Source organism: Agelaius phoeniceus, chromosome 2 (assembly GCF_051311805.1).
Source record: "Agelaius phoeniceus isolate bAgePho1 chromosome 2, bAgePho1.hap1, whole genome shotgun sequence".
Taxonomy (NCBI): Eukaryota; Metazoa; Chordata; class Aves; order Passeriformes; family Icteridae; genus Agelaius; species Agelaius phoeniceus.
In genome coordinates this window covers 12,681,056-12,969,413 of record NC_135266.1, presented here as the reverse complement: position 1 = coordinate 12,969,413, position 288,358 = coordinate 12,681,056, and the positions used below count along the sequence as shown (strand labels likewise).

The 288,358-nt window shown below is 35.8% G+C and overlaps 1 long non-coding RNA gene across 1 annotated transcript; it reads left to right on the top strand.

Annotated features, from left to right (window-relative positions):
• The first annotated feature begins 156,182 nt into the window (after positions 1 to 156,182).
• On the top strand, positions 156,183 to 278,180 carry LOC143693446 (uncharacterized). The gene is made up of 3 exons (XR_013181141.1): positions 156,183 to 156,261; positions 192,818 to 192,908; positions 276,885 to 278,180. It is a non-coding gene; the product is annotated as an uncharacterized LOC143693446 (long non-coding RNA).
• The last annotated feature ends 10,178 nt before the right edge of the window (positions 278,181 to 288,358 follow it).

The window sequence follows — 288,358 nt, the reverse complement described above, 5'->3', positions numbered from 1 at the left end:
TTATTGATTTATTTTATTTGGTTGTCCTGCCAGCTCTGTGGAGCATTTCAGAACAGAAGCCTCCTGATGAGTTAGGGTCCAAAATAATTTAGCCTGAAGCTCTTGGCAGCATCACTGTTTCTTCACAGCACTGCTGTACAATATGGTTAGAAAGTTAACATTCCTAATAGGTGTAATTTTGAATATCTGCCCATTCTTAAGGAAATTAAATAGAAAAGTGTGTGTCTTAAGATTCCAGAAATTCTCCATTGTCTTTGCACTAACTGGATTTCTTTTAACATAGTGCCATGTTAAAGGTCAAATTCTGTTCAATTTAAAAATATAATCTCTTCCAGCATGTATTTACTTGCAGGAGTGAAACAAACAAGCTTTGACAACAGAGCTTGAATTTTCTGAAATATGTGCTGAACTGTCTGACCAGCTCTTTACATTAACACAGGCATTTAAGACAAACTGAGTTACTGTGTTTTGGATGAGAAATACTGCCTGAAAACCTCTCTCTGTACTTGGTTACCCTGCAATAACTGAGGGAGTAAGTGAGCTGGGCTTAAACACGGTGACTGATAACCCCTAGTTTCAAATAAAATCTTGGTGGCACTGCTCTAGTTAATTTGCTTTATTTATATTTTCCCTTCTTTTGTGAATTGGTAAGCTTTGAACACAAACCTTCAGCTGTTTCTAATTTCTTTTTGGTCTTTGTTTCTTCTTCAGGTGGTCTGGCCTCCACATCTTATCTGCATCTCAGAATAATAATTTTGCATTTCAGAAAGGATAAGAGCTACACAAAAATCAGCTCCTTTTACTGACATGAAATATATCTGAAAGATAATCTAATATGTTTAAAACTTGATAATTCAGTTTTCCAATTGATCTTTCTTAGTTGCTGTTTATTTGACCATCATCAGAAGCATAAGAGCCTTTCTTTGTTTATGGAGTTTGGTGGAATGAAGCACAAAGTTTGAGAAGTAGGTTATTAACAGAAGTGTTTTCTCTCTACATCTGATCTTGAAAGCAAAAATTAAAAAGTATCATTCTGTTATAAATTCACATTGCAGCTATTCAAACAACTCATGATAGTTGCTTAGATTGAAGAAAAAGTTGCAAGTTACCTACAAAAGACAGTAAAACCACAGCAATAATAATTGTCTTTATTAAACTACTCAGATGATTCCTCTGATGTTAAGGTTGGAATTAATGTACCTCTTAAGGTTCTCCCTTGTAAAGGGGAGAAAAGCTTCCCTGCAGCCAATTGTTAAGATGGTTTTAATATGGGTAGCATATTAATATGGGTAGCATATGGTAACAATAAATATAGAGGTATTTATCTTTCTCTAATCCATCATTTCAGTTGAGAGGGAAGAATAAAAATCAGCTGAGACAGTTTTCATTTTAAAAGAGCTAGAGGAGAGAGAATTCCCAAAAATTTTATTCTCACTTTCCTCTCTGTCTCATATCCTGCCTCCTGTAACAAGTTGCTTGCAATGGTGTGATATGAGTCAGCAGAACACACTCAACAACTTTGAACATTTCCTACCAGTATCGTTATTTGATAACAGAGGGGTTTTTTTCTAAGCAAATATTACAAGCCTGTTTTCGTTTTTACGGAAATCTTCCTAGCACAAAAAGCATCTCAAGGAGATGTACTGAAAAGTGTTATTTAACGTAGGCAGTAGAAAATATTTTGACTATAGGAGAAAAAATTCAGCTATTCATGTTTTACATGGTATTTCTATACTCTCTTGTTGGTGCAAAGAAGACAGAAGCTTTGCAATCATTAAAGTTTCTTGGAAGGTCTTATGTCTAAGCCTGTGAAGAATGAAAACTATAATTTTCACATGTTTTACATGGAACAAAAACCAAACCTTAATGCAGTTTACTCAGCATAGCTACTTGATTTCATCTGAGGATATACGACAAATATATTTTTTTTTGCATTGTATTGTTATCATAGCCTAAACAGCTTTAGATCACCCTGGATAACAGCCACATTTTGTTTTTACTTTCACTGGTGAGCACTATTTCTTATAATCTTGCATGTAAGAGTCATGGAAACCTATTTACTCTTTAGTCCTGGCTCCAGCTGACTCTTTAAGTTACAATCCTGTTATTTAAAAATAAAAATGACAACTAATGAAAAGGATTTTTGGCTTGGACAGTTAGCTTGGAGCAGGTTAAGATTTTTCCTGCTGCAGTTTTGCACAGCACAAGCATGGGAAAGAATAAAGGGATGATTGATAACTTATCTTAAAAGCAGTCAAGTTGCCATGCATATCTTGTAGTTCCTGAATCCACTCTACCAGGAAAAGCAGTGAAAAATTAAGAGGGAATTTTTTTTTTTTTTCAGGAGAAATTTGAAATTAATTGTAAGGTTGCTCAGGTGGAGATTCACTAAAAGGTTGCACTAGATTGAAGAGATGGAAGAAGAAAGGCTGTGTTACCAAAAGGTAAAAGAAAATGGAAAATAGTTTCTCTGAGGCTACAGAGAATGGAAATTAAAAAAATAAACTCTATTTAGAGTGCTGATCCTAAATACGATGCTAGGTCTGCAGTCACTGGAAAAAACATTGTTCCACCAAAAAACAAACCTTTTTCAGGACTGTATGTTCTGCAGTGATAAAAACCAGTAGGTCCTAATATGAGCTTGTCTTCGTAAGGGAACTCGTGTTATCATCTCTGCGGGAAGAACAACAGTCAAACTGCTTACTGGCCTCCAAGCACAAGTGGAAATTAAATGTGTCTTTTTCAAAAGTGAAAATATTTCCTCTACATCATGGATAACTGGGGAAATTAAAGATGCAGATTAAGAAATAAATTTCTCTGTATATTAAGAAAAGAAGTATCTGAGTGACTGAGGTTGTGAGTTCAGTATTTTTCATTAATTTTTTCTTGAATTTCTATACATATTCTTACGTGTTTGTGCACATCACCATTATGGGCTTTTTGTACTTGGTGCTTTTTTAATAAAAAAACCCCTGTTATCAAAATATCTATTATTAAAAAATCTGGACTTAATTCAGCTTTAAGTTTGCCACTGTTTAAGTAACGTGATGGTGGTGTTCAGTCTGTAGAGGTAGGAAGAGAACACTGTGCAGCATACAAATGATTGTATGCTGCACAATGTTCCATTCCTTAGGTATTAATAAGAAATGTGAAAAGTTTGAATGGAAAAGCAGCTCTTTATTCCAAGAGGGGATAAAGTCACCATCATTAGCCATCAGCTATAAACTGACTTCAGTGTTACAATTATTTCAGCATAGTAATAATTTATACAGAATACGCTGTTAATTTTATGGGGTTTTGTACTCTTGTTGTTAACTTTGGAAAAGTTTTGCATAATGATACTTAAATATCTGTGCAATTTTTTCAATGGCAGATTGCTGTACACATAGAAGCAAGAGATCCTCTATTCCTTATAATTTTTTGCTTCTATTATTAGGCAATATTGTCCCTAGCAGATTTGAATAATTCAACCAACAATCAAATTTGAGTAATATATTTTTCTTACTACCAGTATCTCAGAAAAAGCCCAATATCCCTTTACTGCTTCTGAAAACATAAAATAGTCATAAGATTATTCTTCTTTAAAGTAAATTTGTTTCTAAGGCATTTGACACAACAAATTCCCACAGATTTCTCAGGTGATATTTATTTCCAGAGAATATATTCAGTTCTGTGGAAATACTTTCTTGTTAGCTGCCTTTCTAATTGCTGACATTTTGTGAATAGTGCAATGAGAAAAGACTCAAGGTTGATTGATAGCCATACTTATGTAGCTCTCTAAACAAATAAGCGAAAATTTCCTAAGCCATGCAGTTCAAATTTCAAATAGATTTATTATTAACAATAATTATTATTACTAACAATAATTAATATAGGTAGCATTAGTATTTAAATATTCTCTTCAAATTTCTTCCAATTCTTTTATTAAACAGATCAAAGCTACAACAAGCACCTGATGTGAGCAGATCCATACAAATGGGAAGGATGCTAATTTGGCTCAACAAATCACAGAGCTCACAGGAAAGACTCAAGTGGAATAAATGATTCTGTATGACCTAACACAAATACAAGAAATTAAGACATTTTTCTAGGCATAAAAAACCCATCAAGCTGTGTAAAATGTTATCTGAATCTTGAGGCAATGTCATGGACTGTCAAGACATCTGTGGTAGAGTGACTGCTGGCCTTCACAATGTGGTGTTTCATATCTCTTTTTAGTGTCAACATATGAAAGGAAATCAGATATGAAGTATCCAGAAAAAGGACTGTATGGAAGAGCCTGTCAATAATGCATCAGTGAAACCAGAATATCTCAATTTCAGCTCATACAGGAAGCCAAATGTGAGTCCATATTACAGCATGTATAACCAAGGAGCTAACTGTGGAGCAGATCCATGACTGTATTGAAGCAATAGAAATGCAAAGGCACTAAATAGGAATATGTGTGTGTGTGTGTATGTGTGTGTGTGTATGAGTGCATAAAAACTTTAAAAACCGAGTTACAGATGGGATTGGCTCACTAAACTATGGGACAGTGAAAATCCAGATATCCATGGCTACTTACAGGACCCCTACAGAAGGAGCACTGAAAAAGCCAACAGTAAACAGATCCATATTCTGTTGCAAAAGAGAAAACAAGGCAATGAGTGTCAGGAGTCAGGAAAGCCTGAAGTCAGCATCCACTTGTCATATATATATAATATGCTACGCTCTGTTTGGTCAAGCCATATGTGTTTTGCAGAAACTGGCTTTTTAGATGAGAAAGAGAGGCTGCTATCTGCTTCCCAAAGTATGAGATTATTTGAATAGTTAATAATTTGGTGGGTCAACAGCTATTTTTAGCAAAGGAATTATATATATAAAATGCTTATAAAATTATAAGCATTTTAATAAACTGGGATTTGCTAAAGGCATGTCTGTGTTTCAAATCCTGTTTATGCAAAGAATTTCCTGTTTCTGAAGAGAAGGTGTGTGTGTGTGTATTTAGATATAAAACTACTGGCCTGTTTCATTTGTCAGTAGCTAGTGTACCAGTACATCTTCTATAATTTATCCTATCACTACTAACAGAGTTCCACAACAGATGGAGACACGATCCCACACAAATGGCATTTTTACTGGGCAGAACTAACAGGCTTTTCAGTAGATTGATGCTTTAGGTGTATTGAAAGAGGCATTTTAAAGCTCCTTAAGATATCTTTTTCTCTGTAAGTCTTCTGCATAGAATTAGTTAGTGTTTTACTCCAGAGAAATAAGATAGGATGCTACACATAAAGGAATCCTCTGAGACAGAAAGATCTGCAGACAAATGTGAAAGATATTTTTCTTCAGTATAATATTGGTACTCTTCTATAGCTCTCAAGACAGGATTTTGATGTGAATAGGGAAATGTAAGATCTTGTTAAGAAAAAAATTACTCCTCAGAGCTGCATTTTTGTCCAGAGATTTAAATTCCTAGTTATGGAAAAAGGTTTTTGGTAATATTAGGTTTTTTCTTTTTCCCAGGAAATGACTGCCAGGAGCTAATACTTTTAACCTTGGTTTTAGTAGCAATATTACAAAGTAGCTCTGTAAAAGAAAATAAACTAGGACAACTCGTTAGTTGATTCTATTTCTGCTAAATTTAAAGATAATATTATTTAATAAATAACTGTTTTAGTATTAAGAGATAAACTGAAACACTAGAGGAACCAAAGGAAAATATCTTCTAAAAAACCCAAAGAACTCACTGGATCTCTTCAGCCCAGAGTGAGCGCCCAAAGTAAAATTTTCTTAAATCTTTATGATCCAATCACAAAATTTATATTTGGTTCTTATGGTGTATAGCTGTACAATTCTACAGTGAGCTCCAGAAAACATTTTGCTAGTTGAGCTTAATGAAACAGACAGTGATCTCTGTCATGGTAAGGATCAGCTAATGAAGCTTTTGCCACCTCTTGCAGTGGTTTCTCTGTACCAGGTACTAGGAAGGAGTAACTAAGAGATCAGCAGCACCTAAGGGATCTTACTTTGAGACTCATCAATGTGACAGAAAAATGCTCCAATAAATCTGATTCCATATTTATATCAGAATGAAAGCACATTTAAACGTGTCTCACATATTTTCTTTTTTCATCAAAAAAATTGAAATTCATATGGGCTTGAATCTTTAAACTACAAAGGCTGAAGTAATGACGTAATTCATTACACATGAAGTAATTGATATGTTCACATGTTGGTACAAATGACCAATTAATATCTGCCTTTGATATGTACAAACTCATATCTGTCTATAAGAGCGTTTCCTAATGTAATATTTACTTTTCTTAAAAAAACCCCCCTGCAAATAATTTACAATTATTTTCTGGAAATAGAGGAGAACACAAGTGATGAGGAAGATTTAATAAGGGGCACTTTGCTCTGACTGCACCCTCCACAAGCTCAGCAATCAGAGAGTTTAAATAGAGCACAGTGACACTGATACTGTGTCACCACACTGAGGATCTGGTAGTCAGCAGAAGTGACTGCAAATACACTTGATGAGAGCTCATTTCTTCAGTTGTGCTAGCAAGACCCAGATTTTTATATGTTCTGGCAAATGCTCCTAAAAAAATGCCTAGAAGCACTCCAGATAGTTAGATACCCAAAAAAATCTGCCAAATAGGATTTCCAAAGCCTAAACTCTCATAAAGTGTTTGAAACCCAATGTGCCCAGGGACTTTTTAAAATATCACAATGTGCATGATAGGGATTCCCCACCTAAATAATTTTGAAAATCCATATTTAAATAAATTTCAAGGAACTATCTGAAAATTCCTAATTTAACAGTGACTTCAGCTTGGGTAGATGCAATCATTAATCTTCAGAATATTTTCCTCTACTGTTCAGGAGGTGGATGCCAGGATTATGAATTATGCAGAGCTGTGACAGAAGCACAGACCAGTGCCATTCCAGGACAGTATGCAAAAGATTTTTGAAGGCAGAAAGAAGGGCCTGTGACAGTCACAGAAAAAGATAAATGTAGATTTCAGAATAAGGAAAAAATTTCAGAGGATATATCTCAAACAAGAACAGTCAGCGGTGCTCTCTTTTGTGATGCTATGAGACTGTGAAAATAAGCTATAATAAGGTAATATTTTTCACTATCCAATTCAGATTTATTATGCATTTATTTCAAAGCTTAATTTTCTAAAACACTCACCTTTGTTTTTATAAATTCATATGATAGGGGGTGGAAACAGTAGCTGAAGCAAACCTAAAGAGCAATAAGCTCTTTAGGAAACATGAGCTGTCCAGAAATCCTGCAAATGGTATGCAGTGCAGTAGATCTGGACAGCCAGCTGGCACCACCAGTGCACCTTATATATGGAATTGCATTTCCCACAAAAATCTCTTTGGTGATTTATGCATGCACCTTTGAAATGCACTAAATGGTTTGGGAAATGAACCATGTGACTAGCAGGAACAGAAATCCCTCTGAAATACTTGAAATCACAAAACAGGAGGCCCAGAAGGTGAAGAAGAAGGCAGATTTTCATGCTTCATTGCCTCACACCTGGCTGTGAGAGGAATCCAACAGATGAGCAGTTTAAAAAAAAAAGATACAACTGGGACTTCCAAATCTCTTGTAAGTCTGTAGTGACTAAGGACAAATATCTAGTTGTTAATTGAAAGGATAAAAATACCCCAAAAAATAAATGTTAAAATACCCAATTTTCTCTTGACTTCATCAATTCCTCTATAACTATTCCTTTGTATCTTGTTGATTAAGATATTCAACTGCATTATGTGTACCCAGTGTTGGATACATATTATTTTAAAAAATTTAAATATAAGCTATTTGTGTCCATGACCTTTGTAGCAGGTTTTTGTTCTTTCAGGCTACTCTGAAAATTCACCATAACATGAAAATAGTCACTAACTTGTAAGACTTTATACTGTGTTTTCTAGTTTTGTTTGTCTTTCTCTCAATTTTTCGAGTACCCAATTCTCATTCTCATCTAATAGTTTTGCTCAGCTTTTGTGGTTTTTTTCTTTTAGACTCTCCTGATCCACAGTTTTTCTGTCTGCCCTCCTGCCTCCTGTAATCTATTTATCTTAACACATTTTCTATGTTTTTATTAGAACTAAGCTATAGGACTTTTTTGTAGTCAATAGTAAATGCTTCCTGTGTACTGCAATATTTAAACAATTCCTGAGGAGGCAGCTCCAATGCAGTTAAGGACTGCAAATTGAAAGAACAATAGAAGCCATTGTGATAAGTTGAAATGCAACATTCAAATTTTCTCAATTTTTTTTTTTCTTCAAAGTTGCTTCATATGAACTAAAAGAAGTTCAAGTCTAAAATAAAGTGACTTCTCTCAGGGAGTAGAAAATGTCTTGTTTTTTAAATATTTACCATGATCATAATTGTAAATCCATAAATATATTTGAAATTATGGTACAGTTAAAATAGTTAAAAGCCATATTTCAAATGAAAATATCATGAAGATTCAGTGTAACAGCTTAACAATTATATATTTTTCCTAAAACATTAGTAGTTTGCTTTTGCCAAGAAATATTGTTTGTTTTCAGTTCAGTAAATATTATGTTCTAGAATATGTACTTTCTCTTTTTCAGTCTAAAAAGTACCCCTAAATGCTAGCTCTGGTTGCATGGTTGGCTTTCAAAGGAGATGATGTTTGTTTAGTTCATACTTGACACCTTATCAAAGAGTGATTTTACTTGGAAATGAAATCTTCACACAATGAGAAGGCAGATTGTCTTCCCCTGTACTTTCCCACTTTGCTGGATAAAAGCTCAAGAAGGAAAATAACAGGAAAGTATTAGCAAACGTGCCCAAATAATAAAACTCCTTAGCCTGAAATATATTTTGCTACTTGTTTGAGCTTGGAAATATCTGTGCAAACACTTCAGCCATTTAGCTAGTGAATCTGGCAGAAAGAACTTCTTAAGGAGTGAGAAAATGCAGGCTCTGAAAGAACATAATCACGATCAACAGCACCCAACCCAAAACCAGTGATCTTGGAAAAGAGAAAGCTTATGCATCTCCTCCACTGGTTTATTTGGAGAGCTTTTGCTTAAAATGAGGTTCATACTGTGCTGGCAGATGTCCCAGCATTCCCTGTAGCAGATTGGGAAAGCTGTAATGAGGTTTGCCTACAAGAAAGCAGTGCCACTGAACAACCAGGAGACAGGAGCACCCCAAACTCCCTTGGCCCGCTCAACCTGATCTCACTCCAAGAGCACATTCCATATCTTCTTTTCAGATATGGAACTTGTGAAGAGAGAAGCAGTCTTTAAGGCAACCACTCAAGCAACTCTGATCCTCATTATCTGTGCAACTTGTACAAAACAGGGAATGACACCTCAAAACAAAAATTATTTGGAACAGCTTGCAATGGAAGAGCGGAGCATTGACCCACTGCAACACACAGAGGTGACACAAGTGCTTGTACAAATTAAAATTTGTTGCTCTTTAGTAATTATTTGTGGTGTGAAATCTGAAATGTTAGACTATGAATTGTTTACTTTTCTTAATGAATATGGGATAATCAGATTAAAGAAATTTTATTATGTTGTCTGTAACATTTCATTTGAGGAAATGATCCTAACAGTAAGTTCTCTTGTGCTGTATAAGTATTCCAGCATTGCTCATGGCAGAATAACTCTCCATCACTGCCACAGGTCTTCCTCTAGGCATTCAGTTCTTCCATTAGTTCCACAGTGATATAGATATTTCTCTCCTTTGTAAAGCATTGCGATGTATTTGATTCAATTTTATAATAGAATTATGCTTATACCCTTCACCCCTCTTTAAATTCTAATCTATCTTTATTCCAAACAAATGTGTCTGTTAAAATGTTGTCCTTGTACTGATGCAAGTGGTTTCAGTAGTTCTTCCATTTTTGTGACCTTGAGATAAGGGACACAAAAGAAGCAGTGGCAGCCAGAGGTCACAGGAGTGCTCGCAGACCACAGGCTCTAGAAAGGGTGGAGCCCTCAGCAAATGGATGGAAGCCAACAGAGGCCATCTGACTTCAGGGCCAGGACTTCTCCCTAACCTCTCTTTTTTAACAGTACAGATATAACAATTCACAGCTCTAATTTTTATGCTAAATCAGTACCTGCACACTGAGGTGTGTTCAGTATTAATATCTTTAATCACTACTTCACTGAATCACAAAATTTTTAGGATTGGAAAGAGACGATCCAGTCCAAACGCCCTGACAAAGCAAGGTCACCAAATGCAGGACACAGAAACATGTCCAGGGTTTGGAATGTCTCCAGAGAGACTCTGTGCACTTCCTGGGCAGCCATTCCAGTGCTCTGCCACCCTCAATGTAAACAAGTTCTTCCTCATGTTGAGATGGAACTTGTTTTAGTTTCTGGCCACTGCTCCTCATCCTGTTACTGGGCACTACTGAAAAGAGTCTGGCACCATTCTCTTGGCACCCACCTTTTAGATATTTAGATGCATTAATGAGATCCCCTCTCAGCCTTCTCCAGAATAAACAGACCCAGCTCCCTCTGTTTCTTCTCATAAGAGGAGATTTTTGGGGATTTTTAAATTATTTTTGTTCTGAAGACATAGGGGGTTTGAATAATCTAAAAAAGTATGTAGCTGGTGCTTTTTTACATTCTCATTTACTTTGTTTGAAAAGTGGAAAAGTTATAAAAACATACAAGAACAAAATTATATACTTAATGGATACTATTTTTTTGTCTATTTCATTTGTTCTGTTATGAAATTTTCAAAAAACAATAAAAGACATGAAGGACAAATAAGGAATTTTTATATATTTATAAAAGTTAGAGTTCAGACACTCAATCCACTTTGATCAGTTTCAGAAATGAAAGCATTTAAGCACAATAAATACTGTTGTATTATGGGTACCCAATTTTAATTAAAACATTTTTGAGAGAGATTATTCAGCCTTTCATTTCCCAAGCTCATTCCACAATTTGCCCTACTCTCCAATTTTCTATAATAAACTATTCCTTGAAAAGAAAGTTACCCAACTTTTATCACAATGGTTAGCAGCCGTCACACCAGGTTACACATTGGAAAATTGGTGTAAGTAACATAATTTGTATGCTGAGATGATGAAACAAAGCAATTTCCTGCATGTGCATCTCACATCATCTCATTGATTGCTATTAAGTAAATATCATTTTGCAAAAACTGTCAATAAGCCCACTTCCAACTAAATATCTGTCAATTGGAGATATAAATTTAATTGTGGTTCTATGACTTTTGTCTTACAACTTATTCCTCAGCTGAGACAAGTGGAAAATAGACATCTTTACTTTGCTGGGAACATGGAAATAGAGACCAAGAGTTTGGCCCATTTAGTAGCTTGTTAGGAATGTGTATATTATATTTAAAGTGTTGTATCTCACTCAACTCTCTGCATCTAAACATCAGAAATAAACCCTAACTGAAGTGTCTGTGTTCTCTCCAGAGTCAAAGGTACAAGACAGTGGTTGTGTCCAACCAATAATATTGCACAACTGATTGTGAACCCCAACCCTCCTGGCCCCCAGTGTCTGATCCATGCCCTGGGTATGGCATGAGAATGCAGGACTGTCTGAAAGAAAAGGCTCTCTAAAATGGGAATTGAGCTATACCTGTAAGGAATTCCTTTCTCACAACCTGGGCTTTTTTCAGAGGACTGGTAGGTGTGACTCAGCAGAGACTCTGGCAGTGACCAAAGCTGCAAGTAATTTCTAGGTGCTGGTAGATACAAGAATAAAACCAGAGGTTTTTTGAGATGTAGCAGCATACATGTGCCACATGTTCCTCTCCCTACAGCAGCACTACAAGTACTTCAGGAGGCTATGTCACTCTACATATGTGTTTAAGGTGATTAACATACTGCAGAATAAACCTCACACCAATGCTGTGTCACTATTTCTACAGAATGTGAAAAAGAAAAAAAGAGGGTGGAATGTTCTCTTGGCAATTTCTGTAAAGTGCATAAAGTAAATTTGAATTTTTCTTGGGTTTAACTCTAAACATAAAATGTAAATTGCATAGGTTAGGATAAAAATACAATTTCCTGCCACTGAGAATGGAACATATAAAATGTCAATATAAGGGTAATACATATTATTGCAGCAAAGAATTCTATTCACTTCAGTGCTTTTGCCATAAAGTAATTGCCATATCCAAAATGTCACCCTGTCCTTGTGGTTATTGGTCTCTGTACTTTGTCCATTCTGAGGCTGTCAGTTAAGTGCAAGACTGCAAACAGTTTCAGAGGCTTCTACAGGGAATGTTGTACATAACTGACCTCTCTGGAGGCTTTGCCTCTGTTCAAAGCCAGCTGAGCTTCACTGCTCGGTCTGTGATTTCTGCACAGGGAATTCATTAAAATACATGTTCGAATAAACAACAGGGATCCTAACTCTTAGAATACCATATGAGTCTAAGAATTTTGTAAACTTATCAGTAGATCATTGTCTTTACCTGACTATTCACTGAGAGTAAAAAACTCTAGGAACATCCAAAATTTATAGTTTATTATATATATATATATATATATATATATATATATATATATATATATATATAAAAATATATATTATATATATTATATATAATTATATATATATAATATATATATTATATATTATATATTATATATATTTTTTTTATAGGTGATTCACATTTTCCACTAAAACAATTTAATAATATATCCAGAGATCTTTTATTTTCTGACAGTATAAAATTAACATTTCAATTTAAAAAATCTTTTCATATTGTCTACTGCAGCCCATTCATTTTATGCCTATGCCCATTTTGTATTGTAATTCTCAGTGTTAAATATATGGGCTTTACTTTACCTGAATTTATGACTATTGAACATTACATTAGATATAGCCATATTTTCCATGCATTTGGTATTGACAGGATGCTACATTTTATTAACTAGAGTAGTAAAATATATCTTTCTGTTGTTTTTCTCACTATGTAAAAGTAGGCTGCTGATTGGTAGGAGAATGAAATGGTAAAATATTAAGCAGTCCGTTAATTTTGATTCATTAATAAGCATTCTTTGAAGAGACTTCCTTTTATCCAGAATTGGAACAGTAACTTTCTGTAAGATTAAAAGGCTTTTAAGGAGAAGAATTCAATATGATAGGAATCATTTGGACAGGTCCACTTGACTTTATAGGTTTTTAAGGCAATGCCATTTTAACAGTGCTGTAGGTTTTTTTTATAATGAGAGCTTTTGATTATTTAAAAAGAGATTTTGTAATTTTGATGTGCTGCTCCTGACAGACTCCTGCAGTTAGTTTTTCTGTGGAATACAATGTGACATGTATTTAAGTCAACCTTATTTTACATCCTTCCAACTGCTTTGTTCCTCTGGGGCCTGGGGGAGTAGGTAGTCTGTATTAACATGCATGAGCACTCTTATGACATATAGTTTAAGCTGCCATTTGTTCAAAGAAAAAACTTTTATGCACATGGGGTTTTAAAATTTTTAGAAAGAAAATAGTTCTTTACAATGCATTGAATTTAAGAGAAACAGACAATATTGGAATTACAGGTGTCTTGAAATTATTTATTTATTTAGTAAATTTAGACATTATTTTATTGATTCTTTTTCCTTAACAAGATATGATTCTTAATCATGAAATCATGTTATACTTTGAGTTGAAAAACACCTTTAAAGACCATGTGTTCCATGGGCAGGTATGTCTTTCTCTATAAAAGATTAATCAAAGTGTCATCCAGTCTGAGCCTGATCATATCCAATGATGGGGCATCCACAACTTCTTTGGATAACCTGTTTCAGCATTTCACCACCCTCACCATAAAATATTTTTTCCTTATGCCCAATCTAAACTTATTATCCTTCAGTTTAAAATTGTTGTTTTTTTCCTGTGTGTTACTACAGGCCTTGGTATAAAATCTTTCTCCATCGAGGGTTGGAAACAGATGATCATTAATTTCCCTTCCAAACCATTCTATGACACTTTGATCTTTCTTATAATCCTCCTGCACAGAACAAGGAGAATACAGAACAATAATACCTTTGCATCCATCAACAGGACAGTTCTTCAGATACAGTGCAGACAGATGGGAGATAAGGACAGGGAGATCACTTACCAATCACATTTATGACTCTTTGGGACTTCATCTCAATTTTAATGTAAATATGGTTTGCCTGGCTCTTCAGCAAAGAGAAGAGAAAGGCTTTTGACTTGCAGTGAATATGAGTTTTTTATTATATGTTTAAAAATACTAATTATATATTATTATGTAATAATATATTAAAACTAGGTAACACTAAGAAAGTACAATTGGAAGTAAAAGCATTAAAATCAATTTACAACTGTAGCATAGAATGTGGATGTCTGCTATTCTTTGGTGTACAGACAGTGTTTTAGCAAAAGCAGGATCAACTAAGAGAGCAAATACTCCTAAAAAAGACTGCTATTTAGAATTTAAATTTTCAATGGGCCTTAAATACTATTGTTTTGGGAACAAAAAAACCAAAAGACACCCAGTGGTAATTACTTCTATGTCCAGAGACTGATTTTCTTGCAACTGCAGATAACTTTTACACCTCTATCTTCATAGTTATATAGGAATTTAACCTTTGTTTCAGCTGTGACTCTTTTGTAGAATTTCTGGACTGCATAGGTTGTGCTCTGCAACCTTTTTGCTAGACTAGAAAGTGCAGTGGTACCTGATAATTAAACTATAAATAAAAAAATTCATAAAACTTTTACAATGATGACTCTTGGGTGCGTTTCTTGTCTTCAGTTCTGAGATCGAGTAAATTGACAGCAGCAGACATAGATATAGTAAGTGATACTCTTCCTGTAGTAAGTGATAACTTTTGCACCTACTATTTTTGATTTGCATCTGTTATAGCTCTGATTTGATCTCTCTTATGAGTGTGTGTATATATATATCAATGATCCATAGGCATTTCCCTTCTGAGTCATTTTCCTGAAGTGTCTGTGCTGGTGGTATCATGGCCATCTCCATGGAAACAACTATGATACTACAAGGAGTGAGTTGTGACATCACTAAGTTAATCAACCAAGAGAAGGAGTGTTTGTGAATAAAAAGAAACTCCGATAAAAAACAATTTAGTAAATTAAAGCAAGAAATGCATAATAATGTCTAGGTAGTAGATATGTAATAGTGTTCAAGGACTATTTTTCCATCAAGAGAGTGAAAATTTTTAAAGTTTGTTGGAATATGATAGCAGCTCTTTACATTAAAACACTGTCAATCTCTCTCAGCTGACAGTGTGAGCATATTTAAATTGCTTTATAGCTACAGTACCATATGTTGCTGTGAGTACGAAGATGCAAAACTCACCACAGAAAATATTATCCATCTTAAGGTGAGCAGAAATAGTGACTTAATTCCCGATATTCTTGTCTTTATTGATGCAACTTCTGACACAATTAGATTATATGAAACTTATAAATACACTCCCTTCTCAAGTTGCCTTTTCTTATAGAAATTTGCTGTAAGGGATAGACATTTCAGCTCCTTTCATTTGTATGTTTGCTGTATAGTTTTCCTTTTTCTTCATTCCCCCCTAACTTAGAAAAAGAATTACAGCACTACAAATAAATTATTTTTCTCATGATCTTCTGAACATCAACAGACTCTTCTATGAGTATTGCAAACATTAATTTACTTTTCCCCTAATTAATTACAGCTTTCTTTAGCAGTCATTATTTTACCCTGTGGGCTTTTTAGAATTGGACATTTATGAAAACTGCTCAGCACCTCAACAGGTACACCACACATTTATTACTGTCCTGAACACAGCAAGTCTTTTGTCTGTTTATATTTCATATACGAAATTCACATCAGTTCCATCTGAAAAAGTTGCTCCTACTTTCAGTATCACAGAATGTAAAATTTTTTATTAATTTTTTACCCAAGGCATATTTTAATCAAGGTTTGGCAATAGAACTGATTAAAGCTGTCTTAAATTCTACTCCAAAATTGTTCACCTGGATGTCCAGAGTTAGTCATGCATGATTTTTAATCATTAGCAGGTGCCAGAACACCCAAGACAGTCCAGAAGAGAATTATTGGATTGCTTTTGCTTATGGCTCCATCCTTCAGCCTATTCCAGGAAGTTTGCAAAAGATTTGTGCTGTATAACAGAAGGAAATACAAGTTCCTCAATCCCTTAAATTTGTCATTTATAGCTCTATAAATGGTATTTAAAGCTGTCACATGAATAAGCAAACACTTTTACTTTGAGAATTGTTTTGCCTATGTCCATTGTGGCATTATCCTTTCTGCACCTGACGACTGAAAGATCAAGAATTCTGAGGGACTGTAAAAGCAATGTAAGTTGAACCAGGAGTCAGTAAATGCACCTATTGCAAGGTGAGGGAAAGCAGCAGGCTGCAGCCTGAAATGGGCATGTTCTGAAAAAATCTCAAGCTAAATACCCTTGTAGATGTAACCCATCCATTTTAGTTTAAGCTTCAGAGAAGGCGCATTTCCAATGTCCTTTAGGGATTATTGGAATACAGACAATATTGCTGTGGGATACCATTATGTGAGTTCTGGTGGTGAGGTGAGAGCATCCAAAGAAAAGCAATGAAGATGGTGAAGTGTCTGGAGAACAAGTTTTATGGAGAGTAGATGAGAGAACTGGAGTTGTTTAGCCTGGAGAATAGAAGGCTCAGGTGAGACATTATTACTTCCACAGCTCCCTGAAAGAAGGGTGTAGTGAGGTGGGTTCCTTCTCTTCCCTGAGCCCACAGCAGACCAGGAAAACTATTGGAAGAATGCTTCCTGAATCCCTCATACAAACTCTATTATGTGGAGCCAAGTATGTGGGCTTTGGAACAAAGGAAAATTTTCCTTCCTGTTCCAATAGAGTCAGATTTACCTCAGACCCCATGGTTCACTCAGAGCCAGTGTAATACAACCATGGCTCCCAGGTCCAGCCAACAGTGGCAAGTATTCCTGGTAGGTGCTCATCACCCACCCAGCATGGTGCAAGCATGGGCAGCCACAGAAACCAGCATAAGCAGAGAGCAGAGTCTTCACTGGCACTGCATGGAGGGGCCAGCACAGACAGCACAGATCTGCTCCTCCTCTCCGGCTGAGCAGAGTTTAGGGTCACGCAGTGAAGGATACACACGCTCTAAATCTTTTGGTTCACTGACACAGCCACATTCTCAAATACCTGGAATGTTACCACATATTCTGTTTCTTTTCATATCCCTATGCAGATCCCCATCCCTTTACCCAGTCATTGGCTCAGGCCTATTTTTTTATTAAGTGTTTCCTCTTACTGGCTGGTCCAGCTCATCATTTGATAGCAAAAATTATACATACACACATGTAAATGCACACAGAGATCTGAGAGGGGTCACAGCAGTTTACACAGAAAGTTGCTAGGAGTGATTTTTAATAAGAGAACAAGACAGCCTACAGTGGTCAGGTGCCTCAGTTAGGCAAATGCATTGATCTGCATTTTTTCTTGCTCATCTGGACCCCTTTATCCTCTTTCCTCTCCACTTCCCATTCTTATTTTTCTTCCATTCACATGGAAGCTTCCTTTCTTCACCCTTGTCTCCTCCCTGGTACAAAGGCCTTTCTAAATCAGTCACAGTTTATACCTATAGCTAAAATTACCATTTCTGTTATAGCAACCTTTGGCATTCCAGCCTTGTGCACTGTGAGCGACACAGCTCAGGTCAGCTTACCAAGGCTGTGCTAGGTTGCCATATGGGAGATTTGACTCCCCAGGAGGTTTCCAATTCTCCCAATTAATTACCAGTGGGGTTTGCCTGTCTATTGCCTCACCCTTCCTTAACCATCAGAAAAATGCAACCATTTCTTATAGAGAGAACCATTAAAGCTTCTTGCTCCTATATCCCAGTTTCTCATGATCAGTTCACTTGGCTAAACTTCAGGCCAGGGCTTATGGATATGTCAGTGCACCTTGATAAATCAGATGTGCACTCTGCAGTTGCTCTGCTTAATTTTAACTTTCTGAAAAACAGTTTAACTAACTCAAGGAATCTGGATTTGCAAGTCGATAAACACATTGTCTCTTTACCTTGTCACAATTACAGGGGAAAATTTGAAGTTTTCTAAATGTGCAGAGCTCATCAAATATATTCCTCTGGAAGAACTACAGTATTAACACATTGTTAAGCAAAACTGCATAAAGTATTATTATGGATGCATATATAATTCATTATTCACTGATATTTAGAATTAATTCTCCACTGCCTTATACATAAACTTTGATGAATGATCTTCATATTTTGATCTTTAATTACTAAAAAATTACTGTGTATATATATACACACAGCAGGAATGAAGCAACATTCAATCAAAAAAAATTTTTGTTTTTTTTAATTTTAAATTATTGTAGACATTCGTGGTGAAGTTCAATACAGTAGAAGTTTCAGACTGAGAATGATCTGAAAAGTTTTAGATTTATCATTTTGTGTACATTTTTCTAAAAGTAAAAAAAGGAAATATAATTTGTTTTCATCTACAAGTAAAAAAAATGATCCCCAGCAATTAAATCTTAGGTTTACTTTTCTAAAAATATAAGTGATACAGATTAAAAAATGCAGACTGACACAGAAACCAAATAAATCAGACACTACTAATGTACTATGCTCTGCAGGATAGATAATTAAATCAACAACTGGTTTTTTATTTATTACTGAAATTGATCTCAAAGTTCATGTCTTTATGAAACTTTCTCCAGAGAATAAAAACATAATTGGAATGCAACCAATGATGTTGAGTAAAGTATTATTATCTCAAATAGACTTGTGATGACTAAAATGCACAAGATTTGAAGAATAAATAAAATAAATCCTGTGGTTACTCTAAACCACTTGGAATTTTTCAAAATGTCAATAAGGAAATGGCAGCATCAGGCATAGAAAAGACGCCAAGACATCAAAGGATGTTTTAGTCTTTGGTTTCAGAACAGTGGTATTTGGTAATCTTTGGGCAGTGACTGATGGAGGTTTGCTAAACTTACCCAAAACTTCCAAACTTAACGATATTCTTTAGGTTTCCTTTTTCATTATTTTGCCACCTGTTGCACTAAAAAACCCCACAGTTTTCCTAATATCTAATTTAATTCCTCTATTTTGAAAGCCAAATTATTTTCTTGTCCTTCCCTGAATAGATAAATCCTGTGGTCACTAAATAATTCAGCATCATTGCCTTTTTAATCATATTTTATATGCTGGAAGACCATTAGCACTATCCCTATGCCTTTTTCCTTTTTTTAAACATAAAATACATTTATTCAACCTTTCAAAATAAGAAGTCTTATTCTTTGAACATTTTAATTTCTTTTTTTTTTTCTTTTTTGTTGACTTCCATTAGTTGTGTTTCTAAAAGCTGTGTTACTTGAAGCAGATGCAGTACACTATTAGAAGTCTGAAGTAGGACAAAGATAAACATACACTTTCTATGCTTCTCATCCAGTATTCTGCTGATTATACTCCAGATTAAGATTTTCCTTCTTGTATTGTCCTGTACATTTTGTCTGTTCTAAATCCAACAGAATCTTCATCTTTCTCATTTCAACTGAAGCCTCCCACAGTTCAGTTCTTTGTACCAGTGTTCACTGAACTTCATACTGTTAATTTTGGATGCCTTTTCCAAATAGTTAAGATGATTCAGATTTGAATTCTTCCCTACAAAGGGCTTGGAACTCATTAACCACAGCAGATGCAATACATGTATTGTCTATTCAGTCTACTGGCCAGTCAACCTGGCCAGTAGCAAAAATATGTAGAGATTAATCCTTCACTAAATTTTTCAAATGGTATTTTCTCCACCTTGATTGAAAACTATATGTAGATAATCTTTGGAGTGCAATTTTTCACCTAATTATGTACCTACTCTGGCAAATATTCAAGAGGTTGCCATACAAACATCAACAACATTTCTGAAGTGCTGGTTTAAGCCATCTACTGATTATTCCTTACCCAACAGCACTGTTATCCTCTCAACCAAATAAATCAAATGGTTTTCTACCATTCAGCCTAAATATATCAATTTGAGCTCTTTCCCTCACTGCTGTAAATTTCTCTTTAAACTTATAATTTATTTCATAACTTATAGGAATATTTTTTCTGAAAATAAAATCAGACCCACTGCTCTGTAACTTTACTTACCCTACTTTTCTGCCTTTCTTTATGTAAGTAAGTTTTGGATTTTTATTCCACCAGCCCTCTGGGACCTTCCTTCTATTCCAAGAATTCTAGTAATCACTAACAGTTTGGACACTGCATCAGCCTGTTCCTTTTGTGCTCCTAGGAGAATTTAATCAAATACTGCCTACTTGAATATCTCCAAATTTCTTCTGACTATTCTCTCATAATTTATCAGATATTCTTCTTTTGAGGACATTAATTTAATTAATAATGATAAATTTAATTTATTAATAATATTGTCATCTTGGTTTATTCAAGTGCAACCTACATCCTGTCTAGTGAAAGCATCCAGGAGATTTATTAAAGTATCATCAGAGTGAGGGAAAGAAAGAAAGAAATAAATGTTGAAGTGGTGATAATGAGCTATCAGGAACAATGGGCAATTGTTCTTAACTTTAATTATTTTTAGCACTTAGTTGTTGCTATAAAGCAAAAAGAAAAGCAAAAGCTCTAAAGATATAATGAAAAGTGCAGTAAAAATGCAGATTCTGTTTTTGTAAACTCATTAAAAAATACTGAAGTTGTTTTAAAATTTTCTCTCTAGATACATATAAGGAAGAAGTAGACCTTCATGTAAATGTGGTTCCTGAGATTCTTCATGACTAGCAGAGCTAGAGACAAGCCCAGGTGTTTCAGGTTACCAACACACAGAGAAACTCTAACATCAGTGAACAGTGTGCTGAATAATGACTTCATGCTGTTTAGTTTTCTCAGTTGCACTACAGTAACAATTACTGCAGTCAATAGGAAAGACTACAGTGAAAAGTGATAAATTATGATGATATCCTTCTTCATTTGCCTGACCAGTTTTCTTTCATTATATTATTTGATTTTTTTAACAAAATAGTTCATAAAACAAGCATCACCTTTTTTAATATGGAGTTTTTAGTTAACAAATCTTGTTTTTTCTCGCTAATGAACCTTTGTGATGTCACTAAATGAGTTCTCAGTTGGAATTTGTCAAAGTAAAAATAATTTAAACAAGATTGGGATTGAAACAATTTCTTGACACATAAACAACACACAGTTACCCAGCAATCAGCAAACTGTACATACAGAATCAATACTAGTAATAAAACAGAATAGCTGCAGTAGTGGACACAGGATGTTAAACCTGTAGAATTTTATAGATGCTTTTATCTCGTCACAAATTGATCTCCAGCGGTTCTAGTCTCAGTAAATTGTGATTGTACATGAGCAAATGCAGGGATGCGCACAGGGCTGCAGGCAGAGCTCCCATAGCAGAGCGTGTGGGGCGGCAGTGACACCCCAGTGTCCCGGCAGTGTCACACCTGCCGTGTGTCTGTCTTGCTGCCACAGCACTGGAGATGTGGCAGCCACAGCTCCCGGCGCCCATTAATGTCCCTCCCCCAAAGGAAGCAGCCGCTTCCCGGGGCCAGGGAGGCCACTCAGGCTGGGCTGGGCAGTGTCTGTGGTGGCACCAAGAGTCCTCTGAAGGGCCAAATCAGGTTTCACTCCTGATGTTTCCACTTTAGAGTCTCTTCCTCCTAAAATGAATTTTCATGTTGTTTTTATACGTCTTATCAGGCTAATTCCTGCTTTGTATCAAAAGCTTTGTAATTCTCTGATTGCTTCTTAATCCTTGTGAAGTGGAGGACGGTTATCCTTCATTTTACAAGATCAATTTAGGCAAATGGATTTAGAAACTTTTGAGTATTCAGTCCAGATATACATAATACTTCTCAAATTTTCATTTCACCAGGTAATCAAGGCAAATCATTCACGAAAGGTTGGACCATGCAAGCACCCCACAGAATTTAAGGTTTATATAGATATAAAAGCCTGTCAAGAGAAATGCCAAGGTAGAAACTGCCTAGGAAATGGAAAACTGATTTTAACAGCAAAGTTGCACCTGTACTGTGGGACAGGTCTGTCCTATGGAGCATTCTGTTTTGTCCTGATCACAGGAACCAAAGGAGACTTTTTTCTTGTCCTTAGAGGGCATGTGAAAGATAATGTGCTATTAGATGCACTGCTGTACCCAAGTGTTTGCTGCCTATGCTCTGGACAGGACCAGGACAGTAGAGACAGTCTCAGAAACTTCAGTTTTATTCACAGAAAAATTATTCTTTTAACAAAGGAGCTGTGGTTTTCCTTAATACTTCTTTAATTCACTTCCATTTGACAATATTGTTTTCAGTCTCTGACTTTTTCTCAGACTATGTGCATTAATTTCCAGGTGATATGCTCACATGCAGGAAGCAGGCAGGCAAACTGAGTCCTCCTCCTTTCTTACTGCATTGCTCTCCATTGCTTTCATTGTCAACCACTGTGCCAGAACCTGCTTTGCTGTGATCACAAAATCTAATTTACCCTTTTTTGTTCTATTTTTATAGTAATAGTTTCTCTGCTAGCCCACTATGCTTAATGCAACTAATCAGCTGTGCTACTTTAAGTAAAAAAATCACCTTTCCACATCACACATGAACAGCAAAACAGCCTTATAGGAAGTTTGCCATTTACTGCTTGTTTGTTCCATATTTGCCCGTGCTTCTTTATATTAATGTATCTTAAAATTATTTTTCTATTTACAATTTTTTCTGTTTTGGATTTTTTTACACTTAGGTCCTTCTTCCTTTGAAAGGATTTTTTCTTTTAATACCATCAGAGTTCTTTCAAGAATATTGGATTTTGAGGCCAAATACTTATAGAGCTCTCCTGATAAAAGTCAGTCATTTCTCATAGGAAACACTTCTATTTATATGTATTACACATGCAAAAGTCTAAACAAAAGTTAAAAATTGATGTATTCTTTTCCTCTTTGAAATAAAATCACATATGGAAAAAACCCATAAAATAAAGATTCAGAGTACAAATTTGCTACTGCCTCATATTATCAGAGAAGCAAAAACTGCAGCATGACTTTGAACACTGGCCTATCTGGGTCCAAGCTTCTGAGCCTGAGAGCATCCTCATTCTAACAGAAGTGGGAAGAACACATTGAAGAAACTCAGAACCCAGATGAAATCCCCCAAAAACCCATGTAAACAAATCAAAGATGTAACAAAGTAAAATAATGAGAAAGTAATATATTTGCAAAGTTATTATACTCTCCAGATGATGGACTTTGACTTACAAACTTCATGTCTGAACTTTGAACTAAGATTTTGGCCCCTCTATCAGCATTGCATATCTTTATACAGTGTTATTTCAATCAACTTTTGCATGAAGATAAATGATAGTAAACATCAGTGTTGCAACATAGAATTTAACTTCTTACCACTGTAGAGAGAAAAAGAAAAGAATTAATATTTAGACTGAACTGGTTTTCAAGGAAAAATCCAGAAAACTAGCATAATGTATGCTATACATGAATTACTGGTCATTGCCTTCATAAATAGAGTGCAAAAGATATTCAATGAAACTATTAACTATATTGACTGTATAAGGCTATACCTTTTTTTTCTTTTAATTCAAATTTGGTATTGAATGCATTTAAAATTTCCATCTTCTTCTCATACAAGCTGTAAGCACACTGTGCTGGAGAACTAATTTCACACATGTGTCTCCGATGAGTAAACTCAGACTGCGGGTGCCAGTTATCTTTAGAGAATCTTTGTTCTGCAGGCATCAGTCTGCCAAAGCCCTGTTTGGGATGTAGCAAAGGAAAGCTGCTTCTGAGAGCGTGGAAAGTAAAGGAAGAAGAATATGTCCTGGCTTAAGTTGATTAAAGCTCTATCAAAACTCTTTCCATTCATCTCTAGCAGAAAATCACTTGAATAAAAGATGGTTTTGAAAGGTGAGCAAATGTATTTTGAATTTTAGGGGCTTTCTGCCTGTGGTAAAACCACAGTCCTTTGTAAAGAAATCTGTGCTTGGAGAGCAGACTTATTTTTTACCTCATCTCTCTACTCTGTCCATTGTTTTGAATAAAATTGGAAGCACAGAACAATGTCCTAATAAATTTTTGGTATTTGCTGATTTATTTTCAGATGTTCTTAAAAAAAAAAATGAACCAGGAAAATTTCAAACCATGAAGAGAATGGCTTATTTTTGTTTTCAAGAGAATGATAAATGTACTTGCTATTTCTACTCAATAACATCTGTTTTAATTAGAGTTGCCACAAGGATAATTGTGAAGAACAAAAAGAATGATGTTACTGTAGTTTGGTTTGCTTCATGCTATTAAAATACACATTTCTAGTTGATATTTTGGTGAATTAATTTTTTTAAAAATTGGTATCTGTGTTGAAGGATTTTTCTTTAAAACAGCAATTATTTCCTTCTCTATTCTCTTCCCTTCACAGCTTTCCTGGTGCAATTCACATCAAGCATATTTGTGAAATAGAAACAGTGAAAGGTTTTGCTACTGTCAAAGGAAAATGAATAAGGACAGAATGATCTATACCATAGGTGTAAGGGTGGTAAAGAGCCCTCAGACAGTTGCCTTTTCCTCCCTGCTCAGCAGAAGATCCCATACACCAATTCTTTCTCCCCATCTCAGAGAATGAATTATAGGTACAAAGACAATACCATTTGGAAAGAGAAAGAAGAGTTAAAACTACAAATAAGCACATGTATGGTAATTATTGGCCAACAAAAGAAAACTTGTATTCTCAAAATCAAGAGAAAGAAGAATTGACCTCTGGTTCCTCTTTCAGTGATATCTGTAACTGATATCAGCTGTTCTTGGGATAGACTAAAGAAGTGCATCAGGCTAGACCAGGCAGAAGGTAAAAAATTCTGATTTTTTACTCAGACAGACTGCTTTTTAAAAAATTCTTTTAAAATAAAAATAGAATATATTTTTTCAAAACCAAATTGCACTTGGGCAGCTGCTTATTTTAAAAACTGACTAAAGATTCACCATGAACATAAAAAAAAATGAAGAAATTTTAAATATATTCAACAGGCAAAACATGTACTCATTATTAAAATGCCTTTCTTAATCTTCTGATTCATACAGTCTTATTTGTATACCTTCCTAACAAGAACAGCCTGCAGCAGCTGCAATTTACATGATTTTTTATTGTGTTTTCTGCAGGACTGCTTAAGTAGAGATCAGCATTGGCTGTTGTGGAAAGTGAGTGATATATTACCTTGGGCTTAATATTGCAAGTGACTCAGCTGGAGTCTGTGTCAGATTTACAACACAGTATCTGGCTAATACTGGCAGTAGCACAACCTATTTCAAAGCTCTTGAGAGAACTTTCACAGATGTCAAATGTGTCATATTCTGCTGAAAGAGGAGGGTGGAGATTCTGTTTTCTATCACCTCCAGGAATTTACCTCCAAGGAGGTACCAAGCTTATTTTTATCTCTTCTCTAGACTTGTATCACTTCCTCTTCTAGGCTTTTAAAATTTACATCTGGAAACAATGTGCTATAGTTGAATTGCATTACATTTGTACCTTGCAAGCAGCAGTCTTTGCACCTGGGTTTGGTGTGGATCACAGTGTTGATATTCAGCACTTAAATCATGAGTGTAAGTATGCTTCTAAATGCTCAGTAGGAAGCATTTTTTTCTAATTTCTAGATAATAAAAGCATGGCTGAGATAGATGGGATTACCCTAGTGTCACAAACTGGCATTACCAGTTTACTTTCAGTGTCACAAACTGGCACTGAATGAAGAGCACAACGCATCTTCCCTGACTGTAACCTTTGGTCACTCCATCTATGAACTCAGGGAATCAGCTGAAAGCATTACTTCCTATTGGGCTGCAGCTGGAACAGCTCTACAGAGAGACAGCTGTTCTACAGGTGTGCTGGAAATCCATTACACATTGGTATATTCATAGGAGTCTTCCATCTTTTACTTATCTGTTACTCTTATCAGGTTCACTTTACCCTTGAGTCTTTTGCCTGAATTTTGTTTTAATTCATCTCTGATCAGTTCACAAGCCTGTGTTTTCTTTCATGCAATGCACAAACAGAGGCAGCAGGGTTGCCCTCTGGTAGCTGTTGTGTGCTGAGGTTGTCTTTAGATGTGGGCTCAGCATGCAGCAAGGGTGAGCATCCAGCTCCAGTCTCTCTGGATTATACCCTCGTTCACCTGTGCACCTCATTACCATTGCTGACCATTAGGTGCACATTCCTCCACTAACAGACCTTTACCCTTTAGCTATTCTGGGACCATCTCATTATTTTCTACCTCTATGCTGTACCCCAGGCAACAGGAACTTATTCACTCAAAAACCTCACTCAGGAAGCTTACCAAAGCAAAATGCATGCAGTCTTGTCTTGGGGAGCTGCAACAGAGTGATTAGGGAAGCTTTTTCATTGCTGCTTTGTAGGTTTGTGCTTTTTCATATTAAATCAAACAAAATATAAAACCCATAGAACAGTCAAGGTGCATGATTTTTTTGGCTGCATATTGCAAGACTCAAATGCTTTTGGCATTTCTTATGTATTTCAGTTGTTATAATTTATTCTTAGTAAAATGTGAACTGAACACAGTCTGCAGACATTAGCTAGAAAGGTGCTACCTTGATTATTCTTCCTTCACATCCCAGCTTATTTAAAAGGACTGTGTTATATTACAAGTATGTTTTCTGGATCCATTTTTATGTTTCCTATTTAATACTGACTGCCTTTTACTACCTAAATATTTTGTAATGTATTACAGACCTTTGAAAGAAATGACATAATGTACCTCATCCAAGGCCCTACATAGATAACAAATTTGTACTCAATTATGCATCCTCTGAGTGCCTTACCTAATGTTAGTGAATGAATCTTTTTCCTTCATTGTTTTTATTTAACCTGTAATTAATACTTTCTGCAAACAAATGTGAAATGTCCATAAAGTAGCAAATAATTTAGGTGGTTCATTAAATAGAATACAAAATAATTGTATGCTGAAGAATCCTATGGGAATTTTTCATAACTGAAGACTCAACTGCATTTCATTTAAGATTTATGAAGTCCTCCACAAAACAAATGGTAGTTGATATGAATGGAAAATCAAAAGGTTTTATCAAACTCAGGTGAGTTCTGTAAGCAAAACACGAGTCTAAGAATACACTGCAAAAAAAAAACTGAAGCTGCAAAGTTTTATGTTTTATAGGGTATTTGCATTTCCCCATCTAAATGCATCAAGAATGTGCATAAGTTACACTGACATAAAGGTTTTGTATGGTACTGTGGAAATATAATTCCTCACGTTTCTATCTACCATTACATCACAGGACAGGTCAGATGTGAAATAGTGAGTGGAAAGACACTTCCTATTTTTTCATGATGTTTTCTATCATCATGTGTTTTGCATTCCTGAACAAGCCAGAGTATGGCTGTCGTTGGGAAATCAGGGTACCTGAATAAGTTCTGACTCGATTAGAATCATATAGTTTGAAGCTGAAGTAACTGCAATAATTGGAATCTACATGTCCATGTTGCCCTTGTAAGGAGATTTCTTATGTTGTATTAGTTTTCTTGTAGATTTTTTAATGTTGTCTGGTGATTGTTTGGTTGGTTTTTTTGTTGGTTTTTGTTTGGTTCATTTTTTTTTTTAATTTTTGTTTGGTTTCTTTATCCTTAAAAAGAGTTTTCACTTAAGTTTTTGAGAGTTTTCAGTAGCATACATCTTATCAGGTGTGATAGCATATTTTAATATATGATAACCAGAATAATTCATTTGGAAATAGCAATGCCCCTAAACATGAAGAATATATATTAATATATAAAATAAAGCTAATAGAATAGGAGGGGTTTAAAGAACACAAAGAGCAACTACAACAGTTTCATTAAGAAGGAACCAGAAAAACTCTGAATTATATCATATTCTCATTTGGCTTCATGTCTCAGCTGTTGTTAAATGGCATAATTTCAGCAAAATCAATGAAGCTGGGCTAATCTGCATCCTTTCAGTTGAATGGAAATACACCAGTTCACACCAGCTGGGAGACCAGGCTGCTCCAGCAATGGCTTGTCCTTGGTTTCAGCCATTTACGGTCAGTAGATTTGCTTCAAGTTATGATCATTCCAAGAAAGATGTAAATTCATTTATGCAAAGAAGGCCAGAACTGTTTCATATGGAGAGATGTATGGAAGTGCTTTGTGGCAGATATCTTTTACAAAAGGATTTACATGCATAATTGCAAAGTAGTGACATTAGCATGATGAAAATATCTTGAGGTAAACAACACATAGAAAAACTGGAGTAATATGAAGTGACAGCAAAAATATGGATGAAAGAGGCCAACTGAGTATCTGCCAACTAACACTGATAATTCATTTTCCAGTTTGAGGATTTCTGGGAAGCAAATGCTGTTCAGTAGATCTGCTCACAAATGGATCACAGCTCCTCTTCAGTAAAGAAAATGTAGGGAAAATATCATAAGATACCATATTGATGCATTGTCTTTCAGGAGGAACTTTCAATTTTGTTTATTTATAACAAGTTTTTTGTGTTGTAGAAAATCCTATCATTTGACAGAATCATTAGATTTAATTAATTAGGATGTGCCTATTTGGTATTTCAGTTGTTCTGGTACATTGGAGCCTACAAACTGATTGTTTGTTCAACAGCACTGGGAATCCAATCTATCTCCTTGGCAAAGCCTTTCAATGTAGCTCTCAGCAGGCAAAGTCACTGGGCTTGTTTTCATAAAAGTTACTCCTATTATTGGGCCTTAGACCTCCCCTAGGGAAGTATTCACAGTGTAATTAGCTACTGAAACAAGAAGTCTTTTCAATTGCTTTCAGAACAACTTCAGGCTGGTGATTGATAGGAATATGAGAATTTGGGGAAAGCTGACAATAGTAAATGCTTTTAATTAGGGGGAAAAAATCCCAGGGAAGGCTTTAAACCATGTCTTAACTTACTTTACTGTAAAACATGCCCAAACTTTTCTTTGTTTATTTTTTCCCCTTTGGTTTAGACTAGATATGTATTTAAATGAGGTACATATTTAAAACCAATAAAAAAATGAATAATTCCTCTCCAGTTATCAGGCCTTTGTGGCCTGATTTTAAGCTAGATAATAGCTTTCTGATATCTAATGATCATTGCTCACATTCAAGCATTCTTAAAAAATCATCACTGAAAACAAACACTAGTTTGTACATATACACATATTCTCTCTTCACAAAAAAGGTTGATTGCAAAAAAATAAAATGTTTTAATTGGAATACTATCCTTCTACTTATTTGATAATTAGGTATAAAATTTGAACCTTTGAATTGTATGGCAAAGACAATACTATGTTAAATGCAAAGTATTATTCTGCTAGTCCTGATTGTACATTGGAGGAAGGTTTGGCTGAAATGTATTTTTTATTTTTTATATGGGTTTACTTGATTGCTAGGAGTTACAAAATGTAACACCAACATCTCTTCTTGAGAGAAAAGACACCCAGGGCTTCTTAGAAATGAAACAATAGAACTTCAAGGATAGTGAAATATTTAGTTACTGTTTATTGTGAGACTACTCTTTATTGTTACAGATTTTGAAGAAAGGTTATTTGTTTTATAGCAACAAGCACCCTAGAGCTAACAGCACTGTTTCTCTTCTCTTTTTTTTTTTCTTTTATTTTTCCCTTTTGAAATAACTGGCAAATATTAGCAGAGAATTTGTGCAGAAGAATTCCAGAAAATATGAGCAGGTCCTCTAACCAGAGATGGATTTTGGTAAGAACTGCTGGATTTTGTCCTCATTTTGTGAAGTCATTCTATGACAGGGTTGTGCCTTCATCACCACATGTTTGCTCAGCAAGCAGGGACCCTGATCAAAGAGCAGGAATGAATGCTCCAGGCACCACCTTCCAGGCATGCCTTGGGAAAATGACACAGGAGAAGTCCTGGAGCCTGGCCACCTGCCCTGGCCATTGGGTGGGAGACCCCCAGGTGCTCAGAACTTCTTTACATGGCACTTTTCCCTCTCCACCCCTCCATAAGCCAGACAATGAGAAAGGAAGTTCAAGTGTTTCCACCCTAGGTAAACCCTTTCCGTTCTAGCTGCTGCCTGATGCAGTGATGCACTTCACTTATTGGTCCTTTCTAATACACTTAGACACTGAGGGTTTCTGCTCATAAAGAGTTTAACTGGCTTCTGGGGGAGAATGGTCACAATAGAAAGTGCTGTAAGTAGTGTACACAGGTCTTCAGTTTTCTTTAGTCTTAATTTTTGTACATCAGAACAGCCTTTAAATATGAAAAGTTATAAAACCTTTCATTTTATATGAAAAAAGTTATAAAAGTTACACTGTGACAAAAATCATTTATATTGTGATCTGTGACTACGTTTTAGAACATTAGACAGGATTTTTAAAATATTATTTGGCTTAATAAACAGCTTTTCACCTGATTTTTGACTTCCATTAGCAATAGGGTTCTTGTATGCAGGAATACATGGAGAAAGCTTTCTGCCTCTGGTGCTGAGCTTTACTCCCTGCCATAGTATCCTGGCTGTCCATAGGATAGACCAGGTGGTGTAAGGAGCCTTTGGCAGGACCAATGGGCCTGTGAAGCCCTTAGGATTCCATACCTCTCTTTAATCATTCTTCTGTTATTAAATATCAAAGATACGGGTCAAGGTTTGCTTCTTGCCCTGTGTTTGATCACATCAAACAAAATTCAATTAATTATGACCTTAGAAACTGTTTTGGGGTATCAGACCTCAGGACAGAATTTTTCTGAAGCTGTACCTAAACCTCCTTCTCTTTTGTGAGATATGCCAAGCTAACATTTGGCCGGAGAGGCCACTACAAAGCACTTTTTTGCAGCTGATCTCAATGCAATAGCAGAAATTGGCTGGATCCCACATTAATGTGGTTTCCCACTTTGAACCACATCAAAGGAAAATGCTAATTCCCTGAGAGAAGGCAGGATGTTTAGGTACTTCACTGGGGCTGTTTTCATATCAGGTAATTTAATGAAACTAGACAGAAGGAAAATTGGCTTATGATTGTGCCTTTGGAAAGGGATAAATGAAAAGCTTTGCACCAAAATATCTTCCCTGAAGATGCAACACTGATCTGAATATCACAAACCAGCAGATTGAAATTTGAACTGTTTGCACTGAAAAGAAATACAATATTTTCCCTCCTTAGTAGGAAGAAGTAATTATTGTAGTATGCACCATAGCTGCATAAATTAAGCTTTTGACTTAGAAAAACAAAACAAGGGAGAGGAGAGGAGAGGAGAGGAGAGGAAAGGCTCAAAATGCTTACAAATGTATCTTTTCTCCCTACACATAGATGAAAATTAAAAAAAAAAGAATTTAAAACTCCCAGCTCTCTTCTGGAAGAGTTTTAAATTCACTTGATATGTACTCACCAGAAATCAGACTAAGGTAACTCCACCAGAACAATACAAGAGTACCTATAAAAAAGGCCCTAAGCTGTCACCTGCTAAAAATGAATGGGCCAAGTGTATGGAGCAGCATCCATTGCTGGGCATTCCTGACTGATCAGTCTGTACTTCCAGGTCCCTCCAGGAGCCTCCTTGCCAACTGACCAGATAATCAGAGTGGCAGGTGACAGCCCACTAGGGCTCCAGATCTTTATCTGCTGCCTGCTGATCAGCAAAACTTGATGAACCCAAAGTAATTTATTTTAAGCAAAATATTAATGTGTCAGAATTTTGCATTTTTCAGTGAAACTTAATTTTTGCTATAAAATTTCTACTGGCTGAAAGTTTTTCTTCAGTATCCTTTCATTCTGAAGGCATTATACAATCTGAATACTGTTCGGAGTGATTTAAATTTGCAGGACATTTTTTGTTTGTGTTTTGTTTTGTTGTTTGGCTGGTTTTGTCCTTTTGGTTGGTTTGTTTTGTTTGGTTTTTTTTTTTAACTGCACATTTGTACCATATCTATCACTTTAATTGCTAATTACCTATATTGGCTAACACACTCTAGAAAATGCTTTAATTTAATACAGATAGGCAGTGGAGACCCTGCAATCCATCCCTCTACAAGCACACTTTCCTATTATAAACCTCTTTTTTCTCCTAAAATTCAAAGTAAAATAATTGTACTGTCACAAAAGAAAATACACATTCTTGGAAGTCTCTGCAGATGTATTTTACCATTAATAAAAAAGAGATTATCTCTATCTTCTGTAGATTGAAACGAAATATGCTGGAAATTTTTGAAACTCTTAGTAATAAACTAATGAAGCAGTGTTTTGTAACCTCAATAGAACACTGACAAATGGAGTAAAACAGCCATTTCTGAAAGAGACAAACCTTTCATTTTGTATGAAATCCCAGCAATAAACTAAGTGAACTTTTTGTACCTGTCTGCATATAAAGCATGATGTTCCTCTCAAAGATTTAAACTCGGTGAAACTCAACAACGTGGCTCCATTTCTTAATTTTGCCGTGATGATTTTCGCAGATGAACACCTACAATTCCTTTTGCAAACATTTTGGATGGTGCTTTGTTACCCTTTCCCTGCAGCAGCCAATAAAAATGAACACAGATCCATCAGTGCAGATCTTGAATTCTTAGGTCCAGCTGCTGATGGACATCGTACAGGATGTAGCACGTGGGGACCAGGTGACACTTGCTCCTTCTGATGCAGAGCAAGGGCGCTGACCTCTTTCAGAAAGGCAAGACAGAATTTCAGCATTTGTAACATCTTAAACTGCTGCAATAAAATTTGTCAGTGTTTTTCTCTCACAGCCAGAAGCTTGTTTTCACTTCCGCAGTGGTTTGGCTGTACAAAAATGCCAGAGTATTGAGCCTAAAGCTTCCTCCCTAATCACAGGCATAGGGGAAAAATCACAGACACACGTCTTTCCTTGTCATCCTGGGACTAAAGAATTAGATTTTTGTTTTATTGAAAAAGCTTATACATTTATACATTTGTAAAAAAATAATACCCTGCACAGAAAATTACATAAATCATATAAATTTGAATTTATTCTGTTTTTGAAATGAACCATCAATGAAATTTTGAAAAATCTGTGTGCCTCTGGATCAGCAGGTTCCATCCTCAAACCTTGCTCATCTCTCCTTGGGATTTCTCATCAATTCCCTTTGAGGAGAAATGGTTTGATTGAGCCTCTTATTTCAGAACTAGGTAATCTCAGGTAATTACTCTGAATGTATTATTTCTTATTTTGTTTCACAGAATCCCAGAATCTCAGAATTGTTAGGGTTGGAAGGGACCTCTGGAAATCCTCTTATCCAGCATCCATGACACAACAGGGTCACCTAGAGCATGATTCACAAGGACAGGTGGATTTTGAATGCCTCCAGAAAGGGAGAATCCATGACCTCTCTGGGCAGCCTGTTCCATCCTCAGTATAAAGAAGTTGTTACACTGAGATGAAACTTCCTGTGTTTGAGTTCCTGGCCATTGCTACTTGTCCTATCACCAGGCACCTCTAAAAAGAATCTGGCACAATTCTCTTGGCAGCCACATTGGAGATATTTATATGCATTAAGGAGATTCCCTCTCAGCCTTCTCTTTCTACACTAAACAGGCCCAGCTCCCTCATCGGAGGAGAGATGCTTCAGACTCATAATCATCTTTGTGGGCTTCCATTGGACCCTCTCCAGTAGTTCCTTGTCTTTCTTGAGCTGTGGAGAATAGAACACAATACTGCAGATGTGGCCTCTCTATTGCCAAGAAGAGGGGGAGAATCCCCTCCCTCAAACTGCTGGCCACACTCTTCCCAGTGCAGGACCCTAAGCTTGCCTTTGTTGAGCACCTTCAGAGGTTTCTCTCTGCCCAACTCTCCAACCTATAAAGGTCCCACGGAATGCCAGCATTGCCTTCAGGTGTTTCAGCCACTCCCTCCAGTTTTGCACCATCAGCAATTATTTCTGAGGGCACATTCTATCCCTAAGACCAGGTTGTTGAAAAGAAAGTGGAATAAGGCTGGACCCAGTACTGAATGCCACTGGCTAAAAACCTGGATTCTACTCCACTGATTGTGATCCTCTGAGCTCTGCCATTCAGCAGTTCTTAATCCACCTCACTGCCCACTCATGAAACCCACATTTCCCCAGTTCACCTATGAGGATGTTATGGGAGATGGTGTGAAAAGTAGAGTCCAGTCCCTCAGCTTAAGGCTTGTCTGACTGAAGTGGCCAGGCTGCTGCCAAAGATTCTCTTGCCCTTTTTAGGTGGGTGGATCCCATCCACGTCCTAAGAGGCTGCAATCATTAAAGTAAAACCCACTGTCATAAAAGCCAAAACCTTCTTGATGGCAGCAGCAATGAAGGTGGATTTTGATCTGCACTATGCTTCTGCTTCTGGCTCTCCCTGTTTCTCTAATCAGTAGAATGGATGAGAGGATGACTTGTGCACTGCTGTTTTCCACCAGAGCTTTCTAGTTTTCCTTGATTCTACCTATTTTTTGCCTTGTGGTGTTGTTTGTACCTAAGTGAAAAAATAGTAGTGGACAATAGTCTGTGCTGTCCACAAGCTGGGGCACCCTCAGAGTGTGATGGATTTCAACTCCCAGAGGGCAGCATTCAGCTCATGACTCTCCCTCAGCAGGTGGGTGCCTCAGGACCCTTTAACAGAGTCACCCACTATGAGCACTCAATGTTTCCTTTCATGATATCCCCTGTGTGAGCGCAGGTTCTCCTTTTTGGCCTTGCTCATGGACATCTAAAGCCCAAAATCACACATTAATTATTTTTCTGCTCAAATGTATTTTATCACCTAGGTACCACATGGTTTAATTTCCATCTGGAAGAAAAAAGATCATTTCCTAACCACTATTATTGCAGTTTTTAAATAAATCCATTTAAATATCTTCTTGTTCTGCCCCTTGGAATATGACAGACCTAGAATACTTATTCAAGTCTTTACTAAAAACATGACCCAAAAGATTCTAGGAGAACTAAAAAACAATTTTAGTAAGCATGACTGCAGTGCCATTGATTTAAGCCAGTTATTTCTTCCTTCACCTTTGTCATGTCAGGCCACAATTAAAGCAAAATGTTTTGATTTCCTGGCAAATGTAATCATGTATATATCTGTACTTCTCGGGACTGCTAACTAAATGAAAGTTAAATTTCCAAAAATTCTGTGTTGTGAAATATAGTCCATTATTTAAACTTCCATTGAACAGAAGAGAAATGTAGACTGATTTTTTTCCTGTCCTTTTCCCACAAGGTTTTAGGTTCATACATAGTTCACTGATCCTGACAAGTCTTTCTTTAGGAGGATCAGGATGGGAGGCAAGCTCTTCAGCTTTATCAGATTTCCTGTATTATGTTTAAAGCCATAGAAAATTTCATAATTCCTTTTTTTATTAAAATGAAGTCATGCATATAACCTAGCCTGGCTAAAACACTTGGATCCTCATTAAATATTCTTCTGTCTGGTTATTTTTCCTGTGTTACTTTACTACTTTTGTTCCTTTTCTCTTCATTTGCATTTACTTTGTGCAAAACTTTATATAGACTTTATATAGACTTTATATATAGCTGCATGTCACTGCTTGATTTCAAAGTTTTCTGGCTTGATTTGAACTTTTCATTTGAAGAATTTTCTGTCAATACATTTGCCCAGTGTAAGCATAACATACTTAACAAGCTTTTATGCACATGACCTGGGAAATAGAGTTCTCTGGTATGCCTTCCAGACTCAGTGGTAAATATGTGCAAAAATGCTGTCAGTACTGAGGCTAATTTCTCTTAGTGCATTTGAGGTTATTCATGCCAGTGAAAATACATGTGCTTCAGTTCCAGATAACTTCATGTCCTTCATGAAGTGCAGCTACACTGACATCTGAATGTTCTACCAGGTGGACCCATCAGCTTTACTTTGCCCAAATGTAGAGTGCCCATTGAAGACAGCTCCAAGATTAAGTTTCAAAGGATAGAGGATTAGATCTTTGATGATGAATTACTTTAAAAAAATCATGTCAAATTAATAAGATCACACAAGTCCTGAAAATATCTTATTTTGTTGTTGTTATCTTTTCTTGGAAATTTTTTAGCTGATACAGTTGAAGAAAACCTTATTTTACACATTTACTTCTAGAAAACTTCTAAACATGAATACCCTTCTACTGAGATAATGGAGTTTTGCTTTCATTTGGGTGAAAGAAGAATAAAGCATATTAATATATACATATAATACACACACATTCACCCTTTAAGACTTAATCTTCACTGATCTAAAATTCTAATGTAATGAAGGACTTAAATGAATATCTATCCATGATCTGGTAGTTTCATCTCTGCCTTAAAGACTGACAAAAATCATTATGCTGAAAACCAGGTCAGAAGTTCAAAGTATCAACTTCACCTTGAGGGTTTATCAGCAACTATAACTCTGCCACTGCCTGACAGAAAAGGAGCTGGGGGTGCTGGTCAGCAGCAGCTGGACATGATCCAGGTGTGCCCAGGGATCCAGGGAGGCCAAAGGCACCTGGCCTGGATCAGCAATAGTGTGGCAGCAGGACCAGGGCAGGGATTGTCCCCCTGTGCTCAGCACTGGTGAGGCCACACCTCAAATTCTGTGTCCAGTTTTGGGCCTCTCACTACAGGAAAGGCATTGAGGGGCTGGAGTGAGTGCAGAGAAGGGCAGCAGAGCTGGGGAAGGGTCTGGAGCACAGCTCTGATGAGGAGCAGCTGAGGGAGCTGGGGGTGTTTGGCCTGGATAAAGGGAGGCTGAAGGGAAACCTCATCACTCCTCTCTCCAACTGCCTGAACGGAGGCTGTGGCCAGCTGGGGGTTGGTCTCTTCTCCCAAGTAAAAAGGAATACATTAGAAGAAATGGTTTTGAATGGCACCAGGGAGGTGTAGTTTGTATATTAAGAAAAAATTTTTTCACCAAATGGGTTGTCAGCACTGGAACAGGCTGCACAGGGAAGTGGAAGAGTCACCACCCCTGCAGATATTTAAAAGAAATGAAGGTGTGGCACTTAGGGACATGGTTTAGCGATGGCCCTGGCAGTGCTGGGTTAATGGTAGGATTCAATTATCGTAGAGGTCTTTTCTAACCTACTAAACCATTCTGTTATAATTACACTTTGTCATAAGCAGCTGTGGCCTACATATGATGGACACACTTTGTCTTTCATGGCATTGATTTCCAGGCTGGCAGGAGCTTTCCTATTGAAAGCTCTTTTCCTCCTTTAGCTTTCATAAACCCTAAATGTTTTATTTTTTTACAAGCTTAACAAAGAGAATATATTTCTAGAAAAACAACCCCAAATTTGATTAAGATTGCTGTTGCAGTATGTAAAAAAGTCTGAAAATTATGCCAAGGTACCTCTCTGAAAAAAATTTCAAATATCTTGGAATCCACAGTGACATTAATTTACCATGAAGAAAAGAGACTGGAAACTTTGGCTGTAATCCAAAAATAGGGGTGCTTTGGATCTGTTTTTCCACATTGGCTGAAATAGCAAAAAAAGTAAAAATGATAGCTTCCAAATTTTAAACAACTTGAACATATTTCAGATTTTAATTGAATGGAACGTTTTCATCCTTAAAAAATAAATTCTTCAAAAAGAGAAGCTTGAAAAAAATCATATTTTTCTGATTATCTCATGGCAAATCAAACTCAGCATGTTTCTCCTTTCCATTGCTAAAATTATCTTTACCATAATCCTTGTAAACAAATGCCAAAAATCAATAATACAGGTAATCAACTGAGGTCAGTTTTCCAGCAGATATGCCCTAACCTTACCTGTAGGTGTTTTTCTTCAGAAAATATTTTACTAATTTTCTTTTTTCCCTGTCTCCATGGCAGTATAAGTAAGGATGTCCTAATCAGAACTGGAGCTGTTTGATGCCACAGCAATAACTATCTAGCTAATAATAACTCTAAATACATGGAATATTTTTCAGAGTTAAAAAGGAGTATCAGTAATAGCTGTGAAGGCATACATTTGCCAAAGTAATGCCTATGAAGAGCTAATTTCGTTCCATTTAAAGTTTATAAAACCAACTCATTAAATTAATATGAGGTTTTCATAGACTAGAGCAACATATGAAATAATCAATATGAGTGATAAAAATAATCTTTTTTTTGAGCATTTCACTGTTTAATCTATATCAATTATCTTTGAGTATTTTCTTATCTTTGTAGGAAATATTTTTATTTGTTGAAACGGCAAATTAAAAGGTAAAGTTTTATTGTATGGTCTTCAAACCTACCTTCACACCCCACAGGTCATAGTAACAGAGTGCTTAACTCAATGGTTTGCACATAGTAACCTCAATCTGATTGGGTGAACACTTGTATCTCTTTGGTTAAACGTGGATGTGGTTTTGAGACACCTGGTCTGGGTGTCCTGGCCATGACAGGAAGATTAGAAGTTGGTGCTATTTAAGGTGCCTTCCAACCCAAACCATTCTATGACTATAAAATTTTATGGTTTTACAAAAATGTTCCCTCAAGCCACATGAAATTCTGTAATCAACCATTCCAAATTTGCATTCAGTCTTAAATGTAATGACAACTGAAGTTTAGCAAGTCAAAACAGAGATACCATTCTATTAGAAATCAATTTGCCTTTCTGCATTGCTGCTGTGTGACAAAATTTCATGATAGTCTTTGAACCATTGAGAGTATCAAATCCCACAATTTTTGAGGAGTGAGACCTTAAAGTAGCCCGAATCTGGAAGTGTTTCTGAAGGATAATGATGCAGTTGGTAAGAAACTGGCCCAGAGCTGTGGGCCAGCTGAAGTCCACAGTATGCTTTGTAATCCAGCTTCCCCATTTTCCCAGCCTGGAAGATGACTGGAGTAGGACACTAGGAGAGGAAATCAGGACATTTGGTGGGGCAGGCACAAAACCAAGCATATAAGTCATGTCCTGAGTGTCACCTGTTGAGAGTCTCCAACTTCCCCCAGTGTAGATAAAATGGTACTAGAACACATAAGTAGTATTAGACGTAGTGTAATGTACAGAGATATATAGAAAAATTAATTATTAAAAGTATTTCATTTTCACAATATTAAAAATTTATGGAATCTAAAGAAAATTCAAAAAAGCTATTGAAAACATACAATATGGAGCTTTCCCTTAATTAAGAAAAAAACACCCAAACCCAACTAAACAAAACCAGAACAAAACAACCAAGAAAAAAAAAAAAAGGTGCTATACTTCCATGTTATCTTCAACACTGACATTTCAGGTCACAACTCTGCTGAACAAGATGCAGCAAAACAGAGCTTTGTCTTAAGGTGGTGGTGCTGAAAGTAAAATAACCCTGACCTCTGTTGCCCCTCTGGTGCATTTTACTTCTTGTGGGCAAAGCAGAAGTGCCTTGTCCTTGAGCACCAGTATGGCCAGATTGCTGCCTGTTTGGACAGATGTACATCACCCCATATTATGCTTTACAGATGCCTTCAGGCTACAGTCTAGCAGTTCTGAAATGTCAGGCTTAAAAAACAAGACATTTTTAAAATTTATTATTTATTCATAAGTTAAGCCAATTCTCTCTTCTCTTAGTTTTTCTGGATGTTGAGAAGAAAATAGTAATATTTAATCTGGCATATTGAAAAAACTAGTCATAAGGAAATTGCATGTTTTTACAATGAATGTTTCAAAAAGCAAGCTTGGTATTAGAACTATTTAAGATTGTGATACCAGTGCATGTATGGGGGCATCTTGTGCAAGTAGAAAACAAACTACTGTTTTATTTCAACAATACGAATTGCCTTGAATTAAAAAAAAAAAAAAAAAAAAAAAAGATATTACAAATGTTTACTGATGCAACTATAATTTTCTTCTTGAAAAGCTGGTGTATTACTGTGGAGCATTCATGTAAAGAAAACAGCAGCTCAGTTCATCAGTAAATTTCCTCAGTATCATGACTGTCAGGTCAGGTTCATTACTATAGAAAGAAACATTCTATTTGTAATAGAATCTTTCACAAATCACCATATCCATCCTGTATGCAATATAAATCTAGTTAATATTCCTGTTTGACCTCTGTTGCTTCGGAAAGAATATTTTGTCTTGAGAATGCACCACACATAAAGGGCCATTTGACCTTTACCTTCTTTTTTATCTTAGAACAGAAAATTTAGAACTCATCTCATGCCCTAAAATATTTATGAATTACGTTTGTTTAGTGCTTGCACTTTCAGTCAAGATCAGGCTGCCCTTTGATTACTGATCAGATTGAGCTCTTGTGAGTGGGGTCAGTGCCAGATTTTCAAAACAGACTCAGGTGAATGCTAATGCATTGAAGACTTTCTCACCTGATATGGTAATAGGTGTGGCTTGCAAGGTGTTTATGCTTCAGTGTCACTTAGTAACTTGTTGATTCAATCATTAAAACCTTCTAGGCAGAATGCTTTTAATCAATAGAATGAATTTGGTGCAGGAAGGATCTTGAAGAATCTCTTGTAATCTGGTACCTGGCAAAAAACCAAACCAAAACAAAGCAAAATCAAAAAAGTGTTTGAGTGGATTTGGTGAGACTCATATCTAGGATTTTGTGGGCTTGGTCTAGGGTTCATAGTTGGCAGGCATACCATGCTGACATACCATGATAAAATATGAGAGTACTGGATTAGAAATGCTAATACCTGTTCTGTCTATAGGTCTTGATCCAACAATTAGACAGCAGCTGATAACAGTTCTTAAAACTAAAAGAGAAAATTAAGATTCCTGCTCTTATATGCAAATGTGTCTGTTCTCCACCCTGGCAAGGGACACACATTGATTTTCTTTTTCCTGCCTTTAGCCCCTCTAAAGCACTGACTTTTATTTTTTATGAGCTGCATGAGAAAACAGCAGTACATAAGTAACTGAACCTTGCCTTTTTTAGGAACTGGAAAATGTTCATCTGCACGTTCTAAACCTGAGGGGCAAGCTGAATAGAGGGATAACCTTCTGATTTTTCTTACAAATGCTCTCTCTGATGTGTTGTGAGTAGAGACAATTACATCAAAGCCTATTCAGTGAGGTTACCAAAATCTTGTATTGCTGTTTAAAAACAAGCAGGGCCAAGGGGTTGAGGAAGGTGGTTCCCCCTCTCTATCCTGCTCTTATGAGATTTCACCTGGAGTATTGTATCCAGTCCTGGGATCCACAGTGCAAGAAATATCTCACAGGCTGAAAATGTTGCTATTTCATTTATGAATATTAGACTTTTGCATTAAAAAGTGATGGATTAATTAATGTATTATCAACATATTTAGAGTGGATAAGTATATTTTTAATTAATTATGTATGTCAAAATACAGTTTTTAAATATTATTTGACTAGCTAATATTACAAATCACTGCACACATGATATGTAGAATCTTCTGCTCTTAGAAGCAAGAAGAAAGCCCCTATTTCCCTTACTTCTGTGGATGTCACTATTGTACTGGGAACCCCACCACATGGATGATCCCAGCAGAACCTGGTCTGTTGGAGCCTTGTAAGCACATCATGTCCCCCATCTGGTGGAAAAGGTGGATGAATGTAGGATTACAGTGTGACTGCATATGTTAAATGCCAAATGCAGTTATGGGCAAAATAAAAAACAACAGACATAAGGTAGCCAAAACTACTGTTAGTTCAACTGATATTTTAGCAGTCTGAAAGTCCAAATCAATCCATTAATACAAAAATTGCCTCACTCCCCACACAGCTGAAATTGATATACAGAAAAAAATGCTATTTGCCCTTCCTCTCAGGTGTTGTCTTCACCCTTCATTGACTCCTCAAGGACCAAAGGTGGACCTTCATTCCTCAAAAAACACACATGCTCCTCAAAAGGGAACAGATGTTCCTGAGGAGTCATCAACATCCATTAGGAGGTCTCTGATAGGTGGCATATGTGTTCTTGGGGGTGTTCCTCCCTTTCCTCAATCCAGAGTCCTCTTGGGTTTAGTTTGAACTACTTCTCACAGCCTGCCTTCTTCTCGTGGTTCCAGCTAAAGTTAAAAAGTTTCAGGGTTTCCCCCAGCATCTGCTAACACAGTCTGTCACACAGTGGTGAGCAGAGTTCTTGAGAACTTTCTTGTATTTTGCAGTTGTAGAGGTTAAACTAACCCAGGCTGGACAGCAGTCAGCTGCCCACTAACCAGTTCCTAAAACAAGTGAAAACCAGCTCAGGCATTGGCAAGCTCAGACAGGTCCTGAGACCCTGCACTGTCAGGTCCATCCAAGGCCTGTGGCCTTTTCCTAGCAGGAGCAAAGATGTGTTCATTGGGCTGCACCCACTACTGTTTGTTGTAGCAAATGTTTATTTTTACATAACTGAATTTTCAGTTATAAAACATTAGACTGTGGGTAGATGTTCAAATAAATTGAAAAATGCACACCAACATTTTTTTTTAATCTAAACCACTGTTTTGATGTTTATGTAATAAAGTAAGGTATGCTGAGAAATCTGATTTTTTTTTATTTTCTCATTGTTAAAATAGTTGTGATATTACTTATTTATGCTCCTAGAAAATGGATAAAATTTATTGCAGACTTCAGCACTGGAAAATCTTTACAGAGATGCAAAAAAGTTAGATTTAGATAAAGCAGGAACTTTTTTGATTATGTGAACAGTGTGGTTTGCATAAATTTGATCTTATACTTGGATAAAATGTTTTGTTTGAGATTTACAAGCTAAGTATTTTTTTAATAATTTCATTAACTTAGCTATGTTTGTGCTTCTTATGCACTTGGAGGCTTCTACAAGTACAGTGAACTTAAGGATTAAACTAAAGTATGCCTCAAAAAAGGCCCATATAAGATTCTGAAAAATCCCTAAAATTCTGTGTAGGCAGGTTTATTTACTTAAAAATGATATTTGCCTTTTAAACATCTGCAGAGCTACCACATTTGTTGGAATTGAGTTCAAGCAAAACCAAGGAGAGTATCAAAGACATTACTAGCTCTAGATAGATAAACTTTATTACTGTTTTTAAAAAGGCAAAAATTGTTTGAGTTTCAACAAATTTCAAATGTTAAATGGAACCCTAAAATACATAAGTATTCAGAGGTTTATTTCCTCAATGAAACAAATTAATAAAATGTTAAAACTTCATAGTATATAAACAATTCCAAGGTTGGATAGTTTGTTAAAAATTCTTGTACTATCTTGTTTAAATGTTAGATTTTTTCTTTCTATTTTCTTAAAAAAAAGAAAAAAAAGAAAACTTTCCAAGTGCCTATATGGACCTACACACATGCACCAAATTCTATAGATAAAACAAATGAAATGTTGGTAAGGGATGGAAATGCACTATAAGCATTTTTATTACTGTAAACCAGTAAACTTAAGCCTTGAAATGCCATAACACATTTTGATCACTGAGACTCTGACCTAATTTGTAATGAATTGATTAACAGAAGAAGAAATTGAGACCAGTCTCAGGCCAGTGTAAGGTGGATCCACACACAATATAGGTGCTATGGCACAATGTGGTATAACATAATCAGACATTATATCAGACAGAAAAAAATCAATAAATATTAGGAATCCTTAATTAATTTTAGTTAATACATGCTTAGGTATTTCTGTAATTCTTATTCTTTTGTGGCTATTAGGACTTGAAGTAAGCAAAATATGTTGATTATAACCCGGATTAGCGATGTGAGAATAGCTTTCATGGATAATATGGATCAACAAATCAGGCTTCACAGTGTAAAAACCTGGGTTAAAGCAGAATACTTTAATGACTTAAGGGAAAGTAAGCTTCATAAATCACAATAAAACATCATATGATATCTATTACATAAACCAAAAGACAGTTGCATCATATCTGAAATTAATGTAGCGCCATTATTAATCATTCAATACTTTTCACAATCAGGTTGTATGATTTATGGAAACCATCAAGCAATGTATAAATGAGTAACAAAGTTATAATTCATGTTCATAACTTAGAAATTAGTTAAATGATTTCTAGAGATACATGATTTATAAATGTAACATATGATTTAGTTTAGGTGTCAATCCACTATTACAAAAATCTGGGATGCAAGTTTCTGTTCTAAAAAACAGCTTTTAAAGTAATTTTTAAAATAACCATGAATACATCAGCAGTGTTAATACTGCTCTATCCTAGGTTGCAGACACTGTGTGCAAAACTCTCATCTGCATAAACAGTTCCTATTTCTATGAGAAAAAGCAAATTTGGTGGATGAAGGAAAACACCATACTGCATCAGTGCTGTCAGTGCTGTAACTCCTGTGGGGCAGTGGGGATTGAGGGAAGTGATTGCTCCCCTTGACTCAGTGCTTCCCATGTCTGGAACACTGTGCTCAGCTTTGGGTCCTCCAGGGGCAGTTCTGAGGGACCTGGGTGAGTTCAATGGAGAGGGAACCTCAAGGAAGATGGTCAGGATTTGGGGAACCTGCTCTGTGAGGATGGGCTGAGTGGGCATGACTGGCACACACTGGAGAGGAGAGAACTGGGGCTGTCTGTGGGCAGGGGTGGAGGTGCTGAGAGACACCTGCTGCAGTGCTCAGGGGGAAAACAAGAGAAAACTGGGCACAAATAGAGAAAGGTCTGACAAGATATAAGGGGGAACAAAACCCAGTACTGTAAGAGTATCTTGGTATTAACACAGGTTTCTTAAGAGGTTATGGAATCTTCACCTTTGGAAATTTTCATTATTCAGAACCCTGAGCATCTTGGTGTGAATTCAGAGACATCTCTGCTTTAAGCATGGCATTGAATTAGGGAAATGCCAAGGGCTTATAAAAACCTCAGTGTGTAGCTGACCTATGATTCCATAATCTTCCTCTGTTTTGAAATGTTTCAGTGTTCAGTGTTTTTCCTTTCCTGCAGCAGAATAGAAATTAAAGTGTTTTTCCTAAAGAGTAAAATAGACCAGTAGTTGAGCACCATACTGTCTCCAGGCTCCTTGGTGACCAAAGGTCTTGGGATTTTTTATGCTTGCATTGAAAGAAGGATTAAAGTTAAAAAAGGCACTGATGTTTTAATAAAGCTACATAAATATAACAGTTTCATATTTGAAAAGCAAGCAGTGGAAAGTGAAAAAATTCTTTGGTACAAACTGACAGAATGAGAGTACAGACACTGTATATATATATTCTTTACTGCATCACTAGAGGTTAATCAGGTTTAATTGACTAGAGATTATTAAAAAGAAATTATAAAGTGGGAAAGTAGAGTGGACAAGGCATGGGCCAATAACAAGATTTAATTCTGCAGCTGACAGCTTTGGCTGAAATTGTGTTCAGACAAGTATAGGACAATGAGTTATGATTACTTTTTGATTCAGCAGAAATCATCATGAAAAGATAAAGGGTTTTTACCTCAGTGCCTAAACATGTTAGAGGTCAGAGGGGCTGGACCAATTCTGAGTCTGCTTTGGATCCATCAGTATTGCTTAATACAAACAAGGAACATAAGAGTAGGTTAAGGGTGTACTTATGGTTTGTAACTTGCAAACATTTCTATCATCAAGATATGGATTTAAAGTTCAGTTTAGAGTGCAAGTCAACAGGAATATATGATATGGATTTATATATCCTTTTGAAAGCTAAATTGAATACTGACACAAACAGAAATAATCCATAAAAATGTTGTTCTGGAGAGGGCAGAATTGCTCTTTATCAGATTTCTAAGCTGTTACTAAGAACTGAAGCCAAGTAAAATTTGACCTTTGTACCAGACAAATTGACAGAAAATACAACAAACACTGTAACTAATAAATATATGGATAAATATGTCTTGTGGATTCAGATGATGCAGATTTTTTTCAAAAGATTTTCCACAAATTTTTTTTTAATACTCTGAAAGAAAAAAAAAATTGTCATGGTATAAAGGGGAAAGAGAGCTATAAAGGGAGAGCTATATGGGAATTTTATTTTTTCAAATTCTGAAAGAAAAGCAACTAAAAGAGTAAAATCTCAGCAGACACAATGATGAGTACTTAAAGACACTGTTCTTGATGTTCTGAAGAATATATACCACCTATCAAACAAAGACTTGTGGAAGTCCAGAAGGAATATGATAAGGGCAAAGGAGGTCATTAGAAGCAAGAAAGCTTTCAGAAAATTCTCTTTCTTACTAAATAAGAAAAATAGAAAAATTCATACCCTTCATCTGGAAAAAATATAAACAACAAAAAATGAGGAGACATGTGCTCAGGTTTACAGCAGTCAGTCATGCCAACATGCAGCTCTGCTACATCTCAGGTGTATGGTTAAACTCTGCCTGACTGTGCCTGAAACCACTGTCTCCTCATTGCAATGCCCTCTGAAATCGCCTACTACAGCTAGTAATGGTATATTGGTGTATTATCAAAAATGCTGAACTGTTAATCACAGTGTGTAATGTCTCTCTTAGTATCTCCCACTCTGCAGGGAAGAGTGGAAAGTGTCTTGTTCAGATTTTCTGTTTCATTTTTTTTCAGAAGAAGTCCAGAGAAGGTACCAGGAACTACAAGATAATTGTGGAAATTGGAAAGATAGAAATCTTCACTGATACAAGAGGGTTTGATTTACAGCCTTAGAAGAAGCCTAGATTGATGTGAAAGCAAGATACATAGACATTAAACAAAAAAAAATCATAAATTTATATTTCTATAGTTATAAGTAAGAATATGCCTTAAGTAAATAAGAAACTGCATTAGATAAGATGATGAAGAGTTTTATAATGTAGTAATGCGATTGTATAGAATAAACTTAGAGTTTATATGTTATAGTAGAGACACGTGTGTACATGTACTAAGACCTTATTGGACAAAAGTATCTGCATTGCAGTAGAAAGAAGTAAAGGTGATGGGTCAGAAAAGCAAAATAAAATCTGTGGCATCAGCCTATTGGGTCAGAAAGTTATATCTTGCCCTGTAATGAAGAACCTGTGAGCATCTTTGACTATGGCCAACTGCTTGCTGTCTTATAAATCTCATGGCCTTTGAGACTGATGTTATCTAAGCAATAAATTGTTCCTAGTCTGATTGTGCTCCTATCCCTTTGATTAATGCAACGACAGCCACAGATAATAAGTCATATATTTGTTTAGGAAGAACTCAAAGAATTTTTTTTTAAAGAGCAGAAAATGGAAGTCTTACCTATTTGTAAATAAACAGCACAGTGTTTACAAAAATAAAAAATGGCCTCAAAATTGATTGAAAGAAGTTCTTATATTCTTAAAGCCCTTTTTAGATTAATAATCTGTTAAATGTTAAAAGGGAGGAAATAATTAACAAGTATCTTGTTAATTTGGATTAAGGAGGAGGAAAGGAAGGGCTTTGCATGAGTCTGTGGTATGAGGAGAACTTTTTAACATATTGATTTGGAGAAGTTTCGAAAGTGAGATAAAAAGTTTGCTGGTGATAGGAAGATATTCTTGAAAAGTTGAATCTCAAGAGTAAGATTTGATAATGCAGTGTGTCTGAGAGATAAAGTGCCAGTCAGAATTCAGAGTTGATACATGCAGCAGCAATACAATCTGTTTGCCATTTCACTGCTGGGTGAGAAAATTGCAAAGTACTCAGAAACAGTGACAGGCTTCAAAGAAATTAGGAAGTTAGCAAAGACAAAAAAATGCAATTGCAGGTAACTTTTTATGAAACATCATCTCTGTGATTAGAAGAGACAAAAATGGAAAATAGAGTTCTGAGCATTATTATGGATCACATAAAGAAAAACATTAGTATGACATGATACTCCTGTATTTTGAATATGGTATGCAGTTACATCATAAGACTATATTTTAAGATTTTGACTAAGGAAGTAGAATGATCAAACCTGTGCAACCTGATTTTACATGGAAAAAAACCACATTTCAGCCTACAGGAGAAGTAATTGAATAGTGGCATGAAACAAATGTTACTGAAAAGGGAAAAGGAAGAAGCTTCTCACTTTGTAAAGAAAGTTAACGCCTAATTAAAGGATGTGGTGAGCATATTTAGAACAAACCTCCTTTTTCTTTCACAGTATGCTAATTCTGTCTTGGATCTCTCTGCTACTGTTTTGTTTCAACACCAAAATATAAATGGGTACTGCCATTGATGGTCTGCAGAACAGGAAGTTCATAGTCTGTTATTTGACAGAAGGTAGGAAGGCACAGCAGAAGTTACCCTGTTAGTGATCTCGTAACAACCATGAAGAGTGATTGGATTTTAGACTAGACAAAGGTTTGGGCTAGACAGAGATCATTTCTTTAGCAGAAAGGAACTTCACAGAAAAACAGAGGTCAAAACAAAGCTCCACAGAACAAGGACAAGATTTCATACAAGCTAAATGTAGCCATTTAAAAGCTACAGCATAGTTCACCTCAAGCATCCAGTTTCTTTGTGGAGTAATTTTTGAGAAAAACACCTCTAGGGCAGAGGAAACAATTTCACTTTACTTACCATGGGTTTGTAAAGTGTAAAGACTTTGTCACTGTAGCAAGTGACATCTTTGTCTCTAAACTGGAGAGACATGGATTTGAAGAGTGGGCCACTCTGTGGGTAAAAAATCATCAGGATGGCCTCACTCAAAGAGGTGGTAAATGGCTTGATGTCCAAGTGGAAACCAGTGACGAGTGACATTCCTCAGGTGGCAGTATTGGGACTGGCACATTGCACATCTTTTTTGGCCTCATGGACTGAGGGATCAAGTGTACCCTCAGTGCGTTTGCCAGGGACACCAAGCTGTGCAGTGCAGTCACCACAGTGCTGGAAGGGATGCCATCCAGAGGCTGGACAGGCTGGAGAGGAGGATTCCTGTGAACCTCATGAAATTCAACAAGGCCAAGTGTCTGCACCTGTGTTTGGGTCAGGGCAATCCCCAACACAGGTGTGGGCCATGTGGGGAGCTGAATGAGGAGAAGAATTTGAGGGTGTTCATCAACACATAGCTCAGTGTGAATTGTCAGTAAAAGCTCACAGGCCAGAAATCCAACCTCATCCTGGACTTCATCACAACAGTCATGACCTCCAGATTGAGGAATAGGATTAATCCCTCTACTCTGCTTTTGTGAGAACCCTCCTGGAGCATTGTGTGCAGGTTTGGGGCCTCCAAAACAAGAAGGACATTGACCTTGTTGGAGCAAGTCCACAGCAAGGCTCTGAAGATGATCACACCACTAGAGTACCTCTCCTGTGAGGTGAGAGGGCTGGGGTTGCTCAGCCTGGAGAAGAGAATGTTCTAGGGAGACCGTATAGCAGCCTTCCAGTTCCTAAAGGGGGCTTGCCAGAAGGCTGGAGAAGGATTTTTCAGAAGGACATGTTGGGATAGGTCAAGGGGGGATGATATTAAACTGAAGGAGGTTATGTTTAGACTAGATATTAGAAATTTTTTGCTGTGAGGGTGGTGAGGTAGTGGAGCAGATTTCCCAGAAACGTCATGAGATTCCCGTCCTGGAGATATCTGGGGCCAGGCTGGAGAGGGCTTTGTTTAACATAGTCTAGTGGGAGGTTGGAATTAGGTGATCTTTATGGTCCTTTACAATACAAACCATTCTATGATCCTATGTACCTTGCAAAGGGAATAATTCTTTCTTTTGGATTCTTTCTTTTCAATTATAAAATGTGATTGGATGAGTATTTTTAATATATGAAGTATTTTAGGCCAGTTGCTATTTCTTGGTCTTTTTATTTTTTAATTTTTTTATTAGAATCCTAAGAGAGTTCAAATATTAATGCTATTTTAACAAGGCCATCCTGCAATCCATGCATTTCCAGGATTTTATCCAGTAACCAGAGATACTTATTTTCAATGCAAACACAACAAAAGAAAGCAAGATTTTCCAGACCCTGGGATTTGACTAACAACTGCTACAGTGTTCATCAAACAATAGCTGTCCATTGTTCTAAAAAGTTGTTTTTAGCATAAAGAAGTGATTGCTAAACTAAGCTACTTCCGAATGATTCACAGTAATTAATGTTGTTGAGCAGCTGAGGACGTTTCTCCAGTACTTCAGGAATTATTTTTGCATTTTCATTAGACGGATTGAACGGAAGACAAAACCTTTTATTAGCTTGAGACTATCATCTTCATCTAGATAAGTATCTAATTCCACATGAATTATTCTTTAGCATTCAAATTCTTTTTTGGTTCATTTGATTTTAGTCGGATTCTGAACAGAAAATTCAGGTCCTTCAAAGTTCAATTACTTCTTTGTGTGTTATGTAATTCATCTTAATTTAATCATAAAATAAGAAATAACACCATCACTGTTTTAGAGCTAAACTGTCAAGAAGGAGCTCCTTGCGTGAAGACTCTTATGCAGCTATAATCCTGACACATTTTAGTGAAATATTTGAAATAATCTACAATTCATTCTATTTTTGAAAGGCTGGTAGAAGATTCTACCAGCCTTTCAAAAGTAGAAGATTCATCAAAACATGAGAATGAATTTTTTTTTTTTTTGTGCAGTCATGTCAAACATTGGTGTTTTAAAGGCCAGTTTTGATCAAAGAAGGGATAAATGGCCCTTTTGGGGCTACATTTTAGTGTGAATGCAATACATGGTATGTGATTATAGTATGTGAAAGTATAGAAATATTTATTTTGAAATTATCCTATTATTATACTGATGATATTTCTGACATTTTCAAGTGTAAGTCCTTGAATATTTATTGTTCAAACCAAAAGTTGCACTCTCTTCTGGATTTGGTTTTGCTAAACTGTAACTCTTATGTAACCGGTTTATATTCCTAAAATATTCCTAAAATGTTTCCCAGAGTAAAAATTATTTTGAATTTTTTTTAAATTTTATAGTTTTATTCTAATTCAAGAAATACCTTATTCAGCTCTTTTAGTTATAATTATTAGTTTGGCACTGGATTTATGGATTTATGCTTGGATTTATTTGGAATAGTTTCAGGCATTTTTGCTATGTGTATGTCAGAAAGTGTCACAAATGACCTTCCTTATGTTACCTTACAAAAGACAGAGCTGTTGGATTGCTTTTCTTAAGCTGTTGATCCTTGATGCATATGGGGAAATTACACAGTACAAGCTTTATCACCTTATCAGCATAATGAAAAAGCACATTAGGCATTCAACCAGGACTGCAACCCAACAGCACACCTTGGGTATGCTGACTCAGCTTCTCCAGTGCAAGATGGAATCAAGAGATTATAACTTATGTATTAAAATCAGAACGTGCTGCAGTTAGTGGAGAATAGGGAAAATATAAATGTTCTTACCAGTTTTAAAAAATGCGCTCAACTTCAAAAGAGAAAGGTAAGGAGCATACTAGTGAGTTGTTAGAAAACAATTAACCATGCCATCAACATTTCAGGTTAAACATGTTAAGAAAAACTACTTAAAAATAGGCTCTGATTTCCAATTTTTAATTTTGCTATATAGTCCATATGGAAAACCACAGGAGAGTATGTAAATAAAGAAAAAAGCAGGCTGGGGCAGAAAACGGAAACAGACATAATTTTACTTTCCTATATTTAGGATGTTTGATAGGAATTTGCTTCATTAGGTTGCTTGCTATATCTGAAGATTTCTTTGTCTATATGAGCAATTTTTCTTTTGATTGTGTAAAAGTTATATCTTTCATTTTTAGATAGTTTTATGTGTGACTCTGTACCTAAGCATAGTTTTAGTGAAGGAAAGTATCTTGGCTATTAAAATATGGGACTAACAAACTGGGAGTACATAATGAGGTTTTTCCCCAGAGCTGGCTTTGTTTGAGTTCCACCAAAGATATCTTACAAATTTTTGAGGTTAAAATTTTGGACCTGTAAGTAATATCTCATTGATTCTCAGTAGAATCTATGAATAGCAGTCTTATTCTTTTATTTAAATACTGATTTTACTTTGCATGTGTTATACAATAAGATTTTTTATACTTATATTAATCAATGAAACAAATTCCCATAATACTTTGCTATTCAGGTTTAGGCCTGGCTAAACTTATGACCTCTAGCCTAGCTGATTCTTTGGGGAACTCATTAGCCTGTGTATCTAGAAATGCCTTTTATAGCAAATGAGACTGACTTGTACATCCTATCATTTTCCATATTCTTCTTCTAAAGTACCACCCAGCAAAGCAGTTAGCAGAAAGGACCTATGTGATTGATCCTTTAAGTCACTGGTATTTCTGTTGTCAAAGATTAAGCAGGTGGGAATTATGCAAATCTGTGGAAATTGGTGAACTGTAGGCTTCAGAGAAGGTATAAACTTGAGTAGCTAATTGCACATTATGGACTTACTGTATTTTTGCTGTCATATTTTAGGGGAAAAGAGAGCAGAAGAGCAAAGTAACACATTTGTCTACTGGTTAATTAGTGTCTTGATCAATAAATTGGTTTAGCTGAATGTGAAAGGTTTCTTGAAGCATTGCTAACTCAATTATAGCGAACAGTCAAGGTTTAAAAATCTGTTTGCCATTTAGTTTTCATATTTAGAACTAAATAAAAAACATCAGGAAATTATGCAGCACCTGAGGGATACCAGAACAAATTCAATGATGCTGTGTTTCACTTTGTTAAAAGTCAGCAAGATCCAGTAAATTCAGTAAGGTTAATGGACTTGAACTCGAGTAGGAAGAAAAGTAGAAAGAAATATTTTAATTTATGGTTAAGGAAGTAATAAAACCACAGAAACTTGCCATAAAAATGTGTCCATTTTATTCTACTTAATATGATTAAAAAATTAGCATAATAAATATGCAAGAAAGAAATTCTGTCTTGCTGAAATTAAAGTGAGTGTTGCCCTCTACTGAGAAAAAAGTTTTATTTCTAAGAAGAGTTTACACTTGTGAACATGTTTATCTACTTTGCAAATAAAAAGTAGATGTGTAGAAAGGATTTGTAGTGTAGATGTGTAAAAATTAGGTATGTACTGTTCCTTTAAGAGTCCATTGAGGCTGTTCTCAGGCTAATGAGATGTCACCCTCTCCTAATTTGAGTGACACCCAAAAGCACAGACCTCCCTTTTATCTAACTACCTAATTCTAATGAATTTGAAGGGTAGATTTCTTTAGGTTCTACTCTAGATATAATGAGAAAGGACAGAAATTCAATTATGCTCCCAGTTATATACCCCATCATTTTTGTTGTTTATAATTAAAATTACTATTTTAGAACATTCTGTTATACAAATACTAGTGCTATTGCTACTATTGCCACCACTACAATTGCTAAACAGCAAAGATAATAAGCTTAAATTTAAGAAAACTCAGAAGTGTAAAGAACAGAAGACATACACCACTATATATTCTCTCAAAAATATTTTCTAGCTTTTGATCACTGGCTTTTTTAATTACATTGAGACACCAGACTCCCATTGGGAAACTGAGTATTAGACATGTTAATTGTGTCTACTAGATTTTTCAAGATTAAAAAAAGCTCAGAGAGACCATGAAAGTTTTCACTCCTCACCTTGCTTAGAAGAGGAAGGAGCAGAATTGACAACACACTGATGTAGCTGTAGCCATAATACATATAAAATATATATTGTTATATAAAAATACTCAGACTCAAAATCAACATTGGAAACCACCTGTTAATGATGATGCAGAATGTTACATATCCAAGAACAATGCACGTGGCCAGCTGAGACTTCTGTGGCTGGTAAATGAGATTGTGCCTTACCTGGGCCTGTGGTACAGGCTGAGGAGCTGGAAAATGGGAGAAATAACTCCGTGTGTGCTGCATGTGCTGTAAGAGGCACTTTGGAGCCTGGGGGTCAACCTGCACCTTCTGTGGGGCATCCAGGAATGTGAAAGACCACTCAGACATGTGCAAATCAAAATGCTTTGACACCCTTGAAATGAGTCCAGCTTTAAAGAAAAGATTTATGGGTTTGAATCCATTTGCCAATATTTATTGTGTTGAAGCTCTGGAGACTAGACAAGGTCTGTATTTCCCACTGAACTAACAGTTCTTTCCCTTTCTCTTCTGCTCAGTCATGAATGGTTGATTGTTTAAAGTAAAAAATATAGGTTATAGAATTGTGCTATCAATACTTGAAATACTTAAAAAAAGTAATTTAACATCCTTGTGTTTTCTACTCTATCCAAAAGAAAAAATCTGATGTGGCATTAATTCTTCTATGGTTAAAAAATATATTACCAGTATTTTTTTTATCCTTAACAAAGAAATTGGCAAAACTTTATCAATCTGATATTAAATTCTTGGGTTTATAACATGTGTGACCACTTTAGAATAAAGCTTAGAAGCTTGCTTACTCAAAAGAAAACAAAACTCTTGACATTAATACAAGAAGGAACGTGAAAGGTAAACTGAATTGTCTGTATACTATGCAGATTGGAAAAAAGAGGTCCAGTCATCACTTTCAAGTTAATATTCTAGAAAGTGAATGTAGCTTTCTGAATACTAAACAGATACCAAAGTACCCATATGGAACCCCTGCATTAAAAGTACCCCCCATAGGAAACTTAATTGTCAATGCTCAAAATTAAATGCTAATCCTATTAGAAATTGAAAAAGTTGTGTAAACCATATTAAAAAGCATTAATGGTGAGCCTATAAGATGATGTTATCTAAGATTACCTGGCACATGTGTATGACTTCTCATTTGAAGGTGGCAGCAGCGCCAATTTTTAAGATATTCCCCTTTGAGCCAGAAATCTAACCACTAGATATACAATGGTCCTCAATGTGTTGGAAATAGTACTGGAAGAAGGTGGGTGAGAAGACTGTTAAACTCTGACATCTCCCTTCTTGTCCACCACGGAGATCCAAAATTACAAAGGTAAAAGTGAAGTTATCTAGAATTATAGTGGATGTGAGGTACTTGTGTTAAGCCACCACTGATTTCAGAAAATGTATTTGTGAAAAAAACCCCTGATAAACCACCAAAGCTTAATCTTTTTCTGAACATGAAGAAGAAAAATCATAGAATCCAGATTTAGTAAATGAATGCTCAACCCTGGAAATGCTTGTTTCAAACCACTCAAAACAGGTAGTCACAGTATCACATGTCAGGGCCAGCCTACTTTTGGGCACTCAGGGCAGTGTTCAGCTGAGTTTTGCACATCTTCAAGGTGGAAACTACACAGAATCTCTGAGCTGCTTCCACCATTTGACATCCTATAGAATAAAAAATATTCTCTATGCCAGGGCGTAATTTCAACTTTCAACTTATGTCCATTGCTTCTTTTCCTTTCATTGTGTATCTCTGAAAAATGAGATTCCAACATCTCTTCTCCCTTCTTTTGAGTAGCTGTAGATATATATTAGAAAAACAAAAAACAGAAAACAACAAACCAAACAGAGAAAGAAATTAAAAAGAACCACAGACAAAACCCACATTATTTGGAATTGGATGAACTGGATACTCTCTGTGCCTATCTCAGTTTGTGATTCCATCACTAAATTGTTCATATTGGCTGAGGGCTCAGGCAAGCACAGAGACAGTACAAAGCAGAGCCCTTTTATTAAGACCTTTTCTCTGTGTTCTGCCTCTTTCCCTTTTCCTTTCTTTTCCTCACATTTTATCATATGTCTGTGTCACCTGCAGGGGCTTGGCTTTATTTCTAAATCACTGTTCCAGAAGAAAAATGAGAGATAGACTGCATTTTGTTGGCCTCATGGTAATAATCCTTCAATGAGAGACTGTGAGCAGCTTTTCTGGGCAAGACAGATGTCTTGAATGAGCTGCCAGATGGAAAAAAAAAAAAAAAGAAATAAAAAGAGACTTATGTTCCACATGTAATACAAACTAGAATTTGTAGTATGATAATACACGAATCTTTCATATTGAAGCCTATAAAACTTCTATTTATGCATATAGCAGGTTCAACTATAATATCAGTGATTGGTATTATCTCCAGTTAAAATACCTGTCTTCTTCATGTAAGGAGACTGCCCACTAATTCTGCTTTAGCTCTTAAATATTTTCGCAAGAAAAATAAAGCAAATTGAGAAATATGCTTAACACCTGCAGGTTCTCCTCTCCCTCTCCCTCTTCCTCTCCTCTCCTCCTCATTTTGTAGGCAGTTTTTGTGGAGTTTCCCAGTCCTATTTTTTTAACCTCATCAGTAGGCCCATCAATAGCTGTATTTGTGTGGGTCTTTCTGATTTATTGCAAAGAACAGATTTCCTTTGAGAAGATCAAGAATTTGAATATCTTAGTATGCATAGGCCCTGAATTGAAACAGGTATTTATATTGGTGTGCTGGAAGGCATGAGCAGTGAAATTTTGTGTTGTAGAAAAAGCCAGAATAACTAGGGTTTTATCTATTCTATTTTCTTCTAAAACCTATGAATGAAAATAAAAAAATAACAGAGTTGCACATAAAAAATTTCTCCATAAAGATTAATCTGTCCAAAAGAAAGTAATTTCATGGCCCACAGTAGAATTGCCTACAATAAATTCTAAATGATCATTATAAATTTACTCTCACAGATATTTTGCAATGTTCAAAGCAAGCAATGGCACTCAGAGTCCTGACAACAATATAAGCACTAATTGAAAGGCCATTTACAATTACATAACAATATTTAATTGGATCATAGGTAGGGAGAGAGAGCTCAGAATTTCCTTCTGCAATGATCCGTCAGCAGAAGATATCTTTGAAATTTTATCGGGTAATCAATTTAGCAGGAAATAATCAGGCTGCTGAAACATGCTGGTTGCAATGCTGGTTGCAATGCTGGCTGCTGCAACATCATTTTCAACAAACAAAATAATAAATAGTTTAAATATGCTCAAATTCTGCTCTTCATTTGGGATAGTTATTGCAATATGCAACTGGTAGAATATAGAGCCAAGTGATTGCATCCAAATGTTTATGAGGAACATTTTCATTTACTCAGTGGAAACTATATTACCATTCTATACATACTGTTAACATTCTTCAAATGTTAGCAACAGTACTTTCCTTTCTTAATTTCTGTATTGCTTTAGGTTCTACCTTGTCATTATAAATTCATATATGATGACAAAATAAGAAAAAATAAATTAAAAAAAAAGCCTACATCATGGTTTACTTAGAGAGCATTTTGCACAATTGTTTCTTTCTGAGCTGAGTAACATTACAGTAGAAACAGATTTTTCTCTCAGTTTTTCTTGAGGCAAATCAGTGTTCTGAATAAGAGAAATGGATGGTTTTGATCTAAGAAAACAGAACTGCTTTACAGAGTGGGGATGAGTATCTCAATAACTGTGAAGGAATAGCTGTAGAGCAAAGGGCAAGATCCTCTCATCATTTGAAGTCTTTGGGGAATATCATTCTCACTTAGATGAGCTCTTTGGACAAGCTCTACAGCAAATTTGGGAATGAAAAAAATTGAAAATATTTTACTGCCAAGAAAAGGTCAGGACGTTTTATACAGCAGCAATAAAGGAAATAAAGGATGCATTCTATGTTTCAAAGCACAATTATTTTTAGTTCAAGGTGTGATATGTCAGGTGAATATCATCTTTTCTCACTCTATTTTATTGTACTAGAAAGAGGCAAGACATCTCTGCTGTTCTCCTGATTACTGACAAGTTTTATTTCATTTGACTTTAGCAATATTTACTCTATTTTGGTTCCTTTGGGAGATCAAACATGCACATCATAATGACAGGACTTTGGGGGCTTTACTTGAAATAGCCACTCTACCCCTTTTCAACTTGCATGATATTTCATGTATTTTTAATGTATCACTCAGAAATAAAATTTAGTGATAAATGAAGACAAATTATGCCACCCTACATACACCATCATGCTGTAAATTATTATATTGTACCTTAAACACCTTCTTGCAAAACTAACAGACTGATAAAATAATATGGAGTGCAAAAGACATTTGTATTCCACAAGAAAACTAATCTATGAATGTTAGCTGTAATAAGAGTGAGGTGCTGGTGTTTTTTAAATTGTGTTTCTGTGTGTTGAAGGCTGTAACAAATTCTCTACATTACAGGAAAACAGCTTTTGGCTTAGAATTGTTCATATTCTGTTATGCTTTTCATGGTTTTATTTTACCATAGCAAGTACTTAAAAAAATTAATGGAGCAGGAGGGAGGATTTTTATAGTTAATCTGGAGACAATGATTTGTTTTGAAGAAAAACTAGTGGAGTAGCTATTTTTAGATCTGAATTTAACTAATTCAATTATAGGAAAGACCTAGTTGAGATTTGAATGTAGAAGGTAGTTTCAGTGCATGTCATCGCAAAAAACCAGAGAACAGCCCTCCAAGAACAGAAAAAGTGTGAGAAAAGCATTGAGAGAAAACTGGGCTTCCAATAATAAAGAGACTTTAGCAAATTCAGGTATAAAAAGCAATCTAAGGAAGATATTGCAGTATAATTAATATCTAAAACAGACTCTTCAGAGTGCAACACTAAATTAGCCTGGTGTCAGAGAAAGGCAGAAAGAATGAGAGAGACTCCTTCAGCAGAATGGAATTTCAGGATGCTGGAAACCGGTACATGTCTAAGAATAATTTTGCAAAAGAATAGAACAAATTTATAGAGATAAAATTGGAAAGAGTAGGGAGCAAAATTACTTAAAACTAGCGAGACATATAAAAAGCACCAAAGAATAAGTTCTGTAAGTGCATCAGAAATAAGAAAATTCAGTGCTTATTTCTAAGCAGAGCGCAGAACTGTGCTTTAAGTCTGCATGAGCATGCATTTCTATACACATATTAGTACAAAGATCAGTTTTTTTCACTAGCAAATCAGAAGACTTTCAGATGAAAAATCTCAGAGGGGATTTGAAGATGCATTCTTTTTTCTGTTATAGACCTAGCAGTTTAGTGAGGATTTGAAATAAAAGACTTTTAAAACTGAGGCAAATTAGAGAAGGATGAAGGGAGGAGTGGTTTTCTCAAAAAGTGAAACAATTCCTCAGACTATATGATTTAATAATTCATATATTTTAAAAAGTGACATTAAGTATAATTGAGGAGCACTAAGGTGTAAGAGGTGATACGAATACAAACATTTAAAAATGTCTGCATCTGTCACATTAGGATTGCAGTTTGTCAGGGCAATTGGTGCAGGAGAGGACCAGAACCTCATTTCCTCACAAAAAAAACCTTTATCTGCCATGTATCCATAATACTCATAACACTGCTGTGACTCTTGGGGATGGTTCTGTGCAGAGCCAGGAGCTGGATTCAGTGATCCTTGTGGGTCCCTTCCAACTCAGTGTATTCTGTGATTCTGTGATTTTGTGATTATCCATGTAACTGCCTAATTCTATCCTGGATCTTGCGAGAAGCTGTTGCTTATTCCTTGTCTCTGGTTATTTTTATCTTTGGACTTTCTTGTTTTTTGTTAATGTGATTGGAAGTGAAGCACAGATCCAGATATGACCTGTTGAAACTCTATGTTTGAGTTTGCAGTGCCCTGCTATTTGATATTAGTGTCTAACTAATATCAAACACCCCTGTGTTTGATATTAGGGTCTAACTGCATAGTATGCAATTAGGATTTCATGTCATAATTCACTTACAGTTTGGCTTAAGGATAAGGGGAAAAATGTTGTGGATCTTGTTCCACTTCCTTTCAGAAAACAGAACTAGCAATCACAATTTACAGTTTTGTTGTTGTGGGTTTTTTTATGCAGATTTTTTTCCCCTAGAGTTGGAGGCACAAAACAACAATAAAGGTTCTTAAATCTAGTCAAGTACTACACAAAATATCTTGAATTTTGCAGATGATTTGGACAACTGAGCCAATCATTTGTTGTATGGCCTAATTCAGAGAGCAAAACTCTAGCAAATTTTGCCTCTGTGATGAGTAGAACCAAATTAAAGATGAGTAGTAATAAGTAAAACGGTCCTCTCAACATGAGTAAAAATTCATTTAATTCTAGTTGATTTATATTAATTTCATTCACTGTGTGATGGGACTCTGAAGCTGCTATGACGTTTGAGGTCAGTGCTGGGAAACAACTTCTTATACTGAGTACAGCAAAGCTCTCACCAAAGCTTTAAGGTTAAAATGTTTTTATTTATACAGATAAAACAGCGTTTTTAAAGGATTTTTTTGATGACCAGGAGAAATAATGAAAAAGTATTAATAGATAAGCTGCAAAAGTAATGCTAACTCCACAAAAGTATGTTCTAAGTTCTCGGAAGGAAGAAGTTGCCCAGAAACCTGGCTGAAGGTCTCCCTGTTCTCCCAAGTCTCCCCTACATGTTTGGTTCCAGGTGCAGTGCTAGCAGCAGCTTGCATGGTCAAACCCGTCTGCCTCTGCCTGCTCCATCCCAGCACTCCTAAAGCTCTCAGGTCCAGCTTTTGCTCATCTTTCCCTCAGGGAAGGCTCATGCTGCTAGAAGGTGAGGCCTCCTCCAGAGGGGATTGGTCAGGATTCCTCATCCATTGCTGCCTTGCTGCATCCTCTGAAAAGAGCACACCATCAGAAAATGTGTCAGCCTCCACGGTTTGCTACTCACCCCACTTGCAAGGAGTCACGACTTCATGGGATATAAACAGGGCTTCCCCATGTAAGCAGCAGAAGCAACTTCAAAGTTAAATCCACTGAGCATTACAAAAGCTCTCAGTATTGCTGTTCAGACTTTAAAATAGATTCATAGACTGAGTCACTTCACTTTGATCTCACCTGTATTATTTCTATTACCTAGAGCAGAGTTAGGTTAGCCTTTCAGTTGACAGAACCCATTGTACTCTCTTTCACAAGCCCAAAAATTTTACTGAGTAATTAAGGTTTTGATTCTGTGAGCTGAAATAAATGAAAATTTTCTTTTCACATAATAGCTGTAATAAGAATCCTGCTCTGACATAGCACTATAAGGAGAGCAGACTTCTGACAACTATGTTCGGAAACAAGGTTAGATGAAGCTCTGCTGGAAGTCCTTTTATTTGCCATGATGCCAACATCAAACTACAAAATCATTTAACTCTCGTGATTAACTTTTGCAAGAGATGTACTGCTTTTCACTGAACTGTTTTCAAGTCAGTGGGGGAAAGAGAGATTACTTTATCAGCAGAGAAGAAGATGAAGAGAATTAAAGGAAATTTGATGAGGTGTAAACAAAGTAGCAGCTTGAGCTGGAGGGTGAGCTGTAAATTGCAAGATGGTAGTGAGAAAAAGAACAGTTTGCAAAATTAGCTTAAAAACTGTTAAGCATCAAAGCAAATGACAGGACATTTTTAAAGCCTACTTAAGCAATAAGCTAAAACAGCATTTAAGTCAAGAGAACAAACAAAAATTTTTCATCCATAAGTTTCAATACAGTTGCTTCCTGAGATTCACCTCACACTGCTTCACAGCTTCAGGGTCAGCTCTAGCATTGTGCCAGATATTCTACAGTACTCATGATGAAAGAGATAAAAATGAATTTTTGTATATTTTAAATGCCTTCATCTGGATTTTGAGTTATTAAAACATGATTGGAAACAAATTGCTTGACAATTGCAAACTGATTTTTGATTTTACTCCGTTGCAACTGTTGTTGTTGTGGGTTTTTTTTTTTGTGTTGGTTTTTATTTTTTGACAGAACATTAATTGTCATAGCTTAAATAGATGCTTTTTCTTGGTTTATGTAGCTGTGCTATTCATTAGAACTGCCAAAGTAAAACAACATTTGAGTTTGGCTAGACTGGCACAGAAAAGTGTAACTATTTTTAAAGATGAAAATTATTTTCTAGTTATTTATCAATAAAACTTTTTTTCCAAGTAAGTCTCAGTCTAAAACAGCACACCATCTTAAAACTTACACTTTTTTCTCTTTACTGCAGGATGGTTGACATCATTATATGCTATTCTCTTCCTATTTATTAAAAAAAACCCCAGCATACCAACATCCTTATACTTACAGTCACTCTTATGTGTAACATGTGGGGCTTTAGAAGTAACCAAATATGCACAAGTTTTGATCCAAAGTGCTTTATTTTGAAATCAGCTGCATATTCAGCCCATACTGATATCAGGGTGATAACCTCTTTCACACTGGAAAGAAAAGAAACTTCAGGGTCAAGGATGTCTTTAAAGTGTAGTGGATTTGAACTTCTTTGAATGTTCTTTGAGTGTTGAATGTTTGAACTTGAAAATCTGGAAAAAGAGCAAGCATTGGTACCAGTGAAAGGGAACCCTCTTCAGGAATGGAATATATGTGATGTCTGTGAGGAGCAGAAACTACAGAATTGTCACTTTTGTGGTGTTTCAGCACACCAATATTCAAAAGATTCAGTTTTATTACCTCAGAAAAAGCTCACATGGATACACAAAGCTTTAGTTGAATAGATAATCTCATTTAAACATGAAAAATGTCCAATTTTTGTTCAAATGTGTGCCCTGTTTCAAAGATGCTACTTGCCTTTTCCAAAAAAAAAACCCCATACAATCATCTGTTGTAAGTGGGCTATAATCTTTCTAATGTGTTCCAGCTTTATAAACATCAGAAGAAACTTTGCAAAATATTCAGGTTCCTCTTCAACATCTCATCTCAGTCTTTAGCTATAAACTACTATGTGCTTTTTTATTATTATTTTTCCAGAAACTGGGGAGGGTACCTACTTTTAAAAAGATATTATATATTTTCAAATTGCAAATAACAGAAACTATTGCAGAAATATGAGCTTTAAACTTTATTTAAGCAATTAAATACCAAATGTATTAAAAAAAATCATAAAGAAGACAAGAAAAACATCAGAAATTCTACATATGAGACTGAAAATAGTGTAAAGGAAAGCCCTTTAGTTTTTCACCTGATTCTTTTTGTACAGGAATTTAGGAAAGAATTTTAGCATATTCATGGAAGGAAGATGTATATAAAAGATTGTAAAGCCCACCCTTAAGACTTTACAGCTCTTTGAACCTTACTAAAAATTAATAATAATTGATATTTTTTTCACATTCCCTGATTATTTTACCTTCACAAGATGTGTTAAATATTTTTCAGTTTTTGTTGATTGCTATCACTCTTTCACATATATAATATATAGAATAATAGATTGAACATTATGGATGCTTTGGAGAATAAATACACTGTTGTATAAATGAACATATGGAGTCAGGTACACTAAAACCATGAAGGCAATGCAATTCAAAAATATAATGAATATTGTACATAGTTTAAAGCCCAGGGAACTTAGAGTTGTTATGATTTGCAGATCATTTTTTTTACACAATAAATTAACAGCTGAATTAGAAAGAATATGGATTTTTTTGTGATTTTTCTTCCTTAGTGCAAGGATCTAGATAAGTCTGAAGGTTGTTTGGTTATAAATCATGTGAGTCCAGCTCAGAGAAGATGTCACAATTTCCACAGGAGAAGAGCAAAAATGAGCTGAAAGATCTTGCGAAAGACTTTCAACAGCTCTTTTCCTTTAAACTGTATAAAGAAGAGCAGTGATGATGGTCCTGCCCATGAGTCACAAACTGAGGACACTCAGATGTAGCCCTCAGCAGCAGCTGCAATGTAGTAGGAGTTGCAGCAATGTCCCATGGCACTGGCAATTCATGAGAACATTTATAGGCTAGCAAGAGCTTCAACTCCATGCCCAGTTGTACAGATGGCACAGAAGAGGCTCATCTTTGCATCTTCCTCAAAGATCTTTGCATCTTCTCGGTCTTCCTAACTTGGAACCTAAACTTTTCCCTGTTCTCACCTTTTTTCTGTGCCACCATCTCAGCCTGCCCTTCTAATTGCAGACCCTATCCCAATTACTAGCTTCATGCTAGTAATATTTCATATTTCATGCCTCCTGTCATATTGTTTGTTGATGGGATACACAGGCAAGGGAGAAAATACAGAATTCAGTTCTCAACACTCCAGAGAAGTTTTCAGGATGTACCTATCTATTTTATTTCCTAGTTTGAGACAATGCTTCACTAGCCAAATTTAGGCAGTGCATTAAGCTAGTGGAATGCTGAGGGACTTGTGTTCCCTGTCAACATGATCCCATAACATTGTGCTGAAAACCATTCAAGATTTATTGAGAAAGAAAAGAGAGAAAAAGGTATGATTGCTTGGTCTAGTACTAAAGGCACTCAGCCTTGAGGGGGCAATTTTAACTGCAATTGCTGCTCACAGGGTTGCATTTTACTCAGAGGTTGAATAATTGAAATATAGACAGAGCTTTAGAAAAAAAGGGCCAGAACTTCCTCCTCACAGAGAAGGCAGTGAAAAAGTAACACTTTTCCTCTGTCTCTGTATACTCTGTGACATCAAATTTGTCCTTGCACAGCGGCACAGATCAGAGAACTTCACTATAACGTATATATTGATGATAGGGTGCTTTTGAGAGGTATGTGGGTTGAATCTCTGATAGGTTTTTGATTGAACTGAGCCCATACTTCCAGGCAAATTCTCTGAGGTATTGCATAAAAGATAGATGGTGGCATTTTGACACACTTTTAGAAAAAATTAGCAACCACAGCTGCCTTTTACAGGATGCCTGAATGTGTTCAACAGTTTCAGCGCTCACCAGGCTGAGCTTCTTGAGAGACTTCAGCATAAGAATGACACATTTTAAAACTTACACTAGCCTATGTAGGAAATACAGATTGACTTTTTCAGTAGTTATGCACAGGCAGAGGGGCAAACTCAAGACATGAAGAGAAGTTTAAAGTCTGATCTTGGATGCTTTGAATAAGTTGTACTAAATTCCACTTAATTCATGTTTCGTAGAAGTGAAAAATAGATGTGAAAAAGTATTTAGGAGTCTAATATCTCTTAGGAAGTCTTATTTCCCTGTGATTTTAATTTGAATTGTAGTATATTTAATCAGGAATAGGGACTCAAAGCTTTTGGGATTTGGTTATTTTATCCATGGTAGCATAATTTTGGAAGTGCAAATAACAAAGCTTCTCTGTAATATAACAAAGCTTCTTTGTAATTAACTACAAAAATTTGATAAGTTTTGGGATTAAATTCTTTCACAGATACAGGATACAATATGGCAAGGATGTTTCAATAGGTGCCAGCTTGGTTTATTAGTCCAGGTGTTGAGAACCAGTTTCTGTATCTTCCCAGGAGGGTTATTATTTGAAGACTTCACACCAAAGCCCTGAATGCACTAACAAAGAAACCTTGGACAGAAACATATTTTACCTATACCAAAAGACTGAGCACTATTGAAGGTGGATCTTGTCTCCCAGGTGAATTTCTGAAAGGTAATTTAACCTCTTTTTTGGGCTTCCTTTTGTGAAAAGCAGTTACTTCAGATGTCTGTTGGTGTTTTCCCAGTGCTAAAGGTACTGTGGACATTTGTGGTCTGGAAAGCAACCAAACACTTCCTCCCCTCAGCACCTTGGGTGTGCAGCTCAGAAAAGACTGAAACTGCTATTTAGCAATGAATTAGAGATATGATTCAGAACAAAATGAGAAGCAGATGAGTAAGTATATGCCAATTTTTCATAGCCTTTTTTTCTGAGAACCACACTTCCAAGTGTCAAGTGGGTGAAATTTCATTGCTTTGAATCAAAGGGTCAAGTATTCCAACATGGGTTTGTCTTTGGAATTAATTTAGTGTAATACATGCTCTTTTCCCCTCCCCTTTTTCTAGCACTCTAGTTCCTGAAATATATATGATGATGCATGCAGCACAAATAACTGGTTACCATAGGAACAACTGTAATAGTGATCCCAAAGCAGGGTTGGCCTTTTTTTCAGGATTTTCTTTTTCCCCTTAATACCATACTCTGTACGTACATAAAGATCCTAGCCCTCTTTCATTTGCAAATCGTTCTGGAAAAATGCTCCTATTTAATGTGATTTGACTATAAATTGAAAAAAACTTCAGTGTGTTTGCAGCAGCCTTTTGGCCTTATGCATTTTTTTACTCATAAAGAGATGAGCACTAAAGGACTTTGTCATCCATGACATTGTAAATGACAACCTTATGGTAAGCCTTACTACTTTAAACATTCCTGTGATGACATTACTGAAGTAAGCAAAGAATTTATTATATTTTTCACTTTTTTTTTCCCCTGTCAAAAGTTACCCTTTTACCACATCCTGGCATACAAATATGAGAAAATGCAAATATGTGTGAGCATGAAACAAGCAAAATGGTAAAAATAAATGAATTTTCATTCTTCTAAATGTTAATGGCATTACCTGTTATCATCTAGCTCTGCACACATCTTCAGAGTCATAAATTGGGTTTCAGACATGCACTAACATATTGCCACAACCCTAAGCAGAGGTTTATGGGGAAGAAATAAAAGATCAGTCTGCCTCCTTCCCTTAGTGTTCCCAGGGAAATGAGGGAGCCCTGTTTTACAACAGCATTCAAATTTCTTGAGTATTGGTGAAGGCTCTATGATTCTATAGAGAAAGGGGGTGATAGAGCAGCTTGGTGGTCACCAGGCTTCTGGTCAAGGTCAACCCATCACAAGCAATCATTAACCTCATCTCCACTTTGGGTAGTACAAATGAATAGGAGAAACACAGTAAATGCCTCACAGGGAGGCCTTGGAGAGAAGGATTTTCAGTTAAAAACAAATAAAAGCTTCTTTCTTTCATCATGCATATAACAATGTTCAGCCTAAAAAAAAAAAAAAAAAATTAAAAATGCATTAGGAGAAGCTGTAAAATAGCCATGGATAGAGAATATGAGCTACATGTGGTTGGAAAGCTCTGTCTGCATTGCTGTCTTTGAATGCAGAAGTTCTGTGTCCCATGTTTTGCCAGAGGGCTGGGAGACAGGGATACATCCACACTGAAGCCACAGGAATGTATATGGAGTTTTAAGTGGTTATGAGAGTGCGGTTTGTGGCAGATCTGGACAGCTTAACGTGAACTCTACACTGCAGTCACCAAAATACCACCTGAAGCAGTGATATACAAGTTTTGAACAGTTGTAATTTTCTTACACAAACCACATTTTAGGGAAAACCCATGTATCAAATCTATTCCAAAACACTCTTCTCCTGTCTAACAAAAATTAGAGATATTATTCTGCCTCTGTAGTTTAAGAAAATGGTCACTGTTACAAATTTTGCCTTTCAGAATGGAAGGTTTTTTGCACTCTGTAGAAAAACTGCATCAGCTGAAAAAATAAATCATAATAAATGGAGGCCTCTGTTCCTTTCTGAAGTGACACCTTGGATACCTCATGTACTTGTAGGTAATTGTGAAATTTACTGAGGCTTTTCCATCCACAGAAAAAGCTACTGTAAGTTTCTTGTTACTTCAGGCTCTTGGTGTTTTTTCCCCTGCTAACTATTTAATTTGGTTGCAAAGCAGATTCATATCTTCTTTTTTTTTCTATTTGACATATATAATTTAATTATAGTAAACATTTGACAGTAATTAGAGGGTAGCTTTAGAGGACCTGATGTAATTTATTAGATTTAGACATTTAACTGCAGTGCAGTTAGTGTGTAACCATGTTTAGGGGTATACATTCTATAAACCAGCAATTAATTTACATATACTTACTGCTTCATTAATCTATGTGTCTGCATACCTAAAAATGTAAGGTGTAATATCTATTTTATTGGGCAATGAAGAGGAAAAAATAATTGTCATGTAAGACAGATTGGAACTTGCAAAAATCCCAAAACATTCAAGGGCAAAAACCCCACAGATGCTCTTTCCACACTTTCTTCAGAGGATTTGCATTCTGCCATTCTTTAGAGGATGTTTCTCATGGCACTAAGGTGGGGTTATTAAAGGTTTTGAGGTTACTGCTGTTTCCTCACATCATCAAGTCTGTTTCTACCTCCCTCAGCACATCTGCACATGGGGTGGGGTTTTCCTTACTGGGGGCATCAAAGTGATCCAAGTATTTAAGTTACCATTTCAGAAAAAAGTTGTGGGAAGCTGTGCCTAATTAGCAACCTGTAACAGTGGGAGGGGAAATGACAAGCAGGGAGGTTGTGCAGAGCTGAAGCCCTTCCTGCAGGATGGTAAAACAAGGAGCTGCAGAGTGACATCAGAATCGGAGGGAGCACCCTGGCTAACTCTGCTCAAAAATTACCTCAGTGCAGGAAATTCACAATATTAACTGTGTTAGCTTCTCTTTACTGCAGAAGGACTGTTTCTGCTGTTCCCTGGTAACACTGAATCACTTCGATGAATAATAGGAAAAATGTAAATAAGATATTCTCTTAGTTATATTGCAAAAGCTGAGATAATTTTTTTTTCCCAAGCAGAAATTTTCCACAAAATATTCCTTTAGTTAGAAAATTTAAATTACTGCTGATGAAATTCTTTTTGTGAAGAAAACAACTTTTTTAATTTGAGAAGTAAAATATTTAATAACAAAGAGAAATGCTTAGACTGCAAAAAAATGGATATTTAATTTTTCAATTTTTTTTTTTCATTTGAAAATGAACTTGTCAGTAATATATAAACTTCATCAAATTCAACAAGGCTGAGTGAAGGTTCTTCACCTGGGTGAGGACAATCCCAAACAGGAAGGGAGACGGGTCCAGTGAGGCCTTATTTTGGCTTTTTAATCCTCAAAGGGGCTTACAAGAAAGAAGAGGACAGGTATTTTAGTAGGGCCTTTAGCAGTAGGACAAGAGGTAATGGTTCTAACCTAAAAGAGGGGGTAGATGCTCCATTCCTGAAAGCATTCAAGGCCAGGTTTAACAGTGTTCTGAGCAACCTTCCATAGTTGATGTCATTTCTTATTGCAGGGGAGGTTTGGCTTGATGACCTTTAAATGTCCAACCCAAATCAAACCATTGTAGGAAAAATAAAAATAAATAACTTTTAACACCACCATTGTTCCTGACTTATTAAATTTAAATTAGTCTCAGGACTTTTTCTAAATATCAATTTATATTTTTTTAAATTTCTATTTTGTGATATGCAAGTCAATCAGCATAAAGAAATAGAGAAAAGTAGAAGTGTACAGAATTCACATAGCAACAGGGATGGATTTTAATAGACCTGATTATGAAGTAGATGGGGGTGTGTGTGCATGTTGGTGGAGAACTGCAATTATTTTTAATTTGCAATGAAAAGCCAAGAATTTTCAAAAAGAGGAAAAAATAGACAAGCAAGATATAAAAGGAACTGAAAATGAGAGTAATAGATAAAATAAAACTCACTTGTCCCTTCTGTCCTATGCATACAGTTAACACAGATTTCTTTCCTTTAGGTTTAATGCAGTGCTAATGGCTTCAGTATCTTTTTAGATAGTCATACTTTAATATTGGTTCCTAAGAAGCCTTATGTTGTAGTAACCATCTAGAGAGTAAAAAAGCTTGTTTGGGAACCATCTGTGCTAAAAAACAAAATGTTGAACACAGTTATTTGGAAGTAGAGTCACTTGGACTGGGAAATAAAGTAATTTTGGTACCCCTTTCAATAATATATTTGTGGATGCCAGTGCAGAGATGGAGTCTGTGTTCTGAACCCAGTACACCCTCCAAAAGAGCGGCAAACTCAAGCTTTATTGTCTTAAGAGCATGTGTGATTCTGATTAGCATTTGATTTATGTGTCTTCTGTGTTTATTTGTTTATAAAAATGCCCTGCCTCTTTGCAGTAATCCAAATCCTATGTTGTAGCAGTTTCTATAGCAACTATGCATTTATTATTGAATAAAGAAAGAATTATGTAAACCAAAGCCATAAACCATACATAAATTATCAATGCATAAATTCCTACTGTCCTGGTTTCTCAGTCCAATTCTCTACAGTTTGTATATAAGCAAGTAAGAAATATGAGAAAATGAAAAGTAGAAAGTTTCCCCCAACCTTATCTCCCGTAACATTATTGAGACAACTATCTGTCTAGAAATTATGATGATATCTGATTCAAGTAATTCAGGAATCATGAGTCATTCCCTTAAAGTCATGAGTCTGGTTTTTAAAATCTTGAAATTAAAAAAACCCACTAACCCTATGAAAATGACACCACCACTCTCCCTCCCTCCCCCACATCCCCCCTCCCCCAATTTCATTTGGTTTGATTGTGAAAGCATGCTATCAATTTTGAAGCATTTTTTGAAGCCTAGTTGAGCTATTAAAATATATTTTAAGGTTGGAAACTTAGATTCTGAACTCATTTTGTTATTCTAATAGTAAGTCTTACCTGCAGTTCCAGTACCAGTTCTCTTAAATACTCAAAGATGTACTGAAAGATATTCACCTAAGCCTCTTTAACTAGTTCTCTCTGTTGATTTCCATTATTTGGCTCTATCAGTGCAAAACAACAGCCAAAATTTCATTTGCAGCTAGTGTAGTTGAAATTCAGGAACTCTATCCAGGATTACAGCCTTTAGTTTCTAGATGCCAGCTGAGAGTTAAAATCTTGGAATCTTTCATAAGAAAGAAAGAAAGAAAAAGAAAGAAAGAGAGAAGGAAGGAAGGAAGGAAGGAAGGAAGGAAGGAAGGAAGGAAGGAAGGAAGGAAGGAAGGAAGGAAGGAAGGAAGGAAGGTCCAAATCCTACTGCAGTAGTCAATTTTGAGAGTGAAAGTGTTGAAATAAAACATTTTGACACTTTCTGGAATTAAATGTTTTGAAACTTCCATTTGAAAATATTTTAAATGTTGCTGCTGTGAATCAGAAGAAAATTGTTCTGTTAGGGAAATTTTTGGCCAAAATTGCAAATCCATTCCTAACAGCTGCCAGACTTTCTGAGGCAGACCGCAAGATCTGAGCTCAGGGATTCTCATCCATGTTGCTCTGCTGAGCATAAATTGTCAATAAAAGCCACAACTTATTGCTTATCATTTCTGGCTTCCCATGTACTTGCTTATTTAATCTTTGGCTTTGCCTGAGCAGTTTCAATCAAAAGCAGATCTCCAAATGAGCAACCACTTTCTTAATGTGCATAAAACCCATACTGTTATTTTTAAATGAAACTAAATGAATGTACATAGGACAATAGGGTTGTCTCCATAAGTGCAATGCATCTTGATTACCTACATGTGTAACTTTACTTCATAAAGTCATACAATTACCTTCACTTATGAAAGCAGTGTAAAACATGTATTTATAATATTTAGTATCAAAGTCTTTGATTAAGAAACAGAAGTTTCTGTTTATCACCATGGCTCATCTCATTATCTCAGTGGGGTATTTAGTATGTTTGTTTTAAAGCACTCTTGAAGCTTTTCGAAGACAGAAGGCTGAACAAAAATCCAGACATATGCCATAATTAAAGTACAAGACGTAATTAGAAATTTTGTGAAGCAAAGGCTGTATTAGAACCTATTTCATGTTTTCTTTTTTCTATTCAATTTCACACATTGTCTATTCAAGAAATTGATAAAAAAATTCAATCTAGCTCCAAGTGTTCTTGGATGCTTAAGGGTTTAAATGAATCTTCAGTGTGTACATATATATAGATATATATAAATTTAATATACAAATGTTATACAAATACATATCTCTTTTGATGACTTTGCAAGTCTTTCAAACTGGAACTACTAGTAAACTGTGAAGGAATACTACAATTATTTAACTCATATTGTATTCAGAGAAAATAAGAAAGACAATCAATGTTTCCAACAGAAAAATAACTTCCATTCTGCTCTCCTCCCAACAAGTAGTTTGAAAATATTTTGTGTGCCAATCACTAAGGAAAAAAAGTACTGTTCTGTGTAGACCAGTGAGTATGTTGGTTTGGGAATCCAAATGAAATGTGGTATCTCATAAAATATCCCTTCTTTTTAATCTTTATGATATCATGAGATAAAAATATAAAGGGTTCTAACTCGCTACAAAAGCAAAAGATATATTTCAGTAAAATGTGATAAAATATCTATTCTTAGGTTTCTAGGAGTACTATGATATATTGTACAATTTTTTTACAGAAAAAAGCCTTTAGCACCTATTGTGGACTTTGCTAAAAAATGCAAACTTTACTCTGCTGGTAATACAGAAAGTAATGATACTTTTCTTAATATTTTTTTAATGATAACACCGTATTTTTATGGACCACACAGACTGTTTCAATACAATGCCATCCTTCAAATTTACAGTATTTCTATTTGCAAACTCAAAAGGCAGAATGGTATTCCTGTTATACACAAAATAATTCCTTATCTCTTGTTCCTCATTGGAGAGAAATATAAAGGCATTTAAAAAGCATTGGGGCTTTTCCTTTCATTGATAAATACTGAATACCCTAATTATCTGTGCAGTACTAAGAATTTCTTAATTGAAGAAATGAGATGTGTAAGAGGTATATAGTAATCTAAGCATCTGACAGAACACTTGGTCAATCAGAAGTTCAAAACAGAAGTAAAAATACAAAAAATCATCTCTCAGTCAGCAGTGTATCGAGGCCACAGTCTCTTTAATGTCATTAACAGATGTGATTCCAGTAGAAGAATAAGAGATGGATTTCTTGCCTTTTTCTTCCAAACAGGTTCTGGTCAGGAGGACAGAAATGCAGTGTGTGACTGCTGATGATCCAGAATGGCATTGCAGGCACTCCCTCTTTAGATTAATCCCTGCTACCTGTAGATGTATCCATGTCCCAAAAATGTATTTTCAGATCATGTGCTTTCTCTGGCTGGCTACCAAGAGTGGGAGCTGGCAACATGGCCATGTAGCCAGCTCAATATGAAAAACAGCTTCAGAGCCCAACCAAATTCACTTTAAACCTTTCTTCTCCCTCCAGTATTTCCTCTCCCACTAAATCAAGTTTTTTGCTGCAGATTACAAATTCCTAGAAACAAATGCAAGTTTCTTCTGCCTATGTGCAAACAACTTGGACTCCTGAAAACAGGAAGGAGGGCAGATAAGGAAATCTGTATAACAGAGAATCACACAATCATGTAATGATTTGGGTTAAATGTTACCTTAAACGTAATCTAGTTCCAACCACCCTGCCATGGGCAGAGGCACTTTTCAATAGACCAGGTTACTCAAAGACCCACCCAGCCTTCCCTTGAACATTCCTAGGGAGGGAATTCCCTCTGCTTCTCTGGACAGCTTGTTTTAGTGCCTTATAGTAAAAAATTACTTCCTACCACATCTGTATTTCTGGAATGAGAGGGAAATCCCAGCAACTAACTCTTTTGGAGGCCAATATGAACCCCCCAATATGAGGGGGAATGAGTGGCAAAAGCACCCCGTTGTGACCAGCACAGAGGTTCCATGACTCCTTAGCAGAGACTAATGCAGGAGAAGGTATTTCAAGGACCAAAAAGGGTACCAGTGGACTTTTGGTATATCTGTCTTGGAGACAGAGAAAACTAAAACATTTGTCTGCTTTGCTCAGTCTCTCAGGGCACCCTGCTGCTGTGTGGTTGCTGAGGGTCAAAGATCATAGGGTGCCAATCACTGCCATGCTCCGCTATAAAAACATGACAATTGTGTCTTGGTTTTGGCCAGGATAGAGTTAATTTTCATCCTGGTAGCTGTTCCAGTGCTGTATTTAGGACTTGGGATGAGAATAACGCTGATAACACACCATTGTTTTGGTTGTTGTGAACAGTGTTTACACTAAGTCAGGGGCTTTTCAGCTTCCCCACCAGTACACCAGTGAGGAGACAACTGGGATGGGACACAGCCAGGACAGCTGACCCCAGCTGGACAAAATGATATTCCACATCAGATGACATCATGCTGAAAAATAAAACTCAGGGAAGCTAACTGGCTGGGCATTGGTCAGAAGGTGGTGAGCAATTGTATTGTGCATCAACTGTTTTTTATATTGCTTTATCATTATTATTGCTTGCCTCTCCTTTTCTGTTCTATTAAATTGTCTGTATCCCAGCTTGTGAGTTTTACCTTTTTTTCCAGTTCTCTGCTCCATCCTGTTGTGGAGGACTGAGCTGTATGGTGTTTAGTTGCTTGCCATGTAAATTTACCACAATATTCCTGTGTTCACTGTTGATGCATTTTGGTTGTGTGTTTGACTAGGAAGGGTTGCTATTTATACTTTGCCATGGTCATGCCATGCCCAGAAGTGAACCTGCAGGATTTCCTTTCCCTACAAATTGCAAAGGGTTCTGTGTTTCCTAGTAGAAGGATTTCCTCAGCAATCTGCTCTGAATGCTCCACATTTGACAGGACAATGAGGCTGAGTGAGGTGCTGCAGCTTTTCTGCTCAGGTTTCATGCAAGGAGATGGTGATGATGAGAGGTCTTCAGGTCTCAGAATGAAACAGTAGCACTTGTGGCACCTATAGCAGGGAGATGGGAATCTTTCTTTGTAGAATGGTGAGTTACTGAACTCTGACATGATTCTGTAGTAGTATGAGTCAGCACAACAGACTCACTGCTACTGTTATAAAATTAGTGGGTGCTGCAAGTCATGACATTGCAATATTATTAAGATATTGTCTTTCCCATGACTAATCAGTTACAGAATTTCTGGGGTTTTCCTGGCATTTGAATTTCCTTAGTGTTCTTACACATATGATAGTGTGTGTGCAGAGAAGAAAGACATTAATAACACAAATAAAACAAAGTTCAAAGAATCATAGAACAGAATATGTTCTGAGGTAGAAGGAACTCCCAAGGATCATTGAAATCCAACTATGTTGCTGCACAGGACAGCCCCAAGAGCCACACCATGTGCCTGAGAGCATTGTCCAATTGCTTCTTGAGCTCTGAAAGGTTGATTCTGTGACCACTTCCCTGGGGAGCCTGTTCCAGTGTCCAACCACCCTCTGGGTGAAATTACGGTGGCTTCTCTGAGCTGAGAGTAGGGTCTTTAAAAATGCTTTTAATGGACCAGAATTCCAATAGTCAATGAAACAAAACTGTAGTAATCTCTCCTCTCCTCTCCTCTCCTCTCCTCTCCTCTCCTCTCCTCTCCTCTCCTCTCCTCTCCTCTCCTCTCCTCTCCTCTCCTCTCCTCTCCTCTCCTCTCCTCTCCTCTCCTCTCCTCTCCTCTCCTCTCCTCTCCTCTCCTCTCCTCTCCTCTCCTCTCCTCTCCTCTCCTCTCCTCTCCTCTCCTCTCCTCTCCTCTCCTCTCCTCTCCTCTCCTCTCCTCTCCTCTCCTCTCCTCTCCTCTCCTCTCCCTTCTGCTCTACCCTACCCTGCACTTTTCTTCAGCAGAAAATAGATTCAGACTCAGCACAGATGTTGGTTTTATATTAATTACTGAGCACTCACATACACAGAATAAAACTATTCTATGCTTGGGACCAGTTTGAGTATCTGAACTACTAGTGATTGTCTTGGAGTCACCAAAGCCATTCAGTTCTAAGTTTCTTCGTGTATAAATTAAAATAAAATATTTTCCTATTTACTTTCAATAGTGGTGAAAATGTAGCATCAATGACATGATTTACTCTTTTGGATAGAGTGGTGAAAACAGCAGTTTTCCTAGATATAGTTGATAATTCTTGTGTTACAGAATTAATTTTAGTAAGAGGAGGGGTTTGAAGTGATTATATTTAAAGAATCCAAGATGGTTTCAATGAGAGCAAACAAGTGCCTTTTCTTTGTTTACTTTTGTTTTTCACCTTGAAAGGAATGGAGAGGCTGAATATATGAATACCATCTGGGAGTAAAGCATTCAAATAACTCAGTGTTATGAAACATTCTGTATTTTTCCATGCATTCATTCACTGATTAAAATCAATCTTTCTATTCTATGAATGGTTTTAAAATATGACAGTACTGTAAGTTTCAATTTTATTAACAATGTCTGCTTATCTGAATAACATATCTGTAGCTCATACCTGGGTCTATTAAAAACAGACATTTCAGTGACTGAATACACTTATCAACATTTGTAACATCAATTTCTATTTTTATTTTCAGGCTGTAACAAGCCTCAAAATTGTTTGTGCTAACTCTAATCCAGTGACTGTTTTCCTAATATGACTTACTACATTGAGCTATGCAGAAGTTCAGAATAACCTTTGTGTGCTATTTTACAAGTATTTTCATAATGCTTTTAGAACAATCATGGCTTTCATACATTGGCAACACTTCACCTCTGGTTTAATATTTTCATAATGTATTTTCATAATGCTTTTAGAACAATCATGGCTTTCATACATTGGCAACACTTCACCTCTGGTTTAATATTCCTTAATTTTCCTTTGATGAAAAGCAGATTGAAAGGAAAAAAAAGTACTTTAAAAGTAAAATTAATTGGCTCATTATGGTGTTATCATAATTTGAAAGACACCAACAAATTAAACAGAACCCAATCTTCCACATTTTTATAGTCAGTCCTTATGTCAGAGAAGCCACAGTGGCTGGATGACCAGGCTCAAAGAGTGATGGTGAGTGGAATTACATCCAGTCACCAGTGGCATTTCCCAAGGCTCAGAGTTGGGAAAAGTCCTGCTTAATATCTTTATTGATGATCTGCACAGGGGTATCAATAGCACCTTGCATTCCCAGCTAGGCAGAGTTCTGACCTGCTGGAGGGTGTGAGAGCTCTACAGAGGGATCTGGACAGGCTGCATTGATGGGCTGAGGCAAATTGCACGGGCTTCAACAAGGTAAAGTGCTGGGCCCTGACCTTGGGTCACAACAACCCCAGGCAATGCCCCAGGTTTGGGGAAGAGTGGCTGGAAAGGTGCCTGGCAGAAGAGCTCCTGGGGATGTTGATCAACAGTAAGCTGGACATGATCCAGGTGAGCCCAGGAGCCCAAGAAGGCCAAAGGCACCTGGCCTGGATCAGCAATAGTGTGGCAGCAGGACCAGGGCAGGGATTGCCCCCTGTGCTCAGCACTGGTGAGGCCACAGCTCAAATCCTGTGTCCAGTTTTGGGCCTCTCACTACAGGAAAGGCATTGAGGGGCTGGAGTGAGGCAGAGAAGGGCAGCAGAGCTGGGGAAGGGTCTGGAGCACAGCTCTGATGAGGAGCAGCTGAGGAAATTGGGACTATACAGCCTGGAGAAAAAGAGGCTCAGGAAGGACATTTCTGTTCTCTCCAGCTGCCCAAAATGTTGTGGTGGCGAGGGGACTGTCAGTCTCTTCTTCAAGGTAACAAGCAAAGGACAAGAGGAAATGGTTTCAAGTTTCACCAGTCCCTAGCTCTACTTTCCTAAAGAATACATAAACCTGTGGCAGAAAGTACTGAAATGTACATCACACACTGTGGATACCAGAAATAGATCTGTGTTTGAAGAGCATGAGTATGTTGGACAGCAACTAAGAATGTGAGTTCAAGGTTTACTGTACAGCACTGCACAGTCCATAAGACCTGAGAGTAATCTTTGCTCCTTTGTGTACTGGACATAAATTGGCATTCCTGGACTGTTAAAGTGCTTTTGTCATGGCCAGGGCTGTATCTCATGCAATAGTAGAGTGTTTGCAGTTAGACATGTAAGCAGTGCTGTAATACAAAATCAGATGTACATTCATAACAGAATAAATGAGTTGAAAATATGCTTAGACCTCTGAAGCACAGACTTTGCTGCAGTTCATACTTTTAGTGAAATGCATTACTTTTAAAATGAAAAATTACTCCAGGACCATTTGTAAGTTTGCTGTCAGGTCAGATTGAATTCTGTCACTGGATAGATTTGCCTTCCAAGACTGCATTCTATTATAATAAGGAGTACAAATCACAAGGCTTTTAACTGTATCTATTTTATTTGCATGTAGAATCTGAACCTAAGGAAGCACGCTACCTTAACAGAATTCCTTTGAGGCACTTTAATCAATGTAAAATTAAATCTAGTTATGGTAATTAAATCTTCTGAAAGTAAAAGGTGACTGGAATAGTACTCAGCTTTAGCACAAGCCAAAAAATAAAAAGGAAACATACTAACATCTTCTTCATTAGTTTGTTATTAGTACAATACCTTCCTAATGTCTCTGCTGAAACTTGAATTTTAAATGAAAGTTAGAATTTTCCTTTCATTTCCTGGTGTGTGACAATAGAATTAAATGAAAAACATAGTTGTAACTACAGTGTCACTGTTGGTCTCTCTATTTTACTCAGCTCTTTTTCAACTTATAAAACATTACTCTCCATCCATAGAACATTAAGTTGTGAGATTTCATGTGTGGTCCTTTGGTTTAATCTTCAAGTAGTTTCAGCAAAATCAGGCATTGAGGGGACGGTCTTGTACTGATGATGTTGTACTCTGATCTAGTTAAGCAGTGACCAGACTCTCAGCAATCCTCATTGCAGCCTCTCCTGGTTGTAAGTTCTGTGTCATAAATTTGTACTTACAAAAAAATGCCATTTAACTTTTCTCTGAGCAGATCTGTGTCTGCTGATCTCCTGCTCCAGTACTGAGAGAAATACTAATAAATCTGCACTTCAGCACTCACTAAAACAGATCAATTTTGTAAGCACCAGCATGGAAACAAATAGGCCCTTTATAGCTATTAATAAAGGAGGATAATTGCTGGCATTAGTCACAGCATTTAATTTCACTGAAGTACTGGTTGGCTGTCCTCAAGGTGAGGATTTTCTGTGAGGTATTTTCAAGTGGCATGGCTCATGTTTTATAAATAGGCAAACTTTGCTTTCAAATGAAAAATAAATAAATAGATGCACACACACCCCTCCAACAACATATTGGAAACATTTCTGGTTTACAAAAAGCTACATGCATGTAAATAGAAATTTGGAAGATAGTAAAACTAACATTTTGAAACATGCACCACAGTACCAGTCAATGACTAAATAGGTGTGTTTTCTCCTCCTCTGAGAAGCATGTGGGGGTTTGGGTAGGATTTTTTCCCTTCAAAAAAAAGTTGTTAATCTGATAAGAACATAATGCCTAATTGCAAGGAGCATAAAAATGAAAGCATGAGAATCTAACTTGACAAATGAGAAACAGCTTGATGAGTCAGTAGCCCATATTGTGTGTCATGAAGATAGACATATACCTTTATTCTCACTGAAATTTGCTGCTGTCATTACAAAGATAACTGCTCCAGGCAGTACTCCTCTTCCTTACTAAAGACATAATCCCTGTTTCAATTACTTCAACACACTGGAAGATCTGCTTTCTGTGCTGCCAAACTATGTTATATCCAACTGATCACGTGGATATAGGAAGCTGTGGGTATGGCCAGTACATAATGGGAGATAATTAAGGAATTTTTGGTTACTAAACAAACAAAAGGACTCTTAGCCAAATGAATGGTGATGATATCATCACCAAAATAAGAAGAATGGATGTGTTTGGGCCTTTTTTGCTGCTGAAGCTGAATAATGGCTTGCAGATAAAAAACCCCAAAAAAACAAAACCAAAGCAAACATGCTCATTGTTGAAGCGGTATGAAGAGTTTAAAAACTACCACAACTTCTGCATGTATGGTAACTTTAAAGTGGCAGCATATAACTTGGTGATTTGGGGTGCCAGAGTTTGTGTAAATGTTGCAGCTGAGGCTGAGATCCTCATTCACCTCCCTAATCCATACTTTCAATTTGTAAGTGTCCCAGTATCCTCTCATCCTGTCTTTGACTTAGAATGATAAGATTTCTCTCTTCTTCCTCCCCAACCCCTCCTAGTATCAAGCACCTTCACTAACAAAGTACTTCCAGTCTTTCTTAAACTTCAAAATCACAGATTCAAATATAGCAAAAATAGACATATCATCCTTCGTTTATCTGGAAGAACTTCATAGCAATGTCAGATCAGGTGTATCAGAACCTACAGCAGCACTCAGGTGTAGGTCTCAAAGGGTCACCAAGAGAAATGTTAATGTCACAAACATTGATATCCTATTTGTTAGGGTCTACAACTTAAGTTGTCTTTAATATATCCCATAAAGGAAACATATATACTGTGTTTCAGGTTTTCCTACTAGGAACCTTATCAAAGGGACCTTAATTACCATTTAATATTATCTTTTGTTTTCCAAATGAGAGATTTGTATCTATGTGGGCTCCATTCAAGTGTGGTCAGTGTTTGCTACGGTTTATGAGACTTCTAGGGAAATACAGATCAAGGTTAAAAAGGATCCAGTCAAATGTGATCCAGACTATTGAGCTCACACAGACACTACTGTTGATTCAGGAGATACTGGAAGCTTAGAGCAATTAAGGAAAGGTTTGGACATTGCAAGTTTTTCTCTTTGCAAGAAATGCTGTGGTACTACTAGCAAAATGACTCTATCTTTGAATTACTTCAAATGGCTCTCACTTAAATAGAAATCTGAAAGAGTATAAACTTGAACTACTTTGGTTTCTTGGACCACTGAATCTAGTCTTAGATTATGTAAAAGATACAAGGAGTTTCACTGATTTTAACAATACTGTGATTTTTGTGGTTGAAGTCATTGAAGCAGAAATCCAGATTGCTTTGTGTGAAAATAATCTTGCTCCCTAACAATAAAATATAAATTGAACTGTTTATAAATTCCTTGGTTTTACAGAATTCCTTATCTAAACCATCAGAGAATTTTGGAGGCAATACAATGTATTTACATTCAAAATTCTCATGCTGTGTCAATTTTATATAGATGCTCCCTTTATATCTGAAAGTACATAGGATTGTATTTATGAATAAAACAATTCAATTACTTAAAAAATGAGTTATAAACTTTCACTATTTGTTTAATTTGAACAATATGTTATTCAAGATGGCAACCTGCAAAATCACATATTCTTTGTGTTAAACTTATTCCATTTATTTAATAGTTAAAGTTATTGGTCAGAATAGTACCCATAGAAGCCGATTCAGTTTTTTATGTCTATGTTCAGTTTTGGATAATCACATAATAGATGTTCACCTTATTATAGTAATTGGAAAGGTTTTGTGCCATTAGAAAAAAATCCTTCTGTACTTCTGTGCAGTATATAAGTGTGTGTATATATCTATATCTATCTATATCTATATCATCTATATCTATATCTATATCTGAAAGACATTGCTGGTACCATAATTTCTTATGATTTGGCAATCATATACTCACTTAATAGGAATCAAATAGATGAATCTTTTCACCTCTCTCTTCTGCCTAAATTCCAGGAATTATCATAAAGAATATTGTACTGTTATCGAGTATGTATTGTTCCAAAGGTATTAATGAGAGCACTGTCGAATTTCTAAGATCCCTATAGAAGAGTGAGCACAAATAATTTTTATAATTTGTGAGAACAAATTTTTATTATTTGTGAGCACAAATAATTTATATCCCTTGTTTTCAACTCTGATAAAGTGACCACTTCTTCCCCAATTCCCTAGGGTGATGCAGAATCCCTATAAGATCTTTGGCAAAAAAAATCCATAGGAAAAAGGCACTGATAGCAGATTTTAACTGAAATCCCTTTTTCAGGTGTCCGAGGTAAAAGGTCTTGAATGGGAAATAAACAAGTCCAGCTGCTGACTTGGCTTAGTGTGCAAAACCAGTTAGGCTCTGTTAAAAAAGGTAAAGTGGCTATGCTGCTCTAGACCTAAATTAAGGATTGCTGAGTGACATGTAAATTAATAGTTTATGAAAAAGAAGATCTAGTAGGCACTGCGTTGGCTTTGTGATTTTCAAATTTACCAGTAAGAGCACTATCTGTATCAACAGATTTATACCTTCTGCAAAAATGGTGATATAAAAAAGAGCTTAATCTCACAGAACAGACATAGTTTTGTCTCAAGTTCTTTTCAGTCAGGTGCAACGTCTTAAATCTGAGACATTAATTAGAAAACTGAAGCATTACCAATGAAAAAGTTTACATTAGACAAGTCTAAGGTAATACCAGACGTTTCTTGTGTGGATAGGTTTTGGTACATGATTTTCAGTCTTTTGACACAGTGAATAGCTAGCAGCCTTTATACATGGACATTTGCTGCACTGCAGTTTTGCTTCATACTTTTTTTTTGTACATTCTCACAATGTACTTTGCAAATTCTTAGAATGTATTTTGGTGTACATTGGAAGCACTGCAAAGTGTGTGACAGCAGCCAGATGAAAGTTCTGAACTCTTGGTTGAGAAATAATAACAATTGTCTGTTGCCAAGGCTGAGCATGTATGGATCTACCCTTTCTGTTAGGGAAGGTTAAATCTATTGAATTGCTCACTGCTTTCTATTAGTGAATCCAGTAAAGAAACTGTTTGCCAGGTTCTCCCATGGGAATCTTTGTTTATATTTTTTTTTTGTGTATCACTTTCTCATCTTACTCTGAATAGACTATTCTCTGACCTCTCCCTCACTTAAAAACATAAAATTCACTTTTTACCTGGTATTCATTTCATCTGGATTAATATAATCAATATATTTTATTTATTTGTTTCTTTTAACATAGCCTGAATGAAAACCATCAATTCCCATGTCAAATCCCCCTTGGCAAGTCTGCTGATGACAAGCTGGGAGGAGTGGCCAGTACCTCAGTGTTGTGGAGCCCTTCAGAAGCCCCTTGGCAGTACTTGTGATTTACAGTCTGGTCATGGCCACTGGACTCATGGGATGTGAGCATTGTCCCTGAGCCACCTTGCAGCCCAGTGCCCCCTTTGGCTTCCTTCCTCTGCCCTTTGCAAGGCAGCCCCATCCTGCAGACATGGGGTAGAGACACAACCCAAGGCTCTAGGGGATGGCTCCTTTGTCTTTGGAACATCTAGCACAATCTTGGGAACAGCTGGATCCAAGTCTGGGAACAGCTGTATCCTAATAGAAAGCATAACCAAGAGCTGTCTTGGAGATCATGTGCTGCTGCTGATGTTTCCTGATGTACCTTGCCCAGCCTGTCGTAAGAGTTCCCTGTGGAATCAGACATAAAACATAAAGTATACTTCTTCCACCTGAAAGATAACACAATGTCTACACCTGCACCAAGACAGTGTCATAATTCAAGGTACGATACCTAGCATTGCCTCTAACTAACACAAATGCATAGAAAATAGAAACTGTATCAAAATAAATGTGCATGTTGATATGTTTTGAAACTTCACTGATAAAGTAGGAAATGTCAATGTATAATGACTTCAATGCATAATAACTTAATCCAAAGCACTTCTGAATGTTCACTCTCTTGGATATTTTCACCACATGTCTTTTATCTAACAGATAAACAAGTAATATCCTCAGTCAATGAAGATGGCTGTTTAAAGCTCTCTAATGATGAATTCAAATACCAAGTTATGAGCTGCAGAGGGAGAAATTCAATTGTTGTAACTAGGCAAAGTTATATAACTTGACCTGCAGGTGAAAAACAATTTGAATGTATCGAGGCAGATTAGAAAATCTGTTCTGCACTCTGATATAAACCATGAGCAGCTATTTTTCAAGCAAAAGGACTTGAACAAAAACTGAAATAGAACAAAAGAAATGTTTTAAAGTAGTATTAATAATTTAAACAAAGGAAATAGTTTGAAGGTGACCATAAATGGCAAAAGTAATTATAATATTTATCACATCCCTTTCAATAGATATAGGTATGAAATGAAAATATTTTGATATTTATTTTTCAACATCCTTAATATGTATAGCTGATTATCACAGCTGAATTCTTATGATATGACAGCATTGGATGTATTTTCAAGCAGTTTAATGGTAGTAAAACCTCTTTCAGTACTGCTCCCTTTTGGTTTATTATTTTTTCTAATTAAATTATCAACATTCAATTATCAAAAATTAAAATATTTAAATACATCAGTGTTCCTAAAATAAATATTTTTATGATTTAGCCAATATGTTGCATAATTGTAGTTCATCACCATGGAAGAATGTGTCACTGTCCTTTTTTATACTCACATGACCAAAAACTTGTGCTGGAGCTAAAACATCTCCTTAAGAAAAAAACCTATTTATGATTTCAATACTTAGAATTATGAATGAATTTCACAGAACTTTGTTCATTGTTTTTCTGTTAATCAACACTGTTGAAATCAAATATTGATCTGTCTTCCAACTTATTCTTTTCTTAGTTGAAATTTCACTAAACAAAAGTTAATTATTGCTTTGTTCAATTAAAGTCTTGTCTAATGTTAGATGTTCTGTCCCCCTAGATATGCCTAAAATTGTAACCAAATCCCCTTTTGACTGACTATTAAAACTATTCTACTTGAGCCACTATTGTAGTTCTTCTCTGAACCCTCCACAGCACTTCAGCACCCTTTAGAAGGGTGCAAATGAAACTCCATTTCACAAGGTGTCATCAGAATCACTTCTATATCCATTATTGCAGTCTGCCAAATGCTGTGTGAGTGGGGATGAGTGGGGATCCCATAGTTAGTTGCAAGCAGAGATTTACAACAACCTTTAAATATCAGTATTTTTGCAAAATAATATAAATTATGGATAAATTGTACAATCCCTGTCTGTATCTGTAGGCCCTGCAGTTGGGTGCACTAAAGCTTAGCCTTCAGTGAAAAAAATATCAATAAAGATAAAAGAGGTTTCCTGTAATTTCAACATAGTTTGCATAGGGAAACATTTTTTATTTAAGAATAAAACAAAAAGTGTATTTTGATTTGACTTCTGTAGCTTGCCTGTGAAATCAAAGTATTTCTTGGTAACCATAAACTTCAATAATTGTTATATTAACATTCTCAGATAGCAAGCATGCCTGTTTAGTTTTAGGTAATCAAACAGCACTAGAAATATTAATGTATCACATTTCTAGGCATAGTCAATGTAATACCTTTGAAATTTTCCAAAATTAATTTCAAAAGCTGTCTCAATTGCCAAACAATATAATCTATTCTGTGCATGTATCACATACATTTCACTATTGCTAGTATTGCTTTATATTTTGAGGCAGTAAGTCTATTTTTTACTCATGTCCCAGTTATAATCTTTACCTAAATGTCCTTCTCAAAAGGACATTTAAAAGAGGGGAAAAAAGGATCAGAGGGCATCCAAAGTGTCATTTGATTACTAGTCTGTGTAAGCAGAAAGAAGCTTTTTAACAATGTTGTGATGTGAATGGCTCCATTTGTCTTCAAGAGCATGGGAAAGAGCAGACCAAACCTATTCTGTTGCTCTAAAAAGTTGGTAACATGTGCATCTACTTTATAGACTGTTTTGTAATTACTAGTTGTTTTGGAAAACCCATTGTTAATCTCCAACCAAGTAAGGGGTATGACAAGACACATCAGTGCTTGAATTATTATAATTAAATCAAAGGATAAATAACAGAGGAAAATGAATAATTAAGAAGGTTGACAGCTGGAGTCAGGCAATGGATACTTCTCATGAAAAGAACAGCATGAACTAAAATCTGTCTAATTAAATCTTAAAATCTTAAAATTAAGTACCTTATTGGTAATAATCCTTTGTGGGTTTGATTGTGTATGGTACATATCAATGCACATCCCTTACATTAAGTAGATGCTATTGTTACATACAGGTAAAATAAAATAAAATAAAATAAAATAAAATAAAATAAAATAAAATAAAATAAAATAAAATAAAATTTAAATGAACAAATAAAAACCAACACAAATCCAAACAACCAAACCCCTCTAAAACAAAAAGCTGAGTTCAATGGAGTAGATGTTTTGATATTTAGGGGGATTCTGGAGGAGCAGTGGTCTAGGTATTTTTTGCCAGCCTATGTTTAGGTGGCTAGATCTTCTAATCAAATTGTGTTGGTGGAATTAGTTATAGACCAGAATATGGACTATTTCACCTTCTCCTAGGGATTATGTAATAGCTACCATATGATGCCAGTTGATGGTGATATTCCTGCCAGATGGACAGATACCCTTCCACTGTTGCTACACTTGCTTGTACTAATTCCTCTGAAGGGTTAATTATAAAAAGGTTTTATTCCTGATGCTACCAAAAATATTTTACTTTAAAAAAAAAAATCTGTTTAAATGGATACACAATGAAGAAAAAATAACAGGTAATTTAAAAATCTGCTGATTTAACCGAATGACGCCTCCCTTGCCACACTTTTAATTGAAGAAGTCAAAGACCTCAAGGTTTTTTCTCTGCTTCGTTTCCTTCTTATTTTTTCTGCATAGGGGAAAAAAATTTGGAAAGAGAACATGCTTCATAGATCTCAGCATAGAGTACATAAAAGAGACTTTCAAGGGCAGGTTGTTTGCCAAATAGCATCCTTTGCAAAATCAACAGTATTTTATCTTTTCTGAACTTATAGTGGTAATTTGACCCTCAGCTTCCCTTTCTAACTCTTTCAAAGAGAATTTTGTAACCACAAGACAGCCAGAAGTGTCATGGGGTTCTTAGTGCTGTAACAGAAAATGTAGACCAGTAATGAGAAAGACGAATTAATTTTAAGAATGTGAAAATTTATATTCACTGTAGAAAAAATGTTCTGGGGCAAAGACAATTAAAATCCATGTTGTTTATCTTTTCATTTGAATTTAATGACAGTTAAATTCAGCTGGTTTAAACTTTTCTGGAGGACAAATGTTGGGTATAAATGGTATCCTCAGTATAGGAGTCCTGTTAGAGAGCAGTCAGAATATTCAAGGGCAGCTGAACATGAAAAAGAGCAAATTTCCTGAAAGGGAAAAATAACCTTGAAAATGCATGGAGTACAACTGGTAAACAATCAGAATGCAGTGCACTTCCATGTGTGCTGCAGAATAAGCCCAACTGCAAACACATTCTTTTGAAACACAAAATTAAATAAAGAAGAAGCTAGTCCAAAATATTGACATCAAATGAAAGTCATGCTTTTGACATTTAGAAAATTCTGTTCTCAACCATGCTACCCTGGTATTGTCTTTGCCAAATCCAGGTTTTTAATAAAAATATTCATAGAGTAACAAACAGTAGAAATGTGTCAGAAATTACACAAGCATTCCAAAAGAAGTAGAAACCTTATGAGATTAATCTGTTTGAAGGGGGTTTTTTTTGTTTATTTTTAAATAAATAAAAATTATCATCATCCTTAATAATAATTCTTATCTTTGACACCTTTCAACTCAACCCAAACATGTAAATGCTATGATAACATATTGCTGCAAGATGAATCCTCATATACTACTGGATGCAGTAGCAGTAGATGTTATGAATGGTAAGATAACACTTTCTTTTCTTATTTTTTAAAATAAAAGACAGAAATGTAAAGGCAAGGACTGTTTTGATGAGCTCCTTTAAAGGGGCTTAATTTTTTTATACCCTGAGGCAGCAGATGACAATGTTTTCAGGAGGTTACACAACAAACTTCTAGTCACAAACTTTGGAAAAACAAGCGTACTTGGCAAATTTTAAAGCACAATTCAATTGAAATAAAGCATTTCACAAGCCATTGACTTAGCAAACTCTAACTATCCAACTTTAAGTTACCCAGACTGTAAGAAGAGGAAATTAGGAGAAAAAACAGAGAAAGCTGACAGAGAACAATTAATACCCATTGCTCAAATTCCAGGTTAATCTAACTGCTTGCTGAGATTACATAAATATACATGTGAGATAAAGCTGCACACAATATAGTGAGTACTTCATTAGGTTAAGAATTAATAATAACAAATATGGTTCCTTTGCAGAGGAGTAATAATTATTAATATAAACCAATGTCAATGAGAAGACTGTCAGCATGGATAGATCAGGAGAATTCATTGCCTTTAATGAGGGTAAACTTACACTCACCATCATATAAATAGTGAGAAATACAAATACATGCAACCTTCAGAACACTGAAAATAATTCCATAAGGTGTATACAAAGGGTGACTTGCAAAGAATGGAAATTAAGTTAACTAGCAACTTCATGAATACTGGAGATTAAGCCCATGGAATTGCAAGGATGACAAATGACGTACATTATTCCTAGCTAGCATTGTTCCTGAAGATCTAGTAATGAAAGATATATCTTTGATTATTATAATGAATTTGAAGACTTTCTACTTCCAAAGTTTCCTGGGGTGTGTGGGGGGGTGGGAATTAAATAATGGATTATTTGAAGTATTTATGACTAATTTTGATTATACAAAAAATTCTTTCTTCACTAAGAATAAAACTTATGCTAAGTGTCAAAAAATTTTCTATCTTATACAATAGTCATGGAGGTAAAAAACTTGAAGGTAGGTTAGATAAACTACCACGACAAATAACTTGATAATCTTTACTAGTATAAATAAAGTTAACTCTAATGGAAGGAAAGATCAATCCACAAAAATTCATTCTCTTTCTAGATTAATCATTTTCTTAAAGAAATAAATTTGCTTCTCTACTTTTTCTATAAAATGAGTTACAGTAGAACACTGGCTAGCTCTAAAAGTGGAGTAACAATTCTAAAATTGGAGGTAATGTTTTTTTAAACATATTCTCAGTATATTTTGATTTTATGCCTGTAAATACACTAGTCCTACAAGCACTAGTTGATTAAACAATTTGTTTAAGTCCTTCTCCATGCTAAAGAAACCCTGTTGCAATTAGTTCCGAGTTCTTGCGGTTTAATGCCAGTGGGCAGCTCTGACCCGCGAAGCCTCTTGCTGACTTCCCTGCAGTGAAATGGGGAGACAACTGGAAGGGTAAAAGTCTTGTGGATTGAGATAAAAAAAGTTTAATAGGCAAGGAAAAAGCTGCATGTTCGATCAAAGCAAAAAAAAAGGATTAATTCACCACTTCCCAGGGGGAGGAAGGTATTCAGTCATCTCCAGGAAAGCAGGGCTCCATCACAATTAATGGTGACTTGGGAACTGGGAAGGAAAACACCAATGCTCTGAGTGTCCCTTGCTTCCATCATCTTCCCTCTGTTTATGTGCTGAGCAAGACACCAGACAGCATAGAATATATCCCTGCAGTCAGCTGGGCTCAGCTGCCCCAGCTGTGCTCCCTCTTCACTTCTTGGGATGATGGTGTGAAGACAGAAAAGGCCAGGACACTGTGCAGGCCCTGCTTAGCAATAACTAAAACATTGCTGTGCCCTCAGCACTGGCTCGGCCACAAATCCAAAATATGGATTTGACCATGTACGTGGTCTGGTGCATGGCAAATAACTCAGCCAAAACCAGGACATAAGGAAATTTCTGAGTTTCTGTATGGATTACCAAGCACCAGAACAAACTCCCAGTGGAATTGATATGGGCACATCTGTGTGTGGAGACTAAAAGTTTTAATGGTTTAGTGTGGCATTTTCTGAGACTCCCATTGAAGGGAGGAAATTATGAATCTGACTCCATGTTCTTAGAAAGCTAATTTATTATTTTATTATCTATATTATATTAAAGAATGTTATACTAACTATACTGAAGAATGGAGAAAGAATACAGACAGAAAGCTAAAAGATAATAATGAAAAACTCGTGGCTCTCGCCAGAAACCCGACACAGATGAGATTGGTCATTAAGTATAAACAATTCACATGAAACCAATCAAACAACCATCTGTTGGTAAACAATGTCCAAACCACATTCCAAAGCAGCAAAACACAGGAGAAGCAAATCAGATAATTATTGCTTTCATTTTTCTCTGAGGCTTCTCAGCTTCCCAGGAGAAGAACCCTGGGCAAGAGATATTTCAGAAAATATGACGGTAACAGTGTAGTGAAAGACAATTAAGTGATGAAGCCTTTTAATTAGCAGCTTTGCTAACAGGAAAGAGTATTAGGAAATCTGAAATACAAGATACATCTGTTCTTATGTGAGAGTCTAAAAACATAGATTATGGGCAATGTTTTTTTCTCTAATACTAAATTATTTATAACTTTGTAAGAGAAATTTTTTTTTTAAGTAATGAATTTGATATTTACAGAAACTACAGAAAGTTAGTTTTCTATCCATGGTATTCCTTGTTAGTATACATATCTGACAGCTCTCTGTCAAGGTTAACAAATCTGAAAACATGCTCTTAAGTATATTTTCATTAAATATTTAATATACTGTCTCCTAACAAATTTATAGAGTAAATTAGTTATGCTCCCAAGTATTTAATAAGGAAAAATACCTCCATATTTCAGCAGATAAGTTTTAAAGACAATACTCATTTCCAACAGAAGTGGGAATTATATGATATTAATGTCCCTGTCACTTAGAACCAGGACTTTGCAATGTCTGTAAGGAAACACAGGAACACAAACAAAGCACAGACAATTTAATAGAAAAATAAAAGAAAGAAAATGGGGGATAACTACTTTTTAAATACGTAATGAAGACACACAGTTTTGTAATGGAGGACACACTACTGGCACCAAAGACAGTGATAAACATCAGCATTTTATTATTCCCCAGTAAAACCTTTTATACCCCGAGTCTCACATGCATAACACCGGTGTGCCCTGTTACTCTTTTGTGATTGGTCAATGCACATCAGCATCCCGTGCTTCTCCTCCAATGCTGGTCACCTGTCTTACACAGCTGCAACTTATCAGGGGTGAGATTACCTGCAGCATTATCTCTAATCTCTGTCCATCCATTCTCCCACAATTTTGAATCTATGAAAGGGTGGAGGTTCTTTTTTTCATTATTATGTAGTGTAATTTTGATTACTACTGTTGGATTTTTCACTTCAAAATTCAATCAGAACACACATTTCTTGAGTTAATTTCTTATTTTTAGCAATTTGACTCTAAGATAAGCAATTAAAGTTGTTAAACTCTTCACCAACTCCTCACATAACAGTATTTTTTAGAAATGGCCATTGTTTTATTTTAGTGAGCAAGATATTAAAAAAGCAAATGACCTGTCTCTTCCCAGAATTACTATAAATCCAGATTTAACTAAATCACCATTTTACAGTCCTAATTACAGAAAATAACTTGTTATTTACATATAATAAAACATGCATTAAAATTGTAATAATTCTTACATTCAAGTGTTTTCAGCAAGGCAAAACAGATGTTTAAAGTTATTAATGCAGTATAAAATCTATTTAGAACAGGTTTTCTAAGTTGATTCTTTCTACTCTCTTTCCATAATAAGTGTGACTTCTATTACAATTTCACTCTGTAAAATCTTCATTAAATCAATATATACGTATAAAAGTGATGTTTTTAATAACATTATTAGTAATGATAGTAATATTATATAAAATAAAAGTGTATCTTTTTAAAGGAATTCTTATGTTTTTGAGAGGCCTTTATTGTTTTAATCTTAAAATTATTCTGAAATCTAATAGGCCTGTTGCCCCCAAGTTCTGTCACATAACTTTTTTGCATAGCTGAATATATATGAGAGATGCTAACCTTAATATGGCATGAAGAACTCTCTTCATTAGTTTATTGTATACATTTGTAAGAGTTGCTACAAGCTTTACCAAATTGTATTTCCATTTTCTTTCTAATGAACAATTCTCTTCTAAGAGGTAGCAGAAGAAAAGATGTTAGTGAGCTTTTTGTTTGTGTTTTCAGAGACTAAATGTATTTGCAGAAATCAGCAGCTCATTTCCTTAAACACAAACTATGCATTTTACTTTGAGCCTAAGATTATGGCATGTATCAGGAGAAAAATTAGGAATACAACACTTCTATGAGCAGTAGAGCCAGTGATTCACTAGCTAACATTCTCCTTTGGAATAAGACCTCTAACTAAAGGAACAAATACCCATAAACTCATATTGGTGTCTGAAATACAAACCAAGGTACTTTACATTATAATATATAATTATTAGATAATATCCATTTCAAGTATTATATAACATCCGTTGCACATATACAAGTTATATATATAAAATGATGCACTATTATTATATATATTATGACTTTGCAATTTTAAAAATTATTCTCAAGTGTAAACTGAATGAAAATTTAAGTGACTTCCTTAAATAAGCTGGCTCCTGAGATTACCAATTATCTCAAGATGGTAAAGCATGCAAAAGAGTTAAAAATAATATAGACTTTATTTTGTTTAAAATAAGTCTGTAACTCATTGATCAAAATAGAATAATCCATATTTGGTAAGAGGATTACCCAATTACCCAAATACTCTATAAGCACTTCTAGAAGGGTCCATAGACCAGAATTGCTGGAGATTGTTATCTTTTTTTTATTATCTTTTCCATCTTATAAATAGTTGAAAGTCCCCACTGAATGGAGCATCGTACAGGAAGGATGACATGTCATCCTGACCTTCCCTCAGTAGGAAGTTGAATATATTTGCTCCAAATTTTCCAAGGACAGTTAAGTCATGACAGACCTGAGTCAGCTGATTTCTCTCACTGAAGCAAGGTTGGTGCAGGCAGCACCTGCTTGATTGCAATGCTGTCACTGCAAGTGACATGAAAGTGTCAGCCCTTCTTATCCTAAACTTATTCCAGAATATTTCCCTTGATAAACTCATAATATTATGGAAATACCTCATCAACTTCTTTAGATAGTCATGGCTATTCATACATAGTCATTCACTGCATAATAAAAAATAAACCAATTGCTTATGATTAATTTCAGCCTTAATTAAAATTTTAAGCTGAAAGACTTAACTTAGCATCCTAAGTTATTTACTCTTCATAATTCATCAACCCTTGATTGACTAGTTCTCCAGTCTTATAATGGGATTGTGATATATACTTAAGTGAAAAAAAAATATAATTTTGGATAGGAAATATACTGGTAATATTGTCACAATGGTAATTTACCTACTATGGGAAAATAATAATTCCTCACAAATGTGCAGATAAATCAATTAATGAAATTTATGTATCAATCAATCAATCTAATTGATATTCAATAAATAAATAGTTGTCCTTTTTGATGAAGGACAAATACTTCAGCCAAAGAAATATTAATTACTTAAGTAAAGTGTAGTTACACTAAGTATTGAATAAAAAACCTCATAGACTGAAATTTATGAACAATTAAGCTTCTGTGAAAAAGTAGTACTTGAAGTGGAAATACTGGTGACATTTTCTCAGCAAAGACTCTCTAAAAACTAGCCAGATCATTCAGCAGTTTCATTAATTTTTGCTTGATGTTAAAATTCAAAATGTAATTCAGAGAGGAGCTATAGAGCTGAAATTAGCTTACAACCATTTGGCCCAGTATGCTTTCACCAAATGCAATTATTATTCAGTGTTCATTTACCTAAGTGATGGAACTTGCCTGCAGCAAGGAAGGAAAGAGCACAAGGCTAGACCTCTAGCAATCATACAGACTGCTTTTAAAATTAGTAGTCAGAATTACTATTCTTCAGTGACTAGAAAAGCGAGAACTCTAAATGGAAACTCTCTAATAAAGAAAGAAAAATTCCACTGAAATGTACTGAGAACAACAATTTAAAATTTCTACACCCATTCTTGACAATGCATCCACAAGTGTTTTGGAGAGATCAGCTGAGCTAATTAAGCCCACAGGAATTTTTATTCTTATTGTCTGGAAGAGTTGTGACTGAACTTATTTAAGTTACTCTGCTAAAGTACACAGAAGTCCAAATGACCCCAACTATATTAAATAAAATAATTGTAAATAAATGCATAAATACACTTTCTGCTTGTATTCTTCTTGTCATCCTTTTTCTCACTAGCACTGATACTTTGTCTTCCAAAAGAATGTTCACACATTTTTTGTTAAAAATTCATGCCTGCACTCATGCTAATATATGGTGACTGACTTAGGCTTTATGCAAGTATTTACCATTAATATGAACACTTTTTGGTTGGATATCTGAAAATATTTTAATTAATTTTGTCTTAAAAGTAGGCAAAACAGTTATTATTTTCTATTTGGTAATTTTCTACTCTAATATACATTATTCCTAACCCCATCCACCTACTTTGAATTTCCATGAGCACCCTAAAATATTAAGAATAGCACAGAAAAGATTTGGGTTTTGAATTTTTTTTTCCTAGAATAAAATTTTCATTCCAAGATATACTTTTGTTCCAGTTTGCATGATAAGTCAGAATATCACTATTTCTCACAGTCAAATTCTTCTACGGAAACTACTAGAAATAATCCAAATTTTATCTGTTAATATGGAATAATTACAACTTTTTGTTCAAATACTAGCTCTAAACCCAGAAAAAATAGGTGTAACTGAAACAAATTGCTAGAGCAATGGAAAATAGCTGAACTCAAAACATTCAAAATAAAAGTTTAGATTTGAGAAAAATGAGATTTTTTTCTAAAACATGTATCTATTTCATCAACTATTCTTTGCTGAATTCTACTTGTAACTAATTTTTAGACAACATTCAGCTTGTATACTGTAGATGGTTTGAGCTGCCTCTTCAGATGTTTCTTCAATAGTAAGGAGCAAACTTACTCTTGTAGTATATATATTTATAATATATAAATATATATATATATATAATATACTATAATATATATATAATATACTATAATATACTATAATATATTTTACAAATACTAATTGTACTATTCTGCCCCTTTCTTTTCCACTAACAATAAGGACCAGTAGCGAAACATGGATTAATAAAAGTTAGAATAATCAATTTTTGTCCCTAAATTCTCTCTTGCCTTTCTCCCTCACTGCTATTCCCTTTATCTGATCTTGCATTAACTAACTTTCTGTTCTCTTATGTTTTCCCAATATAATGGTTTTTAACCATCTTTTTTTTTTTTTAAGAAACATTGGGAAAATCATAATTATGTTTCTGAGTTGCTCATTATATCATTTTACAATTTAAATGGAGCAGTTGTGAACAAAGGTGAAAAGAGGGGTTCCTTGCCATATTTAGCTCTTGCCATTATCTTTGCTTCTGTGCTCTAGCAAAAGCTTTAGAACCAGGTGCAACAATACTGGGGTAAGGTCTTCTCATAAAACATTCTTTTTTCTGAATACTGGTTTCTCCTGGCATCCTTGGGCTTCTCCAGTTTCATGCATTTTTTGCAGGTTTTCTGCTCATTCAGTATAACCTCGGGCATACTGTGAAAATGACGTTTCAGCTGAAGCTCTGCTGCTTAGGCAAATTTAAGAAGCCTCAAACTGTGAATATTCCAGCCCTCTGCTGTCTGTCATAATTTGCATCCTCAAATCCCCTCCTCAGCTAACAATTTTCCTGAGTAATACTTATGCATAGATTAGTTATTTTTCTTCTTTTTTTTTTCTGTAGCAGAATAAAGGCACCTTTGTTTGCATATTGTACAGAAGATACACTCTCCTCTGTCTGATGTTTAAAAAAATGACCATTCTGTTGTCTGGTCTGCTCAGTTTCTGTTATTGATATACAAATCATAAGACATCCATTTTGCAGCTTTCCACCTGAGCTTTCCTCATTTCCTTTTCCATCTTTCCTCTTGGATTGAAACTATTGAACTGTCATGAGCCTCTGTGTGTGAAACTATGAGGAGTTCTCTGGTTTTTCTTTCTTTCTTTTGAAAAGGTGTGCAGGAAAAGGATTTCAGAATGCTCACCTAGAAAAGGGGAACACTAATTTCAAGTCTTTGGTCACCCCAATTCAAAGTGATAGATTTTGGATGAAAACATTTTCAGTGTTATTAGAAGAGAGACAACACAAGCATTCATTTTAACCTTATCCTTCCTCTGCTCACCTCCATTTGCTTTCAAAGGAAAAAAAAAAAAAGCATGAACACATCACTATGACTGTCAAAATGCCCTATTCAACAAAATTATGAAGTGCATTAAGCTTTCTCTTGCCTTAAAACCAGCAAAATTTTGTGTCCTGGAAGCTCTAGATAGGCTGGTCCCAGACAGCTCCTCCTTGGGTCTTCTCCTGGGGTTTCACCCATTAACCCCACAGTCCAGGATCCCACACAGGGATCCCACACAGCCCCTGCCCCACAGCAGGGACAATCCCCACTCTGATCCCTGAGGTGTCACTTGGATCCTCTGGACAGGGCATGGCAGAGGCTGCTGGCTCCTCGCAGCTGCAGGGGCTGCGTGGCCAATGCTGGGGTCAGCCCCACTCCTGCTCCTGGGCATCACCCTCAGCTTTGTTTCTCACAGAGCTGGAAAAGTGGTGTTAGGGTCTTCTGCAAGTGACACCCTTGAGGGATGTCACTCTGAAAAGCAGCAGTCATCAGGGCAGAAACATGCACAGGTAAAAGCAAAAACATCTTCAGCTGTTAGGTTTGGATTCACAACTTTAGGTGAATCAGAGTCCTGGAAGAAGATTATATTGAGTCAATATATTTAGGATGAATATATTAAGGATGAATAATTTTAATATTTATCTTAGAAATGCTTCCATAATTAAAGAAGTGAATGGGTCACCTAGTGTTTTTCTCATATTTCTATCATTATTGTTCTCTGAAAGTGTCCACAGAAAATCAAGAACATATTTTCTTTAGCAATAACCTGTTCAGCCTTTTTTAGGTCTTATGGAATGCAAATTTACTTTTTATTGTCTTGGACAGTGACTGAAATGCTTTCCAATGGAAAAATAACTCGTACCTATCCAATTCCTTTCTGCAATGTAGTGTGTGTGTGTGTTATGTGCTCATGTAAAAATGAAGGAAACTTTACATATTAATTTATGTGTGAGAAAGACACATCTAAACTTGTTTAATTGTGGTTAAATGCACAGGGCTCAGTTCTGGGAAGAAAAAAGAAAACTGAAAAATGACAGGAAGCAGGATCTAGGGAGCTCTTAATTCTGTTACAATTCAAAACCAGAATAGGAGTTCCAGAGTTGGAATTTGTATTCCTGTCAGATAATTTCTATTACTGGATTTAGATTTTTTGTTAAGTGTAAAGGCATTTTGAAGGAAAGAAGGCATTAAAACAAAGGATATGCAAAGGGGAAAAAATCCTGAAAAACAAAGGCAAAAAATTCAGTTTACATGGCAACAGAAGCATAAATATATTTATTTATTTGTCTTATTGTATTAATTGCTGCAAATTAATTTCTACATAATTACTGCTTAATGTAATGTCTCATTCTCAAATCTCTAGAGGCCTGAAGTCCCTTTAAACATGTCTCCAGGTTTTACATTCAACCTGAAATTAAACCTGAAGCAATCCAAACAACAGGATTATCCAGTCTTAAGTAAGAGCTGCTCTAATTTGGGCAATGAGAACAATGGAACTTGTGCCTGCTTTGGTGCTCACCATAATGGGATTCCTGGTCCATGGCTGTTTCATTTATGGTACAAAATGTGGCCAAGGCTGTTCCCTGACATTGTTTAGTGTCAGGAAATGTCTCGTGTTTATAAAATTAACTGCCTTCTTCTCCCAAACAGGATGTGTCCACCCAAACTGCCCTGAAGTTGTATCCTTCCAAGGGTAACCTTCACACAGTGTTTTACTTCTTGTAGAATGTAATATCAATTTCAGTTAAGAATAAAAGTATATTATTGTTTGTCAAATAAATGACAATCTAGGAGAGGTAGAAACAGATTGTACATTCAGTATCTGAAAGTATTGCGAGAATGAATAATGTACAGTCAGATTCTGAAACCTTTGTGCATAATGAATAAGACTCAATTTTTTTTATTCGCCAAGTAATGTAACTAATTTATTGGAGGTCTTTTAATACATAATAGTACTCAAAGTGAATGCAAGATGAAGATTTGTATGATAAATTATAAAAACATAGGTTTAGTAGCTTCTACCTTTAAAATTTGATGAATAAATTTCAGCGAGTTTGCAGATGTTACAAAATTAGATTTAGTTGGTGCACCAGATGGTTGCCTTTCAATTCAGAGGAGCCTTGACAGGCTGGAAAAAGGGGCCAGTAGGAACCTCCAGAACTTCAACAAAGGCACAAACCAAGTCCTGCCCCTGTAGGGAATAAAGCCAGGCACCACTGGAGCTCGGCTGAAGAGCAGCTTTGCAGAAGCCCCTGGTGGACACCACACTGACCAGAGCCAGGGATGTGTCCTTGCAGCAGCAAAGGCAGCAGTATCTTCTGCCACATTGGGCAGAGGGTTGAGAGAGATCATCCTTCCTCTCTGCTCTACCCTGCTGGGCCATATCTGTTTCCCATGCTGGCTCTTCAGGATAAGGCAGGCACTGACATCATGGAGCAAGCCCAGCAACTGGCCATGAAGATGATTTTAACAAGATATATATTACCTTACTAATTACACTTGTCTTTTTATAAAGATATAATTTGCTATTCATTTTTTTCTTCAAATGTTTCATTTAGTACTAACATAATTAATTTTAAACAATATTTGCATTTTCATAAAGAGGTACATTTTTCTGTGTGTGTGGGTACAATTTTATATCATACTCTGGAAAATACAAAATACATTCAAAATAATGTTTTTGCTGTATTATGCCTTTTAATATGATAATTATCATGAAAATACTCAAGAAGGATCATAACAATTTCCTTCTAACACTGAACAAGTAACTTTGAAGGCAAGTAGAATTTTTCTTAAATTATGCCTGTTGGTATGTCTCTCTACACATTCTTGGGAATAATTAATTTCTCTCACCAACATTGTTAGTAACAAACCTTCTGTATATTATCAATAAGAGAGCTACATTTCCTGCTGGAAGTGATTTACGTGAAAACTCAGTCCAATTATACCGCTCATCTTCCATCTAGAAATCACTTAAGTAGCTGTGTTCTGCAAGGTTAAAAATGCATGCTGATTGTGCTGCATCTTTCAGGTCTTTTCTGATGATGAGGAGAATGTATGCAGCCAGAGCAGTATATCAAAAATTAGAAATCTGCTTTCATAGGTACACATTCATGGTTGTATAGCAAACTGCACAGTATTCAGCTTCAAGAATGGTCAACCACATTGTCCCCTTACTGTAATGCACCCCAGGATTATATTAGGAAAGTGAGCAATTCCTGTGGGAAAAAAAAAATATACCTAATTACCTTCTTGCCTCTGCAATTCTCTGATTAAATTAAAAAAAAAAAAAACAAAAAACAAACAAATGCAAATAAGTACAGGTTCTCCAGCTCCCTAAAACAGACTTCTAAAATAACCTGGAAATCTGTCCTAATCTCCTGCAAGGCACTACTGGGCAAAGTCATGTAGCCCAGTTTCCTCAGTTCATCTCTCCAAAGAAATTTGATAATTACTTTTTTTCCACTGCAAAAAGTAAGTTTTGACAGTAATTTTCTCAGGTTTTCATCAGCCCATTCAGTAGCTGTGCTTACAAATTTCACAACCCATCCACAGCTGGAACTCTTTTCACTTTTCCGCTGTAGGTCTAATAAGAGAATCAGAGGTTAAGTGGCTTTCTGTATACTTACATTGGAGTGGGAAGAGCATCCATTATCCAGGAGGACACTGCAATATAATCTACTCCACAGCACAGCACCCAAAACAAACATTTCATTGATTTTTGTAAATGACATCTTAAAAAACATGTGTTCACTTCTGCTGGTAATGTATTATCTGACTTCCTCAGATCTCTAGGTGAAGGATGTATTGAACATTTCTCATCAGAGGGATTCATCCAATAGTGACAAAATTATATGACAGCAATTGAATACAAATACAACTTCAGGGCCTATGCAAATAGGTGACATTTATTGAACTTGACATGTCTCATAGCCGGAACATTTCACTGTGTTTTTTGGCCTTATAGTTATTGAAATCTTTAAAAATTAAACTTTCTATTGTCTGTTCTTATTTTATCTCTATAATTTTAAGTGCAAACTGTAGAAACAGGGGAAAACTTCAAGGATTCTTATTAAAGAAGCTGAATGTGTCAAGCCAAGAGATCACAGGAAAAAAATGAATATCCTCTGCATTTGGGATTGTTTACAAGAGACTCCATAAGAGCAGAAAAAGAATATTAACTTAAAATGCATAAAGGGCTTTATACACTCTCTTCATGTATGCACTTGTGGTGCATGCTAAGCTACAAAAAGCTTTCTGACTAAAAACAAAGGAGGTGCCTTAAGATCTGTCTGTTTTTTATAATTTATTCTCTATTCAAATATAATGTGTTAAATGTATCCCTAATAATATCACCTTTGAAGAAAGTACTTAAAAGCAATAAACTGGAGATAAGGTGTCCCAGAATTTACTGTTGCAAACATTGACCCAAGCTCAGGTTTCTACATTTTTCCTCTTCAGTCCTTACTAAAATCTGTAAGGTTACATTTTCAGGCATTATCCATACCATAACACTTATTTCTGTCCTTTCTTCAACATGATTCAATTCTGCTCCACAGAATTATATGGTTATGTTGTATCTGAGTTAATTTTGGTTCTTCTTATGAGCAACTGCATGAGTGGATATAAGAAAAGAGCCTTCATTTTCCAGCTACAGTCCACCAGATTTTCCTGTGATGCTTCATTTGTGTAAGGACACCAAGGAAAAACAGATCTAGCAGTGATGTAATTCAAGTCTGGAATTTTTTCTGGTTTGCTTTATTTTTCATTTTTCTTTGATATTGGGCAATCCCCTGCATACTCTGGATGATCTTTGGAGTTTCAAACAGCCATTAAAAATGTACAGCTATTCTAAGAAGAAAGAAAAGATTGCAAGCACAATAATTTCTTCCTTTTCAGAGACTTTGACATGGTAGGATTAATATAGCACTCCAGTGTTGACCTTCAGCTTTGAGAAAACACTAAATAATTGAAATCAACGTCTTAACAAAATATATTTGTATCTACCAATTCAGTGAAGACATAATTGCATCTGTCATCTGGACAGGGGTTAATGAAAAATTTCAGGATATATAGTCAGTAAATTCAATCTTTTCAAGTCAGTATAGCAAAGGAAAGTCAGAAGGGAAGGCTCTGGAAGGACATTGACAGGAAAAACTAATTAAATTTAATTATTCTACTGAAATCTTTAATGAGGTATACTCTTGATTCATGAAATTTTGAACATTTATGTTGCCATATCTATGGTTAAACCAAGGAAAGTATTTCTGAAATTACGTTTATCTTGCTATGGGAATAAGGAGATAATTTCTTATACCAAAAGAAAAAACCCAAATTGGTATTTTTTTCAAGCAGATAATTTTACCTAGCTCACCAAAGGTTACAGTGATCTTGATAGAAGCACCATGTTTCTGTTAGTTTGTTTTAAGAACTCTATGTAATACTGTTTACCTCTGATGGCAAAAAGAGCCAGACTAGCACTGGCTTCTCTAAAATGCCCTCCCCATGGGACTCCAGTGTGTTCCTCCACATGATACTGTAATAGCCCTAGAAATAAACTTTTTATTGCCACAAATATCCACACCCAGACACCCATGCACGCCCACACAAATGAATTGAAACAGAAAGATGGCCGTTCCATATGTCAAAAAATTGAGGAGACACTGTGCTTCTCCAAATTGCCACTCCTAAACACAGGTCCCAAAGAATACATCTTACGTCATGGACAGTGTTATTAGCAGCTTCCAAACCCATCAAACTGGTGGTAACTTTTGTTTTAGTGAAGAACATTTCTCTTATCCAGAACAGAACAGCAGTTCAGACTATCATATACACATCATCATTCTGAATGCATCCGCTATGCTGATGACACATCTATCATTCTCATGAAGAGAGATAATGAAAACATAAACTTCAAAGTCTCTTCTATAAAAATGTTTTCACATCTTTGTGATACATTCACTGAGATAAACTATGGAAACATTGTGTGTTTATCTGATTTTTTAATTTTTTTTTAAACCATCATCATAAAATGGATCTTGGCGTCTTATGTTTTGGGTTTTTTTTAGTGTGGTGGGATTTGTTTATTTTTTTGTTTGTTTCTAATAAAATCCTTCAGGAAAATATCTTTTAACTTACCCTGAAGTGAAAATAGTATAATGAAGGCATTTAAATAATCCTGGCCTTCTTTCAGAAATACGGGTGATGTGTATTCTTAATTTTTCGAATAAAGATTTTTTTCTACAATGAATTATTAAAGTACCCTAAATACATCACTATTTTGTAACTAGGACTTCAGTAAATTTTCAACACAATATATGATTAGTGTATCCCCCTTTTTTGTCTTTTCAAATCTCCTGTTCTTAAATATACTTGTCATCTCAGGTATTCAAGACAGAATAGAAAGATTAAATATATAGGTCAAGTTTTCCATCTCTTTTATCTTGAACATGTCCAAAACAATCTGTTATATTTCAAATTTCTAGTCCTCATTAATTTCATGACTTAGCTGAATTTCAATCTGATGCCACTGTAATTCCTTGTTTCAAATTTTCTGTTATAAATGTTCATTCTACAGATATATCTGGTGGAAAGAAATCAATAGAAAAAGAAAGAAGAAGAATCAAGAAATCAATCCCTTAAAAGGAATTTTAAGGGAGGGTTCATCTACTTATGTTATCTTCTCTCCTCCCTGTAAAGTTTTTCTCAGTGTTCACATACAGTTTATCAAAATCACAGTCTTAGGGTCCTTATGCATGCCACAATTGTTTACAGAATTACCCAAAGTAATGCATGATTTCCAGAACTCTGATTTTTTCTGTGTAAACATTCTTCATAACACATTGTACTACAGTAAGAATTTTACTAGAATTTTGATTTGTGACAGAAAGCTATGCTATTTTATTCTGTTTTGTTTTGAACTCTCCTGTTATAATTACTCTTCCAATAAGATTCAGTCTCATTGTAGCCTGTGTGATCTGTTGGGTTACCATTAGTGACACCTGTTTAGAATTTGACAAAAACTGCTACAAATGTGTCTCATATCTCAGTATTAGTCTCCCTACTTTACATTTGGAAATTCTTTGTTTATAAACATTGGACTATAAAGAACAATTTCAAAATTTCCTAGTGTGTAGAAGATACATCACATATCATTATTTTAACCACATATATATTATATACACAAGATAATCTGTGTATTACAGCAAAGGTGCAGTATCTGCTTTGCCAGATATATGATTTATACTTAGTCCAACTTAAGGTTTTTTTTGGAAGAATAATAATGCAAAAAAAAATAACTGAAGCACATTTGTGAATTATGGGAACAAGGATTGCCTTTGTGAATATTATGTTTCATAAATATTTTCACAGATAAACAAACCATCATCTAAAATCTGAATAATGATATTTTTCTTCTCTGAGGATTTATAACCTCCAACACTTTTAATAATTTTCTTTAACATACATTTTATGAGTTTAATTTAAATGTAAATTTTCATCTTTTGTCTGGTCTTTGTGAGTAAACAGTAGACAGATTGTAAGCAAATAATGAATATTATAATACAAACTTCTAGATATTTTTCCATTTAAAAAATCCCCAAATCACAACTCTAATTATCAAAGCAAGTTATGAAATGCATGAACAAGTAGAACCTATATCTGGGAATTTTCCATGGATATATTGTGATTCTAAACAGTTAAATAGCATGAAGAGACCAGAAAAAAACTGTTTTTTTCTCATAAGTATTTAGGAGTGTTATTCTGGCCAATGAGGATTTTTTGCCATTTAGGCAACTGCCTAAAACACTTCATGAAATGCATGAGTTTATTATGATGATATGTTTCGTTATTAAAATACTTAGTTCTCCTGAAAGAGAACTATAGGAATTTTACCCTGTTTAGGTTCTTTGCACTGAAATGCAAAGAATGGTATTTTGAATGGTATTTTGCAAACTCCTTTTGACTTCTTCCTTTTTTTTTTTTCCTCCAGAGTTAAGTAATGCTATTCTGACCTATTTAGGAGTGGTATTAAGACCTACTAATCATTTTATGCTTCCTTCTGTATCAAATATTTCAATCGGAATTTTGCATTAACTATGCCAGAGACAAATGAAGCCAAATAGTTTTTATGTGTGACTTCATCTCTCTTTAGCAAACAATATTCATTTTGCTGAATAAAATAGAACTACAATGGGAAAATATGAGTCCCACCACAGAAAATGTAATGCCAAGCATTTGTCTGTTAGGGAATAAGAATTCAAATTCCCTCTGTCACTGGAGAGAATGTAACCTTTTCTCCCACATCCCAGCTGGACTACTAAAATCCTTATTAAGAAGAATAGATACAGTTTTATCTGACAGTGTGGTAGTGAGGATTGGGGCTTTTCCTTCTTTTTTAGTTCCTTCTTTTTTCAGCTCCCAAGACTAATTTTGTGATTCATGTGGGCCAGTTTGGGATTGGAGGTGTCCTGGGAGATGCCTTGCTGAAGGATTTTAAGGAAATCATGTTCTAAATGTTCTGACCATCATGCCAAAGTAAATATCTTCAGGTGCTGAAATCTTTATGAGGGAGAAGTCAATTGCCTATGTACTGCAGTTTCCTGAGACACCAGATGGCATTTGATTGTGGTTTTATTCATTTCAGTATATGGGAAGTTGGGCAAAATGTGGAGGTATAAATTTTCTTACAGATTTAGTAGTGGTCTTCTTTAACAGAATGTGTGCATTTAGGTTTTGATATTCTGTTTGACCAAAATAAAACAAAGATGAAAAGAAGACATAGAAATGTTTCAGTTCCTGTTAGATTTTCAGGCTGAAATTTAGATCAAAGAATTTTGGCCTGGAGTAGCTTTATTCTTGCATCTGCAAGTTATCCAAAGGAAAGGAAAGAAAAGAAAAAGAAAAAATATCTCCCCAGACCTATTCAGAGTTGGCCTTTACTATTTTGAAGCCTATTTTCTATCATGGGATCTGAGAACAGAAAATATTTTTAAGAGCTGCTGTAGAGAAAAAAAATATCTTAGAATAATAATAAACATCGAAACACACTTAAAATATGTGTGGCTACCACTGATGCAGAGGCCTACTCCTTTAAAGAAATGCCAGCATATATAAATGGCATTACATTATATCCATTTTACTTGGCTGAATGTTTCCTGAACAAGTTTTGGCAACTGTCATCTTTGAGACAATCTCCCTTCCAGAGGAAAACAATCTGTTAAATTAATCAGGTGTATCTTTAAATGTTCTCCATCCACTCTGAGTACCTACATAAGTCATTCATTGCAGCAGAGGCATGTGTTATAAATAAATAATTACTATAAATTGCTTTAGAAAATTTTCTTACTTGAGTAGACACAGGAGTGGATAGCAAAAGCAAGGTCTCTAAAGAATATTCAGGCCTATGAAGAATAATAAGCTATGCCTTTAAGAAGATCTACATGCTGATATATATATATATATATACATTTTATATCAATCACAATAGAATAACAATCAAATCCTTCTAAAATAATTATCTAAGCTACCATAGTTCCAGGGTGAATTTATTTTGTTTTTAAACAAAATTATATGTAGCAAGAGTGGAGCGTCACAAAGAATTAGTGGAGTAACTGACAGAAAAATCTGCTGCTCCTCTGATTTACTGAAAGTATATTTTAGTGCTTATAAAATTTTAATTGAATGTCAACTGTGTTAGAATTCCTTATCAATGAGGAGTATTTGTCTTGATAATAGGCATCACATTGTATCTTTTATTGCGGAAAATCTGATCTCTTAAGTGACTGTCATCCTTCAATTCCTAGCAAACATCCCTTTCTTACGTCTCACTTGTATGAAGTTAATTTTTCCAAATGAATGAAGCAAGAGTCATGTTTCACTTTTATTTTTATTGCTCGCAGTTTCCACTTATAAAAGACAAAATCCATACACAGAAAAGGAAAATTAATTTAATCAAATTCTAGTTGAAGCAAAGAGCTGTTCCTTGACAACAGCCTTGATCAAAGGATAGTGTTTAGTGTGTTCCTAACTTGAAATACCTGAGTCATTTCCACTGACAAAGTTCAGTTTTGCTAAAGTGCACTGTTGATTCAGAACCAGTATTTTAAATAACTTAACTTTTTAAGGCACATCCAATGTTACCTGCAAATCTGGGAGTGGAGTAAATATAGATTGACTTACCACCATAAAGCTGGAACTGTATTATGCTTGTCCTTTTAGCACAGAAGACATAGAATTCATAAGCAAGCAAATTAAGTAGGACAACATTACCACCTTGTTGGACAGGCTGACTTTAAGTATCCTTTGGTGACTCATTCTATCCAATTTTATAATAAACTTCTTTTATATAATCCTTTCCTTGAATATGCCATTAAAGGAGGATGACAGAACGTAGGAGGTGAGAATGACTAGATGAGTATTCAGCACCAGATTGGTATTCCATTAATATGAACTACCATTTCCTTGTCTTCAAAGATAGACATTTGCTTGGATATCTGTAACCACAAAGTTTTATTTTTACTAGACTCTTACATTAAAATAACTCAACATCCTCGTATTTTATTTCTTTAAATCGATAAATTATTTCTTTATTTAGTGTTGGCAGAGATTCAAACAGAAATATTATGTTTTCACACCAAAGGTGCTGGAAAAAGTATATTCCTGTGTCCTTCACAGAACACAGAGTATTCTGAACCCTGCCTTCTTTTTCTTCAGATACCCAACAAGGAAGAAAAGCCCAGGAAAAGCAGTCTTCTAGTAATTCCATTAAGTTTTATTAGACAAATAAAAGTGATGTTTGTTGCTACAACTACACAAACAGAAAAGAAACAGTCAGAATTGCCACTAATTATAAGTCCTCAATGCAAATATGCTGGCAGTATTCTGTTCCCTGTAGTCTGTTCCTGTAAAAACAAGTGATCTTTCATCTGACCATTCAATCATGCTAAAATACCCCTTAAGAAATGTACAAACTTAGTGAGTATACTAGCTAGAGTGAGAATAGGATTTCACACAGAGGTGTTTGGTTTTGTTTGGGTTTTTTTCCCCAGATTACATTACACAGATTCATGTAACATGGTTTCCTGTTTCTAAAATCTTGCCTCGTGAGGTTTGAATGATTTTTCCAGGAAAATTTGTAAAATTAAATATAGGGACAGAAATATTACTGAATTATATGTGATTTACCATTGTTTTGTTCAAGACAGGCAAGGTGGTGTGCTGGTTTTGGCTGGGCTAGAGTGAATTTTCTTCCCAGTGTCTGGCATGGGGATGTGTTTTGGGTTTGTGCTGAAAACAGTGTTGGTAATAGAAAGATGTTGTTGTTACTGCTGAGCAGGACTTACACATTGCCAAGTCCTTTTCTCTTCTGGTGCTGCCTCACCCCCAGCAGCTGGGGGTGCTTGGGAAGGTGGGAGGAAGCTCATCTGGGACAGGTGATCCAAATTGATCCCAAGGATATCCCGTTCTACACCATACTCAGGATAGAAAGAGGGGGAAAGAAGGAGGATGTGGGTGATGTTCAGAGCTGGTGTTTGCCATCTCAAGTCACTGGTAAGGGTGAGGGAGCCCTGTTCTCCTGGGATGGCTGAACACCTGCCTGCCCATGGAAGTGGTTCATGAATTTGTTGTTTTGCTTTGCTTTTCTTTACCTATTAAACTTTACCCCAACCCATGAGTTTTCCAACTGCTACCCATCCAATTGTCTCCCCCACCCTGCTGGTGAGGGAGAGAATGAGCAACTGTGGGGGGATTAGTGGCCAGCTGGGCTTAAACCATGACAGACATTCTTAAATTTTGGTTTTAATATTTGACATATATTTTTAGATTAATTAACTGACAGATTATTTGCACCAGCCTCTACTATTTGCAAGGTAGACCAGCAAAGTTTCAATTTTCCAAGATTTGTCAAATATCAAATGTCATTTATCGAAATAACCTTTCTATTTTTGTCTTTTATCCTCTCCACTCTCCCCTACTTTCTAAATCCCGTGAAGACAGTATGTAAGTAACTTTCATTCTTTTTCTGTGTATACATTTAGTGTACTTTCAGCACGTTTTATGTGTGCTGAGGGCACTTTGAGGACAATCCAATTGCAGTCTTGAAGGTGCTTGCAGTTACTTGGTTTTATTTATGTTCCTGGAAGAGAGAACAAAGAAATGCAGAAGAATGTTTTATGTGTTTCTTCTGTTTTGGATGCCTCAGGTGAGAGAAAGGGGAAGAGGAAAAGAGAGAGAGAGAAAGTTAGGGAGAGGGGAAGGAAACAGAAAGGAAATAGTGGGATAAGGAAGAAAGGAATGTAGGGAGTAGGGAAAGAAGGAAGAAAGGAGGAAAGGGATGGAAGGAGACAACGTGTTCTCCTGGGATCATCTAAAAAGCAGTGTGGACGTTGCTCATGGAAAAACAATTTAAGATTTGGATAGATTTCTGAGTTGAAATATCTTTGAAAATCCTGCTCAAAATATAAATTTCCACTAAGCTTAGCTGTGCTAAGTAATACTTTCCGTAATAACAGTAATTTAAATTTTAGCAGATGAATGTAGAAAAAAACCCTTAAATGCTTAGCTATTTTTCAAGAGAGGGAGTTGAGCAGCACTGCTTCTGTTTCCTCAATAATAAAATTGGCTGGCAGAACTTGGAATGCATTTGTAGCAGCAGAGGCTCAGCTCTTACCTTTATTTTGAAAGCAACATTACGACTAAATAGGAACTTATATTCTCCCTTGGGATATACGGAATTGTGTCATTTCCAGAGGTAAAGGAGCTAATGTCTGCATGACAAACTCCTCCTCACATGAGACAGTTCTGTAGGATGAAGCTCTTGTACAACTGCTGGCATTTTCAAATCCATCACCACGAGTCACAAACCTGTACTCATCTACATCCAGACTAAGTTCTTGATCAGTCAGCAATTTGTGATTCACATCCTTCATACTGTGGAAAGAAGTTCCTCACATACCAGTTCTTTGAATTCAGCCTATCACAGTCAGAAACATAGAAGGAAAAGATCACAAACAGGGGAAAAAGAGACAGACTTGTGATATTCTCAAGGAAAAGATATGTCCTGTTGTGAATAGACCTATATGTTTAAAACAACAAACTTCACACCATGGGACAGGGTGATGTTTTAGGAGGGCAGAATTCTTAGAGGATCTATCACATGCTTCTTTAAATAGAAAATGCCTATGCGTTCCTACTTATAGTCTGTCACTCAACTATCAAAATGAATAGAAATATGATTTTTCTTTCTCCAGTTTACTTCTCAGTTTTTTTTTTTACTGTATATTTTCTCTTTAGTGGTGGGAGACTTTGGAAAGAAAAACAATGTTCTGCTATTTTCCTCCTATATATTTACCCCCTTTAAATTTCCTCTGCATATTTACCTCTTCATTTTTCAGTTTTTACAAGTCTTACCCCCAAGTATACTCTAAACATAAAGGCCACAGCTTAAGGGAGAGTTTTAACGTAAGAGACAATTACAGGAGCACAGCTGAGGCTTTAGGAAACTGAAATATCCTGAAAGAGAAATAATCAATAAATATAAAAGGAATGCTTGAAATTAAAGCATTCAATTTGTCTGCAGTAGATTCACTTCCTCAGTCTCATTGTGCAGTAACGGTGAAATGGAAAATAAGTTTGGCATCAGGCTTTGTCTGCTTGCTTAATTTATGGGAGGTTCAGCAATTGTGAGTACAGATCATTTACAGTGAAACCAGGCAAACCCCCACCTCACTGAGGCTTCGGCTTAGTACAAAAATGAGTTTCATATTTCCCTTATTAGCATTCCTTGCGCAGCTTCTTGGGACAGGTGGAACCCAGGTCAAATGGTTTCATTACCAAGGAGATACAGCTTTGGTTTTATGAGAGTCTTTATTCTGTGTCTGATACAAACTTGCTGAGCACATAGTGGTTCCAAATTATCTGTTTATCTGCAGTCCTTGTTTTTTTTTTAATTCAATGATGACATTAGACTTCAAGAAGATATCACCTGAAAGCTGACAGCTGCACTTACAAAGCAGCATATCAAACATCAAGGAGCTGATGCAGCATCTTTCAATCTAAACTTTGCCACTCAGATTATGAAATAATTTGAAAAGTAAACTTTCATTAGAGTATAATGTGGTAATATAAAAGCAATATTACTGTATAAACATTTGAGAATGTGCATACATAGGAAATAGCGTCTGTAATAGGGTTCATAGCAATTTTCAAAGTGCAGAAGTGGCACAGAAGATTTAGAAGCAATGTTTTGCCATGATTTCCATCTGAAGTCAGTGAAAAATTGCCCATTTGCACCACATTTTTTTATCTATTGTATATTTCATGTATCTCTACCACAGATGTTTTATTGCAAATAAGGATACCAAATTCCAGATTTGTCATTAATCTCATGCAGGCACCGATCTCATGACCTGAGAAGATAAAATTATTTTTGGGTTTATCTTAAATTGACTTTTATTTTCCAAGTAAATTTTAAACAAAATAAAAGTGTAATGCTTTCTGCTTTGAAGTAGTGTTCACAGTTTTTTGAAATGTTTATTGCTAGACAGGTCACTATTACTTCATCAGTGCATTAATCATTATGATAGTTACAATTAATACATTTTTAACTTTCATAGTATAATCAACAAGACAACATATTTCCACACATTTTAATTTTAAAATAAATAATTGAGTGCAAAGAAAGAATTATTTATTCATCCACGAATCACAATAATAGGCAGAGTTCAATGCCAGTGAATTTGCCAGACAGTGCTATTGTAAGTCTTTTTTATACATCTTTATAACCAGGTGTGCAGGGTTGGTCATGGAACCTCAGTTCTTCTAACTTGTATGAAGGATTTAACATAAATTTATCATTCACATATTTGAGTGTATGTTGTTATTAGTGAAACTGCGATTTGCTGAAATCAGTAGCAAAATTTGCATTGATTTAAATGAAGCTAATATTATAAGCTTTTCAAATAATGAAAAAAGTGATTTTTTTCAGACCAGTTGCACAGACAGAAAAAATGTGTTAGAGGTGGAGCTGCCATTCTGTCAACTTTTTTCTATGTTCCACAGAAATGTTCAGCACAGCTGTGCAGATAAGGGTACAGAGATAAACTGCTGAAAGTACATGATTATCACTGACTTGTGGATGTCATGAAAACATAAGATATTAACAATTTTTGAAGTTATTGAAATTATTCTAAAGTGTGTGCAGGACTTATTGCTTTATTAATTTGTTAAATAGGTCTGATGCTCAAGTTACATAAGTTAATGTTGACTTTGAAATCATACAAAATAAGATAATCATCCAAATTTGCAATAGAATGGACAGCTTGCATACTTCTAAGGGCTGGTGTATACAAGAAGGGCAGAGAGGAGATATCAATACTTTGGGTGTCCTTTTTCTCATCCATCCCTTGGGTCAGGGGACTCCAGTAAAGCATTCATGTTTCTTTGCTGTATATGCACAATTTATCCTACACATCTTGGACTTAGATACATTACATGCCCTGATTTCATGATAGTTTGTTTTTTAAATTCATAACATACATGAATTTTGCAAGTTAACTGTTGCTGGTTTTCAATGCAGAATTTATTATTAGACTGTGCTATTATACTTTACTTCTATAAAACCAATTCTGTTTATCTCTGTGTTCAGGTGACTAAACAAGGCTTGTCTAGAAAATTGACTTCCAGCCTATAAAACTCCTTACCAATGACAACTTGACAGGATGATTTCTGTGTTATACATTTCCCTCTGTAGTGTTGCTCCTGAGGAATGTCACTGAAGCAGTGGCCTGTTGGTTTACCTTGGAGTGCTGTGGACTTGGTACTGCATTTTCTGCTCAATTCTGGAGGCAAGCTGAGAAAAAAAAAAAGAAAGAAACACAAAAGATGATCCTCCATTATAACTACTTTGTACAACATGACTACCAAGGGTACAATTTTAAAATAATTCTCTCCCACAACAGTATTAGAGATCCATGTATTCTATCCCTTTTTCCTGTAAATTATAGTTCATTATGTTCTGAATATTATCAGTAATAAACTATTGTACAAATGTATACACAGTTATATTGCATTAATAAATGAAGAATTAATTTGTATGGATTGTATGAATTGAACAAATACAGGAAATTATTGCCTATGATTTTTTCAGGGCTTCTGAAAAAGATGGACAAGAGAGGTCATAAATTTCCTTCTGGAAAGCATGAGTATGAATATTAGATTTGCAGCTAAAAAGAATCAAGTTGCATACTAGATAAGGGATAAGACACACTGGAGGTGTTTTATTATTTTTTTCCCAAAATATTCACATCATTTGAATGTTTTTAAACAAGTCACCCCTCAGTAACACAGCAAAATTAATTTCAAACTTGCATAGTTATTGAAATAACTGAGGGAAAATACTAGAAATTGAAAGTCTCAGTCAACTCAGGGTTTACTGTTCTGCTTTTGACCATGTATTTCTGCAAACTTTCATTTTTTTTACATGAATAAATTCTCACCCAGAATAAGGACACAAAAATCCCTGTAAAGAACATCTTTCCTTTTGCTCTCAATCTTTCGGTGCCCTGATGCCTTTATATAGAGCAGTATATAAAGAGGTGTTCAGGAAAAATGGATTTTGACCAGGAATCTAGATTTTTCACCAGAGATTTACCAGTGTATTTTAATGTAACTTGGAACTGAATGATCAGAAGCTGATTAATAATCAGGCCTGCTGGCTGGATTCCTTAAAAATATGTGGTACCACTAATCAGTGTTACCAATCACTGTGCAGTGACAGCTCACTTATATTTGCAGTCAGTTGAGTAAGAACTTGTTTCTAAACAAGAGCTGCCTCTGATTTTGGTACAAATGAAAATTATTTTTTATGTCATTTACCTTACATATAGTCACACGTTTGGGATGAGGATAATCACTGCCTTCATAAGCCAACAGATGCTGTGGCTTACTGTTTAAAGGACATCCTTTGTCATGGAAACTTCCTCTGCCTTTCACATTAGGTTTTTTCTGCCTTAATGACTTATCCCATATCTATTAAAGTTCTGAGGATGTTTCACTTCACACTTCTGATTCATTCTCACAGTAATTCCCTACCGAAACTTGTATTTCTGTCCTTGGTACTACTCTTTTTTTTTTTTATTGCAGTCAAGAAAACTTCTAGCAAACCTTTTTTAAGATCTTAATGGTGACTGCTTTTGCAGGTGTCATTCAGAGAGTAGGCACCTCAAACTTTTATTCCTACACTGGATGAAGTGCACTGGTGCACTTAACCCTTCAAATGTTAAGCTGGAGTGCAGTAGCACCACTAATACCAGCACCTTTCATGCCTGTTGCTTGTTTTTTTTTTTTCTCTGACTGTTCTCCAAAGCAATATTCAAGATGTAGGATCAGATCCATTAAATTTCTGGGGAGAAAAAAACAAGAAAATTCTTTCTTTTCGAATTTGCAGTCTGTGAGATTAATGCACTCATTTGATCTCATGCTGGGAACTCATCCTGGTGCTGCAGAGTCAGTGTCTAAGGGGGGAAGACCACTGCTTTTGGTCAGGGCTGGCAGCAAATTCAAGAGCAATGGAAGCCAGAGGAAACTACACTCACACCATCCCACAAAGGTAATTTGCTTCTCTGAATCCTTTGCATTTACATAGCATTGGGGTGATGCAGACACTGAGGAGGAGTCTGTGCTAGTGTGGAGATCTTCCTGAACCGAGGGCGTCAAGGCAGAACATAGCACAACCCTTTATTTCTGCCCCTTCCTGTATGCTGCCACTTTCCTGGGAAGAAATCCTACTGCAGTCACAGCCCTGCAGCAGAGATATCTCCCTGAATCTGCAGCATGGGGGCTGAACAGTTGCTATCTGGCATCCCTCAAGTCTGACATCCTCCCCTGAGAGGGATCTGGTCTTCAATTTATGGAGGGCTCTTTCTGCATTGCCTACCCTGCTTCAGCCCAGATGATGGAGAATGAAAGAGGTGAAAGAGAATCCACTGTTGCATACAGGTAGACATATTATAAAAAGAAAGGTCTTATAAAATATGGTTTAGGCCCTGCTACTTTAGCTAAGCTAGCAGTCAGCTTGAAACTTCCTGTGTGAAAAATCATAAGAATGAAAGCAGTTAGCACAACAAACTGCTCTGGTAACAGAACCATTTGCACCTGCAAAACCAATAAATCTATCCCATGAGAAACAGTGAAGAAGGTGAGTAAACAATTTAAGAATAGAGAGTCTTAGCACGTACACACAAAAACACCTTTCAACCAATGAACTGAATGGCAAGAAAACTACTATCCAATTGGAGTTAACACAAGGTCTGTGAAAACTGTATAAAAATGAGTTATGTGAATAAAGAATTGGCTTTCTTGCATGAAGAAATGGAGTCCTGTCTGCTTATTACTGGAACAATCTACTTTTAGAAGTGGTCAAACCCCCTGCCCAGGTAGTTTAGGTGGAAATGGAGAAGGGGCTCTTCACTGGAACAGCTCATCTGGCAGATGGGAAAGGAAGGGGTGGTTACTTCCAGCAGGGAGGTGGGAAAGATCAGATGGGGGCGAGGTGGCATCGCTCAGATCAGTCAGCACAGCTGCAGCTGGGAGAGGGTGTCCTTCTCCACCCATTGTACTGAGGTGGGCTAATTCTGAACCTAATAAGTAGCTTCAGCAGTTTCACAGGGTGAATTTGGGTTTGGATGAAGCATGAGTCATATTCCATGGAGGAGGTCAGAAATACTGTTATTGATGCTTTCTTTATGTAAATTATGTGGGAGACACAAGTTCGGGAGCCTTGGTTAAAAAGCTTCTACATCTCAGATTTTTCCCTTGTTTCATTTCTTGAGTGAAGATGGTGAGGCTATTGTTTTGTTTGGACTTCTGTAGTGCCAAAAAAATGAAGGATTTCTGATAAGAAATAAAGATTGCACTTTCTTACATCTTTTATCTCTATTAGTGACAAAGGGTTTCAGACAAGAATAGGTAAAATATGCACAGAAGACTTTGATTACAACTAAAATAATCTCTATTTTCCTCTAATTTTCTCTTCAATACAGGAAGTTTAGCATATGAAACTTGCTCTTCTTTAGCTTCAAGCATCAACTACTTGAATTTAAAATGGAATGATTTTATATCCCATTTAGCATTAAGGAAAACAATTAGAGTTATGATTCCAAATAAGTATATTTTTAATGATTTTTCTGGTAACACACTTAGCAGCTCTAAATAAATTTTTATGGATTGCATTTAACTCCATTAACTCCTAAAAAATAGGATTTTTTTTTCCTTTTCCCTCTTACTTATTTTGTGTTCATCATTAAATGCTGTGTTGCTCTTCTTAACACTGGCATAAGGAAGGCAGTTTTGTAAGGCACAGCACCTAATACAGGTCAGGCAAAGGCATCGTAATACACCTGAGTGTTCCTTCAGCATCAGTGGTGTTCAGTGTTCTCAGCTGGTCAGCCACCTAAGTATTGACAAAAAGTGAGCTTTTACCCTTGGACAGGAGTGGGTGGGGTCTGTCTGGCACAGCCTCGGGCAAAAGTCCAGCTGTCAGGGAGAGGAGGTGGGAATCTATATTGGTTACAAATAGTTTGCAATTTATTTGATGGGCTTTGTAATGCCATGTTATGTTTGCTGCTGGATTTTATTCAGTCCACATGCATCACCCTCTAACCTAGAAAAAGAATAAAAACAAAGCAAGGAAAACTAATCTGCCATAGTATATTTCATACTTTGAGACCAAAAAGAAAAAGTGAATTACAAGAAATTTATTTTGCACTAAATGTATTTGGCATCAATCACTATCAGGCTTTCAGAAAACCTAATGTATTATTAAAAAAAAATTAAAATATTAACTCTTCTCCTTTCCCTATTTACAACTTTTTTTTCAATAACAAAAATCACACTGATAGGAAATATATAATAAAGAAAGAAAGGAGAGATTGTAGATATTCTACTCTGTCTACTAACTCAAGTAAATGTTTATGTCAACATGGACAATTTTGTAGGAAAAAGACAGTCAAAGAGTAAGGAAGAGTCAATAAATAGTATACAGATATGAAATCCAGGGATGTAAAATGGAGTAGGAATGTAAAATGGAGTTTTTCTGATAGGTGCATTGATAATGTATCTAATTGCATACTAAACGCATACAGAAAAAATGAGTTAGCAAGATAGTTAGATACAATTTTATACTGCAAGTTATAAATTCATACTGGACTGATCATTAGGTAAACATGACAAAGGAGAAGACAAAAATTCTTGAAAAGAATAAAACACTCCATGTGATGATCTATCAAAATACAGATATCTCTGGAAACAGTCTCTGCTGATGACTCTTTCTTGAGGTTTGGCATCATTTTTCCTTTGGAGCTATGCAGCAAGGATCCAGAGGCAGCAACCATCACACAGTGTGGTCTCAAGTAGATAGCTGAAATCCATTTTCTTGGGAATGCCATGTTATCCAAGTGTTTAAATAAAGAATTTCAGAATGTATGAATTTAGGCTGTTTCATCACTTCCGTAAAAGTGTCTTCATGGACTGGATTTCCAAAGGAGTTTTGGAAGAAGCAATACTTTTAAAACACTCAGGTCTTAAACTTTCTGGACCCCACTGCCTAGGAAGCAATATTTTCCAAGAGGACTTTGTATTATTATGCTTTTCACAGGAGAGGTGTTTTTGGAGAGCAGAGTGGTTTCGTTAGCATGTGTTGGGTTTGATCTTGTGATAAATTGAATAATATGCTGAACAATATTTAACAACAGGATTCTTCTTAGCTCCTCCTGGCCTTTATGAAAATGCCAGATAACTTGTAAATTGCATTTAGAATAATCTGAAAATCCTACTAAAAGTTTGCCATTGGCATCTGCCCATTTTTCATGGGCCCATATGGAGATAATTCACATGGGATACATCTCCTTTTTTCAGACCATGACTTATTATTTACAAGTGAAACCAGTACTACAAATCTACACCGATCAGAGTAACAGTACAAAAATGCTGCATTTAGGCAAAGCTCATTTACCTGGCTACTTCTTGATATGAACTAAATTTCCCTCATCATTTTTCAGCTCTCCTTTATTTACTTGTAGCCCGTCAAACTAAGGATTTATCCTACTATAAGATGGATACTATTTGGAACAAGCTAGTCTTATTTTTAAATACATGATGTAAGCCTAACCAATTCATAAGTGTTTCCTTTATTTTTACAGAACTATAATTATTAACTTAACAATGTATTGCAACAGTATCTCAACAATGTTACTCCTTTAGCTACTGGGAATTAGCACATCTTTAAAAAAACTTGATAATTTGTACTTTCAGAAAATAATTTCAGCATAGAGATTTTCAGCTAAAGATATGATTTTTAACTCTTTGTAATCACTCATTATTCTTTTTAATCACTGAAACATTATTAGTTATGCTATGAAAAAGTCTAGAAAAACAAAAATAGATATTTTAAATGCAACTTGAACTAGAAATATGTTTTTCTTATATTGATATAAAAATGCTTAGAAAGTAGTTCTAAGAAGAAAGGAAAATAAAACAAACCAACCTGTTTCTGAGATTTATTTTTGTGCTTCAATCTGCTCCCAAATCAAAAAGAATTGCTGATGTCAGGTGGGTCAAATCTCTGTGAATAAATTGGATTTTCTGCTAAAGAATTTATCTCACAAGAGATTTCTGGCCATCATTATTATGTAAAAATCTTATTACACCTTACTTGAACCTTTCAAACCATACATAAGCATAGGGTGGGGGAAGGTGGGGAACAAAAGAAAAAGCACTATGGAAAAGGAGGACACAACATGCTGCCCTTTGGAGGGTGTTGTAGGACAGGAGTGCAACAAGGCAAACCCAGGGCATATTTAGGCCTTCACAGGAAACCAAATTTCCCTTCGTCCAGGGTTCTGGATGTACAATGCTTTGTTTTCTCTTCTTCCTGCATTTCAGCTCAGTAATGTTGCTAAAACAGATCTGTGAGCAGAAAAATAGATGTATTAAATGGAGTTCCTGTGATTCCCTTAGTATGAACAGTGGCAGGAATAGTGTTGGTACACTGTGCAGCAATTAAGCTGCATATGTATTTTTGTTTATCCCCTCAAGATAGGAAGCATACTAGAACTTATGAAACAATCTAAAATTGTTAATTTTAAATATATTAGAATTTTTTTTCTGTGCATGATTTTATTCTATGTTGCATTTTGTCTGGCTGGCTTTCTTAAAACAAGGAACTGCAAAATAAACTCTTAATAATCATAATGACTGTAACAACAGTTAGTCTTATACTGCTTCCCACCAAGATTTTGAGGTATATTAAGAACAGCTGTAAAAAAAAAAATACTTATGATCCACTGCTGCCACATTAAACATAAATTTGTTATCAAACAGTGAATGCAGAAACATGGCAACAGAAGGAGAAAACTCTGAGGATGTTGTCATCAGCTGAGAAAGAAACCTGACAAGGAATTAGTCCTGAGAAAGAAATTGTGGTGGTATTTACAAAGGCAGCCCACTTTTACTCACACAGCTGTGTTTGCTGCCAGAACAGGCAGGCAATGACACTGTTCCTGGATGTGAAAAAGCTCTGGCTTATGAATGCATAGACAGGCTGGAAGTGACTGGGCAGGTTGCCTCTTCACTTTCAGCCCACCTTCATACCAGCCTGCAGTGCTGCAGCAACGATTTGAATCAAAGGAAAACAAAATGTGGGGCTGGGAGGAAGAGGATTCAGTAGCTGCAGGGAGAGGAGAAACAGCAGGTGATTCCTAGAGCTGACATTTATCATAAGAAATAGCTTAGAGCCAAAGCTTCATCCTGATTGCTCTGATTTCCTCAATTTATACTAAAGTGAGAGATATGTGATAAATGGAAAAGAGGCCTTCATTAAAAAGATATTGTAATTCACTATAATGTTACTAATTACCTCACTTGTGGCTTTCAGTACTCCTCAAGTTCTGGTTATAATCTTCTAACTAATTGTTGACTGCAAACAGAATAAAGTTATACGTCTTGCATAAGGATTCCCAGAGAGAAAAAATATTTGCTTTCTGTGATAGATCCAAGCTGTTTTCCCGTATTATCATTTGTCTTCAGTATAAGAAAGAATGGAATATCTTAATGTGGTGATGATGTGAGAAAAGAATTGTGTTTACTATGTTTTACAGTTATATTTGCACTTCCCTGGTATTTTCTGTGAAAATAAAATTACTCTGATCTTAAATGTGTTTATCTGTTTATTTTTTAATATTAGAATCAAATAATCATCTTTTAGACAGTCAAATTCCTTTCAAATTCTGGCTTTCTGTACTAGAAACCATATTTTTTGATACTGTAGGTTTCAGTTTTTAACTATCTGCTACTGGAAACAGCTGCATTGGAGAATCCATCAGTATTTTAAACAACATTTATTTTCTTTTTAATGCCTGGAAAACACAACGTGGTTTCAAGTGTTGCTTGTTCAGAACTGTTTGTAGGCACAGCTGGAGAGCCCCGGGTCACAGCCTGGGTAGAGGTTCCTAATACAACTTTACTACACTGCTACATATAATTTCCCCTACCCATGTCTCTGAAGACTTTTCTTTTGTTTTTCTGCCCTGCTGTCTTTTCCTCTAGATCAATATTCAAGATGCCTACTATACCATAATGGTCTTTCCTCTTTCTAGTTAGTTTCTATCTTCTGTGGTTCACCAGACTCCTAATATAACAACAAAAGCACAAACCACTATGGTTTTTTTCCCTGCTCAGTTGTCTCCAACATTCCTTTGTCCTAAAAGTCTTAAGTTCTGTCTTTTTGGAAAAATATAGACATACTCTGCTTGTTCATATATTTGAAGATTCCAGCTCTCACACAGCCAACAGACTTAACTGGACAGAGCCTTTAAAAATTCAACAAGAGCAGGATCTAGAGCTGATCTTTCTAAGGATGTAGGTCCTGTACAACCCAGACACTGCATGTGTTGCTTGTTCTTATATAAGTAGGGTTAAAGTTGTTTCAAAATTAGAAAAAAAAAAAAAGAAAAAATGTTCATTTGTATTTTCTGCAAATTACCCTAAAATCCTTTAAAATACTTCTGTAGAAACAGTATTTCCTTCATAATCTAAAAGCACAAACTAAAGAAATGGTAAGAAGAGACTAAAAATAAAATATCACTTTTTATTTTTTTAACTTACAGAGGTATTTCCATTCCCCATTAGAAACCTGATATACATTCTGATGACTGAGCATTATGTTCATCACTTTTATAAATGTAAGGTTTTCTCCAAGATTCTTTTTCTGAGCTCTCTTTCTCTATAATTATTCAACTAGCATAGTTCCTCCGAAAGAGAGCAGATGGATTAAATAAGCAAGCTGATTGAAAGAAATGGATTATATAATAAAGTATAAATGCATATTGGACTTAATGAGAACAATTTGCTTTCAAATTGCAGTGGTTTTTCATCAAAGGCAAAATAAAGTCTTTAATATTTCATTTCTGAATCTTGTAGACGAAAAATCTACAACTGTTCTCCACAGGACACCAGATCAAAACAATACAAATTAACCACAAGTCTAATTTTAAGTTAACAGCTAAAACTGTTATAACTATTATAACTCTTATAACTCTTGCAGTTCATTTAAACAAACACATATTCTAAAATACACAATAGATATTTTAAAATGGTAAAACACAGCTTGTATACTGTTTGCCTCATTATAAAATAATTACCAAAAAATAAAATTCTACTAAATCTTTTCAAAGTTATTAAGTAAAATTAAATTTCATTAAACATTATTGGTTTGATGATCTTGTCAAAGTGTTACTGAAGCATGAAGGGAATGACAACTGTTAGGGTTCTTGCCTGAGTAAGGAATAATGATGCCTCCAACCCATTTGGTAATCTACAAGCTTTATTAGAAGGCAGCTTTGGAGATTAAGACTATTCAAATCAGAAATACAGAATTAAGAAGCATCAGCAACACCTCCATTGAAATAGATAAATATTTAGTAATTTGGCATTCCCAAGTAAGAGAACTCCTTTGTGTGTGAGGTTATGATTAAGCATTCACTGTCATGGGTCAGTGGCAGTCATCATGCAATGGCCTGATTTGATTTTTCCATAACATTGGAGTTATTGCAGCAGATTATCCTTAGGGCTGATACTTCTGTCCCTTGTTGTTTTCCCAGAGCAAACTTAGCAAATGTGTATCTACAAAAGTCAGCTAGTGAAGTATAAGCCTTTAAAATTATTTCAAAGCAGAAGTAATTTCATAAGAATAGAGAAAGCTCTCAATGAAGATTAAAATAATAAAGAAAAACCCTTTCAAGTAGGATTTCAGTGGGCTTTAGCCACAAAGTCCATGCTTGCCAGTTTCTTATATTTAGAAACTAAACAGGGTGTCACTTTTTCTTAACTGAAGGTTCCCTAAATCTCTAACTTTCTGCCCATTACTGTCTTTCCTATTTCCTGCCTAGACCATATTGAGAGCCATCATGTGTTTTTTGACAAGTCACACAAGTAAATATCCCTAGGCATCATCTTTCTGACAGAGAACTCTCCTGTATAGAAGAGTTCCTCCTCACTCTTAATGAACCTGCTCAAAATGACCTCTGAATTCTGGATCTGGACCAAAGAATGGAAGATGTCATCTGGAAAACTACCAGGAGTGAAGAAAGGGAAGGTCAGATACAGCTGCTTTTAATTCTGGTTGTTATAACTCTTCACTCAGCAAGTCAGCTTTTTCCAAGCTGTAGATTACCTAACATAACAGACACTTCTATTTTCTCTCTCATGAACATGTATAAGGCCCTATTGGCAAAGTGTTTGTAATTTTGCCTTCATATAATTTGCAAATTTAGAAAAGCACTTAGTTCTGAAATACCACATATTTTAAATTGGGCCCTTACTAGCTATTATTATATTATGTAACAAATTTACAAATTTGTTACATAATATAATAATGTAACAAATTAGATTGTTACATATAACAATATGTATATGTACATTGATCATGCATAGAGGGTTAGATTAGTTCAATAAAAAAACTTTATAAACTATATAGCTATATAATTTCTATATAAAATGCTATATTTTTTTCCTAGATATTGTGTCAACTGAAATAAATTATATATTATTCTAGGCTTGTAAGGGAAAAAGTATCTATTCAGAGGTGTTGATTGGTGTGAACATATAATGTATTTTGAAATAAATAATTTCTAGCTAGTTCAGACTTGGAGGAACCAAGGGACACTTCCAATTCAACTGTCCTAGTTCTTATAGGGGACCTCAACTTGATAAAATCAACTGGGAGGATCCCATATTTGGCCCAACCCAAGCCAGTAGGTTTCTAAAAAATTAGATGACAGCTTGATGGAAGGTACTAAGGGACCCGACTCAGAAGGATGCCCTTCTTGATCTTTTTCTCAACAGAGAGGACCTCATAAGTGAATTGGAGTTTGGTGGCCATCTTGGCCACAATGACCATGAAATGATCAAATTTAAAATCCCTGTTTACAGGAGGAAAAGTGCAGCAAAACCTCAGCTCTGGACAGGAGGAAAAGAAACTTCAGACTGCTCACAGAATTAGTAAGTGAAGTCCCCTGAGATAATATTTTTGCATATGCTGGGCCTATCAGAACTGGTCACTTTTTAATTGCCTCATAAGGAAACAGGAGAAGAAAATTCCTAAAAGTTGGAAATCATGCAGACAAGGCAGAAGGTCAGCTTGGCTAAGCAGGGATCTTCTCTTGGCAATAAGGTAGAAAAGGAAGGTATATGCCAAATGAAAGCAAAGTTAGGTGACATGGGAAGAATACAGAAATGTTGCTTGCCAGTGTAGGGAGAAAATTTGTGTGAACAAAGCTCAGTTGGAGCTGAAGCTGGAAAGAACTGTGGGGGATAATGAAAGGGTTTTTTTTCAAATATATTAATTCCACTGGAGAAATAATATCAGTCCATTACAGAATGGGGATGGCCATGTCACAGGGACATGAAAAAGGCAGAGATGTTTAACACATTCCTTGCCTCCATCTTCGACATGGAGGGTGGACCAAGAAGTCTCAGTGCCCTGAGCTAGAGGACCAGCACTGTGGCATTGATAAACTTCCAGGTGACCCTGAACTTTTGTAGGATCTGCTCCTTCATTTAGATCTCTGCAATCTATGGCATCTGACGGAATTCACCCAAGAATCATCAAAGAGCTGCTGATCTCGTTGCAAAGCCTCTCTTGGTCATTTTTGAGTGGCCTCAGGAATTCAGAGACTTTCCAGCTGACTGGAAGCTGGCGAACATCCCAGTTTTCAAGAAGGGCAGGAAAGAGGACCCCAGAAACTACAGGCTTGTCAGTCTCACTTCAGTGCCCAGTAAAATCATGAAAAAAATTGTTCCGGGAGGTGTTGAAAAACACCTGGAGGACAACTCAGTCACTGGTCCCAGCCAGTATGGTGTCATGAGAGGAAAGTACTACTTGTTGAGTCTGATTTCCTTCTATGACAGGCTAACTTACCTAGTTGATCACGGAAAGCCAGTAGGTGTAATCTTTTTGGACTCCAATGTCACTGTCATATTTTATGAAAAATCCCCTTGCCCAGGGTTTTCTCCTGGGAAGCTGAGAGGCCTCAGAGAAAAATGAAAACAATAATTGTCTTGTTTTGCTTCTCCTGTGTTTTGTTGCTTTGGAATGTGGTTTGGAGATTGTTTATCCAGCAGATGGTTGTTTGATTGGTTTAATGTGAATTGTTTTTACTTAATGACCAATCACCATCCATCTGTGTTGGGACTCTGGAAGAAGGCAGGAGTTTTTCATTATTATCTTGTTAAGCCTTCTGTAAATGTCCTTTCTCTATTCTGTAGTACAGTTTTAGTATAGCATTCTTTAATATAATACAATACAATAAAATAATAAATTAGCCTTCTAAGAACATGGAGTCAGATTCATCAATTCCTCCTTCATCCTGGGGACCCTGAAAATACCACACTCCAGCAAACTTTTGGTACTGTCTCTCACAGGATTCTTCAGGACCAAATGCCCAGACACCAACCGGACAACTGTATTATGTGATGGACATCATATGAACATCTCAACTTCATCTTATGAATGATCCACTGGATTTTGTGCTTGGGAACTGTTTTTTATGATGTTAAAACCAAAAATTTTATTCCACTCTATATATTATTTTATTTCACTAAAGGTCATTCAAAATATTTGACTAGAAACTAGAACCTAAATGTCAAAATATCAGTCATATTTTATAATTACTACAAAGTGTACTGAACTTGGTGTGAAATGATTAGTGATTTCACCTGTTCGCATACAAATCAATTCAATTAAATTCAACACAATTAAAATCAGCTAATTCCTTTAGGGGTATAAATATTCCTTTAGGGGTATAAATATATTACTCCTTAAAACATTTTAAATTTATAATTTATATTTTAAATTTATATTCAGCAATTTTATTTAACAGCCATTAGTACCTTGGGAAAAATATTTTTATTAAAAGACTTTTTAAGAAATTGCTTAAATGTTAGTTATTATTTTGCCTGAAATAACCATTTAATATATGCTGTACTATTCTAGTTTTCAATTACATTAGGAGTGGGATGTTGAAGGGGTAAATACTTTAAACACCTTTAAATATTGTTTTCAAACCAATTTTAATCTTCCTGTTATTGACAGATGTTTATTTTTTATATCTTGCTATGCAAATTCTGTGTAATGTACTACAGAAATGGAGTGTTTATGTTGCTGAAGGATAGAAAGAGGTGTCTAGGAAGTAATTTTTTATTTCACATTATGATTCATGTATATTATTGATATTATTTTTTAATACTGGTATTGACTTTACCATTAGATGACTATACAAGAACTTTTCTCTCCTCTGGAAGTACTGGTGATTTATTTTATTTCAAAATACTAAAAGAATTTATAAAGGCCATAATAGTGCTTTTGTCAGTTGGATTCAGATGGTAGTGGAGACAAACCTCAGAGAAGACAAAAATTTTTTAGAATGTTACAGCAATTAAAGTTATATGTACCAAAGAATATTTCTAGCCATCAAATGTCAGAAGAAGCCTCAAAAATGTGTACCTAAAATTTCAAAGAAGTTTTCAAATTATCCAATCTATGGATTATTTTTTTTTTACTTTGTAATTTTCAAGAGACATCTGGGAGATGTACTCTGCCTCAACAGCTTTCCCTTCAAAGTAAAAACCCACTTAAATCTGTTGTTTTCAATATGCCAGGATATACTGTGACACTGAACCATTTGTGCAATACTCATTCAAATAAGTGGAGTCCCAATGTCAAGCAATTTAATTTAGTGAGTCCTGGTGACCTGACTGATGCTTGTATCTACTGTGTTCACAAAAATCTTGCAAGGCAGAGACAATTTTCAAGGAACACCTCTATCTTTTCCACATTATTAGCATGTAGAAGCCTCAGTCAGGGCAGTGGCCCTGCATCTGATTGATGACTAAACTCACAATAAATTACAATCCTCATCTAAGAGGACAGCAAAAATCAGTCGTGTGTAACACATGGGATAAAAGGCTTCCTGATGTTTTTCTAACAAACTAGCAGACATTTCACTGATCATCAGCAGTATTTAATTTTCTATTCATCGGTAGGAGTCCATAGCTATGGTGTTGCACTCCATAGTGACACTGACCTCTTTCCAGTTTGGTGCCAAAATCTTCCATACACATGGATCTGCAGAGAGGAAGGTATAGGAGAAAGAGAAATTAAACAATTCCTCTTGGCCTTTTGCTCTGTGTGGATATGATTTCCATCCCCAGTGCAGCACTGCAGCTGTTCTGTAATGGGAACAATTTGCTAGCAGGACAGCAGCAGGGGATAACAGACAAATGACAATAATAACAGCATGGTATACTCCCACCTCTGTAGAATAGATAAGAAGGCAGCTTTTTTTCTGCCCTTTTCTGTTTGGGGCAGTTTATTCATACAGCTTGTACTGCTTGCAGACAGTTTGAAAGCATGAGCCACCCAGTTGAAAGCAGGAAGTAATTATTGGATGATACAGTCAATAGACTTTAAGGAAGAATGAATTCCTACGATAAATACTAATGTGTTTCCCTAAGTTCATCATAGCACACAAAACATGTTTACCCTCTAGGAAGTTGTCACTCAGGTAGGGATGGGTCAGCATCAACACATGCTCAGTGTTGCTTAGTTGCAGCCTTTCAGATCCCTGTTTCAGTTCCTTAGTGCTATAAATATTTTCTGGTAGTACTTATCCTGTTGAATACTTATCCTGTCTTGAGAACTGCCTTATTTTCAATAGTCAGGATTCTGCCACTCTCACTGTTTTTCTTAACTTTTCCTTGCTCCACTCTGCAGATTGTCTTGCAGATTTTTTTTTCCCACCCTAGAAACGTTCTCAGGAGTTTAAGCCGCGGCTGCACAGATATGCTTCATGGAAACCAGGCCTTGGTCTCTGGCCCTTCATGAAAGGAAATACTGCAATTTCAATGAGGATCAATTTGGCAAGCTTTGGTCCATTTTTCTGCACTCCATGTCACCCCAAGCCATTTTATAGTTTTCCCTTTGGGGCAAATTTTTTTAAGTGTTTCTTTTTATCAATTTCTTCTCCTGAGCTTTCGTTTGATTCCATTCCCTGATTTGGGGATTTTGGTAAATATAATTTTGCAAGATTTTGTTCAGTTCACTTCACACCCCACTGCCCAAAGACTGCTCTCTTTATACTTTTCTTCTTTGCACCACCCATGTGCTGGGCATTCAGTAAAAGGTTTTTGCTTTTGCTGCTCCATTTAGGATTTACAGTCATACACTTGGGATTAGGCTTGAAATAAGCACAAAGCCTAGAGTTCTAGGGACTCTGGAGCTACAAAAGTCATTCCAAACAGAACATGGCACTGCCCCAACATTGCTCCCTTAACACCTTTCTGCTTGGCACCACTCATGCTCTTGGCATCTCAGCAAAAGATGCTTTTATAATGATCCTCTTAGGATTAGGGTTAGGCTTACATTCAGGGTTGGGAAAACCACAAAGCCCAGAGCTCCAGAGACAGTGCAGCTACAAAAGGCATGCCAAGGGGAGCACAATGCTGCCCCAACATTGCTCCCTCCACAGCTTTCTGACTGGCCCCACTCGTGCTTGGCACCTCAGCAAAAGGCGGCTTTTACTGCTTCGCTTAGTTTTAGGGTTAGGCTTAGGCTTAGGCTTAGGGTTGAGCAAACCAAAAAAACCCAGAGCTCCAGGGACACTGCAACTACAAAAGGCATGCCAAGAGGAGCACAGCAGTGCTCCAACATTGCTCCCTCCACACCTTTCTGCTTGGCACCAGCCTCTGCCAAAGGCTGCTTCTAACGCTCTGCTTGGGGTTAGGGTTACACTTAGGGTTAGGGAAATGGAGGACTACTGCCAAATGTACTGTGTTGAAAGAAGGTGCAGTGAAAAGGTCTGATACTTACCATAAATAATTTTACTTCCAAAATCAGGGAATGAAGTCAAACAAAGAGAGGAGAAGAAATTAATGGCATGAAATGCTTAAAAGAGGAATTTCTTCACCAAAGGGAACACAATAAGATGGCATGGGATGACAGGTATGTGCAGGGAAATGTACCAAAGCTGGCCAAATTGATCCTCATTGAAATCTTGAAAACAGAGAAGAAAGTGTGACAAACACTCCAAAAAGGAGATATGATAAAATAAATTGTAATTTAAAAAACCTCAAAACTTGGTAATGGAGAGACTAGAACCAAATGGATTGTGATTAAATAAATTGCAGTGAAAAGGACAGCTCAGAGACCCAGACCCTTGGGATGAGGGGATTTGGGATGGGGGTGTGACAGCTTGTGGCTGGGGAGAATCTGTATAGCCTGGAGAATGCTGTGTTCCTTTGGAGTGTCCCTCACTGAGCTTGTAACCTGCAGCAGCACTGCCCCTCCTCTGCTCTTCTCACCAGACAGCAGGACTGTAAACCAGTATTTTGTCACACAGATTGAAAAAGAAAATATCTAACAGATCATTTTTCTCAAAAAGAAAATGCCATAACTAATCAAAGATAGATAACTAGAATGCAGGGCAATCCTAGGCCTTTTTCAAAACTAAACCATGAAATACCGAATTTGTTTTCTTTTGTGATTGTTTGGGTTTTTTTTCTTTTAGGAAAGAAAAATTCCTATTTTTCTTAATAGGAATGTCATAAAATGTACAAGTGTAACAAGTTGCATTTTTCTCATATTTTTCTTAGGTAATTTTCTCCACCCATTGGATGAAGACAGGCAGAACCATTGGTAGCAGCCAATTCCCATCACTACATTAAAAAGACACTTTTCTCCTAAATAATCTGAAGTTAAAAAAGAAAACAAAACACATGCAATAAAGCTTTTGTCAAAACAAACAAGTACTTTTTAAAAAACACAGAGATTGTGGCAAACAGATTTGCAAATAGGAAAAAGTTACCTGCTTCATAAAATCTTAAATAAGCAATGGTGCATTAGTTCTAATCAACTGCTCACAGGGCTTAGAGGCTGTTCAGTAAAATCAAAACACCATAAGCACAGACTGGAAGTTTCTGGTGGTCCTGTTGTGTTGTCTGATTTATTTCAGACCTCAGTAATGCAAGTTCCTGAATAATAACCTTGTGAGTTTATTGTTACTTTCTACTTATTTCTGAACAGGTTTATCTGCAAGCTTAACTGTTTAGGATTTCCTATGGTAGTTTGTCTAATTCTTCTTGAAAACAGCTTTTCAGGAATTATGTTTGACCATGGTTTATGAAAAGAAAAGTTTTGTAGGAGTAGATAAAAAATTTTATGGCACCATTTGAAGTGACTGGAAAAAATAACAGTCACACAAGTTTGCTTCCATGTTGAAAACATTGCTTGTTGTATATCTCTTCAAAAACATCAATTTGTTTCAGTAAAGATATAGTTTTCTACTATAAACCTTGTTTTGTTTGTATCCATTAACCTATCACTTCCACATCAAAAACATTTCTTTCAAACAGAGTGTAAAAATGGTTTACGAGTTTTAATTCTGTCTTATTCTGGTTGACTCCATATTTACTCTTAACCAGAGATCTAGTTTATGGTACTATTGACAAATATATATAGACTATACTTTTTAAATATCCTTGGAAAGGTGATATTTTTTTAGCAATATTCTTCCATGATGTGGGATTATTTCCTCATATTCTGAAGGACTCAAAGTAGGAAAACACAGCATTCTTATTTATAGCCCAGGCAGTTAAATCAAAAAGAACTAAATTGCTTTCCCAAGATCCCAGAGTAGGCCATTGGCAAAGCAAGTATTTATTATTGGTAGTTTTTTCCATCTTAAAATCACAAAATGATTCTTCCTTTATAATGCAAACTGACTCAAAAGAAAGATGGCATTTAAGAGAAAAGTTGGGGAAGAGGGCAGCAGGGTTTTTAATAATTGTATTGTGTTTTCAGTTTTTTATTTTCTTTTTTTTCTCACTTGTAAAATCATTAGATGCCTTCCACTTTTTCTACAATTCCAGTACAATGTTCCTTCTTCCTGATCAATATGCCCACTCTTTTTTACCTTTAGTATTATTTTTTTAAGATTTTTTTTTTCATAATGGTTACAATTAAGACAGTAATTTATCTAGTTGCTTTGAACTATTATACAGCTTCTTTTCCTCTGTATCTGTCCTTTCTAATAAATAATACAGCCCATTTAATACATTTTTCTCTATATTCAAATTTGAACAAGAGTATGCATATCTTTTAAAAATATTGCAGTTCTTGATGTATTATATACTGGTTTCTTTATATGCTCATTGATTCATAGAAGGACTTTGTCAAGAAGTATATGTAGGTACATTTTTTAACCTTAAAATAATTTAAAATAGAGAAATTCTGTGAAATTCTTTTGGAGAATTTAACCTAAAAAGGCCCCTGAATATTCTGTTTAACATTCAAGAATTCAGGCCAAGTAACTTTCTCATTGTTTTTGTTTTGCAAGCTTGTCTGACATCACTGATACAAATTTTTTGGTCTCTGTAAGCCCTATTTCTTTGCTCACTGACATTTCATCATGCCAGCTTCCTGTTTCAGGATTACAATTAATCTCAGTCTATGTTTTTGGTACCCCTATTTTGGAGCATGTCCAGCTGTAGTCTGGGAGGGATGGGACAAGGAGTCTGTGCTGTCTGGCAGGAAATGGTGCCCAGGAGGACCTTTCTCAGATCTCCCACTGCCTTGCTTCGAGACTTTGAGCAAGTCACTTTATCTCTGTTTTCCAGTCCCATTTTCCTCCCATTTCTCACCTATATTTGCCTTGGGAAAGGTATTTGTGTCTCATAGTGTGTGATGCAAATGTACCAATCACAAATGGGTTTTCTGATGCTGTAATTCCAGTATCAAAACACTATACAGAATGAAAATGTCACATTCCTTTAGTGAGTCTCTGGGTGCTCCTCAGCTTGTTTTGTGCTCCTGGAGCCAGAAAGGGGCTTCCAATTGACTTCAGTGGGAACACATTTAAATGAGTACCAATCCCTGGTAATCACTGCTCAAAAGCAAAAATGCAATATTAAGAAGGAGAATTTTACCTTATTTTTTTTAATATGCATATTTTATTATGACCTAGTTTTGAATTGTATATCTGTATGTTAACTAGGTTTAGTCCCATTAAGTTGTTGTTTCATAATTAAAAGGGAAACAATTTCATACAAGTTGAAAAATCAAAACTTTTACTGTAAGAAACTCCTCATTCATAAAGTAAATTGTCCTCTGGTATATGAAAGGATCAATACTGATATGATGTGTTTTTTTTAATTTCTGATTCACCATAAAAGAAAACTTTCTGATTTTTTTTCTCTTTAGTTAGAATTTTTACCTTCCCTACTTTGTCTTTTGATTGTTGTGTTTGAACAGTCTAATTCTGCTGGGAGAGTATTCCTCATTAGTATTTGGAAACTTTCCTCTAGGATCAATAGAGCTCCATTATTTTGATGTTTCACACTGAATTTATGTCTTTAAAGAAATGTGACCGGGGATAGGTTTGTAAGTCTACTTTTTTGTTTCATTTATTTCTTTTTCCCCTGAGTATTTTAATTCTTTGCTATAGCTTCAAAAAATTTGCTTCAAGTAGGGAGATAGTAGTTACTGTAACATATTTCACATTTGAAAATAAGTTGATATAGGTTTTAGGGGTGTCCAGCAATGCTGGTCAATGGACAGCTGATGAACCACCTTGGAGCCCCTGTTTCAGGTTGTATTTAGCCATACTTACTAGTAAATTTCAGTTTTTGGTTTACAATGGGATGAAAACATTTTTTAAAAGCTTAATCAACTATTTATTTATAAAAAATGTCAAGAGGTTTGGAGTTTTTTGCTTTCCAGTACACAGGTCAGCTGTTAGTTCTTAAAAACTATTGCTGTTATCAGGACCATAGTTCAAGTTTTTTGTCACTATGCATGCAAAATTAACTACCTCTGTACTTGCAAAGTGAGGAGCGATCCCTAGGAGTGATCCATGTAATACTGTCTCAAAACACTGATTAGCTAAGGAGACAGCCCTGCATTGCCTTTCACATGTTCATTGGGAGAATGATGGGTTCTGTTTGCTCTAGTAACTCACAGAGTCATTTCTGATCAGACTCCTGTGGTGCCTTTGATCAGTGGTTGGTTACCCAGCAGAAGAGACATTCAAATTAAAACAGATTTCAGAATAGGAATACAGCACATCACCAGTAGAAAATTCTTATTTTCTCTTTCTTGTTCCCTTGTCTTTACTTGTGAGTCAATAGATGTGTGTCTGAAGGGAAGGAAGAGCATGACTACTTAATAACTGTTCTGAAACACAGATGGAACCTGGAGGTTTTTATTTTCACCAAGCCAGAGAAGGAAAACATATCAGGTATACTGCATGTACAATCTCCACAGCAATGAACCCATAATGGATCCTAGCTGTAAACTCTGAATATGCCTAATGGAAGCAATAGTTTGAATCTTAAATAATAAAACAAAGACTTCTTCACTGCTCTTTAATCCCCTCTGGGAAGCCCAGTTAATTAAAGCTGTTTATTACAACTTGATCAAAAAGCCCAGATTCTATGTGTCCTACATCTAGCTACTACAATATTCTCTGTCATTGAACCCTCACGAGGCCCTGAAGACTTTGACTTGGTAATGCAGCCATCAAAGAGCCAGACTAACTTACTCTTTAGTCAAGCTGTTTGTTTCAAGGTGCAGTACAAAACATGCTCTAGGCTTCCCAAAGCTGCAGTCTATTTCCTCCTTAACATTATTCCAAAAACCTCCTTGCCATACTTAATTTAGCATTTGAATCAAATTAATTATTTTATAACAAGACTGGTGTGGAGGATGTAGGTTTCTTACTTAGCAATGGAACATTAATTGATGCAGTGGAATGCTCTCTTTGAGCAGCTGCTGTTATCAGTCCTGTGTTCCAAATAGCTGACACAGGCACACACATGCACACAGATAAGCTCATGAAACACCAAGATGAAGCAGTTAATTAAGGAGGGGAATGCACAAGTCAAAAAGAAAAGGAAAAAAAAAATGAGCACTTACAGCTGCATTTATCTCTTAATCATGAAGAAAAAATGTTGCACTACAGCAGCTTAACTATCACTACTTTTTTTAAAGAGGAGTGTGATCACTGATGAATATTTTCTTACTGTACTTGTTAAGTATTAACTGTAACCATGATCATTATGAGATTAAGCTTATAAAAACAAAACAAAAAACTCATTTGCCTAGATTTTCTTTGGCTGTACTGACAGTTCATGCTGGAAACAGTAATGATTCAAATCTAATCATATACAAGAAAATAAAATAGAAAATAAAATAATAGGTGAGTAATTTTAAAACCTTTTGCTGTAAGTTCACTACGCTGTAAGAAAAGTCTCTATTGAATAATAAACTGGGGCAGGGAGCATCTTACACTGTGTTCAACTCCCTTTTATCTCATAAAATGCAACAAAAAATATAAAATACCTAACCCCTAAGCAACTGTTTTTGAAATTCAAGCTAAGAGAGTGAGCACATTTCTTAAACCCTTTTTAGTTTTGGCTGAAAGACTAAGTTTTCATTCCACCTAAGAGATTCTTGTGCCTTCTGCTCCTCTCATACAGGGCTTTTTGTCAGACAGTTTTAAATATCAATTGCTGCCATTTTGCATTGAAGACAAAGCTTGCAAATGATGTCTTAATGTCTTTGTTGATGATAGTCACTGCAAAAGCCAGATGATTTAAGCCATTTTAAATATCTCCCATAGCAGCTTCTCTTTGGAAAGGGTAAGTGGATTTAATTTCCCATTTTCACAAAAGCATAAACCTCCCTTGTGACACAGAAGGTCTTGTTCACATGTTGAAGGCTCTGTAACTGATTTTTTTTAAATGAAATTGCTCCAAGATACAAGCAAGTGACTGTCACCACTGTGTGGAAGCAAAAACAAATATCCCAATTTTGAAAATAAAGTAACCCCTGAATTCAAGAACAGACACTAGAATAGTTGTTTCATGCTCTTACATTAGAGTTCCATTTTCTCCCCAACAGTAGCATGATCCCTGACATCTCCACAAAAATGGTTAAAGGACTGCAGGTGTGCATCAAATGCCATCAGCCCTGACCCACAGCTCTCAGGAAGCTTTCTGCCACTTGGCCACAAGTGTTTCAGCACCAGAAGTATGGTCCTTGACACTGCTCTCTCACAGCACTGCTTTGAAACTTTGAAAGATGAGCAATCCCTGATTGTAGGGGCAATCTGATCTGTCTGCATCTGCCACTCAGAGGGTCTCGTGCAAAAGGCTCAGTAATACACCAGGACTTTCCAAAGAGCAGCCCCTACCCGTCTGCTCCTCTGGAATCAGCGCTACTCCCCTGGAACTTTTCATGCCATCCAGCTGAAGTCCCTGCTTTGATGCTTCATCCAAGAACACCTGTGGCTGCCTTGGTGCAGATGTTGTGCCTCCTTTGGAAATAAGGTGCTGTTCAATTTTCTCCCCAGTTTGACACCATCCTTCTGTAAGTGCCAGCGACAGGCTGAGCAATAGAGCCATTCACTTCCTCTCTGGGGCTCAGCTGTGTGTTTCAACACACAGGGAAGCTGGTTTGTGGACCAAAACAAATAGATCAGCATCTTAAGCATCTTAGGGTGAACAGACAGAAAGGCTGGGTTCATATTCTCTTTAACTTCACTTTTCAAGTGTGTCTTTCCCATTAGCAACAGATGATTTTTTTTTGTTGGCATATATTTGTACCATGATCTGTTACGACAAATCTCATAAAATTGCTGTGGTGTAAGTGACTTCTGTGTTGTAAAATATTTTTCATCCCCTCATTTTATTCATATGTAAATACAAAGTGTTAGATTATTTAGTGAATTCATATAATCCCTAGGAGACCATAAATGTCTTGTTCTATCCCTGAAGGACATCCAGTAGATATACTGATTTACTAATATGTCCCCTGACAAAAGGGTATTTCAGTTTCAGAGATGTCTTTGTAACTGAATACTTCTTTTACAGATTCATTTCCTTGACATTGCTTACATGCAGCAGTTAAACAACAAAGATTTAATCTATATCAAACTATTAAATCACAGGTAAAAAAGGCAATAACATAAGAGAATCTACACTATAAATTACAATGAACACAATGAAGAATGTTATAATTCATGATTTTACCTTTACTGAAACACACTTCAGGCTAACTCAATCAGCAAATGTTTTGACAATCGCCATGCTCAAATAGGACATTCATGCCAGAATGATTAGAGATGGATGAGAAAGTGAAAATCTTCACCAAAGCCAAGAAAAAACAAAATTCTCCCCAGTAGTTTTCATTGGAAAGCCTGCTGTGGATGATCCATATTTAAATTGACCTAGAAAACACATTTGTGCTGCGCTCAAACATTAGACATTTGCGGATTTGCTTCAAGATAACGTGTTATTAATTCTCAATAAAGATCATTATTTTATGTTCTCTTAAGACCTGGAGAAATAGACTATAAATTGAAAAAAAAATATGTTTGCTAGAATGAAATGAACATAAGAAAAATATTTCTCAGGATGACATTTCTGGTTTTCTGCTGTTGAGTGCCAATATGTCTGCTAAGAATTAATAATGTAGGTATAAGTAAGGGATCAAATGCCATCTGCACCTCAGAATAACCAGAACATGTCAGAAAAACTTGTCAAGAGATTCTCTCTGATCCTCTCTCTTCTTTTCTCTCCCAACTCTTTCCTTTTCTTGGTCCCTATTTGTTCTATTTTATTTTCACCGCCTTCTGTTGCTTGTAGATAGGAGCTTATAATAAATGTAGGTAATTTTTTTCTGCTCTATGACAGGGTAAGAAAAGAACACACTCTAATCTCTTCTAAAACAAAGCCACAATGGGATAAGTTGCTCTGAAAATTATTTTTCCCTACTTCTGTCAATCTTTACCATAGACTCTAATAGTGTTATTAATGGTAACAGCAATAGTAGTGTTACTTGTCATTTATCCTAAAAAAATGTTGACTGTGTTAGACATAGTTCAAATATTTGCCAACAACTCAGGAAAGGACTAACTTGTAATTTCAGTATGAAGGGACAGGCAACAGTTTGCTATAGCAAAGAAATTAAAATATGGCAAAGTATAATAAACTAAATTGTCAGAGGAGAATCTTATTATTCTCTGTCTGTGGCTGTTATCATGGAACATTCCATATAGAGATCACAGCAAGAGAGAGAATTTAAACACAATATAAGTCAGGGAAGCGATTATCTGAGTATTTAAAAGGGAAATTTCAGTAATAGACTTGTCTGAACATCTGAAAGGCAGAAAAACAGCTGGGCATCGATTGACTGCTCACAATTGATATATTGCTCTAGGTACAACTAAATTTTTCTCAGGCAAGAGCAGAGAGAACGTAAATTGAAATGCAAGATAATAAAGGCCTGAAAAGGCAAGAGAGATGACAATGAAAATAGAAGTATTATTAATGATATGTAGGAAAATTGCAGTCCCTGAAGAAACAACACATAACATCTCAGCAGTAATCTCAGATTGACAAGATGTTGATGGTGTTCACAGTATCTGTGAAATGAGGGAGAAGAGCTTTCTTCAAATGAAGTTTAGGAATTTGGTTTGACCATACATGCAAATTTAATCTCAACACAGTGAGTCAGACCCAGAAAAGGAGAGGAGCTGAATTAATTTTTCAAGTTAAAAGGATGATGGAAAGGAACCCAGGATTCTAGAAAAAAATCTTGGTGACCTATTGCAGATGTTTTGGGGGTACCTTGAGTAGAATTTAAAGATGTGCTTGAAAGCAGATTTAGGATAGGACAAAAATATGGAACCTAATAGAAAGACAAAATTAACAATAAAATACTATCTCATGGGTTCAAGGTCATCTAAGACTAAGGAAAGCAAGGGTGGAATATTGATTCTGAACCTTGCCCAAGAGAAAGTTATGAAAGACATTGAAGACAGACATAGGTTTTGTAATAGGATAAGTTAGCCTACACAATTTTTTTCCTGACATAAGAGGAAAAAAAAGAGCTTACAAGTTTTCAAATTTACCCACAGGCAGCCAGAGACTATGATTTAAGTCAAAGAAAGAAGGAAACATGATGAAAAAAATAATGCCATTATATATAATCTAATTCTACTGGAATAAAATTTCTACCCATTGTTCCTCCTGTTCCTGACCTTATCTTGCTATAAGTGCCATTCCACAGACACAGTCCATGCTCTATCCTTTACTGAAGATTTTCATGTCCTCTAAGGGAAATAAAGTGATTAGAACACTTTATAAAGTCTGAATCTCAAAAATGTTACCATTTGAAGTAAGAGATATTTTATTTGAATGAGTTTGCTATCTCAAATTAAGATTATGTGTCCAAGAAATTGCTCTTAAAAGTTAAATATTTATTCAACTTCAAAGATGAAGCTGTGAACTTCTATTCCTAAAAGAGGGTGCTATATCTGTATGTCTTCATCTCCCAGTTTTTTCATTATCTCAGAATCTGGAGGGCTGGAAATAGCTTTATTGATGATTCTGACGTGCTTGCCAAGCCCTAAAAATGACTATGACTGCTGAATACCTGATCTTGTAATATTTCTGGACAAAATGTTTCTATTTCTTGATTATTATTATTTCAAACTGTACATTATCTGCAAGTGCTCCAGCCCCATCAACCTTTGTGGTCTCCACGGAACTCACTCTGGTTTAATGACGCCGTTCATGTACTGGGGGACCTAAACCAGATGCAACAGTCAGATGAGGTCTCAGGAGTGCTGAGTAGGGTGATTCAATCCCTTTGCTCTGCTGGCCACACTGCTCTTATTGGTGTTGGTCACCTCGGCTTCCCAGCCCTGGTGATCCATGGCCTTTTCTGGCCTCCCAGCCACTCCGTGCCCAACCTGCAGGGAGTCTCTGCATTGTCCTTGGTGGCTTGCTTGGAGTTCCTTTTGGAAATCCTGTTTTGGTCTTTCTTAACAGCAGATGTCCCTTCAGTTTGGAGTAGTCTGCAAAACTTTTTAACAGGGAATCATTTCCCCCATGTCCTTGTGAAAAATATTTGAAATAAGACAGGCCCCAGGACAGAGCATGGTAGTATTCCACTTGCTCCTCACCTCCAAAGTCCCATTAACTTCTACCCTCAAAGCTCAGTCATTCAGTTTCCTGTATGAGAAGCATTTATACCTTTTTTTTTAATTTACATTCAGTGATTAAAGAGCATTATGCATACAAACATTTACAAGGTGGGTATCAAGAGGATGGGATTTGATTCTTTTCAGTGGTGTTCGGTGACAGGACTAGGGGCAATAGACACAAACTGAAACATCAGAGGTTATTTGAATATGAGATAAAAAATCTTTACTTTGAAAGTGACAGAGGACTGGAACAGGCTGCCCAAAGAGGCTGCAGGGTCTCCAGCTCAGAAGATATTCAAAGCCTGCCTAGATGCAATGCTTTGCAAACTGCTCTAACTGAATTTGCTTTAGCTGGGGGATTGGGCTGGGTGACCTCCAGAGTTTCCTTCTGACTCCAGCCTTTCTGTAATTCTATGATTTGTCTCATCTTCATTACACCTGCTGGCACTTCTTTTGTCTTCACTTGTATTTTGCTCCAGTTCTTTTTCCTTAGAGATGTGCCTGTGAATATATTTTTTTTTTAATTTGCAATCTTTTGTCTTCCCTTCTATTCCCATAGCACGTTCTTTTCACTTTTGGAAGACTGCATGTTTCTATGTCCCTCGAACAACTTCCCAAATACACAGTGCCAGCAATGAGCTCTGAAGTATCTGTGGCTGAAAAAATAACTGGGTCTTATAGGAGCATGACAACGTCCTCCTTTCCCTACTCCCTACTCATTGTCTCCTCTTCAAATACATTGGCTGCAAAAGCTTTCCTATTTCTCTTCAAGCCAATCTCTCTGAATGCCTTTAAGCTTGTAGAAGTCCTCAGAATCTTTTCACTCAACAGGTACAATTTGCAGTGGTGTGACAGTAACTCCCCAGACTGTTTCCACCCCTGGTACGGAGTGGCCCCAAGCGATGCCTAGCGCCGCTCTCCCCGCCTGCTCTGCTCCAGCATGGCACCAGCAGCGCTGACATTGGGCTCCTGTCAGGCTGCAGCTCCCAGCACTTCCCAGCCATTTACCAGGCCCTCTGCCACCTCGGACATGGGTGTGGTAGCAGATCTTCTTTTAAGTACATCACTGCTACACTGACATTTCCTTAAAGCTCTCGGCCTTCTCTCTTTGATGTGGAGGTTCAGGATTTCCTTACGCAGCAGGAATTCTAAATCTGAATTGTAAGCAGAGAGTATTAAAGATGCTCTCATGCTCTCTGCACTGAGTTAAAAAGGGAGAAGGAAGGGAGGAGGGAAGGGAGGGAAGGAAAAATGGATTTTATATTTTTACAGCATACTGTGAAAATGCATCCTGGAAATTTTAATAAAATGAAAATCAGAAGCATCAAACCCCACTTTGGTTAAGGGCTGCATCTTTGCAGTGCTGCAAACCAAGCTTATTTGAGCCAAAAAATGTTCATAGGTAAATTCCACTGATGGCAACATTTTAAACATTTCATATTCAGAGACACATCTTTTTTGTAAAGGAAACAAATATATTTTTAAGGAACTGTACTTTCAAGCTTGAGAGTGTTTTTCAAGGCATTTGAGGGAGAGAAATTACAGCGCTAGCAGCAGCTCATGAGAATCACAACAGGCAGTAATGCTAGGATAGCTAGAGCTGTCTCGTTGCTAGGTAGAGGCTGACCATCTTTGTGAAATTGTAAGACATGCCACTTTTAGTTTATATTATTCTAGGTTGCACATTTCTTCAGGCAATTATAGGGAGAAAATGTCTTAAAAGTAATTGGCTACAAAATTGCTACAGTAAATCCTTTACATAACATTTAATGTTATATCCAACAGGGAAAAGATGGTAAATGTGAAAAAAAATCTGATATAACAACTACTCCAAATATTTATTTAGACATCACTCATTTAAAATGTGCACGGCACACAGTGTGTAAACCTTTGAAGTTTTCTATTTTTTCCTATCAGTTTCATGCACTGGGTAAATGAGCACTGCAAAGATAACCAATTTTAAGACAACAACATTAAAGCCTTAAAACTTTATTCATTGCATAAAAGCAATATAGAAGCAGTCTTTAGTATATTTAGGGAGTTTCTGTTTTAGTTTTTCCTTCAGGCTTTTTTGATTGAAGAGATAATCACACCAATCAATACTTTTTCCTCTATAAACTACTGAGAGCTCTGTATGTTTTCATCAGTGCTCTGTTTGCACAGAAAACAGGGAACACAAACAGAACACACTGCATGTTTAGATCAGATTGCTTTTTGTGTAATTATTTTTACCTAAGGAAAAAGCTTTTCTGGCAGAAATGCATACATGTGGCTGTAGGTGGCATAGTAGTATAATTCAATGCATTACCTCATGTTACATACTTTGAAATATATTGTCTTCTATTTAGAGACAATGGGTGCAACGTTTAAAAATGCAAGAGAAATAGATTTCCAGAGTTATTTCCTGTAAGCTCTGTCACAGCTAGCAGAGGACTGGCTGTTTTGTAGGCAGCAACAAGGGCAGTACAAGGGTAGTAGAGGCAGCACATTCTGTAGCATGATCATCACCTTATTAGAAATAGTCAATTTCAAAATATTTTCTTTCAAAATTAAAGTCAATAAAAGAAGGGACAATTTCATAAGCTACAGGGAAAGAAAAATTTATATATACATACATTTAAAGTAATATTGTATATATAATAATATTTTCATGGAATGTAAGATTAATATAGAAATTCATAATACTAAAGAACTTTATATTACTTAAAGTAAGTAAAATTAATCTAAAACTTTTAGTAATTAGCTAAACAAAAGCAGATCTAATATTAGTGTATTATTTTTCCAAGAGGATGTTCACAAATCCTTCTATAGTCACACAATTACATTTGAGGCATTCTGTTCAGCTGTTGCCCTTAATATTATCAGACTCCCAAGGTTTTCGAAAATAGATTATGAATATCAGATTTAAACAATTCAATAAGGGATCTCTTTTTCAAAGCTGCATATATATTCCACCCTTTCAACTAGAGCAGAACTTTCAGTATCACTGATAATTCTACTTCTTCTGAGGGCATTTGAATTAAAAAAGGAGTAGGATTTTGTATTGGGTGCATCAGTCAGGCTGCTGGTAACAGAGGGCTGCAGGGTGGCCTCTGCAGGGAGAAGGCATGGGCTGCTCTTCTCTGGACACAGATGTTTCCAGGTGGCTTCAAAATGAACCCAACACAGGACACAGGCGAGTCCATCAGCCAAGCTGGTGCCAACTATGAAAACCTACTTAAGGGACAAAAGTACTACAAGGAGAGAGGAAAACAAAAATCCCCAAGAAAACAACAACAACCACCATCAAACAAAAACCCAAAACCAAACCAACCAACCAAACAAAAACACAACAAAAAAAACATCAAGTGAAAAACAGCAGAGGGAACACAAGTGTCAGAGAAGGAGGAGAGGGAGGTTCTCCATGCCAGGGCAGGTGTTCTTTGCAGCCTGTGGAGGACAGAGCAGAACAGCCACCCATGGAAAGTCCTTAAAAGAGCAGAGGAAAAGAATGAAGAGTGACAGAGGGAAACCACTACGTTCTGACCATAGCATTCTCCTGCCCTGTGCTGTGCATCGCCTCTCTGAAAGGACTGAGGGAAACCTGCCACAACAGCAAGAGGCGCGAAGAGACTGGAACTAAGTCAAACATGGGAAAGGGGAAGAAAATGTGTCTCCCATACTTTTTAATGTTTGGGTGTTTTGGGATTTTTCGATAAATATTATTTTCAAAAAGTCAGGTAATTTATGTAATATTTCACATCTTGATTCCTGGAATTTTTTTACTGCTCTTTCTGTTTCCTGCCCCAAACCTTCTGAGGTTAGCCAGGGAGAATAAGTGGCTGGGTGGGGTTTTGGCTGCCACTTGTGGCTAGCCCAGGGGGGGAAGGCAGAATGGTGCAAAGCCTGAGCTATGGCAGCTCCAGACACATGAAAGAGTGGATGGGAAAATGACAGCTTCTGGCAGTTCCTGATAAGGAATTTCATAGTTGTCATAAATTTTCTCATGCTGTATCAATGTGTCAGTGATGGTAAGGTTTCCTTATAGATATCCTTTGTCCTTAAAATGATGCTGTCCTTCGGACTTCAGGTCTCTTCTGTAATTAATCATTGATAACCTAGCAGCCTATTTTGAGTTAAGTAACTTTGGTTACAGCTATCAATTTTAACTCAGCCTATTAGGTATACTTTGGACTCAGAAACTGTGATTTTCAGCTCCTGGACAGAGGCATATAAAATGACACTTTGGAATTATAAATTTTTGTATTAGTTAGTATAAAGCTGAATATAATATAGAGAGAAGCCTTGCTGATTGTCGTTTGTTGCATCAGATGGTCCTGATATTCTTCGTGCAGTCACTACCAGAGGGGGTTTGACTATACAACCTTTAAAAGTCCCTTCCAACCCAAACTATTCTATGATTCTATAAAACTTATAGTAGGATCTGACTGACAACACTGCAAGTAGTGGAAACTGCCTAACAAAAGTCTGTGGAAGCAAACTACATCCTTTATGTGTTAGTGGAATTTTTTTTTCCATTGTCTCTTAAAACTATTTTGACCCACAAAAAGAAAGATACACATATTTTCAAAAGGACATTTAGAACTAGAAGTAATTTTAATTAGCATTTCTTTTCAAATAATTTTGAAACTATGGTTATACACAAACAGAAAAAATTAACCCAAACTAAACTATGACCCAAAAAATGCAACCTACATATTAATACAAATAAAATTATATTAGTAACCCGACATTTTAATTCCAAAGAAATTTAGGGGAAACAATAAATATTACTAGAAAAATAACTGAGTGCAACCAGAATGAATACTCTTGCAGAAACCAGTAATAGGTAATGGAAACCAGCTCTCTTATGCTTATTCTAAAATATCTAAAGAATATTGAGATTATCTACAGCAAATCTCTTATTTGAACATTATAGCAAAATGTATAGAGTGAGATGTGAAAAGTGCTCTTCAAATGGTATAAACTCTCAGCAGCCAATAGCTATTTGTATCTGTCATAATAATTGAAAGCAGAATCAGCCAGAAAGCACAAAATCCAGCTGCCACTGCTGGAGGAAAAAAATTGAATGCATTATTTTGCCTTGTGCCTGCCAAGTTCAACTCTTTAGCAGTGACCACATCAGTCTTGGAATAGAAAGAGGACTATGCAGACTAGAGAGCCTTATAATGTTCTTCCTTACTGACACCTACATAAAGATATTGTCCTAAGCATTTAATATTGTTTGCTGATATTGAAAATGTGTCTGGAAAATCCCTTACTTTTTACATTTATACACAGTATCCATGTGCATGCTGGGTAGCATTCAGGTAATAGATTTAGAGTTTTGCAAGTTATGTGTGATCATGATCAATGAAAAAATTGCCAGTGCTGTTACTTTCTCTACCTCAACAACTTTTCTACTGCAAAATATGAACAAAACTAAAGAAAAATGCAGGTGCATAGTTTTCAATCTGATTTCGTTTATAAGCAAAGAGTTGGTTTGGGTTTTTTTTCTCTGATTAATCAATTCCATGTGATTTCTTATGCAGGGTCAGTAACAACATCTGTAGTTAAGGTTGCATACAGGTTTTCTTTCCAACAATCACTTGTCAGTGGCTTCTAGTCTTACACTACTGTTACCTTTTCTTTTAAAATGCACTGAGTTTCTGCTCTCTTTGAAAGAAAACTGTCTTGCAGGTGTTGGAAAATAGTTCAGCCATTTTTGAGAAAAAAGAATAATGTTCTCACATGTTAAAATAAGTGTTTTAAAGAAATTTTCAGCAACTATTTGAGTTTAAAAAAAAAAAGTTAAAGTTTACCGTTAATAGCATACCTTCATAAGACTGCATTATGTTCAGGAGCATAATAGGAATAAAAAGAATGCTTGTTGACTGAATTTTTATGGAACTATGAAAATAGCATTTGATTGCTGAAAAATGAATTGTAATAAACAAATTTCATAAGTTCTGTTATTTTGTCTATCTCAGCCGCCTCATGGAAACATACAGAATCTACTAATGGGTGAAGGAAAAATTCATATTTTTAAATGCATGCATTCTTCATCTTTCAGTAAATTCATCGAGATCTCAAAGGATGTTGTAATTTACTCATATTGCACCTCAGCTAGAATCTATTCAAGGAATTCTGTGCTAGGAAGACATAAATAGTATTCCTTAGTTTCTGTAAGAGCAGAGATACCCACACCCACTAAAAGATCTAGGCTGGAGAAGACAGGAAGAGCTGTGAGGAACAAAAATAGAAAAAAAAGGCCAAACCATAAGCAGTATGCTGTAATTATCTCAACAATTATATATAAACTCAAGGTTATCAAGGTTATTCTGCCATGCAATTTATTGAAAGACTGTATGCCAATGAATATTACTTTGATTGTGATATTTCATTAATCCAGAATAACCAGGACAGTCTCTTGATATATTTCTTTAGAAGTATTTCCATATTTTCCAAAACTTTAAAAGGGACTTACAAACCTTACTTAAGCATGACATTACCTTTGTTAGGGAGACATTAATTTGATCAAAAGTAGTCTTTGCCACTTAGCCACTGAGAGAAAGGAGAACTACACAGAAGACTGCTTAAGAAGATAATGCAACTTATAGACTTTACTCAATAATTACCATTTTTATCCACACATGGTACAGGAACTATCTGCTTCCTGTAAAAATGCACATTTAGAGATTTCAGGTCAAGAAAGTCAACTACAGCTCATCAAGGTACAGGAATGCATATGTTCAACCCAAACTCAACTAAAAATATTTGTGTAGAAGGAGGAATGGTAGAATCTCTGAGGATGGGGCTCACCTGCTCTGTGGTGGAGGCATGGTCCCAGGTGTGATGGGAATGTGCCTGATAGATCACAGGGCTGCTTTGTGGCCCATTTGTTTGATAAACAATCCCTCTTCCTCTGGTTGCTGGAACCAGACCCCATTTTTTCTTGTCAGTTCAAGATTGTGGTCAAATGGTTCTGTTAAAAAAACCCCAAACACACACACACACACCCCCCTAAACCACACCAAACCAAACCAAACTGAACCACCTCTCTGCTTTCTCAGAATGTGTTTTTCCAGATTTTGGTCAGTGTACTGAGAAAAGTGTAAACAGGAAGGTTTTCATATGTGTGGAACCAAGCATCCAAAAAAAAAATTATAATGAAGACCACAGGATTCAGAGCATTTCACAATCACCATTTGACTATATTAACTTCATTTAAAACATTCAGATTCCTTGAAGAAAGTTGTCCTTACTCAAAATATGTGTCTGTCATATTTATTTCCAAAACAGCTTTCTATTTGCCTGTACATTCTTAAAAAAAACCTATTTTCTCCCAGATATACATATAATTTATAGATATCTATATATATATAATTGAATTTATTTTGTTTTATCATATATTGGCATTTATGGAATATCTTTTTCAGAAGAGAAATAGAGTGAAAATATTTTGATAATTTATGCAAAGTCTGAGAAACATTCTGTGCCTGCCATGATGACAGAAACACCATCTTTGCTTTTATCTAGACTGTGCATAAACAAATATTATGTGAAGAAATAAACTCCAGGACCACCAGTATTTTAGAAGATGCATATATCTTTTTTTCCCAGCAATTGGTAGTTGGGGTGGGCCTTTTTTTAAACTGCTTTATTGGGAAGAAAGGGTTAAAAAGTGGAAGACTGGCAAGTCACTTAAGTGGCGCTGCAGCTGGGAGAAACTCTTGACAAGCCCGTGTGAACAGCAGGCCAGTGACCCTCTGGCATGGACAGAGTTTACAGAGCCACTGTTTTATTCGCTCGCCCAGGTGTTGCTTCGGGGATCCCTCAGGTATCTCGGTAATGGAATAAATTTATTCTTTATATTCCAGCCTCCAGTTTGTGGTTGTTCCACCTGCCTGTGTCAACTCACACATGTGGCTCATTAGCCACAGCTCTGCTTGGTTGTTGCTGTAAAATATCTTTTTAATTAATCAGAGTTTTGGATTGACAGAGAATAGCCAGCAGCATATCCATATTCATGGCATATATCCAGAACAGTACTCTACAGACACTTCAATAACTTTTTCTCCTGGTGGTCCATTTCTTATTGGACTTGAGAAGTGCCATTTGCAGGAGTTCTCAGACTCCATCATGATTATGTTGTCTACATTTCACACAATAAACCAATCAACAGCATATATAAAATGTGCTGTCACTTTTCCCAGTCATTTTGGACCCTAACCCTTCACTTTGCTCCTGGAAAAAGTCATGCTTGTCCTCTGAATTTTTGTGGGGGTGTCATCAAAATAGTAATTTTTAGTGGTGTCTTTTAAATTGTTTCAGTGAAAAATCAAGAATGCAGATAGTGCAATAGCTCATGTGTTATTTATTTAGCAATGAAGCTAAACTGGTTTTCCACTGTTCACATATTCTCAGCTCTTATGGAAAAATGCTTTCACAGTGGAAGTTAACCTGATTTTTTTCCAGTGATTAATATATTCATCAAAAATAGTCTCATAAAAAAAAATACTGTGAATTTGAAGCACTAATGTAATGAAGGAATTTTAAAAGTTGAAACCTTTCTCAGTAGATGCAGCCCTGGTCTGGAGGTTATATCCAAGATCACGGTCTTTTTGCTCTGAAGGACTTGCATAAGAGCTGGTGTTTTAGCCTAAACATGTTTTGGAGCAAAATGTCTCCATTTTCCCTGTGCATTTCAGAACACAAAGCATGAATCACAGCACCTTGAGACCTTGCTTAGTCATGGCAGGTCTGTAATCAGAAGCAATGTCACCATGTCAGCGTGCCAAACACTGCAGAGAGTGACCTGTGACCCACCTCGGGCAGGCCAATGTCCATCACATTTACAGGGTGTCTGCTGTGGGGCATGGGACCAGAGCCCAGGCAGTGACAGCGTGACAGTGACACGGCCCTGTGTGAGCAATGATCAGATTTGGTACTGCTGGAATCCTGCTGGGGCAGGGGGCACCTGGGTCTGCCTCCTTCAGACCCTCCTGGGCCTGAAGCTGGGGACTCTCCCCATGGGCTGGGACGCTGCCTAAGGCACCTCCTGGAGAGCCCTCCCCTGACTGGGTGGGTGATTGTGCATCCTGGGTTACACTTTCTGAAACTCTGGGAATTGTTAAGTCAGTTGGGCAGTATCAGTTCCATTCCAGTTCCATTTGTCATCACGAATTCACAGTCAGTTGTGGGAACCCAGGAAATTCCTCTGGCTGCCCTGGAGGACTTGAGACCCTGCCCAGGGTGCTAAAAGACCTTGGCACAGAGCCCAAGACCCCTGTGCCTTTGATTTAGCTCTTGGAAAAATGATTGCCAACCTTGTATGAAGAATTACAAGCCATGACAGTTTAAGTAGAATGATAGTGAATTTATCATGGGGTGAAAAATTGATTTTTGAGGTTTTTTAGAATGGGGGTTCAGGGGGCAAGACGGAGGAATCTGGGCATGTCCAGCCTTTCTCTTTCTTCCTGACCTCCATCTTCTGCTGTGATGTTGGCACTTTAAGATTGGTTTAGAGTAGAAGCTCACTGTCTAACATAGATGATAGGTATTGGAAAGTAACTGTAAATATTGTACACATAGTTTTTAGTACAAAAAGATATCACCGCCCCGGAGGTGGGCAAAGTGCCTCTGACTGTCTTCCTGAGCGGACCTCGGCTGGACAGAAGAAAGAATTTTATAGATAAGAAGCAATAAACAACCTTGAGACTGAGAAATGAAAAGCTCTGACTCCTTCTTCGACCACCGGGCTTGGAAAAGAGAGTTTCTAACATATCTTGGGGTCCCTCTGACCAGCTGGAGACCCTGAGAGTCAGTTGCTGGCAGAGCTTTACTCAATTTATCTGGTTGAACTGGTTTATAAAATAGATCTCATTTGAGTATACTATTTGTCTGAATTCTCTAAGATTCCACAATATTCAGACGAGGCAGACTTTTTTATATGTTCCAGAAAATGCTGGAAGTGGTCATTTCATTTCCTCTCACAGAACACCTTAACAACACAGTCCTAAATTCTCATGGCAATGTAAGTATACAGATGTTTGGAAAAGCAAAGAACAGTGGGAATAAACTCAGAAGAAAAAACAGAAAAATTTGCTAATTTTCTTTCAGCAAAATTATAGTGTGCCAGCTTTGTGGAACTTGTTCTATATTCACCACCTGAACACTGGGTACATTGCAAATTGAGTCACTTATTACTTCTGAAAGAAAACTCTAGCCTGTATAATTGTGTTGTTATGAACAGATCTGGGGGTTTTGTTTGCTTTGTTTATGTTTTTGTTGTTGTTTCCAGATGGAAGTGTGGATTTAACAATGTAAACCGTTGCTAGCTGAGTATGGTTAGGCTGGACACAGCTTACAGCATTCATGTTGCTGCCCTGGCAAGTTTGCCATTTAAGAGCCATGACCTTCTGTTTTCTCCTAAGTGCATTTCATAGCCCAGTAGAACTGGGTTTCTCTGCAATTATGCCTGAATTCATATTATACCCTGCAGGAACTAAAATAAAATTATATTAGTCATAAAAAATCCCAGAGTTCTTGATGTTTCTTTATTGATTTTCCCCTCCATTCTTCACTTTCTCTGTTCCCACTGCTGATGTGTCCTGACCCCATTTATTTATTAAATATGCCTGATTGTCATGACTAAAATAATATCTGCTTGAATTTACCCATGTCTCCCTGATGTACTGACATTCATGCTCTACTTCCCCTGTATGAATTCCTTTAATGGGAGATAAAGATTCCATTTTAAGTATTGGTATCTATTACTGTTCTGCCCTTGGCATTGTAAGTCACGATGACTTAATTTTAGTAAAAAAAATTATGTGAATTTCTGCACACAGCTCTTCTGTGTATACAAAACCACAGTGTAGGTGAATGGGCAACCTAGCTGCCACTGAATTAGCCCAGTTAACATCTCCTAGCCAAGAGAGGGCTATTCAGTGACTTGGCTTCAAACAAGAACCTGATATCAATTTTGTTTCAACAAGAGGAGACAAATAACAATGGTGACATATTGAACCTGGAGTTTCAGGGGAAAGGATGTAAGTTCACCCTTTTAGGATGCCCAGCTGACAGAAGACATCTGTTTGCTTATCAGTTTCCTTGAAGGGTTGTGGATGTTGTCTATTTGGACTCCAGCAAGGCCTTTGGCATTGTCTCCCACAGCACACTCGTGGAAAAGCTGCAGTGCATGGCTTGGACAGGAGCACTCTGTGCTGGGGTCAGAACTGGCTGGATGGGCCCAGAGAGTGGTGGTGAGCAGTGCTGCATCCAGCTGGGGCCAGTCACCAGGGGTGTCCCTCAGGGCTCTGTACTGGGCCAGATATGTTCAATATTTTTATTGATGACCTAGATAAGGGTATTGAGTCTTTCATTAGTAAATTTGTAGGAGCAAAGCTGGGTGTGTGTGTCCATCTGTTGGTGGGTAGGAGGGCTCTGCAGGGAGATCTGGAACAGTTGGATGGATGGGCAGAGTCCAGTAAGATGAAGTTTAATAAGTCCAAGTGCCAACTCCTGCATTTTGGCCACAATAACCCCTGCAACTCTGCAGGCTGGGGATGGTGTGGCTGGACAATGCCCAGGAGGAAAGGGACCTGGGGGTGCTGGTCACCAGCCAGCTGAACATGAGCCAGCAGAGTGCCCTGGTGGCCAAGAAGGCCAAGGGCACCTGGCCTGTGTCAGGAATGGTGTGGCCAGCAGGAGCAGGGAGGTCGTTCTTGCCCTGTACTCGGCCCTGGTGAGGCCACACCTTGAGTGCTGTGTCCAGTTCTGGGCCCTCAGTTTGGGAACACTGTTGAGACACTTGAGGGCATCCAGAGGAGGCAACGAGGCTGGAGAGGGGCTGGGAACACAAACCCTGTGAGGAACGACTGAAGGAGCTGGGGGTGCTCAGCCTGGAGAAAAGGAGACCCAGGAGTGACCTTATCACTCTCTACACTCCCTGAAGGGTGTCTGTAGCCAGGTGGGGTTGGTCTCTTTCTCCAGGCAGCAACTGATGGAATGAGAGGACACAGTATTAAGCTGTACCAAGGGAAATATAGGATGGATATTGGGACAAAGTTTTTTTTTTTTTTTTCAGAAAGGGTGAAAAAGTACTGGAATTGTCTGCCTGGGGAGGTGGTGGAGTCAATACCCCTGGATGTGCTTACAAAAAGTCTGGATGTGGCACTCGGTGCCACGGTTTAGTTGAGGTGTTAAGGCATGAGTTGGACTCGATGATCTTGAAGGTCTCTTCCAACTAATGATTGTGTGATTTAGTGACCTTTCATTTCTCTCACTTCATGTTTACCATTCACAGTCATTATGTATTTTTGTGATAGCCTCTAGGTAATATGAAAGAACTGGCTAAAGGCTATTTTTAATTTTGTTGACTTTTGACATAATTTTTACAAAGAAGATTTCAAAGAACTTTGAAAACTTTTTGCAAAGCTTTTTGAGAGCTGAACACAACAGCCTTTTGCCTTTCAGAGAGAGAAATGGGACAACTGTGCCTTTTACTTTGTTTTCTAACTGAAGGAAATATCATGAATCTCCTCTCAGGTCTAGAGACAGGATTCTAACTCGTATATCTATCTTTAATAGCCAGATCCCACTGGATTGTAAAGCTTGCTTTGTGTTTTTCTCAGATCCTCCAGTGGGAGTTGTTTAATTTTTGTATGTAACTAACTCAGTAAGACAAAGAAAGGGAAAAAAAAATGGGTATTTGGGGCAAGGGTGGGATGAGGGGAAGGAAGATTTCTACTCTCTGGTGTTTAGGGCATTTACTTATAGTGGAGTAGAGAGGGTTTCCAGCACTTATTGAGACAATATGTGATTACTTTTTGCTAGATATAATTGCTTAATCAAGAAATATGGAGGGTACAATTTCATCAACTCCATCATGAAACTGAAGAATGAAAGGAAGAGCAACACACCTCAGAAGAGAAATAACTTAGTGCTTAAAATATTCTCTTGATCACTTGGAATTAACCATCCTCCTCTAAACAACATAAAGTAAGCTGCTGGGATAATAAAGCCCTAGAACAACAAGCCCCAAGGGAATGCTCATTACCTGTGATTGGAAGATACTGCAATAAGACAGTGAAGAGAATGACTCTTCAAGGACTTGCATAATTCAAATAATTGAGTAAGCTGTGATAGCACCATATTTTTTACTATCCTGTTTCACACTTATGTTGGATGGATATTCACAAATAGCAGTTGTTAAAATTAAAAAAAACCAAAACAATCTTGAGATCAAATAAATTTTCTTTAACAGGATGGTTAATTAGTGCCCAGATCACAATAGGAGTCTGCATCTTCATCTGGTTTGTATGACACTCCCCAAGCTGCTCTTCTGATCAGTTCTTATAATCCAGTTGGCCCGTGGTCCTCCAGTACATGCAATATTTATTTCTACTAATTATCTGAACTAAATACAAAATACTTCTTAAATGTCCCTTAACTATCTGGAAAAGATGTGACCTTTACTGCCTCTTCTGGAGTGGGTTTTTGTGGGAAAGTCTAGGGAGGAGAGAGGGCTACAAGGGTGGCTTCGGTAAGAAGCTGCTGAAAGTTTCCCCCATGTCCAACAGAGGCAATTCCAACCTGCTACAAGATGGAACCACTGCTGGTTGGGCCAGGACTGAACCAATCAGCAAAACATGATGTGTTAAGAATGGTAGAACATTTCTGCACAACAACAATGGCAGCCAGAGAAGAGAGGAGTGAGAAAGTGCGAGAGCAACAGCCCTGCAGACTCCAAGGTCGGGGAAGCAGGAGGGGCAGGAGGTGCTCCAGGAGCAGGAGCTGAGATTCCTCTGCAGACCTTGGTGCAGACCATGGTGAGGACAGCTGGCTCCCTGCATCCCACGGAGATCCCTGCTGGAGGAGAGGGTATCCACCTGCAGCCTGGGGAGGACCCAGTGCCAGAGCAGGTAGATACACAAAAGAGCCTGTGGCCCCATGGGAGAGCTGTGCTCTGTGCATTAACAGAAAGAGGAGCCCACACTGGAGTAGGTTTGCTGGCAGACTTGTGATCCCAGGAGGCCCATGCTGGAGCAGGCTGTTCCTGAAAGGCTGCACCACATGGGTGGGATCCATACTGGAGCTGTTAATGAGGAGCTGCTGCCCAGGGGAAAGATGCATACTGGAGAAGTTGTGGAGGACTGTCTCCTGTGGGAGGAAGCCTACAGTGGAACATGGAAAATTTAAGTAGTCCTCTCCTAAGGGGCAGGAGCAGAATTATATGAAGAATTGATCACATCTCCCATTCCTCATCCCTCTGTACTGGTGTGAAGGAGTCAGTAGGGAAATCATGAGTGAAACTGAGCTTAGAAGAAGGGAGAGGTGGAGAGAAGGTGTTTCTTCAATTTGGTTTTATTTCTCATTATCCTACCCTGATCTGATTGGTAATAAATTCATTTAATTTTCCTGAGAGAGGTTTGTTTTGCTTGTGGTGGTAATTGGGGAGTGACCTCCCACTGCCCTTACCCATAAGAGTAGCTTGGGTGGTCACTTGTCATCCAGCCACAATCTACAAGGTTTTATTGGATCACTACCTGAGTCTTATTTCTATACAGTTTCATCAATTTTATAGGAGGAAATTACTAGGAGAGTGTCCAGAGAGAATTGCCATATTTATTATCCAGGGTGCTAAACAATGCATTTAAAAATGCATCCACAAACTGGCCTATGGAAATTCTTGGGATATTCTCTAGATTCTTCAGAATTCCCAGATGGAGAGCTTCTTGAAATAATCAGTCAAATACTTCATTTTGTATGTGTCTTGGAGCTCAGTCAATGACCTGGTTTCACATCTATCAGCTCTTTCAAGCTAGTCCATTTTCACATCTGTGCACAAAATCTTTGGCATATTCCTGAACTCCCTAGGGAACTAATGACTTGATACTCTGGGTATGAATATAGTCATAACTCTGCTAAAGAGATACACTGCAGTTCTAACTGTAGAATAACTTGATTTCCATACTCAAATCTCTCTTATAACTTAAAGCTTATAAATCTCAAAGCTTTTGCTTCACTTAACTTGCTAGTTTTGGAAACAGAGCAACGACCCTCTGTCAGGGAGAGGAGTTAAGCCTGAAAGGCATCCAGTTACATTATGAAACATAAAATTCCATCACTTGTCCTTCCAAACATCTCTCAGAGGTATTTGACTGTGTATTTCTTATAAATGCAGTAAGTACTAGCTGTGATTTTAGTTACCTTTTAGGTAACTTAAAATGTCACTGACAATTTTTTATATCCTTGGCAGGACTCAGTGACACCCTTTTTATAGTAGTTCTGTCAACAAATGGCTTCTTTTTTATCACCATGATATGTTCTTTTGAGTGTTACTTGCTGATAGTTTTGCACTCATCTTCTTGGACACCTTTGAATGGAATAATCAAGCTCACCTTTTTCTCAGTAACATGTACATCTTTGAAGATGCAGTTTATTTCCTTTCACCATTCTTTGCTCTACCAGGGAGCATAGGACCTCAAAAAGGATGCCTGTCTTTGTTTCTCTTGTTCTTGTTTTGTTCTTGTCCAGTGACATGAACAAATAATAGTACGAAAGCCCTAAGGAACAGACACAATCAACAGTATTCAATCTGCAGAGAAAAATCAGTTCAAGAGGACCATAATTAAATTAATAATGCTGCTTACATGATATACCTAAAGAATCCAGAAGATAAGATTTAAAAGTTTCAATATCTTCCAATGCATATAACCATCAATAGTTGATGTAGCTGACTTCCTTTATAAGGCAATCTGAATACTGCTTCTGAATTCTGAATTGAGTAACCATTAATAAGTGAAACCTGTACTTTTCCTTTCTTAAACATTGGATTGTATCATACTGACCTCCTTCCAAAAGGTCCCAAACAAAACACCTTAAATTCTGATTTAGTAGCTATGTTTTTTGCTGTACCACTTTTTTATATAGATTTTCTTCTAATATATGAGACAAAAATTTACTCATCTAATTTTACATATGAGACAAAATCTTACTCTGTTTTGATTTTCTTGTATTTCTTCTCTATTTTTTATTATTTCTTGTGGCCTATTTCTTTTCCCTTTAATTGCCACCCAGAGATTAGCTCAGTTGGTAAGAGTATGGTGCTAATAATATTCAAGGTGCTGAGTTCAATTCTGCTTGCAGGCCACTTATTTAAGAGTTGAACTTGAGGATCCTTGTGGGTATCTTCCAACTCAGAATAATCTGTGAATCTTTACTTTGCCCACCTCCTGGTTTCTCATATCTGCATTCTCATTTAAACTACCCCAGCCATTTAGGCAACAAAGTTAATTCTATTTGACTTTAGGAGCTTGACCCGTATCTGGGATATGTTAGAAAAGGGCTTTTTTTAAAATTGGACAGCTCAATACTGTCATTATTGATTTTCTAATCTGCTTTCTGCAAGAATTTTGCTAACTCTGTCCTCCAAATTTGTATTTGACAGTGTAAGATCACCTCACTGAAAGAGATCTCTTGGAAACCAAAGACTTTTAGCACAGATAACCAGGTAGCCATGCCAGGTAATCCTTCTCATAAACTTATTTTCTGTCTTTCTCCTATAGCCATTTTCAGTTTGTTCATAATAAGTTTCATTGCCTCCTGTTCAAAAAAGTAACAACACACATGTAGTACTTGTTCTTGTAAAAATACATAAAAAATATATTTTTATTACATTTCTTCTTAAGGCAAAAAGTAACATAGCCTGAGGGGTTTTAGGATGTATTTATTGGACATAAAAAAGACAACAGGAAACCAGCACCTGTTTGTGAGTTTTAATTTTCAGTAATTTTGTCTGCCTCTTTAATCATCCAGTGCAGATTTTCTTTTCTACAAGACATCATGGCTATTAGGTTTGACCTAATGATAATTTAAAGTGTATTATATCCCATTTAATTTTTGAGCTTCATTATACAAACACTGTTTTCAATTTTCTTTTCCTTTTCATCTTAATTCCATTCTGTTGGCACCTGCTAACACAGCTATTTCCATTGACAAGACATTCAACAACCTGCATAAGTGTGTAAAAGTGAAATTATTGCAACTGACATTTGCCATATCAGACATCAATATTTCAATGAAAATGTCTTCACTACCTCAGTAACCATCTTGAATTCATTCTTTTCTCAAGTTTCGTATTGGTAGTTGTTTTATTTTATTATTTTCTTATGATTATGGCTAATGCATTTTAATTTTAAACAGCATTAAGAAAGCCTCTTCATTTAAATCTTTATTTATTTGAATGATGCATAACAATTTATCCATAAAAATAATATAATTTGCTACACACTACGGCTTTTTCTCTTTCCAAAGCCTAAGGGGATTTCCTTGTAAACATTTGGCTCAAAATGTTTCCTAGGCCATGGAAATTTAATAAATACTTCATTATGAGAAAGATTTCTTGTAATATAAATTTTCTATCTCTCTCAGTCACGTCTCTTTTTGTGCACTGAGAATTATAAACGAGTAGACTGGTGGAGTTAGAGAGGGAGATTTCTTGGAGGTGATACAAATGAACAGTTGGACTGAAGAGTTGTATTTTCAAATACTTCATTCGCTTAACTAAGATAAAAGGACATTTTGGAATGTAAGAATTGAAATTACAAAGATTTCTGTTACTTATTGAGAGATAGTAAGTTTTTAGTGTTGTGTTGGAAACTATGGCGAAATACTCATACTACATTAAATAATGCACATGGAAAAAATGTTCTACTGTAAAAGATAGACAAGAAAATATGTTTCAGAAATATGTTGTTTACAAGTTGCTTTAAGAACTCTTTTAGGTATTAGCTGGGGAATGTTTTTGAGATTCAAGAAAAACTTTTAAAAGTTCTTCATCTCCAAATCCACTAGTTGCTTTCCTTAGTTCAACATTTCAAGGCATCAAAATCACATTATTCAAAGTGGATTTTCTCTTTTTATCTACTTCTCTGCTGTAGCAGTTAAAAAATCTGTTCTCTATTTAGTTACAACATTAAATTACATAGGAGGGTCATTACAAATTGTCTCTGAAACTCCATTTTTCATTGCTTTTCTTAAGGTGTTGTTTTCTTCATGAAAGAATGGAAACAGAGAGTAAAATCAGAACCTAAGAAAGACAGGGAAAGTTAGCTAATTTCCCCTATAGACCTGCTATTTAAGTGTCTTAAGGAAGTCATAGTGAAAGCTGAAAGAGTCAAAGAACTGATATAATCAGAATATCCTGTAGAACAGGAGCCCAGAGGATTATAAAAGCTAGGAAAAAAAGGAAGTTGCTGGAAAAGAAAATAAGAATGTCAGATCAAGTTTGTATTATTCTTCCTGAAGTGTAGTTACATGATGTGAATCAAATTAATGACAGTTTAAATCTGCAGCATGAAATAAAGATTTCTGAAGGCAGTGAAGCAAACTGAGTGCAATGCTATTATTTCTTGAATTTCTGCACAGAAATATGAGGCACTGTAAGACAGATTTAAAACTTCAGAGACTAATTAGATCTTCTGTAGAACTTCTCATGCTGTGCTTATTTTTAAAGCATCAGTGTTTTACATCTAAGGAATAAAGCAATATCTTTTTTTATTTGTTTGTTTGAGCTAGGTATACCAATAGCTTTAAACCATCTGGGAAGCAGAAGCACTTGCAGCTAAGATTTCATTGATTCTATGTTTAACCCAGCTTAACTGTTTTCTAATTTTAATGCCAGTGAGAACAGTAAGGTTGCAAAATCAAACACTCAGATTTAGAAAATGTCAGAATTAAGATTGCCCATGCAAATTTTATTTGCTAGCCTTTGTGAGCATACGTTAGGATATAATCTTTAATTTTTTTGATACAATCTTCAGTTCTTCCACAAGACACCTGCCTCACTCAGGGCACATGCTTATACCTTAGACAATTTTTCAATATTTCTCTTTTCTCTTATCACTCAATATGTGGCTCTGGAGTTTATTTACCACACGTTATCTTAACTCTGCACTGAAACATGATTATTGGCATCTTGATTTTTTTACCAGAACAGCTGGTACTTATGAAGCATTAATCAATTTGTCTTCACAACAATATTTTTACAATTTTTTCAGGGTGCATTCATCTAAGTTTGTCCCTTACCTTCTTGTCCTGCCCAGTCATCCCAGATTTTTTGCTCTGGTTCTCCCCCATACTTACTCCCTTCTGCTCCAGTTTTCTTATCTCCCTCCTCACCACAGGACACCCTCATGTTACTTCTTCTCTGCTCGTTACTCTACGAGCATCAGCTTGTTTTCTTGTTCCCCTCCAGGCCACACAGCTCTTCTCCATTCCACAGACACACTCCTCACTGTCAGCACAAGAGCTCTCCTGGTTGTCTTTGTGAATGTTGTCTTCTTTCATGGCATCTCGAAAGCCAGATTCATATTTGGAAAGCAAAGTCTTGGCCAAATTCCGCAATGTGAAACAGATCCCATTTTCAGTGAATTTCATTGGCAAATTTTAACAGACCTCTACAGTTTTTTTAAACATGCATAAGGCAATTTTAGGAAGTGAGAAAATCAGGAAAAAAAATGAGGACAGCAAAAGACATAATCTGCTGGATGATGGAAGGTGTTCCCAAATTAGCATTAGTACAAACACATACTGTGAGTAGTCCCATGCCTCAAGATTCACTTGTAGCAGCCCTTCTTTCAGGCTCAGACTGCTTCCAGACATCCAGTGAAACTCAAAGCCATTGCCACAAGGAAAGGTAGAATCCTCAGGTAAGCAGCAATAATTTTTAAAAATGTAGCAATCCTTCAAGCTGTTTCTCAGAAAAATGCACAGGTTTTGATGGATAAATTTCAAATACCTGAATACAGAACAGTTCAAGTTAATGTCATTAAATTTTGGTGAGTTTATGGCAAGCATAAATACTGAAAATTTCCCAGAAATTTAAACATAGGTGTTATTTCCAAGACTGCATCTCATGCAAGTCTGAATATGATTTCATGTGTGGAATTATATTAGTTATATAAATCCTTTATAATATATTCCTGTCAACCATGAATTCTAAGTATTTATGCAATGGTTTTCTACAGTAAGACCTGTAACAGAAACTGAATAGAATTGAGAGACCAGAACTAGAGAGAAAGTGTGGGGGAGAAAAAAAAAGAAAAAGTAAAAAAAAAAAAAAAAAGAAGGGGAAGGGAGGGGGGTAGGGAGGTAGGGAGGCGGGAATGGAGGGGGGAATGGAGGGAGGGAGGGAGGGAGGGAAGGAAGGAAGGAAGGAAGGAAGGAAGGAAGGAAGGAAGGAAGGAAGGAAGGAAGGAAGGAAGGAAGGAAGGAAGGAAGGAAGGAAGGAAGGAAGGAAGGAAGGAAGGAAGGAAGGAAGGAAGGAAGGAAGGAAGGAAGGAAGGAAGGAAGGAAGGAAGGAAAGAAGCCAAGCAATTAGAAATACAACTGGAATGGTTTGTACCTGCTCTTACACTGTTCCCTAAGCATCTCCATTGAACTGACAGGGACAGTACAGATCGTGATCAGCCTCTATTCTGACCCAGTCAGAGATATTTCAGGTGTTACTCAGAAGGGGGAAAGCATATTATTATTCAGATTCAGCAAGGAATGTTTTCCTGAATAAAAGTCTGGAATGAACACTAAGCTTTGCAATCAGCCCAGAATGAATTAAATAGCCTTTGCACTGCAGCACCAGACATTGCACCTGCAGTTTTTCAGTGATATTCTCACAAACCAGTGCATTTCAGTTGTATTTCTAAATACTTGTTGGAACAAAAAAAAAAGGTGAGGGGAAGGATACCATATACGAGCAGTGTAGTTTTCTCCCACTTCTAATTAGTGGTTATTTAAGAGCTTCCATTACTCAAAACCTGGAAGAAGAGCAGGAACATATCACTGGATTATCTATACAGTACAGAAATTGCAAACTGCAGACTGGATCCTTTAACCCTACTTTGTCTTCTGGATGATATTGTAATCTTTACCTGTCCTTCTCTTTTTATTACAGTGATTTCAAGATTTATTTCTTAGACTGAAAATATTTATACCGAATTAGTGAACTAGAAAAAAAAAAAACCCCATATTATACGATGCACAATTATAAAAATTTTAAAAATAACCTTACTGTAATAGAAAGATGACTATAGAACAAGAGCATAAGACAAGAAGAAGGGAAAAGGTCAGTGTTATCCACAATATCCAACCTGAGAAATTGATCATCTTGGAAATTTCAGTCCTTTGTAACTCTGAGAGCAATGTGAGAAGGCTTTATTGGAGTTTTAAATCTGACAGATATCTTATGAATATAGAATTAACTAAAGATTCATAAGTAATATGCATTTAAATTAATCAAATGAAACTTCTAGAAATTCTTTACTGGCTGAAAAAACAATCCAATTCTACTACTATAAATGGCTATTTATCTTTATGGGACAGGACATTAACTGAAAGGGCTCACTCAGAAAATGAGGGACCCTCAGATTAGTAACACTCTGCCTAAGACTTGTCCTGCACCAAGAAAGTTTTTCTTTTCCTTCACATTTTTGGCCACTGTGAACAGAAAAAGCCTTTCACAAAATTTTCTTGAAACTACATGTTATAATAAGGTTTAAAGAGTCTTAAAAACATATTAGAGGGCCACTGCAGATCACATCTAAATAATACACCAAAAGAATTTTTCTCTTTATCAGTTGACCATGTAGATAATCAATGCTCTACATATGAATAAGTTTAGTATGAAAACCTGATAGAAGAATATATTTACTATACATTAATACTGTGCACTTTAGGAGGTCTCTGCTGAATTTCTAACCCTTTAACATAATTTTAATAAAAACTTCTATGAATTCCCCATTCCAATCTTTGGCTAATTAACTCTGAGCAAATGACACAGAGATCAGAAGAGAATATTAAATTATAAAGGAAGCAACTCTTACAACTTTGTAGTGCCTTATGGACCATGAATAACATTTCAACCAAGCCAGATCTGTGAAAGTCACCTTGCACAGGCTGAGCAGCAGGAATAAAACACGAACTACAACCTTTAAAATATAGAGTATCATTGAAAAATAACATCTTCTAAGTAATATTTTTGTATTAATATACTTTCTGATATAGGCAGAATGATGTTTTGAGTCAGCCTTTAAAATTGCAAAGTAATGTGTGTAGATATGTCTCAAAATCTTTAAATTTCTTAGTAAAGTTAGACTTAGACTCCTCCCACAGTCTTATGATGGAAGGAAGTCATGTTAATCAGAACAGTACTTCTGCAAAATTTTTGATGGTCCAAAGTAAGACTGACCCAAGATGTTCTTAATTTCCAAATCAACAAATTTGGGGAAAATAATTTTTATTCTTCTATAGTAAATCTCAAGAATCAATTTAACTATATAAATAAATATATATATATATTGCTTTCTTTGTATTTACTATGAAGTTTGCTGTGGTGTTCATTAAGTAAGACTAGCAAAATAAAAACCATTTGCCAAAATAATAAAAACCTCTGTATTGCTAAATGGGCATTAAACATTTCTCTACTTCATTGCTGTGATTTAGATATTTCTTATCTTGATGCCTTTTCTCCCAACACCTTGTCAAGAAGGATTCAGGAATTCCCAATAAATTATTATTTTTCTTTCCATCTTTCTTTTGAATGCTTTGGCTGCTGCCACATTCTCATTGAAGATAAAATAAAAAAGAACAACTTTTTCACCATTAGAGCTAACCATAATAAAGAAGTTCAGTTTATGAACATAGAAAGCATTTTCCCTCAGATTATCAGTCTTATAAACTCTAGAGTCAAATATATTTTTCTTTTTGTCCAGTCCTTCATTCTCTAATTTTATTGATATAAAGAAAGAGTTTATGCAAGCTAAATTAGATCCTAATTTACACAATCAAAAACTCTATTTTGAAAGACAACCACAAGTTGATATTCCTTCCTATAATAAATAATGTTTATTATGGTTTTAGAATATAAATAAATAGAGAATCATGTCCCATTTTTTAAAGTAAAGTGCATTTGACCAATTTAGAATTAGATTATTTTTTAACACATTGTATGACATTAGAATCATTTGGCCAACCTTGTAAGTTTTTAGATAAACATATTGCATAAATCTAATAAATTCTGTCAGTAATTTGCTCATCAAGAATTATCAATTTTAACAGAAAATCTGAGAGCATCTATATAAGCATTTTAATTCTGTGCTTCAACTTCTCATTTTAGAGCTAGTATTAAATTTTATGTTGTTTTTTAGGTAATATTCTAATGTTTTGTAAGTAATAATAAGTAATCTAATTGTATTGTGAGTAATATTCTAATGGTATATGGTCTTTAAGTTACTTTAATTCGTATTAGGTGGTTTTTTTGATTCTTGGAGAAGTTCTTTTCAGTTGCTTTGAAATGAAAAAGAACAAAGTTGTCCTCAATTATTTATATTTCCATTTATCAGCCTTCCAGGACATTTAAAATTATCAACTCCCCAAATCACTAAAAAATATCACCATGCAAAATGAAGTAAAATGGAAACATAAGAAACTAAAATCGTACTGTAAAACATGAAAATCAGCATTTTATCTTTTTACCCTCTGTATGCATATGTATAAAATAATGTGTGAATGGCACTGTTCATCAAGTCTCTTGTAACATTATGGTATAGAGTATATGTGTTTGTGAAACACTCTAGGGTGGAGATATCTCACATTTGGACAAGAGGAAGAGAGTTTGGACATAATACACACATTGAAAAACTGATTTATGAAAGATGTTTTATCAGTGCAACGTCTCTGTTCTATGTAAAAATATTACCTTTAATTTTCTTTCATTTATTCATATCAACATAATATGTCTGAAGGACAAGTATAATTGCTTTTTCCCTGTCTTATTGGTAACACCCACCACTGTTGGCATAAACAGTGTGTCAAGTCCAAATACAAGCACAGAAAGAAAAGTCAGTCCTTTCCACAAAGGTTTGCACTCACACCATAAAACAGAAGATAACCTGCGAAATACTGCTACAAAATACTTTGACAAGAATTGAAAAATACTTTTTTTCCTCCAACTAAATGGTGAAATAAAAGGTTAATAATGAGACCTCTATTATTATTGTTGATGCTAATTATTTTTATTTTTATTTTTTATAACCACTGCTACTCCTATTGCTCCTGCTACTACTATTTAAGCCTATATATAGCAGCTCACTAAAATAGACACTAATTGCAAGCCAGGAAATGTTGCACATCCATAGTAACACGTTAGCAATAATTTGTGTCCACCTGACAGAAGGAAATAGATTTCTTATATATGGTATATCTGTTCTGCTGCTAATAGGAAAAACAGAGATTCTGGGCTCTTCAGAAGGAGCAGGATGGCATGTATTGATCAGTATGCCATGGTTTAAATGTTCACAAAGGTTTAAATGTTTTGAATACGTAAGTCCATGCTGCTAGGGAGACAGTTTTAGTATCAAGGAGGTTGTATATTTGCACTTAGAGGAGGTAAATTGACATTTATAAAGGTATCTCTAAGTGAAACTGGAGCATACTCACTGGAATAATTTCTGTGGGCAGTAACATTTTAAGTGTACTCTACTCCCTCTGGATCAGGCAGAGACTTTAATTATCCAGCTGTTAACTTTTCTAGCAGATATAAACAGACTTCAATTAAATTGTTAGTCAACCTGATAGTGTCTGTCCAGACACCTGAGGATGATTTGTTCTCTTTTCTTACTCTGTTCTTCCAGACTTGGGGGCATGAGCTGAGCATCATCAACATGAATCCCAGAAGCAGAAAGGCTTGTCCTTATGCCATTATCTAATAAAAGTATTGTTTAACCCACATATTGTTCCTGCTTTTACCTACTTTAAATTAGGATGATTACCTGACTGCTTTATTTGATTTTTTCTTTCTTTTTGTCTGATTTTCACTCTAGTAAACTACAGGATATTAATTGCTGTTTAAATAAAAAAAATAACATTTGCTTTTACCCACCTTTCAAACTTGGAAATCTCTTTGAATCTGCAGAGAGTTTGTGCAGCTTGGTCTGTTGGATTCAAACTGCTGATGACAGAAATTGAGTTATTCCTCAATTTATTGTAAAACCTATTGTAATACCTATGTACCTACTGAGCAAAGGTAAGGAATGCTCCTTGAAGAGGTTACTGGTGACCTTGGTGCTGCCACTGATATTTCTGGACTGAGAATTTGCAAGCTTACAAACTCCTGAATGAATAAATTGGAGAAAGAGTAGAATCTCAAAGAAGAGACTGTTGCACTCAGAGGAAAGATTATGGATTTATTTATTCTTTTACAGAAAAACTATTTAACTTTTTTCAGACATGATTTAGACAATGAACAGGAGCAAAAGGAGCAGTAGTGTTTAAAACAATAATTTTGTAAATGGTGGAGAAAGTGCTGTAATCCTCCAGATCACACCAAATGACAAGAAGTAAAATATAAGCAGTTCTTTCAAGACCTTCATCTGACAGAACCAGGGAAACCTCCTGGTCAGGAACAGTTAATAATTAAAAGGTGGGCAAACCCACAGAATTTTATCAGATCTTATACTGGCGTACATATATTGCTCTTCAGTCTCCCAGAATCAAGATGAAAGCTCACAGCACACAGGCAGAAAGGATCTAGGAGAGCAAGAGAAGTGTATGGACTTTCATGGCAGGAAAAGGTGTAAAGACTTCAAAGGTTTGGACATGGCACAAGCTGAGACAGAAACAGGAGGTGGTCCCCAGAGTGGTGGGACAGTCATTGAGAAACCTGTTGTGGGGTGAAACAACGAAAAAGTGTGTATGGTGGATAAAAGCCTGAATGAGCACACCAATTTTTGTGCAAGAGATGTTGATTTGAAGATAAGCACAGCTGCCAGCTTTTGTGCATGTGAACAGTACATTCAGAAATTCATTCCTGTGTTGGATATAAGAACTACTGCCTATGTTAGGAAGGACAGTACTAAAAAGGGAAACAAATTACTCTGTTTGGGGTTGTAAGTAGATGGGGAAAAAAACATCAAATGAAAACAAATAGGATAAAAATGTCTAAAAAAAATCTGAAATGGAAAAAAGTATTAACTTTCTTGTGGATATATGCAAATAACCAAGAGGTTAATGTTAATTTAGCTTTATTATAAATTTGGAATATGATAACCTTGTTTAGGATGTCTTAGGAATTACTATGGCACTAATTCTTACTTTCTTAGTTGGAGGGAACAATGCTTTTCTCTTTGAAGAATCTTGGTAAGGCCAGGTCCTTCACAGTTCTGTTTAAACTCAATAATATTTTATTCCAGCTGTAGTAATATATCTGCACTTTTGAATTTTTTCATACAATATTCCTTTGAACATGGGTTTAAAATTAATTGAGATCCACCTAGACACAAGTAGTCTTGCAGAGACTGAAAAGTGAAGGAAAGTCTACACTATTAAATAATGGAAAGAAAAAAGTATTAAAATAATGAAGCTACATAGCACAAAATGCAAGGGACAAGGATTGATCACAGCCTTTATTAATGATGTTTAAGAGGATATTCACTAGCATCAGCTACTCTTTCTGGCAATATAACTAGCATGGAGAAGAAACAGCAGCTTGAAAAGAAACAGAAATGTTTGTTTCTATTCCTATTGGGTAACAGTGTTAAGTCACTGCATGAAGAAAAAAACACCTTCCAAGAAGACAGGAATGGCAGGAACCTTAAGTAAATTAGAAAACTAAGGTACCTTAAATCAACTGAAGTAATCCAAATTTGTGTAGGCTAAATAAAGCACTTCAGAACAAAAGGTGTATAATAGAAACCTACAGTGTTACTTTCTTGAAATGCAAAAGTTTGGCTGGCAGTGCTGCTGTAATAAATGCATTTCTCTTCTGGCTGTGGAGCTGTCTTTCTGTGGAGTCTGAGGCACAAATGGGGCAGGGAGGCTGGGGGCAACAATCAGGCCGTGAATAAAGGCTGCAGAGTTTGAATCTTCTTTTCTTCCCCCTCAAGGCATCTATTTTTATTTCTCATTTACTTGTCTAGTGCCTCAGAGAAGGTGCAGACAGTATGCTTAGTATATCAAAGCACGATCTGTCTGTGTTTTAATAATTACACTGTCTCTTGTAAAATAACTTTACAGTCGATTACCGAGCTCTGCCTTCAGACAGCTCTGCTTTGCTCCTCCATGCAGAACCTTCAGAGCTTGGTGGGAATGGCTCCAGATCACAGCAATGCCCCTCACTTACTGCAAGAGGGAGCATTAGTAACTTCAGAGGTCAAACATGTAATGCTTTCTCAGTCTGCTTTAAATGCGAAATCTCAAATAAGACATTGATCCCAACTCCAAAGAGCATTTTGCAGTCTGACGGCCAAATTTAATCTAATCTTTCTAATCATTTAAGCATCAGGTTCCCTGACCACATCAGGGCTCATAACAAATGACAAAGACTGACAGACACAAGGGATATTCCCAGTCAAGAAAAAAAAACCAAACAAACAGAAACCCTGATAAAATAAAAATTAATAAAGACATGTTGCTCCCATATGCTGACAATGTCTTCTTTAGAGCAAACTCCACAGATCCATACTCACAGCAAGAATTTTACTGTCATTATGGCATTGTTTTATTGCTTTCTATATGACGTGTCTACACTAGTTTTGTGCTACCTAAGTAGGGGAAATCAAGGAATTGATCAAAGTCACTGAATTATGATAGCACAGATTGTTTCCCAGAGCACTACTCTACAAACGCTGAACAAATTCATTCTTCTATAAAAGCAAGTTATCTTGTTTAAACATATTATCTTTGATACTGCAGTATTTCAGGAATATAGTCACAGGAAAAGGATTCTCATATTGCATCTTTTTGTCAATTTGCAATCTAAGTATTTATGGAAAACACGATTTATGAATCATTTGCTTATGAATGTGAAAATGGTAATGCATTTACATTCTTCAAATAAAAAAAATGTAGGCAAAGTTTCACAGGGCTAGATCATTTCACTGACATATGCAATGTAAGAAGTAGTTTACATTACTCACAGGAGGGAACACTGTGAAGACTGTATAGATTTAGGAACCATCAGGAACATCAATCAACATCATTTCTTTTACATCTGTTTTTAAGAAAAATAGGGCTAAAATATATTACTTCAGCACTAAGAGCAGATATTATAAGGCACATTAAAAACATTTCAAGAAAAGAATAAAGCAGATTGAAAACCACCCAAACAAACCAAAGCCACAAAACATGATTTAAGTATTTCATCACCTGTAACAGAATAAAAAGATATTTTTACAACCAAAACATTAAAAGACAAGAATGTTACCCATATATACTTAATCACGATAAAACATGGACTTTTTAGAAGCACATGAAGCCTCTTTCTTGTACACTTTTGATTGGTAAGATGTTAATTATATTACTAAAATCAGAAAGAAGGTGGCTGCTGGTGGAACTACCATTAAGTGCGGAGCATGTTGCATTTTTCCACCAAAAATACTCATGTGTCACTTTTAGCTCCTAGAGTGATGATCCTCCTTTTTCTCTTCTTAGTGTCACCATAAATTGGTGACAGGATAGTAATAATAGCTAATAGTAGTCTTTTGAACTGACACCTGTCACATTTTCTGCAAAGCTGTTCCTCTGACTTTTCCATAAGGACTGGATGTGACCAACATAAGCTTTTTGTTCCTCTTTAAATATTCCTAAGATTACTTAGCTTTCTGTATTTGAATTAGTATCTTATATTTGCAGGCTAAGTATACTGATAAGTACCAAATGAGATAAGAGATTGATTTGGATAAGACCAGTGAAGATAATGTTGCTAAGAACAGAGATCCTCAAAAATACCTGTTCTGGGAACCAGACAGCAGCGCGGGAGTCTTGCTGTTCTTTGGGTATTTATAGCAAGTTATTCACAGAGTGTCTTACCACGGCCCTTTCTCTGTGTTTCTCAAACCCCAGCCACCAAACCACTTTCCTGGTTACCACCAGCCATGCCAGCATTAACTTTCCAAAATCCATGACAGCTGGAGCACACACCCAGCATGATTTTATGCAACCGTACGTAACACTGGAAATATATCTAAAGATACAATTTCTGTATCAGTAAAAGGCATCAATTCTTGATGTTGTATTTTAGTGTCCCATTAAATGTAACTGCCTTAGTTTTTTGCGATTTTCCTCTTTTGGAGGGGGAAGAAATCTACTGTTAACTTTCACAGACAAGTTCCTGGTATAGGAACTTCATTTTTTTTTGGAGAAAAATCAGCAGAAAACTGGCTGTCAGCTAGTTTCCTGCTTTGTCTGTTTTCAGCTTTTCTTCTGTTTTGGCTTTTGCTATTTGTCAGACAAAGAGAATTTCTTTCAATTTTAAAAATCAGGTTACAATTTTAATGTAGTCCAGTAAAAGTCATTACATGCACACTTTCCTTATGTTGAAAAACACTATGAAAAACTTTGTACTTGGGAAAAAAATTAGAAAAGACAAAAAAATAGCAAAAGGAATCAAAATTCAGCCTTTACATTAGACATGCAGAGAAACTGTTGTGAGTTCTCTCTGCCAGAGAACAATGGAAGCATGTAAAAAATAAAATTAAAAAATGTCAATTTTCCCTAATAATGCTGCAGACTTGCAGCTTGCCTTAAACAAGACTTAAGTAGATTTCTGTTGACTAAATCTGACATTATTATTCAAAAACAATGCTAAATGCAAATGACATCTAAATTCTTCCAGCACTTTTGGCTACAGACTGTTCTGCACCCCTAACGCTAAGTGCCCTAACCAAAGCATCTTAATTAAGAGGTTAGTAGCTCTAGGCTCCTTTGAAGTCTAGAGAGACAAGGATAGACTTTTCTGGGACAAATTGCACCATAGGCAGATGCTATTTTTTATAGTAGAATTTCTATATAAGTTCATTTTGGAGGAGTTTCAGATTTACCACCTGCTAGGTCTTACTAAGCAGGTGGATGTGGATGTCACTGTTGCTTGCTGCTTTTTATTCTGGTCTCTAACACAACTGCTTAGCAATGCTATTGTGGGGGTCTATGCTACAGAGGAGGCAGAAATTTGTATAAAGATAGGATTAAGAGTTGGAGGCTCCCTATTAGGTAACTTCAGTGACTTCTCTTTTTTGCTTTCACCTTTTTGAGGCACCTAATACTTCTCACAATCTGGGAGACCACAAGCTCATCTTTAATATTCCCTGGAGGCCAGGTGAGATTGGGCTGTCCCAGCACCTAATGTCTGGATATCCAATCAGAGTGTTGATGCCCAATCTTGATGCAATCAACATCAGTGCTTTTATGTCAGATGAAGGGGAAGGATATTCTAACCACTAGAAATACCTTTCTTTTTTTTCTGGTGAGATTAGCCTATTTCAATGGGGGAATAGAAAGCACATGTGATTTCTTATGAGACTAGTTCAGTACTCAGTATAATAGCATGCCAGTCAGTCAATCAATCAGTCTTCTCTTGATGGAAGTGAATTTCCTTGGAGGGTTGTGGCTGGGATTGTTGGTGGTGTTTGCTTTTTAAAATATAATTTTACGTAAATATTTTCTATCATTTCATACGAACAGGAATTCCACCAGTAATAACTAAATCCTCTCTTTAGACTCAGTTTCCTGAGGAGAGGGGAGAGATAAAGGAAACAGAAGGGCCTCTGTATAACTTCTATAGTGTCCTTGACAATGGGCAAGTGAAGGGCCACAGATGTCATTTATCTGGGCTTCTTTAAAGCCTTAGACATGATAGGAAATACAACATCCTTCTCTCTAAACTGGATAGGTTCAACAGGTGGACTGAGAGATGACTAGGAAAGTGGTTGGACAATCACATCCAGAGGGTCATGGTCAACAGCTCAGCATCCCAATGGACATCAGTGACAATTGGTGTCCCTCAGGGGTCTGTAGTGGGACCAGTGTCATTTACTGTCCTCATTAATGACACAGATGGAGGTATCGAGTGCATCCTCAGCAAGTTTGCAAATGAAATCAAACCGAGGGTGCCACTGACACACCTGGATGATGGGATGCAATTTGGAGTGCCTGGGCAAGCTTGAGAACTGGCCCATGGGAATCTCATGTTGTTTAGCAAGATAAAGTGTAAGGGGCTGCACCTGGGTCAGGGCATCCCGCAGTGTAAATTCAGGATGAGCAGATCAAGCATAGCCCTGCCCAGAAGGACTTGGGGGTGATGGTGGCTGCACATGAGCTGGGAATGGGCATTTGAAGCCCAAAAAACCAACAACATCTTTGGCTGCACCCAAAGCACTGAGGGCAGCAGGGTGAGGAAGGGGATTCTCCCCCTCTGTTCTGTTGGGATTCCCCCTGCAGTGCTGCCTCCAGGAAGGACATGGAACTGTTGGAGCCAGTCCTGAGGATGCCAGCAAGATGGTCAGAGGGATGGAGCACATGTTCTTGGAGAAAAGGCTGAGAAAACTGAGATTGCTCAGCCTGGAGAAGAAAAGCCTCATGGATGACCTGATTGTGGCCTTCCAGCATCTGAAGGGAGCCTACAAGAGAAATGGGGAAAAACTCTCTACAAGAGTGGCAGTACAAGGGGGACTGGGTTCAAACTGTTAGAGAGTGGGTTTAGATTAGATATTAGGAAGAACTTCTTTACTATGAGGGTGGTGAGACATTGAAACAGTTACTCAGAGAGATTGTGGATGTCCTATCCCTGGAAATGTTCAATGGAGCTTTGAGCAAGCTGGTCTAGCAAAAAGTGACCCTGCCCATGGTTGGAAGCAGATGATATTTAAGATCCCTTCCAAACCAAGCCATTGTAAAAGTCTATCTTTCTATGATTCTATTTTAGTGTTTGGGCTATATGACTTCCCCTCATGTCCATATCTCTGCAAGCAAGCTGGGTGGAAACTGAGATTCTTTAAAATGTGGTATCAGAGTATTATTTTCTAAGCATCATAGCATCACTCTCAGAATTTAAATTTCAATACTTATTTGTCAGATGAAAAGTTATGTTTTAAAGGGTCTGCTTAATATTGAAAGAAATGAAAATATTCGTAGAAATTTGTAAAAAGTCATGGATATACTGGATAGTAGGATCTGATTATGCCTGGTTTGTTGTGTAGGGTGTTTTTGTAAATAATTACTGTATTAAATGCTTATTAAGAATCCTTCACACACCTATACATTATGCTTTCCTCCTGCTGAAGTACATCAGAGAACCTGAAATGACATTATTTCTTGTGCATCTAAACTAATGGGTATCAAGATATTTTTGGATTCATCTGTATTCAGGGGGATGCAACACTCTCTGTCTGTCTTCCTTTTATAACTGCTATTATAAACTCCTCCACTTTCTTCCTATTTTGAAAAGTTATTAAAGAAAAAAAGGTTGAGAAGATATCTTTTCCTTCTCTCCTTCTCTCCTTCTCTCCTTCTCTCCTTCTCTCCTTCTCTCCTTCTCTCCTTTCTTTTTCTTTCTTTTTCTTTCTTTCTCTTTCCTTCCTTCCTCCCTTCCTTCTCCCTTCTTTTTTATTTGTTCCTTTCTTTCTTTTTTCCTTTCCTTTCCCCCCTTCCTACTTCTCTCTCTCTTCTCCCCTTCACTTGTTAATTCATTCATTTTTATCATAGATTAACAAGTCTCTTGAAGGTTTTGATAGAGTCAGGTAGATTTCTTATATGACAATACAAAACTGTCTCAATCACTCTACACAGAGCTGCATCAGTTTGCAGAGCCCTGTGTGAGATCTGGCCTCATTACCCAGAACTCAAACATCTTAAAAGAAAGTCACAGAGGTTTCAGACCCCAGGTTGATGCAAAGTGCTGAAAGTGAACTTCAGACTTTATTCTGGTGAACGGTCCCAGGCCAGCAGCTCGACATGCACATTGACTGGAGAGTTGCACATGGTTCTACAGCCAGCTGAGGTGGGTGGATATTATTTCTGTCTTAGGCAAACAGGGTGAACAGCCAAATTTAATATTGCCCCAGAGCTTTTTCATATTAGGGTTTTGCTCCAGTCTTAAAGGTCAGACTTGTGGGTCATTCTTTCAAGTTGTTTCCTGTCTCATTCCACCCCCGATTCGAGTTCCTCTGCAGCCCAGCAGTGCTCCTGCCCACAGGTAAAAGGCCAGAATTGTCACATCCTCACAAGCATCTAAAAGTCACAGCCAGGTGAGAGCAAAACCAGGGAGGCTGATGTTTCCCTCATAGTGAGCATCAGTGCATGACACTTAAGAAAACCTTATCTGAAAATAAATACAAGGTCAAATGTGAAAATCTGAGGCTTCAAAGAGGCAGGAAAGAGATGCAGAGAAAGAAATGTAGTGTCCTTATTTAGTTCTTTAGGCAATACTCCATACCTTGTCCACTGTAAATCATTCCTGCTTCAGTGAAGGAGTGGCTGTTCTCCCTTGCATGCACACTTTGGTTCTGAGCTGCTGTTACTTTCCAGGAATACTACAAAGGGTGAGCTTTGTGTAGCCTTTACACCAACTAGAAAATGAAAACCTAGAGGCCCCTCAGAAATCAAAAGTATCACCCTTCAAACACTGATAACTGCTTGCTATTTAATTATTTTTAGAAGAAAAATCGTTATTTATTAAAAGAAAAGGGTAAGAAGAATGATCAGAAACTGTAATTGTCATCTGATTTTGATGGGTTTATTTGAATGCATAAATAAAATAGAACTTGCTGAGAATTGCTTGTAAAATTGTATTTGTGTTTTGTTCAGAAGGTCAGAAGTTATTAAAAAGAAGAGAGAGAAACTATAACTTATCAAATACTTCACTGAATACACAGGACTTTATTGTGTTATCTAATAATAAACTGAGAAACAAAAATAGTATAACATACTAACCTGTAAATCATTTAGTCTTGTTGTGGGGAGAAATAAACAAGTGGTATTTTCTTTAGAAAACAGATAGAAATGAACATTTTGCTGCATTGTGAGAATTATTAAATTCCTTTTTACTTCCATAATGGAATTCACCTATATGCAAGTTTTCAGGAACCGATTGGCTTCAATTATTCTTTTGAACATCTAAGAAAGACAAACCATAGACATAAAAAGCTTCTGATATTTTGCATATTCATAATACCTTAGTGAATCACCAGGAATGGCAATACTGCTCTCTGAATGCTAATGTAGAGGCAGCAGACAAGTAGAAGGGCAAAGAACACAGAAATAAACCAGATTTTCCCATTTGAATTCACCACTTATTTGTGAACACTTCTTGTATTTTTCTTTTTCCACTGTTACCACTTCCTCTCTTTTTTCATTAAAAAATCTAATTACTTAATCTAAAACACATATATGATAATGTGCCTAATTTCATAAGATTTTTACATTAACTACAGTCACTACAAAAGATGTCACTTTTAGTGAAAAAACCAAAGATCTGCAATGATTGTGGACTAATGCTTATGTCTTAAGGGTTACTAGGTATGCAGAATAGCATGGTACAACATCCCTTTTTACTAAGTCTAGCAAAGAATGCATGCTCACAGCAGGAAATCTTAATCATCGTTTATCACAGTAGCAGGTGGTTCTGTTTTCAAAATGTTACCTTCAAAGGACATATATCTAAAACTTTTCTCAGAATCTATTCCTATTCTACCATAAAATTAATTAGCCTTTTAGTTCCACTGAATATATTTCAGAATTTAATATGAAAAGAGATGAAAAATGTACTTGATCTCTAATAGAGCAACATTTTTACAAACAGATGAAAAAGAAAGCCAAGACCTCAAAACAACTCTTTAAAAAATTGAAATATATTCTTTATATTTCTATATAATAGAAATATAATATCTATATATTATTCTTTCATTTTTGTTTGAGTTCTTGGGTACTAAAGGGCAGCGTTTGGCCAAATTCCTTTGGTGTCAGCTCTCTCCTTCATTCCTAGGAGAGCTGCAAGGCTCCAGCATCATTCCAAGGAGCTGTTTCCCCTGTTGTTGACAGAAAAGACAGGTTGATATCCTGAACTCATGGGTTCCTATCAGCACTGCATGTCTGAGGAGCTGGCCTAGCTGGACCATGAGTCCATTACACTCAGTGCTCCTTCCAGCCCTGTGTCCTTTTTACCTTCAAAGGACATATATCTAAAACTTTTCTCAGAATCTATTCCTATTCTACCATAAAAATTAATTAGCCTTTTAGTTCCACTGAATATATTTCAGAATTTAATATGAAAAAAGATGAAAAATATACTTGATCTCTAATAGAGCAACATTTTTACACACAGATGAAAAAGAAAGCCAAGACCTCAAAACAACTCTTTAAAAAATTGAAATATATTTTTCTTTATGTCTGACTGTAGCTGTCATTTCTGTGATGTTTTGGAGGGACACATGTAAATTCAGGGTCACAGTGTTCACAATCCATTCCCTCAGATAACTTTGCAAATTACTAAAGCTTATTTAGAAGAATGCTCTGGAAGGGCACTGAGTTTCTCAGAAGAATACATGTGATGAGTGATGTCAGTGCTATGCTGGGCACTAATTGTGCCATTCCAACACAGGAAGGAGCTGTCTCAGCCCCTATATAAACGTGAGGATCCCAGCCAACCCCTGCCTTAAATAGAAAACTCATTTAATATACAACTCAGGCTGCAGAGCTGTTTACTGGAAAGGGTTGTGTTGATGAGCAGGCACTAAGAGCTGTGTAGTTTAATGGAGAAGAGTTTCAGTGAGGGTGTAAGGTCTCATCTGCCAGCTGTGGAGCACAAGCCTTTTCCAAACACACAGAAGAGTCCTGTAGGTTTGATGGCCAAGTCTTTGCAAGTTCAGATTCCTCACATTCTCCATCCTAGAGGGCATCACAAAATTTAATACCCAGCACTTGCATCACAGAAAATTGTGGAATGCTTTACCCAAGATTGTTACTAAAGTGATTAACATGATTCTTTGAGGTGCTGAGAGTCTCCCTGGAAATTTAATCAGAAGCAGAACTAAATTAATGTGTTCTGGTGCTTTGTGTCCTGAGGCTCAGTCATCTCAAGCTGCTCCTGCTGCCCACCTTAGATCTACTCAGAAATTGATTGGTCTACATGTTAAGTTATGCTTCTTTCTTGGACTTGGAGGAGATTTTGTTCATCCTTTCTAAATATCTGCTTAAAAGGAGTGGCATGATCAGAGAAGTTTATATGAGTAAGGTTTTATATCTGTAAGAAGTTAAGAAGAGCCACCCCAAGCTGGATCAGCAGTGCCCTGTATTCTCAATGCTTCTGGCAACAACAGGAGAAGAAGGGTGGGAAAAGCACCCTTTCTTCTGATTGTGTTTGCACTCTGTTTCTCGTTGCATTCCTCAGCATCTAGAGTAATTTTAGGGGTTTTAAATAGTAGATCCCTGCCTAGTCCCATTACTGTCTAATTATTGCTCTGCCTTTCAATGAGTTTATCTAATCCCTTTTGCAACTAGTGATGTTTGCCTTTGCAGCAGCCTCCAGCACCAAATAACAGAGATTTATTACATGCTGTGAAAAGAAATGCCATCTTTTCCATGTCTGAACCTGAATTTCTGCCAGTTTAAGCAGTGCCCTCAGTCCAAGTATTGTGAGAATTGATGAATGAATGGTCAAGGACAAGCTTGTAAAACTCCACTATATTTCTTCTCAGTTTTGTCCTATATAAACTGAACATTCCCATACATGAGAGTCATTTTGTAAGTCACTGGGTCACTTTGCTCCATCCATGTGACATTTTAGTCACCATCTTTTTCACTTTAATAATTTCAGATTTGGGTACTACTTCAGTGCAAGCAATAGAGTTATCACAGCATAATTTTTGGTAAACTAAGACACTTCCTGGGAATCCCCAGTTATATTTTGAGATTTATTAACTTTATGTATTTGCAAACTCCAAAGTAGTTTTACTGGTTTTGCTACTCAAAGAGCTCTTTCAGCTTTCTGTTGGAGAAATGTCAGCTTAGGACAAATCAAACTTGTCTGTGGCAGTGTATTACAACTATGCCAGCTATGAAAGTGAACTTACTCCCCAGCCTTTTTCATGCACTAGGAAGGTACAAGCCACTCTGTGTGGGATTCACTGCAGCTAACTTTAGACATCTATAGTTTAGTCGTCTACATCTATCTGAATTAGTCACTTTGGGTTCTCTTTATAGCTATCAAAGAGAAAAGGCCCTTTAGAGTATGATTCATCTGACCTATTTAGATATCTACTTAAGAATAAGATGAATCATGTCCTATAACTTTTTTCCGCTCCCTTGACTGCAGAGGGAATTAAAATATTGACTTCAGCAAAGAGAGTTCATTGCATATATTCCTCTCTATGTTATTTTGACACCATTTTTCTAACAAAAAGTTAGCCTGGATATCACAGGATGACTCAATTGTTTTAGCAAATTTACAGCTGAGTTCCTGCTAAACTGTGAGCTGCTGCCACAGCTGCTGTTGCAGGTATGATGCAATCAAGGACCTTCATATCTGTCTTAAATGGTGGGTCCCAGAACTGCACAATACTAAAGGTGAGGCTGCAAAACCCTGAACAGAGCAGCATAATCAACTCTTTAATTATCTTTGTATCAACTGTCTGGTGCATTCCTCTTTCAACTTACCCTTAAAGGCAAGGGTAGCTGAGGTACTTTTTAATAGAGGCTTGGGGAGGATTAGAATGAAATGACACTGAATGATCAGTGTTTATATATATATATATATATATATATATGTATATATATATATATAGGTAGGGTTTATTCTAGAACAATTTGGATGCAATGGAAAGCAGATATGTAGCTATTTTGGTTATTATGATCTATAGTAATGCAGCAATAGAAAAGTAAAAAAACACAGGAAATTGTAAGAGTTGATACTGGAGGTGAAATTTATAGCCACCTGTGCACCCACAGTGAGATTTGATGCTATATTTTACATGTCCATTGGTAGAAGTCATGGTCTTGATCTGTCATGGGTGGGGGAAGCCCACAAAACATAGATTTTAATGTGTTAGTAAGTGTTCAGGCTTATGTGAGAACACTCAGGTACCTTTATGAACTAGAAGCAGAAATAAAAGCTGTTTTATTTTTTCATTGGGATGGAGGATGAGATAATATTCAACTTTGATAAGTTTCAGTGAGTTATATAAAGGATCTTCAGAGCTGGTGGTGATACCATAATCTGCTAGTACTGCTGCCTACAAAGTGTTGTAGTGCAGCATAGTTCTTGCATGTTTTTTCCAAACACTGTATTTTCCCTTCACTCTTGTTATTTAATCTTAACCTGTAACGTACATTTTATTCTGTTTGTGTACTGCAGGACAGGTCCTGAAAAATCTTTCTATTCAAGGTATCTCCTTCCAACAAATTTTAGACTCTTCACCCTGGCAAGACAATCTAAGCATGGCCCATCTTTAACACACTTCAATATGCTATGCCTTTGCTTGTCAAATTTTATTCTTTGTTAAATGCTACACCTCAATTTCTTGATCATTTTCAGGCTTTAATTTATTCATTATCTTATTCACAATTAATCTCTTAGGTCCAAATCTTGAAGATCAATCTGAAGACTTTCTGGTTCTTTCCCTTTCTGTAACATGTTTTTTTTTAAAGCATCCTTCATTTTTTTGCATTGGGTGCTGCACTTCACATTTCAGTACAGGAAATTTCATGGCTAGCTTTCTCTGCCTGACACAACACTGTTTAAAAAACATTAAGGGCTTCAGAGCCAGCTATTACAGGACTGAAGCTTAATTCTAACTACCTTCTCCCTTACATTCATTAATTTCTTGCAGTTACTTTATAAAGAACAGTTTCAATCTCCTGTTCTTGTCTTCATATTTCCAGAATTATAGTGCTGGTGAGACTTTTTCAGATATTTTCAGAATATCTTAGTAGTTTGCTTTATTTCTCATTATCTTTGATAAGAAATTAGAAGTGTCATTCCCACACTTCGTGTTTGTCTCCCATTCTTAGCATAACCTTTGGTTTGGCAATGTGACCCATAGACTCCCTGGCTGATTACTGCCCTTTTGTGTTACCTCTAGCAGTCAGTTACCTGCCCTCTTTTTTCTTGGCGACTTCATGCCTTTTCTATTTCTTGCTTTTTCAGGTACAAAACCTGCAGAATTTGGCTCTAAATCTATATTGAGGATTCCCCTCCCATTCTCTCTCATAAAAATTAGTATTCTGAATGAGTCTCCATTTATTAACTAGGGTTCTAATTTACCTTTTTCCTTGTTCTCTCTTGTTTAAGATTTTCTCCTTTCAGTCATTCCTGCTATATCTCTAAAAGTTTTCTGTTATTTAGGGACTTAATTTTTCCTAATTTGTCAATGAACTAAAAGATCGTTCAATACATTCAGATTTCCATTGAATGAGACATCTTTTAGGTTTATATATATAGCACCTAGCACAAAGATTTCCTGCTACATGAAAATATTTCTTAAATACAAAATTAATAAAAAATATTTTAATATAAATATAATGTATAAATATAATTTAAATAACAATAAATTTATATTTTAAACAATTAAGATTAAATATTTACACATTAATATTTAATTATCTGTTATTAACAACAGTAATAATGTTATTTTGCAACTGTTACAGTCTTTTCTGTAAGACTGATATTGTCCCCTATCTATTATTTTGATAATCAGCTTAGAAATTAACATGAAAGACCAATGATGTGGAGACAGGTTTATGAACTATGGAACTAAACTCTCTTCCCCACCTTCAAGGAAGCTTTTCCAGTTATTAAGTAAAATAAATGGATATTAATTTGTTCACAATCCCTATGGAATGCCTGTACAAATTAAGAGTAAACAAAGAAGGAAACTGCTCCTCATCAAAAATATTAAATAAGTCTAATGTGTTACTGTACTCATATAGAAGAATCTGAGAGTTCTAAAGTGTAAAATATTGTTCCTCAATGAATGATATTTCACTGAATAGTAATTGCTAGGCATATTGCAATCACGGCTAACATTTCTCCTTCATCTTTTATCATGATTCAATGAAAAATGACAATTTTCTCTGTGATTTCTTCAGAAATGTCTGCATGTTTAAACTTATGCAATATTTAGATTTTTGCATTCTAATATGGATGAATTTAAGGTAATGCAATGAAACACAATGGGGTCAGGCAGAAAGTAACATTTTTAGTGAAATAGCATAATTACATTTAACTTGGATTAGACTGAAGTGTCATATCTTGCACCCAAAAGGGGCCTCCTTCAATACTTCTACCAGATTTTGAAAGACAACACACTGTTTTATTTAGCATTCTATCTTTGCCAGTCACCCTGGGCACTCAGTTATAAATAAATAGAATTAATTCTGGTGAGGAACATATGACACCACCAATTGGAAAATATCAAGAAAATATGAGCTGAACAGCAGCTCTGCTCACTTCACCAGGTTGTCTAACATTTCAGCAACTTTCAGTGTTTGAAATCTGCTTACAGTCAGGGCAATCTAAGCAAATGTAAACCAGATCTACCAACGTTGTGCTATCTGTGGTGCTTTCCTCCTGTGGTTTTATTGGAAACTCATTTTAATAAACCTAGATTCGGTTGGGCTGCTTTAATTTGAAGAAAAACCACCCCAATAGAAAACTCACTTGAAAAGATAATCTTACAATATGCCAGGAATTTGGCTTGGAGTTTGGTTACCTATGCAGACTCCCTGGTTTTGTGAATGACCCTTCTTCTACAAGGTTGTGACTGTAAAACCTTTCACCAGTTACTTTTACAATTAAGAATTCCTCTGAAACATGGAGAATGATGAAATTATATTTTGGTAAAACACACTTCAGTGCTTGTCCCAGTAAAGTCAGAATACTTTAACAATCTTTGTTTAACAGTTACAAAAATATTTCCACATATGTGCAGTCAAAACAATTGAGAAAGGCATTATGAGGAGATTGCTGTTGTCTTGTTGCACTGTTCCAAGGATGCTCTCTGTGAGCAGTGTGCAGTGTTTCCTTAGACAACTGAAAAAGAATCTCAATAAGACATCCCTGTTGCCTTGATACCAGGAACTAGTATAACACTATGTAACTTTGTCAGTCAAAAGGCATTGTCTGTATTTAGTGGAAATGAACTTATTCCTTCATGAGGTGGATTGGGTTCCACTCCACCTGTTGGGCCATGCAGTGTCCTGTGAGATCCTCCCCATGTGTCAGTGAGATCTGTGAAAGCTCAGTGAGCTACTTTGAACTCTCATCACTTTGTCCTGTCCAAATACACTTTAGATATTACTGTAGATATTTTTTATTTACTGACACTATCTGTTTAATTCTCCTGTGTGTCAGTCATGTATGTCAGTGGTGTTCTCTGATGTTCATATTGATATGATTTTCAGGTTTGGTGGAACAGCTAGCTGAAAAGATCCTCTTTTTGGTTTCCAGTTATTAAAAATGTGAAAATACTGCCATGGTACCCTTAAACAGTAAATTATGTTCTGGGGCTTTATCTTTGGAATACTTTTTTCCCCTTTATTTTCACTTTAACCATGTCAAAACACTTAACATCAGAAAAAGAAAGCATGGAATATAGGACAAGAACAACACCTACTATCAAGAAACAGTTGCTACCAGCTTTCACAACTTAGAACATAGAACCATTAAAGTTGAAAATACCTCTAAGATCACCAAGTTCGACCATTAACCCAACACTGACAGGCCCACCACTAAACTATGTCTCTAACAACTGCAGGTTTTTTGAACACTTCCAAGGATGATGATACCACCATTTCCCTGGCAGCCTGTTCCAATAACTGACCATCCTTTCGGAGAAGAAATTTTTGTTAAGATTCAATCTAAACATCTCCTGGCACAACTTGAGCTATTTTGTTCTTCCCTACCTGTTGTTACTGTCACACTATCAAAAAAGGATATGAAATTGGTCAAACAGGACCTGCCTTTCACAAACCCATGCTGGCTGGGCTGGTGCACATGTCCATGTCTGGCACAAGCAGTTGGGAGGGTTCCTTGAATGTGTCAACAACTTTCTTACAAGTGATTGATGAGCCAACAAGAGATGCGATACTGGACCTCATGCTCACCAGCAGGGGAGAGCTGGGGGAATGTACTGCTCCAAGGGAGCAGTGGCTGCAGTGACTGTGAGATGGTGGAGCTGGAGCTCCTCAGGACAGCGAGGAGGGCCCACCATAAGCTCATTGCCCTGGAATTAGGAGAGCAGACTATGGGTTCTCCAAGGACCTGCTTGGTAGAGTCCCATGGGATAGAGGACTGGAAGACAGAGGGCTGGTTGAATTGCAAAGATCATCTCCTCCAAGCTCAGGAGCAATGCATACCAACAAAGAGGAAATCAGGAAAAAGTGGCAGAAAGACTCCATGGATGGATAAGGAGCTGCTGTGCAAACTCAGAGGGAAGAGAGAAGCTTACAGGAAGTGGACTTAAAATCCTGTCAGGGTTTTATCAGGGTTTTCAGAAAACTTGAAGCCACACAGGTAGTGCGAAGTGCACTTACCTATGTTAATTGCATGTGAAAGAGGACTTTGCAAATCTGTGTTTCCTAAAGTTCCCTCCACAAACCCACTTTCAGATAAATTTTCCTACTGACTTCATATCCCTTAAAGAATCCCAACCCTTACACGTAAGTGCATCTGGGAGTAAGGCCTGTTGGGATATTCATCTCCTAGTTCACTGTGACAGGATGCTTCTTTTTGAATTACACTTCTTTTTGAATTACATCCTCCAGGCTAATAAATTTTGATTGCTCTGCATTGTTAGCCATCTGCTCCCATCCCTTGGGATCCCAGTTCAAGATGGAAGTTAAAAGACAACAAACTGAACCCCCCAGCAGACATAGGGCAACAGAGTTTGTACAGAAAATTAGCAAGCAAGGGAGTTGGTGAAAAGTGTTTGATTGAGACATGCATAGGTGTGCACTGGCTTCTCACAAGGTCTGCTGATCTTTAGAAGTAATATAATAGCTATAATTAAAGTTTTTCTCTCTTGTTATTGTAATACACTGTTTTCAGATTTTTATGTATTTACCAATGTCTTTTCTATTTGTATTATGTATTTTAAACAGTGGAAAAAAAGGCAAGGAATGAACTTTAAAACCCAGAAGAGAGAAACATATGGTAAGCTGAACCGTAAAAGAAAACCCTCATATATAATGCCAGCAGTCTCAAAGATCCATATTCTGCTGCTTCCAGGAAATAAATTGATCTAAGCAGCAAAATAAAGACATAAATAAACATTGCCTGTGACCAGCCAACTGGATTTTTCATTCCCCACCATTCTTTAGGCCCAGCCAAGCAGTTTTTTACCCAGCAAACAGTGCACCTGTTCAAGCTGTGAACAGTCAGGTTCTCCAGGAGAATGCTGCAGTAAATGATGGTAAAGGCTTTACTGAAGTTCACATAAACATCATCCACAGCCTTTCCTCATCCACTAAGAAGGTCACTTTGGCATAGAAGGAGATCAGGTTGGTCAAGCAGGACTTGCCTTTTGTAGACCCATCTTGACTGTGTCTGATCCCCTTGTTGTCCTGTGTGCACCATACAGTAATTAAAAATTGTTATCCTCTAAATGAGAAATAGCCCTTTGGAAAACATAGGATATTTCATGGTGTACCTGTTATGCATTTCCTCATAAATTAGAGACCTTTAGGAATTTAGCTTGTCAGACATTTTTCATGACTCTCAAAGAATGCCCAATGGACACCATATTTTATAAAGAGTAGTTTATCACAGTTTTAGCATACTCTGTAGTTTAAAGGAAGTAAGATAACTTCAAAGGCATTAAAAGATCATTGTATGGGGTTTATTGCTTTATTATCTAATGTATTTCTTAACCATTTTTTCTCATATTATCCTGCCTAAAATGAAAGATATGAATAAGGGGCCATGTTTTCATTTGAAATTACACTATTTGTTTGTGTGTGTCTGTGTGTGTGTAACACCTGATTACAAGCCTAAGACCAGATAGTATACTGCTTGCTAAATAAATAAATACATGCAAAAAATGAGAGCAGTAATGAACTATCATCTTTTTATTATCATGCTCAAGAGCAAGTCTCTGAAATGGTGTTTTGCTGATGCTTTTTCTCTCATTGTCAAGAAAAACTATGCCAGTGTAGTAGGAGTTATTATTATTACACTATGCCAGTGTAGTAGGAATTATCATAAAGACTGCCTTTATGATAATTATTTGATTACTTAGATCAAGGAGAAATTTGTATGGAATAAGTTAAATTAAATACTTAATAAATAAGGCAAATTTTATTTCACAGGTTTCACATTAATAGAAAAATCAGTACTTTTTGGGAGACAATGGTAGCAATTTAAAGAGGAATTGAGGTATGAGTTTCAATAAAACATAGAGTTGTATCTGAGAACTGAGTAATAACAAGCCAAAACAAAAATATTTTGATGAATTGATCAAATAGGAAGACCTAATTTCTTTACAAGTGGACATTTTTCTGGGCTATCACATGTAACAACAATGTTCACCTCACAAATGCTACTTTTCTTCCATGTTGTGTCTTACCTCCCAAAACAGAACAAAACAACAACAAAAAACCAGCCAAAAAAAAAATGCAAAAAGCAAAAAACCCCAAAATCTAAAACCCCAAAACCCCAGAAATCCAAAAGCAACAAATAATCCCAAACCCCCAAAACCACACATAAACAAAAAAAAAACCAAAACCAAACACTCCAAGAGTGTTGTGCAATATTTTCCATGTGGTATGGAAGAGCTAGAAAGATTCATAAATAATTGCTGTAAGCTTTTTCTCAGGATATATTTTTCCTTTGTCCAAAATATTCATACTGTGTTTTCTGAGGGTTTCTTCTATGTTTGTAGTCAAAATTTCTGATATCTGCTACCAAACTTTTAAATTTGTGAATTTTAGTGAATATTAGTGAAAAGTAAAATCTTCAGAAAAGAGATAAAAATTTTCAAATTAAGAAGTAGGTAGTTAAAAATTTCTTTTGTTTTAGAGTGGAACACAGATTCTTGGCTTTTTGTTCTTTCAATCACTTCTGATGGAAGACTGAAAAGGAAAGAAAGCAAGAAAATGTGACTGATAGGCTTATTAAGTAATTACCAGAGATATTATTTGGCTGATTACATTTGATCTACACTGGGTAATCCAAAATATAAGTTATGTCCCTATTCAACATTATAAATATTTAATTGCATTACATCACAGCAGATTTTACTCCACTTCTACGTTATATACCCCCAAAAAAAAGAGAAAGGAGATGATCTTTCCCTAGGAATCACAGTAAACTTTGATCAATGACCCTAATTGAAAGTGTTAATTAACACTCCTGAAATGGCTTTTCTGCATCTCAAATCCAGAGGACTTTTAGTACACCTTAAGCCTATCACAATAGATAGGACACATTTCTCTTGTGGTCAATATATGGTACAACTATGAGAAAAGGCAGGATCAAAAATGATAAATATTACCAAAAAAAGGCAAGAAAACAAAAGAGGATGAAATTGAACTTGTCACCTATTCTTTAAATATGGATTTTCAAGTCCCATTGAACTATTAATTCTCTCCCCTCCCTCACAACAACAACAACAACCAAAAAAAAAAAAAAAGCCATTTAAGACATTTGAATATCCTTGTAGAGGACCCTTAGAACACTGGGCATTGCACTAGGTTCCTATCCCAGCAACAATGATTTTGAATGAAATGTTATTTTGTGTACATAAACATGCAAATGCACTACAAAAATGTAATGTGAATTTTTGCAGGATATATCTGCAGGAATATCATTCCACGGAGGGTGTAAAAAAGGGTATGTGAGAAATCTTCAGGTTTAGCAGCAAAACCGAGCTACATTTCAAACTGTGGACTTCTGCCGAGTTTAAGGAAAAAAAAAAAAACAAAAGAGAGAAAGAGTAAATCTTATTCAACAGTGTGAAAACGTGGGGAATGGTGTCCCAAACATGGATGGACCTTCTTTATATTCTACTGCTGAAGAGGAAGGGCTGGTCCCAGAACAGATGGTTATATTGACCTCATCCTGTGGAGGGATCAGTGCCCTCATGTCCATTTAAAAAGCAGCTCAGGCAATCAGACCTCTGCTGGAGTCAGACCTCAAATGGCTGTTTCCATGTGGTGTTTCAGATAAAAAAATGAGATGGGGTCATGGGCATATTCCCTTCTTGCAATGACCTGTGGAACTGAAACAACAGTTGATTGCCTTGCAGAAAACAGAAATTGCATCTTCTTTCTTTCTTTCTCATTCTTCTCAGGATGTGCCATAAAAAGAAACAGCACCAGTGACTTCATAAAGCCTCAGAGGAAAGTTTGTTGTTGTCATTTACTTTCTCATGAAAATCTTCACATATATTTGTAGATGACAGCAGAAAAGCTCAGGACAGAATGACTGATACATAGCTGCTACAAAAGTTCTGTCTGCATCAGCAAGAATGCGTCATGACACTTGGAGAAGTGGAATTTTTGCACATTTTTGTGGATACTACCATAAAATAATCTGTTTTTAAAGGATCTGGGAATTTTTTATTATATATTTTACTTCTGTTATTCAAGAGACATTAGAGAGTGTGGCTACAGTGTAATGAAAAGAACATAGTATATTTGATACTGTTTTTCTACACTGATATTTTTGTTCCATATATTATAGAATATGATATATGGAACAAAATATATTACAAAGAATACATATATTCTTTATCTTCCTAAAATGAGTCCTTTTTTGGAGAAGCATGTAATGCTTATATTTACTGTTCAAGTCGTGTGTCGCATTACATGATTTTCTGATTATTCTGTTTTGCTTACATGTGACTTTGAAAACCAGACTGCTCTTTGCTCCTCTGATGTCTGGTTAGCATATATTATAAATACTTGAAAGATCTACACCATTTGCATTTTAGTTTGATATTTTATATCCACATTTACTTAACTAAAGGTCCTATTAATATTTAAAATCTCAAAGATTTAGACAAGTGGAACAGTTTCATAATACCCACAGATTTATCTTGAATCTTTTCAGTGAAGAACTCAGCCACCTTTTTGATATTATTTGCCCATATTCAGAGTTGTTCTGTCAAAATTTACTGATCTACTGATATAAGCCAGTGTATTCAGACATGATGCTTTTCAATAACAGTAAATGCAAGTTCAGGAATTGTTTGTATATTGGCCTAATAGGATAAGTAAATTGCATAAAATCTGTATAATTATTACCATAGCTTTCAAAAAAAGAAATGCAAAGCATCCAGGTTTAGATGAAGATGATTTGCTAAAGGATTCTGGGGAATGTTTATAGGAGCATGCTGAGCAATCACTATCTGGTTGCAAGTGTTGTAGCTCAGTCAAAACTTGCCTAAAATCAACAGACACAAACCCAGACAGAAAATTTGAAGAGCTTGGAAAATAATCTTGGAGAAGCATGATATCCTGGAGGATATCATTGTGTTGGGAGGGACCTTAAAAAGTCTCTTTAGTTCTCCTGTCACAGTCAAGGACAGCTGCCTCTAGATCTTTGAACATAACCAGGATTCAAAGGGCCATCTCATATTCAGCCTCTCATCCATCAGCTCTTCCAAGTTATTCTTCCAGGGCTGTTCTCCATCTGTTTATCTCCCAGTGCACCCTCATCCATAAGAAACTGGTTTTCTGTTTTAATGACTCTTTAGCATATCATATAGATTTCCATCCATGCTGAAAAAAGTAAAAGTGTGTGTACAAAAAAGATACTTCATACTTGGAACTAACGTAGGAAAAGCTGAGTAATTTTTGACTAAAACTGCAGTTATATTACCTATATCCATAAGTTGTTGGAAGACCACTACCTTTTGGAAAAATTATTTAGCTTGTTCCAAAAATAATATGCAAAATCTAACAAGAGTTGCTAACTCACTTAGAATGTTTCATGTTTTTTCAAGGCACATTTGGATACCCCCCAGTGATAGGCTCAGAATCATAACCCAATATTTTATATTGGGGTTAAAGTTTACTAAGAATGAACTCAACATCTATATTTCTTGCCTACAATGATTTTTCAGTTATAAAAGATGAAATTCTGCAATTGTATCTTGTTTGATTTTGCTTTGTTTCTATTTTTGCTTTTAAACAGCTCTAGTGCCAAAACAATTATAAGCAGAAAGTTGAAGTTTGACCTTCATTGAGAAGTACCTTTGCTCCTGTGAAAATTGATTTTGCTTTGACAAAGGGTTTCTACAAATTTCAGTTCTGAGGAGTGAGCAGTTCTTTGTGTAAAACTTTAATATTTTTTGTCTGACATTTGTAGTTAAACAAATTGATGACAATTATGACATGAGGCCTTCTGAGATAAAAGAGTGATGCATTTTCATGTAGCCTTCTCTATTTCAGCCTGTGGTTTCATTGACAGTTTTCTTAGAATTCTAGAATCAGATAGTTTTTTCTGCTTCTTTATGGCACAAATATAAAATGAAGATACCAGTTGCTCTCACCTTTGATCTAGAGATTTCTAGTCATGCAAGAAAGGTAGAATTTTAGATCTGAAATGTACCACACAAAGTTTCATACAGGTTTTGAGTTTCAAAGAGATTTTCAAAGACTGTTGCAAGGCTATTCATAACTATCACTTACACAGGAGTTCACTACAAATGCACAAAATAAAAACATCTTATTCTCCAAATTACATAATTTTCTAAAAATTATTTTATTTATCTTTTAATTAATTCAGCTTCATGAGTAGCAACAAAAATACCTCTGTGAATAAGGAAAAAATGCCTTCTGGCCTTCTGTTCTTTCATATGTGTGTAATTGTCATAATAACTAGCATGTTAATGAGTGCCAAAGAGAATACAGATCTATCTGGGTCTGAATGATAGTACTATTTTCACTTGTAAATTTGATATTGAACACTGATATAGAGAATGTGTTTGTAGAAACAAATACCATATATAAATATTAATGAAGAATAGCTCAGCATGAACAGCAGAAAAAGAAAATTCACCCTGCCTGCCTTTCTCCCTGACTGACACTAAGAAATGAGAGCTGTGATATTGAAATAGGCTGTTGGAAAGACCAAGGTGTCTTTTATGTTACTTAAAACAGTGAAAAAAAAAAAAAAAGAGGCAAATACCTGAACATTATATTTCAATGAGCTTCACTAAATAATTTTAGTGAATGAAGACTTTACCTGCTTGTTGGGGCTCTACTTATTCAAAGAATCATAGAACCATTGAAGTTGGAATTTTCAGATAATGTAGTACAACTGTTAATCCAGCTCTACCATGTTCACTACTAAACCAAATCCCCAAGTTTCACATCCACACATCTTTTGAATGTTTCCAGGAATGGTGAATCTGCCACTTTCCTGGACAGCCTATTTCACAGACCATCCTTTCAGTGAAGAAGTGTTACCTAAGATCCAATCTAAATCTCCCCTACTACTTGTTACCTGGGAGAAGAGACCACCCCCACCTGGCCACATCCTCCTTTCAGGTAATTGTAGAGAATTATAAGGTCTCTTCTCCTCCTCCTTTTCTCTTGGTTAAATAATCCCAGCTCTATCAGCTGCTTCTGCTCTAGACTCTTCTCCAGCTCCATTGTCCTCTTCTGGACATCCTCCAGCCCCTCAATGCCTTTCTTGTAGTGAGAAACCCAAAACTGAACACAGGAGTTGAGGTGTGGCCTCCCCAGTGCCAAGTACAAGAGATCAAGTTTTGATTTTCAACTACAGAGATCAGTTTTGATCTTCTGAACAACTATCTATTCTAATTTGCTAGAAACAAGGCAGCTCAAGATCCTAAGCCCTAAACATGGTAGATTTGATCATAAGTGATTTGGATTAGATTGAAACAGATAATCATGCAAGACAAACATATAACAAAAGCTTGATAATTTCAGTGTGTATGAGTTGTAATTTTACTTTTGATTTTCTACATTTTGATGCTCTTAACTTGCCTACATGTGTTTTCCAAAAGCAACTTCCTCAGAATCTGATATGGATGTTTATTTAAACAGCTGATAATCTATTTTGCTCAACAAAAGAACAGACGCAGCAGCCTCCAAAAGAAGTTGATTCATTTTTAATAACATGTCAAGAGAAAGCAAAATTCAGTAATAATGCCTGGATATGACTAATACTTGTCTAAGAGATATTATTGCAGGATGTTATTCTAAAATACTCTGAATAGCACCACTGACACTACTACTCAGCACTGAGAGCTCAATCGGCTAATGATGGAATAGTAATTCCTTTGATCTGATTAGCACTTAGAGATGTATCTTCCCACTTATGTTTACAAGTAACTCCCCCCTTTTTCATTGATGGGGAAATAAGCCATTAAAAAGTCAAACAGCTAGCTGAAGAACATAGTGGAAAATGCTGCTGGAAGAGAGAACAGGATCATGAACTGGCTGACTTTGGATGTTCAAGCTGTAGCAATTAATTGTGTCCTATTGGACACACCTTTTTTTACAAAAAACCTTGAATACCTGTGTCCAAATATGCACAGTTTATTATTATACAAACTTCCCAGAGCTATTTACTCCATGTGTAGAGAAAAATTCTTCATGTCTTAATCAACAAACCCACTTAGACAACATGAAAAATTATTGACTTGCTATGTTATATAACAAATTTTTCAAGGTACGTAAAACATAGATTTTTCCTTTTAAAAAGTTTAGAGACCAGGATGAATTTAGGACAATCAGTTCTAAACAGTAGTGGAGATATTCCCAAAAGCAAAAATGTTCTCCCATATTCAAGGCATCATGTCCTATTATCTTCAAACTTGGAAATAATGTTTCCTGAGGACAGAAACCATGTGCAATCATTAGAAAATAAAAATCACTATGCAAGTGAAAAAGGAAAAATATTATTTGTTGATTTTCTGTCACAACCTTTTACAGAATTAGGGCTTCAGGGGCTACAACTCTTTATACGAACTTCTTTTAGACAAGGAAGGCCATTATTTAAAGTTTAAATTAGAGAATAAAATAAGTAAAAGAAGAAAAAAAAATTTAAAAGGCTACACTCACTCCCCTCCAAAAAAAAAAAAACCACAACAAAACACCAGATTAGATATTTCATATTTATATTTTATACAGATTTCTTCTCTTAGTTTGTCAAGGCATTTATCTGTCTAAAAATCAATTTGCAAACATTAAAACTGCTCCAATGGAATTTCCTGTGGCTTATCTTTCTGATTTGTTGGAATCCAGCAAATTTTCAATTGGAATGCTCCCTTTGAGGCATCTCCCTGTGCAATACTAGAGCTGCTTGCTCAAGCAACCCTGGCAGATTTCTCTTGGAGCAATGCAAATTCCCACTGCAAATTCCTTCTTCAATTAGTGCAAAGGGAAAGGACACTGGTGATGTCCTGTGATCTCCTTGCAGTCCTTATGGAAGGCTGGGTCATATCACACAAGATTTACATAACATCAAACAACAGCTTCATAGTATCAAGAATACAAAAGTCCATTGAATGGTGCAGACATGGTCAACCATAATTCTGTGGAGGGACGTCACAGCAAATCATTGTGATAAGGCTTGGGAACCTAACTTTTTGTGATTTACAGTAAGTTATTGCTGTTGTTCACTAAATCTTGTAGTGTTTCCAAAAAAAAAATATTTTCACAATTCTGGCGTTTAAACATCACAGTCCTGAAAACTCTCTGAATTATTTTAGACATGTAGAGTTACCTGAGAATAGCAGATGCACCCTGAGCAGCTTTTAAACAGCAGCACAGACTTTGTGACTGTTTCAAAACTAATTTCAGAAAATCCATATGAATATCACTGTACCAATAATTTGCGTCCCATCATTGCTTTTTCAACCTTCTCATTCTTTGAGATCTGTGTATCCCAGTCAAATATAGGGAAATATCTAGTCACACCATGTACTTTCCTTTTTGAGATTAATTTGGTTTCTACAGGATGAATGACTAAAAGAATGACTAATCTGTCCTTTTTCTCTATTATAATGCAATATTTTTCTCTCTTAATATTAATTTCTTTGTGATTATTCCATATTTTTGTCAATGTAATGGACAGTTACAGTTTGTCCAAGACACATAGCTGTTTTTTTTTAACAAACTCTTTTTAATACTTCTAGTCTTTAAAGTTACACCAGCATTTTCTCCCTATTTCTCTCTCTCTCTCTATTTTATTAAAGCATCCGCATTTTTAATAAGCTTTCTGCAGACTTAACTACCTCTTCCCCCAGGAAATAATTCCTGTTCTTATGCCCCAATGATTTATTTTAGTGTTTCCATGGAATAATCTTGTAGACATTTATTCATGGCCAGTGAAGTCAGTAATGTGTTTTTAACTGCTCCATCCACCCCCGTATCAGTGCAGAATATTATTAACACCTGTATTTCTAGTTATGTACATATTTCTTCCACATCAGTTCCACTGCATTGCTCCCTTAGGAACAGACTAATAAAGGTAGTGTAGTGTTTACAAATTCTAAGAAGCTTTTCTCATATGAGCTTCCTAGTGATAAGCTAAATAATAAATGAGCATGACCTTTATGAATTTGACTTGGCTGCATTTCCTGAAGAACTCCTATGCTCTTTATTGTGTCCTGATTCCTCATGTCACTCCAATCTGAGCTCCAGCAGATAAAGCAAAGTCATATGAACTACAAGAGCAGCACCAGATATTGCCTTCTTACAAATGCCAGACCAGTGAAGGTGGGTGAGGTTAATGCCTCCAACTACAGATTTGAAAGAGGCCTTTTAAATAAGTTTGAGTCTGTGATGAACAGCTTGCTGGAATTATTTTTTTCCTTTGGAAGAAATTTTGATGCAAATCAGAAGGGAGACTTGAAATTTTTGTATTGCAATTTTTCTCTCTAGCAAATTCATAAAAATCAGGCTTCAAACCATTGGCTCAGTTGTGATCTTTGCTGAAAGTCCAGCTCACAGTCCCTTATTCCCCACAAAGTTTTGTACATGTGTGGTGAATTAATAAATGTAATCCCACCACACATACAATTCTATATCTATCTTACTAAAAACTATAAACTGTTTTTAACCAACATCTATGTATAAAGATAGTTTCTACTTATATAATTTCTGTCTACCATATGTTTCATCTTGGCAGTCTTGTTATTTAATTTTAGAGTGAGTAGTTTCATAGTTACTGACAAGAAATGATACATATACCTCTTTTTGACTATTTGTTTTTCAAACACACACACACATATATATAGTAGAAAACCAACAACTTACCTTTATGATATTTCTGACAGATAAGAACTTGGGTAGCTGTAGCACAGATACTGTACATATAATACTATCACATTAGCAGAAGTCAGCATTTTGTGAAGACCGGTGCACCTCTCAGGGAAGTGACTGACAGGCTGCAAACTGTTTTTTTTTTTATTATTTAACATATAATACCCTAGTTGACACATGTCATGTAACAAAATGTGCTATGCCTTTAACTTCCATCAATAATGGGTCATAGACCAAAAATGCCCTTGCTCCTATCTACATTTCATTAAGCTAAAATCCATTTACCTACAACCACCTGACAATTATTAAAACCCCACAGACCTAGTCAATAGTCCTTAAAATAAAAGGAGTCCTAAATAACTTTTCTTTAGTTTTTTAGTAGCTGATGCCGTGCTGTGTTTTGAACTTAATAGAAGAATAATGTCAATAACCCACTGATAGTTTAGTTGTAGCTGAGCAATGCTTACCCTTAATCAAGGACTGCTCAGGTTCCCATGCTCTGCCCATGCAGGTGCACAAGAAGGCAGGACCCAGCACAGCCAGGACAGGGGACCTGGGCTGGTCAGAGGGACATTCCACACCACACAACATCAGGCTCACCAAACACACGGGCAGGATTGTCAGGGGGCGGTCAGAGATGGGCTGGGGATTGCTCAGCAAGCGGTCAGCAGCTGTTTCTCCTGGTGTTTATTCACCATCATCACCTTTTCATTACAACTTGTATTATTACTATTGTTATTTTGTTGATTTTTCTTTCTCTTTTTGTTTTTCTCATCATTACTGTTAGAAATATTGACATTATATTTTATATTATGATTATATTTTATTTTTAAAAGATTATTAACCACTCTTGTATCAAGCCATGAGTTTGATTTTTTCTTCTCCAATTCTCCTCCCCACCTGTAATTAATTGCTGGCTCAAATTAAGCCATGAAAAATTTGATAAAGCTAAGAAAGTATATTGATGGTTGAAGAAAAATGAGGAAAATACAAGTAAAATATTCACTTTAAGACTTTTTTCTCTTTTGCATGGTTTGATACAGAACTACAAAAGAATAACAATCAATGAGTAAATAAATAAATAAAAAATTCTCTGTGTTTTCTTACTTTCCTCCAGGTACACCCTGATAATGCTGTTTTATGCCCTCTTCTCACAAATAGTAGTTCTTAAACCACCTAGGTCTCTAAGTTCAGGAGTAATGTCTATACAATCAAGCCTGGCTCAAAAAATAAAGTCCAGATGACATAACCATTATATATTAAAAATTTCACTAAGTAATATTTTAAAGAAAAAGTCCTTTAGAAGGCAGCATTAAGAGAAATTATCTCAGCTGACAGTTTCCATGAAAGTTTTCAAAATTTGATCAATTGCTAGACTGAAAAAAAATCACTGGAAATTGTTTTCTCTTTGATATATATATATTGTGATTTGAGGAAAATAAGGCATTTTTCTAAATTTCAAATTTGAATTAATAAATATTTACAACTAATTAACTAATTTTAATTAGTATTAAAACATGCGATTATTAAAAGTAATTTCTTACTGCAAGAAGTTCTGAAATGGGCACAGGGCTGAAAAGAAATGCTGTTATCTATCAGTGACTGGTTTGAGGCTTGGAATAGCAGACACCTTTTAGTTCCCTCTTTGTTCAATATAAATCAAGGTAAAAGTACTGATGACAGTGGTTATATATGGACCTGTAGATGCTGAATATCCATGTTTTTTGCAATCAGAAAAGGCAATACATTAAAAAAAGATGTTCTGAACAGTACAAGTCATAGGACATCATAATTGTGGTAGTTACTTCAACAATTTACTTGTGGTCCCTCTTTTAAGATGTCATCACTTTCAGTCCCATTCCTTTTTATTCCATCCTTTCTGTCCCTTTCTGTTCTGTTCTGGGGTTTTCAGAAAATGCATAAAATACCACATACATGAAATACTGTTCAGTCCTGATCTGGATCAGTATTTTTTTTCTGGTGATATTTATTTCTCAGTGTAAACTTCATCAATGAGTTTTCACTGAGAGTCCCTTTCCTGCTGTTTCTACGCAAATTGTAGAAACTAAAAACATCTTTAACACTCCAGGAGGTTGTCTCAGTTTAAAGCTAATATTTTTACTGAAAATCAAATCTTGAGAAAAGCTTATCACCAAAACAAATATACTTGCTTGTTCTTTTTGTATGGCAAGACCCTCTTTAATGCAGTTAAAACAGCAAAAGAATGCTTTTGTCAGAACTCAGTGTCAGTCTCTTAAAACAGTTAATGTAGATACATCATATTAATTCCTTTTATCAGCATGCACCTCATACCACAATCTACTACCCCAAATGCAGCAAAAAGTCTCTCTTGTAACAAGTTTAACAAGCACTTGAATAAAGTAGAAAACTCTTTTAATTCTAATATATGTTGGCAGAGAAGCAATGCTCTGACAATAAGGAGTTCTTTTTTATGCCAGAAATGTTCAGAAAGAAAATGTGACATTTAGCTATAGAATAATAACCAAGAAAATAAAAACTGCATTCACAATTTCATTGCTACTAGAAACTGATTTTCAAAATTATTATAATGTAAAAATAAAGCTAAAACAACAGTCAGCAGTTTTATGCACTATGTTGGCATTCATCAAATATTTTACAACAGTGAATTATTTAAAGTTTAATATTTAAAATTTAATATTTAAAGTTTCTATAGACTTTTTTGGAGAATAATAGAAAATTATTCAATAACAGAAAAATGTTAAATATAACAGTGAAAGAGATTGCAAATCCGAAGAAAAGTTGAAGAATAATTATAGCTCTAACAAATATGAATTATGGCTTTTTTCCTTTAATCAACTAACAACTGGATATCAACTTACAGTTTTAGGGCACTGAATAAATATTTTAGGCCTTTAAAAACAAGAGCAATTTTTGATAGAATTACATCATTTCAAGATGCTTACTATGGAAAATAAGCACCTAAATAACTGCTAACTTTGGATGTCTCCATTTTTCCTCATTTCTTTTCCTAAATCCATCTTAAACCAGCAAAAATTAGAAATATGAGTTCCACCATCATAATGTCTCAACTCCTTCCTTCTGCTGTGTTACTGAGAAATCCACTTTAAGCAGGGACAACTAAGGTTTCAGCAGCACATGTGAAAGCTTTCAGTGTTTTCTCAGAAAGAATGTTCACACCTAATTTCTGCTTTTCTTTCCACTCAGCTTACAAATTAATTCCAATTACAGCTCTGGAGAAGAGATTGCAACCCATGACTGATCAATTCAAAAGGTACTGGCTGGCCAACAGAGACATGTAACTGATGCTTCTTTTTACAAAAGTGACCCACATGCAAGTGCATAGTAAAACAACAGTAAGATTGTAAATGATCCAAAGAATAGCAGAAACATTTTTCAGAATGGCATTTTATCTTTACCATGTTTCTCCCCATGACAGTTTCATGTTAATTGTGTTGATGACCCTTGGGCAAATGCCCCCATTGTATTTAACAGATTGGTTCCCCAGTAAACAACCTGAGGTCAGAGGTCTGTTTTCATATCCTACAAATCTGCTCTTCAATTTGTGCTTAATTATCATTTTCATGGCCAAAACCTCAGGACAAATAACTGAGATTAAATTGAAGCAAGCAGTTTAATAAAAACAGCATTATCTCAACAGTATTTATATAAACTGTGAGTGCTTATGAATAATTAACATATTTTTGAAATCAAGTCTAACCATAACCAAAACAAATCAGCATGAGCTAGATTACAGTTCAAGAACATTTGGGGTGTAATCTTTTGGGACTCTGGTCTGTTCCAGAGCACTTTAAACTCTGTTACCTTCGTTCTTTCCTGCTGAGGATGAACCTGATCTCTGACACCAACAGCTGCTCAAAACATTTTGAGCTCATTATTTGCCAGTTTAATCAGTAACATCAATGCACCACTGGACCCTGTGCAGCCCCACATGCCATGATCCTTTCTTTGTCCCAACCCAAGTCTCTCTAAATGATGCCTTCATCTTCTTCATGTAATTTTTCCACAGGGCTCAGTGGGTACAGAGGTCCTCACACTGGCCTTCACAGCACAGACAAATGCTGCCTCAAGGATTGAGTCATTTTTCACAGCAGACTGTTAAGCATTGTAATTCTTTAACCTTCAATCCCTTTTCATGCTTACTCTTCAACTTTTTAGAGCAGTAGGTCATAAAAAAGCTTGAAGCTGAAATACTGCCTTAAGCTGTTTAATTGTGATTTTAATGGGTCATTGTGTTTTTTAAATTTGCCATGTACATAGACTAAAAAAAGAAGAAAAAAATTCTAGAAATCTCTTATAAAAAAAGTTTACTTTTCCACGTGAGGCTATGGTTGGAAGATGTAGCTAGAGAATGGTATGAAGGAAGTGGCTGAGGGAGTGAAATACAAAAATGCTTCAATTGGCATAAGGGGTGTCTTTACTCTGGAGAGCACAAGTGGCTCACATGGGGAACCTTTCTAGGGGAAGAAGAGTGTAGATATGATAGGACTATATAGAAATCCTAAGCAGAGGATTTCTACATAGTCCTATCAAGAAGCCAAGTTGCTTATATTCTGCTAAGTTGTTACTATGCATCTTGAATAAATTATTCTCTAAAGCAAGGAAAGGTATCCCTTGATGCTATTACACAACTCAGAGCTTTTTCTTTCTATTTCAAAGAAAGCCCTATGAGTCACTCACATGAAACCACATTTTTCCAGCTTATTAAGGCTTCATATAAAGAAACTACTGCAGAACAACTAACTGAAAATAGTTAATCTGAACTGAGTCACAAGATAAAAGATACATTTATTTGCCTTTAAGTAATGAGTTCTTCAAGGCTTTACACATTCATCCCAACAAACAATATTTTTTTCAATTCCACATTGCTCATAAAAAATCCATCTAACCAAAACATTTCAATTTCTTCTGCAGCTTTTAATGTTTTAATATATTTATTTAAATACATTTATTTAAATGTATTTCTGGGTATATAAATTGTTTTAATATTGTCCTCCATTCCCATTAATACTTGTGTAATGACAGTACAGCAAGGAAATTATAAGAAAGAAAAAGGGAGGGCTTTGGGTTCTTTTCAGATCAATTTATCACCCATTCAAAGAAGCAGGAGTTTGGCATGTAGCCTCAATTTCTGTAGAGCCTCATGAATTTCCATATTTTTCTGTGAATACAGAAAATATTTCATTATTCTAGTAAAACAATCTTTTTCCCAGGAAGAGGAAAGTTTCCTGTTGAAAATAAACAATATAATTAAATTTTTAAAATTATAATAAGGTAAATGTTACATATTATTCATCACAAAAAGTTATTAATATTCATCATAGTTTATTTTTTCTTGTGCAGTAATATAATTTGACATGGATTGCAGCCAAAAGCCTCATGTTATACTATATGGTGTTATTCCAGATTGAGGATGGGTACAACTCCAAAGGAGAGTCAAAATTATATGCTAGAATCAAAATTTGCCTTTTTGGCATTCACAGCTGGATGGACCTTGAAAAGGTTTCACAGCTGACTGAATTCAAGGGCATCCTAACATATGCAGACACACAAACTTTTTTTTAAGGAAGATGTTTAGTAACTAATTCTGTAGGTCAAACCAATCTCCCTCTGCTGGACACACACTATGTGATCCTGTTTGGACACTGCATTATGACCCTGGTGCTCTTTTGCCTTTATTGAAGGAAATAAACTGCAGTTTTCAAGAGCTGTCGCTTTCTCTCTCTCTCCCTCCCTCTCTCCCTCCTTCTCTTTCCATCTTTTCCTTTTGGTCTCATCCAAACAAGCATAACAAGAATGTCGGTCCCTCCGAACACTCTCCATGTTTTGTTTAAATTCTCTTGTAAATATTAAACCCTTTTGTCTTTCTCTGTGGGGATTCCCTTGCCTCCAAATTTCTTTATGCAGTCTAAAGTGGTCAAATTATTTTCCAGAAAATTTTTGCCAATGTTCTCTCCCAGGTTACAAATCAAAGGTAAAATACTATTTCCTTTCTTCTATGTAAATTGTTTGAAGAATCTATTTTGAGCTAAAATATCCAAGTGAGATATTTTCTGCAAAACAAAGAAGTAAGAAAATGTCTAAAATGTCTTTATTCTTCAAGTCCTAGATTCTCTACATATATTCGTGTCCTGAAATTTTAGCTCAAGATACACAAAAACATAAGCAACTCTCCATACAAAAGAGATCAATATATGTCCCAGAAGGACAACACAAAATATCTGGACATGCCTTCCTTTTTTATACACGTCTACTCAGGTCAGACAGGGAAAAAAAATTCCACTTCTTTTAAAGAGAATTTACAAAGTAATGCACGGAGATCCCTAGAAGTTTTCAAGGTCAGATTGGATGGGATTTTGAGCAAACTGACATAGTGGAAGATGTCTTTGCCCATGGCAGAGGGGTTTGAACTAGATGGTCCATGTTCTTTAGGATCTCATCAAACCCAAATCATCCGATGATTCCATGATCAGTGGTTAAGGAGCTTCGATTTTAGCATTTGACTCAGAAAATTGAACAGAAAATAGAAATATTTCCTCAATTCTGTTTTTTAAAAAAATCATTATCTCTATGGAATCGGAGATCCAGCCTCCAAATGGGACTAATAGTTCATTCATCGATGTTTCTGTGACACCTGCAAGAAATTAGCCAAGCCATAATGGCTTGTGCAGAAACTGCAAGAAAATATCTGATAGCTATATATCAACAAAACATAACAGGTGTATAAATAACTCACTGTTTTCTGTCATTACAACAAATGGTAGAAAAGAATAAACTTATTTTTGAATTAATATTTTTCTTGCTAAACATACTTTTATTGATATGTAGAATCCAGTCCCAAGATTTCAGTGCAATTTTGTTTTAGTAAATTTTATGAAAAATGTTAGGAATTTTTTTTGCCTAAATGATTACATTCTAAAAGCCATTGGGAAAATGTCTGTTCATACTCATTCAAAATTGTGACATTGTTTAATTTTCTGCTACAAAGAACAGAAAAAAAGGCTTCTGTTTGCTCCAGTAATAATCAAAAAATAAATTCAATAGGGAACTTGTCTACTGATGCTGCAAGCATACTACAAACTCCTCATCCACAAGAAAGAAAGGCAATAAAAATGCCTTTCACTAGGTCAACACCTTTAACACAAAACAGATAAACACATTCAGTTTCTGTCTATCACAGAGCATTTTCTGATAGAACTTTAAAACACTGGCATGTAACACCTTTGTGTCCTTAAAATTGTTAGACACTTGGCAGCATGCTATTAGCCCTGTACATACCAAAAATAAACCTTGTTCTTTCCTTCCTGCTTTCATGCTCACATATTTCAAACAACCAAAGCATATGTAATAATGTTGCAAAGGGTTAGAGTTTAACATAGGAGATTATTGTTAGCATTCTTCCTCGTATATATTCCCTTCCTCATTTTGCATCCTAAATACAGCAAGAGATGGGTGTACATTCTGAAAGAACAAAAAAATTACAAAGTTAAAGGCTAATAATGTTTTATATTGCTCTTTGGTGACATTTTTCTTTATAAGGACCTAAAACATCACACTGAAAATGTGCATATGCATTTTTTTTTGTTTTTCCTCTCCATATTTTAGTCTGTATGGGCACTGCTCAACAATAACTAAAACATCCCTATGTTCCCAACACGGTTTTTGCACAAACCCAAACCATAGCCCCATAAAGAAGTACTACAAAGAAAATTAACTCTATAATAGTCAACATCAAACAATAGGTTTTAGTTAAATTTTAATGACTGATCAGTAATGTTGCCTTGCTGTGACTCAGACCACAGGGAGTCCCTGCAGTGCAAACAAGTCACTGAAGCACCTCTACAGACCAATGGATTATGGGACACTTTAGTGCTGAGGACAGCCTACATGCATGGTATCTTTCTGTACTTTCTGACATCATCTCTATAAAATCTCTGTTCAGATAGGAGAATCTGATGCCAGGCTGTTTATTTTCCCACCTTGGAAAATTGATTTATATTTTTTAGACACTGAAAGGAAATGCTCAAGAAATTAATTGAGAATATTTGCTACCCCTTTCAACATCTTAAGATATTGTTTGATTATGCACAAATAATTATTTATCAAGGTAACAGCTAGTAAATTGGCCTTCTTAGTATGAGTGTTGGCAGCAAAGCATTACTTCAACATTTACATTTAATTTTCATTTTTATTTCTATTGCCTCTAATTATGGTGAGCTGGTAACAAAAGAAAAAAAATTATTAGTTGTAAAATTAATGCTGCAGAAAATGGATTTTAAAGGACAATCTAAATGCAGTTTTAGATGCAGTTAACATTTGAATGCTGAATTTTCATTGCAAAGTGTGATAAAAGTGTGTTGGCTCATACTATTCTATACATAATTAGACAACAGTTTATTGAGAAATTGTACAAAGAGTCTTGTCTTCCATATTTTTAAGCTATTGCACTTTAAGTGTAATCTGTCACTTGGTGGGTCTTTCAGTTCTGTAGAACATCCTGATAATCTTGCTATTCTATTCCATATACCTTTGCCATAAATGTCTGTGTCTGCCTGTGCTTATGACAGACCAGAACATCTTCATTTTTACAGACCTGATAATCCCAGATTCTTAATGGTGTGGAACTGCTGTGCAGATCTCCTCATAGTTTGTAGTTTCCATATCCTCCACATGTAGTCAGTTGGTTCCTTACTCATCTGCTACATATTTCCCATAAAAGGTGAGAAATTGCTGGAGGGAGCACAGCACAGCCTTCTCAAATTGCTTTCAGATATGTTTGCAACAAAATCACTGCAAATAATGATCAAGTCTAATATTGACTCCTATCAACATCAAGCATGGAACTGCTATTAGAGAGAATTATGTGTGTGTTTATTAGGGAGCAAGTATTATAAGATTTTAAGAAATCTATAAAAAAAAAAGGTAGAAATTTTATAATTGTAAGATCACATGTACATTAACAATGGAAAATCACAGACTTCATGTTTAGGAGAAGGGCATTCCCAGGTAGCATTGCCACCTCTTGACTGAGTTTCCCATTTGTTTGCTTGAAGTTTTCTTGTCCTTAGGCAATGAGGTGATGTCTGTACAACATCTTAAACAACTTTCCAGGAGTGACTGAGTAAGTTGGGACTAGGGATGTATGGTAATACTGGATTTGGACACATTTTTATTGGGTCTTTTCTTGGTTGGTTTTGTTTGGTGTTTGTTTTGCTGTTTTGAGATTTTTTTTATTTGCTTACTAATAAAAAGAGCAAAGTAAGCCATCATTAATATCACACATAAATGTTGATAACTGATCTGAGACAGGTTACATTAATACATTAGCAATAATAATACCTGCATTTAGGACACTTTCTGAAGGGAGATAGATGACCAAAATAGAAAATAAGTTGGATACTCTGCAGACAATGTTAATCAATAGGAAGTTAACCAGAGCAGGACTATGATCATACAAAGTCAAATTCAGTAATATTAAAAAAATAATAATATAATCATAAAATAATCTCCTCTTGTGATAAAGCACATCCTTTAAAATTGAATTCTAAATTTTTATAAACATGGGAGGTGAGAAGTTGTCAAAAACAGTAAAGGAGTTTGATGGTATGGTGGGCTGATGTTGGCTGGATATCAGGTGTCCACTAAGCTGTTCTATCATTAGCAGAAAAATGAGGGGGAGAAAATAAGAAAAGAACCCAGCCCTCATAGGTGAAGATAAAGACAGTTTTAAAAACACAAAGAAGAGGTCGTGCATGGAAGGAAAGGAAAATTCTCTACCTCCCATCAGCAGGCAATGCCCAGCCACATCCTGAGAAGCAGGACTTGAGCTATGTAGTGGTTGCTACAGAAGGCAAATATCATTACAGCAAATTTGCACCCCTGTCCTCCTCTTTTCTCAGCATTTGTACCTGAGCAGACACCACATGGTATGGAACACCTCTTTGGCCAGACTGGGCCAGTTTCCCTGGCCATGGTGTCCTCTCCCAGGATCGTTCCCACCCTCAGGTTACTGACCAGGGGGAATGCTGGGGAGTCATTCTTGGTGCTCTGTGAGCCCTGCCCAGCAGCAGCCCGAGCTCTGGTGTGTTCTCAACACCTTTCCAGCCACCACATCTGAGGATGCACCCTAATATTAACAATTATTTTTGTATACATAATGAAGAAATTTTCTGTTAAGAGACTGAAGACTCAGAGAAGTAAAGCAAAATTCTGAGATGTGATCCCCTGGCAGTTTACAGCTCTGAAACATCTTAGCATAACAATGCCTCATAACAATGTTTTCAGAATGAAGTAGAGAATTGTTAGAGAAATAGTTGAGAGAAATTTGCTCTGAATGTTTCTTCCTAGGCAGGTGTTCCTTCTCCACCCTGTAGAGACAGAAAGAAAACAAACAAAAAAACTTTAAATGAAATCCAAACACGATAATGATTACTTATTAGCTGCTGTTTACTCACCCTGCAGATAGATGCTTCTATATCCAAAGTCATTCAGTCCTCATGAGATAATAACAATTAACATTCTTACAGCAGATTAAAAATTTAATTAAATTTTTTTTAAAAAGCTGAAATGGTCAAATGGAAAAAGAGAGCTGAACACAAGTACTAAGGACTACTTTCTATGATTCTAACTTGGACCTACTGTTTGCCAGTCTTTGTTGCTGTGAGATTTGTGGAAAAAAAAGCATGACTGTTTACTTTCTAAATTAACTGTAATTCAATAATTGCCTGGATTAAGTGTCTTTTTCTATCACTACTTTATTTCAAATTGAAGATCAAAATATGCATAATTTTTATGTAAGAAAAACAGTGAAAGCACTTAAAGTTTTCATCTCTGTAAGTTAAAATACTTTCAAAAATATTAATCTAGTTCTATCTTTACAAAATAAACAAATACGTGATATCTAATGTATGTTTTCCTTTTTTTTTTACTATACACAAATGAACCAGAAATAGAGTGCGGTTTATTAGGTGTGTTGTTTGCTTTTTCTTCTTTTTCTCATAATTATTTCCTTTATAATGCTGAGAATAATTTGTGATAATGACATGAATTGCTTGTTTGAGTTGTTCTCCTTTCATCTAACCATTTATGCATTTCTGTTTTATGAGTGGATAATGAGAAATAACAAGTAAAGATTTGCAAAGATGTGCAAAAACATGAAACACTGTACTGTCAGCCTGCTCAGATGCAAGAGGAGTATTTTCAAAATTGTAGCTGAAAATATTCAATTTATAATTTTGTATCTGCACAAAAAAATTGCACATTTTCTTAAGAAAAAATATTTTTTTAAAAAGAAAAGTTGGAGATGAGCACAAAATTGATATAAAGAGGAATCCTTTAGGTACTCTGCATACTCAGCTGCTGAAGAATTCTGTGACTGAAGGGTGTTGAGGATTTGAGTGATCAGGTGTGAAGTATGTATGTTTAATTTTGAGGGAAATGTTTATGCTTCTGTTTTTTGATCTAGTTTTCCTTACTCTACTGTGTTAAGCAAGACTTATTTACAGTTTGTCCATGAGGTTTGTTGAATAATTTTCAAATAAGGAAAAAATTAAATAAAAATACTACATTTCTTTTTCAAAGTGTCCCACCATTGCCATCTTTGAGATTTGCAGATGCTCCTCAGGTTGTAGAACTTGTATGCAAAGCTCTGTGGGAAAAATCAGAATACCACAAAAAATATTTTGTATGTGTTTTTAGTGACGATAAATTTAATTTTTTCATGGTAGCTGGTTTGGTGCTGTGTTTTGTGAAATTAAGAGGAACACCAATAAGACTTTTACATTAGATTTCCAGAGGGCAGACTTTGGCCTATTTAGGAGACTAATTCAGAGAGTTCCTTGGGAAGCAGCCCTTGAAAACAAAGGAGTCCAGGAAAGGTGGGCGTGCTTCAAAACAGAGATCCTGAAGGCACAGGAACAGACTGTCCCTGTGTGCCAAAAGATGAGTCAATGAAGCAAATATCCAGCTTGGATGGGCAACGAGGTTCTGAAGGAATTTAGGAATAAAAAGAGGATGCATCATCTTTGGAAGGAGGGTCAGGTCTCTCAGGAAATATTTAATGTTTCTAGTGTATATAGGAAAAAAATTAGAGAGGCCAAAGCTCAGTTCAAACTTAACTTGGCAACTTCTGTAAAGGATAATAAAAATGTTTATCGAAATATATTAATGGCAAATGGAAGGGTAAGACCAACTTTTGCTCTCTATTGAATGCAGGAGGGAATTCAGTACCTGCAGATGAGGAGAAGGCGGAAGTGCTTAACGCCTTCTTTGCCTCAGTCTTTAGTGGGAAGATGGCTGGTCCTCAGGACAGCTGTCCTCCTGGGTTGGCAGAAGCTGCCAGGTCCCTTTTATCCCTGTGATTCTGTGTTTATAATTTAATAACATGGATGCCTGAGGTTCTGCTCAGCAGTGCTCATACAGAGTCAAGGCCTTTTTCACTTTTCACACCACCCACAAGTGATCTGGGAGTGCCCAAGAAGCTGGGAGGGTACAGAGCCAGGAGAGCCCACCCCAGGTGCCCTGCAGGATGTCCCAGGCCATACGGCATCATGCTCAGTGATTAAAACCGGGTGATGGAGAAGAAAGAGGGAGACACTTTTGGAATGATGGTGTTTGTCTTGCCAAGTCATTGTTTTGCAGGATGGAGCCCAGCTTTCCTGGATATTGTTGAACTGCCTGCCTTTGGGAAGTGGTGAATGAATTGCTGATTTTTCTTTGCTTGTGTGCACAGCTTTTGCTTTATCTATTAATTTGTCTTTAGTGCTGCTCATGAATTTTCTCACTTTAATCTTTTCTCTCCTCATCCCACTGAAGAGCAAGCACTGAGCAGCTCTTCGTGGGGCTGAGCTGCCCACCTGGGGTTAAACTACAAAATATGATAGGTAAAAATGGCCATTTCACAGAGGACTCCAGAAAAAAATTAAGTACATTTTTAAAATTTTAAATAAAACTTGAATATTCCTTTTGGGTACATATAGGTATTTTTTTAAATTTAGCTCTGATGGAAAGTTTAGTTATCATAAAATGCCTTATCTGTTTTTTAATTCTCTGTTCTTTTTTCTAAAGGAGAAGATAAATCTCTCAATCTGTTCCTTTATGCCTGATCTCTTTTGACTTTTTCCAGCTATTTCCTGACATTGATTCTCATGATTAATATCTTTGTCAGGAACATCACTGCTGTTTTTCTTTGTGTTGCCATCCCTTTCAGCTTTGGCTGTTTGTTCTCGACATGCCCCCACTGATGTGGGGCTCTGAGGAGGCACTCATATCCAATGTCTGGAAGTTGCTGAGGTGCAAGTGACCTTATCAGTGAGTCAGACTTCACTTGGGAAGTGTTAGGCACCACACTGATTTTTAAAACAGATGTTCAATCACACAGGCAGGTTGACTGAAATGGAAGATGGAATTGATAATAGGTGGCTGTCTACCCCTGTGGCATTTCCACTGTGAGAAGATGGTCTGCTTATAACAATATACTGTCTGTATCAGAGCATGATGAAACCCAGAGCACTGAGAGACACTCTTAGGGTAAAGTTTTACAATTTTTTAAGCCAGAGCTTGCCTGTGTAACACACTATTGAATTTGTATGTACTTAAACACATAAATGACAGAGGCGGAAGGAAATAGAAGGAGACAAATAGACAGATTAAGAAAGAAGAAAATATAACAGGCCACAAAGAAAGCAAAAGCTGAGATGTCTTGCTCCAGGTATCTCACTTTGTTTTGTTTTTATATATGATAGGAAGAAGGTTAAAAGTCAGAGTGCTTCAGAGCAGAGGATGGCTGGGGATGGACAACTCTTGAGAGTTTTGTGTGGTTACTGCCTGCAGGAACAACAGACCTTGTCTCATTTTTGGCACTAAGGGCAGATGGGAATATCAGTGACTCAGGACTGTACACCCTAATGTAGGTTCTTGCCCTCCTCAACCCTCACAAAGGGTCTGCACCCCACAGCCTGCTCAGAGAGACCTACTCAGGAGGCCAGTTTGACTGTGCCAGTTCCAGTGTCCATGAGGTGCTGAGGGAGGCAGCAAGGACATGGCTAACAGTGTTTTTGCTCCTACTTTATTAGTATCTCTAGGAATATTCCAAGGGCAAACGCACTATGAATAATTAATTAATCAGTTATGTCTATGGTAGATGTGCTTATCTGTAAACTATGAGGATTGCATAGACTCCACGGAGATAATGGCATTCATGATTTTCTCACACACACACACACTGTCCTTACATACCTTAAGAAGAACTGTATTAGTAACTTCAATTTGTTTCTCAGAAATCTTGATTTCTTTATGTCTGATTTACAATATCGCCTCAGAGATTGGTCACAGTAAGTTTTATACTTCTGTGAAATTCCATGAAGAGAGATTAATTGGAGGATACTCATTCCAATATATTCCCCTGAGAAGAAGCAGACGGATATTTTATTGTAACATCAGTGCCAATTCAGAGTATTCCACTTTTTCCAAAATACAGGTCAGCTGCATTGTGGCTATTTATTATTTCCTCTGTACAATTTATCAGTTAAATTGTACCATTGGTACTTTCCAAGTGTAACATCTAAGTTCAACCACAAAAACTCACAGCTTTTCAGAAAAGCCCAGCACAGGGAATTACCACTTCCAGAAACCTGGAGCAGTTTTCCTGTCCTGGTTTGAGAGTGATGGAAAAGTGCACTCTGAGTGCCCATGTAAGAAGCTCAGGTTAGATGTCACCACTGGTGTTACCTCAAGGAAAATTTCAAATGGTTGCTAACCAGATCTGGTTGACTTGTGACTTCACTTCAAAAATTTAGGGTAAATGAAAGACAGGATCAAGCATTTAGAGATAGAGAGAGGAAGAGCTAACGGCGCATCAGAGGAAATTATAGAAAAATGTTACAAGATCATTTGGATCTTGCTGTCACATGAATTTAAGCAAAATTCTTATGCCGAACACATTAATTTATATAAGGAAAAAAAGATGACATAATAAGATAATAGTGATAAATGAGAAGCAAAACCAAGTTAAGATTTTAAGGAAAATAGTGCAATGCCATCTTCAGTTAATCAGGAATATTTCAAATCTGGCACATTTTTATTTTTTTTTTACGATTCAAAGGGAGAAAGACGAAGTGGAACTATTATAAATTTGCATGTTTTAATTACATGGTAAATATAACCTTGACTATACTAGTGCATGAATAACATCATTACACCAGAACCCAAATCACATATTTTTTTTTTTTTTTAACATTTCACTCATTTCAGGAAACCAAATTCTGATTTCAGATATAACACTGCGACTTCAGCAGCTTACCCAAAATAAAAAATATGTTTTTAAAAAGAAAATTATACTTATTTTTAATTATTCTTTAGCTATGACATATTAGTCATTGCAGATTGATAATTTATATTAATTTAGTCAGATATGCTTTATCAGTACTTGTATACTTTTTACCTGGGGCTCTATATGTTCTCAGCAGTTAAGGTTAATCTCTGTTCCTTCATCATTATTTCTACTAAATATTTGTTTTTAATTTCTCAGGCCACACAGCTGTGGTAGCTAAAATTTATTCATATTAGTTAATATAAAAGTTCTTAGTCAGCAAGATCACAGAATAATGTTGATTAAAAATTATATATGATTCAATAGTGTTGTGATGGGTGGATGCCAACCAGTAGCTGAGTTTCTACAGAGCCATTTGCTCGCTCCCTCACCCTTAGTGGGATCAGGGAAGAAAACAGAAGAACAAAAATGAGAAAACTCATGATTTGAGATAGATTAATATGTGAAAGGCAAGGGGGAGAAGGAAGAGTACAGACATCAAACAAATGAAACAAAGTAAATCAGACCAACATCTAGCCAGTCTCCAAGCAATTGCCTCCTTGAAAGTCAAAATATTCTTGCTCCAACTCTTTATGAGGATGACATCCTATGATATTAAATGTACCTTTGGCCAGTTTGGGTTATTCCTCCCAGATATGTTTCCTCCCAACCTTTTACCCACTCATGCTTGATAGGCAGGGAGAAGAGTAATAAAAAGAGAAAGCCTTGACACCGTGTAAGTACCGTTTGCAAACATCAAAAGGTGGATGTGTTACCAACACAGGTTTAGCTGCAAATCCAAAGCATCACAGAGGCTGCAATGAAAGACAACGAGCCCAGCCAGACATAGACCTAGTGTTTCAGATCCAAGAGATTTAATTAAAAACAAATTCATTTTCCATTAATTTATTCAGCTTTAGTGCTCATTTGGCTTTGAGTTTTATATATTGACTCATATCTTTCCATGGATATATCAAGCCTCTTTCTAAATAGGGTTTATGCAAAGTCATCAAAGTGTATGCTTTGAAGACTGCTTTCAGTTAAAACTAGTCTCATATTAAAAAAAGATGTGTTTCAAGATTTTGGGTTTATCACCAGTTTTTAGAAGGTTCTAAGTACAGCAAGTTGATATGAAGCTTGTCTCCTGGTTATCTAATGGCTGTACTAGCAGAATGTTTAATAAGTACAATTACATCACATAATTGCATAAGAATAGCTGTGTGGGATTAGACAAAATCTTATATCAGAAACAATACTGAAATGAATAGAATGGAAATAATATTCTATTCTTGCCATATATCCATGAGGGACAAAGAAGGGTTATTAAAAGTGTGGCAATAATTATATGGCATTATTATCTTTCTACTTGTGTGAGCATAATCTTACCAATGTACCCTGCTTAACCAGCATAAGGCAAAAGAATAATGAAGTTTTGTAGATTAATGTGTAGTGTAATCATGGCAAGCAACACGAGGTTCTGTTTGTAAGGCATTGCTACTGTCACCATAATTTCTACTTTTCTGCTTCAGAAGGCAAGATATTAATATTTTTCCATTGTGTCTGACACAAAAATATGTAAATCACCTAATTGACACAGAATCTGTTCCAAAACTATTTTTTTAATTACCTTTTCTGTAATCAAATGCACCTGAGCATGGCATTGAGGGTGATTTTTTGTTCATGTGTCACATAAATGCAAACCCCACAGAAACATGAGGAAATTGCAGCTATGACTTTGATAGCTGTGGGATAGTGCAGGGCTAGATATTCCTCATTTAAGTAAATTTTGTTTCTTCTTGTTTAGTGGGAAGCACTGCAGGTGCATTGTATGCAGTAATGTTGATTTATGCTGATATTTTTTCTTCTAAATGCAAATGTTTCATTTAAGGGGTTCCACTCAGAATAGCCTTTCAACTTTCCCCAGATTCCTAAACCCAGATTTTAATCTCCTCTGATTTAATGTTTAAAGGCAAACATATCTTCTACAATCTCCAAAGAAACAAACAAACAAACAAATGAACAAACAACTATTGTCATATACAAATTGCTCGTTTCCTTTTTTTTTTTTTCTAGAGGAGATAACATCTGCTTCAAAGATCCTGCAAAAATACCTGCATGGGGTGTTCCCTTTTATTTATAAAACAAATCTCTGTCATTCATTGAACTAGGAGAAAGAGACAGTAGTGCTCTTCGGTGTTATTTCAATAGTGTTGAATAGTATTTTTTGCTTTCTAAATTTGGAAAGCAGCACGATGCTGCAGTGAGTAAACCATTAGCAAAAGGTGCCTAAAAGTAGACATGCAAAGATGATTTGGAAATTCAGTGTTGACAACTCTGATTTATATGTTGCTGTAGAAGCTAGAGGAGGCTAGATATCTCTTTTGAAATCAGAAAAAGGAAATACAAAGGTAGATGACATTTCAGGATGTTATCTAAAGAGATATCATATTTCCTCTTAATTTCCTATAGGGGTTATCTTTCCAAATCAGATCTTGCTGCACAGCCTTCTTCTTAACCCATCCTTAAAATAGTAGCATAAGATGCTTCAAATACAGGGAGAGCATAACTGGGAAAACTTATTTACATATGAAGCTTGATTTAAACTGGATAAAATCTATTCTTCTGATTACAATTTAATGACTTTTAATTATTTTTTCCACCTAAATATTTCTCAACCATGTACATGTCCTGTCTGAACTACTTGTGAGCTACTGGCTTCAATATCACATTCAGTTAAAAATAATTTAAAGTTGTATTTATTTTCACAACTTTTATTTTTCTGTTTCTTTTTCCTTCGGTTTCAGAACTACAGAATGAAAAAGGAGACATTTTTAAAATCCATTTTAAAAATATGTGCCTATCTTTTGAACTGTATAAATTGGTTTTAAAGTACTCTGATACTTTCTATATTTTTAAAATTTATCACCAAACTTTTGATCTCATCCACTGCAATATAGAGGCATTCCTATAATTGCATCCATCATTAGAAAGGTGTGGCTGTTAATTTTATTTTTTTCTTATACAATCTAACATGGATTCTTTTCAAACCACTGATGGTCTCTGGTTTACACTGATAACAGTATGGACTTGATAATTTCCCCTGTTTGATCAGGTAATTTAACAAGATCAATGTTTACAAATTTTTTAATGTCATCTCTTGTTATGTATGTTGCTGTGGTTTTGCCCCTAGAGAATTTTGTCTACCATCCTATTTATATCTGATTACCATTAGGTCCCCTAGGAGTCTTCATAGCTTTCTATGACTAATGTATTTTTTTGTAATATGCCATTTTGTCAACTCTTTTTCTAGTTGTATATTCAACATAATTCTAGCAATCCTATGTAAGTCTTCTTCTAAGAAAAGATTTACTGACTGGTGTTTGGGGCTTAGGCACTTCTCTGCTTAATAAAGCCAGAAGAATTCTCACTGTCAGTCATACCAAGTTTCCAGACTAAGTGAAAGCCTCTGGAGGCCCTTCCAAAAGCCTCTAACTCACTTGTTTGCTACTTGTCTGCAGCTCTGTGAGAAGTATAACACTTTCAGGTCTGGGACATATTCCTTGGCAGCATTCCAGTGACAATTCCCTTCCCTACCTTTCCATTCACAAGAGCAGAAGCAGGAGGTGAGTCCTTACACACTCTCTGTACACACATACACCCAGAGTGTGGGGCGCATCACAACGTCAATTATAAGACTGGCCATGGCACCAGACCTTAGAAACATATTCCATTGCTTCGTTTGACCAAAGCACTGAACAAGAACTTGTTCTTGAAAAAATAATGTACTAGAAAGGGATTTTAATTTTGTCCAAACTTTTTCACTCAAAAAAATGTTCAGCCTTAGCAAACAGCAATCATAATTATAATTGAAGACAGAAATGAAATCAAATGCGAGGGTGCAAGGTGTTGCTAAAATGAGGCTCTTTCTTGCATTTAATGAATGATATAGGAAGAACTGCTGTAAGAACCCAAATCACTAAATGCAAATGACTGTACTTGACTGAATATACTGTAATTTAACTGTAGTCTGATTTCAGTGTTAGCTAAAAAGTAACATGAATATGTTGGTGTGTACATTTTCAACACCCTCATCAATATAAATATGAATGAAGAAAAGCTATGTAATGCCTATGGAAATCTTTTACTTATTTTACATTCTTCAAAGTCCATCTTTTCCTCCTATTTCTTATTTGCACATTTCTTGCTTCTGATATATTCCACTGATTTCTTTATTATTTGAGTGTCTCTAGACAGTTATTTTTATTCTGATTCTGCCTCCACTGTTTCAAGAGACATCCACTCTTTTTTTTGCTGTTCTGCAAGCTTTTTTTCCTCCTTTTTTTCCCCTGCCATCAGTGTATTTGGGGATCTCTTAGTTTCATTTAGAAAACATTTTTTTTCTTATTTAAAAGATATCAGATTGGATCAGAACCCTCTAATTATTTTTCTTTGCTCTTGCTTCCTTCCTATTTTATTTTTTGTTTAAGGATATGCAATTCTGTTCCAACTTAATTTTTTCTATATACATCTTTAATTAGCTGGTATTCCAAGTGCAAGAAATTAAATTACCTCATGTTTCATTAAGAAGTTTTAATTTGCATTGTTACTTGCCATTCATTATCTTCTGTTGATTTAAATTGCCCTTTGGAATTGTTATCTCACAAAGTTAAATTTTGCCATGTCTTGTCTCCATACAACACTGAACTCAATACTCAAACCCAGTATTTGACTACATACTCCAAAAACCTATGTAACTTATATTTAAGGACACTCTCTTTATGCTCTAAATTATCATAATTCAAGAGGCCTAAGAAAACTGATCCATGAGGCCCACTATTCTGTGTATTCTCAAAAATGCAAAGTATAGTAGGCAAAGTAAATTGGTTTTGTACATAAGTGGAATGAAAAGGATACAAATAAAAATATAATATGGAAATTTTGGAAAGGAATATGAACAATGGGAATTTGTCTTCTACATGACTGAGCAAAACCTTTTCTATCCTCATTCTTGTAATTGTTCTTCTATATAAAATAGATCAGTCACACACCCTTCTATGGAAAAAAAAGGCTTCTTTGCTGTTTTCAATTTTTTAGTAAAACAAAATTAATTATTAAGCACAAGCACTTTTTTAAGGTTTCAAGAAAAAGAATGTAGCTTATACACTTTCATCCTATCTAATTTAACATAAAAAAATCTCAGATTTTTTGTAAGCACTTTTACCTCTCTTACCTTGAGAGCAACTAAGTTGATTATTAACTAAGTAAATCTTTATTCAAATCAAGCAGCATTCGATTACACTGAGTTTCCTTTTATAATATTGAATTTTTTAACACTTGACTTCTGTATGTTTTTCTGCTTTTAAAAATACTTTCTCATTACTTACTGTTAAGCAAGTACACACTAGTAATAATGTAATGGCTACTGTAGCATTATTGTAACATTAGAGTTGCTGGTATTCGCATCAATGCATGGAAATTGAGATAAAATCTCATGCTCCCAAATAATCACAGAGACTTCCCAAGATTTCTGACAAAGCCTAATCTGAAATATGTAAAGCTGGGGTCAAAAAAGATCAGTTACATAGTTTCAAGTTTCCACCATGTAAAACCTGAGTAACTTCAAAAACATTAAAACACACCCCTTGTTTCCCTGTGCTTTAACCTGGACTAAGAGTGGCCACAATCTTCAAAACTAAGCCATAATGGATGGCCAGATAAATATTTCTGATTATATTGGCTATATGCATTATATATAATCAGTATATTGATTATATTGCTGATATGCATTCTGAAATCCTATCACCACTGCTGGTTCACATCAGGACTTCTGCCCTTGCTTCAGTATATCTTGAGAGAGAAATATGATCATTTCAGGTAACATGAAATGAAACTTGACCTGGCTATTAAGACATCTTTTATAAGTGTTATGCACCTACATTTCTCCTTTCAACTCCTGTGCAAAAGTTCCACCGAGATCAACAAAACCTGAGGAAAATCACTATAAAATAAATGCACCATATACTTACCTTCTCAGTTTTTCTTGGATCTTTTATAAATATCTCAGCATTAGCTGAGCAAATGATTCTCTGAATTTTTGTTTATCTGAAATTTTTATTTGCTCAGATTTTTAATTTTTTTTAACAAATCTAAGCAAAAATCCAAACTAAAGAAGGCTGCAAATCCTATTTGTCCTATTTCTTTCCAATCTATTATTGATAACCTTTCCAAGGTTATACCCTGAGAAGCTAAAACTGAGAGCATTAACACTGATACCCACATCACTCTGCAAAATGTCAATATCACAGAAAGAATCAAAAGACAAATTTGAATAGCTGTGTAAGTGACCTCCCTCTTCACTAAATGTAGACCCCAAAATGTGTTTCAATGTTCAGAAGATAAACACCAAAAGATTTCACATTTCATAAGTAGTTTTCCTGCATTCATAAGTATAAATACACGCAGGGTTGAATTCTCTAACATAAATATTATTTTTTCATGGATTTCATCATCCATTGCTCATGCATGTAGTCTTAGCAACATCAGTTAATCAATTGCCTGTATAAACACCCATATGCCCAGTTCTAAACAATTCTGAATGCTCAAAATAAATGCTTCTACATCAAGTGATTCGATATTTGATTTTAAAAAATGCAAAAGATTTTTCACAAAAATAAAAATCTGCTATTAAACAGAAAATTTTGCTGCTGTTATTTATTTCATATCAATTTTATTAGCTGTCAAAACTGAATCAATTATCCCACAATACCTCCATAAGTCTTTTATTGATATTCTAGAATTTGAACAGGGTTTAATAAATGGACCGGAATATATCTGGTAAAAGAAATTAACTTTATTTAATTAAACAATAAAAATATTAGCACTTATTATACCTCTTGTAAAAATCTTATACATTTTATTCATTTAAATGGAAAAGAAAATCAATATGAATGGAAAATATTTCTGCTATTTATTAATTTTAATAAATAATTATAATTATTAATTAATTAATTATATTATGTTATTAATTAATTTATATATTTGTTTCTATTTTACATAACATAATATCCTCCTTGTAGATATGCCAATCCATTACAAAGTACTTCTAATATTAAGGAAGCCTAAACACCACTTAAATCAGCAGAACGTCAAGGGATACTCTGGAGTCTCTATCCCTGTTTTTTAAGAATGTCTTTGACAAACTTGTTAGGAACAGTTTAGGTAGAATTTAGCTTGCCTTAGAGCAGAAGGTAGGATGAGATGATCCCTTGAATTTCCTTCCAGTCCTATTTTTGGTGATTCCTAGCCAATTCAGCAACATTATTTCTTGCAACAGTAAGTATATTCCAGGAAGTAGAATGACCTATATCAACGATTTCCAAGATCCTTTCCAAAGCCTTTTCTGTTCACTAAGATTTCATTTGCTTGGAACTGCAGCAAATGAATTTGAATAGCAGATTTATTATATATGCACATATGCTTGTGTGGTAGTTGGCATTGAATTTATTGTTCTCTATACATTTAGTCTTCCTCTTTGTCTTTCAGGTATGGGGAGGACCCACTAGAAAAGAATGTCCACTTACCCACCCGTGACTTTTCTATGCTCTGGTGCTCAGAATGAGGGTCTGCTTACACTGGGGTAAATTTTGGTGAGACAGACTCAGTCTCAAAGGAAGGAGGCAACTGGCACATGGCTCAGTGGCCACTGCTCTTCCCAGGCTGTGCTGTTTAAGCCTCAGCCATCAGCCTCTCCCCACCTCTGTGGCCCTGACCCCCATGCAGGGGCAATGCCTCTCATTGCCTGGAGCTGCAGCATCTTCTCCCCAGCACCCAAAATGCCACATCATCATTTTATTTTTCATGCAGTGCAGAGAAGTGGGAGGGGAGGAGCAGCTCTAACTCCATTATCTTACTGTTCACATAAAATTCCTAGCACAGTTTGCTGCTCAGTGACAGATTTCTAATCAACCAGAAACTTCAACTGCTCCATTTCTTTTCTATTTTATTCTGCACTAGCATGTTCTTCTCTTCATCTGCCTTACAGAAATATTTTAATGACACGTTTTCAGTCTAAACATTTCAGACTCACAGAAGTCTACTTCTTTCAACTCAAATGTGGTCTCCCCCTCCCTTTTTCTTTTTTTTAATTCATTCCTCTATCAATTAAATACTTTGAAACTCATGAGTGTTACTTAGTCACTAAGCTCCACTGACTTTTAATTAAAGGTGGGTGTCTAATTGCCCAGAGTGCAACTGAAAATTGCCCAGAAGCCTTTCTTATATATACTCATTCCTTTTTCAATCTCAAATGCCTTCTTCTTGTACAGTGAGTTCAGAACATAATTTTCTCTGAAAAATCCTTAATAAAACTAAACAAAAGGCACAAGAGCACAGAAGTCAATGAGACCTTCACACCTCTCCAAATTTCTCTGTCAGTGTAGCATGACATTCATAGAGGAGGTGTGCTCTGCTCATATAGATATCATTGAAAATACTCATTTGATTTGACTAACATGTATTCAGTCCCATAAAGGGTATAAATCCTCTCAATTATAAATTATAATAATAATAATGACTTCAATAGTTTTTTTTTTCCTACTAACTATCTCAGATCTTCCATTAACCTTATTAGAAGTACTGTATTTTTATTAAAAGGAAGAAATGTACCTAAATTCATCATGGACTTTTGAGAAACTATGTCCAGTTCTGCCTTACAGATGACCTTGGGGATATACACTTATTATTATGGACATGAAATGACACAAACAAGTTTGGATGAACAGAAAATGGTCTATATTCCTACAAAAAAGAGAAGGAACTAATTTTCTGTGCAAAACTTGAAGATTCATGGGAGATTATAAAATCCTAGAATCATTTAGGTTGGAAAACACCTTTAGATCCAACCATTGATAAAAGACTACCAAGTCCACCACTAAACTATGTCCCTAAAATGCCACATCTACAAGTTTTTAAAATACCTCCAGGGTGGTGACTTCAACACTTCCCTGGGCAGCCTCTTCCAGTGGTGAATCCTTTTGGTGGACAACTTTTTTCCTAATATCCAGTCTAAACTTCCCCTGGTGCAATGTGGGGACATTTTTATTCATCCCCTCTCCTGCTCCTTGGGAGAAGAGGCCTTCATCCACCTCACAATAACCTCATTTCAAGTAGTTGTAGAGAACAATTTTTCCTTTTTTCCTCAGCTCTCTCAGTGACCCCTCACAGGACTGCTTCTCTAGATCCTTCACCAGCTTCATTTCTCTTCTTTGGATACAATTATAGACCACAGAAAATGAAATTGCTTTATTCAGCAAGGATCCAGTAAATCTTTGGAAAAGATCACTGGCAGCTTCTGCAGAGAGTTCCTCCAGTCTTTGAAGAAACCTCCTGCCATTTGCTAACTGTGGCCAAAATAAAGCTGGATTAGCAATAAAAACTGAAATTAAATTCTAGTATTCTCTGAGTTCTTTGAGTGACATCAACCAATTCTTCTGTCAGTTATCAAGCTTTGCTTTATATAACTATGATGAAGCATAGTTCCTGCAGGGAAGACTTAGGAAATAAATGCCATGAAGGAAAGGAAGGAAGACTTAAAGAGAAAAATCAACAGGTGTTCCATAAGTTGAAGATTTAAAAAGATGTCTTGCAAAGAAAGAAACAAAACTGCAATCCCAAAAAAACCCCAAAAAATCAACTCAAAACACCACAGGTGCAGTGCCAGAAGTTTATTTATTAGACAATTATTTTTTGCCTGATGCTTGTAGGAAGTTAATATCACACTAAGCAGTATTAATATTTATTTAATAGCTGTTGTTAGGAAACTTATCTTTACTATCATATATTAGCTTTTCTGCTGCAAGTTCTTGCTTTTCAATGAGAAAAAAAAGGGTTTTTATTAAATTGAGACAGTGGTGGAAAAAATTGAATGTCAAAGAGAAGCAGTAATTGGGAAGACTAAATGATCAAAACAGGCCAAATGTATTAGTGCTTTAATTTTTCTGACTATAGTTCTTCTATGGAATATTTGCCAAATTTCAAATTGTCACATATAAGCTTGTTAACTTAATATTGCAGAATTTGTGGAGGTTTTGTGAGGGAAAACTGATTTTTGAAAATTTCAAATTCTGTGTTTATCATAGTCAAAATAGTGGAAGACCATTGATAAATCCAATTAGTATTCGAAGAACCCAAGATACCTCCTGATCTGTTATTTGCATATGACAGATTTTACTAGGCATTTATTAATTCTATTCTTCCTTTAATTTCCATCTCATCTTACATACAAATAATGATTTCTTCATTACTTTTTCATTTTTCTTTTTATTTTTTAAAAAACTGTATCTTGATAGGTGAAAACAATGGCGATGACCAACTTGAGAATTTCACTAACCACATCACTTCCATTGTTAATTTCTTCAGGGCCTACAGAATTCCTGCTTTAAAACTGCTCCCCGAAGCACAAAATCCTTACTTTGTTTTACTGTATTGGTGATGGGTTTTTTGGTTTATTGTACCAAAAGTAATGTCTTTTGCAATTAAAAGGATGAAAAAAATCAACTGACGGAGCTGCTTTCTTTTGGTGAACAATTATGTTTGAAACATCTATTTTCCTGTAATGTAACTGTGAAAACTTACTTCAGTCTAGATAAATATGTATAAAGTAATCAATCCCTACATTCTATAGAATGTAAAATTAATGGAAAATCTTACATATTTAAGGGTTTATTATAACTTTTATAATATTAAAATGGCATTAATAAAAATTTAAATTTTTATAATTTATTTAATTCCTCCCAGCTGCCTGGGATTTAACCTTGGTAGGCAACTCAGCCTCACACTACTCACTCCCTTATGTTGAGACTGGGGAGAGTGTTAGAAGCACAAATTTGAGAAAACTTGTGGTTTCAGGTAAAGACAGTTTAATGTGTAAAGCGAATCCTGTAAGCACAAGCAAAGCAAAACAGGGATTCATTCAAGTTTCCCATGGGCAGGCAGATGTGCAGCCAATCTCCAGGGAAGCCAGGATCCCTCACATATAACTTGGCAAGACAAAACACTGCAACTCTGGACCTCCCCTTTCATATTTCCCCCAGCTTTTATTGTGGAGCACGGGGCCATAGGGTATGGGACGTCCCTTTGATCAGCATCAGCTGTCCCAGCTCTGTCCCCTCCCAGCTCCTTGTGCCCCCCCAGCCTCCTGCTCTCTGGTGGGTGGGGTGAAGATCAGAAAAGGCTTTGACTGTACAAGTAATGTTTAGCAAAAACTGTAACATCCCCATGTGGTCGACACATCACAAACCCAAAACATAGCACCTCATCAACTACTATTGAAGAAAAAAAGCTCCTTCTTAGCCATAACATGTCCTGCAGCAAATGCAAATATGATTTTTAGCAATTTGTTATCTATTTCAGACCTTCCAAAGTTATTTCTTACTGAAATTAATATACTTCCCTATAGATCTCATAATTTAAATGAACTACTGTGTGCTTTTCACTGTCCTGTTTTTAGTATGGTGTTGAGCAACACAAAATGATCTCCTATTTTGAGTATATAATTAAACCCCAGACCAGGTTGTTATGCAGGGTGTTTATGCATCATAAACTTTTCTGCTTATCACTCCATTGGGCCAAAATTGCATTGTGGGGAGGTGCACATTTTATTTTGCTTTGAAATCTTGTGTTTTTAAATTTCTACTAACATCCATAAGGTGATCATCCAGCATATGATGTTGTGTATACTCTTAAGAACATAAATTGTGATATTTCTTTAAGTTTGCCTTTATCTAAAATAATTAAATTACTAAATATAGTTTTAAATTTCTTTTTAGAGCTCCTCTTTGCCATCCCACTGTATTGGCTCTGTTTTCTACTGCACTTGCCACTTTCTGTATCTTTTTATTCATTTGAAGGGGGAGAAAAGGCTTATTAAAGGTGGAAGTCAGTAGAGCTGTGCCAACTTTCAAAACTTTCTATTTCTGATTACAACACATCTAATTAAGAAACGGTGAATCTGCAAAGAAACAATTATTGCAGTTTTTACCATCTATAATGCCTCACATGGTTCTGGTTTTAACTGATAGCTCTTGACATCCCTGCTTCCACTCCTAATTAGTGTTCCAGATATAATTGAAATGTTTCATTTCTCTATCAGTATGATATGGAGTGGTTATTATAGGTAAAAATACTGTTGAATATGTTATGGTGTATAATGTACATTTTCACTTTTCTTAGGGCTTGCTGGCAGATTATTTTTTATTCCATTCCTCAATTCTAATGTGCAGAGTGAGATTAACAAAATTATTCTAATCTAACACACTGGAGTAGATCAGAACAAAATACAAAAATACCTCTACTGGGTTTGGTTCTGCTTTCCTCTGCTGGACCCACATCCTGACTCATCTTTTCAGAACACAGGAAGAGTACAATATGACCTGGGATTTTTAACATGTGTACTTTAAAGAAAGCCAAAGTTGCTGCTGACAACTTCATCATGCTTTGTATATTGATGAAACCTGCTTCTACTAGGAGTGTGAAATTATTTTTCAATTCATATAGCAAAGTGCCAAAGCAACACAGATGTTCTGTTCAGGAGTCTGGGCTTAATTTTTTTTTCAGAGAAGTGCAGTGTTAATTCCAGTTTATACAATGAAGAGGAAGCATCTGTCATATAAAACATTTATTTTCAAGTATTTGCTGCATTTTTTCTTAATGTATTTCCTATAGAACTTGAAATCCAAGGTTTAAGAGAATATAACTAAATAAATTTATTGGGTAAGGGTAACATAATAATTTCCTAAAGATGAATCTCTAAGTATAACTCTTTCCAAGAATTTAGGTGGTTATGGGAAGTACAAGTTTTCTTAGTGGCATCTTAATACATTCTTGTGCACTTTTTTTTTTGTTTTAAATATCACTGCTTTAACATATTGCTACTGTTTTTCTACTATCATATTTGAAATTTCATTCCCCATTTTCAATACTATTAATAGTTCCTGATCTAATTATTAACCTATTTCTAAGTGCTGAATTGCCTGTACCTGTTGCAGGTATTAGAATTACATATGAATGTTGTTTTCAAGGGAGACACCTTATTGGTCAATATTACCTAAATGGCCTGCTATCTCTGGGTTTGTTTTAATATCTATTTTTTTTTGGTAAGGGGCACTGTCTAAGTAAGAGGACCATTAATGTTAAGGCATCATTAGGTGGAGGTACTGCTCATAATGTGCTGAGGAATCAGTTAGTTGGAGTGCATCTTAGAAAGGAAATAAATAACTTGACCTGAATATTCTGACCAATTTGATTCCTGACAGTCTTGACATCTGGGAAAGGTTTCTGTTTCTAAATGAGACTGCTAACAAAACACTACAAAACACAATCTGTCTGTTGGAAATATTCCAATCTCCTTGACTTTTGTCTGTCTACATTGACCCAGTAACTCTTCACTCATTCTCATTTTCCTCAAAATAAACACTGAACATAAGTTAGAATGCAATTTGATCTACCGAGAAACTTTGATGTCAACGACTCTCAGGCACTGCTGATAATCTTTAGTGCTTTAGTATGAGTAACAGCTGTGTTACCAAGACTTTGTCTTTTCTTGGTCTCTTGAAGAGGCTGGGAAATAATCAGAACAGATTCTTTTCCACAAGGCAGAGCAGCTTCTTTAAAAAAAAATCATCATCCTTTTTGTACAATGTTTTTAGGCAGAATAGCTCACAGGAATAGTGTAAAACGTGAGTTTATTCTACAGTGCTACTGTTTCATCTATTGTTTCCTCTGACTTCAATGGCTGGGGATGACATAGCTGTCAAAAAATGGCTGTGAAAGAAAAGCTATTACCATGAAACTCAATAGGAAAAGTAATAGTGATCATTTTAACTAAATGGCAATTGTTGACCATTAGTTACCAAAGTCTACAGTGAAAGGATGATATTGATTTAAAATGTATTAAATTACAGGAGTTCAAAGTGTTTCTTTTCATGTCTGCACTTTGTTCTCCCTGATGTTCTTTCCTCATTATTATTTTTTTCCCCCTTAAGAAAATCTGAGCTGCCTTTTCACAGAAAGAGTGGTAGGGATGGACATAGCAGACCCATTTAATGAGGTAGGTGTTAGAGTACATGACATAGTGAATGTATGAACACTGGAATGCTGTGAATTGCATTTGCTTTTTCTCATTTTCCACACAGATATCAAACTGAGAAACTTTGATGTCTCAAGGTTTATTCTTTTCCAGTCTGATATAATTAGACATCCAATTGTTGGAGGTGCAGGGGGAGAGAGTCTTTCCAGGAGAGTCATCCTCTGCAATTTGCTTTCATATTTTTAGTGTGATTTTGCTGATATTTGGGTTCCTGTCTCCTTGGGAAGAGGAGTACTCAAGTGTGGGCATGTGGATTTTCCTGCACTAGAGTATTTATCAGGCAGTCAACTGTGGCACACCATGACTTTCATTCCTTTATCTGGGATATTACAATTCAAAAAGCTCATAATGTAGCAGTCTGCTTTTTGAGGTGTGCTGTTCTTAAGATCCTGTGATGCTGCCTGAAATAGATGGAATCTCCTTTCACTGCAATTCCCCCATGGACAGGTCCCATCAAATAGTCTGGCACCCTTTTACCTCCAGTTTGTTCTCTCCTGTGCTAATAAAAGCAGATGCTAATAGACAAATTAATGTAGTTTTGAGGAAAACCTATTTATCTGGAGAAATTTTTTTCCTCAGCATTTTCTTTGGTCAAAAGTTTTATTATATACAAACATATCTCTCTACTGCTCAAAATCTGAGAAACAGCAGGACAATAAATTGAAAAAATATGGTTCAGCAATTTACAAAAAAAAGTAGGAAGAAAAAAGCAAAGTTTTTTTTTCTATCAATCAAACTCATTATGAAGAATTTAATTAGTTAATCTGGCATCTTTCAGCTTTCACATATCTCTCTATATTTATTATGACTTTAAAATGCTTATTTTCTGCCAAATGATTCATAACAGGTTTAGAGAACAAGTTCTGTCATTTTTAATATAAAATGTTTAGAGAGAAAGTACTGAAGAAGTACTAAAGGAATATAAAGGAGCTTGCTTGTTTGGAGATTTATTTAACTAATGAAAGAATCATGTTATAAATTGGTAGTTGAAAGAGGCACAAAATATATTGCAGATCTTCACTGTTCCCAGAAATTCATATTTCCAAGGTAAAACCTTTACATTTACTTTACTTTACTTCTTGCTCTACATTTGAAACCCACACAGACATATTAGTAGTGACCTCAAGAGACTCCAGCCATGCTGCAGGCCAGAAGATCCTTGCTGATGCCACATCATAAGGGTTTGGCACTGTCTGACAACTCAGCCAACCCAGATGGGCAGCCACTATAAAGGGTGACATCCTTACCTGGTTTACTGAAATCCGGGAGTTCATTTCTAATTAGAGTTGACAAAAGCTTGACACAATCAGCAGCACTGGGAACCGAAATGCAGTTTCTTGAGCATAACAAAGCCTCCAGTTCTTTCCTTTTAACATCATTAAGAGCCCTGAGGATAAATACAGAATGTGAGGGAAGGATAATATGATCAAAAAGATGGAATCCTCTGCCATCTTTTTCTCTGGCATGAACCAGGTTTTAACAAAAAGAAATTTCAGTCACTGATAAAGTAACAGTAGAAATGAGTACACTTTCATAAAACTGAGAAAATTAACTAAACAGAATATTCCAAATGCAGCCTTCTATTTTAAAAAGGACTAATTTTTAAAATATTGTAGAAGCATAATGGAGAGAAATCAATACATAGTTGCAGTTTGGATGAAGCAAATACACAATTTCTTTAGAATTATTCATAAAAACATGCAAAATATACAGACAGTCATGTATTTATGGTGGGTGTAAATTTTCAGTCAACTTTTCCAAGGCTTTGGCTTAGTGCTACAAAATGAAATAATTTTCATCAGTATTTTTTAAATGAAAACTACTGTGCCAACAATGTCCTTGTCAGTAGGCACTGGCTGACCCTGCTTGAGCAGAAGATTGGAGTAGATGATCTCAAAAGATGCCTTCTAGCCTCAGCAATTCTGCAAATAAATTAACAAGTGCAGTGAGAGGACATCAGGGAGTTCAAGAACTAATCCTTAAACTCAGCATTATGCCTCTGGATTTGATCTAAAATGAAGATGCATTTGATATTCACATACTCATACTGCTGCCCATGAATTAAAACCAACAGACACAGCTGAATGCATAATGAGCATGTGGTATTTTGCTTCTCCTGGCAGGACTAGAGGCAGTCAATGGTTGAAGCTTTCTGGAGAGCTCTATGTGGATTGATAAGAAAGCTGAAGGAAAGGTCAGGACATGTCATGGACTCGCTGCCAGGAGTATGCAAATGGATGTGTTTGTTACTAGTGGTGTTTCAGTACCGACGCCCAAAGATTTCAAGATGTCAGTAGTAATCTGAAAAAGCATTTGAGTCAAGTTTATTGCCAGTAAGGACATGATGGAGTAGGGAAGAAATGGCTGGAAGACATTGCCAAGCTGGTACTCTTTAGTACTCGTGTCAAGGTACAGGTGATTGAACCTGGTTCTATCTCTAAATGCATAGATAGGAGTTTGAGGTAAACCTGTTTGATGAGTTCTACAGGGTACTCTTGCTGGACTACAACCTACCAAAATTAATGTGCATTTTTTTGGGAAAATTATGCAATTTAAAAAGGAAGTGTCATTAGTAATCTCAAAAATAAGCAGTTTTAATTTATATGTGTATGACATGACCAAAAGTCAGATATGAGGCACATGCTCCCAATCACATTGTATATGTAGTTCAATATATGATTAGAGAAGAAAACACAGACCAGAAACTCTTGAACATTAAAGTTAAATCTCTGTAATAGCAAGCAGCTATAAAATATACATCAATTCAGAATGGTCCATGGTACTATATTACTTGTGGGGTTTTTTCAGACATGTCTTCTGTATTATTCACAAACCAGAACAATTAGTTCCATGTTTGGATTGATGCAGTGAGAAGTAATGTTTTTGACATCCTCAGTGAAAGACTTTTACCTCTGGAGTCCTTTGCTGAAGGAAAACAGTGCTATTCTCTAAGTACAACTCCAAACATTCTTTTTTTCAGCAGGCAAAAATACAACTATTTAACAGATGGATATAGTAACCATAATAGGATTTACTCCATGGAGAAAGCAGAATGTCCTAGTCTGCGAGCCAATTAGTCTATCGTCTCTTATTCTGCGTCTCAGAGGAAGACTGTTGATTCAGGAATCCAGTTCCCACTTGAGTTTATTTAACTTCAGGCCATTTTCTAAGGTTTGACCATTCCATCCTTTAAGACTAACTAATGTTATAGGATTATATACCATTGTGGGAAATTTATTATTTCTATCTGTGCACAACTGTTCTATTCCAATTGTAAATGTACTTTATGACAATAAAAAAACCCAAAAACCTAAACCCAAAGCATTTTGCAATGCATGGAAAGTGAATGTAAGGTTTCTCTAACCAGCTGGAGGGAAAAAAAAACCCCCTCACATTGTTATGTTTTTGAATTTGTGAAAACAGAGGAAATAGCTTAGGAGAGAGGGTGGGACATGAGGGAGTTTATGATAATAGAAAAAGGCGCCTCACCAAAATACCCCACCCCGCACCACGGTGCTTCACTTCCCAGCTTGGCATCTTAGCACTGGCTCTTGCCAAGCTTCTCTTTTCCTGCTCCATTTTAATCCTTTATCTGGAACCTCTAGGCTTGCCTAGGATTTACCCTTATTAATGTCTTCGATGCATGCATTTAGGGTTAACAAATCTTTGCAGAACCTTCATAATGACAACTTAGATTTTCAGATTGTGGCTCCTTTTCCAGAAGTAAATGGATCTTTTTTCCCCAGAAAATAAATTTTCAAGGTCAAAATATGAATGCAGAACCATATATGGTCTTAAAAAAAACCCAAAATAAACAAACCACAAATGAAAAATATGTGGTAACTCTAAGGGTAGTGTTTTTATTAATAAGAAATGGTGTGATGCCATTCAAATGAGGGCATAATATTTTTTGAATATCCTTTAATTGGAAAATGTTTGTGAGTTCCTCAGTACATTAAATATTTTGTCATTCCATAATATTCATCATAATAAGCTATTAATTTTTTCCAACATACAAGCTGCTTAGAAATGTAGGCACTTAGAAGATAAAGGGAGAGATTAACTATTAATACAATGTGTCATCAATATTTGACACCCTACTTAGCATGACTATTATCTACTAAAATCTACAGAAAATATTCTCCATGCTCCCACTGCATTGCTCGAGTGCCATATGGCCATGCTTGTTTTTCTTCAAATAATTTTTACATAAACAGCTGGTGAGCTGTTTTCTTTGTAACATGGCACATATTTTTCAAGACAGTTAGGAAGGACTGATGTAACACCAGTGTCTGCAGTGCTTTTTGTGTCAGGGTTGTAAGGAACCTCCTATTTATTATTCAAAAATTCCAAGCTCATTCTGTGCTTTGGTTTCTTTAGGGGGAGACTTTTTTTTAAGTTACTGCTGGGCAATGTGACTACATTTTCCTACTTTCTGCTGATATAATCTTTGGAATAAGACTGAGTGTAAATGAATGCTTAATCACACAATAGACAGTCAAATTATAAAGTCTCATGGAAACTCTTTAATATCCATTTAATTAAAAGTGGTGTTCCGCTAACCTAGAATTTGACCTCTGTCACCTTAGATAAAGGTAAATCTGAGCTGACTGGCAGCACTGGGATTATTTAATTTACATGGTACTCAATTTATTCAATTTACTGTTTTATCCTATGCAATTCTGAGGGAACAGTATTATATAAACAACTACAAAAACTGAGTAAAAGATAGATTTTAAATCTTTTCCTTAGATATCAGTGATGTTTTTTCTATGCACCAAAGTCTGTTTCACTCAGTGATATTAGTTTGCAACAAGCTTTACGTGAAATTTAATTTCCCAACATATTCTCCTGAAAAGCTTTAAAGTATTCCTTCCTTTCACTTGTAAAGACAAAGTACAAGAGTTTTTATTTTATAAGAATATATATATATATATATATATATATATATATATATATAAGGAAAATCAAAAATTTTAGAGGCAGGACTAAAGGATAAGAAAATGCCTTACAGATTTTCTTCTAAAGGCTTTCTGTTGTTTTCACAAATATGAGGAGTGATAAATATTTTATATGTTTTCCTAGTGGCCAAAGCAACCATTTGTGAAGAAAACACCACGTGGTAGTTGACAACTGTTGAAAACACTTTACTGAGATTTGTGGAGAATATAAAATTTCAGGTGACTCAGCTGCTGTCACCTGTTTCCCTGCCTCATGTCATAATGTCACAGTGGTTCACATGGCACCACAAGGATTTCTGGACAGTTACAGAGGGGTAGAACTACACTGAAATAGTTACTCGATAGCAGGGGAGCAAATTAGTTCCTGACAGCAAGAACCTGCAATAAGTTCTTCCATTTGAGGATCTGGTACTTGATTTAGCACTTGGTGTAGGTTTTCCTGCATGTTTCAAAATACATTATCTGCAGATTAAAGCAGAAACTGATGGATAAATTAGCATGCTCCCAAATTTTACAGGGAACTGCAAACACTCTAGAAAATAAGATAAAATGCTTACCAATAGCAAACAGTTAAAATTTAAAAAAAGGTATGTTGTGTGGAATGCTCAGAAATTCTTGTTGGGTTTATCTTTGTTTGATTTTTTTCTTGTTTTCTTGGCTGGTAGATTTTTTGGATTTTTTTGGGGAGGGGGGTAAGTTGGTTTGGTTTGGCTTGGTTTTGGTTTGGGGTTTTTTTCCTGTAGCTCTTACTTGAAGCAATTTCAATAAAAATATAAATTTATTTCAAGAATTAAAAGTTAATTAGTTAATTTTACCTAAATTTAATCATTTTTAGGTATCATAAGTGACAGATTAAGAATAGGTCAGACCTGTTTAGGCAGATGTTCAACAGCTAGAAGTTATTATTAGGCAGAAGTTATTCAACAGCTAGCTAAAATGAATGACAATTTATCAATTCCAGAGAGGAAAAATAAATGTCCCCACTGCTATTCTTATTCATCCTGCTCCAAATGCAACATTCCCTGGTAAGTGCTGCTGCACAGAGATCTATATCACTTTTTACTTATCAAAGAAACTGATTTTCCCTACACTCGGGCCTGAAGCAGTCTACTATCTCTGCCACCAGATGCTGAACAACTGGTAGACAAAAAGAAGAAAATCTCCTGGATTTCTGTAAAAAAATCTACCAAATCAAAGGCAAAACTGGGTCTATAAATGGCTCATCTCTCCAACTGCCTGTATTCCCAAGCAAGTAGAGGAATATCAAAGAAATGCATGGGCACCAGGAAAGACAGAGAATGTCACCATCAGGCTGTGACACAGACCCAAATCTGCCTTCTGCTCAATGGGTGTTTGCAAGTTCAGAGCATAAGGGCATCAAAGATGCCAACTGCATACTCAACACACGTGTTCCAATTTTCTGTATTGGTGCAGAACATTGTCATAACCACTCAGTGTAATTATTTTGTCCCATAAAACCAAATATATTTGATAATCTGTTGGCCTCTTTCCTTCCCCCCCCCAAATTACTTATTACATATTTACTATATTTTCTTATTGAAATTGTGCAGTAATACTGTCTTAGAGTAATAATAATGTTTATATGGGAGACCACTTTGCATTGTTGAAATTGCTTTTTATGAGACTGTAACCATTTTAATCTGGTATTTATATTCTGCTGTTTAACTTGTGTTTGCACAACATAGCAGTTTATACCATACCAGTTATAAAAGACTTAGCACTCAAGGGATCAAAAGTCTGTCAAACTCTTTATTATAGCAGTAATAATAATAATAATAATAATAATAATAATAATAATCTTATAATATTTCTTAAGTAATGGAAATTTATGACAAGAAATGTTTGTTGAGGGAATTAGTGAATACAGGAGCACTGAAGTCTCTAAATACTGAGTTTTAGACTGGATGTGATTTGCATCCCCATAAAGAAATTTATTTTGGAACATAAAGGATATTTAAACTTTGAATATCTACTGCACCTATAAAAGGTGTTATATTTTAAAAGTTAAGAAGTATTTTGTTTCCTTGAGTCTTTTAGTGAAAGCCCAGTTACTCCTGTAAAAAGCAGAAAAAAATATGGGGAGGTGATCCTTTAGCTTCAGTTTTAATCAGGGAATATATATTTTAAATGAACCGTTAAATGTACTACTCTTACAAGCCTGTAAACATTCACCTTTTAAACAAGATGTATTCACTTGAATAAATATTTTGACACATCAGTCAGACATTGATTAAATTAGTTCTCTAAATCATCATCTAAACACTTCACTGAAACAGAGTAAAGTGATTACATCTTCCACACAGTAAATTCTCATTTAGTTCCAATACTAAAGGGAACAAAAAAAGTCTTTGAGCTGCAAAATTTGAAGTTAAGGTAAAGATTAAAGGACTGATCACTGAGCTAATCTTCTCTAACCTCACGCTGGCAGACATTGGAATTGCCACTATTTAATATTGTTTGAAAAGAGCTCGGACTTTGATAAGGAACAGCCCATGGTTGTGAGAAAAAAAAAATATACTTTCAGAAACAAATAAAAAGGTTCCCTCAATATATCATTGAAACATTTATCTGCATTTTTTGTTGTGTGTCAAAACTTCAGGACAAGTAGAAGCGCATGTGGACACAAACACAAAGGTATATATAAATTCCTCTTTCATTGTATGACCAATTTAAATAATAATATTAAATAACATGACTCAAGACATCTCACTATTTGGCTTCTAAGAATCTTTCAGTAAGGTAATTTATAGTTTCCTTGATATTCATGGAACAATTTTTTGTCATAGGCCTTTATACTTGGTCAGAGGTCAAAATAAGTCTCTGAAGAAACATCTCCCATGTCCCTAAGACATTTGAGAACATCTAAGACACATGATTCCCTCTAGGATGGCTTTTTAGATCTGATCTTGATAGGAGAATTCTCCTGTCCAGTATTTTAAAAAATGAATTTATAAATATATAAAATAATTGAATTTCTATTGTAAAGAAAACTGAAGTTGAAAAAATGTGTAATGATCTTATTAAAAAAAAAGCTAAAATAATTTTTATTCTAAAAAATTATATCAGATTTAATAATTTAAATCCAAATTTAAATGTTGCTGATGCTTAAAAAAATGAGTTAACCAATTTTGCCTCAGAAATGTTTCAATCTGTGCATGTTTTACTTACACCATATGTTTTTGTAGCTGAGAGATATTCAAAATTTAATCAATGTTATAACAGAAAATGAAGTTCTACCAGCTTATTAGGCAGTAGGAAGTTGAGTTTCTAAAATCTACTCAAAGAAAAGTTTCACATTAAAAAGGTCATATCATGCTATTTGGCTACATTAAATACAAATTCACTCTCGTGTGATAAAGGGAAAATCATTGGGCATTCTAAACTTTGCAGAAGTGGGAATTTGACAAAGTCATTGAAGTAACAGCTCAGGAAGATTCTCTGATCTATTGTGCAAGACGTGATGCTCATTTTTTCATACCCCTTGACCAATGTGAAACTTTTCTTTGAGTAGATTTTAGAAACTCAACATTTTTTTATCTGCAATTTCTACTGCAGCCGAGAGTGTTTTGCTGTCTTTTGGGCAGACCACACCAAAGGGGTCCCAGGTGACACCTTCAGCACAGGCACCTGTGACTGCCACTTTGGCTCTCAGTGCTCTTCACATGAACTGCCTGGTGGGCTGCAGGAGCAGCTCTGAGGGAAAGGGCTCTGGGCACTCTGCAGCCTGGACCAGGAGTGAACATCCCCGGGATTCTTGAAGAAAAAAAAAAAAAATAGACAAAACCCACATGGAAATGCTAGACTGTTCTTTTCTACAAACATTTGACTCTTGCAAGGGGATTATGAGCATATACATTTTTGACATTGGTGGCAGAAGTAGGCAGCTCTCTTTATCTCGAGATAAAGAGAGGATCTTTGAAAATTAGATGAAATAGGCAAGTAACACCTTGTGATAGGCTTGTGAAAACCAAGAGAAGAGAGGCACTTACTTTTTCTTCTTAGTGAGTAGCATTCCTTCTCAGTCACTTTGTGAGCAGGATGTGTGGAAAAAAAGGCTTGATGGATCACATCAGGGTGCCATTATGTGGAGATAGCCAGGGCTGGCCCATCTATCCCACGATGGCTTTCATAGATTCCTGGAAAATCTTATTTTTAATTTACTCTGTTAGTACATGTGTATAAAACAGTTTAAGGAATCAGTCTCTGAATTTAAGGATTTTATGTTTGCAAGGTCATCTCATCCGTGTATTCAAGAGTCAAAAAAGCCAGATAAGCTTTTCTTTATGAGTATTGATCCAACTGAATTAAACAGTCAAAGAAGATGGAAACCGCAGCAGAAACCACCAGAAATTATATAATTAGTGCTATTTTGGACACAAATTATTCCCTTTTCACAGACCTGCAATACTTCCAGATAGTGTTTTGGGACAATTCCATAGGGCTAACTGTAGAAAAAGAAACATTGAACTATATTTCATTTATTTACACAGTTTTAAGTCTAGAGCAATATATCAGTTGATTTAAGTCTATATGAGAATCTAGAATAATGCTGTGGTTTTATATAGGACAAAGGAGTTATTTAATTTTTAAAATAATCTCAGAATTAGCATATCAAAACAACAACAATGAAAAACTTAAAGACCAGGAATTAAATTAATAGAAATTAAAAATTAAAATACAAGACAATATAAATTGTATAAGAATAGAAATTACAGAATCAGCTAGGTCAGAAAAGAGCTTTGAGATCAAGTCCAACCTGTGAAGTCATTTAGCTGTCCTAGAAGGAGAAATAAAGTTCTGAACTAAAATGTCAGATTTATTTTTATTGTTAAGATCAGTTTATATTTTGTGAATAGTGGAATTTTTTATTTCCATCTCCAAATATTTTGAGTTCATTTGTAGATAACTAAGAAAAATAACAAAAGTTAAGGACCAGGCTTTTACAAAAAACAAGATGTCAAAATATAGAAATATATTTTTAGGGTAATCCTTCATATTCAGAATAAAACAAACATCAACTGATTGTCATCTATTCTTTTTGAAGTTATCAGGAGTTGGATTGCTTTTCCTCTGGCCAAAGCCTTGCCAATAGCTGCCACTTCTTGTGCCAAAAGATGTTTAGAGGAATGGAACACCTTTCTTATGAGGAAAGGCCAAGAGAGTTGGGGAGGTTGCTCATGCTGGAACATAAAGGAGAGTCTCTTCAAGGAGACTTTATAGCTTCTTCCTGTACCTAAAGAGTCCACCAGTGAGCGGGACAAAGGACAATAGCTTTAAACCAAAAGAAGGCAGGCCTAGATTAGATGTAAAGAAGAAGTTTTTACAATGATGGTGGTAAAACACTGGAAGAGGTTGTCCTGTTCCACAGGGCATCCACAGGGAGCTGATGGATGCCCTGTGCCATGAAACACACAAGGTCAGGCTGGACAGGACTCCAAGCACTCTGACCTGGTTGCAGATGCAGCGATGCTCATTGCAGGGGTGGTATCCTGAGTGACCTTTAAAGGTCCCTTCCAACCCAAACTATTCCATGATTCTATGATTGATGGAAGTATTCTCAAGGGTAGTGAGTTAAATATATAAAAACTGTTTTTGTTGTGGCTGAAAGGGAAGCTCTATCTTCTTCTTCTTTTCTCTCTTTTGGAAACATGACAGATGGAAAGTAATTAATCTAATTGTGAATGTCTACAGAGAGATGCTCAGTTTTGAACCAGACACCTCAGTTCTGTTATCCATCCTTTAAAAGTCAATGGAGACATGATACTTTTACAGCACAAAACACACAGAGTAATTTAAATACCTATTTCAGATTAAAATAGTCATGCATTATGTCTTTCCACTGCTTACAAAGGGAACCTGAGTAGATTCTTGTAGGTCTTAGCCCCACTTATTCAAATTAGATCAATTTAATTATCTGCTAAGTGAATGCACATGAAATAACATCTTCATGAAGAAACTTTATGGGTAAAAATAAACCACCAAGTTTTTATTTCCTCTGAAAAGATTCAAACTACTCAGTAGTGTGTATTAGTTATGACATCAAGACCTTTAATTAACCTGAATTGTCTTCACTTATTGATGAATGTAAATGTTTGTAGACACTGAAGTTGAAATATCACTGTTACTTGCTGGGGCAGTAGGAAGAGATGGTGTAACATGAAATGGGATGTCCTATTGAGGTGGCAGGAAGAGAATGTGATCCCTACTGATACCACAGACAAGGCTGGGTGTGTACACAACAGATACAAGAGGGAACAGGAGAGACTCCAGCTGAGTGCTTCTTGTTTCTCTTTCAAGACAGTGCTTAATTTTTTCCATTTTCCCTATATCCTGTCCCTTTTTTTTTTTTTTCCCATCAGTACACAAATAACTTTAGCTCTAGGTTAAAAGCAGAGACCACAAAACTGTTGGAGGGCTCTATGAATAAACCAAGGGAATTGTAGGGATATGGAAGAGTTCCTGCTGAAATAGGAGGAACACCATTTTTTGACATGCTGAAACCCTCACAGAAACAAGACAAGCAGAAAAATATCTTCATTCTGACTTTAGCTCATGGGTCAGGGGCACAAACTACCTAACAACTGCTCTAGGGAAAAAGAATACTCTAACTGCAGCAGAATGTCATGCAATACATATGCAAATACTTTAATGCTTCCAAAAACCATCATCATCTGTGCCAGTTTCTGTCACTATTCTGTATTACACGCATTTACATTGCCAACACTGCCCCAGGCATCAATGACAAAACCTTTATTTTGTATGGATTTGTTAGGGCAAGCTTACCTATAAATAGCTTACTTGTAATTGCAGAGAATGCATACAACGGTAAATATATATTTTTGTGTTCTAAGATTTAGATAGTTTTTAGTTTCTATTGAAAATCTGAGTAATGTTATTCAGAATAAATAGTCTATATCTTTAACATAAACATATATACACAGACTGACAGATCTCCTTTAATTTAAAAATTGGCACAAGTTGTATTTTCCACCAAGGAGAAAGTTTAAAGTTCTTGGGTAGGTTTTGACCCACCACCCACTCAGAGTGGCAAAAAACCATGTAGACTTGTAGAAAACATGTAGAATATTAGGATCTACATAGAACAAATATTTTGCCATGAACCATGGAGGTGGGACTGTATGATGAATAATTAACTTATTCATAGTATTTTTATCAAATACAATCACTTTTTTATAATTAGAAGAGTAGAAGGCAAGATAAACAGTTTTCAGAACATTTTTTATGTTGGATGGGAACTGAATGAGTAGACTTTGACCACAAAGTGAACAACAGCAAAAAAGAAATATCAGACTTATAACTAAAACTGTGTGAATTGTTTTCCTAAGACAATAAAAAGCTTCCACTACAGGTGTGGGAAAGGGGAATATTTCATACTGACTCTTAGCAATGACAGACTATCCATAAAGCTCAAGGAAATCTTGACCGGGAGAAATGTGTCTGAAATAAAGGTTTTGGTGCTTCAGGAGGACAAAATTGCTCTTTAGGGAAAAGAAATTTCAGGCAGGATTTCGTGTACAGTTGCTTCTTTGCCAAAGGTGGGATATTGGTTTTGTTGCCCAAATTGCAGGGTAACTTTTGTTGTTGTTGCTTACAACATCCCCTAAAAATCCATCTCCTCCTCTCAAGTGTTGAATCTGGAAAAATCTGCAGAAAAAGATATGTTTGCCACAAGATATGTTTGATATTCCATGATTTGGCTGAAGATACCACAGAGATGTCAGTGGTGATCTCTGCAGGTCTACTGCAGTTGGCACACAGGGGCCCTTTGCTATTAATGGGATTAAGACACAAATCAATGCCCAGAAATGCTGCCAGTGAAATTACAAAAGAAAGAGAAAAGCTTAGATCCAGAAATACTTACAGAGAGGTGGATTGCTATGTACCACAAACAAATCTGGTAATGGAGAGATTTCCAGGAGAAAAGGCTAAGCCACCACTTAAAACTGACATTTGAGGTTAGTTTATATAGTCTGAAGGAAGGGAGGGGTGGCCAGCATTTTGCATAATTAGATTTATTTCAAATAGCCCATCTGCACTCTTTTATAACTGTGAGAAATATTTGTGCACACAGTGAGCTTCTGATGAATTTCAAATTGAAATATTTGTTCTTGGGAAAGCCACTGTGCTCCTGTCTTGGCAATTTATCTGATACAGGCTCTTTGCAATTCATCCATGTAATCACAGTATAACAGGTGAGAATTAGTGGATCAAAGTGAAATGTTCAGGAACACACAACCTATCTTTTGAGAGAAATAAAACCAAATTGCCTCTCAGCTTACCATTAGCAGAGATAGCTGCTTTTTATTTACTGCCCAGTGAACCACATGCAGTATTTAGCAAAGAAAATAAGTTTTCAAAAAATCTTGTTCTTTGAAGCATTAATTAACCATTGCTTGATTTTAATTTCCTGAAATAAATAGCAATTAAATCTTGAAAAATTCTTACCAGTTTCTGCTGATGTCTTTCTAGTGTTAGCTTAAAAAAATTAATGTCTCATAGATTTTCTATTGAGAGATGGACCTTATCTCCAAATAAAACCCCAATCCCCAAAACCTAAACAAAGAGCAAAACAAATCTACACACAAAAACCCAAACCAAACCAAAATAATCAATCCTCATTTTAATTAAAGACAGGAGAAGAAAGCAATCCTAAGGCATATGTCTGTTGATGAAAAAGGAAAAGTAAATAATTCAAAATATCATTTAGAGTTTCCAGTATATGTTCAGTATATATTCTTTATCTGATTTATGGTTTAAATGTTTAATGTGGTATAGTAAGAGTCAAGAGAAAGCTCTGACAACTTGCACATATTTTCAGTCTCTCTGCAGGTATATAAAATATATGCACATTCATGTAAAAAATATTTTACATTTTCTATGAATTACTTTGATAATTAAGTGTGGTATATATTCCTGGGAACAGAAGTTTTAAATCTCTGTCCTTTTAACTTCAAACCAGCTCTTTATGCTAACAAATGCTAGTGACTTTTAGAACTGTAAGCTGTAACACTAGATAGAAAATATGTATTTGAAAATTCTCTGGTAGAAAATACCCTGCTTGAAAACTGAAATATTTCGGAGAAAAGAAAAAAACAAACAACTATTTGAAATGAAAAGCATTTTGAAAATTATAATACTTCCTGTAAGGAGTACATTTTTGGCCTATTAAAAACTGCAAAAATGAAGCATAGAAATAATCTTTCTCCTGCCCACAGTCCTGCCCAGAAGCACAACTCCTTTTCCTAACATTTGAACTACAAATCAGAAAAAACAGATTTTTAAGTCCATCAAGAAGGTCTTGGCCAAACCACACTAAGTTAACCATCACAGACATGACTTTTAATGTTACTTATATCCTTTGCTCTTTTTTTTAATTCTTTTGCACTGAAATTAAGAAGAAAGGAATATATTATAATGCTATCTTAAATTAAAAGCCCAATCACTAAATTTTTTTAAAAGTTACAAAATTATTGTAAAAAAATTATCCCTGTAACCCCCATTTTTTGTTATGGAGTCAGGAAGTATGTCAACTCATGTATAGATTTCCTATTCCTTCTACTTATCCCCCTTCCCTGCTGTGCAGCCTCACAGAACAACTTCATCAACTGCTGCTTACACCCAAGCTTCTTTCAAAATGCTTCTTTCTATACATCTAAATCAGAAAGATGAGGAAAAATACATGCAGAGGGCTTCATGGCATAAAAGTGCAATGATGGAGCCACACTCAATACCCATCGTAAGAAGGGCTCAGGAATTCTCTTCCTTCATAGCTGTCAGTGGAGGTGAGGTTATCTCCTAGAAAGACATTTCTTCTCTGATTTAAACACTTGAGAAAGTGAGGGTCTGTTCAACTAGCCAGCATTCCAATCTCAGATTGCTAGATTTAAGGTTAAACTCAAGTTTTCCCTTGCATCTCATCCTATACTCAATATACAGAATCCTGTTATTTCTCTACTTGTATAGGATTGTGTCAAACCATCAGCCATAAGTGCAAAATACTAGAGAGGAGAATATAGTTTAAAGAGGAGATTGATCTTTAGAGTCTTTTGGGTATTTTTTTCTTCTGTCAAAATATCAAAAAGTGCTTGATGGCTTTGCCCTAGAAAGAAATAGTCTCATACTGGTATCATGACTAGAAAACCATCACCTCCAAATCCTATATACATGAAATGTATTCAGGCTTCACTCACCCCATCCTACATCTCACCACTACTTATTTTCTAAATTTCTTCTGAAATTACCTGGTTTTACATCTCCACAGTACTAAAGGGTAGAGGAAGGAATACTTGCTATTTCAATGGACTGCAGCTATTATCATGTGCAAGGTATACAATAAAATCCTATTTTGGTAGAGCCCATCAATGTTGTTATGATATAATGGAAGGGTGCCAAATGTGTACCTTTAATCCTAATAACTTCTATTCTTGGTAAAGAACTAAACACCTGTAAAGAGATATTAGAATTTTACATGAAAAGAAAACAAAGAAGTAAAAAGGCTTGGTGTAACTTTGCATTAGAATTCAATAAAGCAGTAGATTATAAAAACTCAGAACAAATTAAGATTATTTAGTTACTTTCAAAATTTAAAAAATCTTTAGATATTGAGAAAAATTTTGCAGTATCTTCACCCAAGACTTAAGAAACTACAGAACATTTAAAATTAATGAACTGTTTAAATTTTCTGTGCATTCATGTGTAAATCATTACAATGCTATATTTGTAATGCAAGACAGTGGAAATTAAGGAAAAGAATTTAAATACAGAAAGAAAATTCAACCAATGCAATTAAACATAAAAGAGAGTTCAAGAGAGCATCCCACATTAGCATAAAATCAAAGTATGTTTGCTAATTATTAGAAATATAAAGAAGGTGGGGTTCATTTATATCTTGGTTTTATTTGTGCTTCTTACACTCTACACTGAGCTAGCAATTAGCACCAGAAGTCAATACAAGTGCTTGCAAACCTACTCATGTAAACTAAAAATAGAAACTGCAACTTTGCGTCTTTAGTGATATTTAGAAGTTTCTGGTAATAATGCTAGCAGCTGGGATAGAGAATGAAAATTCATAGGGGAAAAAGTAACTTGAGAAGAAAATAGGAAGGACACAATTAACCTTCAAAGAAGGCTGTAATGATGGTGATGTGACAGTGAGAGTTTGTTTGTTTTCCCTTACTGGTTTCTCCATGCAAAAAAAATCTACCATACCCCTTCTGAACAACTGATAAAAATCATCAGTCTCTGATGTTAATTCCAATTAATTCTGAAGTCAAAACTTTGTCATTGCCTGTTATTAAAAATCTTGGCAGAGTTTTGCAGAATTAGGGGTTTTCTAGGCCTTGCTGGGCTTACAAGAAGCTAAGTGCATGAAATCCACAGTGCATCGATTGCCCATTCTGAAGTAACATTACTTTTTACTCAGAATAGATAGATAGATAGATAGATAGATAGATAGATAGATTAGATAATAGACAAATAGATGTATATCTTAGGTATAAAACTGCCATTGGTTTCAGTTGTTTTCTCTCTTCTGAGATAGCCTAGCATCAGGAATTTTGGTGCCTGTATTTGACAAAGTAGTTCAATGGCTCTTTTTGACTTTAAACAAGGTTTTATATTTCATTAATCTTGGGGAAATGAGTTTCTGTCTTCCTTATTCCTAAAATCTGACCAAATCTCCATGCCTCTCTTCTGAGATAGTACTCATCCTCTCCTAAGGAATCATAACAGGTATGGAGAAAAAAGGAGGTTTCAAACAGACTGTAAGGAGTCTGACTCTATCCCAGTTCTCAACATAATTACTTATGCTGAGTTCTGCATCTGTGTTAATAGCTAGATAGTTGCATGCATCTTAAATGCCTTTTTTCTTAAAGAAAAAAATCTCTTATCCTGGGTTTGAATTTAAATATGAGCAGAATTAGGTAAGTCAGGTAGGTGGGGAGAAACATTTCCCAGGACAGAATGGGTTTTATGAATGTAGTTTCCAATTTACACAAATGGGGGATGCAAGAGCTTTCACCCCATAGATTTTAGTGGGAGATTTGAGTCTTACTATCTTTTTTTTTAGCTTTATTGCCTAAAAATTAATAACCACTTTTCTAAAAAATGGTAATTATTTACAAATGTAAGGAATTAAAGAGTTTATCTTATGTTTTGCTGTTTCAGGTTATGTATATTTAATGCTGAAAAAAGGTGGGTTAAAAATGCTATTAAAAATATTTTTTCGGTGATTTGTATCAAGTTATTTCTGAAAGGAAACTGTATTTTAATTAGCATTGTGGAAAAACAACCTAATATTTGATTACTGATTTTTTTCAATAGAATTTAAAAATACTGTATATAAACAAAATGCAAAATACATGTTTTCAAAAAACCTGGAGTACTTAAAATAAAATATTAATGAACTAATTTCTTTTTGAAGTAATTGGGTTATTTCCAGTTTTATCAACACATAATTCTACAAACATCATGTCTCAGCATTTCTAACCTACTTCTTATTCATGGATCAGGAAAGGAAAACAAGCTTTCATATTTTGTTTCTTAACAAGATGGTTTAAAGCTAAAAGGAAGCAAAGATCATGTCTTTACCTGAAGAACAGTCTACAGCTTTCAAAGACTGGATTGTGTAGTCAATGATATTCTTAAATTACAGTTTATTTTTTTTTAAAACTACGGTGGCTTAAATGCATTTCTTGAATAATATTTTTGTTCAATTTAAAATTTTACCAAGGATATTAGAATAATTTTATACCAAAATACATTTGTCTTGTCATTTCTTTTTTATCTTGACATTTTTGGGGGCTTTTTTTAAACAAGAAAGTCTGTGTTTAATCAAATTTATAAAATAAAATGCAGAAGGTTTTCTTTGTATTCCTCTCCACCATGTATATCTCAAACTTTTAATTAGGAACATTCACATCGATGAACATGCTACTTTTTATATTCTATTATCTTCCCTTTTCCATTCTAAAAACGTTCTGTGAATCATTTTCTATTGAATGGAAATTATAGAAGAAAAATCCAGAGGATAAAGATGAATTTAACTCCTTTTGTAATAAAGAAAATACCCTGAATTTGCAGAAATACATTTGCTATTTCGTCACAGCAGTGAATAACCCTATTTTCTCCAGAAATATGGCACCTGGATCAAAATAAATGAATGTAGGTTAAAAAAAAAAAAGTATAAAATTATAGACACCGTGTAGATCCATATTGCATCTGAGTGCCAGTCTGGCTATAAATGTGGAGATGGGTAACACTGGAGAACTTCAGGTTTGAGCCCTGCTGTTCACTACCGAGCCCTGCCATCTGCGCTGCAAATGTTGGAGTGAGGTGTGCACGGCTCCTCCTGGATGTGCGGAGATGCAGCCGACTGTGGGAGCAGCACACGGAGATGTGGCCCAACTCTGTGACATGGTGTGTGCCAAAGCAATCCCCACACCACAGAGCAGCGAGCCACACCTTCGAGGGTTGGAGCAGCGTCAGAGCTGCACGCAGGTTTTATCTACTAGGTTCTGCATGTTGGAGTTTTCTAAGATTTTGAAATGCTTTTGACCACTTACACATCTTCAGTTTTTAGACTGAACATGCATTATCACCAGAAACTAATCTACTTCTACATGTTGTGAAAAAGAAGAATCAGAAACGTACATTTCTGTTTCCTTTTGCGTACCTTTGTGATAGCACAGATGAATTATCAGCTAAGCCTGAGTCCTGTGCCTGACTAATACTAAAATGTCAGTGATTCATGGAAATGCCAGAGCTCTTTGCTCTATTCTTCAGTGACACTGTGCTTTAAACATCCTTCTTGTTTCACACAAAGGATCGTGTATCTTGACAACAAGGAGATGTAGAAAGGTGTTGAGGTCCTGAAATGGACATTCCAGAGTCTACCCAGATCAGGGTACAGGAATAATAAATCTTGGTGGTTTGTGCTCTGCAATATCCATATGCAGGCCCCACGACTGTACTCATGAAAATACCAGTCATGTTCAGGGAGAACGACAGGACAGTGCAGACCCTCATGTAATTAGTCTTCAAAAGTAGAATGTTATGTTTACACAATGTTATAAAATGACTGCAATTTTTGCATCCTACTCTTTTTAATTCGCAGAACAGTCATTTAAATGAAGGTTGATTAGTTCTGGTAATTTAATTGCAGAAATAGCTTTGACCAGAAAAAAAATTAGGCAAATACTTACTTGTTTGGCTTGGTTTTTTACCTCCTGCAAATTCTGTAATGTCTTTAATGGGTAAAAATATAAAACACAGGTATGTAGTGAAAATTTCTAATAAATCTCATCAGTGAGTAACAGGGATTTAATGTCTTTATAGTGGAATAATTTTTTTCCGCTATCATAATAAATCAATTGGAATTGTAATGATAGTTTCATTAGCATGACTAAAGTTTAGATCTGTCAGTTTTTCTATTTAATAAATAAGTATATATTCATACATATATCCTTATTTTTATCAGGGTCTACAATTAAGCCCATGAAAATAACTTTAGATAGAAATTTCAGCTGAGATTTTTTCCTCTTTCTTTTATTGTTCTTGAAATTTCATCATTTTGAGCTTACTTTCAGACATTCTGGCCATTTCTATTGTGAATAATATGGTCTTTAAAATTAAATTAAAACTTCCACATTTTCATTCTGTTCAAGTGATTGTGTCATTCCAGAATAGTTTTTTTAAGCTAATTAATAGCAAGTAATTTTTATCAAAAAAGTATTTTCTCATTCTATTAAAAACTTGGTAACAAAAAGTAAATTCACTCCAAACAACCAGCACATTACTTCATTTTGGAAACTTTTGTCATGATTATTAGTGAATCAGATGAATGCTTGTGGGTAACACTGACCTTGACAGAACAGAGATGTCATTACAGGACCATAAAGAATAAAAAAAGTCTCTTATTTGGATAAACTTCCAAAGACACTTAGTGACTATTGCATGAGAAGAAAAAGCCCAAAGAGTGAATCAAAATTTAAAAAAATACCCTGAAGAATAAAACATTATTAAGAGCATGCTTGAAATCATTGTTCACTAGTAGTGTCAGTCATCACTGCCAGTGAATGTACAAATTTTCTCACATGATATCACTGGGCAAAATCATTTGCTGAATTAGAAGTAAATATAATGGATTCTGCAATCCAGAAACGAGATTCCTTCTTAAATTTAAGGTAAAAATAAATCTGATAATAAAAACGTCTTCTTTTTTATTTTTTTTTTTTTTTTTAATTTGGAAGCTGAGAAGCGTCTTGAGAAAATGTTATATTCAGCACTTCTCTGATATATATTATGAAAGGTGACAACCTCAAAAACTGTAGGTGGAATATAATTAGGCTTTATTATCCGAATTTTACAGATGGCAGTCTGAGACATATAGCAATCAAAAGCTACATAATGCAGAGATTGTAACACAGAACCTTTTTTTTTTTTTTTCCTGGCATAAAAGAACTTCCCGTGATTTTATTAAACATTATTTGTATCTCACTGGAGGAAAAAAAAAAAAAGAAAAAAGAAAAAAAACCCCAAAACCAAAAAAACCAACCAAACAAAAAGAACTCTAAATTTTCCCAGTCCTCAGACCTGCACTAAATCCTCCAGCATTTTATGCTGCCTTCAGGTAAGCGGCCTTGTTGCAACCAAACCCATGTTAAAGGCAATTTACAGGGGTTTTATGTGTTACACCATAAATGAGGCGATCAACAGGGGTTCTCTCTGGGGTCTGGGTATCCCACAGAGCTGAATTCCTGAGGAGTGAGTAATTCCAAGCTCTTTTCTGTCTGGAGAATCTAGGTGTGAGAAAAGGCAGCTGAAGTGCTTTGTGATTCAGTCAGTAGGGGCAGATGTGTTCTGCAACCTTAATGAGCCCAATAAGGAGGTCTGAAAAGGACGAGGGGGTATTTCCAGCTGCATTTTTAAGGAAAGAGGGTGCCAGAGAACACATTGAACACGAAGTTGTACTAGACAGCTATACATGGCAGGATTCTGGTTTGAACAGGGTCTACTTGTGTAAAAAGTCCCAACAAATTAAGCACGTTTTAAATTCTGGAGGATGCATCTGTGATTATTTTTATAAATGATCGAATCGAGAGCCAAACTTATAAGAAAATTTAGCAATGATTTATTAAATTGTCAGCGAGACCGAATTTCGATCGGCAAAAACCACCACAGCCAAGGGCAGCGTCGAGCTCGGGATCGGCGCTGGGTGAACACACGGACCTGACCCCGAATGTCAGAGTCTCCCCTGTTCACTAATGCTGCTTTGCCCAGCCAGCTCTTATACAGTTTATTCTGCCTGAGGCAGAGGTGACCGAATATTCCTTTTGTGTCCCTTCACATGCAGAACCGGGGCTATACATGTGCAGGGGTAGACAAAAGTCCAATCCAGGTGTCGAGATGATGTCAGAGAACTTCGGAGGAGAAGTTGGCATTCACACGTAACAGGGTGGCACCGGTGATCACCGTGGTAGACACAATCTCCGAGGTGAAAATCACTCTTGAGTGGTCCTGGCAACCCAGAGCAGCCGGTGATTATCACCCAGGAAGGTTCCATTCCTACGTTAAAGAACCCGATGTCATCTTAATGTCCTCCCGGAACTAGATGAGTAAGAATAAGACACTGCTCCCAGCTGGGGTGGTCCAAAGACATAGTTTGGATCTTACAATATTTTATACATTAATAGCATGAATTGTCTCTATCATATACTACAATTATTAACACCTAAGTCTGGCATTCTGAATGGAGAAGAAAGAATTCTAAAAACATTGAGATTATCTTTCTTAGAATTTCTCTGCTTGAGACTTGTGCGTGTCCACCCATAGTTTTCCTGGTTGTCCAAAATACATAGTTTTTAGGGTCTTTACAAGAAGGAGGAAAAAAAAAAGGACATAGAAATGCTAAATCTGTCATATGGAAATTACCTACTTATGTGAAGCTGCAGAAGACACTAAGTATTGCAGATGCTGCTCATAAGTTTATTTCTCTATTCTTCTGACATTCAATATCTATGTTTTGGATGTTTTTTGGTTTTACAAGGAAATATTTCCCAGTTTATACAATATATTGTGGGCAGACAATTACTCTTCTTTGCTCTGTTTCACTCAGAAATACAAGTTTGTGCCTGAGCTGTCATCAGAAAGTGTTGCACTCATTAAAAACACACTTCAAACTCTGTAGTAAATATATTTTTTCATAGTCCTTTAGAGTTACAGTGCCCATAAATGGTATTTCCGATGTAGATGAAGTGTACAAGATCTCTTCATTCACTGCTGAAAGGCAGCCACACTTAGAAGGGAGATGTGGTTCAGCAGCTCACAGCAGAGCAGTTCCTGCCAGCTGGAATTCAAGGTAGGCTGTGTGTAGTTACTTGCATTGAAATTTGGCAGACACTGCAGACCTCCTGGAGCTTTGTTCTCTAGGACCCACATTATGAAGAGCACCTGATACTAGCTGTAGTATAGTGCTATATATACAGTATAATATACTATATTATAGTACAGCACTATACTATACTATTATGGTACAGTGCTATACTTAATACTAGCAATTCTTTCTTCTTATTGCTGAAAAAACACCAAACAAACAAACAAACAAACAAAACCCCAACAAAACAAAAAAAACCCCAAAGAAATAAACAAAAAAACCCCAACCCAAACCCAAAAGGTACTAAACTTTCTTATTTATAGCATAAATTTCCCAGTGCAAGACAAAGCATACTTCTGGCTGCAGCAGGTCCTCTCTGTTCTGCTGAACTGCCACAGAAATTCTTGTATTAATACTGCTCAGTCATAACACTTATGGGAAGAAACATTTTGTTACCAGTGGATTATTCTTGAGAAAGTTTTGAGAAGATGAGCAGCGTTTGATGGCAGTTACCTAAAAATGTCTTTCTCGTGCAGTCACACTCAAATCAGTCTGGATCAACTAATATTAATTATTAGTAAATTATTAGTGGATAACTAACACTTTAAGGAAGTTTTAAAATCATATCGGAAAGTTTCCTTTCCTTCTAGATTTACTTGAACCTTCACTAGGTATTTAATTTAAATGACATTAATTCAGTCATCTTACAGTTTGACTGGCAAGACCTACATGTCTGAAGAGGATTGTTCAATTCCTAACTCAAAGATTTAGGAGTGCTCCTACATTTTGGGGGTGCTCAGACAGGAGGTCTAATACACTATTCCAAGTGTTTTTCTCTTTTGCTCCCAAAGTTGTTTTCCCCTCTTTTTTCCTAATTCATCTTTATAAATTCCTAGTGCCAAGTTGGCCCTTTTCTAACTCATCCAGCAGAACCTTTGGGGCTGACACGGCCCTTTCAGTTTTCCTTCAGGCTCAACATCCCACTCAATGACGTCAAGCTGAATGTCAAATCTGAACAGGTTTTGGCTATTTTGGGTCCTCCCATGAAAATTTTAGATGATGACAAGTATATGTCCACAGTCATCCACAGTGATTGCCCCTTAAACTGGCATTTGTTGTCTGAAAGACTATTGCTTCGTATGCTGAAGAAAAAAATACTTCTCCCTTTTCCCCTGTCCAACTTATGCCTGCATATACTTTATTCTTCCTTCCCAAAAAAAAAGGAAAAAAACAAGCTTTGCTTATTTCAGTATTTTTCTTGAGTTCTTACAGTCATTTGTATGTACATTATGTAACAAAGTATTAGCTGAAATTAAATTTTAGTATTGCTAGTAAATTCCCACAAAGAAAAATATGTAGATGTACATTTCTTCTTAGGTGTGTTTAAAAATAAAGTTAATTATCCTTTTCTGTGTATGAGCATTATTGTAATGTCATCAATGGCAGCACAACTCAGAACCAGTGCTGCCAAAATCTGGTGCTACCCTGCACAGATGATGAGACTTCTGTAAGAATTAAACATTTTATGGAAAAGATAGGTAAATAAAGAAATTTTAGAGAGAAGCTTCCAGCAGCTTTTGTGATTCATAATGGAAGTTCACATAATTTCAATTCCAATTTTCAATTTCAAAATTTTGCCTTTTTTGAGTTTTTGATTGGTTTGATTTTTTGTTGGTTTTCTTTTATTGCTGTTTTTAATGGATTAGTTTAAAATATATTTCAGTATGTGGATATAGAATTTAATTAAAATTTGGTAAACAGTCATGAACTAATCAACCCAAGGAAAAAAATTACCTCACTTTTCATTGGTTTTAAAAAAATCTCATTTTACTTTCTTTTTTAAATTCAAGTTGGTCATCCTTAAAGTTTGCCTGTTATATTATTGGTCTAACTTTCCAAGTGGAGTAATTGCTCCTATGGTGTCATCTTTTTACATTCATTTTCTACCAATGATAATAAACTGATTTTCATCCCTTATATGTCAGTCCAATTTCTATTTTAAATTTGGTCTTCACAGTTTCCAGCTGGCTTAATTCAGGACCTTAAAAAGATCACAAATTAAACTATGCAACTACAAAAATTACCATTGTTTACTCCATGAATATCTCTGTGACTAATCAAGCACCTGATTAAGCTTGATTCAAAACTAATTGTGTTCTGCAGTCCCTGGAGAAGGAATGCTATGTCTGTCTTGTATGTTGCTTGCTTTCAGAATTGCCTTTTTTTCCATTTGAAACCCTGCTGGTTTTATGTATTTACAGTTCCTGCCACAGTTATTCTTCAAAAACAAAAAAGAAAGAAAATAAGTAATGCTATATTATATATGTAATTAGCATATGTTAATAATAATAATAAATTCTCGTTAACAAATTTTAACAAATGTTGAGCTTCCAATATGGATTGTGGTTACATATATGATTTTGGGAAATAGAACAGATAATATCCCGTTACAAGATTATGTGAATAGTGTCCAGAGGAATCTGTTCTATCCAAACTTCTTTCTTTCATTGGTTTTTCTAGCTCAGTAGAATTAAAAATATTAGTCAATGAAATCCAATAGTTCCTTCAAAGATTTTTTTTTCTGATGCATATATAAACTGAGACTGTCAGGATATATAAATACTGAAATATAAGAAAGGTGCCCAAATATATCAGTCTGATGCTGAAAGAAGGTAGCCTTTTGTATTGGTTTTGACGGGGTCAGAAAGAGCCTTTGGAAGTTTCTTCAAATATTCTTATGACAAGGAATTGATAAATAAAGTCATTGATGAACACTACGATGTCGATGATCATGTCAACAGTTATTTTTGGTGAAGTATATAAGACTATAAATTATGTGTTAGATACTTGAACTGGGGTTAAAGAAAGAGAGAGAAACCTACACAGGATTTTCTCTCCTTTGTAATACATTTTAGATCAAGAACACACAGCTGACTGGCATCAGGTTTTGGAGAGCAGGGTGCTCCTTGAGGAGTGTCTGCAGTATTCATCACAGAGTCCTTGAGACACTCCTCCGAGTATTCTGTTACAATACTTTGCCTTGAACAACTTATCTACTCTTTTTTTGGTGATGCTTCTTCCACATTGAATTCTTTTTTCTCTGGAAGTAATTTATAGCATTCTGTCAATTTACTGTCAGACATGATGAAACTGTATTTATTGAGTGTGAACCAAGCTCTACAGACACTACTCTTCAGCAGTCATGTTCATACTGCTCTCAGGTCTTTGACTGGAAAACAAATTGCAGCTATGAAATCCAAATAGATATGTGTGAAAAAGCATATTACTGCAACACAGATATTTAGATTAATTTTTGTAGCATTTTAAAAATAAAAATTATTTTGCTGATACAATATTGAATAAAGATTTTTTAAACTTCAAGTTAATGGAGAATTATAAATAAAGAGGTGCTTACATTTTGATTTGAGATGAGGCAAAATTTCAAATTACATTATCATATTTCTGATACACATGCAAAATTAATATAAGATAATTGGACACAGAAGTAAACAGATTTAGAGTAAAACTGATGAGTTTGAGAAGTTGTTGTATTGTCTTAATTACCATAGTACTTTTTTCAGATTCAAGAACAATAAATCACAATCCATATATTAAAACAAAGAAACAAAGAGACCAACAATCCAGTTGAAAAGGCAGAATCAAGGTAACAATTCCTTGATTCCTTTATACAGGATCCATAAAAATGAATGGAGCTACATTCTGTGACTTCAGGCATCTTACTTGACTTCTTTGACATTCTTCAGTTTATCTGTAGCCCAGTGTAACAAGACTGCAATGGAAAAAAAGATGCTTTTTCCCATTATCATTCATGGTATAGAAAATTAAAATGTGTGAATGGTAATGATTATGTATTGTTTAAAAATGAAAGAGCTACACTAAATCCTCACTATTGATGTATGTAATGCTTATATAAGCATTAAGGACTATTTACTCAAACTAATGGCAGATAAGCTTTGTGTCATCAAGGACATAAAGGAATTTTTAGCCATTCCAAAATTAAAAGGACCAATCCAAAAAATATTTTCATGAGAGTTCCAGGAATCCTGTGCAAAAATTTCCAAATAATGATTTTTATATTAATAGGAAAATTAATAGTGTGTATTGTGAGAAACTTTGTCCTTTCATTGGAGCAGTTAATTAGACAATTAGAGCTGTTAAAAATTGCATAAGATTAACCTCAGAGGAACAGCATCCCAAATCTCAGGTAGAAAGAATAGAAAACATAAGGTATTCTTAAGAACAATTTTTAGTTACCTCTTTGAATATCAGACTAGGTCTTCTGTCACCATAGTTCCTTCATTAACTGCTACTTAGTGAGCACAATAATAATTGAACCAACTCACTGTTTAAAATTCTGAAATACCTCTTATATATGTTGTCAATATGATTTCATAATATTTATATTTTTCGGATAAATACTTAATTTGCTTATTTTATATTTCCAAAACACAATGAATACATCAATTTTCTCTTGCTTTCTTTTTCATTTTGTTGATTTTTTTGTACTGCAGAGAAATTTTTCTTTACTAGAACTGAATATCTTTATAATCATACCTGAAGTAGAGACTACAGACAAGAATGATGGACAATGTAGTATGTCTTACCCAGTACTTTGCACAGTTTTTGGCTCTGAGACTGGGACTACTGGCTCTGACGTTTAGGATGACATTTAGCACCTCGTCTGGAACTGAAAATTGCTGTTTTTTTAATTCAAGACCAGTTAAACCTCTATTTACCCCATCTCGACCCACGTAGTCTTTTTGTATTGGGACATTTCATTTTCTGGCCAGATGAGCACTATGGGTTTTATTTCAGTGAAATCTTGGTTAAATGCATCATGTCAGGAAGCAGTAGAGGTTGGCTGCCCCACGTGACAAGAGAAGATGGGTGCCAGGCCAGACATCAAGCAGCAGCCTCAGAGGCTCAATCATGAATATGTCATTCACCATGAGGTGAGAGAACAGGTTCATGATGGCAAACTCATGCAAGTTTGAGTCAGAACTTTCAGGCAACTCCAGTATGATGACACCAGGCCAAGGACCATCTGAGAAGTCAGCCTGTGGTCTCGGTCCAATCACACTCTGTTTCAGGTACTGTATTTCCAACCCTGTGTGAGCCATCACAGTTGTTGATTTTCCTTTTGGAAGAGTTCTCCAGAGGCTGTTTACCAGGCAAACCTGAAGGAAAATGTTTACTCAGCAGTGAGTCATGGAAAGAGGATAGATAGACACAGAAATAAATATTTTCTGTAAAAACAGTCACTATGTTGATTTCATGTTTAATTTCTACTCTTCATTATTAGAATTTTTTTGTTTTGTTTTGTTTTCAGGATTTCTTCATCCCATTCCAATTATTTTAGAAACACTAAATGCAAGACTAAATGACATCCTTCTCCCTATGGGTGAAGAGGATGCTCTCAAAGAGGATATTTCTAATGATTGTTGTTCCTACTAGTTTTTAAATAATTGAATTCTGCTGACTCTGACCTGTCAAGGATTCTCAAAGCAGCTGAATAAATGTAATTAACTGCCTTTATTATTATTTTTAAATCAAGTTCATACTTGTGCTAACACCACAAAGCACCCAATCAAATGTGATGTTATAAGATGTCATGTCTAGAGCTACCTATTATATATTCTTATCTATTTTAAGACACATCCACTTTAAAGTAAGCACCAAGTACTCACCTTACACCCACTTAGCAGAAGTGGGTTCTTGCAGTGAGCATACTGTGTACTGTATAAAATTTTAGTGCAAAAAGTCCTAATTTATGTTGTTGTTGTAGAAATTTTCTCAGTGTGAGCATAGTAGATATGTAATGTATGCATCAACTGTATAATGCTAACAAATGAAGCTAATAATCACTTTGAGTAGTCCTTAAAACTGAGTGGAATACTTATTATGTACATTTATTTTTCCTCCTAAATGTAAGCTATTACTGTAAACAGTAATGACCACCTTTTTAGCATTCTGTTATCAATGTAAGCTACTTAATAAGTACAGATCTACTAATCGTGATACACTAACTGAAGCCTGTGACTTCATAGCTTCTAAGAAAACACAAGTAATTCCATTGAAAATCAAGATATACACCTGATTTTTAAACTCCTGGAAATTTGAGGTTTTTAAAAAAATTCCCAGGAAGAACAGCACACAAAAGGCAGTGAAAAGTGTTGGACAGGTGCCACTACACATCCAGGACTACTACACTACCTAATTAAAGAACAAGAGTTTACAACCAGAAGTTTAAACAAGGTCTAGTTTGCATGTGTTTGAGAAGTTGTACCCAGACGCTGCTTGGAGTACAGAGCACACTATTAACAGAGTGTGTTCCAGCTGCAGAACTTAGAAGCCTGTTTATCAGTTTGAAGCAGACACTTTTGTAGAAAAGTGAATGCACAAATGTTTCTGGTACCTTGCTTATTACAATTACAATAAAACTAGTCTGTCAGTATTTAATAAGAAAGTGTTTATTTAAAATTCCTATCTTCAGATGTTACAAGCACAGACCAGTGAATCTTCATGAATCTTATGATACAGCTAGTTAAGCATGACTACTATCTTTTATGCCTCAAGTAATGCTGCTGTTGAAATTCAGTGGCTTGACATGGGCCACCCCAAAAGAATCAGTATTGGAGCAGATGAGATTAAAAATGCTCCCTTGGCTTTGTTCATGCTTCAGAACAATTTTGTGCTTCCCTTGTAATTGTTTTTTAACAATTTTTTACCCATGTCTAGCTGAAAGCATGACTCTCTCTATAGCTGCTGCTTGAGTTGCAGTGTTCTATATCCAAATACCATCCTGGGTAAAGAGAGAATGGCAAAATCTCTGCATGGGAGCACTATCACAGAAACACTATATTTTCCTTTTCTTGTGGTCTAGGACTAAGTTCTGTAAGTATGGCTTTTCTCTCTGTCATGAGAGACTGTAAGGCTCCAACAGACTTTTTATTCTTTAGTGGCTGAGGGGTGCTGCATGTATCATGGCCAAAGGGAAAGAGCTTACACAATCCTTTATTAAACTGGGAATGCCAAATTTTCAAAAGTACACAGAAGCAAAATACAGTTTTCTTGGGTAAATATTTATTTGGTTTGGAAGAGGTATCTTTCAGCATCCAGTAAAGAAGCACGTTCTGGAAAATACAATCCTTTGCTTGTATTGATTTATTTCATGAAGTCTGAGAACAGACTTAAAAATTACTTGATGCTGTTGACTGAAATAAGTAAGTTGCAACTGGTACTACAAATACTGCTGGAACTCAGAAAAATGAAATAACACTGAGGAATCATAAATATGTCATTCAGCCAAGGATGGATATTTCTGGAATTGTGTTGAGTGGGGATTGCTTCATCGTAAAGCAAAATGGTTCCTTTTGGAACACTGCCCAGACTTACCTAACTCTATTAACTCCAAGCAGATATTGCTGCATAAATGTCAAGGCAAAATGAGCAATGGTAGACTAGACAGGCCTCTGAGACAACTGTTTTAAATAAGAAGTGTTTCCACACCACCACCAAACCTGACTTAAGAGAGAAAATTGGATACTAGGATATCACAAGAATAAATTTTCATAAATAGAAGTTTGATCAGAAGCATTGTCTTGTGTGGTTTATTAAAAGGAGCAAGATTACTCTCCCAAAAATGGACATTTCAGTGGGTTTTCCAAGCAACATGCAAACCCAATTTAAAATATTAGAAATGTTTTGGAATTTGAATGTTTTCTTATAAAGTAACCTATGATATATTTTTGAAAGAGAGAAAAAAATACGGTAAATATGATTTTAAATATGATAAATTTGGGATTTTTTTGTGTTAAATTTGATGAAATGTATTATTCAATTGCAAGGTACTGAGGATAGAACTCCCTGGAAAAATCTTTATTCTAACACATACCTTCTAATAATGGAAATCTTTCACACAATTCTTTCCACAAGGTTTTCCTCAGGTGATGTTTAATGTAGTTTTAGTTATCAGAAGAAAAGCAGTTTTCTAGCTAGACTTCATCTCCGTTCCACTCTATATCCAGGACTGATACAAATATACCATGTAAATTACTCTTGCTTCAGATGCTTCCATTGATGCAAAACTACACTTTTTGATTCAGGTACAAGAATACAAATCCATGCTTTTCAACACATTTTGGTTTAATAAGGATTTTTGTTGTGTTGTGTTCAATTGTTCTGTTCTGCTCCCCCTACATTGTATTATGTTGATTTGCTCTGTTCCCCCTATGTTTTAATGGTTCTGCCCTGGTTCTTCTCCCGTCCCTCATGCTGCCCATCATCCCTAGTTGCTTAGTGACCATTGTGTCTCTTTCTAGTTCCCTCCCCAGTTGCCACAGCAACCAATGTATCTTTTCTTTGAACTCCTCCTTGGTGCCCTGCCAGTCACTCTGCGCCCCCACCTCTTTCTCCAGAACCTTCTAGTCAGGGCACAGGGTGATTGGCCTTGGGGCCAGGGCCCCGCCCTTGACTTGTTCCTATAGGTTTGTTTCTTATGTCAGTCTGTATCATCCCACTCCCTGTTGTAACCCCATTCGTCCAAGGACTTGCTCCTCCTCCACACCCCACTCCCCCTTCCCTTTATAAGTTACTGTTGCGGTGCATTGGGGCTCTTCTGTTGCTGGATTCTCTGGGGTCCGTGTTAAGCCCGGACTTACCCCAACTGAAGCGTCCTCTCTTTATTTCCTGCCGGACACTGCTAGAAGCGGCCACGTCCGATCCCAAGGAGGCACAGCTGCTACGGCGCAGAGGGCTCTCCTTAGGCGCTGCCGTGAAGCACGGCTTCAAGGGGTAGTGCCCCCTGATCTGCTGGCAGTGCTGGCCTGCTAGCCTGGGAGTTTGAGGAGGTCAACCCTCCTCCTCTCTAGCCAGGCAGCCACAGATTTTAACATAATTTCTCCTATTTTTCATTTGTTGTCATGGTTTAACCCCATCCAGCCACAAAATATGCAGCCACTTGTTCGTTCTCCCATCAGCAGGATCAAGAAATGAAAGAGTAAAAGCTGGAAAACTTGTGGGTTGAGATAAAGACAGCTCAGTAGGAAAAGAAATAGCTAGACACACAAGCAAAGCAAAACAAGTTCAGTCACAGTTTCCCATGGGCTGACAGTCATTCAGCCATTTCCAGGAAAGCCAGGATCTGACTGTGTAACAGTGACTTGGAAAGACAAAATACCACCCACTCCAAAAGTCCTCCCCTTTCCTCCTTCTTTCCCCCACTTTACACGCTGAGTGTGATGGTCTGGAATATCCCTTTGGTCATTGGGGATCACCTGTCCCAGCTGTGCCTCCTGCCACTTTCCCACCAGTCTGGCAGTAAAAAGAGCAGGAAAGGCCTTGGCTTGGTATAAACCCCTGCTCAGCAGCAGCAAAACTCTCCCAAATTATCAACCCTGTGTATTATGTGTACTATCACAAATCCAAAACACACCCCCATGCCAGACACTGAGAAGAAAATTAAGTCTACCCCAGCCAAAACCAGCACCCTTGTCACATAGAAAAAGCAGTTCCATGAAAAGGCTGAATAGTTGTGGAGAGCTTTGTGGACAGTTGGCTAGCTGAGAAAGGTCATGTCGACATAATACTGTTGGTTAAGTTAGAAGGAGACAAGTCTAGGATTCAGCAGTGTCCAACCACTGACAAGGACATTGTGCCCTTGGTGCAACAACTGGATAGAGGAGAGGGTCTTTTGCCAAAGATATGAGGATAGTTTCAGCAGAATAACCAGAAGAATGTAGAAGTATTAACAAAATAACCATAAGAATATAGAAGTAGGTGTGGTTGACCGATAGGTAATTAACCAATAATGAGCTCAGGTTTACAATAGGTATAAGTTTCATTAACACCAATATAAATACGTGTGAACTATCAATAAAGTTCGAGATTTGCTGATCATGCATATTGTGTGCTGCATTTCTTCCGCCGATTTCCCACAAATAGTAAAAGTAAACAAATAAAAATTTTGTTCAATTCATCTTAGCTATGTTTTGTTTTCACTCTTTTTCTAATTTCAAATGAAGGTTGGAATATACACACAAAAGAAACCCAAACAAACAAAAAAACCAAACCAAATATTCCTATTTCTGTGTGCATGCATACCTAGTTTTTATCTTTTGTGATACATACTCTTTACTGTGAAAGACAGAAACCTCCTTCAACCTTTATAAACTTATGTAAAGTAGCAGATCTATATTTTTATATCACATTCCACACCTATTGCAAATATGGGAAATTAACCACCTAAATTTATTTATTAAATGTAATATTCTGAAGTTTAGAAAGTACTGAGATAGGTATTTTTAGGATTGATTTATTAAATATGTTATCCATTTCCATGATACATAGACTGAATCTTTAGCACTTAATCTAAAATACAAAGGACACATCAAAAGGAGAGAACATACTGTATAACTATTCATGTGTGTGAAGAAAAATTATTTGTGAAAGTATTTCTTTATGAGACAGGAGACTGTTCTAAGAATAGAAGAAAAAGGTTTATCAGAGCAGAAGCAAAGGTCTGAATGTGAAAGTTGAAAACTACCATAAAACTTCTGAGAATTAGAAAAAGTAAAAGATGTGGGAAAACATTGCATGCAAGGAAAATAAATGCAAAAAGAATGAAAGGACAGTTTGATTTATGTCCCTGATGATCAAAAACCTTCCAAGGCAAGAAACCAGTTTAATGAATGATGTAGGACTGACAAAGAGAAAATTCTCACATAACAGTAACTAATGATAAAACGCTTCTGAAAGAGGAAAAGTTGGCATTCAAGGGGAAACTGAAGGCAATGTTGTTTTCTTTTCAATTGAATCTTAAACTGAAGACATTTTCTAGCAGCAATCCCTAACTTATCCTTCAGCTTAGCTATAAAGGCCAATTTGTTTGGTAATCAATAAGTACAAACCACAAATAAGTAAATCCACTGAACTGCCAGACATTGTTGGTACTAACCACTGCTTGCACACTGTGTTTTGCCATATACCCGCAGGTCATTGACTCAAATAGGAGCTTTCATCAAAACTTGGGTGTTCCAGTCATGTTGCAGAATTTCCAGGTATTTTACCATTGCTGAAACATTTCCCAAAACCCCACTTGTCTAAAACTACTTATAGCTCATTCTCCAAAATATAGAAAGGAGTTTTGTTGATCTCTGGGAATAGAACTCTTCTGCAAGCATGGAAAACAAGGTTTTTTTTCCTGACTAGTAGCTCTGTCTGGTTTCACCAAGAGCTTTACATGACTAATGGTCTCAGCACCAGTCACACCAGTAGCCAAGAGCACAAATCAATGAAAGGAACTCTGTCTTATTATTTTCTCTGTCAAACAGTGCAGGCCAGGGTACAATAGTAAGATACAGTGAGAAGTTACGCTACCCAGATAACAACTAAATCATATCTCTGCAACTTAGGAAAATAAAATAAAATAAAATAAAATAAAATAAAATAAAATAAAATAAAATAAAATAAAATAAAATAAAATAAAATAAAATAAAATAAAATAAAATAAAGAAACAAAAATAAGTGGTTTGTAACTACAGAATAGGTCTACTGACCTCAAAGCTGAGGAGGAGCCAGATGTGGATTCCAGTGAGACATCTGGCTCAAGTGACCCTAACCCATGGTACTCCACCAGCAGTAAAAGGTGAGGGATAATAGTGGGTGATTCCCTGCTGCAAGTCACAGAGGAACCTGTCTGCCAGCCTGACCTGTTGTCTAAAGAAGTTTGCTGCTTATGGGTGCCTGGATCCAAGATGTTGCAGAGGGACTGCTGAAGTGTGTCCATCACTCTGAATATTATCCCCAGAAGTTCTCTCTTGTGGGCAACAATGGAAAAATCTGGAGAGCATCCATAGTGACTGCAGAGCTCTAGGGGCCTAGGTGGTGTTGTCAATCCTGCGGCTAAAGGGGCAAAGCTGATACTGAATGCCAAAAAATGTTTGCAGAGCTGATGCCAGAAGCAGGGTTTAATTTTTATGACACCAGAAATTATTTAAGAATTAGCCTCTGCTCAGGATAAAAATCATTCTGTGGCACGTGAAGCACAAGAAGGTCATCAGGAGTAGTCGTCTTAGCCTGACTGGGGGAAGTCATGACTGACCAACCAGAGAAACTTCAACAATGAAATGCCTTGGTGAATATCAGGAGAGAGCAGTGGATTTATTTATGTTGAGTTCAGTAAGAAATTTGGCACTGTCTCCAAGAAGATCCTCACAGACAGCCTGTTGAAGTATGGACTGGCCAAAAAGACAGTGAGGTGGATTGGAAATTAATGCTAAGGCCTAGAGGGTGATGTTCAGTGGCACTAAATCCAGTCAGAGGCCATAAATTAGCAATATAGACCATAGTTCAATCTGGTTCAACATCTTCCTAAATGATCTGGGTGAGGGCCAGAGTGCACCTGCAGTGTGTTAGCTGCAGACCTTAACTGGGAGGAGTAGATGATATGTCAGAGGGTTGTGCTGCCATCCAGAGGGACCTTGACAGACTGGAGAAATGAGCTGGGCTCTTGGGAACCTCATGTCATTCAACATGGGGAAGTGCAGAGTCCCAAACCTGGGAAGAAAAGAACCCATACACCAGTACCTGCTGGAGGCCAGCCAGCTCAAAAGCAATTTTGCACTCTTTCTAACTCTCCTGACTGTTAGTTTCTGTATCTCAGAAAAAGAGTATCTAGTAAATTTTAGAAATGCCAAATCCATACACATATTGAGTTCTAAATATCATGTGTGTGGGTCTCTTAATGGCAGTTATAGTGTCACAGTAGATCTGTGATTATTTGTAATGCAAAATATTTTTATTGTTCAGTATTTGAGAAACAAGCTTGTAGGCTTGAGAAGTGACTTGCAGAATTTCTACAGAACTATACACACTTTCTTTGTGCTGTCAGCGCTCAGTTGTCATGGTTGGATAACCCAAATCTAAATGGGAAGCTCCTTCAATGATCTTGAAAGTGCGACCTGCCAGGCTCTCTTCTGCCTGTTCTATCTCTGTCAGTAACAGAGGAGCATGAGGACAATGCACAGAGAGGAAACATTACTGTACCTCTGTTTCTCTGAGTAAGTAAATCTTTATCACTGTGAGCTGTGTCTTCAGTACAGCACTTGCAAATGTAGTATCTGATTGCTGAATTTCTCTACAGAAATCTCATTCAGATCCTCCTTTATGATTCATTTCTGCATACTCACAGTTATAGAATTGCTGTAATTATTCGGGGTGGGCTCTAGGATTTCTGGGGACAGGTGTCACCGTTCAGCTACCCTCATCCACTCTAGTGGTTACATTGTGAAGAACCGTGGGAAAATGTGCCAGCTATTGCAGACCCACAGACAAATCTGCACTGAAATGCTCTCACTGCCTCTGTGTGCAACCTCCCCCAAGTTTCCAGTTTTCAAAAGCCGAGTTTTTGATAACTGCTACTTCCAAGAAATTTTATCACAATCTTCCTCTTCAGTTAAGCTTTGCACTTAACAACTTTCATGTAACTGCAATCTGAATATTGTAACACATCTACTCTAATTCAGTTTATGAATGTTTCTCAATGCTTGGCATAACTTATGTCTTCCTAGAGGCAGCAATCTTCTTTTTTCTTCTTTTTTTTTTTTAATCAAAACTAGGATTTTTACCCTAGAACTAAGACATTTTACTGTAAGAGAGAAAGAGCACTGTCTTTTTTTCCCCCTTTCCCCTCAGTCTAGCTATGGTGTCACTTGTGTCTGCCTAGAGTGACAACAAATTCACTTCATTCACAGTAAGGGTAGCTGCCTTTCTCTATGTTGTGCTATCAGTTTCTGTTAGACACTTGGAACTAGATTCAGTTTTCTAACTAAAAGCACCTGGTGTCATTTTAGGTGTCCTATGACCTTCATTTACTGGTCTAGAAATACTATACTATCTAGAAAATAGTATTTTGTGGGTGTTCTGTGTCACAAACAGCAGCTACATGCACATGTCCCAGGCATTTTGTAGCTTTCAAAATATCAATTGATATGTGTGTTTAGGGAACAAGATACTGCCCAATGAGTCATACTCATGACCTCACTCATGGAATTTCCCTTTATGAGACCCCTTGAAATTCCCAATTTCTTTTCAAGTACAGTTACACACTACATCTTCAGTAAGACACAATTTAAAATTACTGGCCTTGCTTTGCTGGTATTAGTGTGCAATTCTGAGAAATGTATACCTAACTCCATTGAGTTGTTTTGTTTTCTTTTTTAAATATTTTTCATACTGTTTCCTCCCAACTAATTGAATTGAATATGACAGTGACAAGTTGGTACATTTCTTAATCAGTGCTTGTTTGCAAAATGCTTGAAATTAAAATTCTAAAGTTTTCCTTTCTTTGCTTCGGTATAACACTTCTAGGAAAAAAACCCACCCACAAACAAGCAATAATAGACAATAATAGAAAACCTCAAATAAACACACAATCTCCCCTCTTTTGTATGTACAGTATTATGTTTAGTTCTGATATCCTTCAGAAAAGAGCTTTTTGGAAAGTGAAAATGAAGTTGGGAAGTAGGCATGTTGCAGTTAATAAAAACAAAGCCACCCTATTCTGCTAAAGGCTGACATCTCTGACTTGTTGCTCATTGATTGCATGTGTACAATCTCATTTCAGTACCACTCAAAATATCTCTACTGTTCACTTACCCTTTTAATTGCTAAAATGACCTTCATTTTGCTGGTTTTGTATACATTATCCACTACAGCTGGTCTCCTAATTTGAGTTGGTTTTGAGGGTAGGGAGCATGTTCTCTCTCTCTCACATCTGGCACTCTCAATGCTTAAGCAGGAGAAGTTTATTCTTGAAAATAGTATAAATATACACAATTTTTAAAAGATTTTTCTTCACTGCATATTTTTTCGCTGTTCTGTGAGGTTGTTCAAAGTCACTCTGTCTCCCCCTAAATTTTTGTGACATTTGTCAGAAACAAATTTCTTGATATTCAGTAGATTAATGAAGTCTAGTTTTCTATTGACTTCTCTTTGATTCTCTGCCTGTTCTCTTTCTATGCACAGCCACAACACAGCACAAGACATGAGCCAAGGCTAATCCAGGCTGCAAGTCTGTGACTGACAAACATTGAAAATAAACTGATCTTGCTGGTTCTCATCTTGTCTCATGGCTGGAGAGTTTTGCACTAATTCTTACCCACAGATGCCTGTCAGTCTAAAATATATATTAGCATATTTTTAATCAGATTAACAGAAATTCTAGGCTGAGAAAGACCTTCATTAGTCATATCTTTCACTTTCAAATCTTCCTTTGAGGGCTAAGAAATACCAATAATGTCAGCTTTCTCCAAACACCAGCAGATATTGATGCAAAGACATTCACAGAGTTTCTGAACCACCTCCTCCAGCTTCATGCCATCTAAATATTGCAAGGTTCTTTTGTGACATAGGTGGTAAAAAAAGTCAATTCCCTTATTTCCATGATAAATCACAGTTATTTAAGCAACAATTACATCTTGCTTTAAAGACTGCAAAAGTTAGCTTTTGGCCTTTTTAAACAAGAGCTGTTTTGGCATTTTTAAACAATCAGAACTGGCTTAGGTGAGTACTCTTCCACATAAAACAAATCTATAGATAATAATAATAAAAAGAAAGAATTAGTAATAATTTTATAAATAAGCCAGCTGTTTAAATCTTTCCTGAATATCAGTCTTTCAACCATAATTATTCTTATCAGAGCTATCTGTCTATCTGCTATAAGTGTCTAGTGTCTCATGAACCAAGCTTCCATACTCCTTCCTTGATGTGGGAGCTCTCCCACAACTATCACCAGAGGGCAATATCCACCAAAGCTCTCACATACAGGCTGAATGAGGGGCCTTCTGTATGTTTCCCATGATGTCTGAGTCCATCAGCATGTCTGTACATAAATATATATCTGTTCTTCCTTCCCTGTATGGACCAGGATGTTGAAGCCCCACTGTGTCCTGTAAACTTACAGGAGGTAATTTCCAGACTGTCTCAATGGGAGTTGGGTCAAGAGCTGGAAGTTCTGACTGAAAGGGGTGACAAACAATGTCTGAAAACCTTCATACTTGAATTGAACAAATGCAAATAACAGTGGATCAGGAAAGAGCACTCACTGGTTTTGGAGCTCCATAGGACACCTGAGGGCAATGCATGTGGGGTTTTTTACCCCCCCACTGCAGAATTACCTTACATCTTTTCTATACTCACCCATGGAGGATGACAGTGGTGAAATCACATCACTGAGATGCTGGCCTGGAGCCAGTGAGGGTTATAACTAAAATCCAGGAAATAATAGGAGCAGGAAGTACAAAAGGGAAATGTTTTGTAGCATATAAGAACCAGATAATAATTTTATTCTCAGTTGAGCACTAGGCTTATCTCTCCCAGTTCTTACCTCGGCCAAAAACTGAACCTGCAGTATGTGGAAGAGGAATAGGCACTTTGTTTGAGTATAAAGATGATTGGAGAAATTTGCAGATCTTTTTCTATAAAGATCTCTGTGAAGAGCTCTACCCAAGATACAAGGAAATTTTTATCAGAACTGAATGTCCCAGACACCATGGTGGGGTGTTTTCCATGAATATGATGGAGAGAAACCCCTCTATCTGCAAGAAGGCAGTGGGACATGAAGAAATGTGTTTTGAAAGGGAAAGGGGCCTTGTGTGCGGAGGCTCATGGAGAGCTGTGCCATGGAATGAATTGAAGACAAAAGTGTGAAAAAACCAAGTGGGATGGACTTCACAGAGTGTATGTGGATGGTGTCAGATAGAGCTGTCACTTCATAGAAGTCACAGTAACATTCCCAGCAACTTTATTTTGGGAGTGTTCAGGGGTCCTTTCTCACACAGCTTCATGCAGTGATTCTGCTCATTATGTACATTTATGTTGATAAGAAAACTGGTACCCAGGTGTTAGGTTATGTGATAAAAGTCTGATCTCTGAACACACCAGAGCGTAAAGGGCACCCCCAGTCACATGTGGGATTATGGATCCTCAGCAACTTCACCTCACTAAGCTACCAGATCTAACACTGAGAATCTGCAGCTGACTCTTAAATGTCCAATGATTAATTTAATTTCAGCAACTGCTGATGTGTGAGATCTACTTTTTGGAATAGCAAGGACCATAGGATAAAGCATTATCACCAATACTGCAAGTAATTAGACACCTCCTAATCTCAGATTTTGATAAAATTTTGTAGAATATTGACCTCAAACATTGACACTGTATCTTTGAAACCACTCTCAATCCAAAAGACATTTTAGCCAGCCCTGGAAAGAACAAATGGACACTACTGACTGACAAAATACTGAAGCCCAGTAGAGTGCAGCCTATAAAGCCGTTTAAAATAAAAAAAATTGCTGGCCTGCTCCTGTATATAATGTATTGATGGTTTTAAAGTGGATTTACTGAGTCGAAACCATTGTCTCACAAACCTGTAAATGTCTAATGAATCTGGCTTTCAGAAGGCACCAATTGCTCTTTCCAAGGCTACAATAAGGTAACAGAAAGAAGTGTACTGCCCTACTTGAGCCAGTTCTACATCTGACACCTGACTTCATCTGTCCTTCTACACCCTGAAATTGGTTGTAGGCTGTGGCTAATCTCACCTTGGTCAAAAACAAGTACAAGCTGTGATGCATGACCTGAGCTGTGAAGGCTTGTCAGTCTAAGCTGAGCGTCAGCAGCATCCCACAACTTGGCAAAGAACCTACTAAAACATTGAAGAATAGAGAAGTCCTGCTTTTTATTGTGGCAATACTAATTGCAATTGGTAGAAGTAGAGCATGATGAGCAAGGCAAAAAAATAATTAGAAGGTGCTATTTGCCATATTTACTTTCTTCTCCAGAGTTCCTTTGTTCCATCTTCCTATTTTCTCAACCTTGTGAGGTTTTTCAAGGACACTGACATATGGGGCCCATTTTGAAGGACTGTGTGTCAAAGCTAAAAGCATAAATGAAATAAGAATTCTGTCAAGTAAATCTTCCAGCTCAGCTAAGGCAGTGGGAAAGCCTCTTGTGGACATTTTTGAATGCTCCAGCATGAGGAAGCAGTTTTATGGAGCACACAGATAAGATCATGAGATTTCTAAATCTATAGTCTGCGATATTAGGCAATTAAATTTGCTAAAAGCTGACAGTTTCACAAGCTGTGAATAAGAAATTCCACTTGCCCACACTGCCACAATATCTGAACAGCCTGTTCTATATATTTCTTGAGTCCTTTGTACTACCAGATGCCATACATATATTATTTTTTTTTTAAAAATGCATTCTTTTTATAGAGGTGTTTCCCATATTTTGAGTTAATTGCAACACAGCATTCATCATTTATTTAGAACTTGTTTTAACGTGTTTCCATGCTTTTTATGTATATTGGTTGCTGATTTTTTTAAGGTGTGATAAAGTCTGGGAATATTTTCTTTCTTCATCATGTTAGCTTTAGTACTTTTATTTCTGTATGTATGCAATTAACATGAGATTTAACATATTTTCTTATACGATGGTTATAACAGACAATGCATGTATCAGCAGAACTAAAATAAGTTTCTATGAAAAGATGTCATAAAATAATAGCATGATATGGTAAAAAATATTCAAAGATATTGGAAATAGGATGTACTTACCAACCTTTTATTTAATGCTCCACAAAGGAGGATCCTGTAGCTTAAGAGATGATATATTTTTTAATATCTTCCCTTGACTCATTTAACCAGATTTTTTGCTCTTATACAAAGGTTTAATTTTATTCTTCCTGTGTTGACGTAGATATGCATTTTCCACCATGCTGCCTAAATTGAGTCAATAGAAATTTTATTAATCTGTTTTAAGTATAACATTTTTGCCTTTCAACAGCTTTTCCTAAAAAAGTATTTATTTTCCCATATAGCACAATTTCATAATTTGATATATGTTAATTGTAGCTTCTCCAATTAATTTCTTGGCAGGAATGCGATTTAAGCTAGCAGCATCCATTTTCACTTTATGTCTGTGCTATTAGTATAGAATTAATTCAAGAAAAAGCTGTAGACAATGCACAAGTATTTGTATAAAAACAGTTACAATTTTCTAACATTCACACTCATAGAGCTATTTCAATGTACTTTTCCTAGAATACTAAAACCAATATTAATAAATTAAATAGCATAATAAATGTCAAGTTTTATAAGGATGGAAGTTTAATATAAAATATTAGTATACTATTTAGTATACTATTTATTAATTTGCAGTTAATGATTTGATAAATCATGGAAAAGGAGACTTTTTTTCTTATTTACGTGATTGTATATTTTTACATTTAAGAAACTAAAATGATAGCATTAAAACAATACTGTAACTTATTTTTACAGTTAAGGCCTTGAAGGCTTTTAATTTGACTCCATTTAATGTCTTTTGCTTATTTTTTCCCATGACCTTGACATGCAGTCGGAATTCCTAATAAGGCAATATTATCCAACCAGTAGAACAGAAATACTAAATACAAATAATACTGAGATCTGGTGACTGAACCAACCACTATTTTTGGAGAATGGAGCCCAGTCCAGTGTTGCCCAGTGACAGAATGAGAGGAAATAGACTGAAACAAAACAAAAAAAAAAACCCAAAAACCTGAATATAAGCAAAATAAATAAACTGAAATAAACACAGGAGGCTCCACCTGAACATCAGGAAACTCTTTTTGACTGTGAGGGTGATGGAGCCATGGCACAGATTGCCCAAGAAGACTGTGAAAGTTGTAGATACTCAAAGATTTTGGGGTATCAAAATGTATCTGGACATGGCTGTGCCCTGCTGTTAGGTAGCCTTGCTTGGTCTGGGTGGTTGCACACCACGACCTCCAGAGATGCCTTTCAAACTCAGCTGTTCTGTGAATCTGTATGTTCACAGGACATTTTCTTCAAGTGAGATGCAACATTAGCTTGAATTTGGAGATCAGTGCCCTCAGACCGTAGCTTTCTTTCTCTAAAACTGCCTCAAATGTTTTTGTAAAGAAGACAAACTGAATAGAAGGAATTTGCAATGTACAAGTCTAATTTAAGAAGTCATTGTGTCCGTCATCAGTTTTGAGGACAGAAAAGGATAATGTAAAAGCCAGGTGGCTTCTTCTACCTGCAGAGTGCTACATCTCTGTTAAAACCTGCATTTCAAAAAGACTAAACTAGTACTGACAAAAAAAAACCCCACTTAATACCAATATTAAGGCAAAAAATTTTGAGTGTCTAGCTTTATTGTCTTTTCTGTCCCTTCTTTTTTCTCCTGTGGTAAAGATCAAGGTTTCAATATTTTTTTACATAGCCAAGGGAGTTGAAGGTTTTTTGAAGGTATAGGATGCTTCACAAATTCTTAGCCTAAAAATCTGTTCCATGTTTCTGTGAGCAACTCAGTAAGGAGGGGGCTAGGATGAATTAGTCACAGCCACTTATGTGACTGTCTGTCCTTCAGCACTTTGCAAACTGAGGTAGGTCTTAAAACCATCCATCACCTGACATATCCCAAAGTCTCAGTGCTTCCAGGTACTTACCCACTCGCCTTTGCTTTATTATTCATCATCCTAGCTTTACTGCTTCCTCTTGCTCTCTTTCCTTGTCTGAAATTTCCTGCTAACAATGCAAACATACTGCTGTAGTTTCTTGCCTTTCTCCAAAACATTTAATGGTTATTTCTAGATTTGAAAGTTTTAAAGAATCATTTATAAAACCTTCTGTTTAGCTGAAATCAATTTCATTTGATCTACTTTGTTTATGTCAAGCTCATAGCATTGACATTTTCCAGGCAAAAGTCATACTTTGGCTTTTTTTTTTTTACATATTCAAAAACATTTGAAAGGAATGAAGTTTTCCTCAATCAAAAGTTTTCAGGAAAAAAGAGTTTGATATAGGGTACACCATGCCTACCAGACAATGGATCTGGAGTCAATCTGTAGAAGTTCAATTCTACACATTTGTGCACATCTTTTATTCAGCTTTTTGTTATACTAAGGACTGGGTGACACAGTAAGCTGTTAACTTGGCCTTTTCATGCTGATATGAGATATGAACAAAATTCTCTCTAAATAACTGCAAGAAATGTTGAGAAACTAAATAGAAGTTCCAGAGCATGACAGAGGACAGCAAGCTTTTTTGAAGCAATGGGGGAAGACAATATTATTGTCTTTATTATTTAAATTTATTGTCTTTATTATTTAAACAGAAATCTGTTTAAATAAAAGGCATTGACAAAGATTGAGTCTCCATCAGTGGGAACAATGGGAAATCTCCTCAAGGGGGGAAACTAATCAGAATTCCCTGCTAATCACAGACTCCTTGAAAAAAAATGAAGCACAACTATTTCAGATGATGTGCTAAGATGAAATAATATTAAACCCATAGGTTTAAGGGAAAAAAGAGGTGTTGACTTAGCACATAGTGGTCCTCTAGAGCTGAGTGAAGTGACAGTGAGTGAAACCTCTGAATTCAGTTTTATCCAACTTGAAACTTAGACTACTCATACAACATTCGTTTACTCCCTTGGAGCCTCTATACCTTATTAGTCAGGCACACCATTTGACATAAGAGCTATAGCAGTATTAGCTCCCTTTTTCCCTGATTATAATGAGTAGAATATCTGTTAATTGGTGTTAGAGTTTTATTTAAGCTTCACGTATTTTAAGATGTCAGTAGAGCCAGTAGTGTTCAAACAAACCCATTATTTTAGAATAATTACCTTCTGTGGTCTCCTATTTGAGATAAAACAGAAGAGAGCACAGCAGGTTATTTTGGGTTTGCAGTGCTTATGTTAAACAATTAGCTGTTATTGTTGATTGTCCCCTTAGAAATAGTCAGGTGTACTGTTATCTTATGACACATTTCTACAGTTGTTTTCATGTAGAATGTACCCCCATGGCGTTACACCTTGGATGGAGAAAACCTGTTTTTCTGCCTGCTCCAATAGCATTCCTATTTCAGACTGCAATAGAGCTGCAACATGTGCCAGTTCTTGATGTTGTGATGAGCTTTGGAGCACAGTTTGTGCATGCCTTCAGGACCTGGAAGATGTAGACATGTAGAGTCAAGAGACAAAAAGTCTCTCCTGAAAGCTCTTGTATGGCTGAGGCTTCTGCTGCCATAAGGTACCATGTACATGGAATTGTGGAAATGTTTTCCAAACCTCTCTTTTGTTACCTCTGAAGAGCAGTAAATCTTCACTAAATCATCACAAAATCTTAGGGGTCTGTCTAGAAGCTCTTAAATGGAAAAAAAAGGAAAAGCTATATATTCACTGAAATTGTGGTTGTATATTCAAATAACAAGACAGATCAGAATGCCTTGCACATAAAATCAAGTAATTATGTTTATTTGAGGTAGAAAAGGGAAATCTGAAGATTCCTTTGAAAATTTCTGTACACTAAAGATTTTCCATCATTCTGTGATAAGCTTGGGCCTCCAGTGAGGACACCTGTCCCCCACAAAATAACAGAATATATTGTCCTTAGATATATGGAAACACTAAGAGAGTTATAGTTACAGAATTACCAAAAAATGAAATAACAGACTTTTACTTACATCAGTTCCTCTGAAATGGTCACTGTTATTGTTTTTACTGAAGAAAGCTTTATGCTCATATATATAAATATGTAAATATTTTTTTTATTGTTTCATATCTCTACTGGAATCTCTGTGGTAGTAACTACCATGGTATCTGACTCTATCACATTTAATAACAGATATATCAATTACTACTTTCAATGAAAATCCTGAAAATCAAGAAAATTTCCCATTAAAAAAAAATATTTTTGTAAAATGTTTTTTGAACAAAATAATTGTTTATTAAAAACAATTGGTAACTACATTTTTCCTGAAAAATAATGCTGAGAAAGAAAGCACTTTCAGACTTCAGATTCTCGACACATAATCTAAAAAAAAAAAAAAATCTATATATGAAAAATTAAAAGGGTTAAAAAAATGAAATTTTAAAAAATCCCAACTGGGTCTAGGGTGGTTCTCCTTTCACTTTCACTCAGAATCACAGAAGAAGTTCTGGTAACAGCAAAATTGATTTCCAGGTAAATCTGAATGGAGACTTTATTTTGCTACTGTTTTTAATTCTGAATGCTGACCTCAGTAAGAATAACAGTTACTCCTAGCAGCAGTTTCAAGTGGTGCTTTTCCAGGAGTGAAAGCCTTACACTCTTAACCAATGACACATGACACACCTTATTGAAAGACATTTCTTTTTTGTTTGCTTGCTTTCAGCATTTTAACACTCCACATCTCTGACGTTTATGTTGACTTTAGTTCTGCCATGTATTGTCAGAGGAAGACAAACTGTTGAAGTAGAAGATAGATTTCTTCCTCAGATAAGGAGAAAAAAGAGAAAGTAAGAGCAGAAAGATGAAATGCAGAATTTGCATTTGAATGTTTAATATTTGACAAATCAAAATCACCTTTTTCTTGACTTCTGCCATTTACCTTCATTTTCTTTGAAATGATTGGTAGAATCATTTAATACAACTTAATTTATTTGCTTTGGAAAAAAGGACAAACAACAACAAAAAAAAAAGGAATAAACCACATTCTTTTACTAAAAAAAAAAAGAAAAGCCATTCCAATTTATGCCAATTTATTATGCTTTAATACTTTCCCAGCATTTTAATCTCTGTTATACTTTATGGAAACTAGCACATCTCTACATTTCCTTCTGAGTGACTGAGTCAATTACAATTTCTCTGCTGACCTCACTTGTGAAAGCTGTAACATTCTTTCCTAGTGATCACTCTTGTGGGATAAAGAACTTCAATTAAAAATCAAGAGCAGAGGGACAAAATAGCAAACACAAACTTTGATGACTAAAGAATTCAAGCTGAAAGGTTTAGAATTTCACAGTCATTTAGAACAGTTTTGGTTCTGTCATAAAACAATTGCTCAGTAAATTTGAAACTATTTTTCTCTTAATATGGATCACATAATAGGTTAGTTGTGGTTTATTTCCTCTTTCTATTTCAAAATGACATTTTTAAAAACATTTGCATATTTTGAAAACAAATGTCATGCTCCCTCTCTGTCACTTTCTCTCTTTTTCTGTCACAATAAATATTTTATAATCACACAAGATATTATTGTATTTCCTGGTGTGTTACTGTCACTGCTGGAGTTATTTTCATTTGTCCTTATAAACTCTGCTTGCAAAGTCAAAACAACTGAGAAAAACACTTATTAATACTGCATCATCTTTACCATTTTTAGTATGAAACTAATTTAGTATGAAACATATTTTTAAAGTTTGATTAAGAATCAATCTAATTACTCATGGTAGGATTGTTCACTTAAAGTGGTTATTTTTGAGCCAATGTGTGAAAGTTCCATTTTCTAGCCTAGGGCTGCCACACATATCTGCCTGAAGCCAGAAAGCAGGACACTTACTTATGCCTTAGTTATTTCAAGATTGATAGTTCATCCATTTATGTAAAAAAACTGGAAAGAAGAAAATTCTGTTTTCATTTTGGGTTGGTCCTACCAAGAAGTGGCTTCTGAGAAATCAAAATGCCACCAAGTAACACCAATATAATGGTGTTACAGCTGACTGGTATGAATAATAGCATTTTTAAAATGTTATTTCCAGAAGGCTAATATTTCACAACTAATTTACCCAGGAGTTCATGTTGTAACAAAGTGAACTCTAAAATCCATTCTACAAGTGGAAACACACCAGTGATTTCCAGGAGTGGTAGGTCAGCCACCACCCTTCATGGTAATTCCTTGACCAAGTAATGACTTTTGTACGCATTCTTCTTGCACATAAAAAATAACAGTTTAGATTTCTAAACAACAGCAGGACTTTTTTCTACCTGTGTTCCATGTCTCCATGTCAAGGAAATGTCTCCTTTGTTCCATATTCAAATTTAATTTGGGATACTATGGAGCATTACAATCCTCTCTGTACTGTGAAAACATTATACTTCTCTCTCTTTAACAGGCATAAAAAGAAAATAAAATGCTAGCATTATTGTTACTGTAGCCAACGTGCACCTCACCTGTTTCCCTAAAATTTCTCTAGTTTATTGAGTAGTTCAAAGACTTTCAATTCAGTTTAATTATTGCCTTGGAATGGCTACCTAGAGCAGAGGCTAGACAGAGTTAAAGTAGATATTTATTAAAGGCCTTCAATAGATTCACCTGGGCAGTGCAAAAGCCTCACAAGGGCTACCCCCAAGATGGGCAATGGTCATGAGTTTTTCAGACAGATAAGAGTTTGGTCTATTTTCATATCAGGGGTTAATTGTCCAATTACAGCTTCAGGTAATGAAGTCATATTCCCACAGTTTGCTTTTCCCCCCATTCACTTTTGTTTGTACTTTTCAGGGCCTGAGGCTGAGGATGTCCTTGGTTCTCAGGCTTAGAAGGGTTGTTTAGTCTGACCAAACTGTGAAGAGAGTTTACTAACACTCTCTGTGGGGTTCAGAGTTATACACTAATGCAGTACAGGATCTGAAAAATATCTAAGCTAAAAACTTAAGGCATCATTATCAAATTTTAGGTTTGTAGTAAAACATCATAACCCCTGTATTACATGTTTGTGATCTCTTGTCCCTCCAATTCTTTTAATACCAACCACAGGAAAATAAATTATAAAATAGCATATATGTGTCTGCCCTGCACTTTAGCAAGTAGGCTACCACAAAACCACCACTAACAAGTACTTTTGTGATTATATTGATCTATATCAAGCTATTACAAATTAATATGGCAATTATATAGTCTCAATCAATATTATCCAGTAATGAACAACAGCAAAACCAAGGAGATGTAGACATTTCTACAACAGCAAAACCCAGAAGGTAGACCACAGGTTACTACAAACTTATAATTTGTGAATCCACCTTATTACCAATATGACAGCACACATCCTCATGTGTGTGCAGCATGGGAAGTTCCCAGAGACAAAGGCTCAAATTTGGAGAAAAAAATTTAATCCGCGTTCAAATCATTGATATCAACATGAAATTGAACATCACCACTTTTGACAGTCAATATATGCTGTTAATTTTTATTTTACGCTTGTCATGATGTTTTTTATTCTTTAGGCCCATTTTATATTCCCAGATTATTTCCATCTTTTCAGAGTACAAGTTGTCATTACAATTCCTTGATTTTGCACTTTTAGTGGTATCTGAGGGAATCTCTGGTTTCTAGGTTACCCAGCTGTGCTTCAGAGAGGCCAGCTGTACTTTTCAAGTTTCCAGCTCTCAGGCCTAGTCCTGGGCTCACAGCTTCCAGGTTGGGAGACAACTTCTCTGTCACTGTTTTTCAGTTTACAGTTCCTTCTGTCCAGTACATTTGTCCTTCCAACAGGCCAAATTTAAGGCTGTTTACATCCATTTACTTTACATATTTAGTGACACCTTCCTATAAGTACATAATTGACCTTCAGTTCAACATTTTAATTAGCATTTTTCACTTCGATGACCTAACAAGCAACCTTAGAAAGTCTTGGCAAATAGTGTAAAAACCTATTATTTGAAAATGTAGACCCAAATTTGGTTTCTAAGCATTATAGATTATGGTTTTTTTCATACTGAAATCTAATTTTTAAAATAAAGCATTTTAAAACATATTCTAAGAGTTTTTTATACCTTGTTGTGCAAAAGAGTAATGTGATTCATTCAGTGTATTTCTTCCTTGTATTTGAAGGGTAGGAGGTTGATTACTTGTTTAATGGATCTTCAATCATTCTGCATAGAAAACTTGAAGACATGTTCAGTTTGTTGCTATATTAATGTCTTTCAAGTGCATCTACTGCTTGTTCTGCATACACCTCCTCCCCATTCCTTTCAACAAAATTCTGGGTAAACAGGAATTGTTGAGTATATAAAGCTTGTAGCATATTAAAAGTAAAACGTCTTTCACTGGATGTGAGTGAAAAGGTTCCTCAGAATACCTGAATAATAAATTTTCTATATCCTATATTCTCTTATATGTGCATGACAGCTTTTAACTTCAAGTTTTGGTGGAACAATGACTCATGCCAATGATTGATCTATATTCTCCTTTAACATGTGTTAATGATAAGAAATGTGGTAAGTACCAACACAAAATGTTACCCTTCTATATCTAATTAGATGAGAGGAAAAATAGGTTGGGATTATAGCCACAGCCAGAAAAAATTTGCATTTGGGGCAGGGAAAAAAAGCTGTCTGGATTAGCAGCTGGGTTAGGATGAGGGAAAGCCTCTACTTTTAAATGTCTACACCTTTCAGCAGCTGAGGTTTTATGAGGGCTGTTTGTACCATAAGTGGTAGCTTGTCTCCAAACAGCATGAATGGTTGAAATGTTTTTGTTATGAACAGAGCTCAGAGAAGCAGGCTGCCAGACTTTCCATGCTCAAGGATTTTCAATTATGAAGTCAAGAAAGATGCTGGAATGTCTACTGATGTCTACTGATACACCTGCACCAGGTTCACCTCAAAGACCATGAAGCTGGGACAATGTAAAGTCAGACAAGGACAGTAGGAAGAGCACACCACAATTAGAGACAATTAATCAATCCTGTGAATTAGAAAGAACAAGAACTTGAATTTAGCTCTCATAAGGGAGTGATCTTACCATTTTAAGCTATTGCTCTCTTGAATTCCTGTCCAGGTTTGACCAGAAATCCTATTCCTGTAGAGAAAACACTCCTATTAGGAGCGTCAAGCAGACGTGCTTGTTGTCAGCAGCTTTCTTTTGAAAAGACAACACAATCTTAAAAAGAGACATTTCTGTTTTCAAATATCAATAAACTCCCTGCAACTTTCCCCCAAACAAAAAGGAGCATGCAAAATTACAGAGAATGAATGCTCAAGATGGCAGTGTGGTTTTCTTTTCTGAAGAATTTTTCCCCCAGTAGTCACAGAGAATGATGTGGAACATATTTCTCACAAGGTCTACCTGATAATTATACTGCATCCATAACAGTACACACCAATGGTATTGCATTATTCAAATGAAAAGCACATTTCTTGTCTTGCAGAGTACTAGCATTTATTTAAAAATACTATTATTTGAATTATTTATCTCCTGTTGTTATGCTTCATCCTTATTAGTCCACAGAAATAAATCCAAGGACTGTCAGCGACAGTAGCAACACAGCAGCTGAAGAACGAGGAGGTTCATTTTTGATTCAAAAGTATCATGTCAAACTACTGAATCAATGGGGAAAAAAGTCCATGTTTTCATTAATGTCCCTGTTGAACAGAAGGTACCTTGGAACTGAAATTATCTGGCTAGAATTTGACATAAACCTGTGAGTAGACATTTCATTCAGGATTTAAGATCACTAACTAATCTTTTTCCTGCTGAGTCTGGCCCTAATCTTGTATTCTAGGGATGATGAGGAAGACTTCTACTCTGCATGTCCTCTCTGGGCAAGTTTTCTTACACTCTGTAGTTGCCTGAGAAGTTAATAGCATGTTGTGCTCTGTCCCAGAGCCGATGCAGAAATTTAACTCTTAGTCCCCTGGATCAGAATCCTATCTGCAGTAATTCAGCACATTTTAATTGCACTTTAAAAGCAACATTTTATGAGTTATTGATCCAGCACGGTATAGCTAGGTGTCAAGAAACAGTGTTCACATAGAATTAGCCTCTTTGTGCTACACATTGGCAGTCTGAGCTAAAGAGATTTATTTATTCTTCTTTTCTATAATACATTTTGCTCTCTGACATTTTCACATGTGGACTTTACACTGAGAAACTTCAGCTAGCCCACTGACAGAGAATTTTGCAAGCTTTGATTTCTGCCTGCTATGAAGTAAATAATAAGGTCATAACCGGATTCTTATCAGTCTCTTTCTTTTCTTAAGAGATAAAAAACCCACACATTTCCTATCTCATTCATAAAATATATATATTGGAAATTCCCACAAAAGTTATCAAAAATATTCTTGCATTTGCAGAAAGAAAAAGACAAAGAAAGCAAAACCTAGCAATGGAAGTAGCATGAAAGAACAATGAACACTTTCTCTGATATTTTGCCCTTTAGAGTTACCTGAATAAAAACTAAGCAAAACTTCGAAATTTTATTTCTGTAGTTGATACTTGTTTAATTAGAGCATGAATTCCAAAATGGCTGGAGATGACAGTGAGACCATAAGATGTGTTATTTCATGATATAGTTAGGGATAATTACAAATTTTGTTCCCTTAAAGTTGATTCTGCCCTGGAAGAAGACTGAGAATGGCATTTTTGTTGCATCTGCCATGTAATTATGGCTACAACAAATTGCTTGTTTTATGGGTGATGCTTTTAAAAGCTATTTCTACCAATTTAGACAACATTTCTGAAAACTAGATGTTTTTAATAAGAGCTAGAAATGCTCTAAATGAGAAAGATTCATCTATATTAGTATTTTGTCTTGTATCAAATGTACTATTTAAAGCAAATCACTTGGATTTTACACTCATTTTAGTACACATCACAGAGTAGGCTCAGAATGCACTACTTGGATTTCCTTGGGATGCTAGTAAATCAGATGTTTTCCAACAGCCCATATAGAGCAGCTCCACTACTCCTATCTATCAGAAGAGAAGTAGAAACAGTAGTAGTAAAACACTCTGTAATTCTGATAACATGAATTTCATGTCATTAGCACTAATATTTTGTTCTTCAGACAGTTTTATTGGTTGGCACTAATTTTCCTCATTGCCAGATCTGAAGTAAAGCAGACATGCAATTTCTTAATGGACCAGTCTAACTTCAAGGGAAGAATAATTGTATCTTTTATATGAATACATGTAAGTTTTAGCTATGACCATGTCCCAGAAACACAATGGGAAATGCTGATCACTTATTTTTTTCTCTTTATCAGAAATTTGTATATTTGAGTAATAGAGTACTTTGAAATATCTCCCCAGGTTCACTCCAGTGGACTAGCCCCCTTTCATATAATGAAGCAACATTCTTTCCCAAAAAGAACCCAAACCAAAAAAAACGAAACGTTCCATGCTGATTATGTGTATAAGCATTTTTTTCTTTTTTCTTTTTTTGGAGAAGGGAAAGGGTTGTGTTGGATTGAGTTGGTCTGGGTTTTTTGTTTGCCTTTCGTTTTTTGGTAATTTTTATTTTCTTGATTTTTATTCTGATTGCTCCATGAATATTCTGTTCTCTCTTTTTTTTTTTTATGAAAAGTCACCAGTCACTGTCAAAAACTGACATGTCTTTATTTTTAAAAATACTATTGCTGAGTCCTTTATACTGCTGAGCACAAATGCATCCATCCTTTTGTGCAAACCTTTTATTACTCACACAGTTTCATACAAAGCCTGGCTAATCCTATAATGTATCTTCTAGTGCTTAATCTAACCTTCTCAAGTTGTAAAAATAATAGTGTTTACTTCTTTTGTAGAATGACACTTGAAACAGTTTGTTATCCTTAAGAATTTAGGTTTTCACAAATACCTATTTTGTTATTACTTACAAGACATAGAGGTCTATTTTTCAGTAATCAAATTCTATTCACACAGAACTGACTTTGAAGTGTTTGACAGAAAGATAATTGTAAGGCTTTGGCCCACTTGACACCTTGCAGTAATCTGGGCTCTTTTTTTTTTGAGGCTGTACTTAATCCAGTCAAAATCCTCTTTGTGTTTTTCAAAATCAAGAAAGAAACATGGAGAAGTCTTTCTCAGGTTTTTCATCACTCAGAGAATGAGGTTTTCTTCTCAGTAAAAGAGAAGCAATAGCAGATTACTAGCACAAATGGAAGAATGCTTGAAGAAATGTCTTTTCATCAAAATATGCTGAGGATAAAATACTGAGCTTTGAAAACATGATCCTCAACATGGTTTAAGAGAAAAAGTGTCTGAGGCCCAAATCAAAATCCCTATGTCACTTCTCATGAAAGAACTGAGTGAAAACACTGGGGTTTAGTTATTTGTTTTTATTAATCTGGAAGTGTACACTTCAAAAATATTCCATTTTATGAAATATAGCAAAGTTATTTTGTGTTACTTTGGTTTATTTTGGGGGGAGGGCAGGGATCAAAACAAACCAAAATATAAAAAAGCTTCAAAACACAAAAACTTCACACTTTCTTGAAATGGTGAAAGGAAACACAGTTTTCATTCTCTTGCCAGTTCTAATATATGTAATTTATTTAGTGATGTTTTTGATCACAAATGAATTTTCCATATAAGGATTAGACCATTGGATACATTTAGATTGCTATCATTTGTTATTCTGCTCCTTAAAATCAGCCATCCTTCACATTAAAAAAAAAAAAAAAAGACGTTTTAGGAGAAAACCAGAGCCTACAGCTGTCCAAACAAGTACAGCAGAGCAAAGCTGAATAAGGGACTTTAACACAAAGTATGGTTACATTTCCTCTTTCTTTCTGACCTTCAGAAATAAATAAGCATAGTGCTTGAGACAATTGCCCTGTGATGATTTCATCTGTGTAGCAGACATTTAAGGTTGATATTGCAACAGTAACTCAAAAGATTTAACTCTAATATGATACTGCTGATATGTTATTGCTTTTTTTAAGAAAAGGAAAAATGGCATTGCTTGCTAATAAATATACTTAACAATCACTGCAATAGAAACGGTCAGAGTAAATAAAAATGAGATTATCTTTCAACAGATGTAACAACAGACAAACACATAAAACACAGTTCATTGGAGAAAATTGCATTTTCTTCATTGCCAAATCACCTGCAAAACCACAACACATATTATAAAGCAGTTTGTTGTTTTTTTTTTCCTGGGAAAATTATGATAGCTACTTCTTCACCAGCTGTTCGATACCTTCCCTTCTTGCAAATTGATTTAACTACTCATATGGCTAAAGCCTTCCCTTTCCCAAATCTACATATGTAAATGATGAACTTCCCACTCTCAAGTGGCATCTCTATTTACTTATTATTATCTTTATAGCATCCAGAGATTGACACAAAATTGAAGACTCATCTGGATGTGGTTTTGTAGCAATAAAAAGAAAATATTTTTTCTGCTTCAAAGGGCACAGCAACACATGTTGGAAGAACAGAAAGGAATAAAATAGGAGCAGCTATGAACAGGGCATTGCATTGGTTGTGTAATCATGTGCAATTTTGTTGGCTACTTAAACACATGTACATACATATATGTACATATAGATGTATACATATGTATGTATATACATTCATACATATATATGTATGTAGGTATATGTACATATTTCACTCTTTTTATGTGGTAACTATAATTACATATCATTGATAAGGGTCAAGCATGAGCAGAATAATGAGTGGAAATCTCTCTGCAAACAGGATTTCATGCAAAATTCAGTTTGGACTGAGGAGGAAAGATCCAGTGATTCAGGCTGACAGCCTTCACCAGAACATCAATTGTAATAAACATATTTAGTAGACCACATAAACTAACATTAGAAATAGAGTTATGATAGATAATACTCAACAATAAAATAATAGAAGCCAAGTTTGTGTAAACCTGTATCTAAGGTTAGCAGCAAAATGGAAGATATAAGTTAAGAGTACTGTGTCCAGTTCTGGGCTCCTCACTACAGGAAAGGCATTGAGGGGCTGGAGTGAGTGCAGAGCAGGGCAGCAGAGCTGAGGAAGGGTCTGGAGCACAGCTCTGATGAGGAGCAGCTGAGGGAGCTGGGGGTGTTCATCCTGGAGAAAAGGAGGCTCAGGGCAGACCTTATTGCTCTCTCCAACTGCCTGAGAAGAGGCTGTGGAGAGATTGACCTCTCCTTCCAGACAGAGACAGATCAGGGGAAATGGCCTCATGGTAAACCAGTGGAGGTTTAGGTTGGATATATGGAAAAAATTCAACCCTGAAAGAGTGGTTAAGTTTTGGAACAGGCTGCACATGGTGGTGGTGGAGCCACCATCGCTAGAAGTGTTAAAAATGAGTAGATGTGACACTTCATTAGATGGTTTAGTGAATATGGTAATATTCAATCAAAAGTTTGACTTGATGACCTTGGAGGTCTTTTCCAGCCTCAGTGATTCTATCTGGACAGTTGTGAATTGTTCACATGGCTATTATTGTTTACTCCAAATAAAAAAATTCAGCCTGCAGAGTTACTGTCTTCATAGCATTCAAGACTTCTGAAGAGTGTGCGTGAACCAATGGAGCAGGAGCCAAAGAGATGGATTATCAGGGAAAATTATGATGTCAATAAAGACAAAAGGTAGCCTACAAAAATGTAAACTGAGAACTCCTTTTAATAAATACCATCAGTGATTTCTTTTTTCTCAATTTAACTTCCTGAAGAAGTCTCCAGGAGTGGATGTGAAAAGGGAGGGGATGGTTGGGAGGCTTGAGGTTAGGAAGTTAGAGGGTTGGGAGGATTCAAAAGCTGTAGAAGTGATATTGAAAATAATGATCACAACAATATCAGCATTCTCCTAGCATCAGAGAGAAAGACTGGAGGGACGACTTATGTCAGACATGCAAATGAGATACATATATTAATTAATTAGGACTTTCCTTTTATTAATGAAAATAGAATTATGACATACAGTTGCATTAAGGCAGAAACTACTTCTGATGCAGACTATATGAGATTCTCTGCTGTGAGACCAAAGGTTAAGGCTACCTTGTGTGTGTATCCAAGAATGCACACAGGCATGTGTGCTTCTTGAGTGATCCCATCAATACTTTTCCACTCAAATTTAAGAGTTAGAATGCATGCATTGGCATTTACAGCTGACTGGTTGAAATTAACTGAGATAATTCTAATTTTATTTTGTTTAATAACACTTCAGACATGAGTTGGGTGTAAAAAAATTAGTTCAATTTACTTTTACATCTGCACATCCTAGTCCAAAACTGAACACATGAAACAATTGTAATTGGTAGTTTCCCATTCCACTTGGCATAAAAATCTTCTGACAGCTGTATCAGTCAAAAATTATTTATGGAAGATGTCATTTATTGCCAGTTAAGTATTCTAGGCCTTGTAAAATATTTAGAAGAGCACAGTAGATGCACTGCAGCATTCACCCACCAGGTCCCTTTTATTCAAGCATGCAGAGGGAAACTTCCCAAGAATACCTAAGAGAATACCTAAATAAAGAGCACACAAAAATACATAGAGCTAACGAGACAGGAAGCTAAGGATTAATATTGTGTCCCACTGCCAGTGAGATTGCCATGGAGCCTTTGACAGCCAGGAAGACAGCTGGGTGGGAAAGAATTCCCCTTGAGTGCAGAGACTTGGTGATGCTAAACTGCCAACTTTGAATTCTACCTATTTTTTTCTACAATATATTTTATGTCTGTATTTTTCCCCTCAAATCTGTAAGGACCTAAATACCTTCTCAGCAACTGTATGTGTTTATCTTTCTGTGTTTTTCTATTATGCCAGGCTTCAGCCTGCACATCTCACACTCTAACTATAATTTTATCACCAAAACTTAGCCAAGGTCAAAGAGTTATGTGGCATCAAACGAAACCTTTGATCATCAGAGCCTGAATTATGGGGAATACAGATTGCATCAAGGTTTTTTAGACATCCAGAAAATGGATTTTTGCTGAAAACAATATTTTCTTAAAAAAGAAATTTCCTTTTATGATACTCTTTAGTCAATTTTACTCAAATTCCAAGAAAAACTCACTAATTTCCCACTCTTCTCTCTAAGCGGTATCTTTATCTCTCAAAAGCTTACCACATAAATTTGGAGCATTTTAGCAAGAAACAAGTGAAAAAAGTCAGTGTTTTTCTGTAGCTGCAATTTCTTTCTGCCTGATAAAAAACTTATACAATTTCCAATCTTTTCCTCCATTTTTAAATTTTGATAATATATTTTAAATCCATTAAATTCCATCACATTCTGTATTATGATTGGATTTCTGATCTCTTCTACTTTTAATTCTGATTGGTTCAATTCTAAGCAACACATGATGAAAAACATTTAGTCAAACCTGTCCAGCATCAGTTTCCTAAACAGGTTAAAGAGCTTATGGGGTACTTCCAGTTATTTCATCACTTACCTAGACATTTCTGGTCTCTTCCAGCAAAGTTCTGCTTCATTCCAATTTACTTTCCTTTATTTCAAATGCTTTTCCCTGGAGGTTTGTGTTCTACTCTTCAAAAAAAAAAGAAAAATCACCTCTCCCAAAAAACCCCAACAAACCAAAACCAAGAAAACAAACAAAGACAAGAAAAAAAAAAATCACTTCTATGTTCCACGTTCCCTAAATGAAAATATAAAGTTATGTGCACTACTGGGTAAATAAACAAACAAACAAACCAGAAAACCATTTTGATAAAGTAACTTTGGGATATATAGGTGGAATAATGCCAAAGTAGAAATTGTTCTTCACTAAAAAATGAGAAAAAATTATAAAAAGTAATACAAAAAGTATCTATACAGCTTCCTTATCAGTAGCAAGTGGTGAGAAAAGAGAAACAGGAAATAATTACCATGTGGGTCTGTGTGTTTTGCCTTCCAGGTTATGTCAGTAAATGATCTGAAGGAGCAGTTTGTTCCCTCTTGCTGCTTCCCTCCTGCATAGAATTGCATTTCAGCAACAAGTGGACAGTCACAAGGACAACTCATTGAAATATCCCAGGGGAATCTTAAGAAGACTATGACTTCCACAATGACAAGAATCAGAAGCAGTAGAGAAGGAAATGGGACACCTGAAAATTACAATAGAGCAACCAGATCTGATTTGTCAAAGTGAAGAAGAATAATGAACTGCTCTCCATCACTTTTCTAGAAATGTTCTTTCAAATACATAGAGTTTCATAGTCAAAGCATTTGTTCTTTGCTTTAGAAATTTTTTTTAATACTAGTTGTTTGGTAGGGTTTTTTTTTACCAATCATGACATACCATCCTATATCCCAAAAGGTGATTGAAAACAAACAGAAAATTACATAATTAAAGAAGAGCTTTAGTACCTATGCCAGCTGGAATTATACCACTTTCTCATAAGAGGATATTCTTCCATCAATTTCTGTTTCAAAACTAATCTTCAGGATGCCTTGAGCTATGCTTTTAAAATAGTATAAATTATGTCTTGTATCAATACATACACTTTAGGAGTAAAAATGAAATTATACAAATGGGGCACATAATAATATTTTGAATTTATTGAAATTCCAGACTGAGACTTTGAGGGATACTTAGGAATGACTTCATACTGCTTTGTGACCACAAACTGGGATGGAGTGAATTGTGTTAAACCTCACAGTGCCAAATGCCCCAGGAACATCTGGCTATCCTACAGACAGGCCTCTTATATACAGACATGAAAAGTGCATTGCATATACCCTGCATGTCTGCTGCCTTATTTAAATTTAATTCAGTTTCATTAAATTGAATTAAACACAAATTGCTTACTTTATAACTGCTAATTTATAAGTTGGCTTAAGGATGGGATGAAATGGAAGAGGATCTTTGGGAGGAAAGGAAACAGGAGGAAAATCAGAACATTCTACAGGCTTTTTGCTGTTCAAAAATTGGCTGTTGGAGACATAATTGCGTTCTTTTTTTGTATCCTACCTGCAAGAAGAAAAGAAAATATGTTTTATTCAAAGTAATTTCCACAATGCTTTCTAAAAAAATATTTTATCACAAGTATATTTTACAGGTTGGTGTGAGTTAGAATGTATTTCATTCATCAAAAATAAATCTCAAGGGAATACACTTGCCCACTTTATTCTTCTTTTAAAGTTGCATTGTTTTTTTGGTTTTTATTTGGTGGTGTTGGGTTTGAGGTTTTTTTGTTTCTTTTCATATTATTTTGGCATGGTTTATATTGTAAAAACAACATTAAAATTAATCTTATATACTCTCAATTCTTTTTCTTGCACAAAATGCATGGTTAGCACTGTGCAAACTGAGTGTTTCCAGCTCTGTCAGTTCTGTGAAGAATGCAGGTGCATGTAAACAACTCTAAGCTCACTGAAGAGTTAGTGTCTCTCTTCACCTGTGTGTTGGACTGCAGGCTGAATAATGAATGTGCTGTGCTTTATTGTTGTTCCAAAAGTGGTGTTTTGTTAGAGAACTACAAAGGAATTTCAGAGAAAACACATATCTTTGTTACAAGAATTACTAAGTCCATTGATTGCTCAAGTTTGATTGTGTGTATGCAGCTTAAATTTTTAAATATATTGTTGAGCAGAACAGCAATTCAGAGACATTACATATCACACGTGTGCAGTTTGAAAATGCTTTAGTGCTTGCAGGTCTTGTAAAAGGTAACCAATGCATTTGAACTCTGCTTGGCAGGGGAGAAAACAAAAAACTGTAATTCAATTGTGTTATATTTAGACATTAACTCAAGAAGAGTACCTCCCAAAGGACTCTTTTAATGTTTGTGTCCAGGTAGCCCTAGCAGAGAAAATTGCATTGAGAGAGATGTAGTCATTTGAACATTGCCTTAAAGGTTATTCCTGCTGTTTACAGAGCCTCATGGTATCTCTGAGTCTTCAAAAATGTTCCTTTCCCTTATTATTGCAATTAAACAGCAAAAGGTACATTTTAGATTGAGACAGTAAGTTTGAAGAAAAGGTAAAATTGTTTGCCTGTATTGAAATGTGAGTAGGAGGAGCACAGGCTGTCACAGGTACCTGCCAATGCAGCTGTTCAACATCTGCTCACACCACCCAGCCTGCAATCCTTGTGGCACACTCACATGCACTCTTCTAATGCAAATCTGCAGGTGAATTCAAAAAGCAAGGTTCATTATGACAGGTTTCTTGTCCTGGTTTGTCACTGGAGCTCACGAAATCAGGTATTTCCATGTGTCAGAATTAATTTTCAGTACAGATAGAATTGAATATTGCAATTTTCAAATGCTTACAAAAGATAACTGGGAAAAAAAAATTGTTTCCTTTTCAGCAATATTTAGCTTTAGAAAAGCAAAATTCTATCGCTTATTTCAAAGCAATAGAATTCAAAATTCTATTGCTTATTTCTATTTCTTATCTCAAAGACCTAACATAAGAACAGAATTTTCCTGCCTTTTCCTCTGCTTCATATAATTAATATCAAAAAATATTTCATAGTATAAATTGCTTAACTTAGCGACTTTTATATAGACAAAATTTGAGGACAGTTCTTATCACATGGAGTGAAATAAATCAGCATTAAGCTATTGCAATGTGACTTATTAATGATGGCAGATAGATTTTGCAACAATTTATTACTTAGAAAGATTGAGTTGTTTATAACAAAATTTTCTTTTATAAATATGTATATTTATATTCCTAAAGGCAGTTCTACCTAGGAATTTTTATATTTTAACTACTTTAAATATACCTTTTCTGTGAGGTGGCCAGTTTTTTGTAAAAGATAGCATAGATAATGAACCTTATCTTTGTAAACCTAGTTGAAAAGTTGAACAACATTCATGACTTGTTTCCAGTATTTCACATTTATAGAAACAGAGCAATTTGCCAAACTTACTTACTTCTTACACCTACCTTCCAAATTACTCTGGTAGTCGAATCAGTCACATTTTGTCTTCTATGGGAAAGCATTATGGGGGAGAAAAAAAATCATCAATATTACAGGAGTAAGAGCAGGATAAGATAAAAGATCCCTTTCCAAATGCCATGAGGCTTCCAGTAGCATACTTCATTAGATTAAATTATTTTTTAGAAGACAATAATTAGTTCTGGAAACCTGGATACCTATTATGCATAATGAGCTTTATGTTTTTCTGCCCAGAGTCCAATCACTAAAACTTGGGGACATTTACTGTGACTTGCTACTCCTGGCAGTATAAGGGACCATATAAAGCTATGAAGAAACGCACAAATCAAAATGTGTTTTAACATCAGGCCATTAAATAATAAATTCCCTTTTTTCCTTGTGTATTCTTAAGTACCTTGTGAGAGAAATAATCAGCTGTTAGAGTATTACTTTGTTGAAGCTAGCTCTGAATTATTTGCCTTATTTATTTAATTTGAGCATGGTTAAAATAACAGCATTTAAAAATTAGGATCCAGTATACACAGATTTATAGCTGTCTTCTAATAAATGCACGATTTGCATACAAGATTGTGTATTCTCTAAGCAACTGAGATTCATATTCACTCAGACAAGAACTAAAATACCAGCCTCTTTAAATATGCCACATTGAAAGAAAATGCTGTTGACAGCAATTCCTCCTGTAGCTCAGTATGTGAAATTGTGAAGAGTGACAAGAAAATGATCCCTATGGTGGGAAAAAATAAATAAACATGAAATTACATTAATAAAAATAAATCCAAGGGAATATTTTAATGAATGTCCTATGAAAACACCAGATCTCTATTCCTTCAATTACATAAAAGGTTTATCTATTTATGTCTGAGCAATTCTGCAATCACTGAAAACAAATGGTTTGGCTAATAAAACAATCACCCTTTCTAGATGAGATTTATTCAGTAGTTGTCACTTAATCTGCAAATAAAGCTGCTAGATAGTTATGACATGTTGTATCCAGTGATATTGAATTACTTCAATAATGATTTTTATCTCCAGATCCTTACAGATATTAAAGCTCTTCTCTTTAAACCTTCTCTGCATTATTAAGGGAATAACACTGTGACTGTGATAGTGCATTTTTCAAACTGGGAGCAAGCCATTCAACTATTATTTTGTTGAAATTGTTCAACATTCTGGTTTAGATAACAATAGATTTGTTTAAAGTGGCTCTTTTCCAAAATGTAGTTTGGTCATGGGAATCCAACAAAGTCATGGTCACACTATGGCTTGGAACAAGGTAGTGAAGGACAGTTAATTTATTTTCAGATTTTCTTCTCTGATGCTGGGACCAGGTGCATTTTATTGACATGAAGAGTCATTACACATTCTGTGGGTGGGTTTGGGTTTTTTTTGTTTGTTTTGGTTTTTTGGTTGGTTGGTTGGTTGGTTTTTTTCAGGAGGGAGGTTAATAAACTTTGCATAGCCGGGGTTGAGGGGACTACAATAATTTCCTTCTCAATCAGTTTTACTAAGTTTCTGCACCCTGAGTTTAGGTTTCTGGGTGGAAATGTCCTGCATATCTATCCTCTCCTTACTCCCAGTGGTTGTCAATAGATCCTGGAGGAAAATATGCATCTATGTACAGGTGGATACCTGAAAAGCCACTGAACCAAATGCCTTTTGGATAAACTGATTGCCTCTTTCACTGATAGGATCAGAGGCATAAAGACTGTACCCACTTGTACCCACAACCACACTGATGATACCTAAATCCAACTTTCTACAAGTGAAGGTGAAAGTCAGAGATGAAACAGCTCTGTAATCAGATAAACCTTTCCTCACTGGAGCACCTGAACATCCACAAAGTTTCCTCATCACTATTCTAGTGATGATGCCAGTTAGGATGATACTTCAGTTTTCAGTGGCATTTACACCATTAAGCCCTGCAGAAGCAATTTAAAACAAAATTTCATTTGCTACATGTATCTAGAATGTATTATTATGCAATAAGTCATTACACTCAACACACAGCAAAATATTTAAAACATTTATCAGCGTGTCATTCACTGTTAAAAAAACTAAAAGTATTTGAATATGTAAACACTTATTATATGATCCATGTTTCACATCTGTCATAGTCAATGATCTTTTATTTCCAGTAAAAGATATGTATTTATTTTTATGTTTTAATACATGGTAGTAATTATCTTTATAGTCTAGGTGGTTAATTCCCATACATATTTTCATTCAAATGAATTATGTTGATTTACATTTAGATAATTTCTTTACTTTGGCTGCAATAAACTTTCAATCTAAATTTCAGCATTCTAAATTCTGTTTTGGCAAGTGATAATGATCTAACACACAGTTTGGTCTGATATTTTTTAATCAAGTAATTTAGGACTAAAAATGTAAACATTTATAGATAAACTGCTAGTTAATATCTGTTCTTCACAGATGTAGCTTCAACACAGGAGATATTTAGTACTTAGGTTTTTCTCAGCATTTCAGAGCAAGTACTAGAGATTTTTTTTATTATACATCTATTGCTTTGATACAAGTGTAAGCATTTTAATGAAAATTGATGTATCTTTACCTAGTATATCTTTTTTATTCTTAATAAGAAATGGAAAGGATCTTGGAAAGGTTGCAGTCAAAGAAAAAGTCACTGATTTTTTGATGCTGACGTGGAATAAATAAATCTTTATTTTCAAATAAAGATTTATTTAAATCTTTATTTTCAAAAAATCTTCAACATGAAGCTGAAATCAGGCTGGTATACAATTTACTGAAGAACTGTTTTAAGACTTAAAAACTTTTGTCTAGAAAAAAAAAAGAATTCTGTTCATATAAATTATGTGTAATCCTGGAATAGTAGAGGAGATCATAGAAGTAATTTATGTTAACTTTACTCTGCATTTGATGTGTATATGAGGAAAGGAAAAAAAATCATTTTAATAATTTCATAAAGTTATTATAGAGGGTTTTCTTGCCTGTATTTATTAACAGCTTTCAATAACAAAGGTTTTTCTTAAAATATGGTTTCAACAGGTTTTTAAAAGTAGATATCAAAATAATCGGCTGGCTTCACTTTAAAAGTTACACAAATGGATTCCTTTCAATACCTAATCAATTTCAGTTTCATATGTCATGATGTCCACCTCTTCAATTCTCTGTAAACCTCATTATTTTCAAATTAAGGGCACGAAAGAAATGGAGAATTACTATATTGCCACATATCTGGGAAACATCTTGCTTTGAGATCTTAGATAGTCAATACATGTGTTACATTTTTAGTAGCAATGCATATCTATCTTTAAAAAATGAAGGAAAAGTATTCTCATGTATGTATGCCAATATTTATTTTTAAACATTCAAAGTATTAGCTTTGACCATATTCTGAAAATGCCATTCCTGATCAGCCTTCCTTAGCCATGAAGATGTGAAAATTCTGGCAATAATTTATAACTGGTTTTGTCAGAATCTTATTTATTTGTTTTTCACTTGTTTTGTGCATTGAGAGAATCCATTGTTCATACAAAGGTGCTTTAAGTCTGTTTTGCTTCATTTCATATTTGCCTTATGAAAATCATAAACTTATGTTTCCATGTGCATGGGCCAGAAGAATATGTAATATGTAGTCCTTCAAATAATTTAATCTCATGACCAGTATTAGAAGGAAATGTAATATTTACCTGAAACTATTATGAATCTTGTGTGTGTGTATGTGTGTGTGTGTGTGAGATTATTTTAGTATTCTATTTAAAACTAAAGGTAAGGGTTAAAAGACAAAATATGTTGGGATTTTCAATTAATTTTAGGGCTAGTGCATGGTAGAAAGGGCTTCTGTTAATACTTAAAATGAAAAGACATCACCTTGAGATATCTATCTTTTCAGTAAGTACCTAATTGCAAGCATTTCTCTTCTACACCAGAAAATTATAATATACATATATATTAGAAGAAATATACGTTTTTATTTCTACTTTATTAAACAGAATGCATGACAGTTTTTGCTCTCGAATATCTCATATTTATGCATAAGTCTACTGAATTTTTGAAATTTCTGTATTTCATATTCTTATTCTAATATGGTTTCAGATTGAGGAGGATGTAATACATTCCTTTTCCCTGATGACATCCTTCACCCAGATGACCAGGCTTTTCAGGCAATATTTTGATGCCTGACTGAAGTTAACATCTTTTCTTATTCACCACTGGAAGAGATTCAGATGCAATACAGACTACTTTGGTTCTACTTTGTTGACTATATTGACTTTTCCTTCACCATCCTGTGCAAACGAGAGTTTAATTTCTAAACAGGAATATTAAATATGCATTGTAAAATTCTCTTTTTAACAAAAAAAAAATCACGTGTCTCCTTCCTAATCAACAGATTATTAACATAAATCTTTTCTATAAACTACGTCTTAACTATTTATATTTCTGCTGGACTTAACTGTTTTCATAAACCTGTCTGAACATTTTCTTAAATCTAAATTCCTACGACATGGGTATACAGTCAATATTTTAAATCTTAAATACCACTTGTATCTTGTTTAAACTACATGTTTTTCTCCTTTTTTAGCAAGCTGTTGCAGATCTACCAAGCACTTTGAAAATAGCCTATTGACCTTTGTACTGATCACGGATATGAAAGAAAAAAATAAAACCTAAACTCCCTCAGTTAGTTATGTAAATTCAGATCCCTAGACATGTCAAGCTGATTTAGATAATTATGAAAGTTGATCCCACTTGAGTCACTCAAATATGGTGTAACATTTCAAATTATAAAGCATATGTGAAATATAGTTTATTAAAACAAGAGTTATACTGTATCTTTCTTTCTAATTATGTTTTCCCTGAGATAAAAATATGACTGCAAGTTTATACCAAGTATTTGCTCTTGGTTTTACAAAGCCATAAGCTTCTGTTTCAAACTTATATCACTTGTCTGTACTTCCATCCAATTATACTTCTAAAATAAATGCATAAGGCAGTAGGTTACTTTTTCACACAGCTCTAGCTGATATAGCTCTGAGAATAGGAATAGACTCGATGTTAGGAAGAATTTCTTACTGTGAGGTTGGTGAGGCTCTGGAGCAGTTTTCCCAGAGAAGCTGTGAACGCCCCATTCCTGGAAGTGTTTGAGGCCACGTTGGATGGGGCTCTGAGCAAGTTGGACTAATGGAGAATTCCTCTGTCCATGTCAGGGCAGTTGAAATTAGATGATCTGGAAGGTCCCTTCCAACCCAAATCATTCTGTGATTCTAACCCAGTGGAATTTTTTTATAGCCTTTTTTCAACACTGAACTCATTTGAACAGAAAGTGATGCAAGGAGCGAGGGAGCTGAGGCTCTCTCAGCTGGGTGCATCCAGCTCTTGCCACATCCAGCAGGTCTGAGTTGATTTGTCTCTGTTTTAAGCATCTTACAGTGATGAGAAGCACTTTCATCTGTGAAACTCCCTTTCATCAGGATGCTCCTAGTCCCTTTCCTCCCAATGACCTCCCTCTGGGAAAGAGTCAGTATAATCATAGAACCATTAAGGTTTGAAAACCCATCTAGGAACATCAAGTTCAGCCATCAGTGTAATATCACTGACATCTTCACCACTAAATCATGTTCCCAAGTGCCATATTCAAACATTTTTTGAACACTTTCAGGAATGGTGACCCAACCACTTCTCTGGGCAGTCTGTTCCCGTGCTTAACTACTCTTTTAGTGAAGAAATTGTCCCTGATATCCAACCTGAATCTCCTGTAGCACTCCTTGACAATCTTTTGGCTTACTTAGAGTTAAGAGATTTGCACATGGTTTGGTTATTGAATCTAGGTTTAATAAGGTTCACATTAATGACAAAACCATCCTCCTGTCCACAACAGTAACTGCATTTGCTTAGCTCTAATTTCTTTTCTGTCAGCTTATGCAGGGGGCAGAAGGTGGTGGCTTATCACACAATATCCGGCTGACAAAAGCCAATTATGTGATAGTCAAAACAAATGTGAGTATTGCAATCGAGACTGAGAAGAACAGAATGGCAGTAAAATTGTTGAGCCCTGTTGTAAAAGGCTACCAATAGAAAATCCTGTTAAACCTCACTGTAGCAGATAGACCTCACTCTTCTGACTGTGGCAGTTATGGGTCTCAGGAATCAGCTTTCCACTGGGAGCTCACAGGTAGCCAGGGTGCCTGTTGTTGTAAGGACAGGCTGTGTTCTGGACAGCTTGAGCCCAAGACCTCTGGATTAAATATTCCTTCAAGACACTCAGTGGAGAAAATCAGCCATACTTACTAATGAAAATATTACTGTGACAGTTACTGTTGGAGATGTGAAATAATAAGGTAGGGCAAGGTACATAATCTGAATGTTCCCAAAACTAGGATTTCAGCATCTCTCTTCAGTCAAGTTTTCCATATTACTCCTCAGAGTATGTTTTTCTTTTTGCTTGCTCAGCATAGCATTTATTGCTCTCCTTCCTAACTTTCAGTCATATACATATATCAAGAAACTGATAGCTAGTAATTTTCAAAATGGCTTTATTTGGTAAATAATAGTCCTATATTGGAAAATAAAGAAAATTATTCGTTTTGCAAAAAAGTTGGTGTCAATGGATATTAGTAGTAAACAATATGTGGCTATTACAGCTATTGAGCTTTAAGAATAAAAGTTTCACATTTTAATTTTATAAAACTTACCCCCCCATATATAAATGTATGAATTTATGTATGTATTGCATTGCTGCAATATTCACTCAACACATAGTTTCTATCTTTCTGTTTTCTACACCTCCCCTTTCTCTTTGCACTAAAAATTCTATTAATAGATTTGTTAATTATTTGTTGCATATACTAAAGTGAACATGGTACTATTATTAGCACTGCTACTATAAGGACTAAAATATATAAACTTGTAAGATACTTTTTAAACTATGGTGTTAAATTTTATCTACTAAATAGATTATTTAGTTAAGTTCTATTATTTATTCTTATTTTTGTTATATCTTCTTTGAATAGTTGCATGCATTTATAAATAGATTCTGAGTGATTAGAATGTTTAGTGATTAGTTGGCTGACTTCTTTCAGAAACCTAAGCAAAAACAGGTCAAGAGGAAAGATTGTGTTGCAGTGAAGAGGGAGGTCAGCTGAAAGAGGAACGGCAGATTGGTGAACTCAAGATAACCTTGATAGCATTAGTATGTTTACTTTATCAAGTACACCACATTGTAGCAGCTAAATGAAACACAATTTTTCAAAGTAATGCCAGCTGTAAGAAAGACCTCTCTAGTCAGTGCAAGTTTCCATACACACATCTCTCAAAACAGTGTTGTTGCTAAGCTCTTCACATATATTACAGATTTTTTGTTCTCGGTAAATATGCTTAAGGACACAGTGAAGTGTTTTCATTCCTTGATTATATATAATATAGAAACACTGTTAAGAAAGAAAAAGGAGAGGAGAGGAGAGGAGAGGAGAGGAGAGGAGAGGAGAGGAGAGGAGAGGAGAGGAGAGGAGAGGAGAGGAGAGGAGAAGAGATACTTAAATTTAAATATTGCAAGAAGTATACAGCAAGTTCAAACTGATTGTCTTGAAAATGCCTTGGGTCCTATCTCCTAGTTTTGAAGATCCTGAAAGCCACATTTTTTCACCTTCATACTTTCCAAAAAAAAAAAAAAAGTTTTGCTTTTCAGTTAGGATAAAAGAACTTCAGATTTGATAAATTATAGCTAACACACAGATCCTCAAGGATGTTTCGGGGTGCATGATTAGAAATTGGTGGATTTCAATCTTTTTATACTTCCAGTTAAATTCAAGTAATCCTGACAGCCACATTCATCATCCTGCAGTGTTAGTCTGCAAATGAAGTACATGGGAATGCTTTGTGCTAAAGTTTCAGTGTTAGATAGGTACACATTTTTGTAGCCCAGAAATCATATGCCTACATTAGTGTGTTCTGCCAAATAATCATGCTCTGCTTTTTCCTGCTGCAAAATTTTCAAACCAAATCCAGTTTGGATCCAGGCAGAGCAATCTCAGATATTTGCACTGCTTCTATATGGAAGCAACTAAGATAATGCTTATATACAAAAGTCTCTAGTAGAACACATTCCCAACATAAAAGAGCCCTTACATTCCATATTAAAGAAATGCAAAACTCTGAGGAGCAAACCATGGAATCCCTGAATATTAAACTTGAAGCTGAAAGATGTGAAACCTTTCAGCTGTTCCCCAGATTTACTGTTAATTGACATTGAGGATAATGGGCTAATATTTTAGCCATTACGCTGTTTTCTAAGGCTGTCTTGGATTTCTTTTTCTTCCAAAAATATCTTAAATAGACTGAAATCTCAGGTTGCTGGAAAGAAACTGTGCAGGTGTTTTTCAAAGGATGCGCCTTGAGTGACACAAGCAAGAGTTGGCTGAGGAAGAATCAGACTGAGGTCTAAGTTTGCCCATCCTGTCTGCTCTCAGTTATCCTGCTGCCTTTCAGTCTTGATGCTCTTT